Source organism: Ochotona princeps, chromosome 23, assembly GCF_030435755.1.
Source record: "Ochotona princeps isolate mOchPri1 chromosome 23, mOchPri1.hap1, whole genome shotgun sequence".
NCBI lineage: Eukaryota > Metazoa > Chordata > Mammalia > Lagomorpha > Ochotonidae > Ochotona > Ochotona princeps.
In genome coordinates, this window is record NC_080854.1 from 10,707,249 (window position 1) to 10,947,186 (window position 239,938).

Sequence of the window (239,938 nt, forward strand, 5' to 3'; positions counted from 1 at the left end):
GATGGATGTTTTTATATTGGCAGATCATAAAGCTAGAAACAAAGGAGCATGGGTTTGGGTCAAAATCATTGATGGACAAGAAAATAATTTGAAAGAAAAATACAAGAAATTTCCTTGTTTTTCAATGGTTGGATCTCTTTTTACTCCCAACCACTGATTTTACAGACTAGGCTAGATTAAAGGATCTTAAGAAGAGCAGACTTCTAACCCACATGACTCAAAAACAAGCACCATCACTCACCTTTAAGGATGGTGGTTAGATCATCCAAAATGACGCAGCACAGGTTGAGATGGGAGTATGAGATAACAGAGGAGAGAAACCAGGGAAGAGAGCGAAGAGAAGCAGAGCGGACTGTGTAAGAGAGGGCCCTTGTTCCGGATTCTTACTACAGTGAACCAGTGTTACCCTCACGCAGCCTGGAACAAACAGATCTGTGCCAGTCTTTAGGGACCAAGAACTAATTTCAGTAATCTCAGTAATCTGTGATTCTAATTTCAGGAAGAATAAAGGCCTGTTCTAACATGAAAATCATTATAAATGTAGACTCTGGTGCTGCTTGCTGGCAGATCTGTGCCTTTCAGGAAGGCACCGTCACAGTAACTCCAGGTCTGACCCCAGCCAGTGCTCAGAATTCCCTGAAGACATCACAGTTCTCGCAGAACACAGTCCCCCAGATATGGATTTACAAGGTTCTGAAGGATCTAGCTCCCAGTGGCTTCTCCACCTTAATCTCCTTCTACTCTCCGACATTCAATCCGTACTAGCTCATACTAGCCCCTCGCTGTTCTTAGAATACTCTCCATGGGGTTCGGCCCGATAGCGTAGCCTAGTGGCTAGAATTCTCACCTTGAATGCACTGGGATCTCATAAGGATGCAAGTTCTAATCCCAGCGGCCCTGCTTCCCATCCAGCTCCCTGTCTGTGGCCTGGGAAAGCAGTCAAGAGCAGCTTTGGGACCCTGCACCCAGATGGGAGACCTGCAAGAAGCTCCTGGCTCCTGGCTTTGGATTGGCTCAGCTCCAGCCGTTGTGGCCACTTGGGGAGTGAACCATGAGATGGACTATCTTCCTCTCTGTCTCTCCTCTTCTGTGTATCTGCCTTTCCAATAAAAAGAATACTCTCCATGGACTGTATGTCTGTGTCCACATGTGCACTTGGCTTAACCACTCACATCCTGTAGGTCTCTTTATTGGTGATGTCATCTAAAATCACACACACACACACACACACACACACTCTGCCTCACCTGCCCAGCTTTGCATCTTATAATCTCCTACTTTTTTCTTTTTTTTTGTTGTTTTTGCTTTCTGTTACACAGTTTTGTAGGTGAAAGGCTTCCCCCATCCCTCTCTTTTCCCCCTCCCTCTTCTTGCCACCGCTCATTTCCCCCTGTATTTTACAATAGCATAGACCTTCGGCTGCAGTCACAGTTCCAAAATTCTGCTACCTACATGACATTGCAGGTCTAGACAACCGTACAGAGTCTAGTGTCTTGCTGTCAAGGTATATTTAACAATCTCACTGGAAGGTCCTTTTCTATTGCAGTGCTTCTTTGTTTCCTGATACTCTGGTCTTCATTACACTGGTCCTCTCCCTTGTTTGTATGAAAACTCCACAGGGATGGTAACGTGCATCTACTTCTCTGGGCACGTGCCTCAAACAGAGCCCAGGACATCGTGGGTGCTCAGCTTTTCAGCTGAATAGGGGCACAGGGAATACAGGAGTGAATCATCTGTGCAAAAAAACAATTTTTTTTCTCTTTGAGACTGTGGAGGTTTTTCAGTCAGCAGGGGGATGATGTGCCTGGAGTCCAATGTGCCTGGGGTTTTGAGGAAACAGGTCGCTCCTGACAATTCAACGGAAGCAGGAGCTTGAGACTCATGTCCTTTGCAGAAGCTTCCCGGGGACAAGCTGTTCCTTCTGTGCAGTTTTAAGCCTTCTGGAGGAACCTGATGATTCAGCCCCGTGATCCTTTTACATAAACTCTGTGTTTGCCTGGCGAGAGGCACGTGGCTTCTTACCATCCACACCTGCTTCTCAGGAATGGCACCTGCAAGCCTTCAGGTGCAGCTATGACACATCTGGGATACTTCAGGCTCCTCTCGAAAAAGCCAAGAACCTGGGCTGAAACTCTCAACAGCAGGAACCAGAATGGGTCGAAGAGTGGAGCTGGCCGAAGGACCTGCTGGTATGCGTGAAACCTGACACCAGGAAGGGGTCGGATGGAGGAATCTGAACAGTTCCTCTGACAGGACACTGACCCTACAAATAAACGCAGGAAGCATGGAGGTAAACAACCCAGAAGAGGCTTTGGAAAGTGACCCACTGGCATACACTTGGCTCGGGTTGGGGGCAGACCAGGCTGAGTCAGTTCACGTCATCCACTGGCAAGTCCGAGTGCTGGAACTGTGTGGGGGCCTGGCCAGGTTTGGTTGCGATAAAAACAGTACAAAACACAAAATGCCAAGGCGAAATGGCCTGTGCCAGTAGGGAATGCAGCACCCAACCAGCACTCCTCCCACTGGTTTAGGTGAGGGACGAGTGTGTGATGGGCAGAGCCGGGGAGAGCTGCAATACTCATTGGTTCCAATGGAGGTCGGGGCTCAGAATAGATCCAACCCAGGGGTTACAACCACCAGCTAATCAGAGTGATGGACTGTGGCGGGCACTGTGCTTACTAGTAGTACATGCAGGAGCCTGGACTGGGAACGCCTCAAAGTTTCTTTGGGGATTCCCCTGAACAAAATGGAGGAATCAAAACATTAACCAAGAAAAGATGGAAGATGGAGTAGATCAATCAACCACCTCAGCTTTATGCTTCCAGCGGAAAACTGGACCAGGGGAAACCCTAAGACGGACTATGTCAATCAGTGGACTCTGCACCAGCCTCATCATACCTGGACTGTTGCTGATGATATGTTGGAGCTTCTAATTGATCGAGGTGACGCTCTGCTGGCTCTGCCTTCAAACCTGAGAGGGCCTCCCTAAGAGGCTGTTGAACTTGACTGGACAGTGGGATGCTGGACTCTGTATGGTGTGAGCTTGTAATTAGGAAATCCCAACGGAACCTGAGCTGTGGTTATGCATCAAGGTGAAGGAATTCACCATGGGGAAAGGGTTTGGGGTGAAGGGGGGAGAATCCCCGTACCTATGAAATTGTGTCATGTAATACAATGTAATTAATGAATATAAATAAATAAATAAATAAATAAAGCCAAGAACCTTGGGAAGGAGGCTGCAGTCCCTGGCAAGGAAGGAGACAGGGTGTCTACTACCCCAGGCCACAATTCTGTCCTCAGCAATCATTCTTCTTCCAGCCGGATAGGTCTCCTAACCAGATTACCCTGGTCTTTGAAAGCACATATTTTACATCTGTTTTACCAGTTTGCCTCTTTTGAAGACTTTTGGTGGATAACATGAATTTTGATTTTAATAAGCAGTCATTTAATGTTAATAGATTTCCCTAGAGCAGCTTCCATTTAATTGAAAAATAAACCCGAAGAAATTGCTGCAGTTTCAACACAGAAACACAACTATGGATGGGAATGCTGTTCACTAACTCTATGAAGTCATACTCAGGCTTAGCATAGACACTATTGGAAGAGAAACAACTGTGTGTCTTTCATGCTTAACCTCAGTCTTTAAAGGGTAAGGTCTATGCCAGGTTCCCATGTGTCTGTGATTTTAGTGCCTGGGAATTGTTTCCTATTTACTGTTTGTCTTAAATATGTAGCTCTGTCTATAGGCATCCTCAGCCGTGGCTGCACACCTGCCTTGCAGTACATTGTAATCATTCATGCTCCTGTGTGTCCCCTACAGGAAAATGTAGATTCTCAAAGAGCTTGAATTCATTATTTTTTTCTCAGCCTATCCACTAGCTTGGTGATAGGAAAGAATAAATGTTCAGTAAATCAACTTCTTGATTCTCCACTTAACGGTCTGATTTAAGAGAGGCCTTCAAAATGTTCATGGAAATTAAAAGATGAGCCTCGTTTTGGTGCAAAGATGTAAACTCACAAATATGAGGAGTCTTTGAAAGACTGATGGAAAATACGTATTATGAAACCAACTATGAGCAGATTACACAAGTTTTTTGACGATATAAACACCTTTTACATCTATTTTTTTCTGTGAGGATGCTCGCGTCATGTGCTCTGCCAGACACTTGGGACTTGGTGATGAACAAGATCGGTGCTGTCTGCCTTTGCTCCTTCCTCTTTTAGCTGGAAGCACACAGCCTGGAGGCTAAGTGTGCAAGACAGTCACAGGATGGCCAGAGCAGTTGCCAGCTGGGCTCATGAGTTACGGTTCACACTTCCAAAGAAGGATCAGGGCATCGAAACATTCTAAGGATTTGTGGTGACATGAGAGGACTCAGAGAGGTAGCCAGGAGGACTGTTCCAGGTAGAGAGAGCAACATAGGTCAAGACCAAGTGTTCCCAGTTCCCAATAGATTAAGTGGTCTTGAAATTTGACAATATCAGAAGTACACTGCAAAAATTCTCATGGGTAACCACAATATTATACAGTGAATAAAAGCAGTGAATCAATTTTTAGTATAGTTAAACTTTTAAAAGACTTTTAAATTTCATTTTCACAAAGTGTTACAGTCTTTGAAGCTCTACACAAATAGGGCTTAAGAGTTTTTCAAGAATGCCTTCAAGCCATTAGGTTTCCCTCTTGGAAGTGAAAGTGAAAAGAATAAAAGGCAGACTAATATGTCAAAAAATAATTCAATACTACAACTGTCCCTAAAAGGAAGGATTCTCTTGGTTGCTTCTACACACACTGCAGGCCTCTCAGGATAACTTTGAAATCTGTAAGTGACCTAAGCACTGTGCCACTGAGATTAAATGATCAAAGTGCTCCATCAAAAGAACATGATATAAAAAGCACGCCAAATGAAGGGTTTTATTTCCATAAGTTTGGTGTCTGAAAGTAAAACATATTTTTGGAAAAAATGGTAATTTTATGAAGTTGAAGACCATGTTAATGTTTAGAAGGACACAAAATGCCTATCTAGGGCATTCACCGACTCAGACATTACCCCAGATGAAAAGAAATGTGCCCTGTTTTCAAGTGCTTTCATATAGAGATTCACTGGCCTCCCCTGGGCAATGAATCACAGTTAAAGCCTCTGCTTGTGGAAAAAAGAGGTATTTGTCCTTAACTCTTCTGCATGTATTTGGGCCAAAAGATCAGTGACACATGAAAGGGTAAACTCTGGGGCAGGTTTGACTAAGTGGTCAAGTCTTTACTAGGGACATTGTGTCCCGTGTCAGAATGTATGGTTACAAGCCCAGACCCTCCACTTCAGATCCAGCTTCCTACTAATGCGCACCCTGGGAGGCCACAAGTGATGACACAAGTCATCAAGTCCCCTGGCACCCACGTGGGGCAGCCAGATGGAGTTGGCTCTCCTGGCAGTGGTCTGACATAGCTCTGGCCATTGTGGATATTCAGAGCCAACCAGAAAGTACAAGATCTCTGTGTGTTTCTCTTTCGGTTTCTTTACCTTTAAAATAAAGTGAAGGGACAAACATTGGGATGCAATGGCCTAAGCCACAGGTTGCAATTCTGCCAATCCATATCAGACCAGCAGTTTGTGTACCATCTGCTCTACTACCAACTCACATACCTGGGATCACATACCTGATCCATACCTTATGGATCAGGGACTTGGGTCCTCACCACCTGGAAAACCTAGATGGAGTTCTGATCTCCTTGCTTCCACCTGGCCTTATTCTGGCTGCTGTGACTATTTGAAGAATAGACCAGTGGGTGGAACATCTCTTCCTCTGTACCTACAGTCTCATTCAAGCCCACCAACTGTCTCTCTTTCTGACTTTCAAACAGTCTTTTAAAAATAATAAAATAAAAATTCATTTAAAATTTATAAACACACACACATTCTGTTGTGATGGGAACATGGGTTTAGGATTTAGGCCTGTTTAGTGCTCACTGAGACCATATTAGGCAAATGCTTCCTAGTGAATTCATTTTGATTCTTACCAATGATTGAGCTTGGGGCTTGGCTGATGCCCATGTAATCCAGCAAAGCTGGTAGGGTAGGAGATGTATTAGCACTGACCACACAATGGCTAGCTTAGAGACTACAGGTAACTCATTCTGGGTGAGAGCTGAAATGCCAGCAATTTAAAAAGCTTATGGAAGAGAACATGAGAATACATAACATCACTTTTTTTTAACCTTTTCAAAACCCACACATTACCAGAGATCCTAAGGAAAAATTGACAGAAAATTCTAGGTAGTGAAAGCAAATGGTTGTAAGTGCCTGAGTATATATCTATGTTTGCATGTGCCTGTACAAACACAGTTACCTCTATGTGTCCCTATTGGTATGTGGACATGTATTTGTGTGACCAGGAAGCCAAATCTAAAAGTCTGAAAATGCAGCCAAACTAAACAGCACTGAAAATAAACCTAAAAGCCATCTATGGAAAGCCAAACAATGAAGGTTTACAGATTCCAAACCTTAGGATGAAAGGTTAGGGAATTCTTAGAAGACGATTGGAGATACATCTCACACAAGAACTATTTCTCTAAGGCCAAGAGCTGTTGCGCAGTCCTTTAGAACAAAGTGGCCTCTGCGTTTGGAGCAGTTAATGCCTCCACTTCACCAGGTGAAGAATCCACCTGCCAGACCTCTCTGTTGTTAGCATGCCATCAGTCTTATAACAAATTGAACTCTTGACTGAGATAAGAAGTCAAAGAATTTGAGGAGCATGACTTGTTGACACAGCAATTAGGATACTGACATTTCATTGCAAAATCTCTGGGTTCAAGTCCTGGCCCTACTTCCAATTTTAGCTTCCTATTGATGCACATCTTGGGAGAAGGTTGTGGTAGCTCAAGAACTTGTGTGTCTCTGGCATCAATTTGGTAGGTCCAGGTTGAGCTCCTGGCTCCTGGCTTTGACCTGCTTTGGTCCCAGATGGCCCCAAATGCTGTAGATATATGGGGGAGTAACTGAAATTGGCTTGGACGCTGTATGTGTCTCTGGATGTAGAATTCTGAGCACCTGATGTGAGGATCTCCATCTCAGAAAATGGAAAATCATTCTCTCTCTCTCTCTCTCTCTCTCTCTCTCTCTCTCTCTCCTCCCTCCCCCATTACTCAAAATAAATTCTCTTTGGAAAAGTAATCAAATAATTTAATATAAACCACTTACCATCCACTCTCACAATCTTAAGGAATAAGTATATGATTCATTTAGCTATTATAAATTCATAAAATAAAAAGGAAGAGACCAAATAACTGAAGTTATCCCCTGCCTTTACCCTTAAGTATAAGTAACCACAAATGAGTTGACGGTCAACCATGTGTTATTTCTACATTAACATTTTGTTTCTTTTGATTCTAAAAGTGTGAGTAACTGATCTACACTCAACTGTACAACACCACCATAATTTGCTACAAACTAGCATTGATAATGCTACCACTGTGAAGTTCCAGCTACTTCATGAAGAAGCATATTGACTTGATAATGAATACCTAATCATGTGGTGGAAAGAAAAACAGGTCAGGTGAGGACAGAGAGGAATAAACAGATAATTACTGTGTAACAAACTGAAGAAGTCATCTGTGCAGTGTGTTGGGAGCAAGGAACAGGAAGTAAGCACAACTGTCTAAAAACACTGGAGAAGCTGGGCTGGGGAGGGCCTAGCACACCTGTGCCTTTCGTAAAGGATGAGTAAGGAAGAGGAACAGGCAGGTAAACAGATGTAGTCCTTTTTGTTGTTAATGAGATTAAGTAATTCATTTGAAAGGCACGCAAAGAGAGGGAGAGACAGAAGGGAGCTCTTCCATCCATTGGTTCAGCTACCTCCCCTCTCCAAATAGCTACAAGGACCAAAGCTGGGCTTGTCCAAAGCTAGGAGCCTCCTTCAGGTCTCCCATGTGGACACAGGGCCCCAAGCACTTGGGCTATCCTCCCCTTCTACCCAGACACATTAGCAGGGAACTGGACTGGAAGTATAACATCCAAGAGTCAAACTGGTACCCATTTGAGATGTCGCTGTCACAGAAAGTGCCTTTACCTGCTGCCACAGCTCCAACCCCCTAGATGCAGTCTTACATATGTGTGAGAGTCCATGTCTCTTGGATACTATACACACACACACTTCATATGTATAGTATATGTACTACATATGTGTACTCTATTACATATCTAAATACATACACACATTTTATGTGGTACTATACATCTCATATGCTACTATACGTATACAGTACAAAAAGTATGTGAGAAAATGAAATTAAAAGTTTTCTTTTTACTCGTCAATCTCTTAAGTGAGCGTGAAACCCTTGACTGTAATGTTAACTAAAAACGTTATCTCAAAAACTAAAAAAAAGAGAACTAGTGAATTACATTGACTCTCACTGTTCTATTAACAGCACATTAACTTCAACAATATGAATCGAAAAGTTACACAATAAAACACATTTTTCAATAAAATTGCATTTGTTTTGGTGAAAAATAATTTGAAATTCATGCATATCTTTTCACAGTATTCATTTCCTATGACCTTTGGGAAAACTCATATGAATGGATTGCAAAAATTCTGTGCCAAAAAAAAGTTACTTTTAAAATCTACTTCCACATACTTTTTGAAGTACATGAAGTACCTCTTCTCTCTACACACATATCATATATGTGTATATATATATATACTTGTATAGAATATATCATATATGTGTATATCATATATGTGTGTATATATATATATATATATATACTTGTATACTTGTATAATATATAGAATTGATACTTCTATCACTCTTCCCTATATACATGTATAGGTATCATATATATTCTGTATGTGTGCGTACTGCATATATATGGCACATGCACATGTTTATATATACACATAGAGAGAAAGATGAACAGTGAATAAGAAGAGTAGAAGGAAGAAAGAGGAAGGAAGACAATGTGGCATTATATAGAAAACTTCATATCATACCACCCAAGGACTGATGTATAAAATATAAAAAATTTAATGTAAATGACATATGTTCAACTATGGTTATTTTACCAACATTCCTTTCAATTACAGAGATTTCTAACTAGATGTACCTCAAAGTTCTTAGTTACCCTTCACATCTAGCCCAATGACAAACACAAGGAGATACAAAATATTAATAATCTCCTTAATAATAGAGATGTTTTGCACAAAAATTATTAACAAGGGAATAAAGGTTTTTGGGGATTCTAATTTTCACATCTCTGAGTGACCAACAAATAAGACAGTCCATACATTTCATTCATTCTGAATCTAGTCAATAAATACTAACAAAAAATCTGGCAAGAGCTCAGTATTTGTCATTTCTCTGAGATCCTAAATTGATTCATATTATGCAAAAGGAAAATGTTCTTATGTTTTGATCCATCTGAAATCACACTGAACTTCAGTCTTGAAGGATCTGAGGGCTGCTTTAAGCTGGTAATAAACAACTTCCTGGTTGAAAAGAATTGCATGAAAATGCAACTCATAAATCTGTGGTGAAACAAGGACTTATGATTAAGAGTCATTTATCTGATACATCACTTGGAACTCCAAGATGTTAGGGCATTAATTTGCGGTAAACGAGCAACAGGACTGTACTATCCCAGGGATGGAGGAAAGGAGATGTTCTGATGCTATCTATATTGCTATGTTTTACCTTTTTATGCATTTTAAAATTTAGTAATTTAGTACTTTTCACAGCGGGGAAAAAATTAATAGCTGAACCAGGACACTAGAGAGAAATTAATAACACTTTGCACTTCAGGTTTACTGGGTAGGTGAGCCATACATATTAATGAAGCTTGACACAAGTTAACAGCAATAGCCTGGCCAGACTCAAGCTGTTGATCTTAAAATTCGAAGTATTGTTAGGAAGAGCAGATTTGATGGGCAGCCAGGTGCTGACTGTAAAAGGGAAAAGAAGATGCTTTTTCAGAGAACTCAACATAAAAGCATGAAGATTTTCCCATCATACACTTAAAGGGCACTTATGGGAATTTTGGTTGTTACTTTATAGAGGGAAGTGTTTGAAGAATTGAAATAACAATGGCATTACAACTATGCTAGATTTGACAAGCACAAATACACTAGAAAAAGTCATTCGGTTTTATAAAGTCAATGTACGTTGAAACAATACGCACCCAGAGCCTGCAGATTCTGCTTGTGAAGTGTGGTCATTACTGGCAAACAAGCATTAACAGGAGGTGGACCCAGGTCTTCATTTCCTGATCTTTCCCTCGTTGTCTCTGGGAATTTGGACAAGTTCCTTCTGGCTTTGAATCTCAGTTTCCTTGTCCGTGAAAAGAGGTACTTATACTTAACTCCTAGGGAAGTTAGGAGAATTGGATTGCACAGCATACATGATCTAGTCAACAGACTGACAAATGTCGGCTTTAGAATTATCAAACAACATAAGTAGAAATAGAATGTCGTCCTTGCCCAGTGTGGTAGCCAGCGGCTAAAGTCCTTGTCTTCAACAGGCTGGGATCCCATATGGGCATCAGTTCTAATCCCAACAGCCCCGCTTCCCATTAACTCCGTGCTTGTGGCCTGGGAAAGCAGTCAGGGATGACCCAAAGCCTTGGGACTCTGTACCCATGTGGAAGACCCAGAAGAGACTCCGAGCTCCTGGCTTCGGTTTGGCGCAGCTCCAGCCATTGCAGTCATTTGGGGAGTAAATTAATAGATGGGAGAGTTCTATCTCTGTCTCTCTTTAACTGTAACTCTACTTTTCAAATAAAAACATAAATCATTTTTAAAGATTTATTTAGTTTTATTATAAAGTCAGATATACAAAGAAGAGAGACAGGGAAAAAGATCTGTCTGTTGATTTACTCCCCAAGTGGCTGCAATGCCCAGAGCTGAGCTGATCTGAAGCCAGGAGCCCGGAGCCTCTTCCATGTGAGTACAGGGTCCCAACACCTTGGGCCATCCTCAACTGCTTTCCCAGGCCACAAGCAGGGAGCTGGATGGGAAGTGAAGCTGCCGGGATTAGAACCAGTGCCCATATGGAATCCTGGCGCGTTCAAAGCCAGGATTTCAGCTGCTAGGTTACCACACTGGGCCCACCAATCTTTTTTAAAAAAAGAAAATTTTCACTTTAAATCACTTTAAATAGATGATTTCTTCTTAGATATTTATTTTCCATTAGATATTTGTTTTCCATTCACTTTTTCCTTTCAAGTTCAGAGAAAGAAAGCAAATCATTTAAGGTCACACAGAGCTAGTAAGATGCTGAATTCCAATTAAAACTCATGTGTTTTATTCTGAGGCATGGTATTTTCTCTATGTATTTGATATAGATTAGGTGAACACAATGTATTTTTTATGCTTAATGGAGATAAGAAAAATTGTATACAAAGTATATTTGAGCTGAATCTTCGAGGATAATTTTTTTTTTCATGGTGAGGAAGGGCTTTCCAGGAATAAAGGACTGTTAAGCAGCTAAAACCAGAAAGGCCCACAGCATAAAAGTGGTGCCCGATGGGAAGATTAGGGCCCAGGATGGGGAGCAAAGGCATGAGTCTTCCAGGGAGAAGCTGAAGTAGCCACCTGTGTCATAGAACATTGAAAGTAACTCAGTGACTCTGCAATGTGGTAGAAATGCCAAAGCAAAGAACATAACTGTAGACACCACCTATTCACGAAGTCCTCATTCATCTCCTTATGATTACAAAAGAGAATGGCCCTGAGCCAGGTCTGCCAGAATTAGGTGATCACTCGCTATCTCTCCAATGACATAAAAGGCCGAGGTTGAGAAAGAAAAGTTTTTCTGCAAAGCTGTTCTTTGGAAACTTTTTCTTTGAAGGGGGAAAAAGTGACCCAGGGAAGAACCGCAGACTCCCAATCTAGCATAACCGGTTTGAAGGAGACTTCAGAAGAGCTTGGAATGTGTCTCCGGAATCTAGGAGTCAGGGGTGCTGACGCTGGACTGATGCTAGATAAATCCCTAAGGTGTAAGACCGGCGTTGGTAGCACAACCCCAAAGGGTAAGGGGCTTGTTTCCTGGGTTGTAGATGTGGACCCAATGGGGAAAAACTCTCTGCTTCAACTCAAAAGTGATCCTCACAGAAGAACATGCAGGCCGACACCATATTCTCATCGTGAAGTGAACCTTGAGAAGCCTCAGGGCCGAGTGCAGAGTTGTTCGGTGATCAGCAGGTATGAGTTAGTCCTGCTTAGATCTCCATCTAAGGAACTGCCAGGATCCTGGGATAGCTTTCCTCAAGATAAGAGTCAGCAATGTTGAGGCTGTCAGGCAGAGGGCAGAAGCACAGGCGCCATTGTCCAAGCCTCCCCCATCAGTTAATTATTGCTCCTTCTGATGCCTCCATGGCTGAGAGTTGCGTTTAAATTCAATTAAGCTTTTTAATTTTTGAATGTAACTAGAGTCCTTTCATTATTTAAGGGTGCTTTGCAAAAGCTATTTCACCCAGGGATGGGGAAAAGAACTCTTACATAGTGTCTAATGAGGAGTGGTAAGAAAAATAGAATGATGGACTTTAAGCTGTCTTTGAAATACACTATTATAATAATATCAGGGCAACTAGTGGACGGAGAAGATTTGGTGGAATGGGGAAACCCAGAACTTTTGAAACTGTATCGTAAAATAAGTTTGATAATAATAATGATAAAGAAAGCATCACGTTGCTTTCAGCCTTATTTCCAACTGAGACTGGATAGAAACCAACGAGAACCTTGGTAGAAATAATAATAAGTCCATACAAATTATCTTTTTTAAAGATCTATTTATTTAATTGAAAGGCAGAATTACAGGGAGAAAAAGGGAGAGAGATCTTCCAACCACTGGTTTGGCTTTCAAATAGCCACAATGATCACAACAGAAGTTTCACCCAGATCTCCCACATGGTCCTCCACTGCTTTCTCAGGCCATCAGCAGGGAACTAGATCAGGAGTGGAGCACCTGGGATTGGAACAGGTACCCATAGTGTATGCCTGTGTCACAGACTGTGGCTGAGTCATAGACCATGCAAATCCTTAACCTATCACATCATATTGTTCATTTTTTTGCTTACTCTCTGCATTAGCACATAGAGCTGCAGATTTATTCCATATTTTGTCTGTTTTATTAGTATGTTTTTTAAATATTGATTTTTATTGGAAAGTCAGACTTACAGAGAGGAGAGACAGAGAAAAAGATTTTCCATCCACTGATTCACTCCCGGAGTGGCCACAATGGCCAGAGCTGAGTCTCCGAAAGCAGGAGCCAAGAGCTTCTTCCAGGTCTCCCACATGGGTGCAGGGTCCCAAGGCTTTGGGCCATCCTTGACTGCTTTCCCAGGCCCCAAGCAGGGAGTTAGATGGGAAGCATGGCAGCTGTACGTGAACCAGTGCCCATATGGGATCCCAGCATGTGCCAGGCAAGGACTTTAGCCACTAGGTTATCATGCCAGGCCTGTTTTTTTTTTTTTTTTTTTGTATTCTTGAATGCATTCTGCCATATGCATTTTTCTCTTTTATTTTATCTCAAACTGGTTTACTTTTGCCACACGAGCATTAATGTTGACTATCTGACTCATGTTAAGTAGACAATGTTAGAATCAGATAAGGAAGATCAGATCCATGGTGAAATTTGAAAGCCAGTTTGGGTCCTTTCTGGATTAAGTGCCACTCTGGTAAGCTCATATTTTTTTTTCTTTATGAGCATCAGGTTTACTGAAGGAATTAAATCTGAGTAGTGGCATCATGATATGTGAGGGGTTCATTTTAAATCATTTCATCAATGAATGTGGGAGATAAAGGACAAAACTAGAAATATAAATATCAGTAGAAAGGTAACCTTAAAATAAATACCTACAAAATGGAAAAAAAAACAAATCTGCAGTCATGCATGTAAAGGCAAATATTAAAATGCAGTCGACATGTACAGTCCGAAACAGACAAGTTAAGCTAATAATCAGCTGGGAATAAAGCTTCTGATGTGAGTTAGACTACGTAATGGTAAGCTAGTATTCTGAGTCTTCTAGCTATTGGAATTTTCTTCCATGCATTACCCTGGAGCTGTGGATGATAAATTTCACCGAGTTGGTTTATTTTATGGGTTTGAGTCTGTTTACATGGGTCTTCCTGCAAGGTTGAGAAGGGAACAAGGCTGCACCTCTCCTGGCATCTCCTCTCCTTAGACCAGGAGAAGACCATTTTCTTCTCTCCCTCCAAGTACTTAACTCTACATGGTGAATGCGCCATGAAAAAAGTTAGCTTTGTTTGAAAAGCATAGGACATAGAAGAAAGAAAGACAGATGTTCTTTTCTCTGGTTCACTCTTTAAATGCCTGGGAAAACCAGGATTGGGTCCCTCTGGGTCTCCCAGATTTGGCAGGGACCCAGGTGCTCAAGGCATCACCTGCTACTCCCAGAGTACTTGTTAACAGCGATCTAGAATGGGAAGCAGAGCCAGGACTTGAACATACTCAGATGTGAGATATGGGATGTGGTGAAATAACCGCTGCACCAGACTTCCATTCCTAATAAATACAGCTTTTATGAACCAGCCCTTTCCCTTTAAGCATTTGTATTTCATTTTGACCCAACCTGAAATGTTTTCCTTTAACGTTAGCCTTAGCTCTCATTTTATTATTTTCTCAAACATTCTAAAAGTACTTTGAAAATTGTATTAAATATTTTAGGTATTAGTTAAACTGGGAAACATCAAAAGAAAATATGGTTTTATTGAGAACAAATTTCCATTGTAATAAACCAAGTAACAACCATATTTCGGCTAGAGAAAGAATGTGATAATACCCTCTTTCAATTTCTATATCCTGCTTTCATTGTAATTAGTTTGCTGCCCATGTCTGTCCAGTCCCTAAGAACCATCTGGTCACATATTGGTCCTTTCCCTCTTACTTCTCATAAATACCAGAGAATTTGACCTGACACATTATTTTGAACACACCACTCACTTCTGCTTCTTCAAACACCCATGCTTAGCCTTAGTTTTCATTAGTAAACTTTGCTTAGTTTAAGAACAATTCAAACTTTAGTAATATCAATAAGCATGACTGAATGCTTATTACATGTTGGTGGTGATATCCACGGTTTTCATGGAGTATCTCAGGTCATGTGTACAACTATCTTATTGTATAACAAACTGATTTCCATTTTACAACTGATACACTCAAAGTCTCCCTGCCCAAGATTATACAGCTAGGAGACAGGCCTAACCAAACTAAATTTAATTTCAGACACGGGCTTTAAACTATTATTCAGTGCTGCTGCCCACGCTTAGGATGATTAGATAATTCCCTACTTATTTCACTCTTTTTGCACTTGATCTTAGCCAAAAGGCCGAGAAGCGATTTATTTCACTCTTTTTGAACCACAAGGATAAATCGCTGTTCCTTAATTGATCACTTTTGCTGTCTAAAAGGATTTTATGGGCCAGCGTTGCCCCAAGGGGGATGAGCTACCATTTGCAATACCAAAGCTGGCTCCTTTATTGGAATGCTGGTCCCAATCCTGTCTGCTCCACTTCCCATTCAGCTTCCTACTAATGCACCTGGGAAAGCGGATGATGGATCAAGAACTTGCATCTCTGGTATCCTCATTAGACATGCAAACCTGGTTCCTGGCTCCTGGCTTCAGCCTGGTTCATCCCTGGCTGTTACAGCCATTTGAGGAGTGAATCAGCAAGTGGAAGATTTCTCTCCTTTAACTCTTCCTTCAAGTAAATACATTTTTACTTTTATAAAAAGAATTTTATGATATTATTGTATATAGTAGACATTAAAAATGTTTGGAAGTTTCCTCATGAGAAGAAAAAATGGTGTTTTTTTGAGGAAAGCATCATTTTGAGTCAGAATTATTGAAATTCTCCAAATTAACAAAAAGAGCAAGTAGTGACAGGAGGTTGATCCTCCCCACTCCCCCAAAATTGACAAATACAGTCTAAGGTTATAGACTACTCTCTTCCAATCCTCAGAGTCAGTTTTCAGGATTTATTTAATTGGTTGTGGGTAATCAGTCGCTCACATCATTCAAAATAAATTAACATTGTAACCTTATGTTTCTAATGAGAAAAAGCCATTTAGTCTGTAGTTTTGCATGGAGCACAGTTTAATATTAAAATCTACAGAGAAGTCACTAGTAGTCTGTGAGTGCTGACTTTCTATAGTTTTTCTCAATCTGCATATTACTCAACACATTATAACTAACTGATTTTATAGCCCATGTGTTCTTCAATCTACTCACCTCAAAGCAGATGAGTTTGAGAAGCAGAAAACCTCCCAACAGAGAAGCACGGAAGTAAGTTGTAAAAGAGAGGTATCAGTTAGCCTAAATGGGGCTGGTGTGGTTGCCAGTGGCTTAACCTCTGCCTGTGACATTGATCCCATATGAGTGTCAGTTCCAGTCCCATTTGTTCCATTTCTGACCCAGATCCGTGTTATTACGTTATTAAGCCTGATAAAGCATCAGTTGATGGTTCAAGTCTTTGAGCCACTGTCAGCCACATGGGAGACTGGGATGGAGATCAGATTCCTAGTTTTGGCCTGGCTCAATCTTGGCCATTGTGGCCATTTGGGGAGTGAATCAGCAGATAGAAGATATCTCTCTGTCTCTCTGTTGTCTCCCTCTTTATGTGTGTGACTATGCCATTTAAATGAATAAATCAATTCTTTTAAAAATAATCTAAGCATTAGAACATTACACTTGAATTACAGTTTATCTTGTATGTTCCATCTTTGAGCTCATAGGTTGCTTATTCACTCAGGATGCAAAACTTTTGACTGGGCTCTGAGAATACCAAGTCTCTTCCTGACATTGACTCATTTTGTGTCCTTGTTAACACATACAACCTGGATGAACTTAAGTTTCTTCACCTGCAAGGTGGAAATAATAATATGTATGGTGAAGGGGTGTTGTGGAGCTTAATTAGTGTTTCTAAAATACTTTGAGATGATCAGATGAAAGGTACACTTTAAATTTACAACAGTAATTATTATTTTTATTGTACTTAATCATTAGAAAATACTAGAAGTGGTTGGATATCATTTTATCATTATAATATAGATATTATGTGTCATGTATCTTTTGAAAAGTGTACTTTTGGTTAGCCAAAAAAATTCCCCCCAAAAATAAACCTGAAAAAAATATGCAGAAAAAAACTAGCAGAAATAGGGAAGGCACCACAGGTTAAGTATTAGTTTGGCCAGTTAGAGTAGTCACACCTAACTGTTGAAATAAACACAACAGAAAGGGGATAATTGAAGGAGAGGAAGATACAGCCTGATTGCAAAACAATGTAATGATGCTTGTATTTGAAGTGTGCTTTTCTTCTTAGGACTCAAAGCAATCTGCTAAAATTATCTCTTTAATTTTCATAACATCCCCATAAGGAGGAGGGCAAAGAGGAGTCTACCTGAGAGAAAGATGAGTAGAAACTCAGTGACTAAGTGGTTTGCACAAGGTCACAGAGTCCATTGCTAGTAACAAGGTTTGGGCTGTCCTGTTTTCTGGATGAGATCAAGGAGGTGGGGTGAACACAGGAATGCAAACATTATGTGGCTAAAACCTGGGCCATGCTACATCTCTTCAAACAAACGGATGGCATTTGCGGATCAAGGGATGTTACAAAAGAATCCTCTTCCAGATTATAAATAAAAATTCTGTTAAGGCTTGAGAACTCTCAGCAAGGTTAAGCAGCTCTTCCCTAGATTAACAGTGCCTGATAAAGGCATGTTTCTTATTCCAATATGTGCTTGATATATTTTGTTTCCATAAGTGATAGTGAAGATTTAAAGGGATTTTTTTTATTTTTAAGAAGCACTGAAGATAAAAAAATATCCCCAGCAATTAGAAGCTCAGTATTTCAAACCTCAGCGTATGTGCAATGGATTGTTTATTTTAGATCAGAAATTTTCAAAATTGTTGATTCTACACTCAAAATATTAGCATGTATTTATCTCAAAATAATCAGACCTCTCTTTCACATGTGCCTACATTTTGGCTTCACAACCATTTTTGATATTCTCATTCAAACTACAAGACATAGAATTTGCAAGAAATCATATTGATAATAGACTTCATATGTCTTACCTCATCCAAAACTACTAAAATGTAAGAAAAAAAAGAAAGAATGCCATTATAAACTCTCTCTCCGTATACTGCAGTTTTAAGCGTGTTGCATGTAGAAACTCATAAAGCATGTGAAGTATAAAAACAAAGGATAATAATGAGATAGGAATGGGTGGACACCTAATTAGCCCAGCAGTTAAGATAGTGGCATCCCAAGTTGGAGTGCGGTGTGTGCTTTTTGGCCTTGAATCCTGACTCCAGCTGCTTGCTGTTAGGCATCCTGGGAGGCAGCAGTGATTGTTCACACAATTATGTCCCTGCCATTCACACGGGAGACCCAGATTGGAGTCTCTGGGATCTAGCCGCAGTTAGCCCTGGTCCGCATAGACATGTGGGAAGTGAAATCATGGGAGCATTAGATCTTTCTTTTCTCTCTTCTCTCTCCCCTTTCTCCTCTTCTCTTCTGTCTCTCTCCTTTTCTCTGAAATAAACTTACTTTAAAAGGAAGACATAAAGCAGTAAATGCGCATTCCCTGAAAAAGAACTTACAGGAGGACCATGTCTGTAAAAGCAAAACACAGTTATTGGGGAATGGATGAAGGATTTGATAAAATCTAGCTCATTGTCACATTCAGGGTGTGCTTACACACTTGAGAGCTGGTGCAAATAGTAACTGCTACAATTCTTTCTTTTTCATTCTTCATTATTTAGTTGATGCTTATTAGTGAATAAACACATAATTAAAAGTGTGTTCATTATTAATGTCTTAAGCCAGAAATCAATTCAAAACTTTTTAGCCGATCTGTTTGGTTTATCACTTGCATATCTAAAATGGGGTCTGGCCACATCTGCAGCTGACTGACAGACCGATTCATCCTGGCAGGCTCTCTATGACTCACTCTGCCCAGATTCACAGGATTGTGGTTAATCAGTGAGACAAGTTTCTACCTTGCATTATTTATCACACAATCTCTGACTTCCAGACCTGTGTCAACTCACAGCATATAGCAACTAGGAAAGAGTTCTTTGCAAATAAACTAGGTTTTCAAATAGTCAACACCCATGTGAGTCTGCAACAGTGAGTCCTCTAATGTCCGGGTACCTGATGGAAAAACATAGTCGTGTCATTATCCGGAATCAATCACCCAGTTGCTTGACTTCCCAGGAGATGAGCTGAAAGCACCAGGTGTGACTTGGATTTCCCCCAAAGTATTTTGGAGTCTATAAAGGACATGACGAGAAGGGATATTAAAAAAAACTGTCCCTGCATGGGGCCAGTGCAGAGACATAGCAGGATAATCCTCAACGTTCAGTGCTGGCAATCCCATATGAGTGCTGGTTCATGTTCTGGTTGCTCTGCTACTGATCCAGCTCTCTGCTTATGCCCTGGGAAAGCAGCAGAGGATGACCCAAGGCCTCCAGCCCTTGTACTCATGTGGGGGACTCAGAAGAAACTCCTTGCTCCTGAACCAGTAGATGGAAGATGGATTTTCTCTCTCTCTCTCTCTCTCTCCCTGTAATTTTTTCCTCTCAGGTGTGTGTGTGTGTGTGTGTGTGTGTGTGTGTGTGTGTGTGTGTGTGTATATATATATATATATATATATATATATATATATATATATATATATATATATATTTAAATCACTGCAAATTTTCTTGGCCATAGGACAAATTGTATCAAGTTGCTGAATACTCAGCATCTCCCAGATGGCACTGCTTTGTATATTTCTGTAACAGGTGTCCATGACAGCAGGACTTCTTCCTCTGCATCCATGGTTCCCCTTAGAATGGACAAGGATCGTGACGCTGTTCCTTTCTGCAGAGAAGGAAGAGAGATCCAGTTTGCAAACCCAAGCTTCCTTAGCAGGTTTAAACTGAATTAAAGAAACCCAAGTCTAAGAACAGCACATAAAAGCCAAAACTTTAGGGTGCAGTTATGATCCTAATCTACCGTAGAGTGTCGTGCTGGACAGTCAGCATGTGCTTAAATTCAAAAGTAATGATGATGTTGTTAACAAGACAGTGGCAAAACGATGTATGAAATACGCTCTGTTGCCTTGCCTTAATAGAAATCACATCCACGTTCCCTCCTCTCCCATTTAACTGTAGGGGCCCTCCTACAGGATCCTAGATGTGTTCTGCTCCCCCTGAAAAGAGCTGTATGGACTGCATCTGAGAGGTACAGCCTGGGTACCTAGAAATTTTGAGTAATGACATCTTTCCCTGGAGCTGATGAAAACTGATCCCGTGGTAGTTTGAGAATCCAGGAGTCCAGCTGAATTAAAGAACAATGGCCAAAGGACAGTATGGTTGAACAGAGCATGCCGGTGCACAAGGACGTCCCCAGCTTCTTCATGACACAGCCTGGAGACCACACCCCAGCTCCACACTGATTCAGCAACTCACAAGGCAAGCCAAAGGCATCCCAGGGCGATCTCTCCTCACTCCCTGTAAATCTGCTGTGGTTCAGCTGCATGTCCAGTGGACTGAGTCACATAATTACCCCATGGGAAACACAGGCTGCAACTGCATTTAAATGCTGTGGACTGATCCCATAAACTTTTCATTTTAATAAAACATGACTGTATGCTTGTATTTGTTTTAATACTAATCAAAATTACACAGACTCCAGTTTCAGTGAATGCTTCTGAAATCAGAAAGAAAGTTGTCATTAATTGGCAGAGGAAGCCTTAGGTTTTTCACACACGTTCCCCCTCATGTCACCTCAGCCCTCATGTCTCCCCTACTTGTTTCCACTCCCCTACTCCATGCATTTGAGATGGTTTAGCAAATTTTGGCTGTTCTCTCCAAAGGAAAAATAAAACTCTGATCATTCTATCATTTGTACTCCAATTAAATACCCTAACAAGGGCCTCCTGGGATTGTCAATTCAGGCTTATCAAATACAAAATGACATATTTTACAGCTCATTCCATCCACAGCACTGCAGTGGTTTATCCTGAGGCTTAAGGCTGGATGTGCTGATGATTTAGTGTGGCGTGGGCAGGAGCTTTTGCTCTCTGAAGACTTCTTGGCTTAGATATTAAATCATGATGAAAAAACACTCTGGATGACATTTTCTCTTCGTCTTAATTCCCACATAAAACACCCACTGAAGCGACCGAGAATCGCATGTGGGGGAGGCTCACTTGGTATTCACATAGGTTCTTTAACTAGAGATTAGGAGGTGCATTTTGTCTGCTCACAATGCATCAATGCACATAATAATCTCCCCTCTTGGCATCAACCACCCAATTTCAGCTCATAAACAAGGAAGGTAAGTATCATACATGCTTAAAAATGCAGGCATACAGCTTCTATTAAGAGAATTTGGCTTCTCTAGAATTTAGCAACACACAGCTATTAATGTAAGCCAAACTCAATGTGGCAAAGTCCCACGCAGCTTGAAAACTCAATAGTAGGAGTCAATGTCAGCCTGCCCAGTTGACAAGTGACTCAATACTAAAGTTTAATTGTCTTTGCTGTGTGCCAGTAACTGTAAGTAGGTACTTATCTTGGCCTCACTGTGCTGGTTCACCAGCATTGTTTAGTTGGGAAAGTAGCTATGAGAACTACAGTGGCTGAGCTAGATGAAAATAGGTGTGTTATCATTGGCATTTTGGACAAGCCTCCGGCATTTCATGACTCTGGAACACCACAAGAGTCTTACACTGTGTGCAAAGAGATGGGCCAAGATGATGAAACATTGGCCTTCCTCCAATATTTCAAGTGGTTTACACCCAGTATCGGCTGGGAAGGCATTTGTTCACACATATGGTGACATTCTGAGCTTGGGAAAGCCTGGGAACTTACCTGCTTTGGCTCACATGTACTCATGCACATTTTAAATCTGAAACTTGAAATCTAAAGCCCACATTACTTCTAACAGGAATATAAATCATGAGATAAATGACTAATGATTTGTGATTTGTGTGATTGCGTGAGCTTCAACATTGGAGTTCTGCATCGTAACCCATTGATGTTTTTACAGGATAAGACTTTCATGCTTTTAATCAATTTTATATTTTTGGTTACATCATTGATACTTTAGAAGAACTAAAACGTACACTTAAGCTTCCTTTATAATCTTCTCAGCGGCTTGCTCTTTTTCAAACCACTCCCACCCAAAACCACAAGTTGATGAAAGAATGACTTTGCATTTTATGTTCTTTCTTTTTCTTCCAGGGAGCTAATGTGCAAGGAAGTAAACCAACAACAACTAGGAGGAACCTAAGATAATTGATGAACAGAATAGCAAAGACAAGCAGTGATTTTCAGAAGGAAATTGCTGGCCTGTGGTAAACGAGGTTGCTGTCTTTTATAGAATCTGTCTTGATGAGACGGAACTGTGTTCTATGAGGAAATAAGCCTGACAGACCTAAAGTATTAACATTTATGGGGACAATTTCAGCTATCAGAGAATTTTCTTTTATTGGGAAAATCCCTTGATCTCTTTGGCCTCAATTATCTCACTGATAAAAGAGTCAATCTAATTATTTTTAAGGACCCTTCCAACTTAATATATGTGGATTCTATGTCATAACTGATGGATTGATGTTTGTACAGTAATTTTCTCTTTCACTTTACTGGAAGAGCTGGGGAATTAAATTCTCATATTTTATTTGATTGGCTGCTTTTGTAAAAGATAAATTGTTCACAGAACCATTGGTGGAGCAGAGGCTGGGTCTATGCCTATAATATGCTGCCTTCAGTAGAAGAAATGAATATTAATTCTGGTCTTCCCATGCTACTCAGTTCCATTATGGAATCACCACAGACCATCTCTGATATTCAAGAACCATGCAGAAAATTATATGCCACCAGCTGCAAATGACTGGGTAACATGATAAACCTGTTACTCCCACTCTGACTATTTTTAAGATGGCTTAAGATGAGATATGTCTTAAAGAAAGTTGCAGAGATTGGCTTCAGTACTTGCAAAAGTAGGAAGGCTTGTGTTCTGGATTCATAAATGGGAAAATGACTTTGTTCTAAAGGTAAAGAGAAGTCTCTTTCAGCCTCAATCACAAACAATCCATGAACACCTGATTTTCAAAGGAGTCTTCTTCCTCAGCCTGACATCAAACATGTCATTGGTGCCAGGAAACCATGGACATCTGGACCCTTTGAAGTCCTGATGATTATGTGCTACCGCCACAGTTGTGCATTTTCAGAATGGACCATATTTGCAACAAGGAAAGAAAAATTCATTACAGAAGATGATTATCGTAACAGAGTGGATCCCCCAGCAGCAAAGAATAAATTACTATTGAAATAGGTCACAGGCTCTCAAAACTGCAACAGCTGTTACTTGTTTACACAAATCATATGCCTTTAACTCTGGCCAACTTATTCTGTGGACAGAAATTAAGTATAATGAAAAAGACAAGCTATAGATAACTTAAGTGAACAATGTCCATTAAATGGTCAATGTCCTAGAGCCTTACCTTTATGTCTCCCTTGACTTAACCCTCAATGTAAAGATAGTCTTGCATTTTCCTGGAGCTCTTATTTTTAAGCTACTCTTCCTACCCTACTCTCTGACTCTTTCCTGGATACATTCCTTGACACCAACCTTCAGCTCTTATCTGTGGAAATAACTGAACACCCAAACTCCTTTAGTCTCAAACCTACTGCATCTCAAAGGTTTATGTAATGAACTTCCTGATCAAATTCCAGACACACACCCTACTCCAATGAGATTCTTCCATATATGCCTTGGTGATGTCTGACCAGATCCTCTGTAGGGGATCTGCAGCAGTTCAACAATCAGCAATCTGTGAGACCAACCCACCTATAAAGTGTATGGATAAGGATATGGATAAAGTTTATGGATATGGATAATTGATGCATGAATATCAATGCAACATGGCAAAGGAAATAACAGTCTGATGGCATTTCTGAATCAGTTCCGTCAATTCACCTGGCATATAATGCAGTTGGCATATAATGAAAAGAGAGAGATTGAGAGAAAGACAACTACCACCCCAAAGGTAAGCAGATTTAGTCTGCTCCTTTTCTGAACATTTAAAAATAGGAATCACTCTTTCAGTGGGTCTCAACTTTGGATATACTTTAAAACCATCTGAGCACTTTTAAAAATGCTGGTACCTAGGCCCTGCCTGTAGATTCTTGCTTCTTGCTTTGGGATCACCCTAGATTCCATAATGTTTAAATGTTCTAGTCTAGAATTGAGTGTCTCTCCAAATTTATCTTACCTAAGTTCTTCTGGCTCTCTTGTTATCATGCAGATTTTACTGTAACAGGTCTAGGGTAAAAATCTGAGCTTCTGGAAACCTAACAAGCTCCAAAGTGTTGCTGATCCTTGATGGTTTGTGAGCAATACTTGGTGGTAAATCAGAGCTAATCCCTACCACCTGAGAAGCAACTCACGCCCTTTGCTAAGTTGATTTTCTGCGTGTAATTGTGACAACACAACACAAGCCAACATGGATTCGCTTTTCCCTTTCCCCGCTGAAGTTTTACAAGCTAATTTTACAAAACCTGTAGGTTGAAATGTTTAGATTTACCCTATCCATAATTACTGTTATCATTCTCCCTTGCCCAGACAGCCATCTCAATGTCTTTCCATACCATTAGTTGAAGAGCATCCACAGTCATAACCCTTTCGTAACTTCTTTACCAAAAAAAAAAAAAAAATCCACAAAGGTTAGACAGAAACAAACCACAAGTATCTATTGTGCAAAAGATCATAGGAAAATTAAAGAAATAGAAACTATTACTTCCACCAGTACTTCTTGTCGGTTGATAGACAAGGCCTGCAATTCAGAATAGAAATGCTTAGGGACAAATGAGTGGTCCTGAGAAGGCATACCATCTGAGAAATGCTCCTGTAAGGCTAGATAAAATAGAGCAGAGGATTACAGGCAAGATGCGACTCAACACACTCCCTCCCCCCTCAAAAAGCAGGTGGAAAAATCCCAGCAACACCTAGAGGAGGCTAAAATGGCAGGAGAACCAAAGCAAGTATCAGGGAGATAAAGAAAACAGCATCAACTAGGACAGAAATTTGCTAAATCCTGAATATTTGAGGCTTGAATGTTCAGGGTTTGCATTTCAAACCTGATGGCATGTTGGTGGATAATGATACAACATGTATTCTCTTAGATTTTCAGGCTGCACAGATCAAAGTTCTATTTAATGCCAACAAAACTTGACAGTCATTACGAAGTTTTTATATGCCAGTCACTGTTTTACGTGCTTTACATATGAAGGCCTATTTTATACTAATTAAAAAATCCATAATACAGGTAATGGTGTCATCAATGGGATATAACTTATAAAAAAATGAGTTTTGAAACCATTTTGTTCTCTCCTGCAATTTCAAGGATGAAAACAGTGGTTAAATTCACGAATTCTGATCATGTGAATGAGAAGAGTTGACACAGAGAGTGTAAATGAAGTGCATGACGAAGTCACAGAGCAGGTAAGCAGTACAGGGGCTGGGGCTCAGGTAGAAGAAAGGCGGCTTTGGTCCCCATAGTGTCTCTATCATGCTTCAATGCCTCCAGTGTAGGGGTATATTCTTTGATTTTCGTCTTTGTCATATGAAGTTTAATTCTTGCCTTTATAGGTGTCTTAGTCCATTTTGTGCTCTTACAACACCAGACTTGCTAACTTACAACGTGCAGGACTTATTGGCATATGTTTCTGGAGTCCAGGAAATCCAACCTTGAGGGGCTGGCATCAAATAATGGCCTTTTTTTTTGCATCACACTAAGGGTATTACATCCAATAGCAGATCAATGCATCTAACCATCTTGGCTCAGTTCAGAACATCTGTGACATGACATCTTAGCTTTGAGGTACCATGCTAGAAGCTGTTATTTAACCTGAAATAGTTCAGTTTCTCCTCCAACCTTTTATCCTCCTCTTCTCTTGCACAGGTGTCAGTAAAGAGAACCTTTATTAATAAAGATACTTGTGTAACATAAACTTATCTTTGTTGAAGGATCTACTTCCTGAAAAACCCTAACCTATAATGACTGATACAAAAAGTGCTCTAAGATGTAGAAAATGGCATGGCGTTTCAGACCTCAATGAGATGCTGTGTTGCTGGCAATGAGAACTATACCACTGGTTTAAGCTGGAACCCAGGCAGTTCTGACATAAGGATCACCTTATGTCATCATCACCTAGCTTAGCGATTCAAACTTTCTTTGTCAGTTGAGATGGTGCAAATGTGAATGAGATGCTGTGTTCTAAGATCCTTTTTCTGAAGGAAAGATGGCAAGAGCTAGGAAAAAATGTGCAGACAATTGAGAACAAGTGTGAAAGCAGAAAAACTTCTGGGTAGCATACCTCTCCCCCCAATATAATTTTCTGCAGTGGAAGGGTATAGAAATATGAAGATTAGGACTAAGCTCTAACAATGAGAATATCCAAGCACAAAAGAGGATTAAACTTGGCAATCAAGACAGATCTTGCATGCCAAGATTAGGGCATTGGCTGGAGAGGAGTAAGACCCTGATTCACTGAATATGTATCCATGTGCAGGTTTCCAACAATCATGAAACCTTGGATTCTCTGAAATCCTGTGAGATTTCAGAAATGCTCCATCTGCCCCCAATTTAAAAACTCACATTCCTGCTCTCTAGCAGGAAGAGGATACCAAGGCCTTGGCGTTGCAGGGAGATGTGTATGAGTCCCTAATGGCATAGCCTTACTTCTACTTCTGGCCGTTTAGTGGATAGCTAAGATTTAACTGCAGAATAATCAAGCTAAAAATGTACTGAACATGCTGAAGGGGGAAAAAAAAGTACTATATCCCAAATGCTGCAGCCAGTGCAGCATGAACAGTGAAGTACATAGAAAAAATAACATTCACCATGGAAAAAGACAAAAAGAAGGTTTTTGAAAGTGGGCCAGCCAGGGGAATCCTCTTCCGTGACAGTGGTTTCAGCATGTATGCCTGTCCCGTCCGCTTTTATTCATTTTGGGAGAAACCATACTTGATGTTGATTTGACTCACTTTGGGCTGTTTGCATATCGACTAATCAAGATCCCAAGCCAGGAGGCCCGCAGGTGGATCATCTCACACTCGGGAAGGAAGAGCGCACCTGATCAATTGTGTTAGGAACATGTTCTGTCTGAGGCTCTGGCTTTACCAACCATGGACCTTGTCAACTTTAGTATCATCCCTACAGCTTTTCATTCCCAGACATTTGGCACTGATTTTTCTCTGTCCTTCTCTGGCTGACTACTATCTCTCCTTACCCAGCTCTGACATCTAAATCTACTATCTTAAGGACAACACCTGCTTCTGTGGGCTTCAGCTTTTGGCAGACCACTGCTTTGCATGCAGAATGCTCTGGCAGAGTTCTTTTTCTCAAAATGGTTGTATCTGCCTGTGGCATTAAAGAGCTGAAAGATCTCACTGGCATAAACCATCAGAAGCTAGGAAAGAATATACACAAGTGCTTATTGAGAGTGCTTGATTAAGGAGGCTGTAAGACTAGATAAAGCAGAATGTATCATTAGGGGCTCATTCTCTTAATAGACAGGATTTAGAATCCTGACAAAGACACACAAAGAAAGCTCCCTTCTGTGCCCATCTACTTAATGGAAAAGAGAGTAATCCATTTGCCTATATGCACTCATTTTCAGTGGCAAGTAGCTCACCAGACCTCAAAAGAGAAAACTGTAGATTTTCTCTTTTGAAGGACAAGGAACTCTGGAGCAGAAGCACAGGGATAAATGTATGAGAGTGGATTCAAATTCAGAAAATCTTTATATCACATCATTGTACCCACCAGATAGGCTCCAATATAAGAGAGGCACTAAATACTCAAGTAGCAAAAGTGATAGCTAGTCAACATTAGACTGCCTTAGTGGTTGTCAACTCCAAAGCTGACATAATGAGCACAAAATCAGAGTAGCTAAGATGATGAAAAAGCTAATTGTGGGGCTGGCATTGTGGCTCATCAGGTTATGCTACTTCCTACAGTGCCAGCAATCCAAGTGGATAATGATTCGAGTTTAAGCAATTCCACTTCTGATCCAGCTTCCTGTTGGTGCTCCCAGTGGAAGATGCCCAAGCTTTTGGATTAGTTTTGTGTACCCAAAAGAAAAGAAAAAAAAACAAAAATAACAAACAAACAAGCAAACAAAAACCCCACAATTCTAGGAATTAAGGGGTGGAAACAAGCGGTCTCACCTTCCATCTCCCCTGTGACCAGCTTGTCTCGTTCGTCTATCCCATCTCTGCAACCCTGTATCCTGTATGTTTTGTGTTCTGATTCTTAAAGTAAGAGACATTTGTACTAAAAGACACAGAAACATTCTGAGGTATTTTAAATTCTGACTATAGTGTGGGCATCAACCTTCTTTTTTTTTTTAAAGATTTATTCATTTTATTACAGCCAGATATACACAGAGGAGGAGAGACAGAGAGGAAGATCTTCCTTCCCATGATTCACTCCCCAAGTGAGCCGCAACGGGCCAATGCGCGCCGATCCGAAGCCGGGAACCAGGAACCTCTTCCGGGTCTCCCACGCGGGTGCAGGGTCCCAATGCATTGGGCCGTCCTCAACTGCTTTCCCAGGCCACAAGCAGGGAGCTGGATGGGAAGTGGAGCTGCTGGGATTAGAACCGGCGCCCATATGGGATCCCGGGGCATTCAAGGCGAGGACTTTAGCCGCTAGGCCACGCCGCCGGGCCCGGGCATCAACCCTCTTATGCCAAGGAACTAGATGGCAAGAGGAGTCTTCATTTTAACAAGATAATTAGGCAATCATTGGATAGCAGTAAGGCTACTAGTACATGGAGTGGTGGAGATTTTTGGCAGCTAAGTAACTCATGTGGACATTTCTGGTGCTGGCATGGAAAAGAGACAGGGGAGCATACCGATAGGCAACTCCATGGTTATGCTTACTCTTTAGATGGAAAAGATTCAGGCCTGCCCCTTCCTCCTTGCTGACAGCTCTCAGAAACAGCCCTAAGAGGTCCCAAAGGCCCAGCCAATCACAAAATCAAAAACAAGCAAGCATAGGAAAGAGTGCAAGCAACAGTGCCTTAATGGAGATTGCAACTGACCAGATTTCCAGCTCCAATAGCTACAATCTTGGCAGACACACAGCATTCCGAGCACAGAAGGCAAACTTCAAATGTTTATGTAATTTTCTGCAGGGAAAGAGTTTGCTGATCTAGGAAGGGTGGGCCCCTCCAAGGGTGAGCTGCCATACTCTGCTGATTACTCTGAGCCTTAACACTTTGAAAATGCACCTTTAAAATCTCTTGCCTGAGTTTCAAAGCACAATAGGCAATTCATTCATTTCCTCCCAGAGGACCTGGCACATGTGATATTTCCAGAGAGGCAATTATCACCTCAAAGGGTTCTTCCTGAAGCATCCTTTTCCAGGGCTGATGGCACACGTGACATTTTCAGAAGAGTAATTCCAAGACTAGGAAATAGAACTTGGAAGGATTTCTATAATATGCCTTTCAGTGAAGCGCACATGTGCGCACACACACACACACACACACACACACACACACACACACCCTCACAGCCCAAGGAATGTTTTCCTGGATTCTCTCATTTCCATTGTAATTTCCAGGCAGGTACCTATTTTTTATGACCCTCATTTCTTTGAGGGTTGAAGTTGCATTTACGTTGTATGCTATCACTCACAGAGATAGTCCTACCCAGATGGGTGCAAGAAAAGGTATATTCTCAAGTGCGAGATGGGATCTTTAGAAGCTGTGTGAGTGCTGAAAAGAGACCCTGAAATGTTGGATGAAGAGTTAGTTGGGAAAAAACAGCTCCAAGTGTTTGTTCTGGAGACAGTGATCTCATTTTGGATTATCCTGATTCTGAACCCCTGCTACCTCCTCAACAAAATATTCTACGTAACTCCACCAGATGAAACCTTGCATGTGTCTAAGTCAGGACACTTATTTTTAGTTCTGTCATAGCGCTTACTGTGGACTGCCCGTGCAAGTCTGTCTCCTCACCTTCGCAAGGGCAAGAGACATCTTCTAGGTGTTATATATCCCAGACTTCATTAGAATGCCTTGCATACATTAAATATTGTATAATGATTGTTGACATGAATCAAAATGATGCAATTATGTCATGGGAATAGTTCTTCCCAGACAGTAGAGTGTGGAATAGGGAGATGGGGAGATATGTTACCACATGTTTCAAGATAAGACCTGAGTCACTTCTCAAAATTTCTGTTTGCTGAAAAAAATCAACTGGCTTTCACATTAAATTTTCACCTCAAAGTTGAATGACTGTTTTCTATTTACAATTTGTAATAATGATAACAGAAAAGATGAAGGCAGTAATATTTGTGAGGTGGTCTAAGTTCATTTTACAGGAATTTTCAGACATTCTTCTTGTTATTAGGAATAAAAATCAGTTTCCCTTGGTAGATATTCACACTTATAGACACAAGTGGAGAAGTGAAATTACAGGGAAATTGATTTTGGTGCTACATCAAATGAGGCTGGACTACACAGTGTGTTAAAGAAACATAAAAGAAATTAATTCAAGAGATAAACTGAAGAAGCACATTGAATAACTGCAGGGAAAACACATCAATAAGCAAAGAGCATTGTGGAGGAGAGTTGGAGGGCCCTGTTGAATGTCATGCTGCAGAGCAAAGACAAGCACACAGGTTATGAAACACAATCATTATGGAAATGAAAACTGCGAGATGAGCCAAGAGCAATTCTGAGGAAGCTGAGTTGTAGGTGAAAGCATCCAGATTGGGAAAAGAAGAAAAACATAACTCAGAGAGGAAGAAGAGATAGGAGAAGCTCTGGTAAATATTAGTCAAGATAATGAGGTTTGTCTTCAGAAGACAACAGCAGCTATTCATCCACTCACCTGTTGAGTTCACCCCACTGAGGATGAACTGTGGAAACCTTCGTCAGTGCAAGTAAACTGCCCCGGTCAGTGCAAACAACAAGTCTTAGTAAAAGACAAGGACATAGTATTCAGTTAACTAGGAGAAACACATATGTAAAACGATTGGTTACTTTTATAAAACTCAAAGTGTATGGTTCTAAGCAGTAGAGATAACAAATGATGTGCCTTAACTTGAATTTACTCATTTATATCAGGCACAAAATCATAACAAAAAATATATGTGGGGGTCGTATGGTGGCACATCATGTTAAGCATCCACCTTGTGGCACTGCCATCCTGTATGGGCATTGGTTCGTGTCCCAGCTGCTCCATTTCCCACCTAGCCCTGCTTGTGGCCTGGGAAGAAGTGGAGAATGAAACAAGTCCTTGGGCTCCTCCACCCATGTAGGAGAACCAGAGGAAGCTCCTGGCATCCAGTTTTAGATCAGCTCAATCTGGCTGTTGTGGCCATTTGGGAAGTGAAGCAGCAGAAGAAAGAACCTATCTCTGTCTCTCCTTCTCTCTGTGTGACATCTAACTTTCAAATAAAAATAAATAAATGTTTAAATATATATGTATATATTTTATGAACATATATGTTTTATGCATATACATATAATGGGTGTGTATGTGTATATAGTATCAAAGTTAGAAGATAGGAGTCTGGATGTTTTCACATTAAAGAGTTGGTGTTTGAAAAGAATATTTATACTGACTGGGGGCTGCAAAATATAAACGTATATCCAAACATACTATAATTATGTATACTTTTATATTAGTTGAATGTTTAATTGAATATTTCTTTGTTAAAAAGCTCACGCCTCCTTTCATTAATATGCTGCCAGAGTTGCGAATGAGGCTCAGAAAATATCTCAACTTGCTGTTCTGTCAAGGGTCAGAAGTTGCAACACCAGGAAGAAGGAAGCTATGGACAAGAGGAAGAGAAGAATGTTAACTCCTTATGGGTTCAAATCAAAATTCTTCCCATTTTAAACTGCAGAGATCTGTAAAGAGGTAATCATTCTCTATTACGTAGAAGTTCACTGTAGTGAATTGGTGGTTACAGAGAGAAATAAGGTTAATGATTTTCAATTCCAAATTCAATATTCTCCTTTGCCAACCCCTGAACCCAACCTAATAGAAAAATCTTTCACAGAAATGAGATGAATGACAGGGACTTAAACCTACTAAATTGGCAGAATTGGTGTTACGGGTCTAGGAACACCAAAATACATTTAATCCTCCAAGCAGTGGTTTTACTGTACCTTCATATTTCTGTTTAGATCATGTTTCCGGATTATCTGGTGCAAAGATCATAGCAGGTGACGCGATTCACAGATTTCAAGTGATATTATCTTGCTTGATATATTTAGGCCAAAAAATCACAAATTAAGAGTTAAAACTATTTGGCATGATGTTTCAAAAACAATCAAAAGGTAAGGAAAAGATGGGTAAAATATAAGCTCTGCTTCTTCTTGTTTTATGTTCTAAGTGATGTTTAAAAGTAGCTTAAATATTTCCACTCTGGCACTCAGCTGGTCTTAAGATACTTAACTCAAGCATGTTAACCACAACACACATCAAAGAAACAATTATTCAGTATTACAGAGCTCCTTCCCACTGACTCAGCAAGCTAATTAACACCATCTATCTGACTGCCCAGCTACTAAGCTGAAGACAAAAGGAGTTTAAGACCAAATCACCTAAAAAGTTGGTCACCAATGATTTTTACTCTCTGAAAAACGTGCTACAGCCAGGCCAGGATAAAGCACCTGCCAACATGTGGCAAAACTGGGTCTGGATGGGACTCAGATCTGAGGCAGGCTGGATGAGGCCATTGTACTTGGTGGTAAACATAACAGAGGTAAATCTGGGGAATGCGCTAGGAGAGGTTCAAGGGGTCACAATGACAGGACTACTGTCCCTGCTGGTGGCATGAGAGCCACAGCTGGGCACACTAGGTCAGACTGTTGCACCTGCCAATGCTCATGGGAATTAGCACCAGGAGCTAACTTGGAACAGGTTCTATAGTTCTAGAAGGCTATTCCTCCAACCATGCCAACATACCAACAGGAAAAAGAAACTCCAGGATGTAGAGCAGGCAATAGTTCCACTGAGGAGCACAAAACCAGAACCTGGGGTAGAGGGTGGGGTATGGTGACCTCATCAGCAGTGGGACCCCTGATCTCAAGGAACGTCCTATGGATGCATGGTTTGACCACAGAGCACATGTTACAGGACCTGGCTGCCCTCTGTAGCTGACTCCATGAAGATGCACATGAAAGACGAGACAACTGGATCCTCTAATCAAACAGAAGATCTCAAGTGCCTCTTCAAAGAATAGGAAGACAAGAACGTGGCCCAATGCTTTAGAAAAAGTACTATGGAAAGCACCTAGGCCTGTGGACACTGAGGCAGACACGGACATCCAACAGGCCTTAGAACTTGCACAGCGAAAACACAGAAGAACTCCTGTGAAGACAGATGGAATATGTCACCTCTTACACAATGACCACTCAGTAACCCCAGGACAGTCCACTCCTATGACACCACCTGGGACACCACCTCCCAGGCCTCTGAAGTCGTGTCCATAAACCGTCTCCATTGCAGCCGCTAATGTAGTCTGAGAGCGAGGAGCAGAGTAACCACCCATGCAGACACACCTCTCTCACCCCTGCTTCCCTCTACGACCCACTTCACCTCTACCAGAGGCCAACATGCTTCTGCAGTCTCCATCCCCTCACTTCCATAATAAACATTGAAAAAGTAATTATTTTGTTATCAAAAATGAAAAATAAAAAGGTACACTTGGAAATAAACAACATAAAAGAAAATACACCACACAAAAATATTTCAAATGCCCAAGTCTCCGTGAATCAATTTCAACAGATAACAGCCTGAGGACCTTTGAATTAAGTTGCTTTCACATTTCCCACATTTCTCTCAAGGGAACATTTCATTGACTTTATAGAGCTCTAAAGAGTTATTTTAATATTTTGACTGAGATTAGAATCAAGTTCTCTTGCACCTGGCGCAATAGCCTAGTGGCTAAAGTCCTTACCTTGCACTACCCAGGATCCCATACAGGCATTAGTTCTAATCTCTTACCATCCAGCTCCCTGCTTGTGGCCTGGGAAAGCAGTTAAGCATGACCCAAAGCCTTGGGACCCTGCACCCACACAGGAGACCTGGAAGAGGCTCTGGTCTCCTGGCTTTGGATCAGCTCAGCTCTGGCCATTGCTGCCACTTAGGGAGTGGATCATCAGATGGAAGATCATCCTCTCTGTCTCTCCTCCTCTCTGTATATGTGACTTTCCAATGAAAATAAATAAATTTTTTAAAAAGAATAAAGTTCTCTCTTTTTTTTTTTTTTTTTTTTTCTTCCATACTTACTTTATTTTTTTTTTTTTTTTGATATATATTTTTTTTTATTTTAAATTCATTAATTACATTGTATTATGTGGCACAGTTTCATAGGTACTGGGATTCTCCCCACCCCTCCCCAAACCCTCCCACCATGGTGGATTCCTCCACCTTGTTGCATAACCACAGTTCAAGTTCAGTTGAGATTCCCCCATTGCAAGCATATACCAAACATAGAGTCCAGCATCTTATTGTCCAGATAAGTTCAACGGCTTCTTAGGTATACACTCTCTGGTCTGAAGACAGAGCCAGCAGACTATCATCCCGATCAATTAAAAGCTCCAACATACCATCAGCAAAAATTTACATCACCATGGAATTAATTGACATAGTAACGAGTAACCAATATGGTAAAAGTAAATGCGATTTCTTATCCACCTTCTGTGACCACCTCATTGACATTTCAATTTAGGTTTATACACAACATATAACATTCATAACATAACTTGTTATACATAACATCGTGTCATCTTAAATTAAGGCAAACATGTGGTATTTAACCTTTTGGGATTGGCTCATTTCCCTTAGCATTATGGTTTCCAGTTTGGCCCATTTGGCCACAAAGAACTGCATTTTGTTTTGTTTAATAGCTGAGTAGTATTCCATGGAGTAGATGAACCATAGCTTTCTTATCCAATCCTCTGTTGATGGGCATTTTGGTTGCTTCCATGTCTTTGCAATTACTGATTGTGCTGCTATGAGCATAGGAGTGCATGTTGGTTTCTCATAAAACAAGTGTTCTGGATATATTCCTAGGAGTGCTATTGCCGGGTCATACGGTATGTTGTATTTGAGTTGTTTGAATGTTCTCCATACTGATTTCCATAGAGGCTGTACCAGCCTGCAGCCCCACCAGCAGTGGAGTAGGGTTCCCTTTTCCCCGCAACCTCGCCAACAAGTGTTGTTGGTGCTTTTATTCATGTGGGCCAGTCTTACTGGCGTTAGGTGGTACCTCATTGATGTTTTAATTTGGATTTCCCTTATTGCCAGGGAACTTGAGCATTTTTTCATATGTTTATTTGCCATTTGGGTTTGTTCCTTTGTGAAGTGTTTGCCCATTTCCCGTGCCCATTTCTTGAGTGGCTTGTTTGTTTTGACATTTTGGTTGTTTTGTAGCTCTTTGTATATTCTGGAGATCAGCCCTCTATCACCTAAGTCGTGTGCAAAGATCTTCTCCCATTCTGTGGGTTGCCTTTTTACTTTGTTGATTGTTTCTCTAGCTGTACAGAAGCTTCTTAGTTTGATGAGGTCCCAATTGTTTATTTTGGTCTTGATTTCTACTGCATCTGGAGTCTTTTTTAGGAAGTGAGGGCCTACCCCTAAGTGTTCCAGTGTGTTTCCAACATTTTCTTCCAAAAGTTTGAAGGTTTCTGGATGTAGGTTTAAATCTTTTATCCATTTGGATTTGATCTTAGTATATGGTGAGAGATGTGGGTCTATCTTTTTGTTTCTGCAGGCTATCAACCAGTTGTCCCAACAGCATTTATTGAACAGACCTTCCCATTTGCCTGGGTTGTCGTTTGTCTTTTTGTCAAAGATTATTTGGCTGTATTTCTGTGGGTTCCCATCTGGTGTTTCTATTCTGCTCCATTGATCTTCTTCTCTATTTTTGTGCCAGTACCAGGCTGTTTTGATAACCACTGCCCTATAGTATGTCCAGAGGTCCGGAACTGTGATTCCCCCTGCTAACTTCCTGTTCTTGAGAATGGTTCTAGCTATTCGTGGTTTTTTGTGTTTCCAGATGAACCTTTGAATCATTGTTTCCAGGTCTGTGAAGAATGTTTTGGGCAATTTGATTGGGATTGCGTTGAATGTATATATTGCTTTTGGCAGTATAGACATTTTAATGATATTGATTTTACCTATCCAGGAGCATGGGATGTTACTCCATCTTTCTAGGTCTTGTTCAATTTCTTTTTTAAGTAGTTTGTAGTTTTCCTCGAATAGGTCTCCTACATTTTTGGTTAGGTTAATTCCCAGATACTTCATGCTTTCCTTTGTTACTTTGAATGGTATCTTGCTGGTTAGATCTTTTTCCAACTTGGGGCTGTTAGCATACACTATGGCTGTTGATTTTTGTTCATTAATTTTGTACCCTGCCACTCTACCGAACTCTCGTATAAGTTCTAGTAGTCTCTGTGTTGAGCCTTTTGGCTCTTCCATATAAAGAATCATGTCATCTGCATATAGTGAAAGCTTGACTTCTTCATTTCCCATTTGGATTCCTTTGATTTCTTTTTCTTGTCTTATGGCCTCAGCGAGTACCTCTAGAACTATGTTGAATAGCAGCGGAGAAAGCGGACATCCCTGTCTTGTTCCAGATCTCAGTGGGAAGGGTTCCAGTTTTTCTCCATTCAGTATGATGCTGGCATTAGGTTTTGCATATATTGCTTTGATTATGTTGTGGATTTTTCCATCTATGCCTACCTTGGTTAGGGTCTTTAGCAGGAAGTTGTGCTGAATTTTGTCGAAAGCTTTTTCTGCATCTATTGATACTATCATGTGATTCTTGTTTTTCAGTTTTTGGATGTGGTGTATCACATTTATGGATTTGCGAATGTTGAACCATCCCTGCATTCCAGGGATGAATCCTACTTGATCTGGATGAATGATCTGTCTGATGTGTTTTTGAATTCTGTTGGCTAGGATTTTGTTGAGAATCTTAGCATCAATGTTCATCAAAGAGATAGGTCTGTAGTTTTCTTTCTCTGTAGGATCTCTGCCCGGTTTTGGGATTAAGGTAATGTTGGCTTCATAGAGTGAGTTTGGAAGGGTTGCTTCCTTTTCTATTGTTTTGAAGAGTTTGTAGAGGATTGGAGTTAGTTCTGTTCGGAATGTTTTGTAGAATTCTGTAGTGAAGCCGTCTGGGCCTGGGCTTTTCTTTGTTGGGAGGTCTTTAATCACTGATTCAATCTCTGCTTCAGTTATGGGTTTGTTCAGGTTGATTGTTGCCTCTGGGCTAAGTTTTGGCAGGTTGTGTGAGTCTAAGAACTTTTCCATTTCTTGGTGGTCTTCTGATTTGTTGGAGTACAGTGCTTTGTAGTAATTTCTGATTATGTTCTTAATGGTTGTAATGTCTGTTGTTATGTTGCCTTTTTCATCTTTGATGCTGTTAATTCTTGCTTTCTCTTGTTTTTTCTTTGTCAGACGGGCCAGCGGGGTGTCTATTTTGTTTATCTTTTCAAAAAACCAGCTTTTTGATTCGTTGATTTTGTGTATGGTTTTTTTTATTTCTATCTGGTTGATTTCCTCCCTTGTTTTGATGATTTCTTGTTTCCTGTTGTGTGTGGGGCTCATCTGCTGCTGCTTTTCCAATTCCTGGAGGTGTGTGGTTAGTTCCTGTATTTGGCGACTCTCTTGGGCCTTGACATGAGCTCCAATTGCGATGAGTTTACCCCGTAGCACTGCTTTGGCAGTGTCCCACAAGTTTTGGAATGTTGTGTCAGAGTTTTCATTGGTTTCCATAAATTTTTTGATCTCATCTTTAATTTCTTCCCTGACCCATTGTTCGTTTAATAGCATATTGTTCAGCCTCCAAGAGTTTCTATATTTCCTGGGACATTTTGAATTGCTGATTTCCAGTTTCATTCCGTGGTGGTCTGAGAGGGTACATGGTATGATTCCTATCTTTTTGAAGTTATTTAGATTTGCTTTGTGTCCTATCATGTGGTCGATCCTGGAGAAGGTGCCATGCACTGCTGAAAAAAATGTATAATCTGTGGTCTTAGGATAAAAAATTCTATAAATGTCTACCAAGTCTAGTTGTTCTAATGTTTGTACGAGCTCTGTTGTTTCTTTGTTGAGTTTTTGTTTTGTTGATCTGTCTATAGTTGTTAGTGGGGTGTTAAGATCACCCACTATTATTGTGTGTGTATCTATGTCTCCCCTTAAGTCTGTAAGTAGTTGCTTCACGAAGCTAGGCGCATTGGAATTAGGTGCATATATGTTCACGATTGTAATTACTTCTTGATGGATCAGTCCCTTCACCAATATATAATGTCCTTCTCTGTCCTTTTTGATGTCTGTCAGCTTGAAGTCTAGGTCATCTGAGATTAGAACAGCTACGCCAGCCTTTTTTTCTCGTCCATTGGCATGAAATGTCTTTTTCCATCCTTTCACTTTAAATTTCTTACAGGATTTTCTGGTTAGATGTGTCTCTTGTAGACAACATATAGTTGGGTGCTGTTTGATGATCCATTCCGTTAATCTATGCCTTTTGATTGGTGAGTTTAAGCCATTTGTGTTTAGAGATAATATTGAAAGGAATTGGTTTTGGGCTGCCATGAGTGTAAGTATGCAAGTGTGTATTTGCGACTATTAGAGTTCTTGATTGGTTGACTTTTCTTGTATGGATTTTAGTGGGGAGGTCTTCCCATTTGCCATCTTTGATTTTGGTTTGTATTTTTTCTTTCTGGGTTTAGCACCTTCCTGAGGAGATTTTCCAGAGCTGGTTTCGTGTTGATGTATTCTTCGAGTTTCTCTTTACTGTTGAAGTATTTGATTTCATTCTCGAATATAAATGAGAGCTTTGCTGGGTACATTATTCTTGGTTGGCAGTTGTTTTGTTTCAGGATTTGATAGGTTTTACCCCATTCTCTCCTTGCTTGGAGCGTTTCTTCTGATAGGTCGGCTGTGATCCTGATTTCCCTTCCCCTGAAAGTAATCTTATCCTTTTTTCTTACTTGTCTTAGAATGGTTTCCTTGTATTCACTTGAAGGTAGCTTGAGGACCACATGTCTGGGAGACGATTTGTTTGGGTCGTATCTCCTGGGGGTTCTTTGCCCTTCCTGGATTTGTGCTGGATTTATATTTCCAATATTCTGGAAGTTCTCCTGTATTATCTCATTGAGCACCCGTTGCAAGCCTGTCTCCTTTTCCACTCCTTCGGGAAGGCCTATTATTCTAATATTTGATTTTTTGAGGTTGTCTTTCATTTCCTGTATGGACCTATTGGCTTTCTCTAGATTTGTCTCCAACTGTTTGATGAGCTGCTGCCTTTCATTCTGATTGTCTTCCAATTCTGATATTCTGTCCTCTGCTGTGTTCATTCTGTTGGTTAGGCTTTCAATTTTGTGCTCTATATCGAGGATTCCCTTTTTGATTTGATTTATTTCTGCAGTGATATGGTTTTCGAATGCCTTAGACTCTTCCCAGCGCTTTTCACTCTCTCTGACGAATTTCATCATTAGCTTCTTAAAGTCCTTATCTGATAGTTCCTCTATGTCTTCATCTTGCATCTCAGATATTGAGATTAGTTTTTGGTTGTATTGGGAGGGAGTGCTTGCTCTTTCCTCTGGGTCATTGCTTTTTCTGATACTTCTCCTCATTGTGTTTTTGCTTCTTGTTGTTTTGAGATTTTAGCGGTGATTCAGCTGAGCCGGCTCTGGTTTGGGGTCTCCGGCTGAGCCCAGCAGGGCTTACTGCCTGAGTCACCAGCTGCTTTCAGGGTCTGTAGATCACAGCCCTGAGCTGGGTCAGGAGGCTTTGTGGGCCAGCCCTAGTGCCAGGCCCCTTCCCCTGTGGCTCCCTCTCAAAGGCAGTGCCCTACAGATTCACTCTGCTGAGCTGCGCCTGGGCTTTGGGTCACAAGGCTAATACAGCGGGGGTCTCCGCCTCAGTGCTGAGCCGAGACTCTCCTTCAGGGCTTGAGGTTAGCACAGCAGGGGCTCCTGCTGCTCGGAGTCTAAAATCCCCAACCCCAGCCTGTGCTGGGCTGGAAATCTCCTCGGCCCCAGTGCCAAACTCGGAAGCGCTGCTCCGCTGAGGGCTGCAACACCGCAGGCAGGTCTTTCCGAGTGGGCTCCTGCTGGGAAAACCTGTCCGGCCAGTTCAGCTGAGCCCGCTCTGGTCTGGCCTCTCTAGCTGAGCCCAGCTGGGGACTCTGCCCTGAAGAAGCCACTTCCTCAGCTGCACTCTCTCAAGGGTAGAAGCTGATCTCTGAGAGGCACAGAGCCCTTGAGGTGAGATATGCCCCCACTAGTCTGCTCCTCTGCCCAGGACGTGAGGCCCTGTCGAGCGTTGCCCAGCCTCTGGGGCTCAGGGCGAGTCCAGCAACAGGATCCACTGACTCTCCCACAGCCAGTCCACAGCTCAGAGCCGATACGGGGATCTCTGAGCCCCAGTCCCACAGCGCCGCTCCTGTTCCCTCTGCACTCTCCCTCAGCCGCTGAGCAGCTGGGAGGCAAGCCTCTGGGAAATCTCCCCTGCTTTTCCTCCACTTCTGCAGGGATGATGCACCCAATGATCAGTCCAGTAGCCTCCTCTCGGGGCTCCTGCCTTCCAGGGGACTGGTGCCCCTGTCGGTGTGGGCGCCTATCCTTCCAGCCGCCTCTGTTTTCCCTGGGGCGGTTGAGCCTCCGCCGCCTTCCCCCTGCCTGGGATCGTGACTCACCAGGTTTCTCGCGGCGTGCTGTATTTTCTTTCCTACTTTTTGCGGCTGTTCCTTCACGCTGTGTAGATCTTCTTGCTTTAGTGAACTCCAGTGACCTTCTCGTTCTTCTCCCTACAGTTTCGCACCTCCTGGCCTGTTTCTCTGCTGGATCGGCTCCCCTCCTTCCCTACTCCACCCTACACCAGCTCTCTGCAGTCGGCCATCTTTTTCTCTCTCCCCAAGTTCTCTCTTTAAAAAAATGTCCGGTTCGACCTCAGGGCTTGGGTAGAGGGAGCTTCCAGCAGCCTGGCGGCTGCTGGAAATAACCAAGCCAAGTTGGACTCAATGCTTGGGGCCCTGGCCACAGCCACTGCTGCCATGCAGTGAGCAAGTCCTGAGTTTTTAGAGCAATCTCTGGGTTCTTGAGGGTGTGGAATTGCTGCCTAGGGACATCCATGAAGGAGGCCACTGTGCAGTTGGTGAGGGAACAATCCTGAGGGATTCCCAATGATAGGGTCACTTTGCTTACAGATAAGCAAGGGGACTGAGACCTGGTGGTTTGGAGGAAAGAGACCGTACGATCTGTATTGGTCAGATTGATACACCAGCCCACATGTGAGCCCTGTGTAGGGCTTGTTATCACCAAACAATGCTGACCACCATACGCCAGTCCATATGTAAGCTAGGGCTGGGGGCCTGTTTAGCGGGGCTAGATCCTAGTACCTGACAGAATGTTGGAACAGGGGATGGCTCACATTAGGCAGAGTCCAGGGGTAGATTCTGTGGTGGATGTGTGGGTCAATCCCTGTGCAAATACAAGTCCCACTGGTTAGCTCAAGAGTTGGGGTGGTGATGGGCTGAGCTAGGTGTGACCATGGAATCTTCCATCACTGACTAGTACAGGGACCAATAACAGTCTGGGCAGGTCCAGGCTGCAGCACCCGCATGCACATTCTAAAACAAGGTGTGGGTCAGGCTGGGCTGCAGCGTTTACCAGTTCATACAAGGCCAAGATGGAAGGGCAGACTATGCCAGGCACTGGCCTAACACCCACTGGCATGTATGAGATCTGGGTCTAGGAGTTGGCCAATTGGGGGAATGTGGGAAACTCCCCTAGTGGGTTATAACTCCCACTGATGATCACGTAGTCCAGGCCTGTGGGTTGGGCAAACTGGGCAAAGTAACTCCAACTGTTGGCTAATGTATGGGTTGGTTATGGAAGGGGGCAGATAGGGAAGACCCAAGCAAACCTTAGCTCACAAGAAATCAGGCTGGAGCACAGGTCATGCTGAGTTAGGCTCTTACATCTACTGGTGCGCATGATCCAGGGATGGGAGTAGACTGGTAGACTGAGCAGGGCCAGGTTCCATCACCCACCAGTGAGAATTGGGATGGGGGCAGACTGAGTCAGGACAGGCTACAGCATCTAAGGCATTTTAAAGCCAAGCCAGGTGAGGGGCTATGCCAAGCTGGATCAAAGCAACCACTGGCATGCACATGATCTATGGCTGGGAATAGGCCTGGTTGGGAAGCTAAAGAGACATCATGGCTGGGTTGGGGTTCCCACTGGTGAGTGCGGGACCAGAGTGGGAGCTATTTTCTGGTCTGGGTATGGCAACAGTGTACCTCCACACAAGTGTGGACTGGGGTTGGGCGCACTGGCGTGGGCTAGACTAGTAGCACCAACTGGTGCTCTGGAGGACCAGGATAGGTGTAGAACGGGCTAAGCTAGGTTTCCGCCCCCCACTGAACCATGTGTGAGCTGTGTCTGGGTATGGACCAGGTTTGGCTGGACTGAAACATCAAACAGTAAGAACCGTATTTTATGGGACTGATTCCCAAGACTACTCCCTAACAAATGTCCTATCCTTATTTCTATCTCAGAATATACTTTGCAAGGTCTTCTCTCCCTATACCACAGAAATTTAAGTGTTTCTTTTGTAAGACTGAAGGTTAGGGGCCTGATGTGATGGTTCAGTGGCTAAATTCTCCCCTTGCATAGACCAGAATCCCATATAGATGCCAATTGATGTCCCAGCTGCCCCTTTTCCCATCTAGCTCCCTGCTTGTAGCCTGGGAAAGCACGAGAAGATATACCACATCCTAGAGACCCTACACCTGCGTGGGAGACCCAGAAGGAGCTCCTGGTTCCTGGCTCCTGGCTTCAGATTGACTCAGCTCCGGCCGTTATGGTCCCCTGGGAGTGGATCAGCAAATGGAAAATTTTTCTGTCTGTAAATCTGCCTTTCCAATAAAACTGAATAAATAAATTATAAAAAGACTGAAGATTAGATAATACATATGTGAGTCCACATTGAAGATTAGGTGATAAATACGTGAGTCCAGATTGAGGATGCCATGATTAGACCTTGGGATTTAGGTACATGATTTTTGTGACTCAGTAGGAAAATAAACTTTCAAAATGAATTCCATGTTTTTCAGAAATATGTATGTAGGATTTTAGGAGGATTCTATATATAAATACAACCAAATGTTACTTTAATGCTCTTCGTGAGAAAGCTGAGTTCAGTTTATTTAATTCTTATTTGCACACATCCCAAGATATGCCTCCTGACAGTTGAAAACCTCGGGATAGGAAAAGGACACTGAGGTTTAAACACCAACACCCTGACTTGCTGCACAGCCTTGAGCAAGTCACTTACCCTCTTGGAATCTCATTTGTTGACAGAAATTATGATAACAAAATGAAACACATTACATATGATCAATCAACTCGTGTTTGATTTCCCTCTGAGGCTAAAGAAGAGGGTTGCTCTTCACCACCACCTAAGGGATGACCCAGGAAAGCACTTCATTGTATGATACAAATATTTTCAAAAATCTAGAAACTATGAAAATTTAATTGAAATCCTCTGATTTTTCAAACTCACATTTTCTATCTCTTATTTGTTTTTACTGTATCTTGCAGGGGTTTGATTATTCCTTAAGAAGATCATGTATATTAATTTGCTTCTTATTTTCCAGGTCCCTCGGATGTTAGATAAGTGGCCTCCGAGAAAAATGAGCCCTTGATACTCATTCTTTCTTCAAAAAGGAAAGCCATCTATTTTCCCATGAGCAATCTTTTTATTTATTTATTTATTCAATTATTTATTTATTTGAAAGAAAGATTCAGAGAGAGAGAGAGAGATCTTCCAACTCTGGGTCACTTCCCAAATGGCCAAAATGACTGTGGTTGAGCCAAGCTGAAGCCTGGAGCCTGGAGCTTCCTCTTGACCTCCCACGTGGGCACAGCTGCCCACGCACTTGAACTATCCTCCACTGCTTTTCCAGGCACGTTCGCAGAGAGCTGGACTGAAAGTGGAACAACTGGGTCTCTAATCGGTGCCCATATGGGATACCAGCATCACAAGCCTCAGCTAACCAGGCTGCACCACAGTACTGGCACAATGACAGTAATTCTCTTTTCTGTTAGCAATACTCCAAGCAACAGCCTTAGCCACTGAACCCCATTCACAAACAATCTCAGTTAACTTTAGCTTCACCAACCTGACTTATTTCATAAATCGTTCAAGTCTCAATGACTGATGCCCCCAGTAGCACATTTCTTCTCCAGGACCCTTTTTTTTCTCTTCCACTTTGTTTCCTGTAGGAACCTCAGAAAGTTTGGCCATTCTCATGACCTCCCCTCCTATTCCTTAAGCCTTGACCCGGGAGGCAGGCAGGAGCCACCTGAGAATGACACCTGTGACATCTGTTCCTGCCATGACCCTCCATGACAGCCCTGATAACGAGCCAAGCCAGCGGGCCTTCTTCTGAAGTCCACGATGGGATGAGCAGTTAAGTAGCCAATGCTGCCTCACATTCCCCGGAGTCTTCTGGGAACTCCAGCTGAGCCATGCAGTGAGTTATGAAAAGGAAGCTGGAGAGGAAGGTAGGGACCAGAAACATGGGCTCGAACACCAGGCTAACAGTTGAGCACATGCTATAGTCACAAGGGAGTCATTTCAGGGATCACAGACAGGTTTGATATACACATTTGAGTTAGTACTGTCACTCTAGGCAAAACCCAGAAGATGGGTTGGAGGGAGACCTGAGATTGCTGGGTCCAGTGATATGGTTGGAAGGATTCCATCATGGTGCAAGAGATATCAGAGGCCTCCCCTTAAGTGGTGGTAGTGTTTCTGTGGTGTCTGAGAGGACTGACTTCTCCGGGCTAAATCAATGTCAGCTGGCTTCTGATTAGCTGTAGCCAGTGTATTTGCTGGCAAGAGACTGGGAAAGAAGAAGAAAACAACCCAGTACATTTTCTCTTTGTTTCTTTCCCTCTCTGTGGGACTAGGGTAATATGTCCACTAGTGGTGGTTCTGTTCCCCCTGCCCCATGGCTCTTACTGCCTGCACATCATGTGCCACAGTTCTGGCTGCCACCCAAGATTCCTGTCCCTGGGCTCTGAAAAGCCCACTTCCTCCTTTTGTCTCTTCATGCAGGATGGATTGTAGCTTCCTGCTGTTCCTGGCATCTGAATATCCTCATTGTCTCTCTTCTGTTTGACTTTTCACCTTCCCATCACCTGTACAACCAATTCTCTGTATCAAATTATTTTAAATTATTGGAAGAGGATTTTCATTTCCTGGTTAGACCCTGACTCTTGCAGGAGGGCATAGATTTGAGAGGGAGGGGGAAAGGGTCTTTATGAAGGTAACTCCCTTACTGTTTTGCACAATCCTGTGTGTTGCACTGATCCTTCTGTCACCCAGTCCTGCACCTTTTTAATCTTCTTTCTTGGGGAGCTACTTTAAAAATTGCTGAGACTGACAGTTAAAATCACCAGTGGTTACAACTGAAGCTCCGACACAAGAGGACTCTCCCTGCATGAGGCAGACAAGGCTGCAGGGGCCTGTTTTCACAGGAGTGTGGTCTGGGTCTTACAGATTTACAAATAAGAATGAGAACCCTCCCGGACAAGCCAAATCTGATGGCCCTACCAACATCAGGTCTTGATTAAGAAGATGCTACCTGAGTACCCAACAGAATAAGGCAGTTAAGATGCAGTTTTGCTGGGATGAATTAGACAAGGAAAATTAATTTCCAAAGGCGGGATAAAAGAAAAGATGTTGAGCCCATGGACAGAACCAGGCCACAGAGGGTGGTAGTGTGCAAGAGTTGGATGTGTCTAGGCTGGCCTGTGAAGAGGTCTAGAAGCCCATGGCTGTGAATGGCATGAAATACTGCAGATGTACCCCCACTGTGCTGCCCACCCCAGACAGAGCAGCTAAAGCAGGGTCACCTCTTTTCTAGAATTTCCTAATTTCAAAATTAACAGAGGCTCAGTAAAGGTTAACTAGACTGACAAGCATTTTGTTTTACTTTATTTTTTGATTAATTAACCTTTTCATTTCAGGATAGCTTTAGATTTATAGAACCACAAAGATAGTACAGGGAGTCCCTATTTGCCCCTGACCTACTTTCCCCCGATTAACATTGTACATTACTGTGATGCTTTTCTCACAACAAAGAAACCAATATTAGCTCTGTTATTCCTAACTCTCCTGTCTTTGAGTTTTGCTGGTGTTTCCTGAACATGTTATTGACTTTTTTATGATCCTGTCAACTTGCATTCAGAGGTATTTTGCTATATTTTCCAATCTAGTTTGATTCTTAAAGAGGAAAACACTTGCTTTTATTCATTTTATTAAATGAGTACTCCAAATTATAAATATATCTTGTTTTACTTCAAACTTCATTGCCTGCAGAATTAAATGTTGATGTTTTTCCTAACCTTTAAACGAGTCTACCCAAGCAGCCTTGGAAAAAAGCTTCAGTTTTATCACATGTGAAATGGAACTGACAGCACCTTACCTCACATATAAAGTACATACATTAACAGTACATATAAGTTGGGCCCAACACAATAGCCTAGCGGCTATAGTCCTTGCCTCGCACACGCCAGGATCCCATATGGGGGCCTTTTCTAATCCCGGCAGCCCTGCTTCCCATCCGGCTCCCTGCTTGTGGCCTAGAAAACCAATTGAGGATGGCCCAAAGCCTTGGGACCCTGCACCTGTGTGGGAGACCCAGAAGAGACTCCTGGCTCCTGACTTCAGATTGGCTCAGTTCTAGCCCTTGCGGCCGCTTGGGGAGTGAATCAATTGATGGAAGATCTTCCTCTCTGCCTCTCCTCCTCTCTGTGTATCTGACTGTCCAATAAGAATAAATCTTTTTTTAAAAATAGTACATATAAATCACTTAGAACTAAGCCTGATTATGGGAGTACAGAATCTCACTGTAATGCTACTGTTACCATTGCTACAATTCCAGGAGAGCCTGTGTATGTCCTTGGTTGGCATTTGTCATTTTGTTAAATATATGTGTCTTCTATACCTTCACTTATCCACTGCAATCTTCGTGAGTTTAAGACTTTCATCCCTAGCTCATAGAAGGTGCTCAGGACTTAAACACTTAATTATTTGGCACGTTGTATTCAGAGCCATCAATCACACAAAATGTAAAGCCTCGAAAGAAGGAGAACTGAATGGATTCTAAAAGGTGATTGCCTGAAAGACGAAAGTGAAGACAAAGTATTCACTTCTTTAATTGAAAAAATAAAACTTTCATGCATTCACAGAGTACAAAATTATGTCTGGAAAGATTTAAGGACTTCAAAAAGTTTATGGGAAGTAGATTTAAAAAGGTAACTTTCGTGGAAAAAAATTGCAATCCATAGAGCTTTTTCATAATCCATATCCTTTATGTACTTTTAAAAAATGGATTCTTGTCACTTTTTTTTAGATTTATTTATCTTTATTGGAAAGTCAGATATACAGAGAGGAGGAGAGTCAGAGAGGAAGATCTTTTGTCCGCTGATTCACTTCCCAGTTGGCTCAAAGCCCAGAGCTGCGCCAATCCAAAGCACGAATGCAGGATCCCAAAGCTATGATTTGTCCTCGACTGCTTTCCCAGGCCACAAGCAGGGAAGCGGAGCCACCGGGATTAGAACCAGTGCCCATATGGGATCTCAGCGTGTGCAAGGCAAGGATTTTTAGCCACTAGGATACCGTGCCAGCTCCTTTTATGCATTTTTCTTAAGAGCCTTCATAGGAATCTATTATGGAATGACTAAATTGAATTAACTAGCATGCATTATCTCACCTCCAATTTTTTTGTGATGAAACTCTTAAAATCTACTCTTAGCAATTTGCAAGCAGAAAATCATTGTTATTGTAAAGATTTACTTGTTTATTTGAAAGACAGTGACTGACACACTGTAAATGCCCACGTTAGTCACGTCAAGGCAGAAATCCATCTAGGTCTCCTTTGTGGGTGGCAGTGTTTGGATCATCACCTACTGCCTGCCACTTGTGTTAGTAGGAAGTTAGATCAGAAGTAGAAAAGCCAGATCAAACAATCAAACATATCCTCTGATATGGGATGCAAGGACCCCCCCCCCCCACACCCGGTAGCTGCTGTTCCACAGTGGGTCTACCCCTGTGGTTACTAACTGCAATCATTGTGATGTATAGGTCTTCTGAAGGAATTCTTCCCTGCTTAAGTTTGGATCCTAGCCATTGGCATATGACACCCTGCTCCTGCCTGTATTTCAACTCAATGTCTTTTTACCTGCAAAGGAAGAGAACGTATTTTTCCAAGATTAATAAAGAGTTCAGCAGGAAGACTTTGCTCTTTGAAATACTGGAGATAAAGATTAGGGTAGGGAATTTTGGGGATAAATTCCAGCTTCTGCTTTCTAAGTAAAAGTAACGTTCATAATGCACCTCAGAGTGACATTGGAGTCAAATGGTGCCAGTAGTCAAGTTTCTGACCCTATGGCCCTGAGAACCTGAATGTGCTCCCACATACACTTGAACTCTATGAACTCCAGGCACAGATATGTGGAAAGCCGCATATATTTCTACCAGAACTGCAGCTTTCAAAGGTGCTCCACTCTTATCAAACTCTCCACTGGGGGAAGTTGTTAAATGCATTTTTTCCCTTCTTTCCTGTAAGTTGTCCTTGCCTTTGAAATATTGCTCAGCAGTTGTCCCGCAGGGTGGAGGTGGAATTAGCAGCTGCAGAATTCTGGTGCTGTCATCTCTCTGGTATGTTGCTTCCTTTCACTCTCCTGCTGGGGAAGATCCCACCCATCCCTTGCATTCCATCGGAGCAAGTTGTGTCAAGGAAAGGCAAGAGAGGAAATGGTTCCTATCCTTGGGGTGTAATCAAAAGGAAGGTTTTAATTAGTTTCTCAGGATGTTCACAGTTTCTGTGCAGAGCAGCCCTTCCCTTCTGTGGCGTGACAGCATTTGTTGGATTCTTCAAGAAGGCTAGAGGCTTGCTCTCTCAAGCACTAGACTCTGTAAATTGCAATACAATAAGGGATAAAATACATTTTCCAGCACTTCTCACTGATAATCTTACATTGCTTTTTATGATTAGTTGATGCATGATTATGTTTTAGAACAGTCCATCAGGGTGATAGCATGTCTGAATTTTCTCTTCATCGCATGCAGCAAGTAGTGGGCCTGATCATAGTAGGAAGGCACTCAATAAATGCCTACAAAATTAAAGAACGAATTGAAGAAACGTATGTTATAGCAAAATAACTTGAAGCATGCAAAGCCCTTGGGGACACTTTCCCTAAATGGTTCCCAGAAGAACTATTACTGAGATATAAACCAAACCCTAGTCAATGTGTATCATATAAGCTATGTTTATTAATAACTGTATCCACATCTCATAAATAAGAATCTGAATGAAGCAAAATTTCCAAAGTCACCCTTTAGTAAGAGCTACAGGTAGAGCCTGAAATGGATCACAGCCCACATGGTCTTAGAGATTGTACCTGATCCACTGTGTGATTTACTTCCTAGGATGCTCTATAGATAGAGCCTTGGAAGCACAGAATGTAACTTGCACAGCCAATAATAGTTATAACACTTCTAAAAATCAGGTCAAATCTAGATAGATGTGAGTAAATTCATAAACCATCTTTGATATTAGTGCCCATACATAAGCACACACTTGAGATTTAGCAAGATCAAGGTCTGTGTGTGTATCATTGTCAACAACAACAACAACAAAATGGGCAAAAATCCTCTCTTGAATACTTAGTGTGTCAATTACACCATAGAGATGTAAGCTACAAATCTTCTTTTTTTCTTAAAATGTTACCTTAAGAATGGTTTGCATGTGGAAAAACTGATTAATTGTGCACTTCACTCTAAAGACTTCCTGGAATGCTCCCAAACCAAGTGACTAAAGAATAGAGGTTAAAGCCCATGAAAACAAGATTTCCGTGTGAAGAAATGTTGCTGCAGCACTGAGAGACACGTACCTGAGTTCCAAATGCAGTTTCAGACACAAAGAAATATGCAGAATTATCTGCTTTTTTCTGAATCCCCATTGCACATTGGGCCTTTTTGTTGTTCTTGTTCTTGCCATTTATTGCATTGCATTCTAATGTCTATGCACATGTCTTAACCCTCTGTAAAAAATATCAACTCCCCAAAGAGGAACTGTGTCTTGTAGTGAAAGGTAGTGTACCGGAGCAAACAAACAAGATCTTTGTTAGTAAGTAAAATTACAACTTCATGTTTGTACAACCTTGGGCCAGTTATTTGACTTCTCTCATTCTTGATTTATTCTCCTATAAAAAAAAAGATATAAACACTAACATAATCATTATTAGATAGAATTATACTTTTAAGCTGTTTGTTTCAAGGAGCACCACTATTCACCAGTTTGCTCTCAAATTCCTTCAACAGGGCAAGGTCCAGAACTCAGTCTGGGCTCCACCTACGACTGATGGGGACCTGAGAACTTGAGCCATCACCTGCTGACTCCCAAGGCCGTAATTAGCATAAAGCTGCAGTCAGAAGTGGAACCAGGACTCACATTCCTTCTGGAACTCTAAAGTAAGAAGGAGGACCTCCCCAGGAACATCTTAACTGCCAGGTCAAAACCCTGTCCCTCGTAGCTACACACTAAAAAGACTAGTTGGGAGTGTGGACATACTGCTTTACACTGCAAATGCATTAAAATTTTGGCTAAAAAACTTACATCTATGGAGCCAAAGTGAGCAAAGAGAGATAAAGCAGAGAAAAATACACACAGACACACGGAATACAACAGACTGCATTACAACTGATTTGACCAGCACAGATCCCACTGGAGCCCCAGGAGTTGGAGGCAGGAAGTCTTTTAAAATGGGATGGGGGAGAGGTGGAGGAAGAAAAAAAGGAGACCAGTTGAAGTCTTTGTGAAGACCTTGAACCTTTTTCCTCCCCACAAACCAGCTGCCTGCATGGCTTCACTGTGAACATTATCAACACAGAGATTTAGAGGCCAGAAAGTGATGAGACCTAAAGTTAGAATTTTAATTATGTCGTAAAACAGGGGAAGTAAGAGCGTGTGTTGGAGTGAGGAAAAGTAATTAAGGAAGTTCAACCATTGTCTTCCATTCCAGAACATTTGGAGGCAATACCTACAATCAAATTGACAAGCAGCAGTGTCACATATTATATAAAACTACAGGCAAATGCTGGAAGAAGTGGCTAAAAGGATTAACAGTGGCTTCCTCCAAGGGGTAAGAGCTGAGAGGTGGAGGTGGGTGGAGGTGACAAGAGTTGATGTTCTTTTTATACTACATGCCTTGAAGAATGCTTTAATGTTACATCTATGTATATTTTATCATCAATTTTTTTTTAAATGAGTGCTGGACCTCAAAGAACAGTCAATCACCACCAGCGGCTCCCTTTCAACCCTGTTCCTTTATTGGTGTTCTTTTCCCTCACCCATTCATCTACATTCACGCTAATGGTCCTGTAGGCTCTCACTAAATGCTTGCTAAATGACTAAGCAAATACTTCATTAAGGTTTACATACTGAATCACTGACCAAGCTTCAAAAGGGAAGAAGCAAGGGACATATTTACGGCCTTATATTTTCATACTGTAAGAAATGAAGTATCAACTGTGAACAAAAATTTGAACAATTAATGGTCGATGCTTTTGGCAATTTTTATTGGGGGAAGGGTCTGGGAAGCTGCTATGAATAAGAAATCAGGTACCTGTTTCAAGAGGTATGTCCTGTGAAATATGAGAATTATGTTCAACCTGAAAAGCTCCCTTAAAATGCTATTAGCCACCTAAACATGACAAGTAAATTAATCTGACAGGATCAACTTTCAGACTAACTTTTTGTTGTTAAAGATTTTATTATTATTGGAAAGCCGGATATACAGAGAGGAGGAGAGACAGAGAGGAAGATCTTCCGTCCGATGTTTCACTCCCCAAGTGAGCCACAACGGGCCGGTGCTGCACCGATCCGATGCCAGGAACCAGGAATCTCTTCCGGGTCTCCCACACCGGTGCAGGGTCCCAAAGCTTTGGGCCGTCCTCGACTGCTTTCCCAGGCCACAAGCAGGGAGCTGGATGGGAAGTGGAGCTGCCGGGATTAGAACCGGCGCCCATATGGGATCCCGGGGCTTTCAAGGCAAGGACTTTAGCCGCTAGGCCACGCCGCTGCCGGGCCCCAGACTTTTACTATCATTTCTATTACATGTGTCCCCATCTTGCTATGCCCTCTCAACATTCCGTCCTCTTCGCATCTCCCCAACATGTAGGTGCTTGACTTGCCATTAGTCTTGACCAGGTAGCATGACCTCTTGTTCAGGGTATATCTACTCTTTGGGAGCTTAGCACAATTTACATAGCAAGAAAAGGCAACTGTCATTTCTGAGATTTAGTATTTGTGAGGCATGAATGGCTATCAACTACAGTAACTCAGAATTTACCTGGCATGAACAGACACCCATCACCATTAACAGCAAGCTTCACCCTTTGGTTCTGGTTTTTGGTTTTGTTCTTTTTTTTTTTTATTCGGTGTCCGGAGATACTGTTTCTCTGGCATTTTCTATCCCTGCAGTACTCATCTACAACCTTGCTTTAGGATTAATGAGGATAAAGAGATTAGGGATGGAAGAGAAAAATAGACATATGCAAGCAAGTCCACTTCCTCCCACGGTTCACTCTGCTGTTTCATCCCTTAGTGCCTCCTGCCTGCCCTGGCCACTATGTTTTCCCTGATGTAGGTTCAATGTGGTCTCTACCTCAACCGGGGCAATGATGAGTCCACCATTTTTCTTACTTCTTGTTTCAAATGCACTAAGGAAAAACCAGCATGATGGGACTAGACCGTGAATCGTTTATTTTCTGAGTTAATTATTTCCGAACAATCCAGCTAACATGCCCTTGGGAAGACATGCTATCCAACTACATTTCTAACAGAACAAATACTCTCCCTCCCCACATGAGCCTAGCTGGTGACTTGCGATGAATAATGAATAATACCCTCTGAAATCCAAAACCCGCCACAAAAGTTCAGATCCAACCCAAGCCAAATCAACAGATGCCTGGCACCATGTACAAAATGCCGGCCAACGGAGGTTCCAGTGGCATGCACAAGAGAGGGAATTCCAGAGTCACTGAGTCAGCCTCAATGTCCTTTCACCATAGCCAGGCACAGGGAGGGCCATGGGGTTTGTCCCACATAAGGAGTTCAGATTTTGCTAAATCCATATTCTTCTTGAAACTTTTCAATAATATTTCTCACCACAGAATAACTGTTGGAAGTGTGGGCTTCATTGCTTCATATACATAGATATCAAAAAAGAGTAAGTGGCCTCCAGGAGAACAGAATAGCATGCCAGTAGAAGTATTCTGGGAATTAATCTGAGTCCATTTTGCTCTTCACAATTATTTGGTATGTTTCAGAAGCTATATCCTGTTGTAAGAGGTGTGGAAGTGTCCTTATTCTCCTGCCTTCTACCTAGCTACCAAAAGCAAGAGCAAGTCTGAAACTGAATTGTGCTGGACACACAGGAATGTTATGTTGAAGCAGGCACAAAAAAGTATTTTACAGCAATATTGTAAGCATTATGTAGCCCTTGTTTTCTGCTCGCATATGTCCTATTCTGTATGAAAAGTTTTCGAGAGGCAAAAACAATATTTTTTTTAATTATTTATTATTTAACTTCAGTAATTACATTGTATTATGTGACACAGTTACATAGATACTTGGGTTCTCCCCACCCCTCCCCAAACCCTCCCACCATGGTGGATTCCTCCACCTTGTTGCATAACCACAGCTCAAGTTCAGTTGAGATTTCCCCATTGCAAGCGTATACCAAACATAGAGTCCAGTATCTTATTGTCCCGTCAAGTTCAACGGCTTCTTAGCAATATTTTAAAAACAAAATTTAGCTTAATTTAGAGAAATAAAAGCACTTAAATCTTAGGGCTGGTGCAATGGCCTAGTGGCTTAATACTTGTGTTGCATGGACCAGAATGCCATATGCACACTGATTGTGTTCTGGCTGCTTCATTTCCCACCTAGATCCTCCTTGTGACCTAGGGAGGCAGGATGGCCCAAAGCCGTGGGATCCTACATCGACATGGAAGCCCAGAAGAAGTTTCTGGCTCCTGGCTCAGATCAGCTCAGCTTCAACTGTGGTGGCCACATGGGGAGTAAATCAGCAGATACAAGATCTTTCTGTCTGTCATTTCTTCTCTCTTTAAATCTTCCTTTCTAGTGAAAATAAATCTTTTTTTAAAGAAAAGCACTTGAATCACTAGACAACCTTGAGACTGTCAGAGCTGAATCATGGGTGCCAGGCTGAGGATACAGATTATGTAATCATTCCTTTATTAGGCCTCATTGTGTGATGATAGGCCTTATGCTTTAAATATTTCTGTATTCATATATACCAACTATATTCATGTACCCAAATAAATATTCATGTATGCAAACAAACCGATTCCATGTACAAAGCTATTTCTAACATCTTCAGTGTCACTTTATACACTGTGATATTAGGCATGCTTCTACATTTCTTGTAACAGCTAATTCTGTAACAGGGCCTTCTTAGGAAACGTTAATAAACCACTTGTTCTGAGTTGAAGAGTGTTGCCCATATCTCACGTTTATCAGGGACTTGTGAAATGTGACCATATTAAGAGCTAGGGTGTTTTCAGATGGAATCAAGATAAGGTGGGGTCATTGTAGCTTATCATGAACCCTAATCCAATGATTGCTGTTCTTAAAGAAGAAAGAAATCTGGACACAGACCTACAAAGAGAACCCCTGTGAAGATGGAGCTGGAGAGTGGGGTGAGGCGTTAATAAGTCAAGGAACAGCTGGGATTCCTGGTAAGCACCAAAGGCAGGCAAGAAACAGAGCCCGCTCTCTTTCAGTCTCTGAAGGCAACCAATCCAACTAATATCCAGTATCTGAATGATAGACTCGCAGTCTCTCTAACAGTGAAATAACATATTTTTGCTGCTTTGCTACAACAGTCTAAGGGTCAAATACACCATATATGTGTACCTATAAGAATGGCATGCATCACATCACACACACGTGACCACATGTGTACAAACACACATACATACAGATTTCACAATGTTAAGCTGAACATTTTGAAAGTAAATTAAAATAGCATGACAATTCGCTGGTAAATTGCTTTTTATATGTTACCACAACTCTACATTTTTAATAGCTATGCAAAAAAAAATTAAGCACACACAGAAGACGGAGGTGGCCTTTAGATTCCTGATTCTGCAGGTTCATGCCAGCTTTCAGGAGAGGAAACAGAGTGGTTTCTTTCATTTCTTCTTTTCCAAAGAGTTGTAAAGCTTTTACAGGATATGACTCATTCACAGGTATACTCAGCCATCAGCCAAAACACTCATTTGTACCACTGAAAAAAAAAAAGTAAAAACCAATATATAAAGTATCACGTAGCTTGACTGCAGTTGTGTTTTTCAAAATAAAAGGATGAAAAATTATTTGAAAATATTCTTAGCCAAAAATAAATATCATAGAAGCAAATAAAGGGGCAATATGTGGTAGATAAAAAAAAAGCAGAACTACCATCCAGTATAATTTACACAGATTATTTGCCGTTTTTCAGCCCCATGACATTTTATTTAAATCCTCACTTTTTTGTGCCTGATGAATCTTTGGTACCAAAACATCATGAGTATTGAATTGTGATTCAGCAGCTGTAAGAGCTAGAGAAAATGTTGTCCACTATTTGCACAAGCAATACAAACAATGGAACTGTCAGAAGGATTCAGTGAGATCAAACATGCAGTGACTAAAATTGGAAGAGTAGTCACCTCTTTTCTCTGTTGGCCAGTTTAGCTTGCTTTTTTTTCTATCACGTTTATTTTTTTCAATATGAATCCTACCATTTCTGTTGTAGGACCCAGGAAAAGTAATGACCATAAAAGTTTGCTCTGCAGTTTTCCTTGTTACGAGTCCTGAATGAACAAGGCCCTGGTCGAGCATAGGCCCCAAGCAGAGGGCAGGGCCCATGGACCACATGTTAATGATGTCATCCCATCCTTACAGAAGAACAGATGGTATGGCTTTCAGTTGTAGTCAATTCAGGGCAACTTGAATTCTACAGCTACATCAGGGAACGAAAACAGCTTCCACCTTTATGACCCAAACAAGGATGAAATGGTCTGACTGCACAGCAAAAGTTAGGAGTCCACATCTCAAGTTAGTGGACACAGTATCATGCTGCCTCAGTGGAAAACACATGATGTGTGGCAACCAAGGGAATGAGGTTGAATCCAGGCTCCACCTGTTACTACCTGGATCGCCTTTGGAGATGGACTTGAAGTCCTGTAGTATCACTTCTTACCTTGAAAATAAAGCTCACTTGTTACTTCCCCTGTTGTTTTCTTTCAATGGTGATTAAATCAGACACTTTGTATACTCTGGCAGTGCCTGACATATTAGATATCACTAAAAATATCTGCCATTCTGCCCTAATATTACATAGAGGCTACTTACTATGCCCATGCCCCCTGCCTTCTGCTCACATAGAAATATCATTCTTAACTAAAACAATGGTTCTTTTCTCCTTCTTTAACCCTCATGCTCAGTGCAGAAGTCTTCCTAGGTTGATGTTCCCAGTCTTCCATTTATTGATCACCAGAGCTTTCAGATTTCTTACCAGGTACCAAGAACAATACAGATACTTTCAGACTTTAATTGTAACTATGCACTGTATGTAACATTGTTCCTAATTTACAGAAAACCAAAATCAAGGCCAAAGTAGAATAAACTTGTAAAGTCAAAAAGGAGAGAATTTGAACCAATTGGGCCCAATTCTACAGCCTCTACAATGCATTACCTAACACACTTCCTTAGTGTGTGAGAGCTTTCATATTATGTCACATCTTAGGTATGTGATCCATGTGCCAGCTGATGTCATATACAACAACTGGTTTAGCATCATGCTTTATCTATAATGTATGCCAAACCAATGTTAGTGAGCTTTACTAGTGCTTAATAATGGATTAGTTTATGTGAATGTGCCTATTATCCTGCGGACCTTTTGAGGCAAAAAAAAAAAAAAAAACAAACTACTGAATAATTTATTGTATATCTGTTCTAGAAAGAAGGGGTTTTTTGACATTTATTCATTCATTTATTTATTTATTTTATTGGAAAATCAGATATACAGATAGGAAGAGAAACAGAGAGGGAGATCTTCCATATGTCAATTCACTCACCAATTGGCAAATGAGCCGATCCAAAACCAGGAGCCCAGAGCCTCTTCCAGGTCTCCACGTAGGTGTAGGCTTGCAAGGCTTTGAGCCATCCTCGACTGCTTTCCCAGGCCGCAAGCCGGGAGCTGGATGGGAAGCAGGGCTGTCAGAATTAGAACTGGCATCCATATAATATCCCTGCGTGTGCAAGGCAAGGACTTTAGACACTAGGCTAATGTTCCTGGACCAAGGTGAATTTTTTTTAAAGGTTATACAGCCATAACCTGATCTTGTTTTTTTATAAAGCCAGATGGTTGAAAGAGAACTAGAGAGAGGATGTGGGTTCCAGATACTTCTCAGCCATGATAATTAATCTATTTCATAGAGTTCATATTTTTATATCAAACTTTTATTTTTTTAGAAGTTTATTTATTTACTATTTTAAAGGCAGAGTTACTGAGAGCTGTACCAGATGTGCAGCAATTGATCTGAATGTAGGAGTTGAACTTGGGCCTATATGAGTTGCCAGCATTCCAGGTAGGCAGTGTCTTACCTGATGCACCATAATGTCAGTCCCACCATAAACCTTTTAAGGGTAGTATGTTGGCAGGACAGTTTTTAAGGCTATGATGTAACAATATTCAAAGAAGAAAGTTGAAGACAAGGCCATAAGCAATGAAGTCACTGTAACCAACAGGACCACCCATTTGCATACACTTGCTTATCTCACTGATGGACAGTAAGGTCCCATTCACCCTCACAATCTTTGTTAGAATCCATCTATACCACAGCCTTGAACGATCCTGTAGAACAGAATCTGACTTTTTAAATTCTGGTTATAATGAAAAGCTCATTATCCATCCATTTTGGCAAAACCATCCTGAGTTACTGTTGCCATCTCTTTAATATCTCATACACATGGCTTCAACTCCTAATTCATGTAGAGATTGTCAAGTTTTTCCCAATTAGTTTCCTAGACTAAGTGACCAAACCATGGAAGAAAACAAGGGCTCTGTCTCAGACCTTATAAAGGAGCACTGGTGGGCAGGTGCTTGCGACTCCTGCCATCTCAATTAGAACAAATCTCGAGCAGCATTTACACCCCCGAGATGGAGGAGTAACCTGATGAAATCTTATCACTGGCTCCCTCGGAATGGAAAACTGAGATGTGATGTGTTTCTTGGCAGAGCCACTGATGCTTAGTGGTGGCAGTTGCGGGAGGTGGGGTGGGCAGTTGTTACAGTTTTGCTTTGTTTCCCAGCAGGAAAAGTTGAGTGCTTGTCTGGGTGTTCTATTTTACACCCATCTTCTCCCAACACAGAGTCTCTAACCCCTGCCAATAATTAAATGCATTGCTTTCAGCTGGATTTTGCGCCTCTGAATGCTCATCCACCCAGATCTTAAGCAAAGAGGAAGCTTCTTCAACTCAAAACCACCAAACCCCACCATTAACGTGGTAAGTGTTGAAAGTAACATGAAACAGCCTCAACTTCAGTTCTCTGGGGAGAAATTGCATTTCTTTGTGCCTGGAGTCTCCCACATCTCCTAAGCTCATAGATCCAATTTTGTTGAAAACAGTTTTTGGTGAGTTTGGTCACTAAAAACAAGAAAACAAAGTGTTTCAATGGCTAACTCCTCACCTTGTATGCACTGGGATCCCATATGGGCACCATATTCCGGCTGCTCCACTTCCCACTCTGCTCCCTGGGAAAGCAGTGGAGGATGGCCCAAAGTTTTGAGACCCTGTACCCACTGAGGGATCTGGAAGAAACTCCTGGCTTCTGGCTTTGGATTGACTCAGCTCCAGCTATTATAAACGTCTGGGGAGTGAACCAGCAGCTGGAAGATCTTTCTCTCTGTACATCTGCCTTTCCAATAAAAATAGATAAATTAAAAAAAATAAGCTAGGCCATGATTCGCCATTGCACTTACACTGAACCCAAAACACTTAGTGCCGTCGTTAATATGGGTGGTTGGTTCACCACACAAGCACCAAATTGCCATCGCATTATATGAATTTGCTCAATTAGTTTAATCTGGAGCTCCCTTCATATCCAAGAACAAGACATTCCCTGACTAAAATAGAAATGTGATAGCCTCTATAGCAAGATTAGGAATCTTAAGTACATTTGTAGGGCGATAACAAATGTAGAAAGTTTACAGGAACATGGAATCAACTTTTGAAGTGCTCTGGGGCACCTATACAAGGAATTCTTATGTCTAAATCCAGGCTTTCCAGGTCCTGGGACTCTTTCTCAGTCCCTCTGTCCACCATGCTAACGTTGGGAAGGCTTCCCTCCTCCTCCTGCATTCAATCCCAGCCCTTCTTGTCTGAAGCCTTCTGCAAGCTCTTCCTCCTACTGTCACCTCCCTGCCATTCCAAAGAACGTCATGAGAAGAGCTGCATTAGCCACATTTTATCTTTCTATTTCCTGTACATTACAGATCTTTCCTCCTCCCACCTTCTATATACCAGTAAAATCCTAGTCATTATTCCTTGTTTAGGTCAGCTCAGTCATGCTTCCTCTTGTTCACCACCAAGACTCTCTTCCCTTCTACCTCAATTCATTACTTCTCCTCTACATGCCCACACAAATATTTTTTATTGAGTAATGATAGCATGCATAGTACTGTGAATCTGTTGAGATTAAAATTCAAATATGCCGGTAACAGTGCTTGTCATCCTCTTTGGTTGCTCAAACAATTTGCAGTGAATAATGAAGCCTTCTTTTCTACCTTCAAGGTCTGTAAAAAGCTTGTTCTTGACATTTAGCATCTGGACTTGCCTCTGTTTATAAAGAACAGACAGGGACTATCAGGCAAAACTTTGCAAATACTATTTACCTAATACTAAATACACCAAGTCAACCACTCGAAACTTTGATACCTTATGAATTTTTGTGACATTAGAGGGGCAATCATTCTTTTCTCTAAACCTACTCTTTGGATGCTATTATTTCTCAACTCTCACCATCTTTCAAAATGTTTGATATTCCTTCTTTTCCTTCTCATGTATAATGAAACTTTAAGCTTAATTCTATCACTCTTCCCCTATACATGCATGCATGTCTTCCATTGAGGAAAAGCACCTACCTTCATTCTATCTTTGACTCTTCCACTCTTACCCCAAAGCCTGGGACATCTCCCTTTGAACTTTCCTGTCTAGACTTCCGCAATCTTGCCTGTATCTGCTGTCGTCTTGCCCTGGCCTCTCACAAAGCCATTCTATTTTTACATAGCTTAGAGAAATGTGTCTATGCCTCTTTCCTATCAACCGTCATCATGCGAAGGTTCTCACCTCTTTTGGAAGTGAGAGGTTAACATACAAAGGATTTAAGTATTTATTTATTTTTATTGGAAAGGCATATATACAGAGAGAAGGAGATACAGAGAAAGATCTTCCATCTGCTGGTTCACTCCCCAGTCAGCTTCAAAGGCTGGAGCTGAGCTGATCTGGAGCCAAGAGCCTCTTCTAGGTTTCACATGCAGGTGCAGAGTCCAACAGTTTTGGGTAGTCCTCAACTGCTTTCCCAGGCCACAGGTAAGGAGCTGGAAGGGAAGTTGAGAAGTCAGGATATGATCCAGCACCCATATGAGATCTCAGTATGTGAGGACTTTAGCCACTAGGCTTCAAAGCTGGCTCAAGAGATTTTAGAAAAAAATGTGGATTAAATTGAGTATTGATGTTTGCCTGAAACTCAGATTTAGCGAGCTGCCCTGCGCTACATCCAGCAACCCTATCTTGTCTGCATGGTTCAACTTCCTGGGATTTTTTCTACATCCCTTAGATTTGAAACGTTGTTCACTGCCACAACACTTCCACACATACTGGTTATATTAGCTTCCTAAGAATGTCATTGCAAGGAACCACAGGGTTGCATAAAACAACAAAATGTATCGATTCAATAGTTCTTGGGGTTAGAAAGCCTTTTGAGGCTCTGGTAGGGGGTATATTCTGGAGTCTCTGGGAGAGAATCCTTTGTTGGCTCTTCTAACTTTCTGGTAGCCGCAGGTGTTTCTTGGGTTGTAGCTACATAACTCCAACCTGAGTCAACTTTCACATGACAGTCTTCCCTGTCTGTGTCTTCTTTTTGAATAAGGACACTATCATATCAGAATGAGGTCCCATCCAGCCTAGCCTGCTTAATTTTTAAATTAACCTTTATCCTAGCTATCTATATGTGTGCAGAAGCATAGGATGTGTGGATTGGGATGACATACTATCTGTAGTTTTGGGTATCTACTAAGGGTTTTGGAATATATCTTCTGTGGGTATGGTGGGGTGGGGATATATTTCCCTTAAAGATCATATTTTCACATACTAGAGATTAAGACTTCAACATATATTTCTGCCAGGAGTGTTCTGTTTTCTCTTATGTTCCTAGGCATATCTGTACACTTCTACCTACCTACCTTTCAGGTTTCAACATAAATAACAATCCCTCAACTTCACTGAATAAATCCTCCTATCCTACAAATGTAAGAGTATAGAGCCATATACATCAGTGCAATTTTAAGATTCTATGTGATGGTTCTATACACACTTGTTTGAAAATCTGATGGGCAATGATGTTCCCCACTGGAAGATCTACTCCATGAAGTCAGGAGTCAATCTGGTTTGATTCACTGATGCATCCTTAGCTTTAAGAAGAGTACTTAAACGTTAGCAGGGGCTCAATACAAACTTGCTTATCCATAAAATCACTGACTGAAGTATTCTACAGAGTGAGTGGTTGGAGGGAAGAACATCAACTCTATGTTACCAGAGCCTGGTATGGACCTGGGTTCAAAATGAGATTTCTGAATAAGCAATTAGTTGCTTTTCTCCTTCTTCTTTTGTTATTTTATCTTTGAATCACTTAATTATTTTATCTTTAAATTAGCATCAGGATGACAATCATTCAGCCAAACAGATGTGTATTTATTAATGATGTAAAACACTGAATTATTTTTATTTTGAGTTACTTAGATTCAGATCTTATCATCAAAAGACTGTTTGAAACATGTCTGAATATAACACAATAAAAGTTGAATTAAATTCAAACACTATAAGAAAGGTTTTCCTCCAATATTAGTTAAAACATTGTGAAAGAGTGAAAGAGTCTAACAATTTCTCTAGATATTTGACTTTTAAACTTTATCCTTATAAGTGAGAAAGAATCTGAGTATCAAAGGGAATACTTTGGAGGTGCTCTTAGGATTACGTGGGTGCTTTAAAGAAGAAAACACTTAGGCTTAGACATGAAGATACTTTGATATCAGACTCAGAAGCAAAGCTAATTCAATGTTGTTAGCCTTCTTTGCTGTCTTGAATGAGATCAGGCATCTTGGCTTCTGACTCAGTGTAATCTAATAGCCATGTCTTCTTAATCATGCTGAACGAGAGAATTTTGCCAAAGTCTGTGCAGAGATAATCCAACACTGATTGAAAACATGTCTGGCATTCAATGAGATTCCTCTGGCTTGAGTTTGCTGTTTGCTTCCATAACTTTTTCTGTTCATTAGAGAAGATAGCTTCATTGTTTATGTGAAGTATACAATAAATTAAAATAGTGCCATCTAAGTTTTTTAAACTATTTGAGTAAATTAGTTTCAGAAGTTGTACTTTTTAACATTTAAGTGAGCAGACTTTTTAAGTATTTCTAAAGTATTTAATATGACCCAGATCTGCTGATTTCAATTATATACATTGGTGCTAGTCATGCTATGTCTCACGTTATTGTGTACTCTATAAGGTGATGGAAAAATAAAGTTTAAGTAAGTTTTTTGCATATGTATTTGAGGGGCAAAGGCACATACCGAGAGAGAGAGAGAGAGAGAGAATAAGAGAAAGAGAAGGAGAGAGAAACTCAATCTATGTCCCCTATATGGTAGTAGCAATATTTGTCAATTACTTGACAGTACATAACTTGACATATCTAACTTCCAGATTACGACGCTGTAGCAAGATCTGGAGCAGGTTACAAACCCAAGTACTCTGACATGGGGCAATAATACCTTAAGGGCTCATCTTTAAGTGAACCAATGGAAGCAACCAGATCTTGTTATTCCTATCCAAGTAGTCCAGTGATAGATCCTGAATTCATTTAAATAGCCTCACTTGAGGAGCAGTTTATATATATAAACAGATATCTGGTTGTTTTCTCCGTTTTGTCCATTTTCACATATACTTTCTTATAACTGCTATTGGTTATAAAGGTGAATGAATTTCATGTAGTTCGTTTAGACAGATTTAAGCCACTCTTCTTCCTCCTTCCTTCCTTATTTTCTCTATCTTACTATATTTCTCTATCTTACTATAAAGCTGCAAAGTGGAGGGGCCTTAAGGTACAGGGGTTAAGTCACCATGGGTGATGCCAGCATCTGATAGAGAGCACAGTGTAACTGCTCCATTTCTGATCCAGCTCCCTGCTTATGTGGTTTAGAGAACAGCAGAAGATACCCAGTTCCATGGACCACTGCCATACATATGGGAGATCATGATGGAGTTTCTGGCCTTGGTTTTGCCAAGACCTTGCCATTGTGGCAATTTGGGAAGTGAATCAACAGATACAAAATCTGGCTTTTTTTTCTCTATATATTATTCTTCCTTTTAAATAAATAAATAAATCTTTTTTAAAAAAATTGCAAGTGGAAACAAGGAGCTGGACTAGGCTTAAACAACCTTCACCTTTTTCCTGAGTACAGAATCATTCTGACAAAAATATTATGACCTATTTTCCAAAGCAAAGTGGACCAGGGCTGTCCAAGATATTTATCTTGCCCCTTATTTCATTGGCATCAAATCCAACAATTTCAAATTAAGTTTCACTACAGTGGAAATTTTTATTCATGAGTAGCACTACTAAGCTATGAATGAAGCTGAATTTTAAAATTGCTGCCAAAATCAAGATGAAAGCTGAACTTAGGAATACTTTAGGTGCTCCAGGAAATTCCATCATTTCTTCAAATTTTTCAGATAGTACTCTGAGGAGGGACTACTGATTCTGCTAATGCTGATATTTAGACAACACACACAAAAAAATAGGCTTCCACCTTTCCACTTATGGCAGCTGAAGGAGGAACATACTTAAAAAATCTGCAGTGTTTCCTCTCACCAGACTAATGAACTTGAAACCAAAGTAATTTTGTTCTTTTGTGAAGATGCCAACAAATGAGATGGGTTCGTGGCTGTCTGAAAGCTTCCCCAGAAACAAAAGGAACAATCAACTCTTTCCTCTATGGGTTCAGGCGAAGAGAGATTAAGACTCAAGCTTCACTCATAATCCTTTCTTTTTTGTTGGGAGTATGGACCATTAGCGACTACAGAATATTAAAGATGATATTAGGAAACAACGTATAGAAAAGATGATCAAGTTTATGAGTCACAGAATAAACAGAATAGGAAGAATGCAAGTGGTGGGAACGTGTGGGCTGATCAGGCACTAGGATTGTGATTCTACCACTTCAGAACTGAGAGTCCTACAGCAAATGTCCGAACTTCAGCTGTCAATGTAGGTAAAAGCACCTACTATGAAGAGTAGTCATGTGCAATCAATGAGAGGGATTATGCTCACTGACTAATATAAGTGCAGAGGTCTACTCCTACGAATAGAATAATTGACAAAGCAAGCAAATCAGAGTGCAAAGGTTGGATTCAGAATCTCTGTCAGTTCCAAAGAGGGAGAAAGAGTCGCAAAATGAACCATGTTGATGGTGGCTCAAGGGCTACTGCTTTTCAACTCTTCAAAACAGTGCTGTTTTCCTACTTGTGAAATAGTTTGCTAAACTATCAGCAAACCAAAGTCAACTGGCAATCGTGAGGATGAGGGATTGGTCATAGAGGGCTTTATCCACTAAAAAAATATGTCTCCCATAAATATTTTTGCTAGTGCTTATATTCATCAATTATTCCATCTCAGAGACACACTTCTAGTCACAGATGCATATACACACACATATACATACACCAGGCTAAGACTGTCTTAGACCAATGCAAAGCCTCACATAATTTATTAGGAGTTATCATGGTTTTTAGATGATTTCTATAAAAATATCAGGTTACTTGACTAAAAAAAATAGGTCATATTTTAAAAACTTTTTATAATTTTTCTTGCAAAAAGTTACATTTTTGCTTATTTTCATATTTGATATTAGGTTGTGCTGCTTATATAAACAGATATATCATGAATATCATATAATCATGGGATTTGGTAATATTTTTGGAGGTAGTCAACACAAAAAATGTGCTGCTCAAAGTTGAAAGCTTAGCAATCAATTTTAATAAAATATCGGATATATAATTATATTCTCTAGATAGGTGATATTCAGACTATTTTAAAGAGGGAAAAAACCCTACATTTAATCTATGATCTAAGACAATAAGTATATGGCAGAGAAACAAACAAGACAGGACGCTCTCCTTAATAGGTAATGGAATGAGGCGGAGAAAATAGTCATTGCATGAACAATGCTGTCGACAGCATGACTCTCAGGCTAATCATGCAGACCAGGCAGTGGCCCAATGATCAGAGAACCACCTGGAACCACAAAGTTTTCATATTTCTGCGGTGAGAAATATCACTGTGAGAACAGAACTTGAAAAGGCAAGTACAAAGGTACAAGGTGAAAGGAGTTTATTCAAATGCATATATTGCATTTGATCTATGACTTTATAAACCTCTTCATTTGACTATCATTCTATGCTCACAGTAAAAAAAAAAAAAGGAAAGAATAGAAGACTTATGTACACTTGAGAAAATATTATCCTATTTACATATATGCTGTAAAGAAATACCATGAAATAATGTTTTTGGCTTTGTTTCTCACAACAATAATTTCAGTCCATGCAAGATCTATTTTCCATGCCTGTTAGTTTATTGCTGTACATAGTTCATTCTCCAGAAGGAAGGGGAAACGTAGTCCACCTTCCTTCAGTTCCCAAGTTGTGTTGAAAACTCCCAGTGTTGATGATAAATACAGGAAGTCTGGCATCTGGGAACGATCTTATACATTAAGCAGCTACTATGGGCCAAAATCAACATGCTTAGAGGATTAAATGAGATGATGTCTGTGAAAGTGCATGTACATTAACAATTGTTAAGGTGACATGATTGGTGTAAATCAGTAAAGTCATTGTGTGAGCATCGGAAGGGGGAGATCTGATTAGGTAGTGTTTCGCTAGAAACCAGAAGTCTGACCTGGCTACTGAAAAGGTTTAGGTAATCTGGAATCTATAGTAGGTGAATCACATCTGGTCTATGCTGCTTGTTACTTGGCATCACATATTTCCAAGAATATGGACATATTGGACCTCCCTCCACTGTCACAGTATGTTAATAAGAAGCTGAAAGTCCCATAATATGATGAATGATGGAAAGACATGGAAATAAATCTGTCCTCCAATAATTGAAGAGAAAAGAATTTAGAACAAGTACAATAAAGCAGAGTAAACTCCTGGTAGAAATTCTATGATCACAAATTTTGGCTCTAGGCAAACAAAAACTTTTTGATCCATTAGAATTCTCTGAAAACAATATATTGGATTGCCCTCTAATTTCTTCCATTCCATTAATACACTATCAATTGAAGAGAAGGCTCTGTCTACCAACTCATGAATGAGAGCTTGTCAGCAATGTCACCATGCTTGGCAACATGTACTCTGACCTGCTGACCACGGGTAGCTGTTAATGAGACTGTTAATGGAAGAAATGTGTGTGCGTGTCCTGTGTTGCTCTTTCAAATCAATAAATAAATTCATATTTTTTAAAAGTCTCATCAATTGAATTATAGACGATACAGTTAATGCACCGTCAGGCATCTGCTTTGGACCCTCAAATATTAGTTAGGACTTGGTCCACAATCACCAACTTATCCAGTTATCAGCAATCTGACTTGAGTGCTGCAGAAGTTTAGGTAATCTGTAATTACGGGTAAGGAGATCCCTTCTAGTTATGGTGTCAGTTGTTGGGAGCCATATTTAAAATCACACGTTAAAACTAGACCCTTGAATCTCATAGAAGACAAATGACCAGGCTAATGAGAAAGCATAAGCCCTGTTATATGAGAAATGATTAAAAGGAATGAAAGTAAATATCTTTCCTTAAATATTTGTGGAGAATAGGATTGGAATGAAGTATGATAGAGCAGAACCAAAACATGCCAAAGTTACATAAGGCCAATTTCAACCTCATTTTTTTCCTAAGTTTTAAAACAATCGTCTCAGTCTTCATCTTAAGAAACTAGGAGAAAAAGTGAACTGAACACAAAATATGCAAAGAAAATAAATATTGGAGTAGGAATTAATGATATAGAAAACCGATAGAAATCTGATGAACTCATAAGCTGGTTCTATGAAAACATCAATAGAATAGTATAAATATCTAGCCATGATTATCAGAAATAAAAGGAAAAAAATTCTATTATCAGAAAAGGCAAAGGTAATATCACCACAGACTTCACAAGTGCTACAAAGATAATAAGAAAATAGTATAAACATGAATTTTATATTAATAAATTGAAAAACCAAGGTGAAATGGGGAAATTCTTTGAGATTAGTTTTCTCTACATGAGAAAAACATCTGTAAAAGCACATATATGCATATTCAGCAATATACATAAAGGAAGAGACTTAAATTCATTCTGCCTCCCTATTCACCCCAAAAAACCCCTAAGCCTATATTCAATAGAAATAGGAAGTCAACATTCTACTCAATTGATTTACTGCAGGTTTGCGATAAGACAAGCACAAGAAAGAAAATGTATCCAGGTTGGAAAGAAACAAGAAAAATCTATTTGAAAATGACACGGTCATTGATACTGAAAACCCAATGAAATGTACAAAAGTTACTAAAGTATTAAGCAATTTTTTAGGAAGGTTAAAGGATGGGCTATCAGCATAATAATCAAATATATTTCTATATACTAGCAATAAGCAGTAATACACTAAGTTAAAAAATAAAATTATTTACGATAACACCAAATATATGAAATATGATGGAATTGAACGAAAGGTATGCAATACCTACATACAAACTAGAAAACGGAGAGAAAATATTTTGAAAAATATTTTTAACTCAATGATTGAAATGTGAATTTCTAATTCTTTTTTTTTTTTAGGATTTATTTATTTTTATTGAAAAGTCAGATTTAAAGAGAGAAAGAGATATAGAGAGGAAAATTTTGTATCGGCTGGTTCACTCCCCAGTGGCCTCAAAGGCCAGGGCCAAGCCAATCCAAAACCAGGACCAGGAGCCTCCTCTGGTCTCCCATGCAAGTGCAGGGTCCCAAGGCTTTGGACCATCCTTTGTTGCTTTCCCAGGCCACAAGCAGGGAGCTGGATGGAAATGCAGCAGCCAGGTTACAAACCGGCACCCATACAGAATCCCAGAACATGCAAGGTGAGAATTTTAAACAAATAATTAATTCAGAAGTTAGTTAAGTGAGTCAATATTTTTCAAATGTCGATTATCCTCAAATATTGAGACTCACTGCAATCTTTGCGGTGGCAAATCGATTAATTTATCAAAACACTCATAAGGAAATACATAGGATCTGCATCTACTACATGCACTTTTAAAAAGAACACATTTGGAAGTTCAAAAATTCCTGACCTCGAGGTTTTAATAAAGTCAAGTAAGAATGGCAATGAGGCATTGGTATAGAACAGGATAAACAGTTCAATGTAAGAGAGTATAGAACACTTTTGCTTATATACATGAAACATTTTTTTTAACCATGAATCTGATGCCATTCAATGGGAAATTGAATCTCTTGGATAAATGCTGGTTAAGCAATTAAGTATGCAAAGTAAAACAAAATATACTTTTATTATATATTTCTCATATAAACAACAAAAAATGGATATAACCTTTATTTAAAAGCCTAAAACTGTGCTAATTCTGGGCTAATGGCTTTGTGTCCTTGGATTATTCAAGAATTTGTTAAATATGACTTTAAAATCAAAATTTATAAAGAAAAAAATTCAGGCCTGGCAGCATGTCCTGGCAGCTAAAGTCCTTGCCTTGAATGCGCTGGGATCCCATATGGGTGCCAGTTCTAATCCCGGCAGCTCCACTTCCCATCCAGCTCCCTGCTTGTGGCCTAGGAAAGCAGCTGAGGACGGCCCAAGGCCTTGGGACCCTGCACCCGCATGGGAGACCTGGAGGAAGTTCCTGGCTCCTGGCTTCGGATCGGTGCAACACTGGCCATTGCGGTCACTTGGGGAGTGAATCATCGGACGGAAGATCTTCCTCTCTGTCTCTCCTCCTCTCTGGATATCTGACTTTCCAATAAAAATAAATGAATCGTTAAAAAAGGAAAAAATTCATTAATTTCACTTAAGCAAAATTAAAAACTATTAGTGTTTGAAAGATTCTGATAGAATGTGGGACTAGGGACTATTGCCAAAGTACTATACTAGTCTAACAATGTGGGGGAAATCAGTGAAGGGGCAATGGGAGAATGGGAGAGAGAATCCCTGTTCCCATGGAACTGTATCATGAAAAAGAAAGAAAAAAGATTCTGATAGTGTGCTGAAAACACAAGCTATTGACTAGAAGCAGGTATTTTCTAATTCATATATTGACAAAGAATTCTGCATGTACAGGAACCTCGGCTGGCTGAGCCTCATCTCAACATTTCCATTGGCTGTGTGGGGTCAGCACTAGTTACAGTATAACCCTACAGGTTCCTCCAGTTTGAAAACATCAGTTTTTGTATTTGTAAAATGAGAAAATTCAGAACACCTACTTCTAAGTGATATTGCAAAAATGAAAGACATTAATAATGTAAGTCCCAAGATTGATACTCAGCACAGCACAGGGAGTTTGAAAAAGGAATGAGAACAAACCTGTAATTGTTTATCCCTGAAATATTAGAATGATTAGAATTACAATCACCTTTAGTGGTTGTTGCACTTTCACACATTAGCCTGAGAATTATTTTGTCTTAAATTATGAGTGAGAAAACCAGTTATCTTGACAGGACACGGAAGTGAAATCTGTTTCCAAGATGCAAAAGAAATTAGAATCAAGAATTCTATTTTCTGCTATGAATTGCTTTCCTGGGTGATTCAGAAATCACACAGAAGAATAAAATAGCTGTCTCCAAAATGATGTTTAACCCACAGTGGAAAAGAGAAGTTTTGGTCACAGATGACAGTTACATTGAGAAATGAATTCTGAATGGAAAAGAAAATGTGAGCCTATGAATCTCTACTTTTTGCTAACAGTCAACCCAAACAAATTATTGGTGAAAAAAGAAATGTTTGCCAAAAGAAAACACTGGGTTGATCTACTTCTTAGGCAGTCAGTTGACTCTCCTATTGCAAAAGGGAATGAAGATTTTGCTGATGACCTCATGGTTAATTTCACGTGACTCATAGATTCATGGTGCTTCCATTGTCTTGTATACTGCAGCTGCCAGTGGGGTCGGGGTGAGAGTGGGGGAGACTTTCTGCAGCATGCCACATACCAGGCCCTGACATCACTCAGACTTCCAACTCTAGGAAACCTTCCGGTTGAGCAGCAACATCACATGTGCAAGAATGGGGTTTCACTAAGGAAGATCAATTCCATTTTCTCTATTATTATCAGTGATTTATGATGGTCCTAGCAAATCAGCCTGGAGTGTAGGGCTCAAAATCAGACCCAGAACCAAGAGGTCAGGAAATTAAAAATGAAATCGGCTTGTTACTTTAGGGGGAAGCACTGAACGGTTTAGGAAAAGGCACATACCAGGTGTAACTGATGGATTTTCAGGGTGCTGTTGAATCTTGGCATTAAGTTCTCTGTGTGACCCAAAAGGGAACATTGCTTCATACACATCTGCAGTGGGAGGAGATTATTACCTTCACAACTCTTGCTGGTTATGAGCCATCTCTCACACAGCCCTTCAAAGCAAAAAAGGGAGAAAGGAGCTTGCAACAACAGAGAATTTGTGAATCTCTTGTTTATCTTGGCAAATAGACATTGAAAATTTGAAATAGGATGCAGTTCTGGCTCTCTTTGAGGGCAATGTCATAGTGTTTCATAATTGCTTACCTCCACTCAGAGACAAGGGTGATATGAGCCTATAGCTCAGACACGCACAGGAAGTACTACTCTTGTTCAGCATACAAAATGTCTATACTCTGAATAGGGATCACAGTTACAGCAGCCTTGTCCTGCTCGCACGTTTTTCTTCAGCCAATACTGCCCTGCAGATGTTGCAGAAACCCAAACCAAACCCAGAAGTAGGATCAGCAAGCCAACAGCATTCTTTTCTCTTAGAGCTGATGAGCTTTGCACAGCTGTACTCATTTAAAACTGCAGCATAACAAATGTTTCTCATTGATTCATTAAACCAACAACAATGTAATAAGTTCCTCCTAAGTGCCAAGCACCATTATCCAACAATGAGTAAGGCGATGCCAACCTCTCAGGGACTTCCTAATCGAAAGCAGTGATTCTTAAGCAGAGGGCTTATTCTGACTGCTGGGGTATCTCCTTTTCCTGGGAATGTTGAAAGAAGGGGGGCAGACATTTGGTGCACGTGCTTGGGTCATTTCGTCAAAGTACTTGGCTCAAATCCCTGCTGCTTCCACTAATATGCATCTTGGGAGGCAACAGCTTATGGGTCAGGTCCTTGAGTCCCTGAAACCCATATGGGAGAACCGGATGGAGTTCCAGACTCCAGGCTTTGGCCTGGTCCAGCACTACGTACTGCTAGTATTTGGAAAGTAAACCTTTGGATGGACAATCTGTGTCTGTTTCTCTATTTTTCTCTCACTTCCTTTCAGGTAAAATGAAAAATAAAGTGTTGTTTTTGTTTTTGTTTTTGTTTTTGTTTTTTATGAAGGAGCCAGTGGTTAGCCCCTAGACAAGATGTCCCCAATCTACACTGAAGTGATAGATTGGGTTTGCAGTTATGGCTGCTGATACAGATCTGAAAATGCAGCAGCTCAACTAGTTGGGTTACTGTCACCCACATGGAAGATGTGGATTGCAATTTCAGCTCTCAGTTTCAGTCTCAGCCCAGTCCCTGCTGCTGTGGGCTTTGGAGAGTGAACCGGTGGCCTCTGGAATAAATGAATTACATTAAAAAAAAATATATATATATATATACACACACACACACACATATATGTACAATGATGTTTCAACTTACCACTTGTTGAGTTCTTTATTTAGCAAAAGGTTAAGCTTATGATTATAGAATAAGATAAAAATACAGCATTATCAAAATGAAAATAAATTTAAGATCTGTGTCAATGGAAATCAGTAGGCCAAGTTTATATTTTAGAACCTAAAAGATTGTCAGTGTAGCTTCCAGATGGAAGGATAGATAGGATGTCCCTGCTCTGTCCACTCTGTATTTGAGGATGCACAGGATATTGAAGGAAGGGCAGGGAAAACATCGAGCCCTCTGAAAATGTGCATGTAGCTAAGTTCCTGCAGAGTCTTCTCACCTCCTCTCCATAAAATGCACCAAAGCCCTGTCTGTCTTTCAGATGCCTTGCCTCTCCTTATTTGGGTATGAGTACTGAGTCAGCATTGCAGTGTCTGTGCTGTTTCCAATTGACAGAGGCAGCCAAGGAGCCCCACAGATTCCATAGAGTGTGAGTATTGCCCGTGAAGTGACTCACTTGTCTCAGAAAGCATTGCTGACTCTGAAGTGAGCTTCAGAGCATGTAACAACACTCAACATAACACAAATAGATAACTAGGTAAATACGTATTACATAGATTCTCACAGATGAATTGTATGATGGAGACCAGCATATTGGTGAGTAAAGCTACACTGCAATATGCAACTCGACTCCCAAATGTAAGGATGACTTCCAATGAAACTGTTAAATATAACCGTGACAATAGGATACTAGATTTCCTATCATTGTCTATGCTGACAATGCCATGATACACTTAAATAGCAGAAGATTGTATTTGTGACTGCTGCTGAAGGACTTGTGACTGCTACTGTTGTAATAATTTGGTGGAAAATAGTGCTGGGGCAGTGAGGCGGGGAGATGAAGAAGGAGTTAGGGGAGGTGGAGTGGGGGGGAATCACTATACCAACAAAACTGCATCATGGAAAAAACTAAAATAAAACAGCAGCAAAAGAACCATCAGTGGAAGATGAATTCTTCAAAAATAGAGTACATTTTTTCCAAACTTACCTAATAAAAGTAGAGTCAGAGAAAATATATGGGCTTTAATAATAAATTTATGAATAGAAGCAATTCAACAGAGCCAGCCAAACTCATATTGGCCTTAGAAGAGCTTGAATAAAAATGTTTGTTTTATCAGCTAGGATAAAAGTAATTTTATCAAAAAATAGTAAACAGAGGCTACAAAAATAAATTGAATGAGCTCGTGTAGGGACTTAGATTTCCTCTTATAATGCCCTAAAGCCCATTTTATCTGTCAGTCTCCCGCTTGAAATTACTACTACCAGCTTGCATTTGCATTATCAGTGGTATTGTTAAAGTATGTCTTTTTGCCATCTTGCCCTTCTCATTCTATTTATTCATTTTTTTATTTTTCACGATAGAGTTTCATAGGCTCAGGTATTTCCTCTTCTATCCTTCCATTTCCCCTGCCCACTGAGTTCCACTATACTATATCATAATAGTAAAGTCCCTAACTAACAATTACATAGCCATTATTCTGCCATTTAAGAGCATCATGACATTGTAGGTATAGACAATGTATCTGTTGAACTTGTATTTTCCATGAAGGTTGCCTCACCTCAGAGAGAATATATGATATTTGCCCTTTGGGGATTGGTTTATTTCAGTGAGCATAATTGTCTAATGATATTGGCCTACATTTCGAATTTTACTAGCAACACCAGCTGGTGTGGGTGTGGGGAGAAAAGTACCCTACTTCACTGCTGGTGGTAGTGTAGGCAAGTACAACCATTATGGGAATCACTATGGAGGATGCTAAGACAACTGAAAAATGACCTGCTATATAACCCAGCTATCCCACTTCTGGGAATATATCCAAAGGAAATGAAATCTGCATATGAGAAAGTAACCTGTAATCCTATATCCACAATGTGAATATATGGAAACAACCCAAATGGCCATCAATGTGAAGATATGGAAACAACCCAGAGTGAACAAAAAAACTGTGGTTCATCTACTCTGGTATACTATAACCCAGCCATCAAAAAGAATGAAATTCTACCACTTACGAATAAATGGTCCCAACTAGAGACCATTTCGCTCAGTGAGATAAACCTTATTATTCTAAGTTATCACAAACAGTCAATACTGTCTTTGAGATTGAGAGATTTGTTTATTGTTCAATAATTGCATCTCATGCAAAATCAAAAACAAAAGGAATATATTTAACCAAAGAGAACTAAAAGAATTTTCAAGCACCTGTTACTAATTCTTAAAATATCTCTTTAACTAATGTTATTTTGTATGATCAAGATATAGAAATATTTCAGTATAGAATTTTTTAAAAAGGAAATTACTGCTTTTCATGAGTCACCAGATTGTGGGTATTAGCATGGGACACATTAGCACAACAGCATTTTTTTTTAAGATATATTACTTGAAGGGAAGATTTTTACAGGGAGAGAAGGAAAAACAGAGAGAGGTCTTTCACCTGCTGGTTTACTCCCTAAAAGGCTGCAACAGCCAGAACTGAGCTGTTTTGAAGCTGTGAGCTGGCCTGCCATATGGGTGTAGGCCCAAGGCCTTGAGCCATTCTCTGCTGCTTTCCAAGGCCATAAGCAGAGAGCTGGATCAGAAGTACAGCAGCCAGAAAATGAACCACTCCCCATATGGGATGCTGGTGCATCAGGCTGACAATTAGCCTTCTGTGCCACCACTCCAGCCCTTTGGAACATTTTTTAAAACGGCAGGAGCAGTGAGTTAATCCACTGCTTACAACATGCACATCACCTTTTAGAGTGCTGATTTTGTATGCTAGCTACTCGACTTCTTACCCAGTTTCCTGCTGATGTACCAGAAGAGGCAGCTAAGCATGGCTCCAGTGTTTCTGTTCCTGCCACCCTCATACGAGGTACAGATGGAATCTGGGGCCCCTAGCTGTAGCTGGCCCAATCCTGGTTGTCATAGATATTTGGAGAGTAAACCAATAGATGAAAGATCTTTCTTTCTATCTCTCCCTCTTGATCTTTTTTTAAGATAATTTAATAAGTATATTCAAAAATTATAATGACTGTTAGTGAAGTCTTCTTTCCCCTACTCCTAATTTGTTAGTTAAGGCTCCTTGTGTCTACTAAGCAGCAGCAAAGAACAGCTACAACAACAACAACAAAAAGATTCAGAATAGTTGAAGATAAATTTCGTGTAGACAAGGATTTTGATTGTTTTGTTTGCAACCATATATCCAGTATATGAAAAAACACATTTCATAATAAGTAGACAATAGATGTTTGTGAATAAAATAAGGGACGGTTTTCATCCATAAAAAGATATTTTGACTCAACCTGTCAAATACCGGGGGCTTAACTTTCATCTAATTATTGCCACATTTGAAAGACTTTCAAATTCTAGCTCTTTGGCAAAGGCTTTGCTGTTATATATTTGATCTTTTTATCAAACACTGGGCAGGGTTTTTGTAGATGAATTTCATATGGGAATTAGTGATGCCCAAAATAAAAAGGGTTCTTGGAAATTTTAGCTTAACTTTAGAAAGTCACCAAAGAAAAATATTTAAAATTTTAGGCACAAAGATATCATCAAAATTCAGAAGGAAAGTCTAGCAATCTAGGCATGAAGTCATTAATGATGGCATCTGAAGGGAGAAGGTCCACACCCTTACTGGAGCCTTAGCTCAATGAGTCCACACCACGGGAGCACCTCCAATTCTTTGCTTCCTGATTATAGCGGTGGAGAGGATAATCCACTTAAGTGGAGGAAGGGGACATAGTGATCCAGATAAACTAATTCCCAATGGGGGCGGATGCAAAATAACTGTTAGCTGGAAAAAAGAAAACAGTTATGTTTGGATTTCAACATTTCTATTAAAAATAATTTGGGAGCTTCCAACCCAAAGGTCTTAGTGCATTACCTAAGCTACAAGCTCATTTACTCCATATAAAAAATCTTTCCTCAAGGGTAGCATTGTGGTGTAGTGGGTAAAGCTACAGCGGTGGTAATTCATGTTCTGACCATTACACTTCCTATTCAGCTCACTGCTAGCAGCCCAGGACAAGCAGCCAAGGTGGTCCAGGTGTTTGGAACCTTACCACCCGATGAGGAGACACGGATGAAGGTCCTAGCTCCTGGTTTTGGCCGGGCTCAGCATTGGCTGCTGTGGCTATCTGGGGAATGAAGACCTCTCTCTTTCAAATAATAAAATCCATAAAAATACATAAAATTTAAAAATTAAAAAAAATCTTTTTTCTTCTTTGTATCAGGGAAGAAGTCAAATAACATTTAGTTCACTGACCAACTCTCAAGTCCTATTTGTAAAAGTCCCAGGCAGAACGTTAAGGATGTTATGATAAACGTTAAGGTGTTTATGATAAAATAGTATTTTTAATTTTTAAATTTTTTTTATTTAGGATAAAATAGTATCTATATGTGATAAAATACACATGTATTATGTATAATAGAAAATATTCAGATAGAATATTGTATGTCATATGATGTGTTTATCTGATCATGCTAATTAGGGAATCTTTTCAATGATATGCATACACATTCAAACTCTAGCACATAGAATTTGAAACCACAACTTTGTTCTGCCACCCCTTCTCTATATCCATGGCAGCTGATTCAATTAATGAAGGCATCTATTTATAGTCAGATCCCAGCACATAGCCTGTTCTCCTTAGCAACATTTCTGCTCTAGATTAGTTAGAAATACATCTTTAAGCACATGGACTGGAGAGTGAAATGCTTCACAAAACAGCAAATGGAAAGAAACCATTTAATCATCAAACTTTTTACTATCTTTTCAAATAATACAGACTTCACAGTTGCAGTTAAAAAAAAATCAAGGCAAAAAAATTTCTCCTCACGGAACATGTCTCCTTCTGCGACATCAACAAATTGCCCTCTTGTTTTATTTCTTATACACCTGCCCCACTGCTCCATTTTCTCACACTTCCCCTGACTTTGCCTAGTATATTTATTTCATTTCATGTTAGGAATGTAGGTAAGCTTAGTTCATGTTGTGAAAGTAAAGCCATATACAGCTTTTGGAAAAAATCTTAGAAGTGATCCTGTAGTCAGTAAGATGGCATTGATTAGCATTTCAGCTGTGAACAAAAGCACCTGAGAATTCTTTCCAGATCTTTCCTGAAGAGAGACCCAGAACAAACAAGACTTTTTGGGTTAACATAATAATGTTTTCTAAATCTTTTCTGGCTTTCAAAAGAGATTGTAATATGAAATGTGAACCTACCACTTTTTATTTCTAAAAATTATGTAAGATGATTTCTAAGGCAAATTTCATAGCTGCAACAGCATTCAGCTGTCTCTTAGCCAACATCACTTGTGCCTGCCCCACACCCACCCACCATGACTCTTGAGGATACCCTCTCTCTCCTCTCATTTACTTGTTTAACTCAGTTCAGTCCAATTCACACATACACGACAAGTGCCTGTTATGTGTACTGCACTACAGAACTTTCATGTATTTGTAAAGTGTAATATCCCTGGCATTAGAGACCATGTAAAGGGAAAATTCAGTGAACGCAATGAAACAAATGGAAATGAAAATGAGGTTTATGCAGAAGACAATTGAAGAAGGTGCAAGTTGGACAATGAGCTCCTTCAAGTGTATCTTCACTTTCACATGCATGACCTGGAAAAAAATGACAAGCAAAAGGTGATCTACTGCATGTCAAAATACACAAAACTTGTTAAACAAGGCTTTCCAATAATGATTCAATGTATTACCTTGTGAAGTTTATATTTAAACAGAAAAATTGAAGCCACTTGACAGTTAAATTTTATGATTGAAGATCGACAAAATAATGACACTAACTTTATTGTACAATTCTTGAGTCGTCTTGGATCAGTAATACTCATACAATAATGTCAAATATGCCTCACTAACCAATTGCTATATGTTTTCTCAATAACATTTTTTCTTTTCCTTCTTTAAAATAGCACTATATTACATGATCAGGATACTTTACACAGTTTTATTCTATAAAAATATCTGAAGTATTAAAAATTTAATTCTACACACAGATTTCAAAATTTAAGTGTATGTTGATCAAAACTGCATATGAAGGTAAATATAAAAAGAAAAGGCTATTTTTCAAGATATATTACTTTTTTTTGTTTTTTTAGGAGCTGGCAATGTGGAGCTGTGGGTTAAGCTACCACTTCGCAGTGCTAGCATCCCATATGAGACCAATGGTGAGTCCCCAGTGTTTTTTTCTGGATCCTGCTCCCTGATAATATACCTGGGGAAATAGGAGAAGATAACCCAAGTACTTGGGACTGTGTCACCCACAAAGGAGACTGAGGAAATTTGGGTCATCTAACTTCAGCCTGGAATAGCCCCAACTATTGTGGCTGTTTGGGGTAGCAAACCAGTGGCTGCAAGATCTCACTCTATCCACTCCCCTTGCTGTCTATCATGAATATATATATATATATATATATATATGTGTGTGTGTATATATGTGTATATATGTATGTGTGTATCATATATGATATATAATATGTACTACATATAATACATTATACTGGTTCCATCACGTTATACCTGAACCTATATGGGTATCTATTTAAGAGTTCTATGAATTATTTAATAGGGCAAAGTGTTTCATAAATTCTTCATGTGCAACAGTAACAAATATTATGCTAATTAAAGAGTACTTTCTGAGCCACGAATTGTAAATGGTAAGAAATGAAATGAATGCACAACAATACTGGGAAATGATAGTTGGAGATGTTAGAATTTATTTAGTTATTCAGGCTATTCAAAAAGAAGCATGACAAAATAATTTATACTTTCTTTCTCAAGACCCCTTACTGCTCAATTCTTCCCCAAACTCCCAAGAGGTGTCCAAATTCACTGTTCACAGTGGCATAATCCGTTACTGCTCATGCTATTTGAAACAATGACTTTGTCTCTCAGGGTGATAGGACAAGCTACGAGAAGAAGAATGTCCTGAGGTCACAGGAGCATTTGTGATTGTGCTGATCTCTGCATCCGGAGAAAGAGCGATGGCTATGAATTGATAAATAATTTCTCAATTTGGATTTACAACGTGTTGGGTCCTTAAAGGTTTAAGAACTTGAAACAAAGATATCTTTCACCTAAGTCAAAAGAACATTTTATCCAGAATCTCGAATTCTTCCTTGTGCCTAGCGCAGTTCCAGAAATGTTTGAAATTTGGTGACCAATCATATATATATATATGCAGTGAGGAGAATTTAAAAGAGCAAAGCTAACAGGAGCTCAGTAACAATAGAAAACATGCCTGGAGAAAAAAACAACAAAGAGCCAGGTTGACTCATCTGTTACCATTGTAAGTTTAGATTGTTGTAGAATGCTAAAGTCGGGGAAGAAAAACTCTATATAAATCCCTACAAACCCAAGGATTTTTTTAATCTTATTAGCATGGAGTAATACTAGGATGTGTTCATCTGCCACTAAGGGAACATTTGCTTCCTTCAAAGACAGATACTGAACAACAAGAAGAGACCAGCTTAGTATTATACAACAACACTACAAGAAAAATATGTCGAGATAAATATGTAGACAAAATGTCAAAAAAGAAAAACTACCAGAAAATTATTGCAAAGCAGATGAAAACTCCAACAGCACAGCTCAAATAGATCCCCAGACGTGGGCCATTAGCCTACTAGTTAAGAGCCTGGTTAAATGTTTTCTTCTGTCAGGTTGTGTGGGTTCAGCCATTAGCCCTGGCTTCTGTCCCCAGTGTCTTCCTGACTCAGACCCTTCCAAGGCTGCAGAAATGTCTTCAGTGAGTCTATTCCTGCCACCCGAGTGGGAGGCCCATCTTTGGTGGCCAGTTTCTCGCTTTGCCCTTGGCTCAATTCCACCTGTTTCAGGTATTCTAGGCACTGAAACGGTGGATGGAAATTATCCTTTCTAAACAAGAAACAAAACATTTTAATTTAGCTATCATCGTTACAAAACAGCAAGCAGAAAAATCAGTGTTTAAAAATGACATGCTGACACAAAGAAGACAAAATGTCAGTCAAGCTCCGGGCATTGCAGACAGAAGATCTTTTTCTCTGTACCTCTTTGTCTCTGTGTATTTGCCTTTCCAACAAAAATGAAATAAATCTTTTTTTAAAGGGTTTCAAATATAAGTATTCCTTTAGGCAAAAAAAATCACATGATTCTTAAACATACAAAAAGCTCTATTCCCACTCATAATAAAACAAAACTAAATCTGAGTTATATTAAAATACAATTTTAAAAAATGGATACTGTATCCTGTTGGTGACGATGTGGAGATAATCACACATAGAGCAAAAGGGTAAATTTGTCTAGTTCCTATTTCAGAAACTTACGCACATCTCTCCAAACATCAAACAGAAGTTGCTTCCAAAAACCTGTCTTCACACAGAATGCCACAACTGTGAAATGACATATAGATGGCCCTTGACTTGCAAAGGTTTCACTTAGAACTTTTGAACACTTTGATGCTTTGAAAATGATACAGGTTACAGTAGGAACCATGCTTTGAATTTTGAGTTTTGATCTTTTCCTGGGCTAATGATCTTTGATAAGATCGTCCCCGGTGATGCTGGGCAAAGGCCGCCAGAACTGCTCCTCGTCAGCCACTCGAACACAGGGCAAAAATCCCAGGGACACCACAGTATAATGTACTGCTGAGCAACAATATCAAATGGATACCTTAAATGCATTTTCAGTTTATGACATCTTCATAGATTTATCAACATGTAGCACCAATGTAAATCAAAAGGGTCTGTATGTATGTTATTTGCAGAATAATTTATAAAAGAAGACAATTAGAAATGGTATATGTACATCCAATAAATGGAATCTTACATATTCCCAAAATAAATGAAGAAGCTGTTTATGTACTAATATGAAATAATCAAGAGTTATTGGAAAGATAAAATCATAGCTTTAAAGTACTTTAAATATGGTTACTATAGGAGCATTTGAGTTCTTTAATTTTTATTAATTTAAATTGCGGTGGCTACACATGACCAGTGGCTGCAATAGTGGAAAGCAGAGTTTTATACTAAAATAAAAACCTTGAACTCTTTTTTTTATTTATTCATTTTTTAATTTTTTGCCCAACCCCTCCCTGTACCCTCCCCCCTCGGTGAACCGCCCCACCCCATTGCCATATTACATTTTTGGTTTTTTGTTTTTGTTTTTGTTTTTGATTACATTGCATTATGTGTCATGGTTCTATAGGCCCTGAGATTCTCCCCCACCACCACCATAATGTATTCCTCAACCTGGTTGCACCACCACGGATCAAATTCAGCTGGGATTCCCCCACTGCCCGCATCCACCAGACAAGAAGACCCGCATCCCATTGTCTAAAAATGTCCATCAGTTTATTGGGGAGACCGTCTCTGGTCCAAAGGCAGAGCCGGCAAAGTGGTTTTGATAGTTCTACAGAACTGTATCGTTGCCAGTCTCACCACTTTAGGCACGATGCGGTCGTTGGAGAATCCACTGATTGACATTGTCCATCATATAGTCTCCAGTTGCCCAATTTTTTCATTGTCAACACGCAGCTGAGGTGGTCGATTGACTTGTTCTGTCCTCTGTCATTTGATGTTTATCTTCCAGAGACCAAAAGCTCGATTGCAGAGATCCTAAAAGAAACCAGGGGGGAGATGGTAGCTCCTGGGCCTGGAAAATAGCCAGGGACCCCCTCACTGCCTTGCGGCGGTGAAAAACCTTGAACTCTGAAGTCAAATGTTTTATGTCATTAATGTCAATAATTTACTGTACAAAAGTCCACTCACCATCTGCAGATATCTGTTTCTGTTCCCCAAACTTTCCAAGCTAGATACAGGGTTTCCGTTTGGCCACATATTATCCTTATAGAAATGAATAAACAAGAAGAGCTCCATAAACAGACTTACTTGGCTCAGAAGTGGTGACTTACTGTGCCTTTCAAAGTATGAACCTTTGGGCCATCACAGCCCCTGTCACAGCAACATGTGGCAAATGAGTGCCAAGATGGGTCTCTGCTTGCTAAGCCTATGCAAGGGGCAGTGGGAAAAAGATTTCTGTGCATTTCTGAAGACTCGAGACCCTCTCTTGGTTTCAGCAAAAACCTTGAGACCCTTCTCCTGTCTCGACGGCACCTTGCAACCCCTGTGAACCCATGCAGTTGGCAAGAAGCCCAAGGTCTTCTGAGTACTTCCCTCCCTCTCAACCCTTGTTGGTGATTTGTGTAGTTTCCACTAACTTGGTTGCCTCCTTCCCTTGCCTACCCAGGCCCATACCCATTTTGTGGAAATGTGGTGATAGTTTTGTAACAAACAATTCCAGGGTGTGGGTGGTGGTAGGCTACGCAGTGCCACCTAGCAAAGTACGTCAGAGTTGTACTGATTGGCTAGCCTTATAATATGTAATGGAGACTTACGTCCAATATAAATATTGTTGTTACCCTGAGGCTTCTTTTCCTGGACCCGCTCTATATAAGCTTGTGTTTGGTTGCTAATACACGGACAAGTTCACCATAACTGTCTCCCATATTTCCCTATTGAGAATGCCGTCACCGTACCACATTACCTGGGTGGGTGGTCTATCGCTGAGACCACTGCAAACATGGGCTGGGTTTCAGCCCCTGTTGTACTTGTGAAATTGTGGCAACCTCACACCATGAAGCACCTGGCCACTTGTAACTAGTGCTCCTGCCCATAACCTCCCTTCTAAACTGAGGCAGGTGCTGACCATTCAAGCACAACAGATCCAAATTCCCACTATCCTTCCTCTTAGGTCAGCCCCATCAGCATGGAACTCACCTCTTTCCATGGTCTGAACTTTCCACTCTTCTTTCCTGCATAGTTGGCCTCTTAGCTGGAGCTGTAGAAATGCTTTCCTCAGACCATGGCTTTGAGAATTCCACAATCTAACATGCGTACAGAGCTGAGCTTTTGTCTGCTTTTGAGGCGGGGTAGTGATCTGTTTTTCTCCCCACATGGGTAGGATGGTGGGTGTGTTAAAAAGAAACTTTCTTCCAGTGTATCCCTGGCCACCTGCCAGTCAGTGAAGTATGAAACAGACTTAAAATTAGTACCTGAGAAGCAGGACCTGAGCATAACTCAGAAGTCCATGTGTATTGGAGAGATGTTTATTAACTGAGGTTAGCCGTGAACCCACTTCAACAATCTCCCCTAGCCTACCTGTTGTAGTAATCAATTTAAGGAAATTTTCATCAATCCTTGTGACATCTTTTCCTGGCCTGACCGCCTTGTTTAAGCAAGTCCTATTTTAAAGATCAAAAAAAGTTAAGGCTCAAATACTTTTATTTTAAGTGGGTTGCCCATAAGTCAGAAACCGATTCTTACCTCTCTAAATTTAGCTTTCTGTTGACCCAACTCATTACCTAACTATGATGACAGCAATAACGCTAGTGTTACAGTTAATACTGCTGATACAACATGAAGTATGAACTAAGAAGAGGCTTAGGTTTGTAGACAGCTTCATCGGTCACCAGTCTTGCCTCATTGGAATTTATTTAGAGATGAGCCTCTGCCCTGTCCATCTGCCTGAACTCAGCATACAAGAGGTCAGGGGACATGAGTCCCTGAATGTAGATGTGAGTAGTGGTGACTCAGCCAGCCTGAGGATTCCATTGCTTTCCCTGGACTTTCCTACCACCAGTGCTATCCCTGAGAAACAACCAGCCACCTTATGGGTATTTCACCAAGCGGGGAAAAGAGAGAGAGAGAAAAAAAACCCTTAAATTTTTAAAGAACTGAGTCTTTGACTCATTTGCAGGAAGGTAAGATGCATTGTTCTCCACATTGTATTAATACTTTAAGCACTAAATAAAGCCCCCCCCCCCAACGCAGCACACCCACTATTTTGTATTACATATACAAATTTTTGCTTTGGTCTCTTTTGACACAACTGTGGGAACTCAGCAGGAGGTCTGACCTATTTTGGTCCTCACAATGCATATGGCCAATTTAAAATTCATCAGCACAATATTTATAAATAAAACCAGACTCAGTCACACTAGTGACACTTCCTCCCTGACTCCCATCTCTACAGTATTGTGGGCTTACCTTCAGGCCTAAAAATAGGACCATTCTGCTGAGTCACTGAGAAACTTCACCCCTACATCTCACAGAAAGATAGGATACCTGACAACAGTATTCAAAAGCTTGTCTCCTACCAGTTCCAAATTCCATGAAAGCTCCCCTGAAAAAAAAGCTATTCCTGACTTATTATATCATTGCCGGTGACTTAAAGATACCCATTCACCATGGCACAGAGAGTATTTCACCTTTCAGAAGTAGGTTATGTACCTTAGCCCCATTGTTCTCCCTAATTCCCTGATTAGAGATTTATTTTGAGACATGCAGACTGTCAGATCCAGGGGGACATAGAGGTCATGAAATCCAAGTTGTTGATTATTCAAAAAAGCACTGGATCACTGAAATCGTAACAAACAATAAACCGTCAGGAGAAATCTTGCTAAGATTTTTTATATGCTGGAGTATTAGTTCTCTGTCTTGTAACTTCTCAGCAGGACAAACGTCAGTAGATAATGCAAAATGATTTTGTAGTTGGGTATGTAGTGATTCATTTACCATTATTCAGAACAGATCTGTACAAGTGCCTGTACCAGTACAAGCTGCGCAAAAGGGAACACAGTTGGCATGGTTTGTGCCTATTTCTGACTAGTTTAATGGGCTACATGAACAGTAGGAAAGCAACTAGGATGGTATGAGATTCACACACCAGAGAACAAAAGTGGGCAGAGAAAGCAGCAAAAGAGGAGAGGTAAATGATTCCTACCTAGATTTCGACATGATGAGTTAGACTGGGAGTAAGGATAAAGGTAAAAGGGAAGAAGGCCCCCAAAATCCAAAGAGGTGAAATGAGATAGATTCAGTAAATCCAAAGCTATTCGATCTAGTTGAATATCAAATGGCCATGGATACAAGATTGAGGCATGAGCCAAATTATAAAATACATTGCTGAAAGCTACATGAAGGCATTTGGACTTTTGTCTTAGAGTTTTAGTACTCAATAGAATCTTAGCATCTGGGAAAGATCATTGTGGTTACATGATGTGTGGGAAATGACACTTAGGACAAGGAAGCCAATTAGGAAGAACTTACTGAAGTATCTGGGCAAACAATGTGTTGGGCTGAACAGAAATTAGGGAATACATTTCAGAAATATTTACACATCTGAATGGCCAAAGCTGTGAATTTTACCAGGGCAAACAAGAAGACCTAAGGGCTCGGTTACCTACCTCTTTCCCATGTTCCCAACCTATAAATCTGAAAAACCACACAGATTAAGCCAACAAGGAAGCTCCCAGAAGGAAGCACCCAAGCCCCAAGCTTGCCAGAATGGAGACTGCAGAATTTACAGGAGGAAAGTTAACAAAGGCCTTCCTCTTTCACCAGCATTCACCCTGCAGATAGTCACTGAGGGTCTTCTATGTTTCAAGCATTGGTCCAGGGTCCTGGGAATTGAAATAAAAAGGACACAGCTCCCATACTTAATGATTCTTGCATCATGCAAAAAGCAAGTATGTAAGCAGGCAATTAAAAATGCCATAATGAAAAGGTGAAAACTAAGTACATGAAAACTAAGGAAATAATCCATAGTCATCTGAAGCAGCCTCCCAGGGGACATTTTTTAATGTGTTTTCATTCACAGAGTGACAGAGGGAGAGGGGCAATGGAAGAGCTAGGCCATCTACTGTTTATCATTTTATTTCCCAAATATCAGCAATCGCCAGGGCTTGAACAGACTGAGGCAGGGGTCTGAAACTCCACTGGGTTTCCCATGTCAGTGATAGAGACCCAAGCACTTAAATCATCATCTGCTGCCTCCCAGGCTGGTTACCCAGGAGCTGGATCAAACTGAAGGTGCCTGAACTTCCATCCGTGCTTGAGTGTGGAATGTGGGTATCCCAAAAAGCACTTCAACTCACTGTGATGACATGTACCCAAAGGGTAATTCATTTTTAAAACTGAGGAGGAAGGAGGTATGATATGAATGAAGTCATAATAATGAAGAGTGACATGGTTTCTAAATGAGGAATGTAAGCAATCTTTTGCAACTGAAGTATGAAGGGAGAGGCAGTGTGTTCCAAAACAAAGGGTAAGAGATTCATAGGGATGGCCTAGAGTGGAAAGGGAACATGTTTAAAAGCTTAGATGTTAACTAATAGGCAAGGAAAAGTCACTGAACACGGGAAAAATAATGATTAATGGACTTACGTTTTAAATGTTGATTTTATCTGTTCAGATAATAGGATTTGAAGGAGTACTTCTAAAGTTAAGGGTGCAGGTCAGGAGGCTCTTGAATCTGTTCAAAACAGAAATAATAAGCCAGATCTAGGGTGTAATAAAACTGGTGCAATGCAAAATAAATGGAAGAATTTATTGGAAGAAAATGCTGGCAGAATTTTGTAACAGAATGGCTTGCAGCCAGTAAGGGAGCAAGAGAAAAGGAAGTTTTATTAGTTTCTAACATGGAAATTGGTAAGTCCAACAACTGGGATAGAGAATACTAAAGTTCATTTTTCATGTTGAGTAAAAATCTCTGAGATGTAACTGGAAATACAGCATAGTGATTTCATTTATGTGTGAATGCAGGTCATTAAGGAACTATTAATTTTTTGTTATCATATTTATAGAAAATCTAAATGCCTTGAAAAAACACCTTCAGAACAGGTATTTGTTTTTTTTGTTTTTGTTTTTTAAAGATTTATTTATTTTTGTTGGAAAGGTAGATATACAGAGAGGAGGAGAGACAGAGAGGAAGATCTTCTGTCCAATGATTCACTCCCCAAGCAGCCACAACGGCTGGAGCTGAGCCAATCCGAAGCCATGAGTCCAGAACCCAGAGCCTCTTCCAGGTCTCCCACACAAGTACAGGGTCCCAAGGCTTGGGACATCCTCTATTACTTTTGCAGGCCACAAATAGGAAGCTGGATGGGAAGTGGGGCTGCCGGGACACAAATGGGCACCCACATAGGATCCCTGTGCATTCAAGGAGAGGACTTTAGACGCTAGACTACTGTGCCAGGCCCAAATAATCTTTTTGGAAAAAGTAAAAAAAAAAGTATCTAAAATAAAGCAGAGGAAAAGTATTAGACAGTTTCAATGAGAATTATATAATGAATAACACACAGAAGTCAGGAGCCTGGGCACAAGATAGGCTCCTAATGACTTACCGTACAGTAAGGATTAAAATCAATCCTTTAATTTAACAATGTAAAATTTGTAAATATTAGTGAGAGAACTCAAAATAGTCTTTAATAGCAGTTGGCTGCCCAAGTTGGCCCCAGTGATCAACTATCTTAGAACTTTTGTATGTTGGTCTCTGGTCACCCCGAATGGGGAAAGAAATTGGATTGAATATGATGACTGCCAAATGCCCTTTTCAGAAACCTTTATGTTTGAACTAGATCATACTTAACAGTCCTTAAAGTCCAAAGGTTTATGATTGTTGATATGCATAATCTTCCCATAGTTGTACTATTTCAACATTAAGTATCCTTCATGATTGAATCTATTTGCCACATTCAAAAAAAAAATCAGAAAAACAAATTCAGACATTGAATGTATCTATGGCCATTTTATTTCTATATTTTGAGAATGAAGAGGTGTGGATGTCCTGGGGGTGATAATCCTGTCTCAAAAGTTTTATCTGAATCTATCCAATTGTTCATTTGCAGAGCAAGAGTTTAGAAAGTAAGAGAAGGTTCTAGAAATATATGCGATAATCCTCCTACTCTGTAATTTGCTGTATTTCTTCTAAATAGGAAAACATTGTGAAAGGTGTGCTTTGGATTTTCTGACACAGAAGAAGGCGTATTTATAAATCTGAGCTGATCAGTTTCGCAGTTATCATTTACCTAGCAGTTGCATTCATTCAAAAAACTTAAAGATTCTCAGAAAATCACAAAACCTTTATGAAAAAATAATGTTCTGTAAATACCTACGAAGTTGCTGTGAGAGTGTTCAAAATGCACCCTATTACATCACAAACCTTAATGTAGGCCCGAGAGAGTTTCTCGTGAGCAGAAGTACAAGGTACTGCCAGCCCTTTTGCAGGAAAGCTCCAGGAGTTTCAAATAGCTAAAGCGCTTAGACTTCAGAAACAGAAAACAGAGCGAGAGGCTTTCCAACTCACCTTGTTTCTGCAGGTTTATCTGAAAGTTGTCATAAAGCAATGGAAGAATAAAAGAGATCATTTTCTGGAAACTCTTGCACATACTATTAAAAAATCCAAATATCTAACGCCCAAACATTCTTCTTCCTTTTTTTTTTTTTTTAATGTAAAAGCTACATAGGATCGCTTCTTGGTCTATTGGCTAAGTTCAGGTGTAAAAACAACATACGCATATTTTATAATATTGAAAATTAGGAAAAGGGAAGACATTTGTATATTCCACTTTTACTTTACTCAAAACCAAATAAGTAATGTGAAAAAATAGTTGAGGAAAGAAAAGATTTTCATATATGTAGAATATACTAAGGCCACATATAGGTTGATAAGCATCATTTATTGAAAATAATTTTTGTCCCTGTAACTACAAAATTTCAAGCATCATCTTTTGTAGACACAATTTAACATGACCAAATATCAAGTAAACTTAATTGATAACTGCCTTGGGGCTACATTCACTCTCTAAAATATGACTAATTATAAAATAATATAGAGAGATCTATGCAGAAGAGGAAATAATGAATATTCATATACATTGTACAAACAAGAGAACGAAAGTAAATAACCTCAAACAGGACAAAAATTAGACACTGGCCTTCTGGGAAGCAAACATGGTAGTTGACAGATGAACGTATATGTCGATGCATTGAGAGAAAATAGCTGTCGCCTCAGAGCCTCACCAAAATTCAAGATTAAGGGAGAAATTAAGATATTGGCATATAAATAAGGATCACTAACAGACACCCTGTAAAAAAAGCAGTTTAAAGAAAGAATTCAACTGGACATAGAAAGAGGAAATTAAACATTAGGAAAAAATAAGCAAGAAAGAAACAGTGTTAAACTGCCCTGGAGGCAGTGGTAAGTCCCCGAGTGCTTGAAGAAGTCTCCTAAATGGGAAGCTAGCAATGAGTTTCTCGCTCCTGGCTTTGAAAGCTCACAGGCATTTGGGGAGTGAATCGGTCATCAGGAGTTTTGTCTATCTCTGTCTCTCTGCCTTGAAGATAGACACATTTTTTTGGAAGTTTAAATTTATCAAAATGATTTTTAAAAATTAAAAAGACATACTTGAGAAAGGCAAAAAGAAAGATGAAAGTTATAATATCTTAAGTCTAGAATATACAGGTGAACTGTCAATTACCTCTAAGAAAACTAAATGGAAAATGGTTTATAATTCTTGTGTAGATAAGTAGCGAGGGGAGAAATGAAGAAAACTCAGTGAATTCAATAAAATGTGGATAATCATCCACAATTATCTAAAACAAAGTAGGCTTTCCCCAGCAATGAACCATAGTTCTGTTTATATATTTTATCATGGCATTTGCTATCTCTTGAGGACTTTTCTTATGGTATTATGATTTGGATATCTTCTTCTGTTAGGCAAAAAGTGGCTCCAATGCCTTCAGGACTTGGAATTCCTCTGAAGCAATGCCTGGTACGTGGTATATTCTCAATACACGTTTGTTAGAGAAACGTTCAATATTGATTCTTACCCACAGTATAATCCCCAATGTGGTTAACTGCAAATAAAATTCTGAAGGCAGATACTTTTTTACAAGGTAACAGAAGATCTAATGATGGGTATCTTTGTGCTGTTTCCTATACACTAAAGAGAGCGGATAACTTTTAAAAGTTGACATATGTAAACACGACATGATCCAGGCAAACTATTAAAAAAATGTATCTAACAAACTTTAAATGACATATCAATGGTCAGAACTGGGCTGTACTGTTCAAACAGGGTACAGAACATTAATCACAATCCCAGTTCCTGTCACACGACTTCTAACTCCAAAAGGCCATATTTATCCAATCAAAATTGCCTCATAATGGAATTGCTACACAAGGTTCTAGTATTGATACACTTTTCTTGTTCACTAATTTGAAAGTCACCTGTGTTCCGACCCCATCCTCTCCAGTTACCCACTATGTAAGTAAATACAGGTTATTTAATTTCTCTGAGTCTCATTTTTGGAATTATAAATTATGGTCAGCAATAACTGTTTCTTAGGAATAATATGATGATTACATAGAAATACAATTCATGATGATAAAATTCTATGGTGGTCCTAGGAATCACATGGTGTCAGATTGTTTCCTTTGCCAAGAAACAAGAAACTGGATCAGAGGTAACTAATGGCAAAGTAAGAGATTACACTCACACTATATTTTTTGGAAATACTGACTGGAAAAATTAATCCTTTTTAGAAACAGTCTTAAGAAATGCAACCTTCTGCTTTCCCTGGACTGTTGCTTGCATGGTTCTGTACATATCCGTGGGATGAAACACAGTTGAAGGTTTCTATACACAAAGTATACTTTAGGATCACATCAACAACAAATATTTAAGGATTTTGTCAAGGCCTCAAATGCTAGATTTTGAGTATAATGTGAAATTCTCCTTTGCAGAATAGTGGCAATGGTCATTTTGACACTGTGCGTTGTCCTTCAGAGGAGTGGGAAAGTAGAGTTAGGTGAGTGTAACTTTAGTATTTTAGGCAGCCTTGCCTATTTTCAGATGAATCATGAGGAAAACTTGTCGAATGAATTCCCTTGACCTGTGAATGAAGGAAAATGGAGACTTCAGGGTAATGTTCCCCAACAGGCTGCTGTCAAGTTCACTGATAACAACAATTATGTCTGAGTGCTAATACAGACACTGCACCAAAATCAAACATTTTGTCATTCTATATCCAATTCTTCTTGCTACACATCCATGCTATAGAATCCTACCAGATTCTATAACCTCAGGCCCTATGACATAAGATGTTTGTCTCTTAAGTTTAGTAGAACTATGTGTCTCTATTTCCCTTTAAAGTTGTAGAGCTTGGAAATTGCCCAGCTCCCCACCCCCGAAAGAAAGTATATGTGATAAGAAAACTACATACTTTGCTAGATATTAGAAGGCCAATGATAAACAAGCTTGACAGTCTGGTTCCTTCTCTCAAAGATATGAAAATTTAGAATTTCATGTAGGAAGCAAAGAAGGAACTGATGTGTTAACAGCGAATTAGAAGAATTTCCTTATAGGAGTTAGTCAGGATAGCTAGCTTAGAAAAAGCTATAGTGTCAAAGGTAGAGTGGTACCATGAGCAGAAGGCAAAAATTACACTCTTAGAAAAGAAATTCATGTATAAGGCCTTAGCATGCTACATGGGACCATGGAGAGTTGCAAGGAAACCTGAATGCTCAGAATACAGTGAACCATGGTGAGAGTGATAAGGCAGGAAGCTGATGAAACAGAAAAAGCCAGGTTCAATCAGACTTTGCACATTGTAGTAGGAATTCTGAGTCTTATTCCAAGTGCCAAGAAAGCCATTAGCATTGTTAAATACAAGAATGATGATCAGTTTTTTCTACTGTGTATTACTCTTGCTACTCTACACAGGAACAAAATAGGAAGAAATAAGGTCGCAGTTGTTATAATAATTGAATATCATGATAGAACAAGGTTTTGCTAATAAAGATAATAAAAATTGAACAAATGTGAGGTAGAACTTGGGAATAAACTTGATATGGTTGTTAATGAGTTGAATATGGAATGTGACTATGAGACAAACTGGTAGAATTTTTTTTAAAAGATTTTTATTTATTTTATTGGAAAGGCAGATGTACAGAGAGGAGGAGAGACAGAGAGGAAGATCTTCCGTCTGATGATTCATTCCCCAAGTGAGCCACAACGGCCAGTGCTGCGCCGATCCGAAGTCAGGAGCCAGGAACATCTTTCCTGGTCTCCCATGCGGGTGCAGGGTTCCAAGGCTTTGGGCCTTCCTCAACTGCTTTCCCAGGCCACAAGCAGGGAGCTGGATGGGAAATGGAGCTGCCGGGATTAGAGCTGGCGCCCATATGGGATCCCGGGGCGTTCAAGGCGAGAACCTCAACCATTACGCCATCACGCCATCACACCGGGCCCAAATTGGTAGAACTTCTAAGCTTGTTCTTAGCTTGAACAATTTGGAGGATATTCATATGACTTATTAAAATGGAAAAGAACAAGGAAAAAATATTTCAAGTGATGGTGCAATATAGAAAATAAAGAATTCATGTTTTTAAAAAAGGTTATGATGGATATATCTAATACAGCTCCATTAAAATATAAATTAATCCCTCAGAAATGTAAAACTAAAACCAAAAGGTGAGTTCCATTTTTCTAACTTTAAGGACTACTTTTGTTCATGGAAAAAGTTATGAGTGAGAAGTGATACACTCCTTCTCATTCCTTACCCAAGGTCATTCCAGGGCTGTCATAGGGATGCCTCCAGGGACTCTTGTATGGGTATTGTATTTATGCGATGAATGCCTCAGTCCAGGAAAGAGATTTCTAAAATTGGTTAGACAGGGTTTCTTAAAACAGAATGAGGCCTAACATCTGGTGGTGAATCCTTTGAGTCTATGACTGCGTATCTTGAGGCCCTAAGAATCACCTGCTGGTATCCAACTCAGTATGGCGATGTTGACCACCAGAGGTGAGAATAGAAATTGTCCTTCTGTCATTAATTGAATGTTTTTGTGTGTGCCTGGCAGTAAGGCTATGATGTGTAATAAAGTATTTTCCAATTCTGAAGAATGGCTCCTGGTTTGCATTTATTTTCTTGAGTTTCCAAAGTGATTCTTAATTCCATTTGTACCATCTTCCAAGACAACAGAATCTAATTTCTCATCCTCTTCTTGCTGGCCAGCATTGTACACCAGTGGATCCGGAAGGAAGATATACATGGTTGCTGTATTTAACTTCACCTGCCTTGCATGTGTTTCAACTGCTGTCTGCATTGCTCCTTCCCACGAATAATTGATACGTTGCAGGTACCTATGCTAAAAATAATAATCCTAAAAAATCAAGTCTTAATTTTTCCAAAACATGCCTGTAGTGAGTCAAAATATATGTCCAGTTGGGACCTGTAAATGTAATCTTATTATAAAAAGGGTCTTTGTGGTTTTAATTGAGATTAAGATCTGGAGAAGAGATCATACTGGATTAAAGTAAGCCTGAACTCCAATAGCATGAGTCCACTAGAGAAGCAAAAAAGAAAAAAAAATATGTTGGACTGGATATTTGTGTCCCCACAAGATCCATATATTGAAATCCTAATCCCCATTATGTCAGTATAAATGAGGTCTTTGGAATGTATTAGATTCTGAGAGAAAAAGCCCTCTTGATCAGAATCAATGTCATCATAAGAAGGAAAAAGAAGATTTCTTTCTTGCCCATGTGAGGATTCAATGGGAAAAGACAATCTGTAGCAGTAAGAATAACCTCACCAGACACCAGATCAAGCAGCACTTTGATCTTCAACTTCCCAGCCTCCATAATTCTACGAAGTATTTTTTTGCTTGATCCCTTCTGTCTGCAGTGGTTTGCTGCGCAGCCTAAGCTGATTATGGTAAGGGAGGAGGTGCGTAGATGGAGACAGAGATTGGAGTTCCCCAGTCCCATGCCCAGAAATGTCTGGAGCCATTGGTGGCTGGAAGACGCAATGAAGGATTCATTCCTCAAAACCTCTGGTGTCTGTCTGCCTGTTTGAATGAATTGCCTTGTTCTTATTTTCTTCAAACCTTTAGTTTCATTCTTTAACAACTTCATATGCTACCTTCTTACTCTATTCTTTTGGGGAGAAAAATTCCTAACTTTCCACCTTGTTACTCCAGCCAATTGGGAGAAAAATTGCTAAATTCACCATTTTTCCTTCTTTTCAGGGTAATCATTATGGTAAGTAATCTTTCTTCATATCCAAAAATATGAAACACATAATTATATAAATGTGGTTAGCATATTAACCAATCCTGTAGTTCATTGAAAATACGCATGAGAAGAAGAAATGCCTTTTCTGTCTCTTTGAAAGAAGTGCCCACATGACAAAGTCTATGATATTTACACTTGATAACATGAGGTTCTATGTTAACATGAACTAAGCATGTAATAAGCAACTTTGAGCAGTTGCTTTAATTTTTTTTCTTTTTTTCTTTATTTATTATTTTTAATTCATTAATTACATTGTATTATGTGACACAGTTTCATAGGTACTTGGATTCTCCCCACCCCTCCCCAAACCCTCCCACCATGGTGGATTCCTCCACCTTGTTGCATAACCACAGTTCAAGTTCAGTTGAGATTCCCCCATTGCAAGCATATACCAAACATAGAGTCCAGCATCTGCTTTAATTTTTTAAATGTTCCTTCTACTGAAAGTCAGAGAAGAATGGAGGGAGAGAGCAGGAGAGAGAGCTTCATCCACTGGTTCACTCCCCAGATGCCCACAACATCCAAGACTGGGTCTGGCGGAGCCAGGGAGGAGCCTGGAACTGCATCTCTTTCTCCAGTATGAGTGTCAGAGGTTCAAGCCTTTGAGCAGCCTTCTGCTACCTATCAGAACGTACCTTTAGAATGCTGCATGAGAATCGGGCTGGCTGGGATTCAATCAGCCATTCTGCCAATAGAAGTGGATATTCTAAGCAAAAGCTTAACCTGATATACCACAACTTGCAACCCCCACCTATCACTGTAACAATCGTTTAGAAAGTAATGATTTTTCTATCAAACATGATACTTCAAGGAAACAAGAATTAGATAAATGTCTTTGCATTACACATTAAAAGTCACCTAACATAAATTTCCTATTTATCATTATTATTATTTTATGATACAGTTCTGTAAGTTCTGTGATTTCCCTTCCCTCCCCCAACTCCCTCCCTCCCCTCCCACCTCTATTATCACAATGCATAGTCCTTCACGAACATTCAGAAGTCCATCATTTTGCCATTTAAGTGTATACTGACATTGACAATGGTAATTGTCCATACCTGCAATTTCCTATCATTTTTAAAGTTAAAAAAAAAAACCTATGTAGGTATTATAAAAGAATACAATGATTATGGCTCTCACAACTTATTATGATTTTATGTGGGATTTATTTGTCTCTTTTCCAGATAAAGTCTCCGATGTGCTAGAGTGATCAAGAATAATGAAAATCTGTGTGTTCCCTCTCACACCCCCAGACACAGCAAAGCTTTGATCGAGCTGATAACAGTTTGAAAAACCTATGAATTTTGTATTATCCTATGCATTGGTCCCAAAATAGTGCTGATTTTTAGTCTGCCAGAGAACAACTCCTCCAGTTCTGATTTGCAGGCTCCTTCCAATCTAAACCCATGAAAGTCAAGCTGATGACAGAGTGATAACTCATTTCGTGTTCCTAATCACCCACTCTCTCCACCCTAGTACTGGAGAAAGCCATGTACACCAGATGCCATGTTGAACCTTTCTGCAAATGTAATCTTCCTGGCTCTACCCACCAATCAATATGCCCAAACATGCCCACAGTTCAGAGAACACAAATGAGACTTAATCCATTACACAAGGGAAGGGTTTACTCCTACCTGCTAACTTCCAGCATTGGAACCCTGCAAATATTTTCAGCTTCTGGATGTTTCCACTCTAGGAAGGCCTCCTGTTTCCTGCTTGGGCATGTAGACAGTAGTTTCAAGGATTATATTGAATTGGCTTCTCTCAGGATTTTTGTGTCTCAGTACTTATAACGGAGCATCTGTTGTGCTCTGTGCTTCTGAGGCCAGCTCCCCATTTGATACTTTTTACAGGTTTATTTAGATGAAAGGAAAAGTGATGAAGTGTGGGAAGAGAGAAAGACACAGACTGAGAGAGAGGGAGGATTGAGAAGCATCCATCTATCAGTTCACTCCCCAGAGGCTAAACCAATGCCAGAGGATCGGACCTCCATCCTGCTCTTCCAGGTAGGTTGCAGGGACTAAAGAATGTGAGTTATCAGCTGTTGCTTCCCAGATGCATTAGGGAAGTGGATTGGAAATAGGTCAGCCAGAACTCAGATCAGCTCTCCAGTAAATGATGTGGACAATTGGCTGAGCCCATACCTGCTGCCTTACTGAACTCAGAAAGTCAGAAGTTGATCCCAGCTGCAATAATCTGTACGGCATCTCAGCACCCCAAAAATCAGTGTCTGAAAGTATCTCTTTCTCCTTCATAAACTCGCCAGGTGAAGACACTTCATCCTCCCAGGCTGAACTTGTTTGCCACAGAGTTCTAGGGGTTAGGTCTGACCCAATCCTTTATGTAGCAGGGATCGGATCAGATCCTAAACTGGACAGCTGTGAAACTCCATCATTACTGGAGGGACATCAAAGGGACAAAGTAGTTGGATAAGTAGGAATGGAACACAGTGAAAGTGGCATTCAGGGAAACAAGTCTGTTAAAAGTAAGGCAAACAACTAAATACAGAAAAATATGCCTTCTGGGTAATCCATTATGTTCATTTCACATTTCCTTTGCCTTACTGATAATACAAGTTCAATTTGCTCCACCTTTGTCACCCTGAAAGTGAACCAGAAATAAAGAATTTTGAGGGCTGCTTATTCTTATTCTGTTTGGATTTCTTCTTTCTTGGATTACTTCCCACCTTCAAAAAATAAAAACCTGCAGCTCTGTGCCTAGAATAATAAAGCAGTAATGGTAACGAAGCAGTTAGAAAGTGCCCAAAGTAAGATTAAAATCAACATGGGCATTTTCAACTTTTGCAAATGCTTCCTCAAGTTCCAAGACCAATCAAGTGAATTTTAGTAGGATGTTTTCCATTGCTTACTTAAACCCAGGTGTGTTTTAAGGGAAACAGAATCCAAGCATTTCTTATCCCTTTACACTTGAATAAGTCAGATATGGTTTGGAAAGAAGTACTTTATATCTAAGAAAAATCTTTCTACTTTTTAATGAATGGATTTTTTTTAAACGGCAATATGAATTCTAATGCCACCAACTCAGAATTCTCTGGGTATCACCAGAAACTTTAAACCACAAATACCAAATTCAGTGCATTTGTTTTCTAGAAATATGCCCATCACTGTCATAAATTTTAGGAGATATTTTAAATCCATGGTGTCATTCCCATCCTTAAATCTTCCTGTCTATTTTCATGGTCTCAACAGAGTTCAGCTGAACCAGCACATAATAGGATTTAACAGATATTGTTAGTTAGTGGATGATACTCTAAATCCAAAACACAGTGAGAGCAACAGTCACTGGGGCACCACAGAAAACTTAGCTTTATTTTTTTAAATTTATTTTTAAGATATAGTTCTATAGGCTCAGGGATTTCCTCTACTTCTTCCCCAGGTCCCTTTTCCCCACTAACTTTTCCTATATCATTACAATAGTATAGATCTACATAAACAGTCATAAGTCCATCATTCTCCTAAAACTTAAAGGCATGCCAGTAAAAGACGGACTGACTTATACAGTGTTACAGACAGTATTGGAAGTGACTCTAGAAGTACCAGACACGAAGAATGAATTGAAGGATGGGAGTCTCACAGTTACACAATGTTGTTGGATGTTTTCCTCTGTGTCTTCCGTCTTCCAAGACATCTTCAGAGTGCAAAGTGCAATGGCTGAGGAACATCACAGTAAAAGCAAACAAACAAACAAAAAACAAGCACATATCTTTAGGAAGCAATAATGCAGTTTGAAAATGTGGGTTTGGGTACTCATTCTTAGAAATTTACCATCTGTTAGGATCATCACTGCCGTGTATCAAGTAAGGCATAACCTATGGTGCCATCATCCCACATGGATGTGTAAATTCAAGTTGCTGCTGCCTCGCTTCCATTCCAGCTACCTGCAAAAAATGCTTGGGAAAGCAGCAGAGGATGTCCCAAGTCTTTGAGCCCCTGTACCCTTGTGGGAGGCCCTGACAAAGCTCCCTGCTCCTGACAGCAAACTTTCCCAGCTCCGGCCATTGCAATCCTTTGTGGAGTGGACTAGCAGATGAAAGATCTCTCTCTAGCTATCCCTTACAAATATAAAGAAACAATATTTTTAAAAGAAAAATAGTTCACCAGTGGTGTAAACATAGCTATTCACAGAACTGCTCAAAGTTTGTTTTATTATTGTTTATGTTATCCTAGAGTGTCATGATTCCCACATGGAATCGTGTATTCCCAAATGGAATATCTGATGCAGAAATTCCCCAGCATTTTAATTAATAATGACCAAAGTGGTCTACACCTGACTCCAAATTGTAAACTTCAAAATAGTTTTTACAAGAAAGCTAGTGCATTATTCAGAGTGGTCTGAATACTAGATGAGAACACACAGTGAATTTCTCCAGGAAGGTAGGGCAAGACAGAGTCCCTGGGTGAGCTGGGATATCTTCATTCACCAGGTGAAATCCAACCTGGCTCAGAGATATAAAACTACCCCAAAAGTAATTTTCCTGTGTGTTCATGTTACCACATGCACCTGACCTACAACATCCAGATAGATACCCACCAAGACTGAATTAAAGTCCTCGCCTTGAACGCACACGGGATCCCATATGGATGCTGGTTCTAATCCTGGCGGCCCTGATTCCCATCCAGCTCCATGCTTGTGGCCTGGGAATGCAATCGAGGACAGCCCAAAGCTTTGGGACCCTGCACCCATGTGAGAAACCTGGAGAAAAGCTCCTGGCTTCAGATTGGCTCAGCTCCAGCCATTGCAGCCATTTGGGGAGTGAACCATTGGACAGAAAATCTTCCTCTCTGTCTCTCCTCCTCTCTGTATATCTGCATTTCCAATAAAAATAAATAAATCTTAGAATACTTCTGAGCTCAGCATTACCCGAGGCAAGTCAGATTTTTACTGACCTTCAACTTGAAGGTTTCCAGAAGCACTGAGGTTCCCTAGAGGCAAAGAAGCCTGTGTTGATTGAGTCTGTTTTTGGACACACTATGTCTGAGTGCCATTTCCTATCCTGTTTATTACTCTGAGGGGCTTCATTGTTAAAGCCCATTGACAGCCAAAAGACAAGGGGATTCCCTCGTGCTATTTGTGTGCTGATTCCAAGGGTACAGAGCAACACAGAGAATGGGCCGAGTCAAAGAAACACAGTCCAGAGATGAGCAAGGTACTCCCTGCAGTGACTGAATTATACCCCCACCAGAGATTTGCTGAAGTTATAATCCCCAGTCACTCAGAAGGCGACCCTATTTGGAAAAAAAATCTTAACAGGTTAAGCAACGAAAATGTTGTCATTTTGATGAGCTCTATGCAGGTCCTTCTTAAAGATGGAAGCTGGTGTACAGCAAGGTGCCTGAGAAGCCCTGTGAGAACACAGAAGCCCACGGAAGCCACAGAAGCTAAACACCTAACAGTCACAGAGGTCAGGAAGGACTCTCTCCTTGTGACACCAAGGAGACCTTAGCTCTGACACTTTGATTCCAGAATTGTCCTCTCCACAATTGTGAGAAAATAAAGTTTTGTTTCATTAAGCTAGTTTTGGGTATGTCTTTATGGCAACCTAAAGAAGCTAATACACTTCCCAAGGTACAGCTGGCTCTTGACTCAACACCCTTCGTTTCTTGGAGTAGATGCTGTTAGCCTTAAAATAGACATTAGAGAGAATGTCCAGAGAGAATGGGCATTTGCCTAGCAGTTAAGATGGCCACATACCATAGCTGAACATATCTGAATTTGATTCTGGTTTTGGCTCCTGACCAGAGCTTCCTACTAACTCAGACACTGCAAGGTAGCAATGAAGGCTCAAATAAATGGGTTCCTGCTATGTACAAGCAAGACCTTGACTGTGTTCTTGGCTCCCCGTTTGGTTTCTGGTCCAACCCTGGCCACTGCACACGTCTGGGGAGTGAATCAGCAGAAAGGAATTCTCTTTTCTTTTTATGTTCCTGCTGCTTGAGCAAATAAATAAGATTCTTAAAGTATAAATAAAGTAAATAATTTCTATTCCTTTTATTTTAAAAATTAAGAAGCTGTGATGGAAGCCAGACTTGTTTATGCTCAGATAACTGATAAGAGCAATTGAACCACTGAGTCCCAGGAAATCCCTCTATCCCACAGTAGGAAGTTAGGTACATGATTCTCAAACTAGCTGAGCCAACACATTGTGCAACACTTAGCCATCTCCCTGGGATATCATCTATGTCGAAAGATTTACCAGGAAAGTGATGTGTCATCCTTTCTTGAACTCCCAGGTCTCTGCAGAAGCTTTTAAAGGGACACTAGGGAACAGCATTTGGTGACACTTAAGTCACTGCGAGGGATACCTGGCCGGTTTCCAGTTACAAAGCTGCTTTGCTTTCAATCTGGCTTCCTGTTCACGGGCATCCTGGGTGGCAGCAGGGATGTCTCGGATGCTTGGGTCCCTGCCAACCATGTGGGAAACCCTGACTGAGCTTCAGCTCCTATTCTCATCCTAGTCTACCCCTTGCTATTGTGCACCTTTGAGGAGTGAATCAGCAGATGGAAGAGCTCTGCTTTTGTTTCTCTTTTTACTTTGAAAATAAAATACAGGGGGTCCAGCAGGACTTGGGTCATCTGGCCCAGAGTCTTGGGCCTGCCTGCACAGTGGGAGCTAGGTCATGAGTCCCAGGGACAGAGGTTCCATGAGACCCAGGTCACCTCGCCTAGGTCCTTGTGCTCACCTGTGAAAACTGGTCCTCGACAGTGTAAAAGGATGGAGTGGTGAACAGCAGACCTTGTGCACACAGAGGATATGGTAGCCCATTGGGGCCTGCAGAGGACATCTGATACCATAACAGAGAACGGAAAACAGAACATATTGGACAACTACCCCAACCAAATAATGACAGTAAATATCTTGGCAAATGGAGACACTAAGGTCAACTGCGTCAGCCAATGGACATTGGAGCAGTTTCCTCATCCATAGACTGGTAAGATCAACAGCATTTCAGAACTAACACATCCACTTGAATAGCACCCTCAGTGCATGCACCACATTGGAACCCTGAATTGATATTAGGTGGTCCTTCCCCATCCTTGGGTACTGGGGCTGTTAGGTAGAGCTTCTCCTCTTATCTCTCCCCTCCACCCCCAGAAATGGGAAGAAGAAAGAGAAAGTTCGGAAACAGTAATCATATCCACCTTTCCCTAACTCTAGATCCTTCCCACCCTGATCAACTATGTAAACATCATCTAAAATAAAAAAGAAATATATTTAAACATGAAAAAATGGGTATTAAGCAAAGAGAACAGTTCTGAGATTGACATCTGTCTCTGTTCTTTCTTATTCATAAGTACAAATGGGTAACAACCCTGAGAAAGATCACCACAAACTTGCTAGGGACAAGACTTTACTTCCTTGTGAATTAGCCAGACAAAGTTACCCACACAAAGCTCATTGTGTGCAGGTTAGAGGCCTCTGACATCCTAGAGAAATGATAAGGAACCACCCAGTCAGCAGCACTGATGTTAAAAGGAAAAAGAAAGCAGGAAAGTTCCGCCCAAAAGCAAATAAGATTTCCTAAGGTGGTGCGATCTTTCTTATCTGGAGGAAGGTTTTGTTTGCTTGTCAATCAATCCCAGCAGCTCTTCTGAGGGTTGGCCACACCTCGGAGTGGAAAATGTTCAGGAAGGAATGGGGGAAGGAAGAGGGCAGAGGCAATTTCCTGATGGCTCAGCTGCTGGCAAGTGTCTGGACCCTGGGAAAGCTGGGGTGTAGGAATTCCTCTCCTTGGAGAACAACCAGAGAGGCAGAAACAATGCTGTGAACGGCTGGTGGTGACTCCCAGGTCGCGCCTGGAGTAAGGCAGTCCCTGGGTAGGGATTGTGCTGTGACATGTTCCGGGCTCTCTTGGTGCAGTCCAACATGCAGTATAGTTCTCTCCTAGGGAGACAATTAGCTTCACACAAGATGAAAGCACCAGAAGAACGAAAAGAGCAAACCACAAGGAGAAAAAAGCCCATTAAGATGTTCAAAGTTGCTGCCTGGATATCTTTCTGGAAAGTTCCTCCAAGGGAAAAATCATGCTTTGACTTCCAAAGCGATCCCTTAAGTGCGGCGTCTTGATTTGTCTGCAGAGACACTAAGTATTTGAGATGGCATTCTCCCACATAAGGCAGCTCAGGGGTTATGTAACAGTTCAGTCCAGGGCCAGGTTTCTCTGCTTCTTACCCCGGTACACCCAAGAGCTCTGTGGAGGTTCACCGACACCTTCTGTTTGCTCACACCACAACAACAATGACACTCATTAAAGGGTCACTAGAATCACCTATTGCTACATCAGGTTTTTTTTTTTTCCATTTGTAGAAAACTTTCTCTGACTTCCAGAGATGAGCCATGGTTAAAAAAGCATTTAACCATTCATAATGCGAATTTCTGCCACCTACTTCAGTGAAGAGAGAAGCCAAGATAAATGAAGAATTAATTAAACATGCTTTACGCCACAGAAGATTTCCTACTTCTTAAGAGACTGGCTGGAGAGCGGCTCTTAGGATCATTTATTTGCCTTCTTTTCTCAAGGAGCAGAACACTTGGCTCTCTGTGAGCTTCTTGGACGCTTCTGCAGCCTTTAAGGCTGGTGCACTGGTGACCTCTAGAGGACAGAATTTGGTCCAGGTGCCAGGTGAAGACAAAAGCCATTAAGTACAGCCTTTGGTTCTTAGAGGCACAGCATCCTCCTTCACGCAACATCTTTGAGTTATTTAATGATCCGTTTCCCTGTGAGATAATTTTGTTGTTAACAGAAGTCTAAGAAAAGATGGTACTTTTTTTTTTTTTTGGTTTTCCCAACATATGGTTCAGGTTTCCCACTTGATGACACATGAAATTTTGGTTTAAGTGGCTTAAAAGTCATCTTTGCCTACATCGCAATGCTAGAGTCCTGTACAATTCCTCACCCAAGTGTTGAAGAAGAAACACGCAGAGAGGGTTTCCTTGTCTCTCTCAACACTGACAAGGCTTTCTGCGTTTGCCAGATGAGAGAGAAACAGCCAGCAATGCTTCACTAGCAGAACCTTACAAGGGAGCCACGATTCTCTGGGTCAGAGAGGTTGTGTTGAAATGTTGATTGTGCAATGGAGCTCTGACTTCCCACAGTGTCTCTAAGAGGTCTAGAGATAGTGTTGCCTTTCTCTGCACAGACACAGCCAGGAGCTCTGAATCACTTTCCCTGTTAGGCAGTAACATCGACACCACGTCACTCCGCCTAAGCGCCTAACCTTGTAATGTAGGCCTATTTAAGGCTAGATGCAGCATCAGCAAATAAAAGGTTATTTTTTTAAATTTTAAGACCATCTATAGTATGAGTACTCTTCCAAGAAATTATTGTAAGTTATGACTGCTTTCCACAACCACCCTGTAAGAAAAGTACTATTCTCTTGGTTTTATCAATAAGAAAGTGAACGAGTTCAAGAGTTCACTTGACCACAGTCACACACCCTACCACTGGATGTTTGCTTACATCCTCAAGTGTATATTGTTTTCATTATATCACAAAGCTTCTAACATCATCAAACATCAGAGCAGAAGAGGAGTGCTTGTTTAATCCACACACTTTATAAATGAAAAGATGAGGGAAGTGAAAGGGCATGTACCTTCACAGATGTTTCAGCAACAGAGCTGAAGTTAATAACAGAAAGTATAATTTCCAGGTCAGTGTGGGGTCACCAGGCAAAGTTTGCACCTTCTTGGCTTTGCAGGGGTTATAGAAGACTGTGACTGGATCAGTGCTCAGTCCAAGAAAATAATTTCCCTATAACATTCTCTCCCTTATTTACTCTTCTGGTTTTTCCACACTGGCCATCTTTTTTTGGGTGAGGGAGAGGGAACCCTACAAAGCTCTCAACTCTAATTTCAAGAACTTTGTCACCATTTTATCCCTTGTTCTTACTCTGTCCAAGTGGTAAACAAAGCTGTATTATTCAAGGTTCAAATCAAAGTCCATTAAAAGAGTAAGAATCCATTTAAAAAGTAAGAACAGATGTTAAAACTAAGACTCAGAAAGAGGTCTGACAACCAGGCAGCTGTTCTAGAACTGGAAGTATTCTTCTCAAGGTCTCTCCAGAGAACCCCCATTAGTTTGTAGCAAGTCAGTTTTTGCTTCTAATATTATGTCTAAGTTCTATAAAAAGAAGTTTCTTATCTGGCTAAAGTTTATGAAAAAAAGATAAAGCTATCATGAAATTTAAATTGCACTGTCTGATTGATAATAAAACAATGGCATAATAAAAACTCAAAACTCATTTGTTACACAAGAGCGGGTATTCAATCCTTTTTTGCTTCTCTCTACTGCCCAATTTCTGGCCCATCTCATGAGTTAACACTTTCCATAAATGCTCTTTTGAAGCTCTTAGAAAAATGCCCCTAGAAGTTCTAGTAAAGATTTGTTACGGCAAGAACCTGGAGCTGGTAGCAAACTGGTGGCTTACAAATTATCTGGGAATTTTAACAATCCTAGCACTGTCTCCATATCATGTTGATGAGTGAGTTTTCAGTGACTCATCATTTCTGTCAAAGAAAAGGGTTTCTGGAAACCACCCCAGTCTTACAGCCCAGTTTTTAAAACACTAACAGGCTTCCTTCTTTAACAGAGAGCAGGGGGTTCCTATTCAGTCCAAGCAACCAGACAAACTGAATCTTATCAATTTGATCTTTAGGTATTGTTTGTCAGGATCAACTAGGAAAATTCCCACATTGGTTGGACAGTGAGCTAGAGTTTTAGCAATCCTTGTAAAAGCGTAAGACAAATAGACATGAGTTATGAAGAGTTGCCCAGTTGTGGGCTTTGGGAGTTTGGAGAGAATAGAGTTAAAGAATTCAGATGTTTACTGCTTTTCCAAGCTTTGACGTCTGAGTTTTTCCTTGTTCCATCCAATTTCAAGGCCAGCCGGCTGACCAGCACAACAAGCACTAATTAGAACAGCCCCATTCCACCTTCTCTTCCATCCTTCTGCCATGTGGAGCAGCGCAAAGCAGAACCGCAGCAGGACTCACAGCTTGAAGTGCCCAGAGGGCTTTTGCATGAGGCTTGTGTGTGACTGCACTTTCTCTAGTTGCTATCCTAGCAGGGGTGGTTGGTGGAGTATAGATGAAGTGTTTCAAATGTCAGCTGTTAACCCTGCAGCACTCACTCACTGCAGGTTCTGGGGACAACACACTGCTGTCTGCTTTCTCACTGCTCCTCAGTTTCTGCAGCAAAAAAAAGCTTTGGCACACTGAAACATCCCACACCACGCCATAAAGCAAACCCATGCTCCTCAGTAAACAGATGCCTAATAGCAATTAAAGCAAAGAAGAAGAGAGCTTTCAGCTGAGAAATGCTGCAGGCATAAAATGGGGGGGAAAGCAGCAGTTGGCGAGTCTTTGGTATGCTTATCAGAACAGACATGAAAAGTAACATTTCCTATTTATCTCACTTTCTCCGTGGGCTGAGCAGGCAAAACAAATCATCCTAGGGTAATATTGAAAAAGATAAAGTCATACAGGAGACAACAAGGATCTGGTTTACAGGTGCAATATTTCTTCTCCACATATGAGACTGTAGATTTAGGAGTTTTCAATTGAGTTACAGATTGCTAGGTACCTAGAGACCAGAAAAGAGAAAGTCAGAGAAACAGAGACCTCAATTAGCTTAGTGATGACTGGGAGGATACAGGGGTTCACATGGGAGGCGCAAATTTATTGACTTAATCTGTAATGCCCTTTCAGATGTTTCGCCAAAAGCAAGCACGTTGTGTCAGCTTATAGTCCACAGCACAGAAAACAGATACTCAAGCAAAGGTTAGTTCTATAAACAGAGACCACAGATGCTTTCCAACCTAACTGCAAAGCATTTATTAGGCACTAGACAGCCATGTTATGTGTGTTTTGGGGGAAGAGGAGAGGTTATGGATGTGTGTGTACCTTTCAGATAAATAAGTGTTGAGATTTTCTTGGACAGGAGTTGATAAACATCGCATTTTTGCAGAGAAAGAAATGATGAAACACTAGATCAGAACCTAGAGATTTATGCTTCCAGTTAGAAGCTGAGTATGCAATTCAGGACATCACCTTAAAAAATCTCTTTGAGGAAGTCACTGCTTTTATGAATTTTTGTGTACTTTCATTTGTAAAAATAAGAGAACTAGTAACTATAACATTTTATTTCTGAATAACTTCCAGGCATAAACTTTCACAGGCATCTGCTTAAAATCTTTAGTTGGATTATCCCTTGTGAAATGCAGTGATGACCAAAATGAAGCTGTAGGGCCCGGCACACTTAGCCTAGTGGCTAAAGTCCGTGCCTTACACATGCTAGGATCTCATATGGTGCCAGTTCCCAGCTGCTCCACTTCCCATCCAGCTTCCTGCTTATGGCCTGGGAAAGCAGTTGAAGACAGCCCAAAGCCTTGAGACTCTGCACCCACATGGGAGAGCCAGAAGAAGCTCCTGGCTCCTGGTTCCAGATTGGCTCAGCTCCAGCCATTGTGGCCACTTGGGGAGTGAATCAGCAGATGGAAGATCTTCCTCTCTGTCTCTCCTCCTCTCTGTATAGCAGACTTTACAATTAAAAAAAAAACAAAGCTTTAGCATGGCACATTTAGGAGCCACTATTAGAGAGAGAGAGATATCTTCTATTTGGTGGTTCACTCCCCAAATGGTCATTACAGTCACTCTGTCTATCTTTCTCTCTCTGCAATTCTGGCTTTCCAAAAAATAAATAATCTTTTTAACAAAGTATAAAGAAGATAAATTGGGCTATATTCATTTTACTAATTATATTTATAAAAATGCATCATTAATGTTTTGAAAAGGCAACTTGAAGATAATATTTTGCAAGATATGAGATAATGTCTTATAAGGTTGTGGCAAATCAAAGAGAAAATAGTTCTAGGAAAATAGACATGAGAACTAAATAGAAATTTCATAGAGGAGACCAAAATGACTGATGAATATATCAAATAACAACCAACCCTGATAGTTAGCAAAGCTATGAAATTGAAATTATGAAACATCATATTGTGGTTTTAAAGGTAGCATTTTCTTGGGTCTTGGTATAAGTGAAAGGAGGAGAGAATCCTAAAAAAAGAAAATGTTAACTTTTTTATTTTAAAAATATTACTTTTGCTTTAGTGTATGGAATCTATTTTCTTCTTAAGATTAGAAAATTCTTAAGCTTTTCCAAGCATGGAAATCAAAACAGTTCAATCTTATGATCAATATTACTAACAATGAAAGTAATTTTCAGTGTTTGCTGAAGATCTTAGGAAGGGACCAAAATCAGACCCATCAAAGCAGTAGAATCAGCTAGCAAAATGCCTTTTTACCTCTCCATCCCTGCAGAATTCAGTTGTTGCACTGTTATTTGTGTATTTGCCTCTTAGTTCATAAACTCCAGGCAGGTAGTGCTCATTTCCCTCTCTCCTTTAGTGTTTGACACATACTGAAGATTCAGTGACCAATGAGTAACTTGTCAAATCACCACTCAAGCACAAAATAGAGAACAGTCTCTCTTCAGCCCATTCACCTTTTGACTTTGGTGTCTCTTGGAGGTTCTTTTGGGATGTCTCTGAACATAGCTCTTGGGTTCACTCTTGAGAATCAATTCACTCCCTAGACTGGCTTGAATCATTACTGGTCAGTTAATCAGCAAACTGCTCTGTACCCTGCAGAAGGAAATCACAAATTGCATATCACCACTCTGATTGTTTTATTGAAAAAGTCACAGAAGTGGAAATTTCCCTTCAGAGCATCTTGAGCTTGAGGCTTCACATAAGAAACATTTTGTGGGTGTTGTATGAGAACATTCTGTAAGCACAATTTATACATTGAGTTCACTTATTTTGATTTTTTTTCAAATCTTACATCCTTAAGTCGTGAGTAATCATGTGCATTTATTCAAACTGTGATTCATCCTAGAAGTCAATGCTTCATCTTTGCAGAGATGGGATGGTTATAACAATGGGCAAAGCGATTTTCCAAACAATTACTCATGGAACCACAGAATTTCCTAGCGATTGTTGGGAATTTTGTAAGAAACAATGGCACAATGCTATTTCAGATCCCACCTTAACATGGAATGAAGAGCTTTGGTTCTAGAACAAGATGTTTCAGAGGCCAACTCCTGTGTGTGTTTGATGGCAGCATCCCATATCTAAACGCTAGTTCAAGTCCCAGCAGCTCCTCTTCCGATCCAGTTCTCTAATAACGAACCAGGGAAAGCAGCAGATGATGGCTCAAGTATCTGCGCGCCTGACACTTAGCCTGGAAATCAGAACGAAGTTCCTTGTTTCTGGCTTTGGCCTGAATTAGCCTTGATGTTTTTTGGCATTTGGGGAGTAAAAAAAGAATCCCTTCTCCCCCTCACATATCCTGCCTTCTGAATAAAGACTTTAAATATATATGAAGTTTCAAAATGTATAGCAAATTAAAAGTGAAAATGATTATATATATATATATATATATATATATATATATATATATCTGCATATCACTGCAGTATAGTTCTCTGAGTGGCCTTAGATTGCCCCAATGCTCTCTGATTTTATTGCCTGCAGTTCTAAAGAATAACTGTAACATGGGCTCTGAGGGTAACACACTGAGATAGAAGGACTGGCCAGAAAGGCCTGGATACAGGATGTACTTCAGTGCTTCAACCCACTGAGGCACATGACCTAGGGTGTCTATTTCAGGACCAGCTGCTGTGCAGGATCTCTTGCTGCAATACAAGGCAGGTACAATCAAGATCCCGTCTACCTCAGACAGCGTTCCTGGACCTTGAGATCTTAGGCTTCTTTTGTGCCTTGTTGCCTAGCAGTAAATGATAAACCCACTTCATGTAACTTTCTGTGTGGAGGTTGTTCTATATCACCAGCCGAAACAAAATGGTATCAGTGCACAATGACATTGCTTTATAATCACCAACTCCAATAGTTCCATAGAATAGTTGCTTAAGGTCATAGAACACAGGACAAAGGTGGATCAGCAATGATCTTGTCCACAGTCTTCAATTTTTCCAATCTATTTTATTATAAAGGAAGTACTAATATATTACATGAACAAGGTTTGAGAGCATGGATTCTTGAACCAGGCTTCCTGAGTTTGAACCCAATTTGGCCAATTACTAGTTGTGTGGCCTTGGGCAAGGTAGCTTAGTCACTCTGACTCAGTTTCCTCAACTGTAAATGGAGGTATGCTAAAAAAGAATAAAAACACTCATTGGAATAGTGAGAAACCTAAACAAATCAACAGATGTGGAAAGCAAAGTATAGGCCTTAGCTTATTATTTTTTGAGATTTTATAAATATTCTTGGTTACCTTGATCTTCCTATACTCCTGTTATGCCTGTTCTGTCTTTCTAAATAATCTCATCCAGTTCCATGCCTTTAAATTCCATCTAGGCTACTGGATACTCAGTATAGAGGTCCAATAGACTCTTCTCTCAGCTTTCCCTACTGCAAACACCTTAAATAACTATGGTATATTACAAAAATAGCATACTGACACTGGTAAATAATTTTAACTGAAATACAGACCTATTCATACTTTATCATACTTTTGGGGGTATATACTTCTGTGAAATTTTATTTCATATACAACTTGCATAACTACCATCATGAATTACAGTTTTAATCACTACCATAAATTATAATCGCTCCCTAATTGTAGTTCCTGGGAACTACTGTTCTTCCTCCATTGCTACAGTTTTATCATTTCAAGAATTTTTTTTACCAGCAAATCACACATATTTCAATGCATATAACATCCGTGAGATTAATCCAAGTCATTGTGATGATGGTTCATTGTCTTTCATTGCTATATAGTGTCCCACCACAAGCATGTCCCTCCGCTTTCCCATCAGTATACTCATAGAAGAACATTTGGGACTGTCTCTACCCTAACTATTACAAATAAATCTAGAAGCATTCATCAATAGGTTCATGAAAAGAAACAAATGTTTCTTTTTTCACATTCTTCATCAGTTGCTTTACCTGTTTTTTTAACATAATTTTTTTTAAAGATTTATTCATTTTATTACAGCCAGATATACACAGAGGAGGAGAGACAGAGAGGAAGATCTTCCATCCGATGTTTCACTCCCCAAGTGAGCCGCAACGGGCCGGTGCTGCGGCGATCCGATGCCAGGAACCTGGAACCTCTTCCGGGTCTCCCACGCGGGTGCAGGGTCCCAAGGCTTTGGGCTGTCCTCAACTGCTTTCCCAGGCCACAAGCAGGGAGCTGGATGGGAAGTGGAGCTGCTGGGATTAGAACCGGCGCCCATATGGGATCCCGGGGCTTTCAAGGCAAGGACTTTAGCCGCTAGGCCACGCTGCCGGGCCCTAACATAATTTTTAAATTGTTCATGTTATAGTTCCATAGGCTCAGGGTCTTCTCCTCCCCAACTACTGATTTCCCCTATAACAATAGTATAGTCCTTCAACAGCAGTCACAAGTCCATCACTCTGCTATTTCAGTGCATCTTAACATTGTAGGTATTGGCAATTTCCCTCATAGACACAGTACGAGAGCTTGCATTAAAGAAATGTAAAATCCACCTACACAACCAGTCTGAATTAAAGGAATGTTACTTTAATCATTCTGGGATAAATACTCAGGAGATTGGTGAGTCCTTGGGTAAAAAAATTTTAAAAATGCATAATTTTGTAGAAATTGCAGTTTTCCAGACTGGCTGTTCTGTTTGGTATTCCTGCTAAGCAGTGTACGAAAAACAAGTTGTTCATAATCCTTGCCAGTACTTGATTTGGTCACTGTTTTTTAAGTTTTATTTTATATTGAGAAATATGTATCTTTATGCAAAAGAGATATTTGGATGTGTGTACACGTTGTGGAGTGATCAAACCAGTGATTAGCAAATCTGTCTCAGAATACATATCATTTCTTTGTGAAAATAGGAATGAATTCTATATTTTAGGTCTTTTGAAATTTATGCTGCATTATTATTTTGTATAGTCACATTGCTGTTCAATAAAACACCAGGACTCACTCTTGCTGTCTACCTGAAACTTCACACTCATTGGTTAAAGACTGCCCTGTTCATGTCTACCTCTTCTCCCAGCCTCTGGGAAAAATCCTCTACTCTCTACATCTATGGATTTAACTTATTTTAGATTTAATATACTTACGAACATACGGTCTTTGTCTCTCTATGCCTGGCTTATTTTGCTTAACATAATATTAAAGTGTTTATTATTATTATTATTTCAGCCATTCTGCTATGTATGAGGTGGTATCTCTTTGTGGTTACAATTAGCTAATCCCCAAAGACTAATAATGTTAAATACTTTTCTACTATCAGTTATATATCATCTTTAGTGAAGAATCCAAGTTTGTCAACCATTTTCTAATCATACTGTTCACCTTATTCTGAGTTCAGAAAACTTTTCATTTTCTGAACACACATGTTCTGTTAGATAACATAATTTGCAATCTGTGCAATGTTTTTTTTTAATTCTTCAAACAGATCTTTCACAGAGCAAGTGCATTTGCTTTTTTATAAAGTCAGACACTGATTTTTCTTCCTATTTATATTGGTTGGATATTGCATAAAAGTGCTATATGCTTTGAGTTGAAGTCATGAAGGTGTTCTGTCCTCTAATGTTTATAGATTTGCAAGGCATATTGAAGTCTAAGTCTCTGATAAATTTAGTTATTTGTGCATGGTGTGGGGTTGGTGGAGCTTCATTTTTGTGCCAGAGAGGATCCAATTGTTCTGACACTCCTCTTGAAAATGTTGCCCTTTCTTCAGTGAATGTTCCTTGTATCCTGCTCATTCTTGTGTATCTATCTGTAGACCTTCTATTTTGTCTTACAGCATCTCTGAATTTCTTATCTCTTGCACCTCGCCACTGGGCTTGAAAATAAAGATGGTGCTATCTTTTAACTGTTTCCACTGCACTTGACATAATTTCTGGCTAAATGCAAACACAGTTTGCTAAGTGATTGTCGTTCTAGTCAGCTGAATTTGAGATGAAATGAAAAACATTTTCACTGATTGTTGGTGTTTTTTCCCCCAGGACCTAGTTGGTGTTCGTCTGTTCTCATCATTTCGTAGCTTTTGAATTTATTGAGATAATACTATGTTTTTACAATGAATGAACGGATGCACTTATGAGAAACACAGTGTGCAATGTGATTCTGATGCTTAAAATCTTGAATCTTACAATACAAGGGTAATTTGAAATCTGTACATAGCTTTTTTCCTTAATATTTATTTTCTATTAGCTTCTTGAAGAAACATTATGTAGCAAATTTCAGAATATTTTTGCAAGAAAAATAAATCTCTTATTCTCCATTTTCCACAGGGCATCTGAAGAACCCTAAATGGCATAGGAACAGCAATCAAGGGACTTTGTGGTCAAGCAAAACAGATGTGAGCATTGCAAAATTGCTTACCAGTTGTTTGCTCTTGAACAGATTATTCGATTTAAAGCTTCAAGCGGCCAGTACGTGCAGTGGCAGTGGCGAGGGCACATGCCTGGTAGGGATGTTGCAAAGATGAAATCCAATGATATTGTTATGGCCTTAGCACAGTGTTCTCACAGCATTTAGTAAATCATTCAGTGACGCTGTCAGTACTCTATTCCCATTTATCAATGTTCTAAACAGAAATTTTTATCACAGATAATACCACTGCAACCAAGATAAGAGCTCTCTGAGGAGCATTTGACTAATATCCAGTGCACTGATAAGAAAATATCCCTGTTTCATTTTTCGTACTAAGTCACAATTATAAATTCATTTTCGAAACCACTTTGTGCTCCGTGGGATTTCTGTATGAATCACAAAATCTGCTAACAAATATCATGTGACACTTCAAAATTAGCAGTAAGTGTATTTTTTAGAATTGCCTAACTGGGGGTGAAAAGTATTTACCCAATATAGATAGGAAGGCCACAGTTGGGTTATAGAGAACTAACCATCCCTAACACTGAACTACAGTTTCTTCTGCTCTAGGGAAATTATTTACACTTTGCGATAAAAAGGTACTCATATGATATCCCTAGCAATCACTTGTCCCATCTCTTCAAACATCCCGATGATCTTTGCTGGTGGATTTTCTAAATTTTTATGCTTTCTATATAGATATTACTCCAAATGCTAATTATAAACAAACAAAATGCATAAGTATTTGGTATTTTAAAGACTGTCTCACCCCTTGTGAATGTGTAATACAGTTTATTGTATCTGTATGTACACACACAGCATTTTTTTCTAAGAGTATGCAAGAAAAACGAAAGTGAGTTCTGGAGTCTCAGAGCTTTCACCATGATGGAGTCGCAGGTGGAGGAGGTAGGCTAGCCGGAAGGGGAAGCCATCCTTTGACTATAAAAGCTTCTGAGCTTAAGCAGTTGAGATGCCATCCATTTCTAGAACTCAGATTTTCTGTGTGGGAACCATCTAGCACCACATCACATTACATCTTTCAGTTAAGACCTCATTATATCCCAATAACATCTGGTGAGGGAGATTTTGGCAAATATGCTGGGTAACGCCCATGAGGGCTACACAGATGTGTCCACTGCAGATTCCCTGAAGACATTACCGCAATAACCTGGGATTGAAGCAAAGACAAGCTCATTGTTTATTGCAGCAAGAAGACCACGGCCTTAACAAGCACTGTGTTGCATCTCAGAAGGGAGTGTGCATGCGCACAGCTGTATGAAGCTTGGGGCTCTCATGTAAAGTGAATCTTTCACTGGCGAGGTTGGGGCAGAGAAAACCTGGCTTTGGTTGGGTCAAGGTCATGGCAGAATCCTAACATAGGTGGAGTGTGTGGGAGTTGGAAGTTGTAAGGAGAGCCTCGTAGCTCCAGCGGACTCACAAAGGAAAACCGGGATAGCTACGAAGCCCCTTGTTCAAAAAACGGATTTTTTTTTTTCAGAAATTCCTGGAAAAAGTAATAAAGCATTCCTTCAGTTCATCTTCCTAAGCAAGAATTTCTTGAAATGGTATTTATAAACGAAGAGTGAGCTGTGTTGTTTCAGCTGGTCTTGGTTGTCTCGAAAATGGCATACATGTGATCCTGCCCTCCCCGACACCCTCTGCTGCAGAGGGCTTCTCTTTATCTGCTTTTCCCCCTTAGGTTAAGATGTTGATGCCTCCAAAATGACTGAACTGAGATACAATTTCTAGTGATGGGGTAGAAAGTTATATCGTTAAAAGCAAGGGAAAAAAAAGAAAAGAAAAATTATTCAGAAATTATGAAGTCAGCCCCCCTGAAAAGTCCTAAGTAGAGTACAGATGTCGGGGTTTTGAGAGAGAGGATGAAGAGGTATTGAGTGGTGCTGGAGCCATCGGCTGTGGCTCAGGGAGACGAGGAGCTGAGGAAACTATGGCAACGGGTACGGGTTGGAATATGAGTAGGCAGGGATGGCTGGCCAGGAAGATTACCCTTTCATCTCTTCTCTGTGAAAAACATTTTGTGGTTTCTCTTAAGTGCTCATGGGATTTGCCTAGAAAGTCATTTCCCTTCCTTTATAGAAGTATCTCCTGGGGCTTTCCCCACCAAGCTCCCACAGGATCCCATTGTACTGCTCAAGCCTACATATACCAACTACTTTCATGGTGATGGAATTTAGAAATACAAACCACACAGAGAAATTAAACAGATGAAGTCTACACTTACAAACCCATCTGTGAGACTCGGTTCAGGTCGTTGATTCTGCCTTTTCTCTATCATCATTCTTACTTTCCTATTTTGTTCTCCTTTCGGTCAAAAGGCCTCTCTTTTATTAATCTCTTTCTTAAATAATAGTCTTCCTTTGACATCACTTTTTTTGCCTTTATTTTTTGATCCATTTAGTGATTTATAATAGCTATATGATTTCTGCAACAAAGTCTCTTAAATCCAAGATAAAACTTCCTTACTTCAGAGCTACCGCTCTCCACATTTAGTATTTGGGAAGTTTTTCATCATTTTGCCTCCAGCACAACTCAGGTGAAAGCATCTGGAGGTGATCTGAGAAGTCCAGGAAGGGCCTGGGAAAATAAGAGAGGAAATGAGAAAAGTCAGTGAAGGACGATGTTGAGTGGGTTCTTTGTGGGCTACTGGGATGTCAGTCTGTTGGAGAAATCTGGGAGGAAGCAGCAAATGTAATTCCAAATTGTTTTTCTGAGAATTAGCAGGGTTGGTCATCTACTGACTTTAATTCCTTAATGGTTAAGATTTGTTCCTATAACGTTAAGTCTCCAACACCACAAAGCTTCCTGGGATACTGCTATGTACCCGTTGGAAATAGAGAAATACAGTCCATCACGGGCACATAATGGGTTTCTCTGCAGGTGACTGCAGGGAGAGAATATATGGGCCAGGCACCAGGCAGCTTCTCTTCTGTTTTGTCTTTTCCCACAATGGGAGATCATTTCCTTTAGCCTTTGTATGGGTTGTCTTGTGACCACCAAAGGATATCTCATCTCTCAATTCATATAACACGAGAGAACCTGAAGACAAGAGAGAACCTGAAGACAAGAGAGAATCTTCCCATAGTTTCCTCCAGCTAGAGGAAGCAGTGGAGGGGACAAGCATCAGCTGATTGTAGAACTATAGTGTTGTCTTTGAATCACCCAGGTAGGTATGTAGACATGCAATACACAAGACTGCAACTCAGACAAGAGACCCAGGCCAAAGATTTATAAGTGATTCACCAAGGTGTATATTTGACATCTTATAAATGAATGAAATATTCTTTGGAGACATGCTTAATATGTGAGGAAAGTGTCTAGGACCAACTCTGAGGAATCCCCTAAAGTAAATGTACAGGGAGAGAGAAGGGTGGGCCTATGTCTTCGTCTACTGCTGCTGCAATAACAAAATACCACAAACGTGAGAAGTAATAAATAATAGAACTTATGTCTGATGGTTCTAGAGATTGTAAAGTCCAAAATCAAGGCAGCAGCAGGTTTGGGGTCTAGTGAGGTCCTGATTTCTGTTTGTCACATGGAGGAGGCCTTGTGGCTGTGTCCTCTCATGGTGGAAGAGATGGAAGGCAAGGTAGGTCTAACTAAACAGCATTAATTCTGGGACCTGGTTTTGTGAACAGTCTAACTTACCCATAAGTACCTTTTATGTTCCAACTGCTTCACTGCAGACACAGCTTGCTGGTAACATATCTGAGAAGGCAGAAGATGCTCTAGGTACAGTGGCCTGTGACATCCACAAGGGAGCCCTGGATCCTTTTTCTGCCTTCTGGACCAGCCCTAGCCATCGCAGCCATATAGCAGTGAATCAGCACATCAAAGCTCTCTGATTCCCCCCCCCCCCTCTGTAACTCTGCCTTCCAAATAAATATTTTTTAAAAAGCAGTATCAATTCCATTCCTGGTAGCACAATTCAAGATTCCATGATTTCCAGAGACCTCCTCTTTTTATAATCTTCCCTTTGTGTTCAGGTTTCAATACACATATATTGGAGCAATACATACATACAAAACTGGCCAATCAAGAAGAGGAGAAAAGGCAGAGAGGGAACCAACAGAGAAAAAAGAATAAAATAGTGTTATATTAGGGAACTGAAACCAGAGAAGAGAGTGCTCCAAATTATTCATTACCCTACACCAGCCAAAAGTTTCAGAGCCAAATTTGCCCTACTAAGACACAGGAGATTGGTTAGAGGTAATTTAATCATTTTTAAAGATTTATTTATTTTTATTGGAAAGTCAGATATACAGAGAGAAAGAAAGACAGAGAGGAAGATCTTCTGCCTGCTGATTCACTCCCCAAGTGACCACAACAGCTGGAACTGAGCCGATCCAAAGTCAGGAGCCAGTAGCTGGAAGTTTCTTCTGGGTCTCCCACACGAGTGCAGGGTCCCAATGATTTGGAGCATCCTCGCCTACCTTTACAGGCCACAAGCAGGGAGCTAGATGGGACACAAACCAGCACCCATATGGAATCCCCCTGCTTCAAGGTAAAGACTTTAGCTGCTAGGCTACTGCACCAGGCCCAGGGGGTAATTTAATCATGTTAAGTACAATCTTCTATATGAAGAACTGAAGCTTTTGTAGTTCTTATTGTTCACAGATTGAACACGTAAAATGGGGCCCCATTCAAGGTAAAATGCCTATTACTCTGCTAATGCAAGTTGGGAGTTACAGAAATTGTTGAAAATTAGGGTTTCCCCACCACCAAAGTGAACTAATAAATGGAAGCATCAAGTAATTTTTCAGATCCTTGCACATAATGGTCTCCAGACTTCTTTCCATAAGATATTTTGAATATAAAATTTTAAATTTCATTACACTTTAGAAAATGTGATAAAAAATATAATGGATTTATCAGAATAGAGAAAATGATTATGTGAGATGATTCTTCAAGTGTTTGTAATAAAAAGTAAATTGGATCAAATGAGTCAGACAAAACTAATTAGCAGCAATCAGCTAACTCCAATGAATACTAAGAGAGAATAACTCCAAAATATAAGAAAGCTTGCAATACTAGGCAGCCTACACACAGGAGCGAACTTCGGAGCGATCCACATGATCGGCCGGAAACAAAGCTCTCTGTGTGTGAGGGTGGGCAGAGCATTCATCATGAGACTTTTCACAGTGTTCCAGTTAGTGGCTTCTCAAAATGTCTTTGTGCCGTGTGGACCATGCTCCAGGACATTCCCTGTGGCCAAGACCCTCACTCAAGTGTGTGTGTGTGTGTGTGTGTGTGTGTGTTTGAGAGAAGTCAATGCTCTAACTGATAAAAGCACAGTGATCATGTAGATCACTCAGAAGTCTCTGGAAATCATGGATTCCTGAGTTCTGCAACAAGCAGTGTAGATGTATTTGTAGTGTGTGTGTGAGACTGGTTGAGAGTAACTAATGCACTTCCTTTAGGTTTTTTTGAAATCCCCTTATATAAAAGGGCATTATTGTAAAAGTTTTTGTTTCTTTGTTCTTTCCCCTCCAGAATGGCAGCCTAAGAAGACGACTACTTTATCCCTACACCATCAGCAACTAGGTAATCCTGGTATGTAACTACTGCTCCATAAATGTTACAGGTGAACAAATGAAGTAAGCAAATGCTTCCCTTCTTGGCCAACACTGGCATCCCAAGTTCACATGCATGTGGTATATTGGTTGTATTTCTCTCAGAGAAAAACCACAGCTTCTTTCCTCCCCTCATCCTTTCCCACTCCTGCTGTCCACCCAGCCAAGAGGAGCACAGGGCCCGTAGCCAGGACTGAACTCTATGGATATGTTTCTCCCCTCAACTCTTCCTTGTTTCCAAGACCATTTTGACTCCTCTACCAAATGATTGGGGTGTTCAGTTTTTATTTTAGTTGAGTTATTTCTCTTCTTTAGCTTGAAAAACATATTTGTGTGTATCATACTTAATATATAAAGCCTCTTGAAGAACTATGGTTTAAAACTGTAATGTGGTGTTAACCAAGTACTTTGCTTCCCATGAGAAGTGGTGCTGAGTGATGGGCACATAGGAGAGGGGATATTACCTGAAGCCTTAGAAAAGCTAGATCTTCCAGGCTCTGGGGCTGTGATATTGGGGGTCTTCCTGTAGACTCTGTCCCGGGAGTCCAGACCCTAGAATGCCAGGCTGGCCAGCAGAGACTAGCTCCGCTGAAGGACTCCTCGTTTACTCTTTTCACCTTTTCTTTGGCTTATATTTCTTTACCCTGGGACAGAAATAAAAAGAACAGTAATAGGAGCTGAGGGGTAACTGGGATAAGATGCAAGGTCTCATTCTGGTTTGGAAAATCTGACAGTTTTGTGTGGTTCAACCTCTCTCACCAAGGGACTGGACTGGGATTTGAAGCCAAACCTTACGGAAACAGAGCATGTATTTTCTTTTCTTTTTCTGTGCGTGGGTTTCTCTTTTTGCACTCACTAGGAAAGGGGGAAATTTTTGGTAGAATAGGACTACAGTATTCAAATTTTCAGATTCTGATTCTTTTTTAGTCCAAAGAGCAGAGAAATTACAAGCTAGCCATGACCTGGAAAGAGAGACCATATGCCTAGAAAGAGGTTCATTAATACTTATGGTACATGATCTTTGTGATGAGACATGTCTGAATTTTATGGCCACACCTTATGCTCATAGTGATGTTTTTGGCAATAATAGGATTCTAGATTAATAGGCGAGACACATCAAATACACAGGATACTATTTGCTCTGGTCTAGGTATGTGACCCCTTCTATTATCTGAGGATTCAGAAAGCAAGCACCATCTTTAAAGGAGTAAACAAAACTTCAAGGGACCATGAATCTACCAATTCATAAATCTTGGACTTCTCAGCTTCCAAGACAGGGAGAAATAAAATTTTGTTCATTAGATAGCCAGTTTGATATTTTTGCCGTAGCAATCAAAACAGATCATCTAAGACGCTGTTTGAACATCCCTTGGACAAATTGCTCACTGGCTCAGAACTTTGCTTCACAAGCCACATCCATTCTAAATATTTCCAGGAAAAAGAATGTGTTACTGAAGTACATCTTTTGCCTTCTGAAACAACCCTGGACATGAGAAATGACAGCCCTGCTAGGCAGTGACCATGTAACCTCAATGGAGCAGCTACGAGCTTCTGACTGCAAATATGCTTATGAACAAAACCAAATAACAGGGGACTCAGTTAAATCTGGGTTTCAAACAAACACAAGCATATTCCATGAAATATTTTTTAAAAACCCATGTCATTGGTAACTGTCATCAATAGTGAAAAAACAGTATAAAGAATGACACCTTGACTCTTAAGGACTTCCATTTAGAAATAACACACATCAGTTACATGCAGTTCAATGCCTAATCAAACCAAATGGCCGTGATCAGTGACCCTACCTAGAAGCAAGGGAAATGGGAATATAAGCAGAGTCTCATCAAAAACCATTCCCCTGCCCGAACACACCAGTTCAATACATTCTTTTTTTTATTTCTTTTTTTTATTTTTTATTATTTTTTATTTTATTTAATTACATTGTATTATGTGACACAGTTTTATAGGTACTGGGATACCCCCACCCCTCCCCACGCCCTCCCCCCATGTTGGGTTACTCCACCTGGTTACATAACCACAGTTCAAGCTCAGTTGAGATTCCCTCACTGCAAGCATATACCAAACATAGAGTCCAGCATCTTGCTGTCCGGCCTAGTTCAACAGCTTCTTAGGGAGACCCTTCCCATATACCATCAGCAAAAATTTACATCATTATGGAATTAGTTGGCATAGTAATGAGTAACCAATATGTTAAAAATAAATGCGAGTTCTTAACCACATTCTGTGACCACCTCATTGACATTTCAATTTTAGTTTATACACAGCTTATAACATAACATACATAGCATTACATGTTTTACATAACATCATATCATCTTAAATTAAGGCAAACATGTGGTATCTAACCTTTTGGGATTCGCTCATTTTCCTTAGCATTATGGTTTCCAGTTTGGCCCATTTGGCCACAAAGAACTGCATTTTGTTTTTTTAATAGCTGAGTAGTATTCCATGGAGTAGATGAACCATAGCTTTCTTATCCAATCCTCTGCTGATGGGCATTTTGGTTGCCTCCATGTTTTTGCAATTACTGATTGTGCTGCTATGTTCTATAGGAACATTTACAAATTAAAGGATGGACATCAAACACAATGGAATGGTTGCCTATGAACTGAGGGGAGGAGAATGGGAGTATAAATGAAGATAACAGAGAAAACACAAGTCAGGATCAATATTATCACTATGCTTGTAGAGATAAGTAAAATGAGGGTCCACACTCCAGCATGCCATCCTATTCCAAATAACAGTTTTTCAGAGAGGAGTCTTTTGACTCAATGTGCACTTAGTGTTCAAGTTTTCATGTCTCTGGAGACATTGGGATTTTTAAATTGGTATCTTTCTATCCACATGATCATTTGAATGGGATACATTAATTTTATAAACTGATGTTTTCTTTTTATTAAAGATTTATTTATTTTTATTGCAAAGTCAGGTATCCAGAGAGGAGGAAAGGCAGAGAGAAAGATCTTCTGTCTAATGATTCACTCCCCAAGTGAACGCAGCAGCCAGTGCTATGCCAATCCGAAACCAGGAGCCAGGTACTTCCTCCAGGTCTTCCATGTGGGTGCAGGGTGCTAAGGCCTTGGGCCATCCCCAACTGCTTTCACAGGTCACAAACAGGGAGCTGGATGGGAAGTGGGGCTGCCAAGATTAGAACCAGCACCCATATGAGATCCTGGTGAGTTCAAGGCGAGGATTTTAGCTGCTAGGCCACCACGCTGGGCCCATAAACTGATTTTTTTCATTTCATTTGGTGTTTGAGTCAAGACTCTTCCAAATATATAAAATAATTTAAAAAAAATAAGCATCACAGCATTTTGAAAGCAAGCAGAATGGGAGTCTACTGGACCTGAGTTAGAATTCTATCCTGTTAAGTAGCTGTGAAGTAGTTTTGTTCATCTAAGTGTCAATGTCCTCACTTTGTGAACAAAGCTAGTAATGCCTAACTTAATGGCATCCATAAACATCAAATGAAATGTTATACAGTTGGCTTCGCTCGTTTTGAGGCTTTAGACATGATCTGACCAATAGCTGAAGAATCAAAAGTGTCCCCACGATGCAAATAGCCTATTATGGAACTTCTTAGGCTCCATATAGAAATTCTAACAGTTATTCTTTTCATAGATGATAAGGAGTAGTTTCTTTCAGTTTGGAATCATTGTTTTATAAGTATAATTTTACAGATATTTTATTTGGTTGTTTAAGTTCTTAACTACATCTCTGTAATTATTATGAATGTAATTCTTTGCATATTTAAAGAGTTACTCAAGCTATGCAGAGTCAGATTTCTTTAACTTTAAAAAAAAATTATTTCACTTTCATTATTTGGGAGGCAGAGTTACAGAGAAAGAGGGAGAGACACATCTTCTACACACTGGCTCACTCCCCAAATGGCCACAGTGGCTGGGCCAAGCTGAAGCCAGGTGGTTCTTCAAGGTCTCGCGAAGGCCCAAACATTTGAGTTTTCCTCCGTTGTTCTCCCAGACACATTTGTAGGGAACAAAATTGGAAAAGTAACTGCAAGGATTCAAGCCACACCCATATGGGATACCAGCATCATAGCTGGTGACTTAACACAATATTAGGACCATGATTCTAGCCTGTAGTTTTAACTTCTCTTTTTTAATGCAAATTCCACCAAATATGAGAAACACATGTAAAAATCATCTTGCCTATGATAAGTGAACCACCAAATGGCTGCAATGGAATCCATTAATCGGATTTTATTGACTTAAAACTAGCTGCCAAATAAAAACTGAAAAATAGAAGACAAAAAAATGTTTGCATCATGGGACCGGTGTGGTATCCTAGTGGCTAAAATCCTCACCTTGCATATGCCAGGATCCCATATGGGCGCTGGTTCTAATTCCAGCAGCCCTGCTTCCCATCCAGCTCCCTGCCTGTGGCCTAGGAAAAGGAGTTGAGGACGTCCCAAGACCGGGGGACCCTGCACCAGCATAGGAGACCTGGAGGAGACTCCAGGCCCCTAGCTTTGGATCGGTGCAGCTCTGACTGGTGCAGCCACTTGGGAAGTGAATCAACAGATGAAAGACCTTCCTCTCAGTCTCTCCTCTTGTTTTTATATCTTACTTTCCAATAAAAATACATAAACGTATTTCCTTTAAAATACTTGCAACGTATTCTCACAAGCCAAAAGCTACACAAAGGTAACAAGAGGGGAGTGGTTGACATAAATGGACATATAGGTCAGTATTCATACATGCATACAATCATTAAATATTCTTGATCTAGTAAGTACTATGTGTGAGAGATACGGAGATAAATTTGACCCAGGTCTGCTGTCAAATCATTTGGAATCTAATACTCTTCTTGCAATAGTGATTTGCAAATACCTCCTCTGCAGAAATCATTGCATTGTGTAGAAGAGTCTGTTTATCTGGCTTCCTCAAGGTAGGGTATTCATTTTACTGCCCAGCTCCTAATATTTGGGATACTTCAAGTAACTCCAAGAAAATATTTATTCAGAAAATCACAACTGAACTTGTAACTCATAGTTACTCACTTGGTTTTTGTTTTTGTTGCAAGATGCCTTGTTTTAAGACTGCCTATAGATTGTAAAGATCCTCAAGGCAAAGTTCCTACCATCAAAGTAAGATTCCCAATGCTCTACAAGCATGCAGAGACATGGACACACTCAGAAAAAAATTTAAATTCCAAAAATTACAATTCATAAGCCATTAATGTGAAATTGGAGTTCAATGATGGACTCTCAGATACCCCGGGGCAGTATTTGCTTCACTGTCTCACCCTAAGAGAGCCTAGTGTCCGAGCATTCTTCAATGTGGAGATCTGAAAGCATTATCAGACTCCGCATCTCTGTCCACTGCGCAAATCAACTTGGCAAGTGCTGCAGACAGATGACCTTTGTACAGTTGAAGAGCAACAGCCTAGAGGAAGCCAAGCAGAGACTAGAATTCGGGGGACTGGAATGCAATGTAGCATTTGGACAAAAGTAAATGACAAGATTGTAAAATTGAGTGTGTTCCCTTGTTAAAGGAGAATAAATGAGAAAGAAGATAATGGCATACTTAGGTTTTAATGGCTTAAGATCTTATATAATGTAAAAAGGCTTATTAACTGGGAAGGGCTAGGGGACGTTTGAGGGATAGGAGGGTAGTGTTTCTGTGTGTAGCATAGATTTTTCTGATGGAGAAATTTATCCTAATGTACTTACACTTATTATGCCTTCAAACAGAGTTCTTACTGCACTGTAGCACTGATAAATAAGGCGGATATGTGCTTGCTAGTGACTTTTGGCACTAGACACTTTCCTCTATTTTCTACCTGGGATCAGTGCCTCACTGTGACTCTTCAGGAGATTTAGTCATTTATGGTTGTCCATAGCCAGCACTCCAGGACTTTAAAAAATCCTCTAATTTCTGGTTTCTAATCCATGCTGGTTGAACTCCCCAGATCTCAGTGCCTGGCCTTCAATGACAAATGCTCTTGATGATCAACATCTTAGTCATTTTTATCTTTTTCAGATTTGGTTGATGTCTGACGTCAGTGATTTGGATAATATTAATAAGAAACATAATTTAGCATAAATGCCACTGAGAAATCAGCGGATAGTTCATCATGTCTCTGTTTATAAAGACATTCCCCACCCAGCTACACTATTGACTCCACTCTATGTACATCTTTGAATCAGACTGAGAAAACAGTCCATGCCTAATAAATACACTCTGATTGACATCTAAATAGACCCTACTTGGTCTATTAACAGGCATTTAAAAACATTGTTTACTCTAGGTACAAGAGATGCTTTTCAAAAGAACATTTCTCCTCATTCAATGCAAGGAAGATCTACCAGAGTCTAGCTAAACTGTGTGAGTCTTGCCCTGTAGCTGCTAGGCTGCCTCGAGAGAACCATGTCCACATTGCCCTCAAAATCGACCACTGCATCAAACTTACAGGAGTTGTGATGTAGAATAAAGAAGCTTGGCTTTCTCTCCTTTCCTACTTCTGAAAGTAATACACAGTTCATAAAGTCTCAAAGCCTCAAAAGCTTCTTTTCTCAGTACAATTTCTTTACTTTCCTCCTTTTTTTAAATCAAGCTTGTATTAATTAAAGCCCTTAGGCCCATAAGGCCAGGCCTTAGGAAAATGTATGAGAGATATCATCATATCGTTAGAGAAGAAAATTCCAAACAATGAAACAATCTGCTTCAAAGCAACTTGATTAAAATTAAGTTAGGACAAAGCAGACAATAGTGTGTGTGTGCTTAGGAGTAACTAGTAATTGAGGAAATTGACCCTTTCGTTGGAGAAGTTGTCCAAGCCACTGTTATTGGTCCTTTGAGAACCACTACTTCTTGAAATCATTTTGGCATCACATTCCCATTTTGGTATTGAGACCTAAAGTTCATTTAGAAGTCACAACTGGAAGAAACTGTCAACAAGGCTTTGGGCTAAAATGAGAAAGAGAAATTACATCACTCGTCTCCACCTGCCTTGCCAATGGGCTGCACAAATAAGCAATTACAAAACAGTCCCTATAAATTGCGAGTTCTGATGCCACTCTTTGATAATCCACGTGGAATCCAGTTCCATTCAAGTTTTATTCTCTCTTCCTTATTGCCAAACATAAGTCAAAAGATTAATGATTTTCAAATTGATTTAAGTGTCAGAAAAAGCCCTGAAAAAAAATACCTTGATCATATCATAAATCTATTCATTGTTCACTAGCTTGGGGACTTTTGCTTTTCTCTGCACAACTGGAATCTCCTCTATCTAGTGATTCAGAGAGATGAACCTTGATCTATGGATGTGCCATAGATCACTTGAGCCATGGCATTAATGGAAAAAGTTAACTTTTAAAGGGAATGTATGGCATTCAAAAAGGAAAGTGTTTTGTATATATGTATTGAAATATTGTTTTCCCCATAATGGCACAAATATTACATATCACATAAAAACTTCCAAAACTAAAGAAAAAGATTAACCATTAAAAAAGACAGAAAGGTTCCAGATATCAGATATTTCTCAAGACAATAAGCATGGAGTTTATAAACAAAGCTTGCATTTTAATGTTTAAGAGTCTTTATTGACATTCTAACTCATTCTCAGTCTATGAATTTTTAACTGGATGTAGCAAGTGTTTATTAGAAGAATCTACCAATTTGGATAAATTGAAGAAAAAGACACTATGAAGCCAGGATATGCTCATACCACATTTTTAAAAAACCTTGTCACAAGACTAAAATCAGCCTAACAAAAGGAATATTTCAAATGCTCCCATTACCAAGGATACAGTTATTGACTAAAAGGAAAAAAAAAAAAAAACTCCCTGACTCCAAAGGGGCTTCAATAACACCTAAGCAAATCATTCTACAAATGTAAATGCTATGAAAGGGAAAATAATTTCACCAACTTCCATTGCCTGGAAATCTGAAATGCTTCTCCTTTCCTATGATTAAAAAAAAAAAACTTGAATTGAAAACATGAGAATGCTTTAGTTTATCTCCCAGGTTACTTGTAGGTTGCACCACAGTTTTCTTATAAACGTTTACTCATTATCTACTCAGGTATTTCAAGGCAGAGGAGCTGGGTTCTAATAATAATCTCCAGTATGTACACTTGACCAACATACAGGAAGTTGTGTGGGATTCTAAGACATACTTTGTCCTTCAAGGGCTGCCACTGAGGAGAGCCCTCTGGGAATGCTTAGCAGAATGTAACTTACGCTTCAGGAGTCGTGGGTAACTTTCCTTCTTGCTGAAGGTCTACGGTGACATCCCACTACTTTGAATTTGACTCAAGGCTTTGGCCCCTTGAGTCTCCTGAAACTCCCATTTTCTTATTTAGAATTTGGCAACCTCATAGAAAGTTGTATCTCCAACTCACTTGCACACCCATTAGAAAATACACATTGCAGAGGATTTGTATGACAAGATGGTGTGCAATCTGTCTAAGATTAGATTTAACACAAACTAAGTATTTCCGTGATAGTCTAGCAAAGATGTTGCCCTGGCTACAAGTCACCTTTTGATTTTGGTAAAATTGGAAACTAAAATTGAGCTCTGTTTTTGTGCTGGTACCAACCTTTGGTCTTACTTTAATGTCAGCAGATGTTTTATAAATGCATTCATCAAGGTATTAGGAAACAACTCTTTTTTGTGAGTGCCTGATGACAAGTTAAGATTGAACAGTATCCTTTGTCTCTTTTCAATTTAGCTAGCAGGTAAAATAACTTTCTTTGTGCCTGGCAGGAATAATTCATCTTTATCACTCTGAAAAACGGTGTACTGTAACAACCTTCAGTGTGACTGTGCTAAAAACCAAAGGGAAAGAAGCAGAAAATTAAGCAGAAATGTTCTTGGGAAATATTGTCACTTTTCCTGCAAAAGCAGGCAATGGAAAAGCACTCATGATACAAAAAGTATAAATGTTTCCAAAAAATAAGCAAACACTATGTCTCATGCTAAGGCTTCATGTATCATTCTGCTCAGAGCAGAGAAAATGTAAAATCAATTCTGTTGTTGCAATGAGGGAAAAATCTCTGAAAGATGATGAAGATAGAAGAAAATCCTCCCTGTCCTTCCACTTACCACTGTGAGCTTCAGAAATGTCACCTTGATGAAGGATAAAAGAGAAAAGTCCAAGAATAGCAGTAAAAGTGCCTCCCCCCATCTGCATCAATCACTTGGGAAGCAGAGAAAATGAGAGATTAAAAAAAAAACGATTAATTAAACAGCATGAGATAAGATGAACCGCAGAAAAATGCAAATGCAGAAATGCACAGCTGCTTTGAATAACAAGAATGGAACCTGTTCCCAGATGAAACAAAGAGGTCATCTGTGCAGAGAACTTGCTGTCTTATGCTGTGTGGCCTGAAACACAGGCTACAATCACTGCTAGATTCAGAAAAACTGTTTAAATAGTTTATAATGTTGATAGGATCATACAAAGAAACTGTACTGATTCTATAACCCATTCAGTAAATATGAATCAAGCTGTGGTATTAAAGAAAGCCAAAGGCCACATGCCAGACACCAAAAACACAGAGGTTTGTAAAAGACGGACATCATGCATGAAGATCCAGTCATTGGAGAATGGAGAACACTATGGTCCCATAAGCTCAATGCAATGATTCAAAAGAATCCCCTAAAACAGTGGTTCCTACCCTTTGTGTCCATGGTAATCACTTGAAGGAGATACCGTATTGGAAAGGTTCTGATCATTTTCCCAGTGATGTTGACTACTGTCTTTAGGTTACACTTTGAGCAACAGCTCCGATTTCATAATCGGTTTTAGTTCTTTCTACAAGAAGCTCTCTTGGCTGGTTCCCAAGTGACTTGAGAATCAGGGAAAAGCAATCAGCATTTAGTGCCCACTGGAGATTTGTTTCAGAGCCACACATGGACAGCAAAATAGGCTGTGTTCACATCTCTTATGGGAAAAATGGTATAATACTTAAAGGTAACTTTTGCACATCTTTCCACAAAGCTTAAATGATCTCTAGATCATTAATGTTACCTAAAGCAAGTTCTATACCACCAGTTGTTACACTGCATTGTGTAGGGAATTCGCAAGGGGGAGAGGCTGCACATGTTCAGGATAGATGCAATAGCTTTTTTTCCAAATGTCCTCAATCAGTGCTTGAGCGAGTCTCCAGATGCAGAATCCGCGGATTTGGAAGATTGGCTGTATTTATTTGACTGTGCTGTGTGTGCCACCTGGAACGCTCCTGGCAGGTAGGTGGTAACCACTTGTTCTCCACTTCTGCTGAAATTTATGAGGGTTTCTACTGAATTATCAACAGCATAAAAGAGAAGGAAAGAGAAGTGTGATTTTCATATTTGTTCAGTCCATTATTCATCCATAAGAACGAACTGAACTTTGGTAAAAATCAGTGTTGAAGATAGTTGGCACATATAACCAAGGTCTTTTACTTCAAGGTTTATGTCCTAAAGACAAAAAAAATCTAAGATTTTGCTATCTTGACAAAGTCATTTAGTACCACTATATCTTGCAAAGAAATAAGACATTTCATGAGGAATCTTCTATCTATATAATTCCTAGATAATTCTATGATATGCTTGCTTCAGCTACAATCATGACCAGGGAAACTGTTAGTGGATCCCTTTGTCATTTGTAGAACTGAAGGGGTGTCAGATCTCCAGTAAGTTATTTTTAGTTTTGATTTATACTTTCCTTTTGTTTGATTATTAAATTTTTAAACCAAACATTTCTTTTCAGTCAGGTACTAATCACACTGACATTTCTCCCTTGGCTCACTCTGTGCTTTCCTCCTACAACAGTGCAAACACTTGGATGACATTTGAGAAGTGAGCAAGCTGCGATCATCCTACTTGGTTCCATGTGGCTTTACATGCAGTCCCTGTTTATGAAGCCTATTTCTCCCTTGTCCTTTGGCAGGGGGTGTTCAAGTTGTACATCAGCATTTTTCTGGCTCAGCCACCAGCATCCAGTTTATTACCAAGTTTTAGCATACTAGCAGGTGAGATCAAAAGCCAGTTTCACAATGCTATGCTTTTTTTTTTTTTGACAGATAAGATGGCTGTATTTTTTTTAAGGGGGAAGACAAAGAACATCTTTGTTTAGATTTCAGACTAAAATAGAATACTACAGTACATGTATTGATTCATGACGTGGACAAGGCCAGCTACTTCCAAACAAGTTAAATCCTCTGATGGAAGTGTCAGTACTCCCAGCTGAGTCAAGCATGTTGGCTGTCTTAGTTTACATGGAAAGTTTCAGTTTCAGTTTCAGTTTTGGGGGAGATGGTTCATGTCCTTAGCTTTGCAAGTAACATTGTTACTGGTCCTTTTGTTTCACAATGTATTAGTTTTCTAGGCAGGGCATAATGATGACTAACTTACTTTAAAATTATCTTTTTGTTGATAAGTTAACTCAAATCATTCTTAGGAATATACTTCAGGAGGCAACAGTCATATGTCTGAGTGTCACATTTATATGTTGGTGTTCTCTAAAGTTTATGAGATTTTGTATTTGGAGAGTGAAAGCAAGAATGTATATGCACAGTTCAAATCCAGTTTCAAATATGACTGCTACTATTTTTGCAGCCTAACTGAAGGGGCTTACTTGAAGCTAGTTGGTGCATAGGCTGATCATATTTTAGGCAAGACATTTTCCTTTGTAGAAAGCTGAAAGAAATAGATTTATCTGGAAAATTCTGTGCAAGACTCTGTTAAAATGGGATCAGGGAAAAGTATGAGAAGTCTTCATAGAGTTTATGGGAAGTGTATATTATGAGAAAGTTGTGCCTGAGTTTCACTTTTTTGTACCAAAATAAACTTTTCCTTTAATTTAATTTTTTCTACGAACTTTTTGAAGTTCTTTTGTATTACATGAGAATAATAGTTTTTATGTATGGAAATCAGTGCTATGCTTTTTAAACTTGAATGGCTTGCATGTGACTTGCATGTGTCCTGCAACGATTCAATGTTGTCCCAAGAGTAATGAGGTTTAAAGGTGGTAGAAACTTTAAGATGTGGGACGAAGGTGGATCACTGGGGCACTGCCTTCAAGTAAAAAGCTAATTTTGTTCTCCCCATATCTTCTAACTTGCTGTATGACTTCTATCATTAGCAAAAACATAATTTCTTAAGTATAAAGCATAAAGCTCTGAACCGTGTGTGTGTTTGTAGGCATGCAATTACTGGGGCTAGACACTGTGGAAGGAATCCTACAGATGGATATATGGATATGAAACCATCCATTCCTTTAAGCAGTTAATATCCACTATGGAAAATTTGTAGCTATCATAGAAAAAGCAGACACAGAAACAAGAGCTAAATTGTGTGGTTCAGACTCCTGGCTTGCAGTAGGAGTTCAAAGCAAGGGGGACGAATCTGGGCTGGGATTTCTCAGGAAACTCTTTTGGAGGAGGAAGCATGAAAATATGTTTAATATTGTTTCCAAAAAAATGAATATGCCCATATAACCTTTCACTAAGACATAAAACCCTTCTTCCCGGAGGGTTTAAACTCAGTTTCTCCATTGTGCAGCTTCTGGAAATATGCATTTTTGAAAGAGGAAGGCATTTGTCTAGCCAACCAATTTAGTTGACTCGAGCACAGGGATGAATGAATTACAGATGTCACAGCAGCTGCTCTTCACAGGCATCCATCATGGATAGAATGGAACCGGGTCCCACAGAGGCAAAGGGAGCAGAGATCATGGACGTGATAGTGACCATGGATCATTGTACATGGGCAAAGCTGTGAAGAGGCTGCTGCCTTAGAAATTCCAATTGCATTGTAAAATAGTGAGGGGATGTTTGGAAAAGTGCATAAAAGCATGGGCTTCTGCCTAATTAAACCAGGAGAAAAGCCAAAGCTCCAAGCAAAAATGACTAACCGTAAGGGACAGAACAGGGAAAGTACAAGAAAAGCGAGAATATCTTACTGCGCTAAGGAATGAAAAGTTGCTCAACAGTTGATGGGGAAAATATCCCATCAAGAGAGCAGAAACCAGCCTGAAACATTCTGAAACAAGTTGTGAAGCAAACTTCTAACTAGTTGAATAGTACAAAACATCTTTTAGTCTATACAGATAATATTAACACACAAATGCATAAACAGATTGAATAAAAATGTTTCCTTTGAAGTACAAAGCCAACCTAAATATAGGAGAAATAATGAAAACAGAAAAAACATGAATAAATAGTAAACTTAGCAAAAGTTTGATAAGAAAGTGGATATTTATAAAGACTCAAAATATTTCCCTCATACCACTTAGTAATCACAAGGAGAAATAACAATGGAGTCCCCTGGATGATATCTTAATCATAAAATCTATACTAACATCACCAGTATTAGCGCATGTGGGCATCAGGTGACTCTTGATATAAGGTATTCCTCAACTGTCCATAGGTTACATCCCAATCAGATAAACAGAAGTTGAAATGACAGTAAATCAAAAACACATTTTGGGTAGATGTTTGGCATGGCAGTCAAGGTACAGTCTGAGCTGCTCACATCTCATCATGGAGCCCCTGGGTTTGAAGTCCTCCTCAGATGCCTCACTCCGGTTCCCTGCTAATGTAGGTCCTATGAGGTTGTAATTATGTACCTTGGCCCTGTCCCAATATTTGTAGGCACTTGGAATCTCTTTCAGATTTGCAACACTTTAAAAATGCATTTAATATTGCTAACCTAACAAACTGCACAGTTTTACAACACAGTGCTCTACAAAGCAATGGGTATGCACCCTAGTAGTCACGTGACAGACTGGAAGTTACTGCCCAGCATCCTAGAGTGTATCATTCTGAACAGCAGTAGCCCAGGGAGATATCAAAAGTCAAAATTTGTGCCCAGCGTGATAGCCTTGCATTAAAGTCCTTAGCTCATCAGGATCCCATATGGGCGCCAGTTCTAATCCCAGTGGTCTTGCTTCTCATCAATCTCCCTGCCTGTGACCTGATAAAGCAATGAGGATGGCCCAAAACCTTGGGACCCTGCACCCATGTGGGAGACCCAGAGGTGGCTCTGGGCTCCTGGCTTCAGATCGGCACAGCTCCATCCATTGCAGCCACTTGGGGTGTGAATCAATGGATGGAAGGTCTTTCTCTGTCTCTCCTCCTGTGTAAATCTGACTTTCCAATAAAAATAAATAAATTTTTAAAAATATATATTACATGTCCTGATATTCATGGTTATGTAAGATAATTACTTCATTATCAAAACCTAAGCATTTAGGAGTAAGAGGTAATGATATCTCCCACCTACTCTTAGAACAAAAGTGTATTAATAGTATAAAATTAGCATGTGTTTATGTACATAGAAAAATTACCAAATGTAATCTGTTTTTAAAACACACAAAGAAAGAGAAGACAAAGTAATACTGAAGAATAAGCTTTAGAATACAATAGACTCTGCATGGATGCAAGAACAAAAACTGACCTGTGAGCTCAGTGGTTAAGTCCTCACCTTGCAAGCACAGGAATCCCATATGAGTACCAGTTCATGTCCCAGCTGTTTCACTTTCTATCCAGCTCCCTGCTTGTGGCCTGGGAAAGCAGTTGAAGATGGCCCAAAGCCTTGGGACCCTGTGCCTGCACGGGAGACTCAGACGAAGCTCCTGGCTCCTGGTTTTGGATTGACTCACCTTGTGAGTCACTCGGGGAGTAAACCAGTGGATGGAAGATTTTTCTCTCTGTCTCTCCTCCTCTCTGTAAATCTGCCTTTCCACTAAAATTAAAAAAAAAAAATTAAAGAACTAATCTATAGGACTCGGCAGCGTGGCCTAGTGGCTAAGGTCCTCGCCTTGATCCCATATGGCCACTGGTTCTGATCCCGGCAGCTCCACTTCCTCTCTATCTCTCCTCCTCTCAGTATATCTGACTTTGCAATAAAAATAAAATAAATCTTTTAAAAAAAAAGAACTAATCTATAAACTTTTCAGACTGCAGAAATTTTTTTCTACCACCTAAAGAAAGTAAGAAATATAAGAAAAGAAATTCACATTTAAAACAGCATAATTTTTTAAAAATACTTAATCCTGAAAAACTGACATTTGGAATTTGCAGGCTTCTTGCTTAACCAGTTCAGAAAAGGAAGAACAAACCCAAGCCCAAATGAATAAGCCTAATGTTCCCCATGCTAATTCCTCATCCTGTTGCAAGCTCCTCATACATGTCATAGCGTTCCTTCTAGCTGGGCCTGCAAATAAATGAATTACGTTTCTATCCCGGAGGCATGGGCTACATACAGTGTTCAGAGTCATGTTGCCCCACTAATTCTATTAGAACAGCATGTGGTTAGTCTGAGAATTTATGTTTATGGGGTTTAGAATTATTCTTCTGCCTAAGGTTAAGCTTTCATATATCCTGAGTGAGCCCCCTTACTTACCCACCCACCGGTTCATTTGTGGCTTCCTCATTAACTCTTCATCATGACTCTTTAATGCTTCTGGCGATTTTTTGGTTTTTGTCTGTTTCCTGGTTATCCCTTAACCTTATGTAAATAAAGAATCCAACCCACCTTTACACTGTTTTACCAACTGCTTTCTCATTCCAAATAATTAGATTATTTTCCTTGGTCTCTGTTTTTGACTGGATAAATAGGCACCGGGATTTCCCCCCTCCAATCCCCAAATCTCTGCCCCCACTAATGGCCCCATGTCATTACAATAGCATAGTCTTTCACAATTAGTCATAAGTCCATTTGCTATATAAGTTTATCCTGACATTGTAGGCATTGACAATGACAGAGAGTTAAAATTCTGTTGCAAGATACATTCTACAATCTCATTGGGAATCCATCTTTTATTTATAAGTAGAGTAGCACACTGCATTGTATCTTTACATCTGTATGTGATAGTCTCTACTACACAGTTACTGTCCAACCCCTTAAATGAAAAGCCATCAAACAAAATCAATATCAGGAAGAAAATAGAAAATTCACAACAACATGAAGTTAAACAACATGCTACTGAATGACCAATGTGCTGCTGAAGAAGAAGAAAATAGAAAAGCTTCTTGGAGAAAACGATGCTACTGTACAATCCATGAGTCAGTGAAGAACTTAATAAGAAAAAAGAAGCTATTTTAAAGAACTGAAAATAAACACAAAAATGTCAAAACCCATGAGATCCACAAAACCAGCAATGAAAGGGCTATTGATCTTATATTTTGCACGAAGGTTGCCTTATATCAGAGAGAACATGTGCTATTTGTCCTTTTAGGATTGACTTGTTTCACTAAGCATAATGATCTCCAGTTGGGGCAAATAGTAGGATTTCATTCTTTTTAATGGCTGAGTAGTATTCCATGGAATTGAGTAGGTTTTTTTTCAATCTGCTTCTCTTTTGATGGGCACCTGGGTTGTTTCCATGTCTTTGCTGTTGTAGATTGTAGGCCAATCTCACTGGAGTTAGAGGGAATCTCACTGTGGTTTTCATTTGTATTTCGCTGCTGGCTAGTGAGCCTGAACTTTTTTTTTTTCATGTATCTATTAGCCATTTGAATCTGTTTTTGGAAAAATATCTGTTCATTTCCCTCACCCATTTATTCACAGGTTGCTTGTTTTGCCACTGAGTTTTTGAAGCTCTTTGTAAATTCTGGATACTAGTCTGCTATCAGTTGTGTAGTTTGCAAAGATTTACTCCCATTTTGTTGGTTGCTTCGCTTTGTTGATCAACTCCTTTGCTGTACAGAAGCTTTTTAGTTTGATGTAGTCTCAAGCCATAGGAATTGGGAAAGACTTCTTAGAAAAGTCACCAAAAGCACAAGCAGTCAAAGCCAAAATAAACAAATTGACTGGATAAATTTTTCAACCCAGGTAGTCCCAGAACTGGCAAGAGAAGTCATGTCCCCTTGACTCTTAGGAGTTTTTGATCTATGGACAATTTTGAATCCAAGTTTGGCTATGCTACTGATCTGTAAGACAAGATTATTTCCCTTAAAATAATAAGCAAATTTCTGTATGATCTGAAATCTTCACATTAAGGTTTTCTGAAGAGAACTTTATATTATTGAACATAGAAAGTAAGTTACAAAATATATCAAAACTGCTTTATTTTGCTTGTAGATCTTTTTGGTAAGGACCTCTAGTACATATTGATAGAACTACAACTTCTATTGAATTTCCAGAACTGATCTGGTAGCACTTCACTCAATACAGTTATTTAAAAATATCCAGGTCTGCATTGCTTCCTAGACATAGGGAAGATGTAGCTTTTCCAACCTTCTTGAAGTGAGATGAGACACTGGCCTTGTTCTGGACATTGTAAAATGATGTCTCATCATGAAAATTGCATATATTTTTCTCATAAGATTAAATCACCTGATCACACCATAACCATCTTACTTCACATAGATGTTCTCTGATGTCCACACAATGACAAAATCATTGAAGGACATATTTCTTTCAATACACTCTTATCATTAAGGATGCAAGACTGTATAGCTGAAGTGATTTCTACTGTTTCTGTGCTAGAATGGACTAGGAGCCACAAGTAACTTGGATCACTAAGCTACCATCTGAAACATTACTTTAAACATTAATCAGATTGTAATATGTTTTATAAGTGATGTTTAAACCTGTATTGTGGCAAATTACTGAAATTTGCAGTTTTATTTTTCCCTGAACATGATCCAAATTCTTATAATTAATACAGGCATCAGTCATATGCCAACCTCTATGTGGGTATTAGGGCTACAAAATAAAATGAAATGAAATTACTTATCTCTAAAAAATTATGTCTAAAGTCAGAAACTGTTGTGTAATACAGTATGTGTGAAAGTGTGCAAATTGGAAGCAGTATTGGGCAAACAAAGCAAAGGGCAAAGGTTATAGAGAACATCCTGGATGTGTTACAATGAATCTTCTTTTAAAAGATGAATTTTCTCCATTTTATCATCTAACTAGTTACAATGTGCTAGTTTTGTATTCTGGTGTGGTTGAATTCTTTATTGCTCAAGTATTTTATTACAGATTCTCCTAGAGTTTGTTCAGGTGTGTCATCATGTTGTGCTGATTGGAATGACTCTTGATATTATTGACATGAAAAGTTAGGATACAGGCATTTTGCTTTTAATGAATTAACCCCTGCAGTGATATCTCCAGTGATTTGAAAATGTAGGCAAGGAGACTCCTTGCAACACTACTTTAAGACAATGAAAGCTTTATGAACAAGGCTGGTTGAATAAATTATAGTGTGCCTATAAAGTTATGTACTAAACAACTTTACAGAGGATTGAAGCAAAGCTAGATGAACTGAAATAATGTATGTAAAAAAACCTCCCTTTTGTTAAGAAGGGGAATTGAGATATCTGATCATTTATCCATAGAAAAGAGGGAGGGTAAGTCAAAGAATAAGGTGATTACTCACCTGGAGAAGGTGTAGAGCAGACAGCAAGAAGGGTTGACAGAAGGTAAGTAGCAACCCTTGACTTAAGTACCATGCTAGTGTTTGACATACTGGAAACAAGGAAGAAATATAAACAAATAACATGGGAAAGGATGGCAGAGGAAGTGTCAAATGGAATATAAATAAAACAAATAAACATATTTCAAAGAATAGCTTAGCTAACTGTATATAATAAATTGAATGAGAATTGACACAAGCAGCTTGCCTACAGAATGTGGATGTTATTTCCTCACAATCTGACCAACTGTTGAACTGCAGGTAGCTTCTGTTTGCCCAGTCATGCATTAGCAATGCTTTGCCCATATCTGTACATTCTAGAACCAGGAAGCAAGCCATCACATGATGGAAAATGAGAGCCAGATTACTGTCAGGTAATCTACAAAGATGGATAGAGAGAAAGCTAGAATGAATGTTGTGGTGTTAGATTAGCAATGGAAGTATAAAGTGTAGATTCATGTCTCTAGATGAAGATGACAGAGATGAAAGAGAAATAGACATGGACATACGAGGAGGTCTAGAAGTGATTGTACCCCGATAGGAACTGTCACATCTCTTTAGAGGAGCAGCCAATGTCAGAACTGATGCAGACAGATCACAGCACGAGCAGCTTAAACATCTCATTGCACCAGACAACAACAAAACAAGAATCACAAAGACTCATTGAAAGGGCACATGAGTCAATTTGAAAGACTCCCAGATGCTGAGATAAAGTGGACATCAAAATAAATAATTGTGAAGTGTGGAAGCCTATTGATTAAAACAATAACCTATAAGTCCACATTGCTAAAAGTAAACACATTAATGACAGAAAGCAAATATCTTTATTGTGGAGAGGCAGCTAATAAAAATTATAAAATGCAAAATCATTGTCTAACCATCATAATAATTGTTAAAGTCAGAATTCCTCAGGAGGTGCTAAAACATCTGGATGAAAGCTTACTGATTAAAGGGTATTAGAATCTCAAAGTATCATCCTACAAAACATGTATCAAGTACAAAAGTGAAAGTAATCATTTTACAGTGGAAAGACTGGAGAGGCAAAATTTTAGTAATCAAAGTTAATACTGTCAGTAATGGGACAAATTGTTAGCATATGCCTCTTGATAGGATACGTTGAAATAAAGCATCATTTCTGCCATCTTCTTGCCAAGAAGTGTATAACTTCAGTCTAATCACAAGGAAACATTAGCAAATCCAAATTAAAGTTCAGAGTCTAAAAAGGATTTGGACTGTTCTTTTTTATAAAACTAAAAATCTGTTTCAGATTAAAAAGAGACTAAAAGATGTGACAGCCAAATGCAAAACATAATCCTGAATTTCCTTTTGTTAGAAAGAATGGTGTTAGGTTAAAAATGACAAAATCTCAATGAAATTATATATTAATCTTTCCATTGCAGTCATACAAAAGAAAGTTCTTGTTTACTGCACTATGTAGTGGTAAATAGGTATCTTGTCCTCACCCAAATGGTGAAAACTACAGAGGGGAAAACCTATACTGCTGGATGATAACCGAGTTATGTGTTGGTTAGTCCATTTGGGATATTTGGACAATATGACTTATGATAGAACAAAAACATCGTTTGTCATTCTGGAGACAGGAAAGTCCAAGGTCAAGGCACTGTCAGATTCTGTGTCTGGTGAGATGTACTTCCTCATGGAGGGTGCCTTCTGTGTCCTCACCTGGGGGAAGGACAAAGTAGCTACCTGCTCCCTGTTTCCTAAGCATCCCAACCCCACTTACAAGGACTTTATGGCCCAATAGCTTCCCGGCGAGGAGGTCCTACCTCCTTAGATCACCACATGAAAAAAAAAGATTCAGCCTACAGATGTGGGGGGACAAAACATTGAGACCATAGTGCATGGATGGACGGACAGATAGAAGACACATCTAGGTGATGGAAAGTTGATGTAGATGAAAAGATAAATGTTAACATTGAAGAAAATGAGCAGAGAGCATATGATATACTTCATGGTACTATTAATGAAACTTTTTTATAAATTTGAAAGTATGTCAAAATGCATTTTTTTTTCAGTGCAGTTTGGCTGTAAAGGAAGAGCATATATGCCGAATCCTACTTATATCAGCTACAGAGCCATTGTTCAGAGCTCAGCTTGCTTCTCTCCCACTTGGACATGTGAGGGGAAAAGGCACAGAACTGGGGTCAGGAACTTCAGTGCTGACTTCCTCCCAACTATATTCCTTGGCAAGGTATTTATCTTCTCTGAGCTCCAGTGTTCTGACGTAAAAATAGATTTAAGTGAAATTATCTCTTAAACATAAAATTACCTTTCAAAAAAGCACAATGTGCTAGAACACAATGATTCTATGAGCTGAGGATCTATACTCATGGGGATGATAATTGTCTTAGGCAGAAAACAGATTGAAAACAAATTATTATAGGTATACTCAGATAAAGTTCTGGAAGAGAGCAAGTTACACAAAACAGAAAGATGTGGTACATAAATCAAAGAGATATGAGTTTTGGGAGATCAGAAGGTACTTTCCCCAAAAGAGTCACAATAAAAGTGAGACATAAATGCAGGGTAGGGAGAATGTAGCCAATGGAAAAAAACAGATGCGGGCAAGGACCACTCCAGGAAAAGCAGCTGTTTATGCAAGATCCAAGGGAGAATATTTCTTGGCATCTACGAAGAACTGAAGAACCTTCTGGGATGTAAAGACTAATAATTGCAAGTTTGGGTGGAGGGACTGGAGGTCACACCCAACAGAGTGAAAAAGTTGAAATCTCTTGCAGGGGAAAGCATTTGCAGCAACAGTTAGCATGCTGTTTGGGCTGCCTGGTTCAAGTCCTGATGTCCTCACTTCTATGACAGCTTCCTGCTGAAGTACACTCTGGAAGGCAGCAGATGATGGCAGAAGTAACTGGGTCTTTGTCACCCATGTGGGAGACCTGGCCTGAATTCTCAGCTCCTAGTTTCAGCCTGCAGCCTGGATCAACCCTGACTGCTAAAGACATGGGCAGAGGAGGTAAACTAGCAAATAGGTTATCTGTCTGCTTTTCCCTCTGCATATACCTCCCTTTAAAATAAAATTAAGAATCTCTTCCAAATCTACAATTCAATTTAAAAATCATTTCTTTGTGGATGTGTGACTTTTAAAGCAAAACCAGATCCCCTAGCCCATTCAATAGGTCTCAGTGTTTGAGTGCCTGGTTCATAGTATTTTTTACAGAAATAGATGTGACATGTCAAATATAGTCAGTATTCTGTTCTCTTCACCTAATAACCACATCAGATAAAAGCTTGCTGTATCACAGAGAATCTGGAAATCATCACAAAATTACCTTCCTCTACCTTAAGAACTGGCACAACAAAAACAAAAAACACATCAATAATAGCAAAAGAAAAAGAAATGGTACTCAGACTATAGAATGCCCTGTACCCTCAAAAGTATTTAAGGCTGTTGCAGAACAAGCTGTGAAATAAACATTGAAAACTTGTGCCTTGATTGCCGTCTTTTCTCTCTGTTCATGCTGCATTTCATTGTATTATTTTGTGCCCAGATATCAGTTTGCCAAGAATTAATTAAACCATTACCAAATGATTCCTATTTTGAAGAAGTAGAAAATGAAACAAAGAGAAGCTAGAAGTTAAGTTACCCATAGCAGTAGCATGAAATTTAGTAAATTTACAGTTTGGAAAATGTATGACTTTCGAACACAATATTTTGAATAAATGGAAAACTGATAACAATTCATCTAGGACTGTTTGGATATTTTAACCTACTCCAGGAATTAAGAGCATGATAAATACTTTTCTGTGTACTGTAGCTGGTACATTCATTTACGTCCCAAGAATAGGATTATTTCTAGGGCCTGGCATAATGACCCAATTAACTCATCTCCCCTTGCAAATATCAGAATCCCATATATGTATTGCTCCACTTCTCATCTAGTTCCAGGCTTATGGTCTGAGAAAGCAGCTGAGGGTAGCCTAAAACCTTGCCACCCTGCATCCAAGTGGAAGACCTAGAAAAAGTTCCTGTCTCCTGGCTTCGAATTGGCTCATCTCCCGCCACTGTGGCCATCTAAGGAGTGAACCAGAGGATGGAAGCTCTATCTGTCTCTCCTCCTCTCCGTAAACCTGTCTTTCCAATAAAAGTAGGTACATTTTTTAAAAATTATTTTTTAAAAGATTTATTTATTTTATTGGAAAGGCAGATGTACAGAGAGGAGAGACAGAGAGGAAGATCTTCTGTCCGATGATTCACTCCCCAGGTGGCCGCAACGGCTGGTGCTGCGCTGATCCGAAGCCAGGAGCCAGGAGTTTCCCTCCGGGTCTCCCACGCAGGTGCAGGATCCCAAGACCTTGGGCCATCTTCGACTGCATTCCCAGGCCACAAGCAGGGAGCTGGATGGGAAGTGGAGCCGCCAGGATTACAAGCGACGCCCATATGGGATCCTGGCGCGCCCAAGGCAAGGACCTTAACCATTACACTATTGTGCCGGGCCCAAAAAACATTATTTTTATATTTGTGAGATTTGTTGTTTTTTTCTTAAAGATTTATTTATTTTTATTAGAAATTCAGACACACAGAGAAGCGAAACAGAGAGGAAGATCTTCCATCCACTGATTCACTCCACAAGCAGCCACAACGGCTGGAGTTGTTCCAATCCGAAGCCAGGAGTCAGGAGACTCTTCCTGGTCTCCCACACGGGTGCAGGATCCCAAGACTTTAGACCGTCCATAATTGCCTTCCCAGGGCACAAGTAGGGAGCTGGATGGGAAGTAGAGCTGCCAGGATTAGAACCTACACCCATATGGGATCCTGGCATGTGCAAGGCGAGGGCTTTAGCTGCTAGTCTACCACGCTGGGCCCATGAGATTTGTTTTATAAGCAAAATAAATCTTATAAAAGAAGAGCTGGTGAGCAATTATCTATCCTAATTGCTATGATACCTAAATTAACACATAAGAGTGTTAACACACACCACATAGGAATACCTGGGTTTGATCCCTGGCCTCTGGTTTCGTGTCAGTCTAGCTCTTGGAAGGCAGTGGGTTATTGTTCAACCCACAAAGGAGATTTAGATTATGATCCTGCCTTCTGGCTTGGCTCAACTCCAACCACTGCAAACATTTGAGGAGTGGACCAGCAGTTTGGAATGTTCCTCTTACGCTTCCTCACTCTCTTCCTCTCAAATAAATACATAATTTAAACAAACGGTATGAAGAATTTACCAAAGCACCTTCATTATTTGAACAAACAAGTGACACAGTGTCATGAATCTGGCCTCTAGAAACCCAAGATCAAAGATTTTCAACAGCTTTTACTCCTTCTTTGGAATCCCTAGGAAGACAGTCTCTCTAGAATACAGACCAAGGTCATCTCTAGGACGTCCACCTCCCCATACCATGTTTTACAGACATAGAAGACTAATTACTATACTGAGCTGAGGAAAAGAACTCCTGGAGCGAATTGGCAACAGTGCTGATAGCCTCTGGGAGGGCCTGTGAAGTCAGCTCTACCAACTCTGTAACAGTGAGGACTCAACGCTAATTACTTGGGAAAGAGTAAAGGCTGGTTGGGTGCAGCCGCACCTTGACCTAGAAAATCACAGCAGTTGCTAAAAAGATGCAAGAAGAAGAATGCACGCTGAGGTTTCTCCTGACATTCTAGCTGTCTCCTGACACTTGTTACTTGCCTATAGCAGAAGTCTATACAGGACCTCCAGATTTCTCTTACACTCAGAACCGCTTTCCATTCAAAAAGTACCAAACCCACTTTATTCTTTCTGATTTAATGAGACCTCCATTAGCCCACTTAGTAGCAGCCCTCCTTGCTAGAAGTGACTAACTGTTCCCATGCGTGATTTCTGAGCAACGACTCACGTGTCTCTAAATACGTCACCAAACAAGGGAAGCAGATTTGACAATTATGACTAACTTCTTGGCCTACAGTAGTGGATTTTAAGCATACCAATTGTGTGAATAGCAATTATTAGTCAAGCCCATATGTCCTGCAAAATATGGTCATGGGAAAAAATTGTTAGTAAGCTCAAATTAGAATGTATCAGACTCCCCTACAGAACTGTCTTCCATTGAGTTGGACGGTTTTCTGTGCATCTTGAACATGCAGAAAATGAGGTGGACGTACTTGACTGTGGACCCTCGGACGTCAAATGCCATTATATCTTCATAGTTCACATGTAAGTTATAAGGCTTGACACATACAAGACTATTAACAAGCGTTCAGTAAAGTATGAGTCTTGCCAGAAGAGAGATCTACCAGAAACTCTGAAATACTACATTTAGGAAGAGTACATGTTAAAAACTTAGTTCTGTTTCAAAATAAAGTGTTTGGGTTTTTTTTTTTTATTGAAAAGGTCCATTTTAAAAAAAGCAGTAAATACTAGATAATGCGGCTGTATTGACGATTAACTCAGCCTGCACAATCAAAAGGTTTTCATACCAGAAGATGCTGGGGATTACAGTGAGTGGCTCACTGAGTATCTAAGCAGTGTTGTAATCATGAGAATGAAAGGACTTATGAAAGAGGCTAGGCGACCAATCAAGTCAACCTAGGGAGTGGAGCAGCGAAGATGTAATGAAAGCTCTGCCCTGAGCGGACATTTGAAGACTAGAGTGTCTAGAGAGGTCTCCAAAAAAGAACACTTTAAAAAAAATAGCACATCAAGCTGAAACCGAAGTATTCTCATGACTACCTATCTAAGGAAGGATGCAGTCTGGCTTTTGATAACACACAGAGAGCTATAATATTATTTGTTTTTGAAATACTGGGTTAAACTTGCTATCATTTGTGCTAAGCTGTCTTCTTTTCGATTTAGCACTACCATAATTAGCCCTTGCTTTTTTCAACGTGGTTTTGATTTGATGTGGATAAATTTTTCTAAGTGTGCCCAACGATAAATGAGAAATACGTCTTTGAATCCTGATAAGGACAGTCTATATTCAGAGATATTTTCTTAGTTTCACAATCAAAACCTAAAATTTCCCCAGCCAGATATTGGATAAAATAGTTTCTAAACCACTTAATAAAACACAGTAAAAGACCACACACACTAAGGAATATTTTCCAACAATTTTTTTATCTAAGTCTATTTCAAAACCCATCTTTAAGCTGCCAGAACAGCCAGACTAATCCACAAAGCTCTGTACAAAACCAAGCCAAACCTCAGTCATAAAACAGACTGTCATCTGATAACTCAAGTGTACCAAGGAACTCACTGACAGCGCCCACTGATAGGAGACTCAAATTTGCTCTTATCTAAGTTCCCAAGAACTCTTTTGACAAGATGAATTGGAGGTTTTTATGTCTGACCCCAAGAAGAATATGAACCATAAGAAATGTGTCAGGAGTTGAGCTTGGTGATTCTTTGAAAGCTCATGAGTAATCTGCAACTTTATCGTTTTCCTCACTTCAAAGACAACCGAGTCTCATTTCACAGGACTATAGAAACACTTACAGGAAACCTTTTCAGTGCTTTTATTCTTAGGAGTAGTGGAAATGAGAACAAAGGTGACTACCTCACTCACAATTCTATGCAGATGATATCTAAAATATGTTCAGTGTCACTATAGAGAAATTTATCATTTTTTCTCATTTCAACCCAAATTTCATTTAGGCTCTAAATTCTCCTAGTTTTGTGGAAATGATTGTCATTAACAAAATGTGACAGGGAAGGGCAAATTCCTTATGGTGAGCAAACTGAAGTGAGTTCTCACAGTTACGAATCACAGGTGTCGGGCTCTGGTTTTCAGAGCTAGTTCTGTGACCATTTAGAACCCAAAGTAACAGCACCTGAAACTCTAATTTCAAATCCTCATTGTTAAAAAGTTGAATGCCTGGTAGAGAAATGAAAATAGTTTTCAAACAATTAACTTCCTAGATTTTGATGATTCTGAAACTGTAATTTCCTCAAAGTGGAATATAAAGTCATGATTGATTTAGTGAACCAAGTACCCTTATACAGCAGTTTTGCCCACTCTTGGCAATAGAAAACTGTACATCTAAGAGATGTTGTGCTTCTGTGTGTTCAAATGTGAGTGCTTATTTAACATTATTATGAATAGGTCATTTCATTAGGAAGATTCAGTAACATTCTTTTTCTTGCAACATCTGCCATCATGTATCACCTAAGCACAAGTAGAAAAGATGGGCAAGTTTACATTTAGATTCTGCTGATAGTCGTTGAATCCAAGGATCAATTCAAGACCCACCAACCACTAGAAAGAAAAGAGAAATACTGCTGTTGATTGGGCTGTGTTGGCAAGCAACTTGAGCATTGGCACAGAATGCCCTCCTTTTAATTGAAGAATGACCATGATCATAAAAATGCCTGCTTGATTTTTGTGTCACCAAGATAAAGTATCCTTTAACCTATAAGCTTAAATACGATTTAACAGAGACTGAATGAGAAAATTGGGTAGATGAAATCAGAATAAGACTGAAAATGTATTAGCTGGTAAAATTGCCGTTCAAACCATGCTCATGGGAAATACAAATGAGAATTTGTAAAAGCAACCTACTCCTTGCTTTTGTATGGATCTGTATACCAGGACTTGGAATCTGGGAACGAGGATCCTGAGGGCCACAGCAACCGTGGGTACTCTTTGGGAAAGTTCATTGACAGGCAGGTTAAGTTGAAAGCAGTTGCCAAAGAACTATGAAGACAAGTTTAAAAAAACACATAGAAAGAATATTCGACTGAATGGTTTCAAGCATTTATAAGTTACCAAAGTCATTCTTTCAATCATCTTTCTGCCATCTTCATCATTTCTTCTGATACGTCTGCTTGTTAGTTCTCAAGTCATTACAAAACTCCTTGCTTCACCCTTGCTCCAAGAAATAACTTCTTGATTCTTTATAGCAATTCCATTTACCAATTATTCTGGGAGAAGACATCACACAGAATATTGTTGTTTAGACTGCAAGTTTTACTTTCCTTGGTCTGCTTCTCCAGGAGTCCCTCCTGGATGTTGGGAGGTAAAATCTATTCTACACTGACTTTAATTTAACCTTCTTCTCCTGCTTCACTTTAGACTTATCTCCCTATACCCTACAGGATCTTTTTACCTTTTACATTTTCAAACGTAGAAACTCCTCAAGCTTGTCAACAAGGGGGGATTTTCCACATTCTGCTTTCTGCTAGCGCCATGAACTTTTCTCTTTCCTGTTCATTACTTCCATAGCCAGAAGTCATCCAAGATCTTCCAGCCCATGTCTCCTGCTCTGTCATTAGCTCACTGGACTGTCATGTTCAGCCTGTGACTGCCTCTGCTTTTTGCGAAGGTGTCTCGTCCTTTCAAGAGTGCACTCCAGAGTTGTGTGTAATCAGCAGAAGGTGAATAAGAAGCTGAAGCATGAAGAAAAGATCAGAATTTCTAGTGAAGTAGATTTTTTTTTTCTACAGGAATCTAGGATTAGAAGTGGAGCAGCAAAGACTCTAATCAGCACTCCACAAGGGATTCTGGGGTCTCAAGCATTAGTTAAATTTGTGCAACACGATGACAGCCCTTGAAATAAATATGTCCCTTAATTCCATTTCTTTCCAGACTATTTGAAGTACTCTCAAACATATATGTACATACATGTGTGTATACATATATATACCTAGAACATTGCTTTGAATTCAAGAATAGTTTGCTGGTAATTTTCTAAATTGCTGAATTACTCTTCTTTATGTTTCAATTTCTTACATTTATTTAACAAATGAAATTATAGGTATTAGAAATATCATGCAATGTGTCTATACATGTATACATTGCATAATGTACAAATGGATAACCATATCTATTTCCTAAAATATGTAACCTATCTACATGTTGAAAAGTTCCAAAACCCATCTTTCTCGTTTTCCCCATGACAAAAAATAAATAGTAGGTTAGATCCTAAAAGAAAAATAAATAAATAAATAGTATATTAGCAATTTTGCTTTTTTTTTTAGAAGTCATACAAACTTATAAAATTGAATTTCAGGAAAGAAATTTGCACTTGGTGGAGAGGACTGCAAAAAAAGTCAAAATAGTTTATTAAGTGTATCCTTAAAGATTATTTATACACACGTTTCATCTGAACACTACTAAACCATATATCAAAAGAAAAAATCCAGGGCTAGAGTTGGTATAACTAGTTATACATGTAAGGTAAAATTTTAAAGCTACAAACTATGTTCATGCCTGTCATGGTCAAGATTTTCAACGTATGTTCAAAGGCATAAAAAACTTCTACTCTTACATCTGAGTAATATATGATAAATATGTGCTATATATTTTTATCTTAGTATTTATATATGTATAATTTAAAAGTCTAAAGATGTTTGAACATAACTGTGAATGTGAGCAAGTTTTATGACATTTTATGTGCCTTTTCAAAATTACAAAGAATAATTTGATTCAGTTCTCATATTTTTAATGATTTATTTTTAAAATGTTTATTTGGAGATTACAGAGAAAGAGAGAGAGAGAAAGACCTTTCATCTGTTGGTTCACTCCCCCAAGTAATCACAACAGCCAGAGATGAGCTAACCCAAAGCTAGGAGCCAGGAACTTCTTCCAGATGAGTGTGGGGACCCGAGAACCTGAGCCATTCTTCTCTGCTTTCCCAGGCCATTAGCTGGGAGCTGGATCAGAAATGGAGTAGCCAGGACTAGCCTGTTTTGCAACCGCTTCAGACCCTTATGTTTTTCTTAATTAAGCATTATCACTAATAAATACAAGATAAAAATATTTTCCCAAATGGCATACTTGTAAACTTCCAGATACATTTTTTTCCTAAAAAAAAACTGAAAAAAAAATTTATTCTGGCCTACAAAATAAAGTTACACTTGTTAGATGTAACTTTATTTATTAAGAAGCATTACAATCCTATTGTCAAGATATAGTAAACAGTTTCATTGTATGAGGAACTATGTGGGGGAGGGAATTCGGGAGGGGATAAGAGAATATGGAACTGTATCATAATATGATAATAAAATAAAATGTAAAAAAAAAAAAAGATGAAGCATTAAAAATCACTCTTCCACAAGGTGATGTATTTCCTACTTATGGTCTACAGGGGCAGTGTAATGCCTCAATTGGCTAATCCTCCTGCAAATGCTAGCTAGCATCCCCGTATGCACTGGGTCATGTCCTGGCTGCCTCATTTCCCACCCGCTGCTTGACTGTGGCTTGGAAAATCAGTGAAGGATGGCTCAAGTCCTTGGCACCCTGCATCTGTAAGGGAGACATGGAAAAAGCTCCTGGCTCCTGGCTTCAGATTGGCTCAACTCTGGTCATTGCAGCCATTTGGCAAGTGCACCAATGGATGGAAGATCTTTCTCTCTGACTTGCTTCTCTTTATACATCTACCTTTACAATAAAAATAAACATTTAAAGATATTTCTAAATTAAATATTAATCTAAATAGACTTGAAATGCAAGCTTTGTTCACAGTTCATTTACATCACCCCCTTCTCAGCTCTTATAACACCTCTGACAGGTTTTAATTATCTAAATATAGTTTTCTAACTAACGGACTCAGAAGTTCTCTAGGTCAATGCATTTTGCTAACAGCCCAACACTTGATCTTATTGGCATGACTCCCTATGAAGCACCAAAGCATGGAGCCTTCATGTCATCAGGGATCAAATCACTTTTCTGTCTATGCCCTGCGAGTTAGGGAATGAGGCTCTGTGTGTCACATAGAGTGTCTGATATTATGATGCTCAGTTTACCTTCTGTGTTTGGATTAAGATATACAGTAATTTCAGATACATTGTCCCTGAATTCTGAAAAGGCTGTAGTGACCGTTACGTGTTGCAGGAAGCTGTAAAATTTGCTCTTTCAAAATGAGTGGCATGTGAACTCTCTCACAAACAACAGTGAATGAATTTCATTTGAAAATAGTAAGAAACACATATCTTACCAAACACAGATCAGCATCAGAGTCTATTAATACACAGTACACAATGAATAGTTTTATCTTCAAGGTTTTAAAGGGATAGTAAATAAAAACACAAACATCTTTGCTTTTCACTCCAACCAGTAATTTATTATATTTTTAGAAAAAATAGAAATCATTGACTTTAGCTTCTGTATTCAGTCCAAACACATTCACCCTATCTCATGACTGACAAGTAACTCAACTCCATTCTTTCTCCAAAACGTAACTGAAATAAAAGTTCACCAGAGAGGAAGTTTTTGAAAAGATAAATTTCTATGGTTGACAAATGAATAGCCTTGGACGATAAGAAAACTTACTTAGACTTTAGCCAACTGGCACACAGCCTTTCAGATTCGTTTTCTCCTTTTTTATGGCATGCCTGACCAGCGCTGGGGCCAAGCTGTTTTAGGGGTGTTATCTTGCCTCCCCACATGATTCCTTATCTAATTCTTCTCTTCCTTATAACAACATACTGGGGCTTTTTGTCCCTGGAGTTGTTTGTCAGGCAAAGCTAATACTGCTTGTCTGCTAGGAATTTGTTGTAATAAGATGTTGTTCATTTTACACAGATGTAGAAAGCTAAAAAATAACTCTATCATAACATCTTCCAGTTTTGCTATTTGAAGGCTGCTGCACGCCCATATTACAACGCCACACTATTTATACAATCTTGCATATGGAAGATCTTTCCTTCCATGAGATTTCAGCTTCATGTACGCAAAAGACAAAATTACAGGGCCCAAAGTGGGACATACACCCACTCTGGCTTGCTTATGTTCTTGAACACAAGCCAAGCTTATGAAGAATATTCAAGTCAAAAAACAATTTTCATTGCACGAGAGCACAATGAAATAGCGTGTACAGTCCATCTCAACCCACAAAGTGAACCTGCTTGGTTAAAGCAACTGGGAAAGAAAGCAGAGAGCTGGGCATGTTAACCTAGCCTCTATGACAGTTCCCATGTGCTGTGCCTCTCCGTTTGCACAGTGGACACAGTGGACAGCGTCTTTATTGGCAGCTTGAGGGAAGAAAAAGAACATTCCATAGGCAAGTGGAGAAAATGCATCTACTTCACTTTCTAGATTACACGGAGAATTTTTTTCAAATGAATATTTATGTTATCCTTTTTGAAATAGTCTAACGGAGTTTATTTTCAGAAGTTTATTATCAGAAGTGCCAATGCATTCTCTACCCATCCAGCAGAAGCAAGTCAGAATGTTCTTCAATGTTAGTATTCATATTAATCAAGAGTAAACAGTCTACAGTGAAGCCTCTGACATCTGGTTTGATGAAGAACCTTGGGGGACATAACAAATCTTTAATAAGTGTCTTAAGCTGAGATGCCAGGTAAAGGGTGGTGGAAAAGGTGCTGGTTGTGTGTCTAAATCCTACCTCTGCAGTGCGTTGCCACTATTTCTGTAGATGCTCATGCAATTATTAGAGAACTGCAAATCAAAGCAGAAGGTCAGGAAAGGGAAAGACCATAGTGTAATCTGGTTCTCTATTTTGTATGTGTGATAATCTTTATTCTCTAGACCATGTGAGTTCACTGCCACACACAAAGGTAAGTTTCCACTCTCTGTCATGTACATAAAAGCTACTACTTTTAAGCAAAACACCACATAGACTAATGGTCAATCATGACAGAGTCTTGCATGGGTGATCAAAACCAGTAGGTGGATCTTCCTCCTCTCCCCTTCCTCTACCTTTTTGTCTTCAGCACACAACCACTCTCCACCATTCCCACTCCCCCCCCACTCCTGGATTTGCACATCTTCATATGCTGATGTTTTGATAGTGTGGAAACAAACAGATCCATAAATAACAGTGTTGATGTGAGGGTATTTTCATGGGTTATGGAAGTTGGAAGGCTGCCACTCAAGAAAACACCAGACACCCTTGACACTGGTCTGATAGAGCACCTACCAAGAATCAGATTGCTCCTGCAGTTTCTGGCCAAGAGGAGGAGGTGGGGCTCCAACCTCCTGGAATTGATTTAGCCTAACTCTGAACCATTGTTCATGGTGAAATGCTAATCTAAGTGTACTGTGGAAAAATGAATGAAAAGATGTTTGTTTTGATACAAAAATTGTGAAATCCAGGAAACTGGTTAGATGATTGATTCCTTGAAAGTTGCAAAAGCTCTTACACGTTGTCAGTCATCAATAGTGTATGTATCTTGCTCCGCTTTATTCATCATATACATTCTCTTTGCTCCAATTTCCTAATAGTTTGGATGGGAGAAATGAAATGGAATAATGATATCCTTTTAGATCAGTGGATAATAACAATGGATGCTGCTTCCCTGGAATTCCAACAACAAATTCCAGAGTCAAGTACCCTCTGAGAATAGTTAGATCATAAGCTCTGGGTGTGGGATAGAGACCTCATAGTCTTGAAGGCATACAGATGATTCAATGTGTATCCAAGATGGAGAGCCACCAGCTTCATCATGAAAGTTCTCTGTTACTGGTCTCATTCTGAACCCAAGAAATAGGCTCTTCAAACACATGTAATAATACATTTGATAAACATTTCTTGATATTACTTTAGCCTTCTGTAATACACTGTAACGCATTTCACTAGCCACATTTATACAGCACATTTTATTGAGCAAAATGATGCTTTAATGTGTATAAACATTATCTGAATTAAGTTTGTGATGGATATAGAAGTGGCAATTGGGATATCAACAAGTGATTTTAAAGTTGATTTCTGAGTGCATTCTGATTTTACCATGGTTTGTTTTATTTGAGAGGACTGTTTCTCCTTTATATCTATGATGTGAGTGGAGAAAGTATACTTTATTATTTTTTTAAGGTAGGAGAAAAGAGTTTACTTTGAGAAGGTAGCATCTTCAAGAAAGAGATCTCTTGATACAAATTGTGCTCTTCACACCTAACAAGCCAGCAAGAGGGTTTTTTCTTAAAGTTACAAGGATAGTTGCCAGGTGATGCTAGAAACTAAATAATGGAGTTGATTCAACTGACAATTATTGAGATGTGCAGGCTTTGTGCTGATGAAGATCCTTGCAGCTAGTCTGGGGAAGTCCAGGCATCAACCAGATCAAAGCCTCTTGACAATGGGTTCTACCTGAGATTAGCAGAAGCTCCTTTTTTAGCTGGAGGAAAATTCACTGTTTCAAACCACATCCCCTCAAGCAGGCTCTTGAAATTCTTAGGCACACCAGACAAGGTCATTCACCAGACTGTGTATAGGCCATCCACAGTATCAGGATTTTTTAATGTAAAATATGAAAATAACGGAAAGGAAGATACCCTTATTACAGTTATAAATTCTCACATTTTGGCTGCTTTCTGCTCATTGGGGGCAAGTGTTGCCATGGTAAAGACATGGCAAAAGTCTTCCTTGATTTCCCTCTCTAGGGGAAACAAAAGTCAAATTTACAGTCCCCACATAGATGACGTATTGACTTTAAACCCTAAGTAAAGCCCTGATATCATAATTGCAAATATTCATCCTAAAATTCCTTCAAAAGTGGACCTGACTGATGTTGGCACCCAGGAAAATAAATTTCAAAATCAGTCTTTAACTCTTATATCTAAATTTCAAATCTTAAGATTAGCAATTGTCACCAAGGGCTTTTAATCTCCAATTAGCACACACATTGATGAAGGCTGAGTATGTAGGTCATGCACAGCACTAGCAGAATGTCCGTGTTAGAGATCCAGGAAAATGCTCCTTGAACCATTAGGTTGTACATACAGCATCCCATTTGGTTTGGGAGCATTGCCTCCCTTAGTAGGAAAACAAGCATCTTTCCCCCTACATAGCCCAGTTAATACATAACACAAAAGGATACGATTCGATATAAATGTTTACTTTCTTGTCTCTTCCAAGACAGAAGACATGGGCAGGGGTTATGAGTTTAGCTTTGGGCAGAGGAATCTGGTGGCAATATTTCTGCTTCCAAAGCTTCCTGGAAGATTGTTGTTGCATATTTAACCTTTCAATTTCCCTAATCTGATTTGGAGAAATAATAAGGACTGTGAATCGAGTACAACTTGCTAAAATCTACTGTTCAAAGCTGTTCAAAGCACTCATGCTTAGGTCCCTTCAGAGGATGTATTCAAAGATTAATACAAGCTTAATGTTTCAAATGTCATTAGAGATTTATTCATTATGTCATGTTTCTTTTTTAAATTAAAATATCCCCAATGATAAATATATTTTAGTTGAACTTACAAATAACCAAGAAGTAATGTGTTTTCCCTTCAAATTAATGAAAGCTAAGACTGAGAGCTTTCAAAGTTGATGAGAAGGAGATTCTCAATTGTAAGAAGACTGCAAAAATGTTCTTGGAAAATAAAATCAAAAGAGGAAAGTGAGAAACATACACTATACTTTTCAACATAAGCTTCAATTCCAAGACACTATTCCATGTGAAGACATCAACCATTCAGTCCACCTCCAAAGAACTGAAGATCTGAGATTTTAACCACTTCAATGTCATTTTTTTACATTACTAACTGACAGAGAATGGGTACTATTTAATTGCTATGAGAATAGGAAATAAAAAGCCAGAAGGAGCCAAACCAGGACGTTATGTTGCATGCTGGATGATTTCCCATTAACTTACAAGCTTGCCTTTGTTGGACAAGTAAAATAGCAAGACAACATCATCATGGAGAAGTTTAGTGAGACTTTCCCAAGAGATTTTCTGTTAAAACTTTGACTCTCTCAAAACACTCTTAATGAGCTGATATTATTCTTCTGCCCTCCAAAGCTTCAATAAGCAAAATCCTATGAGCAAGCCCCTCTTTCTTACCCCTCTAAAATATATATTCCCAATCTTTGCTCTGGGTCAACCCAGCTTTGCCTTTACTGAGCCACTTCCACCTCATAGTTTCCATTGCTTTGATGGTGCTTGTCTCCCCAGTTGAAAATGACATTTTTTTATTTGTCACAATGCTTTGAAGAAACAACACTCCAGGATATTGATTCCAACTGTGTAAAACTTGCACTGAAAGCTCTTCTCACCTGCAATAGTTTGAGAACCCATCAAATAAAGCTAGTTTCACTAGCCTAGGGTAATAAAAGCATTGATAAATGTACTTGTGAGAATACTCTAAACATTTTTGGAAAACAGAATTAAAATATGCCTTTTCAAAAAATTACGAATACTTTCCTAAATAAAATAATATTTGCTGCTGCATTGTGTGTGACTGGAAAACTGGAAATATACTGCATGTTCATCAGTTGAAAAGTATTCAATACAGTAGAAGATAGTGCCTCTACTCAACTTGCTTGAATACCAAATTTCAAACATAAGAAAGATGTCCATATCATATTTTAAAAAATAGGAGACAATGTATAACATAATCTCATTTTCGTTTTGAAAACCCATGTGCATACATCACAAACAAAAGTAAGAAAAGCTACCTTCCAGATTGCTGGCAGTATTTGTATTTGCACTGGGAGATGAGACAAAACACGTATAGCATTGAATGAACAGGAAAAATGATGCCAATGTTTTCTTCTTAGTATATGACATGCACTACTGCATGATTCCTTTAACAACGTACTTTCTTAAGAGTAACACTGAAAAAGCATATTGCGTGACCTATTTCCCCGCTAGTAATCTTGTGTGTTTGCCCCAAGCAAGTTTCAACATAGATTTTTTTTTTTACATCCAAGAGTTTATGAAACAACATGAGTTGCTTGCTGTTTTGATGATGGATGTGTTGTGTCTCCTACAATGTCTTCCTCTCAACACAAAACACCATAAAGAACAAAAGATCAGTTTTTCTTCAAGACACATAATTTTGCTAATTGTGTGTATCTCATTAGAATAAAAGCAATTTGCAGAAATTCAAGATAAGAACATAAGTAGAAGTAGAATTACAAGCCACTGTTATAGAGAACCTAAAATTGTATACCAGTTAAAAATGCTCAGGTTCTGTTGAAAATCAGAAGTGGAACATGAATAATCAAAATACAATTCTATCTGAATTCAGTCTAAATGTTTTATTCCTGCTCAGTTATGCTATTTTTTTAAAGGAAAGCATGTAGATGAAACACATCCTCAGTGACACCTCATTTGGCAAGATCCATTTGAGGAAAAATTCCATCTGGACACCAGGTCCTAGTTTGCTTCTATGGAGACCTATTACAGTAAAGCTAAAGAGATAACAGATTTGCATGCATTCCAGTGCTGTTTTTTACTTGGAATTACTCATGTTTGTCCAGTCCCTGACATGTCACCAGGTGACCTCTAGCAGCAGCAAGAAGACTGTAGTATTTCCCCAGGAGGTTTCAGTGAGGGTCAAAAAGGGGCCAAGAGGCAAAAAAAAAAAAAAAAAAAAAAAAAAGTCATACTCTTTTCCTGGACTATCTCTTCAAATTACCCTGCTAATGTCTGTCCAGAAGGACTAAAGTCACTGATACTTACCAAAAAAGAACAACTCTGTTTACCCCAATGGATGTACTGTTTATAACAGACCCAGATGAGGAGGGAAGGTATTAAGCCCACATGCTGCTGACTGTGCTTTTTAAACAGAAAGCCTAATACGCTGCCAGGTCCTCTGTAGAGAAAGACAGGCACTCCTTTTTACTCTCTCTGTTTCGACAAGCCACCTATTTTCTAAGTGGCTCAATCTTCCCCTGGAGAAGCAGGAATCTGGATTTTTGTCCTCCCAACACTAATAATGTCAAAGGCAATGAGCTCATTCCATTGAAGGCACCTCAGCACTGTCATTGTGTCATTCAAGACAGACAGACATTGTCTGTTTTCAAAGGTATCCAGGGAGGTTGTACATACCATTAGGAATGTCTTCCAGAGCACCAAGCACTTGCCTGTGTTGGCTGGAAAGTCACCTACTGCAAGTGAAATTTATTCTCCTCAAATTCTCATGAGTTGCTGGAAAATAACTGGTCATCATTACAGGCCAATGACATTTTAGTACTGATTACATCTTCTTTATTGGAGAGTGAGGGAGAGTGAAGAGAGAAAGAGAATAAGAATGCTCCCATATGTTGCTTCACTCCACAAACTACAATATCCAAGTTTTGACACAGTAGTCCAAAGCTTGGAATCAGAGACTCAGTTCGACCCTCACACATATGTTACCAGAAAGAGTTGGCTAGTTGGTTAGTTTAAATGAGTTTAGTGAATTTCACACCTTAAACAGCTGCTTCAATAACATGATTACATTTTGGGACTATGTACAATGAAAGAAAATTTTTAAAGAATTTAATATAGAGAACAGATTTCATATGTTTCATAGATATAGTTCCAAGAAGACATAGTTCCCCCTCTACCTCTTCCTCCCTCCCTTAATCACCTCTACTTTCCTTGCTTTAATTTTCACAAAGACAGAGTTTTAATCCCTTCTATAATCACAGGCTTAACTCATTACTAACCAGAATGCTCAACAAATAAAAAGTAGAGAGACCACAGTTCTAGAGGAGTATAAACAAGGGTCAAAAGCAACTATATCACAAGATGTTCATTTCATCTCATATTTATACACTTTTATATTCTGTATCAATTGCCATATATAAGCAAAAATATAAATGCGTTTTGGACACTGATTTATTTCATTAAGCATGATGGTCTCCAATTTTATTGACTTTTTTGTTGCAAATGACAGGATTTTATTCCTTTGTATGACTGGAGTAGCAGTCATATATAGCACAATTTCTTTCTCTAGTTATCTAAGTTGATTCCATATCTTAACTACTGTGAATTGAGGTGTAGTGAATATAGGGGTACAGATAGCTCTTTCATATGATGGTTTCATTTCACTGGTGAATAATCCAGGGGTGTGATGGCTGGGATATTTTCAAGGAATCTCCATACTGTCTTCTAGAATGGCTATACTAATTTACGTTCCCACCATCAGTATGTTAGGATATCTTCCCCCCCACATCCTCATCAATATGTATTGGTTTTGATTTTTGGATAATAGCCATTCTAACTGGAGTAAGATAAAAACCTCATGGTGGTTTTTATTTGCATTTCCATGATGACTGGTGATCCTGAATATTTTTCATTTGCATCTTGGCCATTTGAATTTCATCTATTACAAAAATATCTGTTTGGGGTGCAGCACGATAGCCTAGTGGCTAAATCCTCGCCTTGCAAGCATCAGGATTCCATATGGGTGATGGTTTGTGTCCCACCTGCTCCACTTCCCATCCAGCTCCCTGCTTATGGCCTGGGAAGGCAGTCTAGGATGGCCCAAGGCCTTGGGACCCTGTACCTGTGTGGGAGACCTAGAAGCAGCTCCCAGCGCCTGATTTCAGATTGGCTTAGCTCAGCTCTGGCCATTGAAGCCACTTGAAAGACCCCTACCTACATTTCCAACCTACCCTACTCCTTCTAAATTTGTTTGTTTTTTTTGCAAAGGCTCAGTTTCATTTCACTTCAAAATCACAGATGTAACACTTCTTAAGGTAAAAAATTTAACAACCATCAAGTAGGAGAAAAACCTACATTTCCTCAAGAGTATAGACAAAGGCTGCCAACAATAATCACATCTCAAATGCCAATTTCGCTCAAATAGACTGCATTTTTTTTAATCTATATTAGTTATCACATATCAGGAAAAACATTTGTCTTTTTGGGGACTGTCTTATTTCACTTGACATAATGGTTTCTATTTGCATCCATTTTGTTCCAAAGGAGAGGATTTCATCATTTTTATAGTGGGGTAGTATTCTATATTTTTTTCTTTATGCAATCATTCATCAGTGTTGATCTGGATTAAAGATCACTTGATAATGTTCAAGTATGAAGGAGCAATGGTCCGCTCTTCACAAACCATACTACATTATAAACAAAAATTAATTGATCCCCTATTGTGCACCATCACAAGCAAATCATAATGGAAAAATCTTGACTCACTCCCTAATTTCATGGGTCTTAAATTCTGAGAAGAGACAGCATCTATTCATCAAAGGAAAAGAAAAGATAATGGGAGTCTGGGCTGAATGTCAGGCAAACAGAAGCTATGTCCAGAACCGGAGGTGGTTTTTTTTTTTTAAGATTTATTTATTTTATTACAAAGTCAGATATACAGAGAGGAGGAGAGACAGAGCGGAACATCTTCCGTCCGATGATTCACTCCCCAAGTGAGCCGCAACGGGCCGGTGCGCGCCGATCCGAAGCCAGGAACCAGGAACCTCTTCCGGGTCTCCCACGCGTGTGCAGGGTCCCAATGCATTGGGCCATCCTCGACTGCTTTCCCAGGCCACAAGCAGGGAGCTGGATGGGAAGTGGAGCTGCCGGGATTAGAACCGGCGCCCATATGGGATCCCGGCGCGTTCAAGGTGAGGATTTTAGCCGCTAGACTATGGCACCGGGCCCCAGAGGTGGTTTTAAAAGATGAAAACGAATGCCAAGGAAACTAGAAGGTTAGTGGATCACAGAATCGTAAGTATGGAAAGTGTAGGCAGCAGAATCATGGTGCTTCTGCAAGGTGAACAGCAAAAACAGGGTTTTCAAATTAAAGGAAAAAGAAGAGGTAAGGAATCCGAACAGAGCAGAAATTTCAGAAGCCCAAGTACAAATTTTTACTTTTTGTCCTATGGGTGCCCACCAAATTGGAACCACCAAATTACTTGAATTACGATACTGCATATGCAGGTCATGAATTTTCAGGGTATCTATACAAAACAGCAAAGTAATAGAACCCAGTTTATAGCCAAACTATACATCCTATGATGTAGAGTAACTACTATAATAAGTCAAAATCAAAATCCCTCTCTTATGTTAGACTGCAGGTGAGAATTTCTGTTGATGAGATTCATGCCTTTTTAAAAAAATATTTATTTTTTTATTGGAAATTCAAATATACAGAGAGGAGGAGAGACAGAAAGGAAGATCTTCCATCTATTGATTCACGCCCCAAGTGGCTTCATCGGCTGGAGCCACGCTGATCCGAAGCCAGGAGCCTCCTCCAGGTCTCCCTTGCAGGTACAGAGTCCAAAGGCTTTGGGCCATCCTCAACTGCTTTCCCAGGCCTCAAGCAGGGAGCTGGGTGGGAAGTGGGGCCTCAGAGACACAAACTGGTGCCCATATAGGATCCTGGTACATGAAAGGGGAGAACTTTAGCCTCTAGGCTACCATGACAAGCCCTTGATTTCTTTTTTAAAAGATTTTCTGTGTGGACCCAGCTTAATAGCTGAACTGGCTAGGCCTACACTTTCAAACACCAGAATCCTATATTGGCACCAGTTCATGTCCTGGCTGCTCAACTTCCCATCCAGCTCCCTGCTTGTAGCCTGGGAAAGCATTGGAGGATGACCCAAAGCCTTGGAACCCTGCACACACATGGGAGACCAGGAAAAAGTTCCTGGCTCCTGGCTTCAGCTTGGTTCAGCTCTGGTTGTTGCATTTACTTGAAGAGTGACCCAGCAAACAGATGATATTTCTCTTTGTCTTTCCTTCTTTCTGTAAATCTGCCTTTTCAATAAAAATAAATTAAATTAAAAAAATTTTAAATAATATTGATTTGAGAGGCAGAGTTGTAGATTGAGAGGGAGACAGATCTTCCATGTTGGTTCCCTCCCCCAAGTAGCTACAATGGCTGGGCTGAGCCAAGCTGAAACAGGGAGCCAGGAGCTTCTTCTGGGTCTCCCATGCAGGCACAGGAGCCCAAATACTTGGGCCATCCTCTGCTGCTCCCCCCACCACACACACACACGCGTGCATTAGCAGAGAGCTGGTTCAGAAGTAAAGCAACTGGGATTCGAACAAGTGTCTGTATAAGATGTCAGCAGGACAGTTGGTGGCTTACCTCACTATGCCACAGCAGAAGACCTTCAGGCTTTCACTTTTAAGATGGAATCATAACAATGTTCTTGCTCTTCCTTTACCAACAGAGGATTTAAACAGCTGAGCTTGTGGACAATACACCTAATGGGTATTTCATACCGATGCTTTTCAACTTTAGTACGAACATGAATTATCTGGAATTATGTTGAAAAGAATTGGGATTCTCACTTCTCTTAGGCTTAGCTTTTAATACATACCTAAATCAAAAGCTCACTGGATCACCACGCAAACCACCTGATTACATTTGGATGCCTGGCACCTAAACTCTTGAATGGTTCCCCTGTCCTTTTACAGGGACTAGATTCCTTCCGTTAAAGTCAAGCCCCATGTGATGGAAGGCAGCTGACCATTTGTCTGCATGCTTCTTGAGATTCTGTTTTTAACCCCGACCTTGGACTCCTCACATCCAGGTACTGACATCCTGCATGCCCCGTCTTCCTAGGCTGATCTTCTAGACACGGAACAATCTGACATCAGTTGCCAAAGTCTGTGCCAAATTTATTCTGTGGCAGCTTGCAGACTTTTCTTTATGTTCTAGTCAACTCACATCCATCCAAATGGTATGGCTGAAGGAGACAAAAACAAAAATTCCATCTGGTTCCTACCTATTCTCTGGATTCTTTTAACATTATTTCTCAAATCTGCAACCCAAACCTACTCCACTCCATGCTATAGCTCGCTATGACTAACTCTTCCTTGTGCATCCTGGGCCCTGAACACACTAGTATCTTCCTGGAATGAACTTCATTTATTGCCTGGTACTCTCTTTCTTGTTAAATGTCACTGTCCTCAGGTTATCACAGCCTTGTGGTGGAGTCGGTTATCCCTTTTCTAGCACAGTGTGAACATGAGGATGAAGAGGACAGTAGTGACATCTAGTCACATGTTGTCTTCCCCACGATGACTCCCTTAGAGATGAGAACTGGGCCTTATTTTTCCAACCCAAGTAACCAGCATAGTATTCATAAGATAGAGGAACTAGTTTTTGTTCAGTTCAACTTTTGATCAACCGTTTTAGCTACTGTTCAATTTCTCTCTCCTTTGGTGCAGAGGAGGTTGTGTGTTCTTTAACAATCATCAAGCAAGAAGAAGTCGCTGTGACATTAAGTTATTGTCTTTCCAGGTATCCATTTTAAGTGTATACCTTACTGCATAACCTGACTCAATGACATTTTAAATAAAGATGTCAAGGAAAAACACTTTATGTTACAAGCCTTCCTCGGTGCCAGAGCACCAATAATCACAAAGCAAATAGCCAGTAGAATGTTTTCCCATCTGAAACCTAAAGCTGTGTAGTTCCAAGGATGAAAAGTGGTTGAAAAGGCATATATCTGCAGAAATTATACTGTGTAATTCAGCAATTTATGCATTTTCTCTGTTCTAGAAGCAATGTCTTGTTTTCTCTAATTGATTTTTCGGTTTATCCACCAGAATGAACCTTACCTCTATGTTTTCGTTTCAGAATTTGCCTGCTCCTTATGAATAATATCCATAGCTTGAAGGTCCATTCTCCCAGCACCTAACAGAGGGGCTACTTAGTGCCTATGACTAATAGGAGACCTCAGGGGTTCCTTTGCTTGCAATGTCTTCAAATAATCAGCTTCAAGCAGAGATTGCTTAGAGAAAAAGCAAACAAACATTTAAGTAAAGGAGAAAGTGAGACGCTACAGTCTTCTGAAGTAACTGCCTCTCTGGAAAGCAGTTTGGTGGGCCTTCCATGGCACATGTCAAAGAGGTAATCAGAATGTAGAAAAGGTGGTGATGGTGTGTGGGGAAGTGGGGCGAGTCCTTCTGTGTTCGACGATCTGATTCATGCATGGCCATCTGGAGCAGCAGTTAAGTCTGTGTGGGCATGTGCGTGCCATTATCAGAGTGTCTGCTCCAAAGTCAGCTTTGGTTTCCTGCTTAGTATGTCCTGGCAAGCAGCACGTGATGGCTTACATGCTGGGACTCTGAAACACATGTAGGATGTAGGGTAGGATACCCGGATTGAATTCTGAAACTCTGGATTCAGCCTGATCCAGATTTGTTTTTTGTGGACATTTAGAGAATGAAGCAGTGAGTGGGAGACCCTCTCCATCTCTCAAACTTTCAAGTGAAATTAAATTAAAAAGAAAAACTTTTACAAAATTGAACGATCTCTTGCAGCTCGCCTTCTGTATAAGCGGTCTAGTCTCTCCAATTCCCTGGCGGATCCTCTGAAAAACAAAGGTCAACTGACCAAACTGTCTCAAATTCTCTGCCAGACTGCATGTAACCTATAGTCTCAGCTTTGTGAGATTCCCCTAATGTTTGCTGATTGACAAACAGGCAAATCTATGCTAAATTGTAGAGCCCTGAGAAATTGTTATTCTCATCCTGTATTTTTCAAAAATTATCCATGGTAAAAAGTGTCCTAAGGAAAGTATAAATAAAAATTTACAATTCAGAGTTAAGCATCTGTTCTTCCACAAAGCAGAGGCAGAAATAGAGACAATAAAATCCTCAGCAAATGTTAGTTAGTCCCAATATGAGAGGTTCTGGCGGGACTGGGACATCTTACTTCCTGTGACACCCATAATCAGCTCACCGACAAGACTTGCAACCTTCATGCAAAATATAAGATCAATAGCCCTTTCGATATTGTTTTTGTTTCATCTCATGGGTTGTGACATTTTTGTTATTATTTTTCATTTCTTCAAAATAGTCTTTTTTATTAATTCTTCACTGACTCCTAAGTCATCCAGTAGCATCATTTTCTCCAAGGTTTTTATTTTCTTTTTCATTTCTTCAGTGACACATTGATCATTCAGTAGTATGCTATTTAACATCATGATGTTAATTTTCTAATTTCTTTCTTCCTGTTGTTGATTTTGTTTTTATGGCTTTTCATTTAAGGCAAAGTATAGTAACTGTGTAGTAGAATCATATTCAGATATGAAGATACAATGAAGTATGCATTCCTACTTACAAATTCCTACGTACAACCAATGGAACTGTTGACTGTAACTTGACAGTAGGGTGCTGAACGCTCTGCCATTGTTCATATCTGCAATGTCAGGATACACTTAAAAAGCAGATGATGATTTTATTACTGCTTATGAAGGACTATATAATTATAATAATATATTGGGCCCGGCGGCGTGGCCTAGCGGCTAAAGTTCTCACCTTGAAAGCCCCGGGATCCCATATGGGCGCCGGTTCTAATTCTGGCAGCTCCACTTCCCATCCAGCCCCCTGCTTGTGGCCTGAGAAAGCAGCCGAGGACAGCCTAAAGTCTTGGGACACTGCACTCGCGTGGGAGACCCGGAAGAGGTTCCTGGTTCCTGACTTCGGATCGGCGCAGCACCAGCTGTTGCGCTCACTTGGGGAGTGAAACATCAGATGGAAGATCTTCCTCTCTGTCTCTCCTCCTCTCTGTATATCTGACTTTGTAATAAAATAAATAAATCTTTAAAAAAATTATAAAAATATGATGGGATTCAGTGGGGAGAGGGAATTTAGTGAAGGGGTAAGTGAAATCCCAGATTCTATGGAATTGTATCATAAAAATAAAAAAATTAAAATTAGAAAAAGAATAACCCTAATGGCAAGAACAGTGAATAAAAAATAGCTTTTTCTCCATTAAGAATTGGGTCAGTCTTCGGTCTGTTAAAAGAAGACCCATATTTCAAGATGCCATTCATGTTGACATATCATCAATCTAGTCTGATCTAATTTTGCTGTGGATTTATCACGGGTGGTAGAGAATTTGGCTCATTTGATCACTTGGAGAAATAAAGAATGAGTCTGTTGTCTTTTGAGAATACAGAACAGTTAATGGGAAGGCCATCATTTACTTCCAGGCTTTAAGGCAAAGAATGATAATGTTTCTCCTGGTTTTAACAGTGCCTGATCCAGCAAATTTCTCCTGCTTTGTTTTCTCTTCTGTAAACTATTACAAAGAAATGACCCAGCCAACAGCAGGTGAGGACTCCGTGCAAAACAGAATATGCAAAGGGCCTCTGTCTCTGCTGGACAACGCTCATGACCACGCTGACCTGGCTATGACACAGCAATTCTGCTTTCCATGAAGTTACCCAGGATGTTAACTCATGCATAAGTACAGTTGCCACTAATTAAAGCTGAATTATGCTGGTAACCTTAATGGCAACTAAATAGGTACAATTAAGGGACTGTCTTGATTGAGGAGGAGAAATTTTCATGTTTATACCTAGCCATGCGAAAGAAGTCATTAACTGGAGTTAAAAGAGGTCTGGACTTTGCCATGCTGAATGCTTTTAGTTTTAGTCATTCCAGGGTGCGTTTTCATCATACCCAGCTTGAGGTGGTATGACTCCTTATCTTGGAATCAGAAAGTGAGACAAGTTTTCTTGTCTGAAATGATGCAGTATATATGTTGCTCTCTCTTACCCTCTGCATGGGGCCTCCTTAGTCTTACTTCTGAATTCTCAGTTCCAGAACTGACACATAGAGGGATTTAGTAACTATTAGGAATAAAGATTCTGGAAGCAACACATGAGCCAGATTACATGAACATGAGCCACATTACATGAGCAGGTCAGGGAATAAAATTCATGGCGGAAAGGCTTGGGAACCCAAGAACTGGCTAAAATCTGGTTCAGCTTAGGAAGATCACCTACATGATCTTCTGAAATGGAAGCACAATAGACATAAATATATAAAGATATCATCCATGTGCACATACATGAGCATACACACACACATGCATTCACACAAGCACACATACACATGTTCCCCTCACTCCTGGTCAAAGTTCTTAACAAGTTTCTCTTCTGCTATCAACCAGAGACAATTCTCTGCTTTTCCTGGGATCTCATATGATAAAATTGGGCCCAAATAGATAATCTCATTATTTTTCTGACAGCCAAACTGCACCCCTTAATGTGCTGCAAAATCCCCTTTTGTCATGAAACATAACACAGTCATGGAAGAAACACATTCAGGCAGAGCGCACAGGAAATATTTTGGAATTCTGTGCTCCATACCTTCAAATATCATACTGTATTTATTTCCAAGCTATTAACCTATATGAGTCAGAGCAGGTTTGTTGCTTCAACAAACTTCAAAATCTCAATGATCTACCACAACACAGGTTTGCTACTTTCTCAAATCAGTCTTTCCACATCAAAAATGACTCTGCTTGACATTTCCACCCCGAAACACAGAATCTTTCTGCCCAGGACACTCTTGCTCATTAGAACTTAAGAGTCTTCCTCTGGGTCGTTTGGATTCTGTTGCAAATAGGGAAAGAAGAACATGGAAGATGTTGAGGGCCAGGCCTAGAGATGGTGGACATGACCTCCACCCTTATTTCACTGACTTACTTCCAGTTACATGATGCGCATGAATTTCCAGAAAGTCTAGGGCATTTAGATTGCTGTCCAGATAAACAGTTGGTGAGGGTTAGTACTCTCTTCGCCTGTCTCCCTGACATTTGTGTCTCTCTAGTAGGGCCTGCCTTGTTTCCTAGATTTGACAGAGTAAACATGATAACTTGTTATGAATCATTTAGTTTGTAAATACTCAGACAGGATTTGAGTGTCATGATTTCTACCGACTGATGAATTTTAATGATGTTAGATGCTAAGCACGGAAGTTTCAATTCTCATCAAAAGTAGAAGTTTTCACTTAACACATAATGAATTTAAGTACAGTGTGTTGAGAATCAAAAAACTATGGTTTAAAAACTAATGTCACACACACACACACACACACACACACACACACACACACACCAATTGCCTTTATAAGGGTTAAACCAGATCTGTTACTTTTTCCGATGATCAAGGAAGCTCCTGTTCATTTTCAGAGCTGCTCTGTGACAGTGTTTTCTTCAGACACTTGCTGGTGCGCCTGAGTTTTGCTCTGAGAGCTGCAAGAAAACAATCTGTTATTTTTGGAGCGCCCCATTTCCTGTGCCGGGTCAAAGATAATATGCATTCCAATTCTGACCAAAATCTAAGGGTAGTTTTAAAAGCTCACCTAGAGAAAGAAATTATTCTGTTCCTTCCTATTTGAAAAGATGCTTAGAAAAATTATGAAGATTCTGGATACCCTTGGAGTTAGTGTATCCAAGCTTGTAAACATCATAAAGTTTTTACATTCCTGTTTCACAGGGCTAGTTATGTTTCTAACTAAGTGAAGTTTGCAAACTTCATTTTTTGCATCCACTTTGGTTGATTTACCACCTGTGCTCTTGCTGTATTTAGTTTTACTGCCCAACAACTTGAGACATAATTTTATGTAAGTGTCCAACCAGTTCCCAAAGCCTGGATCTTTGCCTGTATCACATCCTGCTGGCATCAAGCAATGGGAAGAGCAACAAAAAAGGCAAAGAAAAACCTTCCAAATCTCTTCTAGAGAAGAACTTGAGGCTGGGGATGTTGAGAGTAGCAAGCAGAACTTCTTCATGGATCATAGCAAAAGCATTTGTGGGCAGTGCTCTTGGGTTATTTTCAAAGGCTTCAACTCTGGTTCTCCCTAAGGGATTTTCAAGTGAAAAGATAAAAGACATTTGGCCAAGCCCAGTTTATATTCAGGTTCCAGCCACACACGACACCTCCTTCTGAGTGTCTGATCACCTATGACAAAATTTGTGGAGAATGTTTAGAATAAAAATTCTCATGGCACTTCCCCCAGTAGTTACCCTTAATATTCTTTGCTCTAAGTTTATTATAAAATGCTGTTTGGTCTTTATACACAAACCACTCACTGTACTAAGTATAGAACAGTGGAGAAAAACAGAATTCAAGTAGAATATGTACCCTCAGCAGGTACACATTTCAAACACGGTTCCTTTATCTCTGAACTTTATTTAGGAGACAGACATCAATACACCTATCCATTGGTTCACTCCACAAATGCCTTTAATGGTCAAGGTAGAGTCAGCGTTGAATTCAACGCAGACCCTCCAATGCATGAGAGTGCCCCATCACTTGAACCATCATCACTGTTTCCTGAGGTCCACATTGAATCAAAGTCATGACTTCAAACTAGTTACCTCTATTTGGAATGTTTGATCCAAGCCATGTAATCAATAAACAAAACACTACTCCATCTTAAACACTGAGTCAGAAGGAAGGTAAAATGTAACAGCTCATATTCTACTAAATGTAATCCCCATCAAGCATTTTCAATATGACCTGATCATTATCTGTGCTACCTCACAAACCCTGATGTTATCTAGAAATAGGTGTCATCAAGTTGCCACAGTCTACTGATATACCTGTGAAATTGGGAACAAATGCTCTGAGCGTAGAAGCCAGGAAATTGTTCTTCTCCTGCAGTTTCTTTTCTAAATGCAAAGAACTCTACTCAAGACCCTCAGCAAAAAGTTGTAAGGTTAACAACCAGTCTTCTGTGACCATTGCTTTAAGTCACAGATGAAATACGTTCACTCGGATAATCAGGATGCACCAATGGACAGGCATTCTTTTCGCTGGACTGGTTAGGGTCACTCACCAAAACGATAAGAGTAAGGGCCTTAGTCATTCTGTTTAATAACGCTAGCTATTCCTATATGATGAAAAAGTTATTATCTCACTATGTGATCTCTACAAAAAAAAAAAAAGAAGAAGAAAACAAATGCAAAGGACAAGATCTAACAGAGTCTTAAGACCAAAAGCAATCTGCTTAGGTTGTAAACTGCCTGTTGACCTTGCCTCGATAAGTGGCTTTTTAGTAGGGATCAGCTCTCTCAATTCCAAAATGACGCTCCTCAAGTTATAAACTCCAGGTAGCCATCAATTCTTCAAGGTCCCAAAGAGAAAGTGCATTCCTATGGATGCCGAGGTAGGAATAGGCATTGACCACTTCTGGTTCTGTGCCCTCTCTGCATCAGGAAAACAATTTGGTACCATTTTTTTTTCGTTCCAACCAAATCTCTTTATCTCCACTCAACCCTCACCAAATACATCTGTTTTCTACCCCTCCTCCAAACCACCCTGTTTATTTCACTTACTTTTCCCATCTATATACCATGAATTTAGAGTGCTTGATCCAAGTCAACTGAGTTAGCAAATGAGTGTTGACACACACCAGTCTAAGAGGACAAAAGCCAATAAAAATGACTTCAGGGATGAAAATTGTGGTGCAGCATGTTAAGCTCCTGTTTGGAAGCCCACATTCCGTGTGGAGTGTCTGGTTTGAGTCCTAACTCCTCTGTTTCTGATCCAGCTATCAGCTAATACGCACCTGGTAGGCAGCAGGTGATCACTGCAGTACTCGAGTCCTGCCACCTGCGTTGCATTGACTTCCTGCTTCCTGGGTTCAGCCTGGCCAGGCCCTTGCCATGTAGACATTGGGAAGGGACTCCATAGTTCAAAGATTTCTCCTTCTCTGCCACTTTTAAATAAGTAAATAAAATGGCTGCAAGAGACTGTGGACATTTAATGTGTTCCAAATGTTCAGTCCACTAGAAAAAAAAAAATTATATAATAATCAGGGAAGCCAAAGAAGATCCTGTCATCACAAGGACACAGTGTCAAAGACTTTAAAATTATCAAGAAGCTTCCATGTGTTTCTACTTACAGCTTTGTTAACCACAAGGTAGAGAGTCAAAATGATATGTTTGTGTAAATTGTGTTTAGCACTTAGACTTCAAAGACCGATGCAAAAGTAGAAGTAGGGCAAGGGTGTGCTTTCCCAAGCTGCCACATATCCATTTGCGGATCTGCAAGTCAGAGCGGTTCTGAACAGAAAAAGTTATGAGACTTCCAACTCCGTTCAGGTGCCAATTTAACCACTGAAAAGATAGGGAGAATCCAGGGTCTGGGTGTCCCTTACCAGGCTCCGAACTTACTTCAGAACCCCATGGATTTCCAGCATCTTCTCGAAACACAGCGTGAAGAATTAATAGACTTGCAGCCAACCACAAGCCAGATATTTCTCTCTGACGAAAGTTAATCTCCCCACAACTTTCTGAAGCAGCGTCAACCCACTGACCTCTTCAAACAAGCCCTATATCCCATGGAAACCCCAAAGCCTCAAGAAACAGAAAGCTGATGGTTTGAATATTTTCTAACAGTGGAGTCAATGCCTGCTAGACATAATTCAGTCCCATATACTTTAGTCCAGGCAACTCAGAGTGTGGCACGTGTACCAAGATGAAGACTATCAATTATAGCTCACCATGAGATAAATACAGGCAATCATGAATATGTTATTGTTATTTAGCTGAGCGATTTTACATTTTTTTATTCTAACCATAAAAATGGAGCTTGGATTTTATATGTTATTTTATTATTTTGGTAATTCATGTTTCCCATTTTACAGAAGTATTAGTCTACCAAGGATCGAAAATTTCCAAAGAAAAGATTCTCTATCATCCTTACTTTGAGAACACCAATTTAGAAGATCAAGATTTTCTCTCAGTTGTTAAGGAATAGCTTTCAATACAGGCAAACTCCCCAAGTATTGAACTGCCCAAAATTATTTCATACTTGTCTATGTTTTCTGTCAGCAATTACTTCTGATTTTGCTCCTTGCACTTTTCCCAGGTCCTGTGAGCAGCAGGCATTAAGTCAGATTGGAAAGAGAAAGGACGTATTAGAACAGTCGCAGTCCTGATACTTGGAAAGAAAAGGTAGGAGGATGCTGGGAAAGCAGGAAACTGTAAGAGAGTGCTGACGCCTGTGAGAGAGGAAAGGGTGGAAGGGAGAAAAACAATAAGAGCAAGGAAGATGCGGAAGAGACAGGGAGGAGAAGAGGGAAGCTCTTAGACCACAGAGCGTTTCTAAGAAAGTTCAGCCAGATGGGCATGGCACTCTGCTTGAACCAAAGTCATTTGTTTGAAAAGTTCACTCTCCATTTGTGCAATGGCTAGCAAAGTACTTCAAATCAGAGCAAGTGTGGCAGGTCTTCCTTCCCATTATCCTCACTAGGAGATGCTTTTTGTGGCTACCACATGCCTCTTGATGGCATCAAGGAGGCTTCTTTTTCACTCAGAGGTAAGGAGCTGCATGTCCCCCATCCTCTCCTCTTTTTTCCGAGCTAACCTACCTGATGAAATCCAAGGAAGCCTGACTTGTGCTGGGCCAAGGTCACCAGCAATATGGGACAAGTGTGTTGCCAAAGGAGCAAGTGAGGTGTTTCTGATTCTGTAAACAAACTTTTGTGGAACAGGCCTCATTTGTCCTTTCTGCTAGCTGGGCCATTTCAAGCTCAACTCATAAACTCAAGTAAACAAATAACCTCATTTGATAGCTCAACTTTACCAGAATATTTACCACTTCGAGAGTCTGGGGAGAAAGTTGCCTAATTTATAATTGGAAATTTAGAAACAGAAATAGAGATAATTACATTTGTATTTGTATTTCTCATCTAAAGAGACGGAAAGAGAGCTGGGTGATTTCTGATCACCTAATTTCCGATGCCTGGGTGAAGTAAATGCATTTGCCCAAATATGTGTCTGATCCTAAATCCAGAGCATGCGCCTTGCATTGTAATGGCTGTGTGCTTCAGCACCAAAAGCAATGACTGCACGTACCAGTAGCTGCTGAGCACAAGGGAAAGCCCTTTCCGTTGGATTAAACGCATCAGTATAGGCTCCAAAGGGAAACATACCTGCAATAAATACAGAGTAACTTTACCCAAAGGCCTGAGGACCTTTAAACAATTTGAAGCACTCATCTTTGGCTTCTTAGGCACAGTGAATCCTTTGGCAAAAATGCTCTTTGTGAGCTGGTGGGGAGGGAGGTCTCTACAAATGCAATTCTCTAAAAGATAATTTAACTTGAAAGCAAGGAGAAAGCTTCATTGCTGAAATAGAGAAGATTAACAATCCAAGAGTAACTTTGTTAAAACTTTATAAGGAGGGGCTACAGTAAATTAAACTGCCACCTGTAATGGCTCTTCCCATAAGGGCACCTGTTGGAGTCCCGGCCCATCTGGTTCCTTGCTAGAAATACTTGGGCTATCTTCCACACTTTCCTGGGGGCTTTGGCAGAGAGCTAGATGGGCCAGCCCTGGCTATTGCAGTCACTGGGGAAGAAAACCTGCAGATGGAATCTTTTTTCTATCTGCCTTTCAAAATACATAAGTAAACCTTTAAAAAATGTTTTTTTAAGAGATGCATCTGTTCAAAATGAGACCCTTCGGAGTGCTCTTGGCTTGTATTACTGGTAAACTCCAAACTTTGCAGCACAGAGAAGACAATAGAAAGAGAAATATAAATATGAACTCATGTTAACACTCTATGAAAAACTCAAATTAATCTTTTGTTTTTAGCCTCTGGTTTAACTGTCTTATTTGTCATTAACTGGCAAAAACAATCATTAAAATTTTAATAAGCATATTTAATATCAAGAACAAAAGTCTGGAACACATTTTTTTAAAAAATGGTAGCAGCATTGCAAACTGTTCATCAAAGTATCATGATCAGTCTAAATACCATTTCCACGGACACTAAGAAAGTATACAAAAAGCAGCTTGAAAAGAGCTTTCAAAGTCATTTGAAATCAGCCTTTATTGTCCCGTCAAGTTCAACGGCTTCTTAGGTATACCCTCTCTGGTCTGATGACAGAGCCAGCAGAGTATCATCCCAGTCAATTGAAAGCTCCAACATACCATCAACAAAACCAATAAGATGCTGGACTCTATGTTTGGTATACGCTTGCAATGGGGAAATCTCAACTGAACTTGAGCTGTGGTTATGCAACAAGGTGGAGGAATCCACCATGGTAGGAGGGTTTGGGGAGGGGTGGGGAGAACCCAAGTATCTATGTAACTGTGTCACATAATACAATGTAATTACTGAAGTTAAATAATAAATAATTTAAAAAAAAAAAAAGAAATCAGCCTTTAAACAAAGAAAATTATCCTGGAAAATGGAGTGTAGCCAAAACCATTTTTCCTGCTCTGTTTAGGAATGATGCAGTGTTTTCAAGAGGTCAAATCGAATATTACTCAAATCAATGAAACATACATCATGAAAATGTCTGCACAATCTTGGTGTGGTTGCAGGTCCAGCTGCACACAAAGGGAAAATAGTGGTTTCTTTTTTTATCAGTTCTCCTAACAACAAAATGTTCCCATGAATTTTGGAACAGTAAAAGAATTCTTTTAAGGACCAGCAATTCACCCAAAATCTATATTTTCTTGAACTAATTAGAATAATTGCTTAGTAAATCATCCAGTCCTCCACCATCCCAACCAGAGATGTTTTGTTTGCATAAATGGATTTCCATTCATATGTAAAGAATTACAAGCAACCAAGGCAAAGTCAGCACAATAAGGTGAAGATTATAAAACATGGCCTTGTTATCTGGGCCTTGACTCCCTGTCCTGAAAAGGATTGCAGAGATTCCGTTGGAATCCCAAATACAGGTAGATGGCTCAGATGGAGGGTCTCCTGTAGCTCTCCCTTCCCAAGATACCCTAAAGAGGCCATGATTGCAAGGATGCAGCTACTGTATTTCAATCATGCCTGTTGTGTGTGTGAGCTTCTGTCCTTGAAGAAAAACATGTGGTCCATAGACTTGCCCCCTTGACTGTGGGGAAATTCCACCTCCCACATAATGAAAGGGCATTCTTAGCATAGGGCTTAGCATGGCATCACTAGGCACCACTAGGCTTTCTGGTCTGTCATTTGGGGTTACAACCTGGTCTCACGAGTAACATAGATTCATGCTTGAATCTTCAGACTCTGCCTATGAATGAGCAGGAAGAGTTGCAAGCAGATGTCTCCAGGAGTACCATTTTAGCTTTCAACTACATGGTTTTCTTTTCGTGTGTCCTTGAAGAAGCGTCAAGGTGACCTGTTTCTGATATGTGCTTTCAGGCAGATTACCAACAGGAGCTTCACACATGGGCGATTTCCCCCTTCAGGCACTTGCCCAGCTTTAAGCTACACAGAAAAGGAATTTAAGAAACAAAACAACGATCACTTACAAGCAGAGCTCCACCAACATCCAGGTGGGAAGGGGAGTCCATCAGAAGCTGAGGAGATGAACCCAGGCACAGTACTGCCCATCCTATGGATGTCAGTATGGAGAGTGCTAAGAAAGCCGAAAATTGATCTGCTGTATAACCCAGCTATCCCGCTTCTAAGAACATATACAAAGGAAATGGAATCTACATATGAGCTAGTGTCCTGTAATCCTATATTTACAGCAACACAATTCACAATAGTAAAGAGATGGAAACAACCCAGATACACATCAAAAGAGGAGAAGATTCAGAAACTATGGCAAACTACTCTATGGAATATTACTCAGCCATTAAAAAGAATGAAATTCTACCATTTGCAACCAAGTGATCCCAACTAGAGACCATTATACTCAGTAAAATTCGCAAATCTCCCAAAGACAAGTATCATATGCTCTCTTTGATAAGGCGATCTTCATGCGAAATACAAGTAAGTAGGTATACAGGCAAACATGCATGTACATGTAGTCATCTAGAGGAACTGTATAATGCAGACTGCTATTTTGAGATGAGAGGATACATTGTAGTATGCATCTCTACTTCCAAATCAAAAATGAAATTTTAATGAGCCTGTTAAATGTAGCTTCACAACAGGATGCTGGACTCTCTGCCATCGTCCATACTACAATGTCAGGATATACTTAAACAGCAGAATGATGGACTGTTGTTTCGAAGGATTATAGTATTGTAATAATATACAGGAAATCAGTGGGGGGAGGGAATTTGAGAAGCGGGGGCAAGTGAAATCCCAGAGCCTATGGAATGGTATCATAACATAGACTTCAAAAAAGAAATACATAAACAAAAATAGTCACATGTCAGAACCAGGCCATAAGCATTATATATATATATATATATATATAGAGAGAGAGAGAGAGAGAGAGAGAGAGAGAGAGACTGAAGACCTCTTTTTCTTAGCAATAATCCATTTGTATCCTTTTAACAAGTTCTTTTTCTTTTTCCCAATGGTGGGACTTAAGAAAACTTCACTTGAACATCTTCAATAGGTAAATGATGTTGAAACAAGAAAAAAACCTTGTTTTACTTATGATTTTATAAATTTACAGTTTTAAAATCTTCCCTGCATGGAAAGTCTGTCTCCAAAATGGTATAGAGCACACAGAAAATGGTGAAACTCATTTCATAGACGTTTAACTAATCAGTTTAGTTTAGAATGAGGCAGGAGATGGGAAAGCTGTTATACACAACCCAGGAGAAAGGAACATCTGTCTGTCTCTGCACGATGATGGATTACCTTGTAAACTACCCAGCAGGGAGAGGCGAGTTAGAAGGGAATTCCCTTCTGGAAAAAATCCAAGAAGTATCAAAACGTACTGACTTTCAGGCTAAGGAAGTCAAGTCAGGGGGAAAGAAAACTTCCAGAGTCTGCCAGCAAACAGGAGGAAATGCAAGTGGGGAAAGCCTGTCTGTGGTTCTGGGACTGCTCCTAGTAGCAGTTCTTAAGAACAGTCTAGAATTCCATAAGCAACAAGAGAGTTCAATGGCATTTTGTCATTTCTGACCTAAAAGTTGAAGCTCATTGAAGTTAGTTGTTTTAATCAAGACTTAACAGAGATATAAGTCTCTTTTACGTGTTTGTCAGTCATCTCATTCTGTTCACCAGTTTGATACCATCTGTTGTTTCTACCCCACCAAGCAAATCAGAAGGCAGAGGCCACAAAGGAAAGCCTACACTTTGGGAGGGAGGAAGGGACAGCTGTACTTTCCTTCTTTGCATTTAAAGTTTAAGATATATTTTGGCTATCAAAGCTTCAGCAAAATCCCCCTCCCAGTCAAGAAAGGTAGTTTCCTCCCCATGCCCTTGCTGCTTCTCAGTTCTTCTCTAACTTGTTGTACTACTACCATGGGCTTTCCAATCTTAACCAACTACCCACTCCTGGAAAACATTGGTATAATCATCTGTGTTGGCTCACAGACCACAGATACCCTCATTAATCATTTTCTAGAGAAGCCACCTCTCCCCTCAGATATCCCACCTTGGTTTTTGAATAACCAGCACTCTGGGGCAGATGGCACTTCCTTATTTAGACAAGGCTGTCTGCTGTTTTTTCAGCCAGATTGCCTAACTCACCCAGGCAAGGAAATTTCAGTCATGGCAGCTTTCCACTGTGCCAGACACTATGCTAAATGTCTTCCAAGAAACTTCTTGAGGGAAGTGGGACTCTGCTCTTCAGCTCACTGAAGACAGTGGCTTCAACCATGTCAGCCATGACTGAATCTGTCCTGATGTTGCCATAGTGATTGGCAGATCTGGGGGTTGACCTTTCACTCTCCAACTCTAGGATGGTTGCCTCATAGGCAGGCAGTGGTAGAAGCCACAGTGCACCAAGCCAAGTGTTCCTGGAGAGGTTGTCAGTAAGGTTTCTGTGGTACACTCTTTCATCATCTGGCTTGAACTTATTGTTTGTAACTTTCTCCAAAACTACAAGAGGTTTGGTTTATTTTATTTTAAGCAGTGCCATTGCTTTACATCAATTCTAATGTCAGCTCATGAGTGTGATACAATTAAGCTGATGATTTCTCTATTTCCTATTGGGTAAAAAAGGTATCCAATTTGTCCTATCACTTTTGCTCTTTCATTCCAAATATAAAAATGAAGCATTTCCACCAGTGGTTATCTGCTATCTATGAAGTTTAATAGAAATAATGAGAACAAACTTAAATAGCAGATAAGAACTTTCCAGGAGCAGCAATTTGGTGCAGAGATTAAGCTTTTGCTTGGGGTGCCCACATCTCATACCAGAATTCCTTAATTTGCTTCCAATTCCAGCTTCCTGCAAATGTGCACCCTGAAAGACAGCAGATGGTGATGGCGGCTCAAGAGTTGAGTGCCTGTCAGCCATATATGCACTAAGTTCTGAATTTCTGGCTTTCGTCTAGTCCAGCCCTGACTGTGTAAGCATTTTTGAGAGTGAATCAATGGTAGTCAATAGTCTTTTTCTTCTTCCCTCTTTTCTTTCCCTTGTTCTTTTAAAATAACAAGTACAATTTTTTTTAAAAATAAAGAACTTTCCAAACCGCCACCTCATTAAACATGGCAGTGGTGCTGGATCTCCTCCTTTTGTTCCTCCAATTTACTTGAATTTCTCAACCCAATTCTATGCTCTGGAAAGCTGACACTTTGGAGTAGATCAGTACAATTGTATGCAGTTGAGTATGCTAAGATTCAGCCAGTAGACCTCACTGTCAAGAAATTAGCAGCGAAAAGAGAGGAAGCAATGCGTTTTTAGTCCCCACTCCCATCTGCTGCAACCTAGACTCACCCTGCCCAAGCATAGGATGCTGATATTCCTCCACCATGGACCATGGTGACTATTGTAGCCCTCAGCACGCAGCTCTTCCTCTGGGCTCTACACCCTCCTTTGACTTGTCCCTTCAGCCTAGCAGCAGGTGTCACAAGGGTACATACCATGTCTTGCTGCCTTTTCCAAGCCACGCCCATATATTTGTATGCAAGTAGTCTTTTCATTTTACACCCTTCTCAAATTACCCATTCTGAATATGCCATCTGTTTCCTGTCAAAATCTTGACTGATACAATATTGAAAATGTTGGCAAGAACTCACATACCTCACCAAAATATTACTGCTTTGGAAAAATCTCAATGTAAGACACAATCTCAAAAACTATAAGAGCTAGTCCCTGTTTAGGAATCAGGTTTTCATTGAAGGTTAATTATTCATTGACTCCAAATAACACAAAAAGATATATTTCTGCTTAGGTAAAAATATTGTGAATGCAATGAAGCAGAAGACAAAGGACCTGCTTAAATCCTATAGTTAGCAAGAGAAAGGTGTCCTGAACTGCAAGACACTATAATCTGAGATTCCAAGGATTATCTTGTTCTTGACTGCCTTGTCTGCCCAACTCAGAGTAAATTAGCAGCCCTACTTCCCCCAGAAATCTGGGATTCAGTCTGTGCTCTGCCACCTGATAATTCTCATCGCCACCACCACCCCAAGCCTTGGTTCCTTTGATGGAGTGAATGCTTGCATCCCCCTCAAATTTGCATGTTGAAGCTCTGACCTTTAATGTAGTGGTATTTGGAGAAGGAGATTTGGAAGGATATTGGGGTCATGAGATGGAACCTTGTTGATGGGATGAGGGCCCTTAGATCTTCTAAGGCCTGGCTTCCCCCTGTGGGGGCACAGTCACAAGTAGTTGACAGCCTGAGAGATAAATCATGAAGGAGGCAGGACTGTATCCTATGGCACTTCCCAAACACCTAACACAGGGTTACTTGTATGTTATTACTTCTTTGATTGACATTAAGCCAGATTTTATTAACTTGAAAGGCAGAGTTGCAGAGGAAGGCAGACAGAGAGAATCTTCCATCTACTGGTTCCCTCCAAATGGTATGACAGGCTGGATCTGGGCCAAGGCTGAAACTAGGAACACAAATCCCACCTGCATCTCTCATGTCAGAGGCAAGGGCCCAAATACCTAGCCCATATTTGCTGCTTTCCCAAGCACGTTAGCAGGGACCTTGATTGAGAGGAGAGCAGTCGAGACTGGAACTAAGCTGTGAGGTGGGATGCCTGCATCACAGGTTACAGTTTAACCCACTATACCACTATATCAGCCCTGGTTAATATGTTAATATTTGGGAGAGTAATCCAATTACAAGTGCATAGATTTAATAGTGCTCAAGTTTGTTCCATGATGATAAATCGAAATAAGAGTGTAGAAGACGCTAACTACTGAAGAAGCGAATCACTGGCATGTTATGGATTCATTGCTTGCCCCTCTGGACCAGAGGCCAGGGTTAGACACCACGTGGAGAGCTAGAGAGAAGATGCAGTTCATCTTGGACCTTTCTGTGAACAGATGAGGAGCCTCATCAGAGTCTGTAGGTGTGAATTCCTTAACTAGATTATACATTCGTTTGGGTTAAAACAAAATCACACATCATTTTACACTTGATTTCCATTCCCCAGCAACATGTTGAGCATACAGATTTTTGACACACACTTGCTGAATGAACAATTTTTTGAAGAAAGAGCCCCTTACACTGCCAGTTGAAGTAAACTTCCAGGAAAAGAAAGAGCCTGAGAGGTCCTTACAGAGTAACAAGCTCAAGACAATGAGCGAGTCCTGCAAGAGAGGCTGTTTTGAGACAGAGCAGAAACTTGGAGAAGGTCAGGTTTATAGTGAATTTCTCATAGATTTTGAAGTTACTGCTTTGTAATATTTTTAAAATATAATTTTTGCAAAATTCAGTAAAAACAAGAAAAAAAGGGGAATGGAAGAAGAGGAGGAAGAAAGGAGGACAAATGAAATAACAGTAATGCCCAGAAAGCTCTAGGAGAATCTAGAAATGGATTGGATTTGGATAATTCAGAAAGGCTAGTATGTTTCATTTTCTTTGAAGGAAAAATGTGAAATGTTGAAGTCAGTGGTTGGATAAAGTAGCACAGTCACCTGCTTCACATTTCAAGCCTTCTTGTGAGGATGAACAAGAATTATAATTGCCTGATGATTAGCCCTAATGCCCCGCTTCTCTAGACTTGAGACCTTTCATACCATCAGTGCACACGCTCTGGGGGCTGAGAGCACTTTGCTATGCCCACTTGCTGCAAAGAAAGGGGAGATGGCGAAAGGTACTAGAACTGACATGCAGAGACTTTCCATCTTGAGGGATCTAAAACACACAAAAGGAAATATATAAAAGCGACATTCCATGCTAGACTCAGAAACCAAAAAATTTAAGTCACCATTATTGAGAATACTGATTGCAGAGAGAGTGGGGGAAAGAGATGAGGAAGTGATTTCTTATTGGATGTATGTCTGAGAAATGCCTTGAAGGAAGGGAGGATCCAAATTAAGGTTGAAAGAAGGAATGGAAATGAAGCACAACAAAAATAGGCTGAGTATATTTACCACTTGGGAATGGCACTCCAAACCTCACAGATACTATCTTCAGCCTGCTTGGTACTTCTCATTTGCCCATATAAAGAAATCCCTGCAGGCCAATCCAGTCTGGTGTGGTGCTCCTGGGTGCCACCAGAAATCCCTGCAAGCTATTTCCACTTTTCCTTCTCCTCATCATTTGGGCATGACCTTCATATTTTTCATGCACAACATGCTCCTGAAGTTTCACCCACCATGTCCATGGCTCATATAAAAGACAGACAAAAATAAGGTAAGTAGGCTAATGTTTTTCTTTCCAGGATCTTTTCCAGAAACTTCTCCCTGTATCTCATTGGTTAGGACTCTTTCATATTGCTGCTTCCCATCCATACAGGAGGTGCAAGAAGATAGTTGTTTAGCTTGATACTTAGCTACAGCCAACACAATCAAATGACTTAGAATAAAGGATAATAGTGTTAAAAATACTAGACTTGTAGTCAAAAAATTGAAGAATGCTTCTGACTGTACTAAATAACCACTGAAGACTTCAGGGAAAGCCTCAACACTCAGTGAAAGCCTCAACACTCCTTTCAACTTTACTTTCCAGGATGCAGTGCTGGCAGGGTTGAAAAATCCACCCAAGCCTAATGAAAGGAGTTGGATGTTGCAACATGAAAGCTCTGTGACACAGTAAGGAACAATGCCGGACAATGTGACCTGCCCACATGATAAGTTGTCCCTATAAATAGGAACACTAGAATATCTGTTCACATGACTGCTGTGGGTGGCTCATCAGCTGCCTGGAGTTGCTTTGGATTCAGAAGGTACTTTTGGCTCTCCTTCCCTGGTTCCCAAACTTGGCCAGCCAATTTGTGAGTTCCTGCTGATGGGTCAATGTTCCATGTGGCTTAGAGTACTAGTAAACCTGTGGAATCAGGTTTATGACCTACATATGCTCAGTTTGTGACTCAAGGAGGACATTTGGAAAGAGTCCTGTTCCTGAGATTGTCTTCAGAGCCCACAGAGGAGATCTCTGAAGGGGAGGGAAGATCACTAAATAGTGCTAAAATACTTTTCAATTTTTATCAACCCCAAAGTTCAAAACCTCCTTTTATTTTATCCTAAGGTAAAGATTATATTTAGAGAGATAATATGCTGACACCCCTACCACTATTACCAATATATAAGGATGAAATTGACATTTTATGACTTGATTACCATTTATATGCCTTATCTACATTCGTACAGAGCAGTGATCTTTCAACATTTCACTTGTTGAACATTAGAGGTATGTTAAGCCTGTGATCACAAGGTGAATTGAAAGTATGTTATTGAGGGCCTGGCACAGTAGCCCAGCAGCTAAAGTCCTCACCTTGCATGTGCCAGGATCCCATATGGGCACCAGTTCTAATATCGGCTGCCCTGTTTTCCATCTAGCTTCCTGCTTGTGGCTTGGGAAAGCCTTGGGAAAACCTTGGGACTCTGCACCCGCATGGGAAATCCGGAAGAAGCTCCTGACACCTGTTTCAGACTGGCTCAGCTCTGGCCAGTGCGGCCACTTGAGGAGCAAATTATCAGACAAAAGATCTTCCTCTCTTTCCTCCTCTCTGTATATGTAACTTTTTAGTAAAAATAAATAAATCTTTAAAAAAAGAAAGTATGTTATTGAAAAATTAAAGGAAAAAAGAGGGAGGAATGGAGAGAGGTAGTAAGGAAACTATAGTTATAGTCTTAGAATTGATCTATGAAATATATGAAATCTGTTTTCTGTACATTAATAAAAAGGCTGACCATAATACATTACAAAGAAGTAACAGAAATTTACTTCTGAAGGTGGGGGTGTCAGGTTTAGTAATTAAGACTCCAGTAGAACACCCACAACCTCTGTTAGTTTGTCTGGGTTTGAATCCTGTCTCTACTACAATCCCAGAAACCTGGGGAATAGTTGGTGATGGGTCACATAGTTGGCACTTGACAACTCCAGGTGGCCATCTTCAACCTGGCTCATTTTGGGCATTTGGGACTAGGTGTGTGTGGAAACAGGAGGAGGAAACTAGTGGGTAAGAATGTTCTCTCTTTGCAAATCAAAAATGAGTAAGTGATTTTTAAAAGATTTTTTTAAAAAGAAATTTACCTCAAAACCCTTTTGAGTAGTACTTCTTTTTATAATTAGCTTCCATGAGTCACAACACAGCTTCTGGTACCATCTTACTGCTCCCTAATCAACAAAGGTTCCTCTATGACTTGCCACCAAAACTAACCTGGCCATACCCCAATCTTGATATATATGTCTTTTTCTGTTACCCTGAGGAAAGTAATGGCTAATCAAGTCCCATGAGCACACAATCGCTCCATCGCCCACTAGGAAAATGTCCATTCAGCACCTTCAGTCTCACCCTTGTAGTGCAGTGAGGGCAGCAGCAGCTAGTATTCACTGGTACCTGCATTTCAAAGTCACCCACCGCATAACAAGTTGATTCTGTTATTTCCCACAGTTTGTCAGAAGGAAAGTCCCTCATGTCATGCAAGCTGCAGGAAAGGCAGTGATGCAACTAGCATAGTTTCAGTAAATGATGAAAGGATTTGAGACACATGTTCACTACATCCTTTGTCCTTGTTCATGCCCATCCTAGCCGTACCAATTCTGTTTTAGAGTGAGACTACTGTTGGGCTGCCCTGTAAATACTGTAAGTGAGTTTGTCACACTCTAGCTCAGGCTGAACACTTTTGAGTATGGGCTATCCAGGGAATATATGGCCCAATCTACTCATTTAGAGTCCTAAATCATGCCAGAGTTCAACTGCAAATAGTAAATAACAAATGCTTTTGATATGGTCTAATTCTGGAAACCAATGGTCAGGCTTACATCTCCTCCACTGAACCTTTGCTTAGAAACTCCACACTGTCTTCTCCATCACAGATCCTCTAACCCAAGAAGCTCTACTACTTAAGGTCAAAGAGACAGGGGTGCTGGCTCCTACCCTGTATTCATCACAGGTCACGTCCATGCTCCCTGTGTGACATAGACCCCGGGATGCCACTTTTCCTCCTTTGTCGGGGGAGACATGAAATGGGCTGCTGAAGAGGATGTGCTATCAGAAGACACCCATGGTCTCTTGAAAACCCAGAGCACCACAAAGGGAGGAGGGTGCATGGAACTCCATTGAAATACCACCATCCCAAGAGTCCAGGCAGCCACACTTGTGATCAGATCATTCATCCACAGAAATTCAGGGCCAGAAGAATTCTCTCTCTCAGCATCCACAAACACAATTGTAACTCCTCTGCAGTCCATGAAAGGAAACGGGCACCGTATCTCCCCTCCACTTCAGCCCAGCTTGATTGTGTAATTGCATTGGACTCTCAGACAAACTGATGAAGACCAGGGAGTCATGTCTGGTGACACCATCACGCTATCCAAAAATATCCAGTGCTTAAAATACCACATCTAGGACTCTTGGTGCCTCTCACATAAATACACCTTCCCCTCTTATCCTGCCCACCATAAAATCACATGTGGAAACCAGAGGTTGGGGAAGGAAAAGAGAAATATTTTGTGAATTAGAGCAGTGTTTCACATTTTACTCATTGATAACTGCTTGTGGCTAAAGAATACGAACTAAATCTTAAGCTATTGGGCCTTTTGGGACATGTCTGAGAACTTGACACTTGATTTATGCTCACAGTTTTGGCAGCTGCTTTACACAAAGAATGTCTTTATTCAGGCTGGGATTTCACATGATACTGTAAGGTGAAAAAAAAAACATAGAAAGTGCCCATATCCTAAATGGCGGGAGAGATGGGCAGAAGTTTGTGTGAGAAGAGGAGCTCAGACAGATAACTGAATTTTCTACACCATCTTTATGTACCTGGCTTATTTAAGGATGCATCCAAGTCTGGCAGCTGAGACCAGAAATAGCTCTTCCTTTGCCACCTCTGCATGGGTGCTAGGCTGCGGGAGGAATCAGTCCTTTTACACATCAAATAGATTTTGCAGCAAATCTTACTCCTTTTTCTCAACACAGAACTGTTCTCCCAGCATTTTCTCCCTGAAATCTGAAGGTCAAGTAATCACCCAGTGCCTCTCTCAGCCAGGATCTTTTAGAAGCATCAGTTTTTGAAGTCCAACCTTTACCAGTTGGTCTGAGAGAGGCAAGTCCAAACTTTTGGATCTACTGGAGAGAGGGAGGAAGAGCCTGCAGGCAGAAAGTTCCCATTTCAAGCACTGTTCCTTGAGATGGTAGCAGGTGGTAGCATAAATGTTTGGGTCACAGCCACCCATGTCTCAGACTCATACTGAGTTCCCAGCTCCCAGCTTCAGCCTGGCCCTGACCCAGCTGATGCACGCATTGGGAAGATAAACCAGTAGATGAAAAGTCATTCTCTGTTGCTCTCCTAGCTTCAAGTAAATAAAATGATGTATAATTTTTTAATTTTTAGAAAGAACTTTATTATTTCAGCATGCTATTGGTGCTTTGTTCTGCTCCTTCCGGATGACTTTGTATTTAATTTAGGGGGATTTACAGATTTAAGAGTGATGTGACCTCCCCTAATGAAGATTTGTCTGAGATTCAATGCTTGCTTGGTTTCCTCCCCTTTACTGGACTGCTTCACAAACGTTCTTATTTGTCTTTCAAGAGAAAACTTTCTGCATAAATGTCTAGCAAAACAGCCCTTGTACCAGGGTCATCTTTTGATGGAATCCTTCCTCTGACAGATTCAAAAACATGTGCACTTACTGATGTTCTGCTTGAAAAGAGACTAACACAGCCTCGATACACAGTGTTCACATAGCAGGTAAATAATATATCTTCACTAAGTAAATGGATATTTTTCATGTTTATTAATATTTTTCACTATACTGCTTGATACACACAGAGATATTCCATATTATTACAATAGTATAGTCCTTCAGCAACAGTCTCAAGTCCGTCATTCTGCTATTTAGTGTACCATGGCATTGTAGGTATAAACCATGGTAGATAGTCTAATAATTCTACTGTCAAGGTATATGTAACAGTTTCATCAGTGTTCTATCTTTGATTCAAGAGGAGAGATTCATGTTATAACATATCTTCTCTTCCTGGTTTTCTAGTCTCCATCATACAGATCATCTATAAAAATATGTGTATAGACATGTTTATCTATATATCTACTTTTCTTATATTTTGCATAAATGTTGCTTTGTATCAGAGAAAACATATATTTGATTTTTGGGGATTGGCTTATTTCACTGACCATATGGTCTCATTTTTTTTGCAATGATAGAATCTCATTCTCCTCAATGGCAAAGTAGTATTGCATGGAGTAGATACACCACTGTTAATTTGTTGTTGTTGTTTTGTTTAGCCTTTTGACAGGTATCTGGGTTGTTTCCACGTCTTTACTATTGTGAATTGTGCTGCTGTAATTATGTGGTTGCAGGTCACTTTCTTATGGGCAGATTTCACTTCCTTTGGGATAACTGGGTCATATGGTACATCAATTTTCAGTTGTCTGACCACTCTCCCTACTGACTCCCATTGCCACTGCAGAAACCCACATTCTCGCTAATAGTGGAGTAGAGTACCTTTCTCTCCACATCAACGACCAGCAGGTTTTGTTAGTGTAGAATGTCCTTTTCCATTCTTTCACTTTTACTTTCTACTTATCTTTGTTGGTGAGATGTTTCTCCTGCCAGTAACAGATACATGGGTTTTGTTTTTTTCAAACCATTCTGCTAACCTATGAAGTTTGATGGATGAATTTAAGCAATTTACATTCAGGGTTAGTATCGATAGGTAGTGATTTGGTCCTGTCATTTTGCAATTGGTTTCTCCTTGGCTGATTTAGTTTCTTTTGTTGTTTTATTGAAATGTTCTCAACATTTACTTTCGATTTGGCAGGTACTATTCTTTCTTTCTGTCTATTGCATCTCTTTAAGCAATATTTGTAGGGCAGTAGATATAAAGACTTTCTACTTTTGTTTGCTTTGGAAATATTTTATTTCATTTTCCAATGCAAAAGAAAGCTTTTCATGTCAAAGAAATATTCTGTGCTGACCACTTTTTTTTTTATTTTTGCACCTGGAATACGTCACTTCATTCACTCCTGGCCTGTGGGGTTTCCGCTGTAAGTTAATTAACTTTTCTCACATGTATAAGTATCTTTTCTTTATGTTCAACAGAAGAGAGCTTGATTATGATGCCTTGAGGCAAGGATTACTTTTGGTAGGCTCTATTTGAAGCTCTGTGACCTTCCTGTATTTAGTTTCTCAACTCTTTCTCCATGTTAAGAAAATTCCCAATTATTATTTCATTGAATACCTCTTTTGGCCCAGCTTCTCTTTCCATGCCTTCAAAAACTCCCATAATTCTGATAGATTCAGCTTGCTAATAGTACCCCTTAATTCTTGGACGCTTTTGATAGTTTTACTCCATTTCTCTTCAGGCTTTTTAACTGTTTCAGAGTTATTGCTGGAGGTTTCTTCCAATTCTGAGATTCCTTTCTGCCTCACTCATTCCATTATTTAGACTTTCCACTGAACTTTTAATTTGCTGTATTAGCTTTCTAATAATTCAGTTTGATTTTGTTTCAGGGTTGTTATTTCTTGTGTCACATATTTCTTAAATTCCTTGAACTCCTGTATGTGCTTCTCATTGTTTTTAAGGAGCTATATAACAATTTTTTTTTTAATTCTCAATCAGGGACCCTGTGCCGTGGCCTAGCAGCTGAAGTCCTTGCCCTGAGTGCACCGGGATCCCATATAGCTGCCGGTTCTAATCCCTGCAGCTCCACTTCTCATCCAGCTCCCTGCATGTGGCCTGGAAAAGCAGTCAAGGATGACCCAAGGCCTTGGGACCCTGCAACCACGTGAGAGACCCAGAGGAGGCTCCGGGTTCCTGGCTTCAATCAGCCCAGCTCCAGCCGTTGCGGTTGCTTGGGGAATGAATCATCAGACGGAAGATCTTTCTCTCTGTCTCTCCTCCTCTCTCTGTATATCTGATCTTGCAATAAAAATAAACAAATTTAAAAAAAATCTCTCTAAAATTTTCTAAGATATAATTCTTCTGACTCAAATAAGGAGGTAATATTGATATCCTGCAGCCATATTGTCAGCTAATTTAAGACCTGAAAATGGGAAAGCAGAACACAGAGAAAATACAACATGGCAATCTACCTACAACATTTGAGTCCCAGGATCAGGCTTGGCTGAAGCTGTAGCTTCTTTAATTAACTATGAATGCATAACAAACTATTCCAGATCTTAGCAAACTAAAACAGAGTATTATTCCCTATAGTTTATGAAAGCAGAGACCTGGGAAATATTTAGCTGTGCAACTGTAGCTCAGGATCTCATGCGGTTATGGACTGGGGATTAGAGGATCTGTTTCCACGATGGCCTTTTGCAGATGGGGCGGCCAGGTGGGTCTGTCCACAAGGGCTCCTGAGCATCCTCATGACATAACCTCCCCAGGGTGAATGACAAAAATTTCAAAACATGGAAACAATTAATGAAAGTTAAAAGAAATGGATGGAGTTGAGCTTATTGAAAAACCTAACATAGTTTAATGTAATTCAAAGAACTGGTATTTTTGGAGAAGGGAAGCAAATTTCCCAGGGTTACCCAATAGCTGGCAGAGCTGGAAACCCCGTTTTATTTAAGTTGTTTGCTACTATCTATATCTTAATTCACTACATAAATAGGGTTGATTCAGCTACAATCTACGTATTCTGAATTTTCAGGACAGCATGCAACCACTTACTTCATTTATACAATATTTCCTACTTAATGGAGTTAAATCTGAACTCTTAGCTCCCCAAATTCATACTCTGTTCCTTTGTTCTCATTTCATTAGCATCCCATTCAGTATTAATAATTGCTTCCTCGTTCTCAAGATAGAACTTTGGGTGTCCAACAAGACTTGTTTCTTCTGTACTCAAAATTAGTCACCAACAAGTCCTGACGTTTTACCACTAACACATATTTGGATTCCATCTGCTTTTCTCCATCTCCACTCCCACCACAGCAACTCAAGTACCTGATGTCTCCAGTCTAGGACGCTATAATAGCACTGGTTACGATCTTGTAATTGGTCTGAATTCCTCACAACGGCAAGAGTGAGAATTTGGTCACACTGCTTCCTCACTTAAAAAGCTTGCAGGAGAGAGGGCATTCTGACTTAGTGCTTAAAATGGTCACTTTCCTCCTGTGTCCAGCTTGTGGGGAGGCAGTGATGATAGTCCATGTGAGTGAGGTTTCTCCACCCACAGGGAGAAGCCTTGATTGGGTTCCTGACTCCTGGTATTTTGGGATTGGACCAACAGATGGGACTCTTATTCCCTCCCTACTTCTTTCCATCTCTCACATGCTCCCTCTCAAATACACCATTTTAACATTTTTTCAATAAGATCTCTTTATTTTAGATGTCACTATTGACATTTTGTGCCTGTGGGAGGTTTAGGCTGTGATTTTAAGATGTTTAGTTGCATCCTTGTTTCTACTCATCAGATGCCAGAATCATCACCATATATAGTGGTGAAAAGGAAGCATGTTTCAGATCTGGACAAGTGCCTGACGGAGAGAAAAATCACCCCGTCGAGAACCATAGCTTTACCCATATGATAAATCTAAACTTTCATATTTCAAATGTGCATTTGGTCTTTAGATCTTCCTTAGAAGGTTTGCACTTGAAGATTTACTGGCTGGAATCCAGTCCAAGATGAAGTTGATTAATGAGAAGGAATTTTTTTTTATCTCTGGGCTAACAAAAAGAGGTCAATGAGTCGGTAACAAATTCAACACAACTCAATCCAAAGATTTGATGAGAAAGAAGCTAAAAGTAGTCTGTTAGTGCCCACATTGACAAAAGAAGCAGAAAAACCACTTTCTGACAGAGTATACCTTCACATGTGGAAACCTACTCTTTTTAGGCATGTTTTATTCTTCTTGAACTTGGGCCACCCTTTAAGTTATTTGCAATGTTTTCTCAGATTCTCTTCTTATTCTATACATGCCCTAGGTTATCTCACCATCTCCAATGATCTCAGTAATTACCCACTGCTTACACATATCAATTTTCTCTTCCAAGTTCAGATCTTTACCTGAACTCTTAGTATCCCCCTGCAATTTTCAGTTGGATATTCCACTTGTAGATTCCACAGATGTGTCAATCTACACATTTACACAAGATTGATAGCAGAGGTGTTTCCAAACTCAAATAACATATTTGAAATCTCATGTGGAACTTTGCTAGGATTCTAGTGCTAATCTTGTAGCAAGAGGTGAGCAGGATTACACACTCCATGGGATTGCACATCCATGAACCTGAGAGTGTGTCTTTGACTTGCCTTCATGAAACTGTAGGCTCAGTTTATGGAGTGATAAGCCTATTAACAATTGCAAAATTGAACTGGCAGGAATCATCCTGAGAAATATTGAAGTTAGAACTGATAATAAATGTTTCCCTTTCAAATATTTCAAGAATCAGGAAATGGATGTAAAATTCTTATACTTAAGAATAAATAGTACATTTTGATACATCTAGTATCCAAAGATAATATTCTGGCCCCAGGAAGTTAGTGACTTTGCATGCTGTGATGCCAAGTCCCAGTCTAGTCAGACCACACATCCTGGCTTAAAGATGGTGTGGGCTTAGGCCCCTTCTCTAATAACACGGATTTCTTGCCAAACAGACCCTGTGTTCACATTCTAGTATCTCTTGGCACCTGATTGCTGGGGAGGGAAGAGCAGTGTGTCCTGACAGAACACAGCCTGAAGTAGCCTGTTCCAATTAAAGCAGCCCAACAAGATACAGTGACCACCACCAAAGTGTTGATACAGACTTTTCTTAAAAATTGGCCCAAACAGCAACATAAGTTATTTTTAGAAGAGTTGGATGTGTGATTTACATGGACTTTCTTAGCATTTCTGTGGTACTCAAGGCTGATTTCATTACAGATAGTTGTGAAGGCAAAATTCAAATTTTCATCCAAACAAAGCTTCCCTTTTACAGTTAATAGAATTGCTTAGCAGAAATGCAATACATTTTACCAATCTCCTTAAAGTTCTTTTTATTTTTTTGTAATCCAGTATGAATAAAGCACAACCAATGTTAAATACTCTCGTACCTTTTCTTGTGCTTCAGAGACCTTCTGAGCTTCATTGGGCACTTTTGTAAACCATTATGACAGCAACTGCTTTAGTGTGAGGAAATGATCTGCCAGGGAAGTTAAATGAGTTGGCAAGTTCACCCAGCCAGTTAATGCAGGAGTGAGCTCATCTATCTTCCTGTTAACCCAATGCATTTGGCAATCACACATACAGAGTTTAAAATGTTGGTAGAATATCCAGGTGGAAGTATCCAGGACTGGAATTGGAAAAGAAGGGAGCGTTTATACTGGCCCAGTTGGGAATTATTCACATGGAGTCAGAGTGGAATCCATGTTGGTAGATCACCAAAGAGAAATAGGGGAGTTACAATGAAGACATCATAATTTTAAATAAAATCTCACAAGATATGGTATAGCTACCAAAGAACTCAGAGAACATGAGTTGAAGTGAATGCAAATATAATTGTATATCAGTTTTTTACTCATGAGTCCAATTCATCAGCATCTATCTAGAACCTACTAGCGTCATGTTGTGTGCTGAATAAACAGACATGACTACAAATGCTTGATGCCGAGATAATCACCACCCCTTTGAGAAAATGAGCAATGGTTATTAGTTCATAATAGAACTACATCTAATGTGCTTTGCACTTCAGAAGCTGACACTTTCCTTAAGCTGACATTTGCATACATATTGAAAATGGAACTCAATTTTTAACCTAGCATGCAGCAGTAATTTGGTAAGCATCTCTTATGTGTTTTCATCAGGATGCTAGTAGCATGTTAGTAGCATTTTTTTCCTATCTATTTTCTGTTCTTTGTAATGTTTCACACACAGTGAGTACAGAAGTATGTTTTAGGAACACAGTACATTTGAAATACAGCAATATTAATGCTGTCAAGTGGAAAATAGAATTGATCATGTCCAGATAGTGGCTAAAATCCTCACCTTGCAAGAGCTAGGTTCTCAAATAGGTGCCGGTTCATGTCCTGGCTGTTCCATTTCCATTCACTTCCCTGTTTGTGGCCTGGGAAAGTCAAGGATGGCCCGAAGCCCTGGGAACCTGCACCCGAGTGGGAGACCTGAATGAAGTTCCTTGCTCCTGGCCTAGGATCAGCTCAATTCTGGGCATTGCAGCCACTTGGGGAGTGAACCAATGGACAGCAGATCTTTCTCTGTCTCTCCTCTCTGTAAATCTGACTTTCCAATAAAAATAAATAAATCTTTAAATACACACACAGAGAGAGGTATTTCCTTAGCTGTAACATGCTGCCTAGCCTTTATAGAATTGGTATTTTTCATTACCCAAAAAATGAGACATGGAAGTTATAAACATGTAGTGCCAGTTCGAAAGTCAGTTGCTCATGTTCTTGCTTTCTGAAGCCTCCTTCAGGCCTACTCCCCTTCTGTTGAGTGCCTTCCTGACCTTGGCCCTCACTGCTTCACTCTGTGCACACCTGCCCCCATAGGATGTCCCACACTGGTGTGTGCACACATTGGTACAGTCATACAATAAATAAAGGTCTACCAAACTGCAAAGTGTTCTTGGTTAAAATCTCAGTTAAATGTATTCTTAAAATAAATTGCAACTTAACATCTTGCATCACTGCAAAGCACATTGCCTGCAAAAAGCTGACCAGCGTGTAATAAATAGCCTTCATGCCACTGTTTCGTGGACCAACAATAAGGACTCTAAGTCCATTTTTGCAACTGTAACAAACTGTTGGTAGCCCTCTAAGTTTTTAATGAAGGATTGATTTAGCTCAGTTTTGGGGATTCAAAGCCCAGCATCAGAAAGTCCCCTTGGTTTGGCCCAGTGGCAGACGGTGTCACATTGTGGCAAGAGCATTTGTAGGAAGATGCATTACGTCTGAATATAGGCAGCCCAGGAGACTTGTGAAGCCAAATGGATTCTTTTGCACCAATCTTCTCAACCACTAACTAGGGTCCCTTAAACACCTTTATCCCTCCTGAAGGCAAGCTGCCAGTTGACCTAGGACCTCCAATTAGTAAACAATTGTTTAAACTTCTATCACCTCCAACACTGCCACCCTGGAGACAAAGCTTCCAACATACGAACTTTTGGAAGACACTCAGACCATACTGAAACTGTAGAAACACTTGGCAGACATTTATAACATTCTAAACCATCAGTTTAACAAAGCTATAAAACAAAGTTTTACAGAACTATTTGTAGCAGCATTTCTTTTTGCTTTGATTTTTAAGTTCTGGTTCTCACAAATAATGGAGAACATGTATTTGTGTTTCTAGGTCGGCTTATTTCATTCCACATCACGTCTTCCAGTTGAGTCCATTATGCTGAAAATGGTAGAAGTTCTTTTTATAGCTGAAAAATCCCAATATATATGATATTATATATATATTTACACATATCACATTTTTTAATCCATCAGATGATAGACTCGTTAGCTGATTACAGATTTTAGCAGTTGTGAACAGTACTGCTGTAAATATGGTGGTGCATGTGTCTGTGTGTAAGTCTTTTGAGCATATACCCAGTAGTGGGATTGCTTGATCATGTGGTAAGACTACATCTAGTTTAAGAAATCCCACACTGCTTTCCACTGTGGCTGCACTAATTTACATGCTCAACCACAGTGTATACGTGTCCCCCTTTTCCACATCCTCTGCAGCATTTGCCATTCTGTTGTTGGTTTTAGCCATTCTGACAGGGGTGAGGTGGTCATTGTGGTTTTGATTTGCATTTCTCTAATGGTTAGCAATATTGAGCATTTTTTTCATATGTTGATGGCTATTTGTATTTCTTCTTTTGAGAATTGTGGAAACTCTTTGCTCATTTCTCAATTGGGCTGGTTGGTTTTAGGTTGTTGAGTTTAAGTTGCTAATATGTTGTACACACTAATCTTTTGATGGAGAGGTGATTTGCAAATAGCCCCATTCTTTTGGATATCTTTTCACTCTACTGATCATATCCTTTCCTACGTAAAAGCTTCTGAGTTTGATAGTCCTATTTGCTCTTCTTACCAAATTCTATCTTGTTTGTCATATTTTCACTCATTTGTTTCCTCATTTCTTTAACACAGTCTACACTGCATCTCACTGAGTTTGCTTATGGTAATATTTTGAATTCTGCATCTTGGCAAGTTTCCTTCAGTTCAGGATCTTATTTTGGAGGATTCTTGTGTTCTGTTGAAGGCATCATGCTACCTTATTTCATGTTTCCCATCTCCTGTACACACACTTTGGGAGGAAGTTAATGAGGATGGGCTTGGTCTCCAAGGATTTCTTCTACTTGTTAGTCAGCTGCATTATTTATTTAACTTTCTGAAATTTGTAGTTCAAAGTGTTTTATGCTGAAAAGATTTCTTTCTATACATACTAGACATTTGGACAAGAGAAGAACATCTAAATATTTTCTCTCTGTCTTTCTAATGTGTTTTTACTGTGAATGATGTATTTAGCGAACATGGAAGTGAGTATAGAAAATACGAGACAGGTCCACTGAAATTGAGTAGGATTTAATGTTTTGCCATACTTATTTCAGGATTTATTCACATAAGGACAGATGCACTCTCCTTCCTTAAGTCCCCCAAATAACCATCAACTTGATGTCAATGCAAACTTTTGTGTCTTCCATAGATATTTATGATAGTATCTGATATGGACTTATGCAGGCTTCCAACTTACATAGATACTGCATGTGAACTCAAACAATCTTACTTTTTGTGCACTGTGTGAAAAGGGACCTCACTGTATCTTTTCTACTTCATTGATAATTATGCCAGATTAAGAAGTTCTCTGGAATTGAATATCCTCGATTATATACCAAGTCCCCATGTATATGGGGGAGTTATCCATGTGTGCAGTTGGTATTTGTTCATTTGAATGTGTCTGCTCCTATACACATACTGTGTAAGTTTAATAATTAGAACTCCAGAATAAATATCATGGGAGCTGCTTCTTTTCTAGTTTGTCTGTTACTCTCAAACGTACTAGCTTCATTTCTTCAGTTCAGAATTTCGTTCTCTTGTAATGTTTTATTAATTTACATGTAACACATTTTCCAGAGTCAAGTGTCAGCTCCTCCAAAAATCCTTTACTGATTGCTCCAAGTTGAAGTGATTTCTCTGTTTCAAGTTCTTTGTTAATTATATTTTGTTTTCAACTTCGCCACAGTACAGCGTAATTTCTAGGAGAACAAGATTTGGGTTCATCTAATCCTAGAATTGCCAATAGAATGCATTTCACATAGAAGCAGCTCATAGATTTACACATAATAATAAAGATTTCTTCACCATTAATTTTTGTATTGTTTAATAATACAATGATCTTCTTAGGCTTACTTTAATTTCTATGAATTATTTTTATCTACATTTAGTGAACATTTTCTCCTAATTCATATTTCATCTTCTTTCTCCTTCTTAACTATATTTGGTTCAAGTATGTAAAGAGTAAACAGTTGAGATTCTGGCTTTATTCCCAGTAAAGGAACCCCTTCACGGATTTCTCTGACAACGTTTATTGACCTAGGAGTGGATATAAAACCAAGTTGGCTCAGACAGAAGGAAGAAATTTTTATTCCACAGTAGGGGAAAGCTCTCATTCTCTTCCCCCTATTCCTTGCCAACAACACAGTTACACAGAGTATGTGAACAATGAAACATAGCAAGAACTATTTTATTGCTGCAGGACAAATTAGCCCAAATTAGCCCAAAACTTAGTGCCATGATACAGTTATTCATCATCTCTTAAAGGTGAGTCAGAAATTCGGTAGGTTATAGTGGAACTGGTCTGCTTCTTTTCTTTAAAAAAATGATTTATTTATTTTTATTGGAAAGTCAGATATACAGAGAGGAGTACAGAAAGAGAGGAAGATCTTGCGTCCAATGATTCACTCCCCAAGTGATTGCAACAGCCAGAGCTGCGCCAATCTGAAGCCAGGAGCAAGGAGCTTCCTCCAGGTCTCCCACTCAGGTGCAGGGTCCCAAGGCTTTGGGCCATCCTAAACTTTCCTAGGCCACAAACAGGGAGCTTGACGGGAAGTGGGGACCCTCGGGATTAGAACCGGCGCCCATATAGGATCCTGCAGTGTACAAGGTGAGGACTTTAGGTGCTAGGCTACAGTGCTTGGCCCTGCTTCTTCTCTCACAACATGTGGGGGTTACAGCCAGAGGACTTCCAGGCTGAGTTGGAATAAATTAAAGGCTCACTCACTCTAGTTGCTGGTGCTCATTACCAACCAAAGCAACGAACTGGAATGTCCACATGAAGCCCCGCCAGGCATTCTGGGTCTACTCTCAGCAGTTTTCTTCGTCCACACGGTTTTTGGTTTCAACGTCAAGCACCTTAAAATGTAATTATTTTGATGATCATGTGAATTAAAAAAAACCCAGTGGACTCTGAGAGAAACTTAACAAAAGGATCAAATTTTATTTTGATCAGGCAGTCAACCTGAAAGTTCAAGCAACCATAATGCTTTTCCTTCCTCTAGATTATTCTATGGGATGATGCACTTAAAGCAGTATAAAGTAGTGCTCTCAGACATGTGTTTGATAGTTAGACATTTGAATGCAGCATGCAGATCTGAGGGCTCTGAATAAGCACAATTAATCACTAAGGAAGAGTTATTGTCTGTATCCACTATACCAAAACTTTCATTGCAAGAAGTAGGTGCTAATTCTAATTTTCACGGTGCTATCACTGAACATCATGTTCTGACACGGTTCAGCCTCATTGTTCCCTGAAGCCCGTTTCTTAACTTTTTTGTCAGTAACATCCCATCTAGATAGCAAATCTGCTCATTGCTCAATTAAGCTGATCAGAGAGCAAACTTGATCTTATCCTTATTTCTGTAATGTGTTGTTTGAGTTTTCAGGTCAGGCCATCACTAAGTAGCTACAAAAGCATCTTGATGCTGTGGATATATATCATTTGTAGAATCCACGTATTTTCTTTTTTTTTTTAAGATTTATTTATTTTTGTTGGAAAGTCAGATATAGAGGAAGAGAGACAGAGAGGAAGATCTTCTGTCCAAGGATTCATTCCCCAAGTGACCACAATGGCTGGAGCCGACTGATCTGAAGCCAAGAGCCAGGAGCTTCTTCTCGTCTCCTGCACAGGTGCAGAGTCCCAAGACTTTGAGCCATCCTCGACTGCTTTCCCAGGCCACAAGCAGGGATCTGGATGGGAAGTGGGCTGCCGGGATTAGAACTGGCGCCCATGTAGGATTCCAGCAGGTGCAAAGCAGGGACTTCAACCACTAGGGTACGGCACCGGGCCCTCCAAGTATTTTCTATGATGTAGAATTTACCCAAGCAATCATCCTGTCCCAAGTTTTTGTATATCTAGCTTTAGAATCAAGTAATTGTGAGACATGAATTTTCTTTCTATAAATCGAATCAGCAGATAAGATATTAGTATTCTTATGTTACTTGATGCCTATGAGTATAAACTTGAAATGGCTCTTCTGTCTAAAAGGCAATTTCTTAGATGAGATGGATGATCATGGATGACTTCCCTTTTCAAGTTTTATGTTATTTTATTGCAGACTTGTGAGTCAGCACATTCTGCATTGCAGATGATTCGGATTCAGAAACCAACTTGATTGGGTTTAAAGAAAAAAATTAAAGCAAGTGGAAAATCTTTAAAATGACTCACAAACACCATGATGCAAAATCTTTTGGATCCCTTCTTTTTGTGATGTCGTCATGACTCTTAATGATATGTTGTATTTTGCCATTTTAAGACAGGAAACACGCTGTCCATAGATTACATGTCTTATCACAAAGGAGCCACCAAACCTGGGACACAGAGAGACTAGGTTGATTTCATGGGGGAATATAGGACAATCTGTCAAGGATCGCCTTCAAGATCTGGGATCAAAGAGAGGTGACTGAAGATTTTCACTGAAAAGCTCTAAATAAATCTGTAAACTGGCTGTAGAATTCCCAGCATCTGGGAACTTTGATATCTAATGGTCATTTTAGACGTTGGGTTCATAATTCAAAATAGGATGGAACATCCTTGAAACAAAAGATGCACCTTCAAAATAAATGGCTAATACAGATAAGTGAGTTTCTTCACAAGCAATCTAGAATGAATAGAGCTCCTAACGTGCACTGGTAGTGTTTTCTCTCAAGTAACTGTTCTTTCTCTCCAGAGAAGGTCCTCAACCCAACACTTGGGCAGTTGCTCCTTTAAGAGATTTCTTTATTTCATTATACAATCAACAGTCATAGAAGATTGTTTTTTCCATTTCAGCAGCTTTTTTCTTCTTGAAAATGTCTTAAAGTCATTTGCCCCACTCCCTTTTTTTCCTCTCCAGGATGGAGAAATACAACAAGAAGGGGGGCTAGGAGGAGGAATTACAGTCTGAAGTGGTTAATGTCTAGTGGGAATTAGACAGAATAGTAATGACTGGAAAGGCTGACAGTCTCCTAGAAAATAGTAGCCTGCTGAGCAGTGCCATGGAGGAAAATGACAAACTAGAAGCCTTGGTGTGGATTATGAGGAAATTAACCACCAACATAACCAGTACTGGTTTCTGATAATTCTTAGAGTTGCCACCTGTTCTTTCTTTATTGAAGGACATATCCCAGAGAGATCTTTTGCTTTGCTATTTTTATGTTCTCTCCCATATTTTTTCTAATGAATAGCTTAATAGCCATAGGAGAGATGCAAAAAGTCTGTCACTAACAAGATCTTCCTTTTCTACTAAAAAGGTGATGAGTTGGATTTAACTAAATTACTAGCTGAAAGACTGTGTCCATCTCTTACCAGTGTGTCATCCACTCTTTAACTCTTTCCCACACATTTACTGGATCTCTTCTTCTCTTTTTCCTTTCTCTAGGTCTTGACTTATACTATACCCCAATCCAGATACCTGCTCTTCCAAACACTCTGGATCTGTACAAGACAATTCCTTCAGCATTCACAACATCTGTCTTAAACTTTGTGCTACTAGTCCCACCTCACGATGTAGAATTCTCTTCCTCTAAATAACAGCATAGTGTCTGACGTTTACAGATTAGGTTTTTTTTACTATAATTTTATATATTCTCAGATATTATACTATCAATTATACTAGCCCATAAGAACAACACCAACAATTAATCACTTCAAGCTTCCAACTTTCTCCTTCTCTGCACAGTTCCTGTCTATGTCTAACTAGATATAGAGTGAGTAATCCTTTGTGAATTAAGTTATATAATTGTGTCTTCTTAGAGATTTATTAATTCTACCAATAAGAAATCCAGACTGATTGTGTTTGCAGTCCATCTCTGTATAAGTTTAACATGTAAACTTTAAGATACAAAGCTGTTATAAAAGTGTATTCAGCTACACTTGAGTCTAGAGAACATAGGGGAACAGAGAGGAACCAAAATCAAGGGTTCTGAAGATTTCTGCCTACCCTGCATCTGTGCACTGAAATGATTAAACATTTAGTGCAGGTGCCTTTACATAATGAATGATATTCATAATTTCATTTTCAGCTAAATGAAATTTTCTTCTTTTCAGAAAACACAAGTGTTTGCCTACAGATTTAATGACTTTTGACAGTTAACTTTCATTTCTTTTCTGTGAATTTTAAAATCCTAGTTAGTGTTCCTTAACTTGATTAGCTGACAAGTTTACTTGGCAATGACTGAAGAAACATATTCATAGGCCTATCTTTTTTTTTAGGCCTATCTTTTTAAAACTGTTGTTAATATGAAATGAATGTATTTCATGAATTTCATAATACAGATTTAGGAGCAGAATGGTACTTCCCTCTTGTCAGTGTTCCCCACCCATCCTCTCCTTCCTCATTTTTAAATTCTCGATCGTAGGTCATTATAGTTTTTAAATGGCTAAGATACTTTAATATGCCTTTCAAACTGTAGTCCTAGGGTGATAGGAACAACCTCCTGACTAGCTGTCTATCACCTGGATGTTGGTGAATAATCCATGCCTTCCTAGGCAGTAAAACAGGTCTGAGAGAGTTCAGAACTTCTCAGCATATGACAGGAATCCTATGTGAGATGTTCTATTGGTTGTCTTACTCCAAGTTTGGGGGTGGCATTTATAACTCCATGCTTATTGGATGTTTGAAATGCCAGTCTCACCTGTTAAATCTTAGACGAGGGTAAGAACTGTCTTTCTAAAGATTCACTCTCATCTGTCTATTCCAGTCCCTATATTGACAGATGGCCATAATTCATATTACAGAAAGCTTTTTAGATACTATCTAAACTCATTCTTTCTGTACATTTTTAGATAATATTAAGATAATATGTACACATGAACCAGCATTTTCTTTCTTTCTTTCTTTGTCACATACACACCCATTCTGCTTTATCTGAATAGCTTCCACTTACCTATATAAAGACACTTCAAAAAAAGAAATATACTACAAAATAATTTTGAAAGCCATACATATGAAAGATTTAACAAGTGTATAAGAAAATTAATGCTGCAATCTTGGCTTTTATTTCCACTTCCCACAAACTTTTTTGAAGTATCCTTGTAATTTCTATGTTAGATATGTTTACTCAAAAAACATTTGCACAGGACTTTCAATTCAGATCACTACAAGAATCTATGGGTAGTCAGGGACTAGAACCAACAGAGTCTTATTTCAAAATTCTCATTTTACTCCTCAAAAGACTCATGGACTTTGAATGAATATAAATTATGCTTTGAAATGTTACAGTAAATCTCATCTTTCTACTCACCACTATGGTTCATTCATCCAGGACAACACTACAGTATTCTTCTGAAGGTTCAACTTCATAGAAGCACGAGATATTGCCATCTGAGAGAACTTTGAGTCTACCTTTCTCAGATTCAACTTGAGCCCCGCATGCATCTCATATGTGAATACTTGTGCTAGAGCCCTGTCTCCACTTTTGGATTCTAGATTCCAGGTGCAAGTCATGGAAGAGAGCATATGATGATGGCTCAATTTGGGTCCCTGCCCCTCAGGCAGCTTGGCTTGAGTTCCTGGCTCTCAGCTTCACCCCCATAACTATTACAAGCTTTAAGGAAGTGGGCCAGTGAATGAGAATTCTCTTTCTCTACCTCTCAATGTCTCTCTTCCTCTCCAATGAGAAATCAACCTTAAAGAAATTACTAACATTTAGCATCTTTAAAAAGTCAAGGGAATGACTTCAAGGTGAACATGTGGTCTGAAAACAATCTCCCCTTATCTCACTGCTAAAATAGAACTAAGTTTAGCTCATGATATATCTATCTGCCCTGTCTTCTGCTCCACTGCCAGTATTTCAGGACAAAGAAATGTGCTCTTCCCAACCATGTACGGAAGAACCCAACTGTTCATTTGGAAAGAATCAAAGCACCTCCTCCTCACCAAGTGTTTAAGGTTTGTCCTGTAAGAACTTAGACTCCTTCTGTGAGTGTAGAAGATGTTGCCTTAGTGATACAGAGCTGATTTTCATGATCTCTCTTCTACTTAGGACAGTATAGAACTGAGATGTAATGGAACCCCAGTGCCCCTGATCTAAAACAATCTAGGGAGGCAGCTCATGTTGCTTTTTGAAACAGCTGATAATGCTTTTGAACAAATTGATACTGTGCCAACTGATCTTTTCACACTTATCTTTTCACATTTATAGTAAGATTTGAAACCAAGTAATGTCAATGTTTCAATTGGGTTTTTTTCCTTCAATATTGTGTTGAGTATTCTGGATGCTATGCTTCTCCACATAAGTCATACAATCACTTTATCAATATCCACCAGATGTGTTCCTGGGATTTTTTGTGGAGGAATTTTACTGGTACATATTTATAAGGTCCAGTGTGATAATTTGATTTAAATGTTGAATATATGGCATCAAATCAGATCAGTTAGCATTCCATTTTTTTCCCATGGACTTCATTCCAGTTTTTCTTCTCTTGTTTTGCAGCTGGACAGTTTCTAGAGGGAGATTTTCAACCCAGATGCTTGCTTTAGCTGTACCCACTCTACAATGAGCCTATCAAAAAGTATTTTTCCCTTCTATCAGTGTTTCTTTTTCTATCATTTTTTTAGTTCTTAGGATTTCCAGCTTTCTGGATAAATCTGTTGCTGCATGCTATCTATCTTATCCTTAGACTAGCCATCGGTACTTTAATTTCCTGTAATGGTCATTCCAGGATCCCAACCATAATGCCTGCTCTGTTTCTACAAATTGTGTTTTGCTGTTTAATAATGCTTTGTCATTTTTCTTGATAGTTAGACTTGATGTACTGGGAAAAAGAAAATTATATCGACTGTTAACAATATGCTGGTAATGTACAAGACAAAAAAAGTATTTCATAGTTCTGGAAAAGGTTTCATGCAATTTCTATAGCCTGAGTCACTCTGCATTCTTTCTTTTCCTCCAACCCAAGGGCCTGTTATATGCATGTGTAAATAATTTTTCTAAAATTGCATATCCTCTGCCTCTCGACTTTCCTGGAGAACACCTGAGTAATGTTGTGATCCATTTTTAGGTGCTTGGATTTACAGTAATTTTAAAAATTATTTTGTTTTTCCTCTTTCATTTATGGAAAAATTGCTTTATTCATTTGAGAAGCAATGAGACTGAAGTCTTCCATTCACTAATTTACTTTCCAAGTATCTACAACAGCCAGGGCTAGGCAGTGCTAAAGCCAGGTGCCCAGGATCATGTCTGAGTCTGTCAGGTGGAAGCCAGGGTATCCGACAATTGAACTGTCACCTGCTGCCTCTAAGGGCATGCTTCCTGTCATTTCACTCCGGCTGGCTTCCGGCTGCTCTCAGGTGCTTCGGAGATGTGGATTTTAAAATGCCGCATTTTGGGATCCAGTTGGAATCCTACATAGTAATCTCACGGAACAGCAAAGCTTTTTCCCATTCCCCTTCCCCATTTTGCTTTCTCTGTGTGTGTGTGTGTGTGTGTGTGTGTGTGTACTTAGAAAGTCTTTACAATAGAGTAATCATACATTATTCTGCTTTAAGAGATTACAGTCTTGGCCTCTTGTTACATAAAAAAGAATCGTATATACTAGCAGTTATAACTTTTTTATTAAATTTATTCATTAATTACATTGTGTTGTAATTACATAGAATCTGGGATTCTCCCCCCACCCTCCCCCCATGGTGGGTTCCTCCACCTTGTTGCATAACCATAGTTCAAGTTCAGTTGAAATTCCCTCTTTGCAAGTATATGTCAAGCATAGAGTCCAACATCTTATAGTCCAGTCAAGTCCAACTACTTATTGGGTAGACCCTCTCTGGTCTGAGGGCAGAGACAGCCGAGTATCATCCTGGTCAAATAAAAGCACTAACATACCATCTGCAACAATTAACATCATTATGGAATTAATTGACATGGTATTGAGCAGTCAACATGTTAAAAATAAATGCGATTTCTTAACCACTTTCTGTGACCCCCCATTCACAGTTCAATTTTAGTTTATATACGACATATGACATAACATCCATAACATGTTATGCTTAACATCATATCATCTTAAATTAAGGCAAACATGTGGTATCTAACCTTTTGGGATTGGTTCATTTCCCTTAGCATTATGGTTTCCAGTTTAGCAGTTATAACTTGATTGCATTTCTTTGGAACAATTGTTTTGGATCTGCTATTGGTCTTCCAGATTTCTTGAGTTCTATTAGAATAGTGAGTACAAGTGAGCATTATGCTGCTTTCATGACTAGAAATTCTCGTGCATGAATTCTAAGTCTGTTCACACATCAATTCTGTTCTCAGTAATAGATAAACTAGGGATGGAAGTATTTGGGGTGAAGATAGTTGTTTTTAAAGGGATGAACTGGTATCATCTAAATTGCCCTTCGTGGGCCACTAATGCCACATCTGAAATATTTCTATCTGCTGTGCATCTAAAATACACCTGCAGAACATTTTCTAAATGTTGCACTTCTGAGATGCCAACTGATGGTAGGTGCTAAGTGTGTGCTGAGCAGAGGACCAGGTATTTGGATAACAGAATAGCTTGCTCCATGAGTGCTTCAAGGAAATCACACGCCCCATCCCCACCCCTATGTTTCGCTAAAATTCTTAATGGAGGCAAATCTGCTCAACCTTCAGATACTGGCATCATCTGAACAAGAGCTTATGTATGTAGAGAAAGGGTAAAGCCTTGCACAAGACCGTGCCAAAGTGCAGTGATAAATATCACTGTCCTTGAGTCACTGTTCCCTTAAGTGCCTGTTATTTCTGTGTTGCCATCAGCCTCAAGATCTCCCAGCTGGGCAGATACTTTTCAACACTTTGCTCCTTCTTACCCCTTCACCTGCTACTACAGATATTTTGGGGCGAGCATTTGCTGTAGCACTTCAGATGAGTCAAAATGCTGTGTCTCTCGTCACAGTACCAGGAATCAATATCTAGGTTTGGCTTCAGACTCCAAGTTCCTGTTAGTGTAAAATGTTGGAGACTACAATGATGGCCCAAATATTGGGTCCCTGCTGCCCAGGATGGGGACCTAGATTAAGTTCCTGGATCCAGGCCTCGGATGAGCTCAGACTGTCTCAGCCATTTAGAGGGGTAATTCACAGATAGAACTGTTTCTCTAATAATTTTTTTTTAAATCCTAAATTTATTCCTCATTTTATTGCCTCCTGTACATAATTCCCTTAAGTTGTAATCTGAAAACCTTATTATAAAGACTTATTGGGCCATGGTGGTGTAGAATCACTAAATGCTTGAGTTGGAGGAAACATTAGAGATATTTGTGGCCAGCTACCAGACAGAAGAGAATTAGACTTGAAGAATTAAGGTGCAGTGTGACACTGGCCTGCACTGTGGGACTCGGCTAAATATCTGTTATTCATTCCATGTTGGAAATGCATTTATTTGATTTTAGCAGAAATTCTGAATGATTAGACCAGGGTTTCCTAATAATCATTCAAATTACCCTCATCTTGACCCTGATTCTGTTAAGTCTGAGCTAGAAATAGGAAACTGTACTTTTAACAGGCTTAAGCAATAAGGATGTTTAGTATGGTTGGCAAAATGCAATAAAACCAAAGGCTTACTCGGTAGCACTATAAATATTCTAGCAACCAAGTCATGCTAATAAACTAAGTCATTTTATGCAATGAATTTTTGTAGCTTGAGTAAGTCCAGTAGAAAAAGTCGATTTTAAAAGTTTTTTTTATAATTGAAAGCTCTAAATGCAGAAAACAATTCCCTAAACTCAATATTCAAACTAAGTTTTTTTTTCTGCTACATGAAATGTGTTGTATCAGGTGCAAGGCTGAAGCTAAATAACTTCACTGGTGACAGTGAATCCTTTATAAAGAAGGGAATCTCTTTGTTTAGGGCTCTTATAAGGAATATCATGGAGGAGGAGAGAGGAAAATTGTAGAAATTTCTAAGCCAATTTTTCCCTATGAAAGAATAGGGAAGAGTTGGGGGAAGAGAAGATATAGAAGAAAAGGTTAAGCAATATAGCGAACTGCAGCCAGTGTATTAAACAAGGGGCTTTGTACCCAGTCTTCAGTTGCTTGCATTACTGCAATGTTAGCACCCCCCTTACTACTGAGGTGGTCAAAAATGTCAACTTTACTCACAGACACCTTGCCTTTGGGCACATCAGGACAAGAGGTGAGAAATACATCTGAATTCATGTATGCAGAACCCTGACAGAGCAGGTAGGGCTGGAAGTAGATCAAAATGATTCAATGAAAGAGGAAGCCGAATTAAGGGTAGCCACGGGTCATAGAGTTGTTAGCCATCTGATATGTTTAGAGCATATCCTTGTGTTTCACGATTTTGTGCTGAAGCATGTGTTAATTTTGCCAGAACACCCCAAATGTCCTATATTCAACCTTTACTCAAGAAAATGTGAGCGTTTTCTGTTGAAGTACTTTTCAAAGCACCTATGGTGTGCTTTTTGCTTTGTTGTTTTGTTTTGTTTTGTTTTGTTTTGTTTTGTTTTGTTTCTGGTAAATCTGGCAATGCTACCGTAAGGCCACAAGTACCCTAGAAAATCTCCAGGGATCTTGGCAAGGGCACTGGACATTCCACAAGTGGTGAGTGAGGTTACAAAGACTCTTGTTTAGATTATCTAGGGCAGGGTGATTTCAGTTTACATTGAGGTTATAATTATAACTGGCTAATCTGATCCAGCAGCTTCTAGCCATGCCTCATATTACACTTTTCTGGAAGCTTATAGAAATCATTCAGGCTCCTACTCTTAAAATTTCTGGTCCATATGATACAGAGCCAGGAATTCTGAAGTGAAACCAGGACTGAGAATCAAAAGTTTGGAGAGTGCATTCTTTCCAAAGACTTAGATGTATACAACTGCCAATAGAATAATATAAAAAAAAAAAAAACGGGCTTGAGTGAAGAGAGCACAAATTCTAATGGAGAAATTACTTTCTTTGGTGTTTCCTACTGAAATGCCTGAACCTCAGCAATCCTGAAATACGTAAACTGGAAACCTTGATAATTTTATAGCTTTATAGTCCATAATGAATGGGAAGAAAAGCCAAGCATCTTCTGTACTCACAGCATTGGTCACGGCTTAACCAAAGCAGTGGGCATTTTGTATTAAGAGATTTATTGTAAGAAGCTGGTTTGTTTGGTGTTGGGGGCTGCCAAGGCAAAATCTGAAACTCTTGGGAATGGTCACTTGAGGGGTAGGCTGGAACCCTAGGAGAGGAGCCCAGGTCACTCCCAGTGTGCTGAGCTCTTTTTCCTGGAGTCCTCAGTTCTGCTCTGAATGTATTCAAGGGAATTTCATCAGAGCACGTAGGTGATCCAGGATAATTTCACCGAATTAAAGCCAGTTGATTATGTACCTGGCTTATCTTACCAAAGAACTTCTCAGCAATGCTCAACGTTAGGTTAAACAACTAGGGATGGCAGCCCAGCCAGGCTGACATAAAATTAACCATCACACTCACTTCACACTTTCATTCTTTTCCTAAAATGTCAGTTGAAACTTCCATGTTGCTATAATTAATAATGTTCTAGTTTTAACTGTAATTTCTCCAGTCACATGGGTCATGTAGTAGCATCAATTTCTACAAGAAGGTTTTTTTATTTTATTTTTTATCACTCTAGCAACGCACTGGTATTTTTGTAGCATGTTCGTTAACTTTATGTTGATAAAAATTTACCCCTTTTCTCCCTGTTGTGGACTGTGTTCACTGGCTCTGTATTTGGGGGTATGTATAACAGAAGTATAGCAGAGACTAATATGTTCAGATGTGTAGATAAAGTGCAGTTTGTCTCTATGCATCTAGACCAAAGACGGAATCCCAGTAAAACAGTTGAAATTGTCCTAAGAGTAGGATGCTGGACTCTCCGACATTGCCCATGCCCACAATGTTGGGAAACACCTCAATAACAGCATGATGGATTTATGTCTGTTCAAGAAGGACCACCCATTGTAATACTAGAGGGGAAATCATTGTGGGGAGGGGCACATGATAGGGTATGGGAAATCTCAGAGCCCATGGAACTGTATCAGAAAATAATAAAAAAAAATTATTTCTCAGGTGGAGACAGAATTGGGGGACAAGCTGGCCAGGAGCAACTCACAACAGGTGGCTTAGGATTGAATATCATTATTTCATAAAGTTATTACCTAGGAATTATAGGAAGACTCAGGCTTGACTCCTGCCTTTGCAAACTATGAAGAGAAACAAGTGGAAAAAAAAGAGTAAGAGTCTACCAGGGTGGAATTATGGCACAAAAGCTCTGATACTGCTAATGATGCTTATGTCTCCTATTTGAGCACCAAAGTCTGGGTCCCCAGCCTGCTTCCAATCCATCTCCCAGCTAAGGCACAGCCTGGGAAGCAGTTGGGTCCATGCCACGTATGTGGGGGAGGGGAAGAACTCTGCATTCCTACTTTCAGCCTGTCCTAGTCCTGGCTATTGTGAGCATTTTGTGGGGGCTTTATAAGATGGATGAGCTCTCTATTACTTTGCCTTTTCAATAAGTAAAGCTCATTTTCCAAACAACACTGGAATAATCGAGGGAAAGACTATGAACATCAGGAAAAGTTGTTAGGCAATTGATAGTTAATAGTAGCAAGAAGTCAACCTAGTACAGTAGCCTAATAGCTAAAGTCCTCATCTGCATGCACCGGGATCTCATATGTGTACCAGTTCATGTCCTGGCAGTCCTGCTTCCCATCCAGCTCCCTGCTTGCGGCCTGGGAAAGCAGTCGAGGACGGCCCAAAGCTCTGGGACCCTGCACCCGCATGGGAGACCTAGAAGCTCCTAGTTCCTAGCTTCAGGTCAGCTCAGCTCTGGCCATTGTGGCCACTTGGGCAGTGAATCAACAGACAGAAGATCTTCCTCTGTCTCTCTCCTCCTCTCTATATATCTGACTTTCCAATAAAAATAAATAAATAAATCTTAAAAAAAATAGTAGCAAGAAGGAAGAATAGAAACCTGTTATTATTCAGGAAAAAAATCATTATTTGAAATGAGTAGGCATTCCAATATGGATACTAAAAATGTCATAGCTTAACAACTTTTAAGGCTGGGCTTACTTCTGTATACTTGTTCACAAGCATGAAGGCCTCAATTCCATGAACCTTGAGCTTCTTCTCTTTCTCAAGATAGAAGCATTGGTAGGTTTCACAGCTGAATGCCCTTACTTAAAGCCGAGCCTGTCTGAGCAATGAATTGGATAAATGTTTCTGAAGATATTTGGTGCTGGGATTGTATCATTAAGCCTTGTAAAGCATGTCTAATTTACTTAATAGATTATAATGTCTTGGAAATAGCTATAATGATCTATTTACACAGAATGCCCGAATGCACAGCCCATCTACATAAATAAGCAATTTCCATGGCTATTGTGAGGATGGTTTTGGTCTCCAAATTACCTGATGCCTTTGGTCTATAGTGTTCATTTGGGTAGCGATGATTATACATCTTCAAATACTCATTATGAATAGCAGTTGACGGATCCCTGGTTATTTTTAGCTCATATAAAAGCCAGTATGAAATCTTAAGATGAGAAGTAACAGGAGAATCAGAGTATTCCTGGGGCTACTCTCTGCAGTGTTGAATATGATCTGAAGTACATGTGCATGCCTTACCTTGCCAGGAAGGCAGTAGACTTAGCTGCCAATGTGAGCAATGCCAGGATCTACACCTACAGACACCTGTCTCTCTGCTGTGAGCACCCTCATCTGTCATATTCATCAGCAATACGTCTTCCCTATCTACACTATCTATTACATAACATGAACACTTCTGATTATTGCACTGCAAAAACCTTTTCCCTGGAAGTATGCTTATTCCAATGACTTTAAATTCACTTTGATTACAGTAGCCCTTCCTAAATGTTTATCATTTATTTTATCTTTCTTGCTAGTTGCATGCTTACTGAAAATATGTTCACAGTTACATCCTATCTTATTTCAAAAGGATCTTAATTTTGCTTTTAGATGTGTATGATAAAGAAATCACACACCAGAGGGGAAAAATGGGTTTGGAAATTATTACAGAGTGAAATTTGAGTTTGGCCCTCAGCAGGTTTCTCATGAAATCCTAATACCACAGTCAGAGGTAGACCACAATTTGAGCCTGAGCTCTCACAGCTGGCTGCAAAAAGGAAGTATGACCTAAACAACACTCATAGAATCCACTGGGTCAAAATAAATCAGTTAAGTGGAGCAAAACTATCTCTGATATTGAGCAAAAGCTAAAATTCCAGAAAACTCTCCTGCATCCCCATAGGCCCCCAAAATGTGATAAAAGGTAACTTTGATAACATTGTTCCATCTGTTATTAGGTGCTTTATTGACCAGGAAGGTTCTGAATGAATGCTAATCCCCTAACTTGAATTCAGATATCCACATTTGTGCCCATTGAGACCTGGTGCTGCAAGTGACTGGCTTCTAAACAAGACACTTTCTCCTAGGCTCTGGTCTACCAGGAGTCCGTGGGGTCTTTTATTTCTCCAGGGGAATTTGATTTCTTAATGCTTCCTACTCCCTAGTCTGATGTTCTTCCTATGTGACCTGTGCAAGGTGTATTGGTTTCCCCCATGGCTTCTGTAAAGCACAACAAACTTAATAGCTTTAAACAAGGCAAAATTATACACAATTCTTGGTCAGAATCCCAAAACTGATTTCATTGGATTAAAATCAGTGTTGGGAGGACACTGGAAGCTCTGTGGTAAAAATGCATTTCCTTGCCTTTTCCCTCTTGAGAGGTTGCTCTGTTTCTTGCAGTTGTGTCACTTCTACCTTTGCTTCTCTCCACACTACCACTTCTTGAACTGTCCTTGCTGCTCTTCGTAACAATAATAATAATAACACAGCATAATCTTCCCCATCGTGGTCTGAATTCCATCTGTGCAGTTTTGTTTTTCCATGGGTTCCCAGGACTGGGATTTGGGCATCTTGGGCTGGGGTTGTAGGTGGCATTCTGTTTGGCACCTAAGGAACTCAGAACAAGAGGGATATGTTCTGTGCTGTACTGTCTTGCATGACCTTGCATGGTATGTGAATTGGGATCCAAATGAAAAATCTGGACTCTGCCAGTAAGCTTAATAGAGAGAATTGAATATGGTGATTTATTGTGCGATGAATTGTTTCAGGAACTGAAAACAACAAGGATGGGTGAGGCTATTCAAGTGATTCCAACTAAGCCCAGAGTTCATGTATGCCAGGCTGGAGATGCAAGCCTGGGGGAGGCACTGTCCACAGCTGAGATCATGGGAGAGGCACAGTGAGCACTGGAGACTGCCTATTCTGAGGAAACTACCTTGGCCCAAAAGGGATTTGACATCCTTGATTTCCTAAGCCTGATGCAGCCCTACTACTTTTAAGCTATGACTTTGTGCAAGTTACTTAAGTATTTGGTGTCTCTTATTCACTCAACTGTAAAATAGGTGGTAGGATTTGCCTTCCAGCACTGTTGAGTTTTAATAAGCAACTGTCAAGGGCTCGGCTAATCCTATATCTACTTCTGCAGTCACCTGCTGCTAATGTTTTTCCACCCAAGTGTGCTTGATATGTATCTAGTTCTGTACTTCCAGTTCATTATATCCACTGGCTTCACAGAATGCTGTAGTGTATTCCTAAAGCATTTCCTTAGCCATTCACCCAGTGATAACCACCTGTGTAGCCTCAAACTTTCTTCCACAAACATTCATGACAGGCATCTTCACACAAGTCTCTGGGTTATGGGGCATTCGTACGTTGCTATGAACATATCAGGTCAATTTCTAGTAGGGCTGAAACACTTTGTACTCCAACAGGGTACAACTTTCTTGACACTAGACACTAGGTACTTTTTTTCTGGCTTGATGTAATATGATATTTCATTGTATTAACTTTCTTCTGAGGTTGAACACCAGTATTGGCTTTTTTTTAGTGGATGAGTTTGCTGTAATGTGATTCATACACTACATGCTTCTGCTTGAGTGCTCACAGCAGACTAATGCTCCCAGTAAGACTTAATGGATTTAAAAATGGAAGATTAAAATGTCTTTAAAGGCACTGGAGGACTTCTGATGCAATTAATGCAACATCTCAGCAAGTGGGGATCAGTCAACATCATGCAGCAGCTTTTAATCCTTTGAACATTTGGCAACTTTAGCATGGGACAAGGGGTTGAACACAGGATAAAAGGGGCCATCCAGAGAGCACTCAAAAAGGGAGACCAACAGTCAGGTGGGACAAGGAAGGCTAAACTTAGACACTTTTGAAAGGGTCAGGTTTTTGAGTAAGGATGGGTGGAGGAGAGAATGCACAGCTGGGTTCCTCCTAAGATATCAACTGAACAGTACTGAGTAGCCAGGAGGCTCACAGAACCTCTAAAAGCAATCTTCGCCAGACTCTTGGGAATAAAAAAGGATTGACTCCAGGCATCCTGAAAGAAGACCCGGTAAGTGCAATTTCCAGCCATGCTCCAGGAGCCAGAGACAACACAGATGGACAGAAACACACTGAATGCCTCTCAAGATTTAGGTGGTTAACCTCTACTTAACCTGACTAGCAAAGGAGAAGGCAAATCACATCTAGAAAAAGGGTCTATCCAAGAACGTCTAAATTTTATGTATAACTCCTAGGAATCTAGCACCCACCAGCAGAAACATAAATTCTGAACAAACAAGCTAATGGTGAGAAGTTCAGAGAGAGAGAGAAAGCAAGACCTAAGACCAAAGAAAAACCCACAAATAATTCTGATCACTGCTAGATGAAAGGCTTTCAAATGTTCACATGAATACTATACTACTCTACCACTTCTCTGATTTCAATTGTTTTGGCTATTAGCCTACTAGTTATTATACCATTCTCAAATTTCAACATTTTCAGAAAACCCTAAAATCTACTTTTTGATACTTTTTTAAAGATTTGTCTATTTCTACTGAAAAGGCAGATATACGGAGCGAGGGAGATATGGAGAGGAAGATCTCCCATCCGCTGGTTCACTCCCCACATGACTGCAACATCTGGAGCTGAGACAATCCAAAGCCAGGAGCCAGGAATTTCTTCCAGGTTTCCCATGCAGGTGCAGGGTCCCAAGACTTTGGGCCATCCTCGACTGCTTTCCCAGGCCACAAGCAGGGAACTGGATGGGAAAGTGGAGTTGCCGGGATTAGAACCGGCATCCATATGGGATCCCGGGGTGTGTTCAAGGCGAGGACTTTAGCTCCAGGCCCTGTCACAAGATTTTGACTGATAGTTCCATTTTTTAAAAAAAAGTACTGAGTGCCTGGTACGGTAACCTAGTGATTAAAGTCCTCACCTTGCATGCAACAGGATCCTATTTGGGTGCCAATTCTAATCCCGGCTGCTCTACTTCCCACCCAGCTCCCTGTCTGTGGCCTGGGAAAGCAGTCGAGGACAGCCCAAAGCCTTGGGACCCTGCACCCATCTGGGAGACCCGGAAAGAATTTCCTGGCTCCTGGCTCCTGGCTTGGGGAGTGAACCATCGGACGGAAGATCTTCCTCACTGTCTCTCCTCCTCTCTGTATATCTGACTTTGTAATGAAAATAAAATAAATCTTAAAAAAAAAAATCTTGTGACAGGGGACCATAATACATCAAAGGAATCAGGAAAAATAGAACTAAAATTTATGTTACAAACAAATATGAAACCCATGTAGCTTTCATATTACACATTCACTAAATTCTTAAAAATCTGTTGTATGAAATCTCAAAAGCATACACTAATGTTACACTTTTAAAGAAATGAGTGATCTTTGACAGCATTTCAGAACTATCGAAACTACCTGGACAGAACTCTCAGAGTGCGTGCCACATCAGGACCCTGGGTTGATATTGGGTGACCTTCCCCATCCCTGGGTCCTGGGTTGTTGGGAGTTTGGGAATGCACTTACCTCCTCTCTTCCCCCAGAAACAGAAAGAAGAAATAGAAAATTTGGAAACAAAGATCACACCTACTTTTCCCTAACCCTCGATCCTTCCCACCCTGATCAACTATGTAAACATCATCGGAAATTAATATTTTTTTTAATGAGTGATCTTTAACCACAGAAAACAGCCTGTAGTTCTGACTGGATTTTGAAATTTCATCATTTTTCATTATCCAAGTGAGTGCCATGCTGCACACCAGCCTCTGCCTTCAGATGGTCTAAGGACAAGCCCAACCATGTTTGGGGACTTTTTCTCTGCTGCAGACTTTTTCCTTGATGGAACTTTTTTGTTGGTGGTGGAACTTTTGCTTGAGGTTTGCTCCTTGGTGAGAGATTTTACTTAGTTGCCTTTTTGCATTTGAGCAGCTTATTCACTCACTCTCTCTTCCCTATTTCTGGCCTAATTTTAGAGTTCGAATTTTGGCCTTATTCTAAATCCTACTTTCTTATGTCATTTTATCTCCCCCACCCATTTACATTCTTCCATGGAGGGAAGAACCTATGATAAACCTAGCTAGGAGACCCCAGTCCACAAGAACATGAGTTTATTTATACCCTCAGGAACAATTTAGGCCACAATAACTATTTAGAGCATACTCAAGTTCTGTTTTGAGGTGGCAGTAAGAAAACTGAACTCCAAGTCACAAATATCAGGAGAATGTCATAGATAACAGGGTTCAGACATATGGAAGGCTCTAGCACTTCTTGATCTACAGGATATTTGTGAATAAGCCTTCATTTCTCCTTGTCTCTCCTTCCACACAACGTCACCATCCTCGCAAGGCTGCAGGGGTTTTTTCTCGTGGCTGTGTAACACTCACCAGTAATAACAGAACCTGCATGCTTCTTCATTCCCGTCCATAAAGCAAGAATGATGTTCCACATCTTCAAAAATGAAAGTGTTTTCCAGAGTTACCAGGAAATTCCCATGTCTTCTCGGCCAGACTTGGACCGTGTTATGGTTTGAATGTGGTCTGCACCCTAAGAGCCCAAATACAGAATGCTTGGTCCTCAGTGTGGTGGTGGTGTGGTAATAAGACTGTGAGAGGCATCCTCTAGTGGGAGGTTGTTAGGTCATGGGGTTATTCTCTAGCAAGTGACCAATGTGGTTCACATGTGGTTCATTGAAGTCTCTGGCTTTCCACATTGCCATTTAATTTCACACTTACTTCCACCATTGTGATGATAACCGCCATGGGGACTTCAACCTCCATGAATGTGAGCTAAACATACCTCTTTCACACAAATTATCAGCCTTGATTATTTCTTTATAGTAAGAGGAAATGGATTTGGAAGGCCACATGCCCATTCTTGGCCTAGTTGCTGCCCCAAAGGCATGATTGCGTGTAGGCCAACCAGGTTTCTTTCACAAGGGCTAAGAGTAGAAGCAGCAAACCCTGGAGATCTTGTTTTGCAAGAGGGTTTGGGTAATTGCCTGGACAAAACTAGAATTCTGTGGGGAAGAAAACGAGCAGGAAATTCTGAATAGACAGGTCAGTATCCACAGAAACTTCAAATACAAATTAAGAGGAGCCAAAGCATAGAGAGCTTAAAAAGATAAATGGAATAATTCTTCCAGCCAGTTAATCAGTCCTAAACCAGCATACCTCAGCCTGTTGGTGGTGACATATTTCCTGGTTTGGTGCAGGGAAAGCCATTCAATGTGGCAAAAGCAATAGTAACAGGCGTGTGTACATCCTCTTGTGACTGCTGCCCAAGCCTCATTTTACAGAATGGGTCATGATCTAAGAGGAAAGAGCTTTCAAGCTTAGTTTGATCTGTGACTGAGCAGACAACAAAAGATGTCCTTCACTGACTGTTGTGTTTATCACAAACAGCTTGCGTTTTTGAAACCCTTGGCATTCAGTATTCTAATTCTTCCACATGACTCCTTTTGTAGCAGCTCAAAGGTCAACATCCACATAAGGAGTTGGAACGGCACAAAGTTGGCTCTTCATTGAGTGCAGTGAAATACAATGAGAGCACACAGCCGAGGCTAGTAATTAAATGAAGCAAATCCCGCTGACATGGCTCCAATCAACCCATGGAATTTTCTAGTTAAGACGTTCAAGACAATGTAGCCCTCTGTAGTCAGCAAGATAATGTCCCTCTGCCACCAAAGATGTCCATGTCCTACTCTTTAACCTGTATTACAGTATAAGAAGCATACATATACACAACTGGGTAGGTGTTAAATTAAGGCACTGAGTTTAGAGATCATTCCGGATTGTCCAGGCCAGGCCAAATGTAATCATGTAAAGGAGGAGAGCTGGAGATGGGAATAGTGGCTGGATGGAAGATGAGCCTAGAAAGATACAATTGGCTGAATGAAAGGTGGCAATGAGCACAAAAGAATTTGGACAAGCTGGAAAAATTTCAGAAAAAACCTCCCTGGAGCTGCCAAAAAACATCTACAAGAGCTTGGTTTCCAGCCTTTTGTCTCCATTTTAAGCAAACTGCCTTACACTATTTGAAGCCATAAATTTATGATAGCTTGTTACTATAGCCATAAGACACCAGCGCATTATCTCCTCATTTTCTGATGAATTCCCTTCTCAGTATGCGCCAGGCATTGAGTGTGTCAGCTTCCCTTATAAAGCCAGCATGCTTTTGTTTGTTAACCATCTCTGTAACAAGACTGTGAGCATTTTGACGGTAGAATATTTTATCCCTAATAATACCAAACAGAGAAATAATTTGATACATATGTTAGCTGAAAGGAAGCCAAGAAATAAAGTATAAATGGGAAATAATCTACTAAGTCCCCTGGTCAGATCCTAAAGCATAAAAAACTGACAGCACCCTCCAACTTCCTGGTCATGTATGCCCAGTTCTTTAAGTAATCGACACATTCGCTCGCTTTGGCAGCACATATAGTAATGGACACATTCATAAAAATCAGTAGTAAGATCTTTTCTAATGAGGACTTCGGATGTGAGTGCAGAGATTCAGCTTAGGCCACTGAACTGAAGTGAGGATGATTTTGTGCACCTGAACAGCAGAGTTTCAGATAACCACCTGTATAGGTTGCAAACACGTCATGGAGCCTCCTGGGAGTATTGAGATGTGTGCAGCCTCTCTGATAAGTTCTTCCATGACAGAGAAGTTTAGCTCTGTGACCTAAACCTGGGCCTTGTGAGTCAAGAGGACCCAGGTCCCCCAGATCCTCATTCTCAGGATACAGATCATTGCCTGTATGATATGCTTTGGGCCAGATGTGAGCCTGAAAAATATAAAACAAAAGCATCCAAAAATGGGGGGAGCAACTCTCAAACCAGTCCCTTAAGGGAAGATCAGGACCAAGGGCTCAAAGAAGTCACATTCTGCTGAGTCCAGAAGCCCAGAATTGTTGAGTCCAATGTCTTTGAGAACTGTGTTAGAAGTCAGGAAGCTCTGGAATGGAACAAGAGAATTAAGATGAGTTCTGGGAGGCAGACAGGGTAAACATTTGGCCTAACAGTGAACCCCCACACGTATTTGGGAGACACTGGGTTTCATATCCGCCTCTGGCTCCTGACTCTGACTTCTTGTAATGCACACCCTGCGAGGAAGCAGATGATGGTTCGCATAGCTGGGTACCCATATTGGAAAATAGAGATTGGGTTCCAGGCTCCTGGATTTGGCCTGGCCAAGTTACAACTGTTTACAAACATTTCAGAGAATGAACCAGAGTATCAAAGCTTTCTGATATATATTTGCTAATATCAAAAGTTAACTTTTGATGTCAGTAAGCGAAAGACATTTGCCATCTGGAAAAGCCAGATGGCAAAGTTTCATTTTAATTGGAACTTGTAGACCCGGCACAATAGCGTAATGGCTAATGTCCTTGCCTTGCACATACCGGGTTACCATATGGGCACAGGTTCCTGTCCCGGCTGCTCTACTTCCCATCCAACTCCCTGTCTGTGGCCTGGAAAAGCAGTCAGGAACAGACCATAGCCTTGGGAACCTGCACCCACATGGGAGAATTGGAAAAACTCCTGGCTGCTGGCTTCAGATCAGCTCAGCTCTGATCATTGTGGCCACTTGGGGAGTTAACCAGTGAATGGAAGATCTTTCTCTCTGTGTTTCCTTCTCTCTATAACTCTCTTTCCAATAAGAATAAATCTTTTAAAAACAGTTGACATTGCCCACAGAATGAATGGCTTTCAGTCTTAAAGTGTGGCATGGAGTTACCCACGGCACACCTGCATGAGAAAAGATGTCTTAGAAGAGGTCTCCATGTTGTATCTTAAATTCTAAAGTCATTATACTGCATGAGGGGCAAAAGAAATACATAGGGAGGGGCTGGCATAATGGCTTAACAGATTAATCCAACACCTGCAGCATTAGCATCCCATGTGGGTCCCATGTGGATGCCCGTTTGTGTTCCAGCTGATCCACTTCCAGTCCAACTACCTGCTCATGACCTGGTAAAATAGTGAAGTCCTTGCGCCTCTGCAATCACATAAAATATTTAGAAGATACTCCTGGCTTCCAATTGGTTCAGCTCCTGGTATTGCAGGCATTTGGGGAGTGAACATGCAGATGGAAGACCTCTCTGCCTCTTTCTATAGATCTGCCTTTCAAACAAATCATTGAAAAAAAAAAAAAAAAAAGGAAATACCCCCCAGCTTTCCTTGTGGAAATAGGTAACATTCTCCAAACTGGGAAGGTTTCCTGAAAATAGACTGTTCCCTTAAACACAGGTGAACTGAGGTGTTCATAACTTCCCCAACTCAGGCCAAGGGTTTCTTCCCAGGGGCAGGTAAATCCCAACCAGATCAGTTCAATCTCAAAGATTTTCCTGAAGATCAAGAAAAAAAACAGCTCCATCTCTTGGTGCCAGCTATAAAGACATGACTCAAGTGGTCAGCAATGTGATTCTCCTGCCCTACCCCACAAGAAGAAGCTGGGAGTATGGATTCAAGAGACAGACTCCAAGATCAAACAGGATTCTTTTTTTTTTTTAAATGACCAACAATTATTTTAATTTTAAAATATGTATTTATTTGAAAGAATTATAGAGAGACAGAAAGAGATCTTCCATCTATTGGCTAACTACCCAAATAGCTGTGCTGATCATTAAAAATCATGTAAAAATAGCTGGAACTGGCTGAGCTAGTTTGAGTCCGGTAATTACCACACTGAGCTATATAAATCACAGGTATATACAGCCAAAGGTCCATGAAAACAACTTTCAGCAACATCACTAAAATTCAGAAAACAGACTTCAGAGTTAGGCAAACCTGAATTCATATTCTAGCTTCATGATTCATGAACTTAACTTTCTGTAATTTAACCTGCCTAATTTTTGCTTCTTCATTGGTGCTATCAAACAGGATTCTTATGAGCTCCAATCCTCAGGGTCCCCAAAGTTTCCCCTGCTTTGTGTAGCTTTTCCCTGGATTGGGTGAACTACGCTAGTTACTCTCCCTATGAATGTACTGGTCATTCCTTGCCTGCCACAGTTAATAAAATAATTGAATAATTCACCAGGTATAAATGCAGCCCACCAAGAAAAGATGCAAAGCAAATCTAGGCTTTCCCCTTGGTATCACACTGTCTGAGCTCACTCCTCCTATCTATAGCACTTCATTCATGCCAGCACTAGCCCTCAACTCCCTGGCCTCTTGACCATGCTGTGCAAGAATGGCCAAGGCCACTGAATGTGGAAGAGAGCAGCCAGCCGCAGAAGACAGGCAGAGGCAACAAGCATTTCTCCAGATACAAATACTTCCTTTGAGGAACTCGGAGGACTATGCATGACAAAACCGTCTGCTCTTCTTAGTTTTGCCAGCTTGTATTGTTGTTCCAGAATACTGTATAGCAAATAATACGCACAGGACAAACATTCATGAGGAGGTTCAAAGAGCAAGGGAGCGAAGGGAATTTCTTATAATGGACTTTTATTTGTCAGCCAGTGAATTATCTGTTTTGGCTACAACGAAGTCATTAACAAAGCTTCCAGCTTCTGAGTGCCGCTTTCATTCCCCAGCAGTGTCTCCCACTGAAGGACAAAGCAAATTTCCAGACTTCTGCAGGAGCCCCCTGCAAACACCCTTGGGCTTGAGCCTCCTAATAAGTTGAAGAAAGAAGCAAATGGACCCACGACACTTCCTGCATCGTGGTGCAAGGGGCTGCACTAAGCTCTGGGGATTCAGTGATGCATAGCACCAGCCAGCCAGGAGTTAGTAATGATGACAGCAAGAGTGACAGCTCTCCGAGGAGGCTGTAACTTCATTTCTATGTTCTGATTTCTTTGGTTGTCTATCATTGACCCAAATTCAACTGAAGAAGCAAACACTCTAACAAACTACCTTGCTCAAAGTTATAAAGTGGCTGGAGGTGGGAATTTGGGGGTGAGGGTACATTGTGGCACAGCAGAGTGAGGTGCTATAGATTAAGCCACTGCTAAAGATGCCCACATCACGCATGATTGCCTCAGTTCAGGTCCTGGCTGCTCCACTTCTGATCCAGCTTCCTGATGATGCTTCCTGGGAGCTGGCAGATTGTGGCCCAAGTGCTTGGTTTCCTATCACCCACATAGAGACAAGACATTTCTGATATTGGCATGGCCCAGGCTCAGCTTTTAGAGGCACTATCTGTCTCACTGCTTTTCAAATAAAATGAAAATGCTTCAACAATTTTCAAAGTATTTATTGAAAGTAAGGGAACCAAACAGGATCCCTCACTGTGAATTATTTACCCTCTTTGGAAAGATATTTCACTACTCTGTACTTCACTTTACCAATCTTTATTAGGTAGATAATGATGCCCACCTCACAAAAAGGTCAAGGATTAAATGATTTGATAAACTCGGTCCAGTGCAATGCAATAGCCAGCAAATCCTCTGCCTATGGCACTGGCATCCTATATGAACACTGGTTCATGTCCCAGCTGCTCCACATCAATTCATTTCCCTGTTTACACCCTGGGAAAGCAGTGCAGAGTGGCCCAACACCCTCCTGACACCAGGCTTTGGACTGGCTCAGCTCCAGCCACTACAGTCATTTGTGGAGTGAACCAGCAGATGGGAGATCTTTGTCTCTCCTCTGTAAATCTGCCTTTCAAATAAAAACAGACCTTTAAAGTTTTCTCAGAACAATGCATAGAACATTATAAACACTGCCATCATAATCATCATTGCTGTTCTCAAATGTTTTGTTCTACATACCCTTACAACATCAAAATGAAATATCTCATTTACTGATAGCATACTATGATTCAGGACTTTTCTTTAACTCTAATTTACACTGGCCCTAAAATTTGTTAGTGAGACTTGACGAGTACACTTAGCTTTTTCCCAATTTGATAATGTGACATGCATTCAGATTTTCAATACCAAAAAAATAGAAATTTCAATGCTCTGAGAGCAAAGAAGATACATAATTCTATTATATTCCTAATTGAAGACATTTGTTGTATTGATTGGGGAAGTGAACAACCCTAAAGCTGGAGTAATTTTAAAATAGTTCATTTTGTATCTTTGCAGATTCGTTGAGGGCAAACTCAAGGCAAGATGCTAGGCATAAAGACAAACCTTAAGATAATTACCAGAGCTAATCACCTGAAAAACACTTGTTTTTCTAAGCATAAAATACATAGTTACTAAATATTTTAATTCCATGCAAAGGAAATAAGTGAACCTAAATAATACAAAAATCAACACCACTTAAACCAACATTCGTCCCTTCAGTTGTCAACAGTAATTTAACACTCAAGAACAAGGGGTACCTCAAATAGATACTTATAATTGATATTCTAGAAAAGATTTCAATGCAAAATAAGATGGATAGAAGGCACCCTGGCAATTAAAAGCAACTTATAAAAGTGTCAATCTGTTCCCTGACAAGTTGTAAAGTCCAGATTCTACTAGAGCATGACAGATGAACTGGACCAGGTCTAGTGTGAAGCAAATTGAGAAATCTCACCAAAGATGTCTTCAGCTTTCTTTCTTGGTCTCAATTTCAGTGACTACTTCTTGTCTATCAGTGGCTAAGCCCATGTCTCCATTTAAAACTCGCCCCACAAAAAAACTAGAACTCAAATCATCATGTGCTTTCAAAGTTCACTTAAAGTCAAACAATAAAATGGTGGTTGAGATTCAAGAGGTGCTGACACGTTGGTGTAACAGTGAAGCTTCTGCCCATGGTGCTGGAATCCCTTATGGGCACTGGTTCAAGACAGCTGCTCCCTTTCTGATCCATCTCCTTGCTAATGTGCCCGGGAAAGCAGTGGAAGATGGCCCAAATGCTTTGACCACTGCACCCTCATGGGAGACCTGAAAGTCAGAACCTAGAGCTGACGGCCAGTATTCTCTTCCTTCAGGACATTCTGCTATGCTGCACGCAATTCCACCATTGTTGGCAGGTTGCTTCCTCAGGACATAATCCACTGATCCTGATCAGAAGAGTTGGCAGTATCTGCCCACCATCCAGGGGGAGCTGGACTTGGGTCAAGTGGCAGCTCAGGCATAATCCTCACTCCTGGAATGCCACTCACTACCCCCAACATAGCACCCACCTTTGCTCACCAGCACTCCTTTGCAAGGTCTCATCTTCTGACCCTCTCTCCATCTCTAATACTTTTTTCTGACTACTCTGCAAAGCATGACCTCCATCTGTCCACAATGACCCACTGTGCCACATCTGTAAATCTCAGTTCTCCATCCCCTGCCTCCCTATCTACTGTACGACTTGGGTTGATAAGGCCCTTAGTGAGGACCTTCCTGTATGATGCCTTGGCCAAAGTATTAGAAAGATCTTGTCAGCCAAGGAATCTCATCTATTGCATCTTACAGCAATTTCTAATTCTCCAAATACCCTTCCCCATACACATAGTGCTTGCTCTTTCTCTTTCATGTACACACACACACACACACACACACACACATTCTGAGTTGGAGAGAAGGCAATATTCTCTTCATAGTTTCATTTCAAGTGACAGTTCATAGCCCTAAAGTCTATGCAAATTGCTTTCTTAAACCTTGAACATAGCTCACCTGTATGCCAGACATTGAAATAAGCATTTTATAAGCAATGCATTTAATCCTCATAATACCCTATGTCTCCACTATGCAGGTAGGAAAACTAGAAGTGAACTTTGTTCAAGCTCCCTTGGAAACAGGTTTGGGACCAGGTTTCAAATTTTAAGAGTCTAATCCTAGCATACTATCTCTCAACAGCTATATTACTAACCTTCTGTTTGGGATCTGAAAGAAGTGATTCCAAGAAAGAATGATTAAACTGAGTCAAATGCCTTCAGAGTAAGAATTCAGAAGGGTGATCTCAATAAGATAACAGGACAGGTTCTCTACTGACAAATCAAACATCACTTGGTTTCTTCAAGCTTCTCAACTTCTCCACACTTTTTCCCCCACCATCTCACAGACACCAAAAAAGTGTCAGCTGGAAATGTCTCATCAGCTATGTTCCTTCTAGCTCCCCAGAAGAGATGGAGTGTGTATTTCTACATTGTCTGCCTCCTATTTGTCAACATGCAGGCATCTTGGGGACTCCATAGATAATGCTTTTATAACTTAAAAGTAATTGTCAAGCTGTAGTACACAGGCATTTCATTGAGCTGGCCAAAAAAAAAAAAAGGCACAGTAGTTTTACATCTCAACTATCTGACATGCATGAGTGTTGGTTGGAGGACAATTTGGTTTGGGTTTTGTTTTCGTTTAATCTGGTATTCAAATTGTGCGGTTGGGCATTGGTGGGTAGCTCAATCCACACTCATACGTGGGCCTCCTGTAAGGCACATGACACACATCTCCCTAGTTTTGCTTAGACGCTGTTTTTATTTTCTGATGACTTGGAGAAAATGATAATGTTATAGCGGAGGAGTTTGTTATGTTAGTCCTTCTCTAGCTTTAAAAAGCCAAATTGTTTCTAATTGTTTCCCATTCTGCGTTGCAGCAGCTCCATCCCTCAGTTATTATTGCTGAACTGTATTTAACTATCTGGGTGGGCTTCTGGGAACAATTAAATTGCCATCTCCTTAAAGTCTTAAGGAGCAGTCAGGAGGGCAGCCACAGCATGGCTGGCAGTAACATCTTACTGTCACAAAGACGTTGCCTTAAAGCATTCCTAAGCATTCTTTTTCTTCTGGCCTTAATACCATTTGTACACATCTAATGACAGAGCATTCTAAATAATTTACTAGATTCTTACAGCAATGTTCTATTATTCTTTGACACATCATTTCTACACTAATGGTTTTGGAACCACATTAAAGTCTTCAAGTAATACTTTGAATTCAAATCCAACTAAGGACCAGATATTTGAAATCTTAGCCTTGAACTTCAGCTTTTGGGGAAGGTTGTCAAGGCAGAGAGCTGTGGAAGTATCATCGGTCACTGACCAAAAACGTCCTGGAGCTCAGAAATGAAGCACTTCTCCAAATGATCCAAGCAAAAACAAACAAAAAAAAACTCATCTCTCATTGACTGCATCCAAATCTCAAACTGTATGCTCCATTAGAAATAAGTTCCTCCGCATCAGTTAAGTACTAGTGTGATAAACACTTAGTAGAACTCGCTTTTCCCAGCTCATGTTTTAAGATGGTTTAAAACAGTTGAACAGAATTAACTGTTCTCAGTGTTCCATGGTATGGGAGTGTGGGGTTGACAACAGCTCAGTGAGATAATCTGTATTAAGTCCCGGGTGCTGGAAGAGCTGGTAGACTGAAAACATGGAGAAAAAGAGTGGGGAGGTGGGGACTTGCCCGACTTGATGAGTTTGTGGTGTGTGTATCTGCTGAGATGCTGCACTGTGCACCATGAAAGGGTACAAAGAGTAAAAGTTCTGCACTTTCATGTTAAAAACACAGGATGGCTCCTTGAGCTCCAGTCATCATGCCTGCATTCCAAACAAAGCAAGAAATAAAGCAATATATTACATCCCTGGAATGACACTTTGAGAGTCACAGCACACTCACTTCCCGAATCACATATCCTTGTTCAAACTGCATCATAACCACACCTGAGTCACAAAGAAGCCAGAGAACACCAAACTTTCCCATGTAGTGATTTGTGTCCAACTCAGGAGGAGGCAAAGAATGCATGTGGGGAAGCAACTGAGAATCTCCCCACACAATTCAAGTTTCCTTTCTGATTACAACATACTTTCTCTCAACATGCCATCAATTGGATAAATAGTAACGAACTGTTTTCACTGCAGCTTGCCCCATCATGTGCTGTTACTGATCCTGTATACCAGCAATTTAAAAAAAAAAACAGATCTTAAAGCCCAAAGCTAGTGATGCCCTTCATGTTTCCATGCAAGTACCTACACTGTCAGATTTATAGGTATGAAGTTAGAAGACTTCCTGGTGAAAAGCTTCCAACCATCAAAGCATGACAATAACTGCTAGAAGCAATTGGTAACACAAATCAGCCAGGTACCTCTACTCCCAAATGAAGGAGGACTCCCAGTGAAATAGTTAAATATACTTTGATAATGATACTGAAATTGCTACCTTTACCTATACCTACAATTCTATGACATACTGAAACAGCAAAATGTTAAACTCGTAGCTGTTGGTAAAGGACTATACTACTGCAATAATATGGGAGGAAATGGTGGGAGAGGAGAATGGGAAAGGAGGAAGAGAGGAACGAGGAGTCCTTATTCCTGCCAAAAATGCATCAAGGAAAAAAATAGTTTTAAAATGCAGAATTTGCTTTTGAAACTTATGATGAACAGGGGTGAAGAAAGGAAAGATGGACTCATGTGAATGAGACTAGTAAAGATGAAGAAAGCTAAAACTTAATGATCCTGTGCCATGTATTGGATCCAACAATACTACATTAACACTTTCAAAGACAGCATTATTCAATTATCACAGGAACCTTGTCATATAATACTTTTTTTCTCCTTTTACAAATAGGGAATTAAGATTCACAAAAGTTCAGAAATTTTTCAAGGGTTCTCATACAGGGGGGTGGCATTCAAAATGTTCATTAAAATGTGTATGAACAAACTATGTGGATTTCAACTGACATTTTATAAATTGAGAACAGGTTAGGCCCCAGACCTAGTGGAAGACAGACAAACAACTCCATGAGTAGCACATAAGGTGCCATTTTGTATGCTGTGGCAAAGACTTTGAGACTGCAGGGACAACAGTGAGCTGTGCATGTACTGAGCTGGGAGCAAAATCACTTCCAGGTTAATGTGTTGCACGGCAATGATGATCCCACAGGGGAAAATAATGCCAACTTTGGCCTCTTACAACTAAAAATCATTCTGTGTGGCTGTCAGATCTAACAGCTAGCAGGTTCCAACAATATCAGCACCACCAACAACCTAACTATATAGGACAAAAAGGCAAATGTGAAGGACATCTCAGTAAAATTACAACAGAAGACTAAATGAATGAACAACCCATTGCTAAAATGACAGGACCAAATTGCCACTTATATTAACCCTGAATGTAAATGGCTTAAGCTCATCCATCATAAGCCATAGATTGGTACACTGGATTAAAAAAAATCCAGGACACAGGTGCCACGCAGCACTGGGTCACCGTGGCAGAGCTGTAGCAGTTCCACATGCAGGAGGCCATGGACTCCACGGTGAAGCATCGGAAGAGGGAGAACATCCACAAAATGCAGGGCCTGATGTTCCAGTGCAGCACTGGCTGCTGCGAGGACAACCAGGAATCCAGGCAGCAGGTGCACCAGTGCATTGAGCGCTGTCATATGCCCCTGGCTCAAGCCCAAGCCCTGGTGACAAGCAAACTAGAGAAGTTCCAGGACCACCTGGTCCAGTGCACCATGCACTGCAACGACAAGGCATTAGATTCCATAGATGCAGGGATTAAGGAGCCCCAGGTGAAGTGGCAGCTGGACAGTTGTTTGACCAAGTGTGTGGATGACCACGCTCACCTCATCCCAACCATGACCAAGAAAATGAAGGAGTTACTGCCGTCATGGGGAAGTAAAAGTCTGCCAGTGGCCATCGGAGCTGAGGGAATGAATCTTTTTTTAAAAGAATGGGAATTTAGTCCTTTTATTCAGAAGTTTATGAAGGAAATTAAGGAGGTCAGCAGGTGTAAAACATGTCACTTGCCGCCAGACACTAGTTCCTTTATATTCCAATCCTTGGAAGTGAATGAAATGAACAAAATGGTGTTAAAACCCACGTCAGAAGTTGCTTAGGAGAGTGTTTCTGAGCCTGCATTTCAGGCGTCAGAGATTCGTCCTACCACGGGGGCCTCCCTTGTACCAAGAGTCTAGGTCTTCCAAAGCACCAGATTCTCCTTACCTGACAGGCAGCAGCAGGCTGGGGGCTGCGTCTACCAGGTCTGCATGCCAGTGGAGGGTGAGGACGGGGCTTTGGAGGGTTGCTGACTTCCTGCTTTCCTGAGATTTCACCACACTCTCTTTCATACACTGTAAAACACAATCCATGAGGTCACTGGTTTAGAATAGGAACATGCCTCTCCGGGTCTTTGTTTTGGCTGGTTTTGTTTTACATACACAGACACAAAGTGATTTAAGATGTGGAATTAGAAGGAAGAGTAGTTTCAGAAAGAATTTTGAAGGACTCGTTGTGGGATTCCTTTTCTGGCATGGACCTGTATCTCCTGACATTTTTCCTGCATCTCAGCCTGGAGATGTCACCCAGGGGACGGGAAGCTCAGCTCCCCTCACACCGAGTACCTGGATAAATTTGTCACAACGCTTTACCCTTGAAGGGAAAGAAAGTTTTCACAATGGTAACTACCAGTGTCCAAGAACGAATGGTGAAAGATGGTCTCTTGGCTGTGTGATCAAAGAACTCTGAAGTACTGGGCTTTTGGGAAAACGTGAATTTGTATAAGAGAGTGGAATAAAAGCCAAGCACAGCATTGCTTACTTAGCCACCAGATTAACAGCTTTATGCAGACAAAGGGAGGAAAAGCAGCTTGGGCTAGGACGAATCCCAACTGCCTGGGATCGAAGGCAGGTAGCCCCACATCAGCAAATGCCATGTTTGGGGACTTAGCAACATGCAATTTTATGCCCCAACCTGGTACCTTACCATGTTTGATTAGGACATTTTTTTTAAGATCTTGCTGAAATGATAATATAGCTTATCTGTTCACTGTTTGAATGCTGTGGCATGTTTTCCTAACTGTTTGGTTTTAAATAATACAAGGTTGAATTTCTCCACCACCCCCTCCCTGCCAAAAAAAATTCAACTATTTGTTGCCTACAGGATACATATCTCACCAACAAAGATCAGTGGAAACTTTATCTCATGGATTTCAATGTTTTTGTTTTTAGTTTCACTTCTTCAGAACTTTTTTCTCATTAAATTTTTACTGACTCATAGATCATACAGTGACATCATTTTCTTCAAGAAGGTTCTTGGTTTTCTTTTTAATTTCTTCAGTGACACCTTAGTCATTCAGTAGCATATTATTTAACTTCATGGTGTTGTAAATTTTTTTTTCCTGTTGTTAATTTTGTTTTTGTGACTTTTCATTGAAGGGTATGTATAGTAACTGTGTAATGGAGACTATCATATTGAGTAGCATGTAGTTTAACTCCATGGCATTGTAAATTTCTGTCGTTCTCCCTGTTATTGATTCTTTATATTTGGTGGCTTTTCATTTGGGGGGATGCATAACGACTGTGTAGTGGAGACTGTCATGTCCAAATGTGCCCAGATGTGAGGATACAGTGCAGTGTGAGTCTCTACTTCTGCAACGAGGATGGACTCCCAGTGAAACCATTGGATTGTCTTGACAATGGAATGCTGGACTTTGCAATTATCTGTGCCCACAACGATGGATTTATAACTGTTTATGAAAAATTATACTCTTGTAATGATATGGAGGAACTCAGTGGGAGAGGAATGTTGGAAAGGGGTAGGGGAAATTCCAGGGTTTATGGAACTGTATCATAAAATAACAATGATAATAATAATAATAATAATAATAATAATAAATACCAAAAAAGCAAAAAAAAAATTTCAGTAATAAAGACAGCCCATGAAATTTCCTAGCCATATCCATGAAATTAATCCCATTAGAGCAATAGTATTTCTCAATTACATTCAATTGTTTCAATTTAAAGAAACTGAAAATTCTGTATTGAATTCAGGTAAATTTTGGGAAGAAGATCAGAGATTTGCAAGTATGATTATATAGAAGTTAGCCCTGAAACGTCAGCTGGATAGGAAAATAAACACATGCTATCATACAGAGATAAAACTTGCAGGTTGAAACACTGAAGTTCTCCAAAGGAGTTGAAATGCCATCAAACTAGCTGGAAAGATGGGAGGTCAGGCTCACTTTAGCAAGATGTCAGTGTTGGTAGATGACCATAGGAGTGGAGAATGACCCCAGAAAACAAGGTGATACAAGAACTGGATGGTAATATTACCAGGAATCATGAGTGGCATGTACTAAAGAGAACAAGCCTTCAATACAGGAGGATAGGGCATCAAGGAAGGTTTGTGTGGGATGTAGTTGAAATCAGACAAGCCCAAATAGCTAGTATCTTTTAAGAAAAGGGGAAATTTCATTTCAGAATAGCAACCCAAGACAAGAAGATCTTTTACCCTGACTTCAAGCTCTATAACATGGATGGGGAGTAGAGGAAGCAGTGTCGCAGGAAACGTGCAAGTTTCAGATAGAACACATGAGATTTTGTTATCTTGAGACTTCTCCCTTTTAGACTTGATTTTTTTCTTGCTTTATTTGGAACATATCCTAACAATTCTCCAGAGTCTGTGGACACCAATACCACTGAGTTCTTTATTATTTAGTAACTTTAGTATCTTCTCTCAAACCCTTGTATATTCTGCCAGATAAATAACTCTTGGTTACCACAGAGTACGTTTGTCTCTTGCTAATTTTTCTTTTACAATGTTTCTGTTTGCATCTTGAGGTCCATTTGGGGGTATTCGGTGATAATATCTTGAAGCTTCTGAATTGGCATCTTCAACTGTGACCATCATATTCATTTCACCTAATATTTCTAGTTGTCTCCCAGTTTAAAATGCTAATAATTTAGTTTGGCTTTTTATATCCATTTGATTGGTCAATAGTAGTAAAATGGTCTAGAATTCTAGATTTTTTAACTTAATTCTTCTGTTCACCTTTTGAACCCTAATTCCTTAATATGAGCGCTTTTGTTTATTAAATTTAAAATCTCCTTCATGGAACTAATATCCCTCAAGTGTTTAGTTATTCCTCACTGTTTGCATCTGTACATGAAAAATATTTTTTCATGTCAAATATTTACAACAGCCATCCATATGATTGTACTAGGAGGTGATAAAGACCTTCGACATTGGTAGTTTGTTTTAACTATAGGGAATCTTCAATAGTGACTTGTAGCATAACATATAGCCCTTCTCTCAATTCCTACTAAGTGCTTCTCTTGGTCAGAATTCACATCTTAATAACTTACTCTGGGGTTTGCTCTAGGAACAAACACTAAAGTAAGCTGTTTCCATTGCTTTCCCTCCTCCTCCAGGTATCCTTGCTGCAGTCTTACCACCAATGTCTGGCTTACTCTCCAAATGATCACAATATCCAGAGCTGGGGTGATCTGAAGCTGGGAGCACGGAGCTTCATCTGTATCTCCCACATGGGTGCAGGGTCCAAAAAACTTTAGCCATCCTTGGCTATAAGCAGGGAGGATGAGACCTCCAGGCCATAAGCAGGGTGGTGGATCAGAAGTGGGACAGCCAAGATATGAACCAGTGCCACAGGGCTGAGAATTAACCTGCTGTGCTGGCCACCTGGCTTCTTCTCTATACCATTCCCTTGACAAGTTGAATTAAAAATGCTGTGTCTAGATTTTACTTGTTATTATCAGACTTTGTCTTGGGGAGAAGTGTAGGGAAAAGCAACCACACCATATCTTTCTTCTTTGTGACTTTTTCCCCTCCTCCTTCTATCTTCCCTCCTTTTCTCATTCTGCCCAACACACACACACACACACACACACACACACACACACACACAACTTAACCAAATGTCCCACACCTTCACCAAGGTCCTAATACTCTGGCCTATGTGAGAGCTGGACCATAATCAGTTCTTTAAATACTTCATTTCCTATCATAATAGTTGCTGACCTTGAAGAGGGAGCGGATCATCACCCATTAAGCTGTGTGGCTAGTTCTCATGGAGCATCACAATCTTCAGTACAATCAGTCTGCCTTAACCAAATGGACACATTGATGGAGTTTGTACACGAATGCCAGTCATCCTCAGAGCAAGTTGTCACATGAGAACCAGGTTTTTCCCTAATTCTAGCTCTGTTTTTCCTTTTGAAGCTCCCATTTCCAAAGACCTGGACTGATCCAAAGGTACCAATGGTTTCATGGTGTATGAAGCAGTGACATGAAGCCTCTGTTGGAGAGTTAAATGATTGAGTGCCCATCATGTTCCTGAAATGGGACCTTGGCCCTTCAGAGAACTTGGCCCTTTTTATACAGCCATGAATAGGCTCATAGTACCACACTAATAAACCTTAGCTAACTGCAGGTGCAAGGATGAAGATTCAAGCAACTGTTCTCGTTGGGTCAAGGAAAAATGCCATAGGTGGAACCTAATTTTGTCTGAGTTGATCTCTGTACTTCTTCCTAAATTTCTTGATAGGATGACTATTGGTTTGAAAACTGTGTTCCATGATGTCATCTTTATCCCATGAGTCTTTCCTTGAGAAACCTCTCATTGAGAGCATTGCCACCCACAACTCAGAATGTTCCATTGAATTTCATAGGTAGTGAGAGAGACAAAGAGCTCAACAATTGTAAGAACTGGGAAAAACAAGAGTAATCATTTACAAAGTTTATATTAAGATGGTTTGAGTTGTGTATGAAAATTATGTCCATTTTTCAACTGTCTAAAGTAGATACATCATCTAAATTGCTTAATTTCAGTAGTAACAGCTCAGCTGCTTGTGTGGCCAGTTTGGGAAGAACATGAACACCATAAGGACTGTTCACTCCAACCATCCCAAGGGAGCAGCTTAAAGGCTGCAAGCTACTGTTGTGCTTCCCACAGAAGCGGCACCCTGCCCACCACCCCCGCCCCCCACCAAACAATGGGAGGCATTCCAAGCATGAGTCTATCCCTTTACAACTACTCAGTTTGTGTATTGGGCTCATCTCCTCTCGCAAATAGGGTTCATTAAATCCTATGCCTTTCTTCTGTACCCCCAACTTCCCAAAAATGTCTATGTCCAAAATAATCACGTTATGTATGTGAGCATGTTCACTATCTCTCTGCCTCCTGCAGACCATGATTTTCCCTGATGTCCACCATCTGAATCAGTTCAGACTAATGTGGCTGCTTGATCTAGAACTGGACCTTCAATATTATGAGCCTTAAGAGGGAGATTGTGGGCCCGGCAGCGTGGCCTAGCTGCTAAAGTCCTCGCTGGGATCCCATATGGGCACCAGTTCTAATCCCAGCAGCTCCACTTCCCATCCAGCTCCCTGCTTGTGGCCTGGGAAAGCAGTAAAGGACGGCCCAAAGCCTTGGGACCCTGCACCCGCGTGGGAGACCCGAAAGAGGTTCCAGGTTCCTGGCTTCAGATCGGCGCAGCACCAGCCGTTACAGTCACTTGGGGAGTGAATCGTTGAACTGAAGATCTTCCTCTCTGTCTCTCCTCTCTGTATATCTGACTTTGTAATAAAAATTCATAAATCTTAAAAAAAAAAAAAGAGGGGGATCGTTACCATGAACTTTACCTGATAAAGTGGAGGATCATTTGAAATTGGGTTGGAAAAGGGTGGAATATGGAGGAACATAACAGAGAGTCTAGAATGCTACAAGCAGAGCAATATGGGTGATTATAAGGACTTCAGAATCATGTTGACAGAAATATGAAGAGTAAACACCATGAAGGAGTTTTCAGATAAAAACGAGAAATTTTATTGGGAAATGGACCAAAGGTCACCCTTCATATGCCAAGGTAAAGACAATGTTTTTGTAATGCTCTATCCTGATACTTTATGAGAGGCTTAGCCTAACTACTGTGGGCTCTTAGATTTTCTAGAGCAGATTCTAAGGCAAAAAAGGATGTGGCATGGGTGTGTTGGCTGTACTAGTAAGTTTTACGAGGAGGAGCAGAGAAGAGATATTTGGAAAATTTTCAGCGTGACTAGGAAACAAAAGGTGAAAGTTTGTTCAGAACAGCCAGGTTCAGAACGGAAAACCACTGCTAAAGAGTAGCACGAGTAAAACAGATCCATCAGTTGATGAGGAGTACAAGAGGAGAAAGACCCTGAAGACATTTCAGCCATCTTCAAGGCATTCCCTCCCATAACACTCCCAACAGACCCCTACAAGTACAAACCCACTTCAAAGAAATTCCAAGGCAACATCGCTTTTTCATTAAAGTTTTTATTAATAGAAATACAGCAGAATTCATTATTTCATAGGCACAATTCTAAGATACCCACATTTCCCTCCTTTAATCCCCCCCTTCCTTTCTGAGTTTTTGCAAATATAATTTCAACCCACTCCATAATCACAGGTTTTATATGCCACTACCCACAATAGTCAACAAGTAATAAATATAAAGACCACAGTTCTACAGAAGTATAAACAAGAGCTAAAAACAACAATCATTTCATAAGATGCCAGTTTCAGGACTAGTTTATCTCAATAAGCATATGATTTCCAGTTGTACCCATTCTGCTGCAAAATACAGTATTTATTTTTTTGGTTGAGTGGTATTCCATTAGTGTACATATACTAAATGTTCCTTATTTATTTATGAGTTAATTGACATTTGAGTTGATTCCATATCTTAGCTATCATGAAACAAGCTGCGATGAATATGGGGACACAAATAGTTCTTTCATATTCTGATTTAAATTCCTTTGGGTAAATTGCCAGGAGTGGGATGGCTGGATTATGATCCAGATTTCAGATTTCAGATTTCTGAGAAGTCTGCATATTGTCTTAATGGTTAATACTGGCTTACATTCCCACCAATAATATGGTTTTTATTTGCATTTCTCTAACACTTTTTCTTGTGTCTTGGCCATTTCCAGTTCATCCTCTGAAAAAAGGCTTAATCATCTCCTTTGCCAATTTGACCGGGGTGTTGAGTTTCAGCTGTTTATAGATCTTGAATATTAATTCTCTATCAATTGCTTAGCTATCAAACATTTTTTTCCATTCAGTTAGTTCCCTCTTTGTTTGCTTTGCCATGCAGAAGCTTCTCAGCCTGATATAATCTCATTTATTTCTACACTGATTAATTCCTGGGGCTTCTGTTCTGTTCCATTGGTCTATGTCCATTTTCATGCCAACATAAAGCTGTTTTGATTACAATTGCACTTTGTACATCTTGAAGTCTGGTACTGTAATGTTTCCAGTTTTGTTTTTGTTCTTTAAGATTGCTTCAACTAGGCCCAGCATGGTAGGATAACGGTTAAAGTCCTCACCATGAATGTACTAGGATCCCGTATGGGTGCCAGTTCATGTCCCAGCTGCTCCATTTCCTGTCCAGCTTCCTGCTTGTGGCCTGAGAAAGCAGTAGAGGACAGTTCAAAGCTTTGGGACCCTGCACCTGTGGGAACCCAGAAAAGGTTCCTGGCTTCGGATCAGCTGAGCTCCAGCCATTACTGTCACTTGGAGAATGAATCAACAGACAAAAGATCTTTCCATCTCTTCTCTCCTATAAATCTGACTTTCCAATAAAAATAAGTAAATTTTTAAAATATGTAAGCTGTTGTGTTTCCATATGAGTCAGCAAATTTTCTAGCTCTGAAATGAATGTCCTTGTTATTCTGATTGGGATCACATTGAATCTAAACTGTTTACTGTGGATATTTTGGTCATTCTTCCAAAGTAAAACATGGGAGATTTTTTTTCATCTTTGTGCCTCTAAGTCTTTAATGTTTTATAATCTTCATTGTAAAGATCTTTCACATCCTCAGTTAAACTTATTCCAAAGTATTTAAATTTTCTTGTAGCCATTATGATTGGACTGATCTTACAAATTGTTTCTCCACCATAGCACTGCTTATGTGTAAAAAAGTTTCTTAGTTTTAGATATTAATCTCATATCCTGAAACTTTAGTAGATGCTTTTGTGAGTTCCAGTTGCCTGCTGGTAGTCTTTTAGGTCCCATATATGTAAGATCATGTCATGCTTAAACTGGGATAGTTTAACTTCATCCTTTCTAATTTATTTGACTTCTTTTATCTTAATACTTCTGACATACACTTGCAGATCTATATTAAGTAATGATGGTGAAAGTGGACATCCTTCCAACTTTCCTCCTTTCAATACAATGCTGGCTGTGCTTTTGTCATGTATTGTCTTGTGTTGAAGAACATGCCTTCTATATCCAACTTGCTGAATGACTTTTATCATGAAAGGATATTGCATTTTGTCATGCTTTCTCTATACTTATTGATTATATTGTGCTTATTCTTCCATTTGTTACTGTGGTATCACTTTTATTATGTTGAACCATCCCTACATACCAGCAATAAATACCACTTGGTCTAAGTGAATATTTCTGATCTTTTGTGGATTGACTAGCTGTACCAATGTTAATATGGGATGTAGATATAGATATATTGATATATTGATATATTGATATATTGATATATTGATATATTGATATATATCCCCAGGATCTTTCAGAGAAGAGTTTAATGTTTTCTCATAGCTCAGGTCTAGTTCATATTCCTGCTTTCTAAGAGTGCTTCATGGTCACTGCAATCCTGGTCCAAGTAGGTCCAGGGATGTCTCCAGCTGGTGATAGACCATGGTACCAGCATCCACATGATGCTGTGCTTGTAAGCAAGCAAACTTCAAGCAGTGTAGGATTATGGTTCTTCACTGTGAACCAAAGGAAAGCCTGAATGGTCAGACAATTTGCAGGATTGAAGCAGCTCTTTGAGGTCCCTTATGAAGCAGTGCCCATGAAACTGGAGAGATGCCATCATTGAGCTCCCAAAAATAAAGAAGCCAACCACATGAAATATTTGCCAAGAAAAATTACAAATAGTATGTGAGGCAGCAAATATCAGCATGCAGCCTCAGAGGACAGTTGTGTATGTGAAGACCAAGACATCCATGAAGGTAGAAAGGCCTCCACCTAGATTACAAGGGATCTGGGATCTGGGGTCCAGGCACAGCGTGATGGCTCAGTGGGTAAATCCTCACCTTGCATGCACCATGATACCATATGGGCACTGGTTTGTGTCCCAGCTGCTCTACTTCCCTTTTATCTCTCTGTTTGTGGCCTGGGAAAGCAGCAGAGGATTATCCAAAGTCATGGGACCTAGCAACCACGTGGGAGACACAGAGGAAGCTCCTAGCTCCTGGTTTTGGATCAGCCCAGCTACAGCCATTGCGGTCACTTAGGGAGTGAGCCAGTGGATGGAAGATCTTTTTCTCTGTATCTCCTTCTCTGTGTAAATCTGCCTTGGGAAGGGCTGCAATACTCATTGGTTCCAATGGAGGTCGGGGCTGAGAATAGAACCAACCCAGGGGTTACAACCACCAGCTGATCGGAGTGATGGACTGTGGCGTGCACTGTGCTTACTAGCACATGTAGGAGTCTGGACTGGGAACACCTCAAAGTTTCTTTGGGGATTCCCCTGAACAAAATGGAGGAATCAAAACATCAACCAAGAAAAGATGGAAGATGGAGTAGATCAATCAACCACCTCAGCTATATGTTGGCAGCGAAATACTGGACAAGGGGAAACTCTAAGATGGACTATGTCAATCAGTGGACTCTGCACCAGTCTCATCGTACCTGGATTGTTGCTAATGATATGTTGGAGCTTCTAATTGATCGGGGTGATGCTCTGCTGGCTCTGCCTTCAAACCTGAGAGGGCCTCCCTAAGAGGCCGTTGAACTTGACTGGACAGTGAGATGGTGTGTGCTTGTAATGAGGGAATCCCAACGGAACTTGAGCTGTGGTTATGCATCAAGGTGAAGGAATCCACCATGGGGGAAGGGTTTGGGGTGAAGGAGGAGAATCCCAGTACCTATGGAATTGTGTCATGTAATGCAATGTAATTAATGAATAAATGAGTAGAGAAAAAAAATACAAAGAAAGGAGGAATTAGGATCAAAATTGTCATTATGCTCTTAAAACTATACATGGATTACCTGAAACTTTTACCTCTATTTGCAAAAACTTCACTGTAAATGATAATGTAATAATTATGAAGAAGTTGCTATGTGTTCTATAAAAAAAAGTTAACAATCCTGGGATTACAGGCAGAGACCAGTTCAAGAAATCCACAAGGCATAGAACCACCACTAGAATAACATCAGAGAGGAAACATGGAATCAGAGCTGCAGCAGGATCCCCAATAAGGCAATGCCTGATGGAGCTGCATAAATTAGGCTCCAACCTACAAGAATTCAAGCATTGCCTGTGATGACAAACGTCACAGGGACAGAGCTTTTCAAGCTCTTTTGGGCATTCATTCCCATTGCAGAAATCCCAGAATCCCAGACAAGGAAATATAGGACTTGATGTTAGCCTTACTGATCTCCAACTTTGCTTTGGTGTGATTAACCTTCTCCATGACTCTCTCCCTCTTTTAGAATAGGCATGTATATATTTTATGTAGGCTCTCCATTGTCTCTTGGTAGTACATTATTTGCTTTTTGCTTTATGGGGTTTCAACAGCTAAGAACATGTACCTTGGGTTTCAGATGAGATATAGGACTTTAAATTATTGACTAATTTAAGCTTTTAGAACAATTGAAGATAGAATAGCACTATGCTGTATAGGAGAAAGCAAGTTATGGAGAGCCAGGGAAACATACTATACTTTTCGGCTCAGAAGTCTGCATGAGTTACATAGTGTTTTGTATTAATGGTGCTTAGAGGGTGGAAACATAACCCAATTCTGCAGTACGAAGATAAGACCTTTGTGAATTGATTGGGTTGGGTTGGATTGAGTTGGATTGAGTTGTCATGATGAGTTTTACAAGGAGAGGCTGTGTTTATGGTGTGCTTCCTGTCACTGCTTTCTTGCTTGCTGTGTGATCTCTGTGGGTGTGTTCTTCCACCCTTCACCTTCATCAGACCTCAGAATACTGGGGTCACCTATCTGAGACTGTGACCCTTCAAAATTCTGAGCTGAAATAAACCTTCCTTCCCAAGCAGCTTTTCTTAGGGACTTACTATAGTGACAAAAGGCTGATAGCTATGGCAAAAATTACTAAACATGACTGAGTCCTGAGACACAAGAGGGAGGCAATAGGGTCAAAAGAAGAGATGTGACCAAGAAATCAATGGTCAAATCTATTCCTTTAAACTTACCCTGCCTGAAAATTAAGAGAAGCAACTTTACGTTCCAAAATTGCAGTATTTAAGATTTGGGTCCAAACTTGTGGTCTAAGAAAGCAGTGGAGGATGGCCTGAATTCTTGGGATTCTGTACTCACGTGGGGGACCTGGAAGATGCTCCTGGCTTCAGATTGACTCTGCTCTGGCTGTTGAACCAGCAGATGAAAGATCTTTCTGCATCTCCTTCACATTGTAAATCTGCCTTTCCAATAAAAATAAAAATAAATCTTAAAAAAAAGATTTGGGTCCAAGCCAAAAATTAGGAGTCAAAACAAAGGATATGTCAGATATATGTGTCTGAAAAAATTACACTAATATCTGTGGTCTCCAACTCCATGTGGACTAGATGGAGATAAAGCATGTCATTTCAGTTGCTGCTTTATTCTTTCACTTATGTTGTGTCTTTGCTGCTTAGATAAGCACATAACCATTTAGAGAACTCTATCATGTATTAACCTTAAAACATCTATATTTTTAAAAACAGAAAGCCTAAATTGAAAAAATGGACTTGTTAATGAAACTATTAAATATATCATGACAATAGGATACTGGACTCTGACATTGTCCATACCTACAATGTCAGGATACACTTAAATAGCAAAATGATGAACTTTATGGCTGTTTATGAAGGACTATACTATCGTCATAATACAGCAGAAATTAGTGAAGAGGACATTTGGTGGAGGAAAGAGGGGAAAACCCAGAGCCTAGGGAGCTGTATCATAAAATAATTTATAAAATGAACTTCGTTTTATTTCCATGAAAGAGTGACAGGGAGAGATTTTTTTTTTCTACTGGATTACTCCCTCTAATTGAATACAATGGCCAGTAGTAGGCCAGACTGAAGCCAGTAGCAAGGAATTCCACCCTTGCCTCCCATACTGGTGGCCAAGGGCCCAAGGAATTGAACCACCGTCACTGCCTTCCCAGGTGCATTGGCAGAGTGCTGAATCAGACTTAGAAAAGCTGGGACTCCCCTGCGGAATGCCAGAATGGCAGGTGGCTATTTTACCCTGCACTACATAACTGGTCCCTGAGAAGTCTTCTTTCCCCTTGAAAAGGAATGGTCACTGGCATACCTTTATGGTAGCCATAAAAATAGAAATAGCTCCAGAGTTAACTCTCCCAGAACTGTAATCCCAGTGCCACTTCCACCTACCAAGTTGACACATACGATACTGATTTCTGTTATAAATAGGCCAACAAGAACGAAAAGACCAAAACACTCTTACATAGCTCAATTTCATTGAATTTTCTCCACTTGAAAAAATAGTATTAACAGTAGTTTCTGAGCAACTAATTAAGTAAGGAGATTTGGTTGCATAATTAACTATAACAGGACATGGCTTCTCAAGTTTTAATGTGCATAGGAATTATCATGGGATCTTATTAAAATGCAGATGCTAATTCTGTGGTCCTCTGATGGAACCAATCTCCTACACTTCTAACAGGTCCCTGGGATAATGCTGACAGTGACAGATGCAAGAACAAGATTTATAAAGTGTACTTTTCTAATGACAAGAATCACTCAGGGCATTTAAGACACGGTTCCTTGGGCCCCTCTTCCATAGATTTTCATTTAGTAGGTCTGGAATGGGGCCCTGAATTATTTTTAAATTAAGTACCGACAAGTGAGTTTCATAAGCATAAAGAATACTATTTTATGTAAGAGGTAGAAACTAAGCTTTATGTAAACGAAGAGGAGAGGGATATTATTTCCAGCAGGGAGGTTAAAGAAGGCTTCACAAACAGTGAAGAGATGTATGGGAGGACAATCTGCAATAGAACTAGAATGAGGCAAAACAAAACACTAAGGTAAGTGTGGCACATTGGATCCCAACACAAATAGTTCGCTTTATCTGGAGCTTAGGATTCATGAGAAGAATACCAAATAAACACATTGGAGCCTATGTTGGAAGGAAATGGAAAAATACAAAGAACAATATCAGTTGAAGTCAGGAGCAGAATAGAGCCTTTAACCCAAGGACTCCAATATGGAACACAAATATCTTAAACTATCTGCTAAATGCCCTCCTCAATGTATGTGTTTCGTGTTTCAAAGAGAACCCTCTTTGACCAGCTCTACAGAGCTCTACAGCAATGGAAAAAAGAACCTGTCACAAATCACTAGAATTCCTTATTATCCATATAGACGTCAAAACACCAAGGTAATACCCTTAAAACTCAAGCAAATACGTTCTCCAAGACATTTCATCTCTTCCTAAGACAGCAATTTATGAAGTCCAGCTCCTAAGTCTCCAAATGATCAATGATCAGACAAGCCTGTATTTGGAAAAGCACAACCTTTCACTCAAACACATCTACAAAACCCCCTCTTGTATTTCAAACATGTATTGTGAAAGCAGCTAAGTGTTTAACCCTTCTCCAAGGAGAAATGAATAGATGGATAGGTGAGTGGGATCAGATGAATGATAGAAATGTGAATGGATGGATAATATCTACTTATCTGCCACCCCAAGCCTAGTAGACAGCTAAGCTCTCTTTTTTCAATTCTTCAAACTCTTAAGTTCTGCTTCCAAACCCACTCTAGTAGCTGTCTCAAAACCCAGGCACTGGCAAGCTGTCTCAAAATGAATCCCACCTGAGAGATTCCCAAGGCTCCTGCTAGGAGCTCCTGCCTGACTTCACATCACATTATGCCTCTCCCTAACTTCCCATGTCACCTACATGGTCCCATTTCCTCCAACACATCTCCTCAATGCCGTGCTGGTTACAATGAGCTTTTTATTACAACTGGTTTATGACATTAGGCATTCAGCCAAGACGTATTTCTCAAACAGCCTTAAACTGATGTTTTTCCATTTTTCAATGGAAAATTGATGCAAGTAACTCCTAAGAACTATACTGACCTGATTGAGATACGTTGGCCAAGATTGGTATGTACCTACAAACTTGTTCAAGATAATAGAAAATTCCCTACTTCATACTCCGGAAACACTGAAAAACTGCAAAGTAGTGGGGGAGGGGACAATGAAAATTTTTGAAAAACCCTGAATAAGGTAATTGGAGTACAAACAAAGGAATAATGACTTCTAAATGAGTAGTATTTAAAATGTCCTCCACAAAAGCCAAACATACATAACTTTTTAAGTAATCCACGTGCCCTTATACATTCTTGCCTCTGAAATAGCAGGCACAGCAGCCTCTCAGATCCTACGCACTCCACTGTGTACAGTACTTCTGTCAGAGTGAACTAGCATAAATAGTCCTGAAATAGTGCTTCATGTTAAAGCCTTTATTCTTGTTAATACAAGTAAACACAGTCCACTGCTGCCAAGGATGCTTAAAGCACTCTCGGCACTACTGCTGACTTATCGCAGGTCATTTAACTTGGCTTTGTAAACAGGAGACAATGCAAACTTACATGTTATAAAATAGCTGCCACTTATTAAACATCTATGCACATTCTTTGCATACTATATCACTTATTTTATATCAACCTGCCATTTCATTTTTGCCAAATCCATTTTATAAAGAAACACAGAACCAATCATTCATCTAAAGCCACACTAAGTGACAAAACTAAGATTTGAATTCAGGTTAACCTAGTCATAGGAACTATATTATCATGCCTTATTTACAATAGCGAATAACCATTCTGAGTAGTCAACTAGATCCCCAGGTCAAAACAACCCATGCATGAAAAAAAAAAAAAACAAAGACAGAGCCAGAGCCAAACCTAACTTAGCTTATTGACTTTGTACCAAACCTAACTTAGCTTTTTAATTCCAATTTCCATGAACCTCTTGATGTACTCTTGTACATATTTCCATACACTATTCATTAGTTATCCACAGCTTTGCCTCTAGAGATCACTCTTCTAAGCTTCATCTAATAAATCACCACCATTCTGTTAGTATCATGCTTATTTTTAACTAAGTGGAGTTTAAGTAGGTAGAACATGGGATTTGACTATTGCCTTTATCACAGTTGAACGTTAAAAAACACCAGAAGACATTATAGAATTGGCAAAAAAAAAATAATAATGTCACAAGAGAATATCAAGAAATGCCATACTAAGCACTATCAATCTATAAAACCAAGTACTATGAATTTTCAGCCACTTCCATTTACTCCATTAAGGAAAAGATGTATACACATTTACACTTTTAGACATGATTTTCTCATCAATCTAACAAAACCATATAGCTTTCTTCATATGCATAAATTGCTGCTCTGGGAAAATACTACTGTATTTGATTGTTAATCAGTATGGAGTCAACTTTAAATGCCATGCTAATAGGAGGTTCATTTGAAGTAAGCCATCTTTGAACAAAGTCACATTTATAAAGCTCTTTGAGTCTGGAAATAGGTTGCTAACACCAGCATTTGGAGAAGCTGGATTTGGGACCGCAGGGCAAGCTGGATCCCATTTGCTTAACTGCATGTTTGGGTTAACCAAATCCAGCTAATCAGAGCCACATGGTATTTATGTGAACTTCATTGCATTCTATAAAAGATTCCTGAAACCAATAAAACTTGCTTAACCAAGTGCACTGCTCTCATTAGTTCACTATTCTTAATGTCTGTTCATAAAAGCTAGTTTTGGTCAGAGCAGTAGTCATTTCGTGGCAGGTCCGTTCCATAAGAAACCTCATAATGATCAAATAGCATCCATGTGAAATATACTTCTTTACCAAGGGAAGGGTCAGAAGGGGAGCATTGGAGGATTCTTGTTTTCCATGGCATCTCTACCTCATCTTAGTAGCTGCACCAGTAAACCAACATTACAATCTTTGCTGGGTTTGGAATGGAGAAGGAAAAAAGATATCCCCGTTACATGACTTCTGTTTGGTGTTGTAATAACCTTGGGGACAAAAAGAAACACAAGTGAGACAAGATGAACATGTATCTTTTGTCTTTGGTGCATGTTATAGCTCTTTCAAAGCTTTCTTCATGATGGAAAACAAACCTTCTGTGATCGCTGTGCCTAGGAAGTTTTCTGACAGTTGCTATGAAAAGGAAAGTAAGATTTGAAGAATAAAGTGCAGCCATGGAACTCTTGTAAACCAAATCA

The 239,938-nt window shown here is 39.9% G+C and overlaps 1 pseudogene; it reads left to right on the forward strand.

Moving 5' to 3' along the window:
• Positions 1-92,957: 92,957 nt before the first annotated feature.
• On the forward strand, positions 92,958-223,764 carry LOC101529359 (protein FAM136A-like; annotated as a pseudogene).
• The last annotated feature ends 16,174 nt before the right edge of the window (positions 223,765-239,938 follow it).